The sequence below is a fragment of the Oncorhynchus kisutch genome, linkage group LG30 (assembly GCF_002021735.2).
Source record: "Oncorhynchus kisutch isolate 150728-3 linkage group LG30, Okis_V2, whole genome shotgun sequence".
NCBI classification, from domain to species: Eukaryota; Metazoa; Chordata; class Actinopteri; order Salmoniformes; family Salmonidae; genus Oncorhynchus; species Oncorhynchus kisutch.
In genome coordinates, this window is record NC_034203.2 from 22,777,575 (window position 1) to 23,002,140 (window position 224,566).

Below are 224,566 nucleotides of genomic sequence, written 5' to 3' on the forward strand. Positions count from 1 at the left end.
TGCCCCAATCACCAGAGTGGCCTACTATCTTTATCTATGAACAATGCATTTTCATAACCAACTTTTAACTAACTTTGCTCTTTTGTTTAACAGTGTTGATTATACAACAAATCATTCTAAGGATGAGGCTGAGTATTTTTACATTTTTATGAATGCCCTCTGAGAACAGAAGAGGAAGTGGCATCGGCCCTCTTGTGGCTTTAATCCCAGGTGATGGCACTGAAACAGCAGGAATAAGCCTAATATGATTTGGGCTCCCGAGTGGCGCAGCGGTCTATAAGGCACTGCATCTCAGTGCAAGAGGCGTCACTACAGTCCCTGGTTCGATTCCAGGCTGTATCACATCCGACCGTGATTGGGAGTCCCGTAGTGCGGTGCACAGCGTTGGCCGGGGTAGGCCGTCATTGTAAATAAGAATTTGTTCTTAACTGACTTGGCAAGTTAAATAAAAAATATGTTTTTTGGATTATTTAATAGTAGAGGCTGTAATTACCGATAATCATTGTATGTTTTATTTTCCATCAAACCACCCATAGACTACAGAGTCAAACGGTAATCTCAGTACTTACAGCGGGTTCTTGGCCCTGCAGAAGTTTGTCACATTGATGCTTTGTTCTGAAAGTCATGCCATCTGCCACCACTAACCCCAGAGGGCTTCTTATCCAGCGCTGCATGTATCTTCACATTAGAGGGCTTCTTATGCAGCACAGTTTCGAATAATAATGTGAAACGCCATGCATGCTCATCCGGTGACAGCTTCACTGAAGTAGGAGATTACTTTGAGCTGGCTGCCTATACATGCAGATGTGACCAATAATCATGTTTGCCAAGCAGGATGAAGATTGAATCTGTCCTTGGTGGATATGGAAAGGATATATATATAGATATATATAAAAAATAACAATGTCTACACTGTATTTCTGATCAATTTGATGTTATTTTAATGGCCCCAAAAAATTCTAAGTATATATACAGTGGGGCAAAAAAGTATTTAGTCAGCCACCAATTGTGCAAGTTCTCCCACTTAAAAAGATGAGAGGCCTGTAATTTTCATCATAGGTACACTTCAACTTTGACAGACAAAATGAGAAGAAAAAATCACATTGTAGGATTTTTTTATGAATTTATTTGCAAATTATGGTGGAAAATAAGTATTTGGTCACCTACAAACAATCAAGATTTCTGGCTCTCACAGACCTGTAACTTCTTCTTTAAGAGGCTCCTCTGTCCTCCACTCGTTACCTGTATTAATGGCACCTGTTTGAACTTGTTGACTGAATCTGCAAAAGGTAAGCAGCTTGGTTTGAAGAAATCAACTGTGGGAGCAATTATTAGGAAATGGAAGACATGATAGAAAACGTTTGACCTCTGTCATTGCCAACAAATGGTATATAACAAAGTATTGAGATAAACTTTTGTTATTGACCAAATACTTATTATACTGTACATACAGTGGGGAAAAAAGTATTTAGTCAGCCACCAATTGTGCAAGTTCTCCCACTTAAAAAGATGAGAGAGGCCTGTAATTTTCATCATAGGTACACTTCAACTATGACAGACAAAATGAGGAAAAAAATCCAGAAAATCACATTGTAGGATTTTTAATGAATTTATTTGCAAATTATGGTGGAAAATAAGTATTTGGTCAATAACAAAAGTTTATCTCAATACTTTGTTATATACCCTTTTTTGGCAATGACAGAGGTCAAACGTTTTCTGTAAGTCTTCACAAGGTTTTCACTAACTGTTGCTGCTATTTTGGCCCATTCCTCCATGCAGATCTCCTCTAGAACAGTGATGTTTTGGGGCTGTTGCTGGGCAACACGGACTTTCAACTCCCTCCAAAGATTTTCTATGGGGTTGAGATCTGGAGACTGGCTAGGCCACTCCAGGACCTTGAAATGCTTCTTACGAAGCCACTAAAATAACATCAAATTGATCAGAAATACAGTGTAGATAGACATTGTTAATGTTGTAAATGACTATTGACTAACTAGTCTAAAGAAGGCCCGTTTTGATTCTTTAAACAGAACAACAATTTTCAGCTGTGCTAACATAATTACAAAAGTGTTTTCTAATGAGCCTTTTAAAATGATAAACTTGGATTAGCTAACACAACGTGCCATTGGAACACAGGAGTGATGGTTGCTGATAATGGGCCTCTGTACACCTATGTAGATATTCCATAACAATTCTGCCGTTTCCAGCTACAATGGTATTTTTTTTTAACCTTTATTTAACTAGGCAAGTCAGTTAAGAACAAATTCTTATTTTCAATGACTGCCTAGGAACAGTTTGTTAACTGCCTGTTCAGGGGCAGAACGACAGATTTGTACCTTGTCAGCTCGGGGATTTGAACTTGCAACCTTCCGCAACAACATTAACAATGTCTACACTATGTTTCTGATCAATTTGAGGTTATTTTAATGGACAAACATTTTCAAAAACAAGGACATTTCTAAGTGACCCCAAACTTGTGAACGGTAGAGGATATACAGTGCCTTGCGAAAGTATTCGGCCCCCTTGAACTTTGCGACCTTTTGCCACATTTCAGGCTTCAAACATAAAGATATAAAACTGTATTTTTTTGTGAAGAATCAACAACAAGTGGGACACAATCATGAAGTGGAACGACATTTATTGGATATTTCAAACTTTTTTAACAAATCAAAAACTGAAAAATTGGGCGTGCAAAATTATTCAGCCCCTTTACTTTCAGTGCAGCAAACTCTCTCCAGAAGTTCAGTGAGGATCTCTGAATGATCCAATGTTTGGCCTAAATGACTAATGATGATAAATAATTGTTGTTGATTCTTCACAAAAAAATACAGTTTTATATCTTTATGTTTGAAGCCTGAAATGTGGCAAAAGGTCGCAAAGTTCAAGGGGGCCGAATACTTTCGCAAGGCACTGTATATCCTCTACCGTTCACAAGTTTGGGGTCACTTAGAAATGTCCTTGTTTTTGAAAATGTTTGTCCATTAAAATAACCTCAAATTGATCAGAAACATAGTGTCGACATTGTTAATGTTGTTGCGGAAGGTTGCAAGTTCAAATCCCCGAGCTGACAAGGTACAAAGTTTGGACACAACTACTAATTTGTTTTTGTTTTCTTTATTTTTATTTATTTATTTATTTTACCTTTATTTAACCAGGTAGGCAAGTTGAGAACAAGGTCTCATTTACAATTGCAATTTTACTATTTTGTACGTTGTAGAATAATATTGAAGACATCAAAAGTATGAAATAACACATGGAATCATGTAGTAACCAAAAAAGTGTTAAACAAATCAAAATACATTTTCTATTTGAGTTTCTTCAAAGTAGCCACCCTTTGCCTTGATGACAGCTTTGCACACTCTTGGCATTCTCTCAACCAAAATTTTCTCAACCAGCATTTCAATTAACAGGAGTGCCTTGTTAAAAGTTAAGTTGTGGAATTTATTTGCGTCTTAATGCGTTTGAGCCAATCAGTTGTGTTGTGACAAGGTAGGGGTGGTATACAGAAGATAGCCCAATTTGGTACAAAACCAAGTCCATATTATGGCAAGAACAGCTCAAATAAGCAAAAGAAATGACCGTCCATCATTACTTTAAGACATGAAGGTCAGTCAGTACGGAAAATGTCAAGAACTTTCAAAGTTTCTTCAAATGTAGTCACAAAAACCATCAAGCACTATGATGAAACTGGCACTCATTGGTCTGATGAATTAAAATGTGAGATTATTGGTTCCAACTGCCGTGCCTTGGTGAGACGCAGAGTAGGTGAACGGATGATCTCCGCATTTGTGGTTCCCACCGTGAAGCATGGAGGAGGAGGTGTTTTGGGGTGGAGGTTCTTTGCTGGTGACAGTATCTGTGATTTATTTAGAATTCAAGGCATATGCCATCCCATCTGGTTTGCGCTTAGTGGGACTATCATTTGTTTTTCAACAGGACAATGACCCAACACACCTCCAGGCTGTGTAAGGGCTATTTGACCAAGAAGAGTGATGGAGTGCTGCATCAAATGACCTGGCCTCGACAATCACCTGACCTCAACCCAATTGAGATGGTTTGGGAAGAGTTGGACCGCAGAGTGAAGGAAAATCAGCCAACAAATGCTCAGCATATGTGGAAACTCCTTCAAGACTGTTGGGAAATCATTCCAGGTGATTACCTCATGAAACTGGTTGAGAGAATGCTAAGAGTGTGTAAAGCTGTCATCAAGGCAAAGGTTGGCTACTTTGAAAAATGTAAGATATAAAATATATATTGATTTGGTTAACACTTTTTTGGTTACTACATGATCCCATGTGTTATTTAATAGTTTTGATGTTTTCACGATTATTCTACAATGTAGGAAATAGAACAAATAAAGAAAAAACATTGAATGAGTAGGTGTGTCCAAACTTTTGACTGGAACTGTACAGTCGTGGCCAAAAGTTTTGAGAACGACACAAGTTTGTATGATGGCAATTTGCATATACTCCAGAATGTTATGAAGAGTGATCAGATGAATTGCAATTCATTACAAAGTCCCTCTTTGACATGCAAATGAACTGAATCCTCAAAAACCAGCTGACAGCATGTCAGTGATTCTCTCGTTAACTTATTCGATATAGGGGGCGCTCTTTTAATTTTTGGGAAAAAAAACGTTCCCGTTTTAAACAAGATATTTTGTCACGAAAAGATGCTCGACTATGCATATAATTGACAGGTTTGGAAAGAAAACACTCTGACGTTTCCAAAACTGCAAAGATATTATCTGTGAGTGCCACAGAACTGATGCTACAGGCGAAACCAAGATTACATTTCAAACAGGAAATGTCCCAGATTTTGAAGGCGCTGTGTTCCAATGTCTCCTTATATGGCTGTGAATGCGCCAGGAATGAGCTTACACTTTCTGTCGTTTCCCCAAGGTGTCTGCAGCATTGTGACGTATTTGTAGGCATATCATCGGAAGATTGACCATAAGAGACTACATTTACCAGGTGCCCGCTTGGTGTCCTCCGTCAAAATTATTGTGTAATCTCCAGCTGCGTGTATTTTTCCATTTGCTTCCGAGGAGAAACCCAACTGCCACGAATGATTTATCATCGAATAGATATGTGAAATACACCTTGAGGATTGATTCTAAACAACGTTTGCCATGTTTCTGTCGATATTATGGAGTTAATTTGGAAAAAAGTTTGGCGTTGTAATGACTGAATTTTCAGTTTTTTTTCTTAGCCAAACGTGATGAACAAAACGGAGCGATTTCTCCTGTACAAATAATCTTTTTGTAAAAACTGAACATCCGAAGTTCTTCAAAGGTAAATGATTTTATTTAAATGCTTTTCTAGTTTTTGTGAAAATGTTGCCTGCTGAATGCTAGGCTTAATGCTATGCTAGCTATCAATACTCTTACACAAATGCTTGTGTAGGTATGGTTGAAAAGCATATTTTGAACATCTGAGATGACAGTGTTGTTAACAAAAGGCTAAGCTTGTGAGTGAATATATTTTTCATTTCATTTGCGATTTTCATGAATAGTTAACGTTGCGTTATGGTAATGAGCTTGAGGCTATGATTACGCTCCCGGATACGGGATTGCTCGACCCAAGAAGTTAACACAGGTGTGAGCGTTGACGAGGACAAGGCTGGAGATCACTCTGTCGTGCTGATTGAGTTCAAATAACAGATTGGAAGCTTCAAAAGGAGGGTGGTGCTTGATATCATTGTTCTTCCTCTGTCAACCATGGTTACCTGCAAGGAAACACGTGCTGTCATCATTGCTTTGCACAAAAAGGGCTTCACAGGCAAGGATATTGCTGCGGATAAGATTGCACCTGAATCAACAATTTATCTGATCATCAAGAACTTCAAGGAGAGCGGTTCAATTGTTGTCAAAGAAGGCTCAAGGCGCCCAAGAAATCCAGCAAGCACCAGGACCGTCTCCTAAAGTTGATTCAGCTGCGGGATCGGGGCACCACCAGTACAGAGCTTGCTCAGGAATGGCAGCAGGCAGATGTGAGTGCATCTGCACGTACAGTGAGGCGAAGACTTTTGGAGGATGGCCTGGTGTCAAGAAGGGCAGCAAAGAAGCCACTTCTCTCCAGGAAAAACATCTGGGACAGACTGATATTCTGCAAAAGCTACAGGGATTGGACTGCTGAGGACTGGGGTAAAGTCATTTTCTCTGATGAATCCCCTTTCCGATTGTTTGGGGCATCCGGAAAAAAGCTTGTCCGGAAAAGACAAGGTGAGCGCTACCATCAGTCCTGTGTCATGCCAACAGTAAAGCATCCTGAGACCATTCATGTGTGGGGTTGCTTCTCAGCCAAGGGAGTGGGCTCACTCACAATTTTGCCTAAGAACACAGCCATGAATAAAGAATGGCAATCAAATCAAATGTTATTTGTCACATACACATGGTTAGCAGATGTCAATGCGAGTGTAGCGAAATGCCTGTGCTTCTAGTTCCGACCATGCAGTAATATCTAACAAGTAATCTAACAATTTCACAACAACTACCTTATACACACAAATGTAAAGGAATGAATAAGAATATGTACATAAAAATATATAAATGAGCGATGACCGAACGGCATAGGCAAGATGCAGTAGATGGTATAGAGTACACTATATACATATGAGATGAGTAATATAGGGTATGACATAGTTTCCTAGGAATGTGAAGCGAGGAGGCCATCTCTGTCGGAAGTACCAACACATCCTCCGAGAGCAACTTCTCCCAACCATCCAGGAACAGTTTGGTGACAAACAATGCCTTTTACAGCATGATGGAGCACCTTGCCATAAGGCAAAAGTGGCTCAGGGAACAAAACATCTGTGTTTTGGGTCCATGGCCAGGAAACTCCCCAGACCTTAATCCCATTGAGAATTTGTGGTCAATCCTCAAGAGGCAGTGGACAAACATAAACCCACAAATTCTGACAAACTCCAAGCATTGATTATGCAAGAATCGGCTGCCATCAGTCAGGATGTGGCCCAGAAGTTAATTGACAACATGCCAGGGCGGATTGCAGAGGTCTTGAAAAAGAAGGGTCAACACTGCAAATATTGACTCTTTGCATCAACTTCATGTAATTGTCAATAAAAGTCTTTGAAACTTATGAAATGCTTGTAATTATACTTCAATATTCCATAGTAACATCTGACAAAAATATCTAAACTTTGTGGAAATTAATATTTGTGTCATTCTCAAAACGTTTGGCCACGACTGTTGAAGTCAGAAGTTTACATACACCATAGCCAAATACATTTAAACTCAGTTTCTCACTTCCTGACATTTAATCCAAGTAAAAATTCCCTGTCTTAAGTCAGTTAGTTAGGATCACCACTTTATTTTAAAAATGTGAAATGCTAGAATAATAGCAGAGAGAATGATATTTCAGCTTTTATTTATTTCATCACATTCCCAGTGGGTCAGAAGTTTACATACACTCAATTAGTATTTCGTAGCATTGCCGTTAAATTGTTTATCTTGGGTCAAACATTTCAGGTAGCCTTCCACAAGCTTCCCACAATAAGTTGGGTGAATTTTAGCCCATTCCTCCTGACAGAAATGGTGTAACTGAGTCAGGTTTGTAGGCCTCCTTGCTCGCACACGCTTTTTCAGATCTGCCCATACATTTTCTATAGGATTTATGTCAGGGCTTTGTGATGGCCAGTCCAATACCTTGACTTTGTTGTCCTTAAGCCATTTTGCCACAACTTTGGAATTATGCTTGGGGTCATTGTCCATTTAGAAGACCCATTTGCGACCAAGCTTTAACTTCCTGACTGATTTTTAAATTTTTTTATTTTACCTTTATTTAACTAGGCAAGTCAGTTAAGAACAAATTCTTATTTTCAATGACGGCCTAGGAACAGTGGGTTAACTGCCTGTTCAGGGGCAGAACGACAAATTTGTACCTTGTCAGCTCAGGGGTTTGAACTTGCAACCTTCCAGTTACTAGTCCACCGCTCTAACCACTAGGCTACCCTGCCGCACTGATGTCTTGAGATGTTACTTCAATATATCCACGTAATTTTCCTGCCTCATGATGTCATCTATTTTGTGAAGTGCACCAGTCCCTCCTGCAGCAAAGCACCCCCACAACATGATGCTGCCACCCCCGTGCTTCACGGTTTGGATGGTGTTCTTCAACTTGCAATCTTCCCCCTTTTTCCTCAAAACATGGTCATTATGGCTAAACAGTTCTATTTTTGTTTCATCAGACCAGAGGACATTTCTCTGGTCTGAGGACTTGTTTTACTATGGATATAGATACTTTTGTACCTGTTTCCTCCAGCATCTGCACAGGGTCCTTTCATGTTGTTCTGGGATTGATTTGCACTTTCGCAACAAAGTTCGTTCATCTCTAGGAGACAGAACACGTCTCCTTCCTGAGCGGTATGACGGCTGCGTGGTCCAATGGTGTTTATACTTCCGTACTATTGTTTGTACAGATGAACGTGGTACCTTCAGCTTTTTGGAAATTGCTCCCAAGGATGAACCAGACTTGTGGTCTAATATTTTTTTCTGGGGTTTTCGCTGATTTCTTTAGATTATCCCATGATGTCAAGCAAAGAGGCACTGAGTTTGAAGGTAGGTGTTGAAATACATCCACAGATACACCTCCAATTGACTCAAATGATGTCAATTAGCCTATCAGAACCTTCTAAAGCCATGACATCATTTTCTGGAATTTTCCAAGCTGTTTAAAGGCATAGTCAAATTAGTGTATGTAAACTTCTGACCCACTGGAATTGGGATAAGGTGAAATAATCTGTCTGTAAACAATTATTGGAAATATTACTTGTAATGATCTTCGTCTTCATCGGATGAGGAGTAGGAAGGATCGGACCAAAACGCAGCGTGGTAAGTGTCCATGATATTTTTTTTATAAGAGACAGAACAGAACAGAACAGGAAAATACAAAATAACAAAGTGAATGTAAGAAATGAAAATCGAAACAGTCGTGAAAGGTGAAAACACAAAACAGGAAACAACTACCCACAAACACCAGGTGGGAAAAGGCAACCTATGTATGGTTCTCAATCAGAGACAACGATAGACAGCTGCCTCTGATTGGGAACTATACCAGGCCAAACACATAGAAAAGAAAACATAGAAAAACAACATAGAAGCAAAAGAGGCAAAAGGCCTCCTGCGGGGACGGGGGCTGGGATTCAACTTCCATGTTAGAGTTGCCATGGGAAAATGGGCTTGTGATTAATTCAGTAAGATCTAATGAAGAATATGAATATAATAATGGCAAAGAAATGGTCATATACACTGTGTATACAAAACATTATGATCACCTGCTCTTTCCATGACAGACTGACCAGGTGAATCCAGGTGAAAGCTATGATCCCTTATTGATGTCACTTGTTAAATCCACTTCAATCAGTGTAGATGAAAGGGGGACAGGTTAAATATGGATTTTTTTTTTGCCCTGAGACAATTTAGACAGGGATTGTGTATGTGTGCTATTCAGAGGGTGAATGTGCATAATTTAAGTACCTTTGAACAGGGTATGGTAGTAGGTGCCAGGCACACCGGTTTGAGTGTGTCAAGAACTGCAGCACTACTGGGTTTTTAATGCTCAACAGTTTCTCGTGTGTTTGGGTGGTGGACCAAAAATGGTCCACCACCCAAAGGACATCCAACCAACTTTATACAACTGTTGGAAGGATTGGACTCAACGTGGGCCAGCATCCCTGTGGAAAGCTTTAGACACCTTGTAGTTTTGAGGCTGTTCTGAGGTCAAAATGGGTTCATCTCAATATTAGGAAGGTGTTCTTAATGTTTAGTACACTCAGTGTAAATTTGTAAGGCTGCGTTTACACATGCAGCCTAGTTCTGATCATTTGACCAATTTCTTTTTTTCAATAATCTGTCAAAAGATCAGAATTGGGATGCCTGTGTAAACGCAGTTTATGATACCTTTTTGAAGCCAGTTAAAGAATAACCAGCATTCTGTGTGCCAAGTGTTTCCCAAGAGAGTTAAGTCAGGGTTAACTAGATACAGCCAGGATCAAGGTCGGCTGGGTTTCTGGGAAAAGGATTCTTTCCATCTCAATAAAGGGCAAATCCACATGTTTCAACGAGGAATGATTATGGACTTTTACATGCCAGTTGTCAGCATAGTGCAGATAGTTTTTTTCCTTGGTCATTCTACTGCTCTCTGTGTGAACTCAGAGGCAGAGGACAGACATCAAAAGGCTACAGCCATGGTCACACGCTGAGGAGCTGTTGAATTGGTGCTTTTCACAATCGGAGTACTTTATCCTGAAGGCACAGGGGTGCACGCTCACCAGACGTGACTACTGCTGGGGTAAGAGGGATATCACCATGAATGAGAGAGAGAAAGAAAGTGATTTTATAATGTCAAGGTAAATGATACGCGTCATCCTAATACACAAAAGGGTTCCAAAAGGGTTCTTCAACTGTCGCCATAGAAGAACCCTTTTTGGTTCCAGGTCGAACCCTTTTGGGTTCTATTTAGAACCCTTTGTGGAAAGGGTTTTACATGGAACCCAAAAGGGTTCTACCTGGAACTAAAAATGGTTACCCTTTGGGGACAGCTGAAGAACCCTTTTAGGTTCTAGATAACACCTTTTTTTATAAGTGTGTATAGATACAGTTGAAGTCGGAAGTTTACATACACTTAGATTGGCGTCACTAAAACTTGTTTTTCAACCACTCCAAATTTCTTCACAAACTATAGTTTTGGCAAGTCGGTTAGGACATCTACTTTGTGCATGACACAAGTAATTTTTACAATTGTTAACAGATTATTTCACTTATAATTCACTGTGTCACAATTTAAGGAAATTCAATTCAATTCACATCAAGGAAACAGGTACAAAAGTATCTATATCCACAGTAAAACAAGTCCTATATCAACATAACCTGAAAGGCCGCACAGCAAGGAAGAAGCCACTTCTCCAAAACCGCCATAAAAAGCCAGACTACGGTTTGCAACTGCACATGAGGACAAAGATCATACTTTTTGGAGAAATGTCCTCTGGTCTGATGAAACAAAAATAGAACTGTTTGGCCATAATGACCATTGTTATGTTTGGAGGAAAAGGGGGGGGAAGCTTGCAAGTTGAAGAACACCATCCCAACCGTGAAGCACAGGGGTGGCAGCATCATGTTGTGGGATGATTTGCTGCAGGAACTGGAGCACTTCACAAAATAGATGGCATCACGAGGTAGGAAAATTAAGTGGATATATTGAAGCAACATCTCAAGACGACAGTCAGGTCGTTAAAGCTTGGTTGCAAATGGGTCTTCCAAATGGACAATGACCCCAAGCATACTTCCAAAGTTGTGGCAAAATGGCTTTAGGACAACACAGTCAAGGTATTGGAGTGGACATCCCAAAGCCCTGACATAAATCCTATAGAAGATTTGTGGGCAGAACTGCAAAAGTGTGTGCGCGCAAGGAGGCCTACAAACCTGATTCAGTTACACCAGCTCTGTCAGGAGGAATGGGCCAAAATCCACCCAAATTATTGTGGGAAGCTTGTGGAAGGCTACCCGAAATGTTTGACCCAAGTTAAACAATTTAACGGCAATGCTACCAAATACTAATTGAGTGTATGGAGACTTCTGCCCCACTGGGAATGTGATGAAAGAAATAAAAGATGAAATAAATCATACTATTATTCTGACATTTCACATTCTTAAAATAAAGTGGTGATCCTAACTGACCTAAAACAGGGAATATTTACTAGGATTAAATGTCAGGAATTGTGAATAACTGAGTTTAAATTTATTTGGCTAAGGTGTATGTAAACTTCCGACTTCAACTGTGGGGGGGGGGGGGGGGGTAATGAAAACTATGTTCTGTCTCATCTAACACACACAGGTTCTAGTCAGTCGTCTTTATTTAGAGGTTAAACTGTTCAGTACATAATCTCAATGCGCAGAATAGGTCCAATTGCCAGCATGAGGAGGAAATAGTTTTTATTATTACAGTATTTCAATTACACTACTGCAACAACGTTGATACCAGAGCCAACATTCAATCGCCACCTGTTGGCTCGATGCTTTGTGATTTCAGCACCACTGACAGCTACCGAGTAGATCTGTGTTTGCGGATTCAGGACCTTGGATAGCCACTGAATGAGTGCAACTGACATTCGCGTGAACAGGTTACTATAATATTGAACTAGTTTATATAATATCATACCAACAATCAGTCACATTCAGCAATACAAATCCCAACATTATAGCACAGAATAATTTCATCATAAATCACCAAAATAGCCTACTTTTTCTCAGTCAGTTATACATTTCTTCATAATTAAAGTCCAAAGGAGGGTGGCCAACGTCCTTGAATAAAATAAGGATCACTTGATTTGAGACTTAGAGTGGAAAAACCAAGAATCCAGAAAACGTGGAGTACCTCCATCCACCCATTAGATTTCCCCGCTCAAGCTTTAAGTAGAGTTTGTCCTCCCGTTCCATTTGCAGAAGAACTGAATTGCTCGCAGCCTCTCGAGTGACATCCTGGTCCCCGGCGAAAGCTGATATGATAGGGTATTCGTTGTGCATCAAGTTCACCTGCAGAATGCAAAGCCATGGATATCAAATCAAATTTTATTTGTCACATACACATGGTTAGCAGATGTTAATGCGAGGGTAGCGAAATGCTTGTGCTTCTAGTTCCGACAATGCAGTAATAACCAACAAGTAATCTAGCTAACAATTCCACAACTACTACCTTATAGACACAAGTGTAAGGGGATAAAGAATATGTACATAAAGATATGAGTGAGTGATGGTACAGAGCGGCATAGGCAAGATACAGTAGATGGTATTGAGTGCAGTATATACATATGAGATGAGTATGTAAACAAAGTGGCATAGTTAAAGTGGCTAGTGATACATGTATTACATAAAGATGCAGTAGATGATATAGAGTACAGTATATACATATACATATGAGATGAGTATGTAAACAAAGTGGCATAGTTAAAGTGGCTAGTGATACATGTATTACATAAAGATGCAGTAGATGATAGAGTACAGTATATACATATACATATGAGATGAATAATGTAGGGTATGTAAACATTATATTAGGTAGCATTGTTTAAAGTGGCTAGTGATATATTTTACATCATTTCCCATCAATTCCCATTATTAAAGTGGCTGGAGTTGAGTCAGTGTGTTGGCAGCAGCCACTCAATGTTAGTGGTGGCTGTTTAACAGTCTGATGGCTTTCTCTGCGCTCAGAGGAACCAACCACGAACCTTCTGATACACTGCTGAGCGCAGGCTTCGGTCAGCAGGATATGTGATACAAAAAAACAAGTCCACAATTGGTGTCTCAACTAAATCAAGACCTCTATGTGCGCTCACCTGTATAGTCTGCCGGTTGTAAACCTTCACCACATGGAAGCTGAAACTGTAAATGCCTCTTCTTGGTGCTTGAAATACACTTGCTTGCAGATCAAAATGGTTGCCAATGTTTACTAATAACTGAAAAAAATACAAATAGTACACACGTACATTATGAAGATTATGCTAATTTGTGAACACAAATAATAGACAGAATTAATCCCTGACCTGATCAAAGTAGATGGTCAGAGACGTATTGCTCATATCAGAAGGTTCGTGGTTGGTTCCTCTGAGCGCAGAGAAAGCCACTTTAGCATCGCCTGCCTGGACAGATATCCCGAACGAAGAGGTGAACGCTCTCTCTGCAGACGGGTTCGCATCACAAACCACCAGACACTTTCCCTCCAAAACAAGAGGCCCCGTGTCATTCTGTCCCAACGAAAAGGCAACGCCAAAACCTAGAATGACCAACGGCAGCATGGCACAAGATCGACTGTTACAGTTTATGGGGTGCGACTGCTCTGCTTCAGGCAATCAGTCCCCCTTCACCCCTCTCTCTCCTTACTCACACATACACAGTACGCATAGTGCAGTGTCAATGCTGTGATATGAGTTACACTTGCTCCATCAAGTGGCTGACAAATGCAACAAACATGTAGGCCTGCAAGTTTCTGTCTATATAAAAGGAGTTGACAATATATGGTAGTAACAGTCTGTTCTCAAACAACGTTACCCCTCAGTTTGGCCCCAGTCTGGCTCTGAATCCTTCATCCAGTCTGCAGACTTTCATTGTCTCTGTGTGTAGGTATAACACAATGTTCTGACATTCATAGAATGTCCAATGGAGACTGAGCTGTATTATATCACATTCACACTCAATATGACCTACTTTTTATTCTTAAAATGATTGCTTACCATATTGAAACAGATGGCATGTCTGGCAATAATTTTGTTTCTTCTCAAATCTCTGAAGTCTATTAAAACAAGACTTCAATCTCTGGTTTTGGATTAGCTCCATAATAATGTTGTGGGGAGAGTGGAGGGACTCCTGAAAGATACACTACACTTGCCCTGATATTCCAAGCTTGCTGCAATTGCATGTGGCTCCATACAGATAATATTGTGTAATTACAGATGTGATACTTAGTGTACATGCAGGGGTCTCGGATTGGCTAGACTGTGCATGCAGGGGTCTGCACCAGCGCTCATGGCTATCTTAGGTGTACCGGTATATCAGATTAGCTCAATCACCAAGTGATCAGCCTCTGAGTATCACAGAAACACTTTGAATGATTAACAAAAAAAATTCATAACAATTGGCTATGGATGAAATTTAACAAAATTAGTTGTTCAAAACATCTATAGTACCAGTCAAAAGTCTGGACACTGTCCCGCTGGCATAAAGGGTCGGGAGGCCGCGCAGGAATGCGTAATCGTTTTTTTTATTTACCCAAATTTACAAAGACCAAACAAACAAAACACAGGGTTGAGACCCAAACAAAAGAGCGATGAGTACCTCAAATAAATACAATGGGGCGAGACCCGTAACACACACACACACACACACACACACACACACACACACACACACACACACACACACACACACACACACACACACACACACACACACACACACACACGGGACAAAATCCGTAATCATCTGCACACAACAAGTGGCACGGAAGCCAAAACAACGAAGCACAGGTACTCACACGTCCAACGAACATTGTAACAAGAATCGACAGGACAAATGGTGAACAAAGGGCCCACTTATACAATTACTAATCAATGGGAATAGGGGCCAGGTGTGCGTAATGACAGTTTCTGGAAGGATCCTTGACAGACACAGCTACCCATTCAAGGGTTTTTCTTATTTTTACAATATTCTACATTGTAGAATAATATTGAATAAAACAAAACTATGAAATAACACAAATGGAATCATGTAGTAACCAAAAAAGTGTTAAACAAATCAAAATATATATTATATTTTAGTTTCTTCATAGTAGCCACCCTTTGCCTTGATGACAGCTTTGCATACTATTGGCAGTACAGAGAGATCCTTCATGAAAACCTGCTCAAAGCACTCAGGATCTCACACTGGAGCGAAGGTTCACCTTCCAACAGGACAATGACCCTAAGCACACATCCAAGACAACGCAGGAATGGTTTCAGGACAAGTTTCTGAATTTCCTTGAGTGGCCCAGCCAGAGCCCAGACTTGAATCCGATTGAACATCTCTGGAGAGACCTGAAAATAGCTGTGCAGCGACGCACCCCATCCAACCTGACAGAGCTTGAGAGGATATGCAGAGAAGAATGTGAGAAACTCCGAATTACAGCTGTGCCAAGCTTTTAGCGTCATACCCAAGAAGGCTCGAGGCTGTAATCGCAGTCAAAAGTGCTTCAACAAAGTACTGAGTAAAGGGTCTGAATACTTATGTAAATGTGATATTTCATTTTTTAATTTATTAGCCCAAATTTCTAAAAAACTGTTTTTGCTTTGATATTATGGGGTATTGTGTGTAGGTTGACGAGGGGGGAAAAACTATTTAATCCATTTTAGAATAAGGCTGTAACGTAACAAAATGTGGAAAAAGTAAAGGGGTCTGAATACAGAGTGTGTGTACAAAACATTAGGAACACCTTTCTAATATTGAGTTGCACGCCTTTTGTCTTCAGAACAGCATCAGTTCATTGGGATTCTACAAGGTGTTGAAAGCGTTCCCCAGGAATGCTGGCCCATGTTGACTTCAATGCTTCCCACGGTTGTGTCAAGTTGGCTGGATGTCCTTTGGGCGGTGGACCATTCTTCATACACATGGGAAACTGTTGTTGACAAACCCAGCAACGTTGCAGTTCTTAAATATTTTGTCTTGCCCATTCGCCCTCTGAATGGCACACACACAATCCATGTCTCAATTGTCTCAAGGCTTAAAAATGTTTTTTTAACCGGTCCCCTCTACACTGATTGAAGTGGATATAATAAGTGACATCAATAGGGGACCTGGATTCATCTGGACAGACTATGTCATGGAAAGAGCAGTTGTCCTTAATGTTTTGTTTACTCATTGTATTTTTGAGAGGAAAAGGTGGCTTGAATTCGTGTCTAGACCGTTTTTATGCAGAATGTCCACGGGAAATAAACACCACAAGCACTGATGATGATGTGCACTAGGACTACTAAGGCATGTGGCTGATTTAACGCGGTAAATTTTCACGCGTGAAGTCTAGGCTCATAGATACAGAACACATGGTATATCGCTATGGCTGGGCTACTCATTGGAGGATTGAAGGTTGCTGTCAATCGGTCGGATTGTCATCGCTGCACTTAGATGGAAATCAGTATTCAGGAGAACGTTTAGACCTGTCAAAGCAGCAGCAGCAGATGGATTGAGACAGTTGTTCCTCCGGTACCTTTGTATTTCTGTGTTTATGTGGACATAAAATCGGGATATCGTGGATATAATTTCTCCGATACATTGTTGAATTGTCCCATTACACAAAATAATGATTCGGTCATTTGGTTTTGGAAATACAGCGAGGATTAAGCTAGACATGGTGGATAAATTCAGTCTTTTGTATTGCATCTCATCAAATTCATAGATAGATGCTCAACTTTAATACTTAATGCTTGCCATTGGACTTTCCAGCAGTGACACATTATTTATAAAGGCTAAATGTGACTGAAATATGCTATGAATTTCTGGCTATTGTGGAACATCATTTTATTTGGCGGTTTAGGAACAGACACAATTTCTGTAGCCAATTGTTTTACTGTGATTTTATTTAATATACAACATGAATTTCCTTTGATTTTTACAGCAGTAGTTGCAAGTCTAATCACTCTTGGGTTGCCTGGTACACCTGAAAAGAAAGCAGGTAACACTGAAATAGCTTATACACATAACTATTTATTTTTGTCTGTTTTGTTGAAATCTACACCTGTGAAAATGATTGTTAATGAATGTGCTGCGAAGAAGACTATGACACACCAGATCAATAAAAATACATTTGACACATTTTTCATGTTAAACAAAGCTGAATGGTATAATGGAACAGAAATGTTCTGTCTGATTGAGACCTTAAAATGACTCTTGTGCTTCAGTGACGAACAATTGGTCAATTTGGCATCTGGATAAATGTGTATTTACATCATTGAGGGTAAGACATATTAATACCATCTCAACAATTAAGAGTTTTTTATTGGATGTTGTGTTACTTTTGCTTACATTTCCCCGCTATTTTCCCTCAGCTTCACCAAGATAATGCATCAACCTCTTCTTTGACGAGAAGTATTCAATAGAGCCTTCATGGGAATGAAAATTTGACCACATTGAAGTCCGCGATGGGCACTTTTCCTTCTCCACATTAATTGGTCGATACTGTAGCCAGGAAAGCCCTTTGTATATTAAATCAAGTGGGCGATACTTGCATATTAAGTTTGTAGTAGACAGGGAATTGGAGGCAATTTGATTTTCTGCACGATATAACTTCACTCAAGGTAAGGTATTGTTTGAAATACATTGATTTATTATATGTTTTTTGATGTTATTCTGAGGTTATTGAATATATTTATTTATTTTATTTATTTCACCTTTATTTAACCAGGTAGGCAAGTTGAGAACAAGTTCTCATTTACAACTGCGACCTGGCCAAGATAAAGCAAAGCAGTGCGATAAAAAACAACACAGAGTTACACATAAGATAAACAAAAGTACAGTCAATAACATAATAGAAAGATCTATATACAGTGTCTGCAAATAGAGTGGGGTAAGGCAATAAATAGGCCTTAGTAGCGAAGTAATTACAATTGAGCAAATTAACACGCAGATGATGATGTGCAAGTTGAAATACTGGTAAATACTGGTGTGCAAAAGAGTAAAAAAGTAAACAAAAACAATTTGGGGATGAGGTAGGTAGTTGGGTGGGCTATTTACAGATGGACTATGTACAGCTGCAGCAATTGGTAAGCTTCTCAGATAGCTGATGCTTAAATTTAGTGAGGGAGATATAAGTCTCCATCTTCAGTGATTTTTGCAATTCGTTCCAGTCACTGGCAGCAGAGAACTGGAAGGAAAGCCAGCCAAAGTGGGTGTTGGCTTTGGGGATGACCAGTGAGATATACCTGCTGGAGCGCTTGCTACGGGTGGGTGTAGTTATGGTGACCAGTGAGCTGAGATAAGGCGGAGCTTTACCTAGCAAAGACTTATACATGACCTGGAGCCATTGGGTCTGGTGACGAATATGTAGCGAGGGCCAGCCAACGAGAGCATACAGGTCGCAGTGGTGGTTGGAAAATGGGGCTTTGGTGACAAAACAGATGGCACTGTGATAGACTGCATCCAGTTTGATGAGTAGAGTGTTGGAGGCTATTTTGTAAATGACATCGTTGAAGTCGAGGATCGGTAGGATAGTCAGTTTTACAAGGGTATATTTGGCAGCGTGAGTGAAGGAGGCTTTGTTGCAAAATAGGAAGCCGATTCTAGATGTAATTTTGGATTGGAGATGCTTAATATGAGTCTGGAAGGAGAGTGTACAGTCTAGCCAGACACCTAGGTATTTGTAGTTGTCCACATATTCTAAGTCAGAACCGTCCAGAGTAGTGATGCTAGTCAAGTGGGTGGGTGCGGGCAGCGATCTGTTGAAGAGCATGTATTTAGTTTTACTAGCTTTTAAGAGCAGTTGGAGGCCACAGAAGGAGTGTTGTATGGCATTGAAGCTCGTTTGGAGGTGTGTTAACACAGTGTCCAAGAAGGGCCAGATGTATACAGAATGGTGTTGTCTGCATAGTGGTGGATCAAGGAATTACCCACAGCAAGAGCGATATATACAGAGAAAAGAGTCGGCCCAAGAATTGAACCCTGTGGTACATCCATAGAGACTGCCAGAGGTCCAGACAATAGGCCCTCATATTTGACACAATGAACTCTATCTGAGAAGTAGTTGGTGAACCAGACGAGGCAGTCATTTGAGAAACCAAGGCTGTTGAGTCTGCCGATAAGAATACGGTAATTGAGTCTAAAGCCTTGGCCAGGTCGATGAAGACAGCTGCACATTACTGTCTTTTATCGATGGCGGTTATGATATCGTTCAGTACCTTGAGCGTGGCTGAGGTGCACCTGTGACCAGCTCAGGAACCGGATTGCACAACGGATAAGGTACTGTGGGATTCGAAATGGTCAGTGATCTGTTTGTTAACTTGGATTTCGAAGACTTTAGAAAGGCAGGGCAGGATGGATATAGATCTGTAACAGTTTGGGTCTAGAGTGTCTCCCCCTCTGAAGAGGGGGATGACCGCAGCAGCTTTCCAATCTTTAGGAATCTCGTGCGATTCGAAAGAGAGGTTGAACAGACTAGTAATAGGGGTTGCAACAATGGCGGAGGATCATTTTAGAAAGAGAAGGTCCAGATTGTCTAGCCAGCTGATTTGTACGGGTCCAGGTTTTGCAGCTCTTTCAGAACATCTGCTATCTGGATTTGGGTGAAGGAGAAGCTGGGGAGGCTTGGGAAAGTAGCTGTGGAGGTGTGGAACTGTTGGCCAGGGTTGGGAGTAGCCAAGAGGAAAGCATGGCCAGCCTTAGAGAAATGCTTATTGAAATTCTCAATTATCGTGGATTTATCGATGGTGACAGTGTTTCCTAGCCTCAGTGCAGTGGACAGCTGGGAGGAGGTGCTCTTATTCTCCATTAACTTTGCAGTGTCCCAGAATGTTTTGGAGTTAGAGCTACAGGATGCCTAAGGATGAAAAAGCTAGCCTTTGCCTTCCTAACTGACTGTGTGTATTGGTTTCTGACTTCCCTAAAAAGTTGCATATCGTAGGGACTATTTGATGCTAGTGCAGTACACCACGGGATGTTTTTGTGCTGCTTGAGGGCAGTCAGGTCTGGAGTGAACCAAGGGCTATATCTGTTCTTAGTTCTACATGTTTTGAAAGGGGCATGCATATTTAAGATGATGAGGAAATTACTTTTAAAGAACAACCAGGAATCCTCAACTAACAGGATGAGGTCAATATCCTTCCAGGATACCTGGGCCAGGTCGATTAAAAAGGCCTGCTCGCAGTAGTGTTTTAGGGAGCGTATGACAGTGATGAGGGGTGGTCGTTTGACCGCGGACCCATAACGGATGCAGGCAATGAGGCAGTGATCGCTGAGATCCTGATTGAAAACAGCAGAGGTGTATTTGGAGAGCAAGATGGTCAGGATAATATCTATGAGGGTGCCCATGTTTACAGATTTAGGGTTGTACCTGGTGGGTTCCTTGATGATCTGTGTGAGATTGAGGGCATCTAGCTTAGATTGTAGGACGGTCGGGGTGTTAAGCATATCCCAGTTTAGGTCACCTAACAGAATGAACTCTGAAGCTAAATGGGGGGCAATGAATTCCCATATGGTGTCCAGAGCACAGCTGGGAGCTGAGGGGGGTCTATAATAGGCAGCAACAGAGAGACTTATTTCTGGAGAGATTTATTTTTAAAATTAGAAACTCAAACTGTTTGGGCATAGATCTGGAAAATATGACAAAAACTTTGCAGGCTATCTCTGCAGTAGATTGCAACTCCTCCCCTTTTGGCTGTTCTATCTTGACGGAAAATGTTGTAATTGGGTATGGAAATCTCCAAATTTTTGGTGGCCTTTCTAAGCTAGGATTCAGACACGGCAAGGACATCAGGGTTGGCGGAGTGTGCTAAAGCAGTGAGTAAAACAAACTTAGGGAGGAGGCTTCTGATGTTAACATGCATGAAACCAAGGCTTTTACATTTACAGAAGTCAACAAATGAGAGCATCTGGGGACACACAGGGCCTGGGTTAACCTCTACATCACCCAAGGAACAGAGGAGGAGTAGGATGAGGGTACGGCTAAAGGCTATCAAAACTGGTCGTCTAGTGCATTGGGGACAGAGAAAAAAAGGAGCAGATTTCTGAGCGTGGTAGAATAGATTCAGGGCATAATGTACAGACGGGTTTGGTAGGGTGTGGGTACAGTTGAGGCAAACCTAGGCATTGAGTGATGACAAGAGAGGTTGCATCTCTGGAGGCACTAGTTATGCTACAGTGGGGAGAACAAGTATTTGATATTGCAGGTTTTCCTACGATTTTGCAGGTTTTCCTACTTACAAAGCATGTAGAGGTCTGTAATTCTTATCATAGGTACACTTCCACTTTGAGAGACGGAATGTAAAACAAAAATCCAGAAAATCACATTGTATGATTTGTAAGTAATTAATTTGCATTTTATTGCATGACATAAGTATTTGATCACCTACCAACCAGTAAGAATTCCGGCTCTCACAGACCTGTTAGTTTTTCTTTAAGAAGCCCTCCTGTTCTCCACTCATTACCTGTATTAACTGCACCTGTTTGAACTCGTTACCTGTATAAAAGACACCTGTCCACACACTCAATCAAACAGACTGCAACCTCTCCACAATGGCCAAGACCAGAGAGCTGTGTAAGGACATCAGGGATAAAATTGTAGACCTGCACAAGGCTGGGATGGGCTACAGGACAATAGGCAAGCAGCTTGGTGAGAAGGCAACAACTGTTGGCGCAATTATTAGAAAATGGAAGAAGTTCAAGATGACGGTCAATCGCCCTCGGTCTGGGGCTCCATGCAAGATCTCACCTTGTGGGGCATCAATCATGAGGAAGGTGAGCCGTCGGCCCAGAACTACACGGCAGGACCTGGTCAATGACCTGAAGAGAGCTGGGACCACAGTCTCAAAGAAAACCATTAGTAACACACTACGCCGTCATGAATTAAAATCCTGCAGCGCACGCAAGGTCCCCCTGCTCAAGCCAGCGCATGTCCAGGCCCATCTGAAGTTTGCCAATGACCATCTGGATGATCCAGAGAAGGAATGGGAGAAGGTCATGTGGTCTGATGAGACAAAAATAGAGCTTTTTGGTCTAAACTCCACTCGCCGTGTTTGGAGTAAGAAGAAGGATGAGTACAACCCCAAGAACACCATCCCAACCGTGAAGCATGGAGGTGGAAACATCATTCTTTGGGGATGCTTTTCTGCAAAGGGGACAGGACGACTGCACCGTATTGAGGGGAGGATGGATGGGGCCATGTATCGCAAGATCTTGGCCAACAACCTCCTTCCCTCAGTAAGAGCATTGAAGATGGGTCTTCCAGCATGACAACGACCTGAAACACACAGCCAGGGCAACTAAGGAGTGGCTCCGTAAGAAGCATCTCAAGGTCCTGGAGTGGCCTAGCCAGCAGTTTTACAGTGGATTTCCTGCATTTCGCCATTGAGCAGAGAAAAAAAACATGCAGTTTTACAGTGAATTTCCTGAATTTCTACACATTTTTGCCATAGGGTAGAGAGAAATGTTAGCAGTTTTTAATGTGATATGTTAATGAGAGTGACTAGCAATATCCATGGGGGCCCCACAGTCTATAATTCAACCATGATTACTACAAGTTTAGATAGCTGGCTAGACTAATCTTAAAAATGTTAGCTGACATGGGTAAGTGACTGTCAATGACTGACATAACAAGAGAAAAATTGCTGATGTACAACCAAATTTCTAAATTGCACTTTCTGCTTTCTACTATTCCAACTCTCAACAGTAGATTGAGACCCAGACTGAGTTCCTGGGTCTCAACTTACTGGTCTGTGAGCCTAAAAAAGGGGATCATGCCACGGGCCGCCATTTGCCCATCCCTGCTCTAGCCAATAGAAAACTTTTACAGGCCTGTGCTACTAGATAGATGCTGATTACCCAGTGTTTACATAAGAAGTAATTAATATTTTAGCACCAAATGCTAATCTCTTCTAATTCCTCTCATCAGTGGAAGGATAATTAATTGACCTGTTGTCGTCTTATTACTACACTATTACATAAGCGTGAGTGATTGCAGTAAATATTTGTTTTAAACTGCAAGTTTGAAACACAAGATGGACATACAATAGCAGTCAAAAGTCTCGACACACCTACTCATTCCAGGGTTTTCTTTATTTTTACTATTTTCTACATTGTAGAATAATAGTGAAGACATCAAAATTATGAAATGGAATTATGTTGTAAGCAAAAAAGTGTTCAACAAAATCAGAATATATTTTATGTTTGAGATTCTTCAAAATTGCCACCCTTTGCCTTGTGGCAGCTTTGCACACTCTTGGCATTCTCTCAATCAGCTTCATGAGGTAGTCACCTGGAATGCATTTCAATTAACAGGTGTGCCTTGTTAAAAGTTCATTAGTGGAATTTCTTTCCTTCTTAATGCATTTGAGCCAATTAGTTGTGTTGTGACAAGGTAGGGGTGGTATACAGAAGATAGCCCTATTTGGTAAGAACAGCAAGAACAGCTCAAATAAGCAAAGATAAATGACAGTCCATCATTACTTTAAGACATGAATGTCAGTCAATGCGGAACATTTCTAGAACTTTTAAAGTTTCTTCAAGTGCAGTTGCAAAAACCATCAAGCTCTATGATGAAACTGGCTCTCATAAGGAAAGGAAGACCCCGAGTTACCTCTGCTGCAAAGTATAAGGTCATTCGAGTTACCAGCCTCAAAAATTGCAGCCCAAATAAATGCTTCACAGAGTTCAAGTAACAGACACATCTCAACATCAACTGTTCAGAGGACACTGCATGAATTAGGCCTTCATGGTTGAATTGCAGCAAAGAAACCCCTACTAAAGGACACCTCGATGAAGATACTTGCTTGGGCCAAGAAACATGAGCAATGGACATTAGACTGGTGAAAATCTGTCAATTAGTCTGATGAGTCCAAATTTGAGATTTTTGGCTCCAACCGCCGTGTCTTTGTGAGACGCAGAGTAGGTGAACGGATGATCTCCACATGTGTGGTTACCACTGTGAAGCATGGAGGACAAGGTGTGATGGTGTGGGGGTGCTTTGCTGGGGACATTGTCTGTGATTTATTTAGAACTCAAAGCACACTTACGCCATCCAGCGATATGCCATCCATCTGGTTTGCACTTAGTGGGACTATTATTGTTTTTTCAACAGGACAATGACCCAAAACACACCTCCAGGCTGTGTAAGGGCTATTTGACCAAGGAGAGTGATTGAGTACTGCATCAGATGGCCTGGCCTCCACAGTCACCTGACCTCAACCCAATTGAGATGGTTTGGGATGAGTTGGACCGCAGAGTGAAGGAAAATCAGCCAACAAGTGCTCAGCATATGTGGGAACTCCTTCAAGACTGTTGGAAAAGTATTCCAGGTGAAGCTGGTTGAGAGAATGCCAAGAGTGCGAAGCTGTCATCAAGGCAAAGGGTGGCTACTTTGAAGAATCTAAAATCTAAAATCTATGTTGATTTGTTTAACACTTTTTTGGTTACTACATGATTCCATATGTGTTATTTCATAGTGTTGATGTCTTCACTATTATTCTACAATGTAGATAATAGTAAACATAAAGAAAAACCCGGGAATGAGTAAATGTGTCCATACTTTTGACTGGTACTGTATGTCAGTACATTTTCCCTAAATGCTGACACATTTTCTCACAGACATGCATGTATGCACGCGTAAATACACCCACACACATACACACAATGTTAATAATCCATGATGCAGAGGTAATAAACAAGAGGATTAATAAGGATTCATGGGTTATTTTCAGTTTAAGAGTTCAGCTGTCTCTTTGCAATGATCTGCCTCTAAATATAACTGTTTTATTTGAGCAAACTGGATTCTCCCTCAAAATCCAAAACGATGAGGGTATCATGAAACATTGTTTAGAAGTCGCATTTTATTACTCGGTTCATATTGCCTGCACAGCCTAATCTGTATAAAACTGGTCTAAAAATGATTAATCCATCTACAAATCATAATTGTGAAGCTTTAGGAAACAATTTCTGTTCTCTCTGTCTCTGCATGCTTTATTTTTTTTAATGAAGAACAAGTTTATGATTGCATTATGGATTAAACTAAGCACAGGGCTCACATGGTCAAGATTAACCTTTCCGACACAGAACATGTCATTTGTAAAATGGCAGAATGATTATACAATAGGTTTACTGTTGTGTGCTCTCTTTTCAGACATTGAATTTAAAGACATGGGTGCCCTACCTCCTCTGCCTTGTAGGTACACAGTTGTTCTTATATCACCTATGTAAACATACATTATATAAGTCTCCCATTGTATCAGCACACTGTGCAATGGACTGGCCTGTACTAAATCAAATCAAATCAAATGTATTTATATAGCCCTTCGTACATCAGCTGATATCTCAAAGTGCTATACAGAAACCCAGCCTAAAACCCCAAACAGCAAGCAATGCAGGTGTAGAAGCACGGTGGCAAGGAAAAACTCCATAGAAAGGCCAAAACCTAGGAAGAAACCTAGAGAGGAACCAGGCTATGTGGGGTGGCCAGTCCTCTTCTGGCTGTGCCGGGTGGAGATTATAACAGAACATGGCCAAGATGTTCAAAAGTTCATAAATGACCAGCATGGTCAAATAATAATAATCACAGGCAGAACAGTTGAAACTGGAGCAGCAGCACGGCCAGGTGGACTGGGGACAGCAAGGAGTCATCATGTCAAGTAGTCCTGAGGCATGGTCCTAGGGCTCAGGTCCTCCGGGAGAGAGAAAGAGAGAATTAGAGAGAGCATACTTAAATTCACACAGGACACCAGATAGGACAGGAGAAGTACTCCAGATATAACAAGAGTTTCCAAACTGTACTACAGTTTCCGAATTTGATCTGCGTGGATCAGATGGGATCATTGATTGTACATCAATACTCAAAGAAGGCAAAGCCTTGCAGACAGAGGCTGTGGACTGTAGGTGGTTCATTGGAGCACCGCCAAAAGGAAAGGTCAGTGCAGTTCAATGTCCCTGACTTACATTATCCAATATAATTAGAAAATATAAGTTAAGTTCCCATTTGCTTGGTTGAAAACCAGTTATTTCATGCTTTTATTTGCAGATATATTTGTGATTTTTAGAATATGAGATGCGCAACTCCAATGAGTGCAAACATAACGTAAGCTGTGTATGATGGAAGTAGCTCAGTGGAGCACCGGAAGAACAAGTTCTGCAGCAAAGTGGTCAACGATGTAATGTTGGTGACCTTGGTGGGGGTCATACGAATGTAGGCAGCCAAGAAAGCTGCTTCCGGATTCTTTTCACAACCTTCCTAGAGTTAGTGGATTAATTTGACGGAATTTCAACCCAATCTACAGCTATGTTCAGTTGTTGACACAGTTTGAAAAGTTCCGATTAGTTTGTAAGGAGAGGCAGCAGCAGGGAATACGAAGTTCTCTTCTCTGGGTTATAGAGAAGAAACAACACTCGTGGACCGACCTTGATCTAAAGTCGCTTGCACTCGGCCTCCGTATGCTAACAGTGTGCAACCAGCTTAAGCCTTATTAGTTGCTTTCAATCTAATTGTATGATTTTCAAACCCTATTTAATGTTAGGGAGTAAAGTTACATTCCCCTTGTTTTCAGCTCCATGTGAAGGGGAGGCTTTCTTCTGCCATAGCAACATGTGTATCAACACCAGTTTAGTGTGCAATGGGATCAAGAACTGTGTCTACCCCTGGTATGAGAACAACTGCAAAGGTGAGACACCTGCTCCATTTGGATCTTGAGATGACAAATATGAATCATGCTTCAATGTTTTAGGTTTACCTGTAAGACAAAAGTACAAGTTAATGGTGCAATGTAAATGTAATCTTGATAAATCTAAATGTGACTTTCATCACACTATTCATCACAATTCAAGCCTAGAAAACTTGATGGTATGTCATGTTTACTGTCCCCAGAGAAGAGGAAAGCCAGCATCTTAGACAATCTTGGCCACACCAATGTCACAATCACTATAGTCACTTGTGGTCTGGTGGTTGTCCTTCTAATTGTGGCAAGTATCATTCAAGTCAAACAGCCACGCAAAAAATACATCATCAGAAGGGATGACTTTGAGGCCACATTGTTCTACGAGGACTTTAAACCTCCACATTACGAACTGTGTACCCTGCGGAGGGCAGCTTCTGCCGATCACATGAACTTTGAGAAGTTTAACAAACTCAGATGATCTTCGTCCAAATGCATCCGTGACCACAACTGCGGCGGTCCTCACTCCCAGGTGTCCAGTGTCAGGGGCAGCCAAAGTAACCTGAATGTGCAGGACGCAGCCATCATATCAGATGTGCCTCTCTCCCAGTCCCACCACAACCGACAGCCGCAGGAACATACTGATGATGAAGCACAGTTACTCAAAGGGCGGGCAGGATGGCTGTGACCAAGGTGACAACGTGGATGATTGTCCCACCACCAGCCACCATGTCCTGAACATGCTTGCCCCACAACCACAAAAATGATCTGTTTCTCTTTGCTTCTTCCATTTAAAAAAAAATACATATATAAACGCAACATGTAAAATGTTGGTCCCATGTGTCATGAGCTGAAATAAAAGATCCCAGAAATGTTCCATATGTACAAAAAGCATATTTTTTCTCAACTTTTGTGCACAAATTTGTTTCCATCCCTGTTAGTGAGCATTTCTTCTTTGTCAAGATAATCTATCCAACTGACAGGTGTGGCATATCAAGAAGCTGATTAAACAGCATGATCATTACAAAGGTGCACCTTGTGCTGGGGACAATAAAAAGCCACTCTAAATTGTGCAGTTTTGTCACACAACACAATGCCACAAATGTTTAGGGAGTGTGCAGTTGGCATGCTGACTTTAGGAATGTCCACCAGAGCTGTTGTCAGAGAAGTTAATGTTAATTTCTCTACCATACTACGTTGTTTTAGAAAATTTGTCACCATGTCTAAAATGTATTAAATTAATTGTTTTCCTCATCAATCTACACACCTGTAGATTTGAGAAATGTTTGAAAATGCATTGTAAGTGTGCTGCTGGCAACAATTTAATTTAGCTTTTTTTTGCAGACTTTTATTGACACCGGCCAATATCATGTTGAGCCTTTGTAAATGCATTAGTTTTTCTTCGCTCTGGCACACAGACGAGACGAGTGTGCTCTGAAATTGAAGTAGATAGTCAGAATTTACAATGCCCATTGAGAACGCACAATGACTATACCACTTAGCTAAGAATTACGTTAATAATCAAGTTGGGTAGTTGGTTAGATAGCATATAGTTAATATGCTGCTTGGCAAGTTCGATGTAGTAGCCAACTAACGTTAGGACAGTAGCTAGCTAACATACTGCTGTAATGATATGCTATGTGGTTCGTAAGGATAGTGTAGCTAACAAATTGTCAGCCAACATAACGTGTAAGGTAAGTAATTTGAAAAGTCATTACTTTATTACATTGCTCAACATTTTCTTCACATTTGTCATTAAAAAAAGTTAAAGCAATGAATTTAAATCCGCTCTCGTTGGACTTCGGCTGAATATTTTCCGCCATTTTCTTCAAATCTTCTTCAAGTGTTATAAGAATTTGTTCTCAACTGACTTGCCTAGCTAAATAAAGGTAAAACAAAATAATTATAATAATAATCTGAAAACGATGTAAAGCCACGCCCATTTTCTGAAGAATTGCATTTTGGACCCTAAATGCACGGAAATAGTGTCCACTGCTTGTATACTATAATTTAGTACGACTTGCAGGAACTTTTGGCATTCTAACTATATCCATTCTATGACCAATATGCATACTATATACTCAATTTACATCACAAATAGTGCGGTAAGTATGAAACAAGATTCTCTGGTCAATACCTGGCCAATACCATACCTACGGTAAAGTATTGTAGTGGCAGCATCATGCTGTGGGGATGTTTTTCAGCGGCAGGGACTGGGAGACTAGTCAGGATCGAGGGAAAGAGTGGTGCAAAGTACAGAGACCCTTGATGAAAACCTGCTTCAGAGCGCTCAGGACATCAGACTGGAGTGAAGGTTCACCTTCCAACAGGACAATGACCCTAAACACACAACCAAGACAATGCAGGGGTGGCTTCGGGACAAGTTTCTGAATGTCCCCAAGTGGCCCAGTCAGACCCTGGACTTGAACCCGATAGAACATCTCTGGAGAGACCTGAAAATAGCTGTGCAGTAACACTCCCCATCCAATCTGACAAAGCTTGAGTGGATCTGCAGAGAATAATGGGAGAAACTTCCTAAAAACAATTGTGCCAAGCTTGTAGACCCGAGGCTGTAATTCCTGCCAAATGTGCTTCAACAAAGTACTGAGTAAAGTGTCCGAATACTTATGTAAATGTGATATTTCTGTTTCTTAATTGGTATAAATTTGCTAAAATGTCTAAAAGTCTGTTTTTGCTTTGTCATTAGGGGGTATTGTGTGTAGATTGATGAGGGGGAAAACTATTTAATACATTTTAGAATAAGGCTGTAACATAACAATGTGGAAAAAGTGAAGGGGTCAGAATACTTTCCAAATGCACTGTATCTTACTAAATGGAATGAGACAGATTGACGTTTACTATGTTACGTCAACGCCTGAGTCCAGGTTGAGTGTGCAGCCTCTGCAAATTGAAGTTAAGACTGCACATTTAACTGCACAAACCGAAGGATCTAACTTCACAAGCATACATTCAGTCAATGGCTGGTCATAAAATTCTTCCATTCCCACTTCGATGTCCACGAGGGATCTAGATCTCGCCTGCAGCACTCTCAGGACATTTTCCACCTGTGCTGTGGTTGTGGGGACAGAAGGTAGACACCCTTCTCAAAGCAGGTGCAGCAAATGGTCCTGCAACAGCGTAGAGCGCTAGCTATGACCCCCAACAATCCCAGTTGCGATCATTTCTAAACTTTTTTGAAGCCTCTGTCTTGAGCATTAACGTTAAATTATATCACCTCAGTTTCCAGTAGATTGTGTTGTGTCATGACTCGCTACTTTGAATCAATGATGGTTGACGGCTGCGAGCTGCTGGAAACGAATCCTCACACAGTACCTACTCATTCAAGGACATGCCTTGATAGCTACATCAAGAACATGTAGAAATTATGAGACTATACTCTGAAAGTACACTTAAACACGGGGAATGTAGCTAAATTAGAAAATAGCGAACTGGCATGACGTTTGAAAGTCAAACAAGTCAAAAATACTGTATTACAAGTGAAACCTCGTTCTGCACCAAGGTGTGCTGCAGATCGTTTGTCCCGAATTGATACAAAATGCAGTTTCCTTAGTTCCTAATTCCACTCAATCGACTTGCTTTTTCCTTTTCACAAATGTTTGGTCAACATACAACCCTTTTACAAGTGCCATGTGTTACAAAACCAAGCTTTTAGTAATATAATGTTGATATAAGAGAATAGAGAATACATTTGTTAGTTTAATAACAAAACAGAAGTATTTGCAGATAAATGATAACTGAAATTTTCTGCAAAGGGACCAGGACGACTGATCCGTGTAAAGGAAAGAATGAATGGGGCCATGTATCGTGACATTTTGAGTGAAAACCTCCTTCCATCAGCAAGGGCATTGAAGATGAAACGTGGCTGGGTCTTTCAGCATGACAATGATCCCAAACACACCGCCCGGGCAACGAAGGAGTGACTTCGTAAGAAGCATTTCAAGGTCCTGGAGTGGCCTAGCCAGATCTCAACCCCATAGAAAATCTTTGGAGGGAGTTGAAAGTCCGTGTTGCCCAGCAACAGCCCCAAAACATCACTGCTCTAGAGGAGATCTGCATGGAGGAATGGACCAAAATACCAGCAACAGTGTGTGAAAACCTTGTGAAGACTTACAGAAAACGTTTGACCTCTGTCATTGCCAACAAAGGGTATATAACAAAGTATTGAGATAAACTTTTGTTATTGACCAAATACTTATTTTCCACCATAATTTGCAAATAAATTCATAAAAAATCCTACAGTGTGATTTTCTTGATTTTTTTTCCTCATTTTGTCTGTCATAGTTGAAGTGTACCTATGATGAAAATTACAGGCCTCTCTCATCTTTTTAAGTGGGAGAACTTGCACAATTGGTGGCTGACTAAATACTTTTTTGCCCCACTGTACAGTAGGTGATGTCATCAGCCCTCATTATACCATTGGAGAAAATATGCTCCTAGCGTGTGAGGAATGTGATTGCTGGCCTCATAAATGCTAGTCAGCTAGCGAATATGTTAACCTGTTTGCTATACCTTTAGCGTTGCTTGCGAGTTTGGTGGCTAGCTACAGAGGTTACCTGGCTAGTTAGCTACTGCATTCAGTTATTGTTGTGTTATCATATTTTGCCTATTCCACCGTTTGTAGAGTACTTACTGGCATTTGAATATAGTGCAGGAAAAGGGAACCCGGACACGGTAGACACATTTAAATGTAGGTGTAGAGGCGTGACGGGTTCAGAATTTCAAGATTAGAATTCTATTATCAGAATACTAAAGCTACATGAACTTTCAAATCTAGACATGGCCATAAATATGTTATCCATGAGTTCATCTGACTGGGGAAGTAGATAAATGGCTTCATTGCTAAAATCACGTAGTATCCCTTTAAGACACAACAGAGCCGGCATGATACATGGCTCGGAAAACGTACCTCAATCCAGGGATAAGAATTATGTTGTACTCCAAATTGTCATATTATTCCAACTGTTACACCAAGAAGATGAAACTAGCAGTCGTTCAATCTTCTTGGTGTAACAGTTGGGATTATGGGACAATTCGGAGGACAACGCATTTCTCATCCCTGGATCGAGATACATTTTCCGAGCCATATCTCTCGCCAGCTCCACGGTGTCTCAATCTACATAGGAAGTCTGTCCGACCCTAGCTGTAAGCAAGAGAGTCAGATCTGCTGTCTAGCTAACATGCAATTTTTTTGTAAATGATGTACCCAGTGGTGGAAAAAGTATCCAATTGTCATACTTGAGTAAAAGTAAAGATACCTTAATACAAAATAACTCAAGTAAAAGTGAAAGTCACCTAGTAAAATGCTACTTGAGTAAAAGTCTAAAAGTATTTGGTTTTAAATATACTTAAGAATTAAAGGTAAATGTAATTGCAAAACTATTCTTAAGTATCAAAAGTAAAAGTATCAATCATTTCAAATTCTTTATATTAAGCAAATCAGACAACACTATTTTCTTGTTTTTAAGAAAATGTAGCTAATACCCAATACAGGGAACAACTGTTTGGTCTTTCATTTATGGTTATGCCCTGGTTCCCATTTCAGGTCAGTTTTGCTCAGTAGGCCTACTAGAATGTTGTCATATTTGGAGTACCTCAGATGGAGAGATTTGAACTGTTAATTCTTTGCCAGTCTTGATAACAATAATGGTAGTTTGTTATTTTGTAAATGCCACCATGCATGGCACTGCATCAACAATATGACCCTCAATAGGATGTTTGATTGTATGACTTCACAGATGGATCAATTGGAGGTCAAATTGCAGGCAGAACTACAGAGCTAAAGTGGTGGCCTGCCATTTCTTCTTTCCCACCCGGGCACCTGATGGCACCGCTGGAGAAGGAATAGGCACTGTGTGGGTATATGATGCAGTCGTTCAAAACAGAAAGAGGAACACATCAGGGACATATTGTAATTCCACAAACACCACAGCAGACCCCCGGCACTGGTGGCACTATCTAAAAGTATTTGGTTTTAAATATACTTAAGTATTAATAGTAAATGTAATTGCAAAAATATACTTAAGTTTCAAAAGTAAAAGTATAAATCATTTCTTATTATTTATATTAATCAAACCAGAAAACACTCAGACATAATTGACAAAAAAACGTGTGTTTAGTGAGTCCGCTAGATCAGAGGCAGTAAGGATGACCAGGGATGTTCTCTTGATAAGTGTGTGAATTGGACCATTTTCCTCTCCCGCTAAGCATTCATTTACAATTTAGTTATTTAGCAGACGCTCTTATCCAGAGCAACTAGGGTTAAGTGCCTTACTCATGGACACATTAACAGATTTTTCTCCTATTTGGCTCAGGAACTCAAACCAGCGACCTTTCAGTTACTGGCCCACCGCACTTAACCGCTAAACTATCTGCAACCCCATTCGAAATGTAATGAGTACTTCTGGGTATCAGGGAAAATGCATCGAGTAAAAAGTACATTATTTTCTTCATGAATGTAGTAATGTAAAAGTAGTACATTAGTGGTAATGTAATGTACAGATACCCCCCAAAACGACTTAAGTAGTACTTTAAAGTATTTCTACTTAACTACTTTACACCACTGGATGTACCTGTATTTAAAATAATAAAAAATAATTGTGATAAAAATCTATGCAAATTCCCCTTCGTGAATTCGTCACTTCCAACACCATGTATTTAATTTGACTTAATATGAACTAAAACTGTCCTAAAACGTATTTGTTTTATGTTTATTTTTGGAATAAAAGTATACTCTTTTGGCGTATTTCAATACCGTAAGCATACTAATAGTTGCTGTGCACTTCTGTTTTTAGCGGAGCTAGTCTAGCCTTCTAGCAGTAGTAGTGCCATGATGAAGTGTGCCCAATAAATAGCTTAATTGTGTCCCAACGGGGAATCAAATAGACAGGTTACATTGTATTCCGGGGATCGTTGGTGTTCGAATCGAACATCATTCTGAGATGTTATGTTTATTTTATTTCGCTGGCAGCTGGGCATTCCACCAACTAGTCAGACGGTGTTTCGTGCTGTGCTGACTGTAAAGAGGACAGTGTGCGTCAGTATTCAAGATGGACACCGCCGAGGAAGGTAGCTAGCAAGCTCGTCAACCCATATAGTTACATTTACGTTACAGTATTGGTTAACTTCCTGTTGTGACACACATTTGATTGGCCCTCAAGGAATCTGTTTTGTGGAAATGTAACAATAACTGTTTCTATCTGTCGATTCTGCTACCTGCGTGTAGTAAGCTAACGTAATCGTCAGTTAGCTATGCTAGTAAGCTAACTAACTTAAGCTACATTCACTCACTCACCACTAGGTCCAAGATATAGCTAACTAACATTCGTGACTGCTAGTTAACATAACTGCACTGCTACGCGTTGTTGTTAAATGTCAATTCAATACAATAGTGGCGTAGTGCTCAATGATACAATCAACATCGGTAGCTAGCGAACTAACATAATAGCAAAATGATCAAATGTAAATGTTTGTTTGCAAACCCTCCCAGTATGTGCCACCCACCCATTACATTAGTACTGTCACTCACTTGATTGGTGTCAGTGACAAGTAAAGCATGTGCACGATTCATTGCTGAATGTAATGTTAATCAAAACACCCAGACTATTTACAAATGAAGGCCCTTACAATAAAGAGTATTGAGATCACTGAAATATCTGCAAGGTTGTTATCATGCAAGTTGCACATTACGGTTTCTCATAACAAAGCCAGTCTGATTTTCTGCATACAGAATCAGCATCAGGCCTTTTTCTTTGTTGGTAGAACCCTGTTCTCTGTGATTTTGTCTGATTCGTGTCCTTGTTTTCTGCAGGGGATATATGCCGGGTCTGCCGGTCTGAAGGAACCCCGGACAAGCCACTCTATCACCCGTGTGTTTGCACAGGAAGTATAAAATTCATCCACCAAGAATGGTATGTGGTGTTGGCGGTATACTCAAACACAGGGCCAGTGGCATTTCTTTAGAGACAGACTGTGTTCTAGCCAGAGCATGATGCATTCAAGATTGGGATCGAGCCAAGTATTACTAAGGAAAAGTAATACTTAGCCAGAGATGCACTCTGATACTAAACTCAGCAAAAAGAGAAATGTCCTCTCACTCTGTTATTTTCAGCAAACTTAAGTATGTGTAAATATTTGTATGAACATAACAAGATTCAACAACTGAGACATAAACTGATCAAGATCAACAGACATGTGACTAACAGAAATGGAATAATGTCTCCCTGAACAAAGGGGGGGGGGGGGAATCAAAAATCAAAAGTAACAGTATCTGGTGTGGCCACCAGCTGCATTATGTACTGCAGTGCATCTCCTCATGGACTGCACCAGATTTGCCTGTTCTAGCTGTGAGATGTTACCCCACTCTTCCACCAAGGCACCTACAAGTTTCCAGACATTTCTGGGGGGAAAGGCCCTAGCCCTCACCCTCTGATACAACAGGTCCCAGACGTGCTCAATGTGATTGAGATCCGGGCTCTTCGCTGGCCATGGCAGAACACTGACATTCCTGTCTTGCAGGAAATCACTCACAGAATGAGCAGTATGGCTGGTGACATTGTCATGCTGGAGGGTCATGTCAGGATGAGCCTGCAGGAAGGGTACCACATGAGGAAGGAGGATGTCTTCCCTGTAACGCACAGCATTGAGATGGCCTGTAATGACAACAAGCTCAGTCCGATGATGCTGTGACACACGGACCCTCCACCTCCAAATCGATCCCGCTCCAGAGTACAGGCCTCGGTGTAACGCTCATTCCTTTGACGATAAACGCGAATCCGACCATCACCCCATGTAAGACAAAACCGCGACTCGTCAGTGAAGATCACATTTTGCCAGTCCTGTCTGGTCCAGCAACGGTGGGTTTGTGCCCATAGGTGACTTTGTTGCTGGTGATGTCTTGTGACGACCTGCCTTACAACAGGCCTACAAGCCCTCAGTCCAACCTCTCTCATCCTATTGCGGATAATCTGAGCACTGATGGAGGGATTGTGCGTTCCTGGTGTGACTCGGGCAGTTGTTGTTGCCATCCTGTACCTGTCCCGCAGGTGTGATGTTCGGATGTACCGATCCTGTGCAGGTGTTGTTACACGTGGTCTGCCACTGCGAGGGCGATCAGCTGTCCGATTTGTCTCCCTGTAGCTCCGTCTTAGGCGTCTCACACTACGGACATTGCAATTTATTGCCCTGGCCACATCTGCAGTCCTCATGCCTCCTTGGAACACGCCTAAGGCATGTTCAAACAGATGAGTAGGGACCCTGGACATCTTTCTTTTGGTGTTTTTCAGAGTCAGTAGAAAGGCCTCTTTTAGTGTCCTAAGTTTTCATAACTGTAACCTTAATTGCCTACCGTCTGTAAGCTGTTCTTGTCTTAACGACCGTTCCACAGGTGCATGTTCATTAATTGTTTATGGTTCATTGAACAAGCATGGGAAACCGTGTTTAAACCTTTACAATGAATATCTGTGAAGTTATTTGGATTTTTACAAATTATCTTTGAAAAACGGTCCTGAAAAAGGGACGTTTATATCTCTCCCCGTGCTAGATGTACTGATCTTAGGCATGGTCAATTTATCTTTTGCATTGCTGCAAATGTGACACTGCACTTATAAAATCTGTCTATGTGTTTTCACAGCTTGGTACAATGGTTAAAACACAGCAGAAAAGAATACTGCGAGTTATGCAAACACAGATTTGCTTTTACACCAAGTAAGTCATTAAATTTCTTTCTCTGTCTGTCTATGTGCCTTCTGTTTTAACATACTATTCAATTCAGCATTTACTTCTCGTTAGGGTGATGCTGCGAGCTTGTCTGAAGACTCTCACTGAATTATTCCGCTGCTCTATCAATTGTTACATACTTCAGAATGTTTTTAGGGCCGATTCCAATTTTTGGGGGTCAAGAAGGCGGATGGCCGATATTCAAAATCATTAGATTAGAGAATGTTGATGACAAAATGTCCCGGACACAGTCATGTATGCATTCATGTATACATTTTTAAATTAAACAATACATTTTACTTTGTTTTTACCAAAAGTATCTACATAACAACATAATGGTAATACTTGTATTTGAATGGTAAATCTCTTGATAAACTGGATAAATTAAGATGTCATGGTCCCTCACAATACAGGTGAATGCATATGCATTAGGAGTGTGTGCATGTAATTGAGCTGGTTTTGACTGATCAGTGGAGTCTGTCATCTGTAGCACCATAATCTGTTTGCCTTCCATTTGGGACCTATATTAGCCTACTGACCAGCAACATTTCCTCCAGCATGTCAAGCCTGTATGGAAGGACATAATATAGGCACTGCTGTTAGTTTGATAATATAAAATAACATATTTTCAATGGAAATGGATCCAACGTAACATCATGATTTGTGATCACGGATGCTTATGAAACTAGCATTATTTTTTTTTCAGTGAAAGGGAAAACATGTATTTTTTTCAGCTGTCAGGACTCATGTCTAGACATCTCAGCTGCCACGGTGAAATTCAAAACAACTCAATTGGCTAGTTCAGCTATCTTAACAAGAAATGGGCGGGTTGTAACTTGATCCTACTGCTACGATTGGATAGAGCGAGGGTGTAGCTCCGCTCCCTTTCAAATCTCCTCTCTCCATCCCTCATATCACTTGGTTCTTTTTTCTGCTTCTATGAGAACTAACTCAATGGCTAGTTGCACATTTAAGGCTTGTTAGCAAATGTCATATCAAACAAGGAAAGCAAAGGTAGGAAAAAAATATGAAACGTCAAGGCACGTTCTTTTTGACTCAAATGGGCCTATAGTTTCAAAAGGTCCATAAACATGCAAAAAGATTCTTAAGTAGCTAACCCTATTGCCAATCTTTTATTTAGGTATTTTAAAACACTTCATTCTATCCCTTTTATGACAATCATCTAATCCGACTATCAACTGTCAATTTATGGATACGATTGCGGCTGGTCAGATCAGGACACCAGTAAATAGCTAATGTTAGCTAGCTATGTTGGCTATTACCGCCTATCTGATTTCTTAGCACCATGTTTATCTAGCTAACACCACAGATAAAAGGGTTAGTTATCGTAATCTTTGCTAACACGTCGCATAGCTATCTGCTTAGCTAGCTTGCTTATTGCATGCATGGCCAGGCACGTTGACACAATCCCTTATTATTAGTAAATTCTCTAAACTAATATTTGCAACAGGAGTTCGATTTTGGTCACTGTCAATTTATCCATTTCTCAATACTGCACCTTTCTGTTGGAGAATGAGCTAGCTTTCTGCTGATTATTTTTTTCAGATAGATTTTCCTCAGCATTGTGCCCTGCTCATGGCTCAGGTGGTGTGGTTGCTAGCATAGCAGCAGCTTATATCGGTCCGATATATCGGCTCGGATGATTATCGGTCGTTCTCTAGTCTGAATCTGCTATTGTTGAAGTTGTTTGTGGTGATGAGGGGCATTGTACAAAACAAAGTTGTCAGCAATTGGATCATCTAACCAATCAGAGTATCAAAGACAATAAAGAATTTTCAAAACTTTACCCATGTGTGTTCTGGCTTTGGGAGGGAGTCAAATCCAGAATCATTGTGGCGAAGAAACAAATGTTTGCAGGCGTGTCGTTGTGGCAGAAACAATGAGTCTGGGTAGCCAGGCAAGCTGTGAGCTGCCCTGGGTCGTTATCATACAGGAAAGGTCTAGGGGACAGACACACAGCCCTGTTTAAACGAATCCATTTCTCTGGAAGTGTGGCTCAAGCTAATGTGCATGCAGCAGCCTGCTCTTACTGTCTCTTGTGTTTTGAGATTATTAATATCTTGTTTTTTGAAATATTTTTTGCGTGGTTTTCTCAGATGATTAGATTGTTTATCCTTGTTCTTTAGACAGTCTGTCATGATACCAATAGAAAATGGTACGTTTTCTGACCAGGCAACAGCTGACAAATCTCAGGATAACCTCTAATCTGATCCAATGCAAGCTTTTGTTAGTTCAGAATGGACCCAATTAGGACTAGTAAAGGAGTGTTGGCATTTGAGGATGTGAAAATGAAGTAGCCTTTCTTTCCTCTGTTCTTTTCCAGTCTATTCTCCAGACATGCCTTCCCGGCTGCCTGTCCAGGACATATTTGCGGGGTTGCTGACGAGTGTAGGCACAGCTATTAGATACTGGTTTCACTACACACTAGTGGCTTTTGCTTGGCTGGGAGTGGTTCCTCTCACAGCATGTAAGTACAAACGTCCTAAAACAGACTGGTGGTACATGTTGTTCAGTAGGTTATCCATTGTTAGCCCTTTGTAACTGTTGCCCGGCTGTCTTATTCCTGCAGGTCGCATCTACAAGTGTCTGTTTACCGGCTCTGTGAGCTCACTCCTCACCCTGCCATTAGATATGCTTTCTACGTACGTTTTTTCCTTTTTCTTCTTCTCCCAAACCTGTACAAAACTTTACTCTGTAAAAACATGAACAAATGTTGTTTTGTCATTTAGCAGATAACATTCGGACTCATCGTGAGACAATTGTCATGTCCCTTCATTCACAGAGAGAACTTGCTGGCGGACTGCTTGCAGGGTTGTTTCGTGGTGACGTGTACACTCTGTGCCTTCATCAGTCTGGTGTGGCTGCGGGAGCAGATTGTTCACGGTGGCGCCCCCCAGTGGCTGGAGCAGAATCAGCAGCAGCAGCCTCAACATGCACCAGCTCCACAACCTAATGAGGTAGCCAAAAATCCCACTGTCAAGTCACTCTTTAAAGATATACTTCTCCTTAATGCAACCGCTATGTCAGATTTCAAAAAAGCTTTACTGAAAAAGCACACCATGCAATAATCTGAGTACAGCGCTCAGAGACCAAAACAAGCTATGTTGTGGAGTCAACAGACGTCAGAAATAGCATTATAAATATTCACTTACCTTTTATCTTCATCAGAATGCACTCCCAGGAATCCCAGTTCCACAATAAATGTTTTTGTTCGATAAAGTCAATTTATGTCCAAATACCTCCTTTTTGTTCGCGCGTTTAGTTCACAAATCCAAATTCACAAGGGGCAGGCACTTAAGTTCAGATGACAGTTCGTAGAAACATGTCAAACCATCTATAGAATCTATAAAGATAGATTCTATAGATGGTTTGACATGTTTCTACGAACTGTCATCTGAACTTAAGTGCCTGCCCCTTGTGAATTTGGATTTGTGAACTAAACGCGCGAAGGATGTTTTTTATCATAAATCTTCAATAATATTCCAACCGGACAATTCCTTTGTCTTTAGAAAGGAAAAGGAACGCAGCTAACTCTCACGGGTGCGCGTGAGACTGAGCTCATGGCATTGTGCCAGACCCCTTAGTCAAACAGCTCTTATTCTCTCCCCCTTCACAGTAAAAGCCTGAAACAAGGTTCTAAAGACTGTTGACATTCAGTGGAAGCCTTAGGAAGTGCAATCGGCCCAAATTTCCACTGTATATTGGATAGGCAAAGACAGGTTTTTGCCTGCCATATGAATTCTGTTATACTCAAAGACATCATTCAAACAGTTTTAGAAACTTCTTCTGAGTATTTCCTATCCAAATCTACTAATAATATGCATATCTTAGCTTCTGGGCCTGAGTAGCAGGTAGTTTACTCTGGGCACCTTATTCATCCAAGCTACTCAATACTGCCCCCCAGCCATAAGAAGTTAACATAATGATATAATAATCGTAGCATTCATTTAGTGCAACTTCATAAGTTGAGTGTTTTGAAGCACTCAATACAATCTTTCCTAACCACCTATTCTAATGTTTTGGAGCTACCTGCCCCCACCTTCATGTCCCATGTCCTTTCCCTATCAGCAGGCCCCTGCTCCTGGGCAGGGGGCAGCTGAAAACCAGCCTGCTGCAGCTGAGCTCCCGGCGGACAATGGTCCAGCGGCTGAGGTCCCCGACATCCAGATGGACCCGGCAGAGGATATGGAGCTGGAGGACGAGGCTGGGGCTGAGGATGTAGCGGATGCCAACAATGGAGCACAAGGTACAAACCTCAGAATGGAAAGGTTCTAGGCCTGGTCACAGTTACGTTGTGCTTTTGCCAACACCATTGCTCATTGTCAGTGACTAGGAATTGGTTTAATAGCACAAACAGACTGGCACTCGGGCTATAAAGGTCCAAGATGCTAAGCTAATACAGCCTTATTCAAAGGCTTATTAAGGATGTTGCATTGGCATTTAACAGTATTCAACATCATATTCTCTATATTTGATAATTTTTCATAGACTTTCATCTGTTGGCGATATCTGTTTGTTTGTTAAAGTATGTTTCACAGTTGGTGTCAGTGAGTGAGGTGATGCTTTTGTCTTTGTAGATGACATGAATTGGAATGCCCTGGAATGGGATCGGGCAGCAGAGGAGTTAACATGGGAGAGGGTGAGTCTGGCTTAGATTTCCCTCAGGCCTATTTGTGTTATACCCATTGGTCATTGTGTCTTTGAAAATTAGAGTGAATTATTATAATTTTTTAAATCCCAGATGCTCGGTCTTGATGGCTCCTTGGTTTTCCTGGTAAGTAGCTCATTTTTGGAGGGGGAAAAATAGCATTTGAAGTTTTCCCATGTTTGATGAAATAGCACACCCTTTTGATAAAGCCTTCAGTTTGTGTTCTTCCTTCTTTAGGAGCATGTCTTCTGGGTGGTCTCACTAAACACACTCTTCATTCTGGTGTTCGGTATGTATCATTAAACTAATATTAAGAGAATGTGCAATTGATGAATAAACAATATAAAGAGAAATATTCAAACACCTGACTTGTATTGTTAATTCTTTTCAGCTTTCTGCCCGTATCATATTGGTCATTTCACAGTTGTGGGACTTGGCTTTGAGAAAAATGTAAGTATCAGCTTAAATTAAATGTTTATGTTTTCTCTCACACGTGTAACCATATAGATTTTATTTAAAATCTATATGAATTGATTTTGTGAAGTTTGTTTTGGAATCTGAATGGAGCAGAACGAAGAAAATCCGATTATTTTGATTGTGTAATTTCCTGTTGCAGGTGCGGGCTTCACATTTCGAAGGCCTCATCACCACCATCGTGGGCTACATCCTCCTGGCCATGCTATTAATACTGTGCCATGTATCCTCTGGTGTCTTTCACACAAGTGTTCTAGCCTAGTTTCAGTCTGTAATAGACATGTACTACCTGTGTTGTACAGTATGTATTCGTGTGTCTTCCTTAACAAAAATACCAGGGATTGGCAGCGCTGGTGAGATTTCAAAGATCCAGACACCTTTTAGGAGTGTGCTACATTGTTGTCAAGGTATCTAAAACGATGCTAATGATTTCTCCCATGATTGGGAATGCAAAGCTGGACTTGTATATGGCTTTTTTGTTTCTTATGGACTCAGAAGTATATACATATAGAATATTGTGTTTGTCGTCCATATGTTCTGAACTGTTACATAGCGATCGGGATTACATTCAAATCTGCCTTCTATTGACATAAAATAAATACCAGTTATTATAACTATTGATATTATGATTAACCAGGTATCCCTGCTGGTAGTCGTGGAGATCGGTGTATTCCCTCTCATCTGTGGTTGGTGGCTCGACATCTGCTCACTGGTAAGCCAACCATGTTCTTCTGCTTCAATGATTCCTACTTTCGAAATAATAATTGATAAATCACTTAGAAACCAAGTTTTTTTTCTGTGTTGCAGGAGATGTTTGATGCCTCTCTGAAGGACAGAGAGCTGAGTTTTGACTCTGCTCCCGGCACCACCATGTTCCTCCACTGGCTTGTAGGGATGGTCTACGTCTTCTACTTTGCCTCGTTCATCCTCTTACTGCGAGAGGTGAGATGGTATTCTCTCATACCTTCATAGCTGTCATTTGCCATGATATTTCTGCTGTAGAATTATTCTATATATATATATATATATATATATCTCCCCATGGCTGATCTGTTTCAAATTTTCGATCTAGGTGCTGAGACCCGGTGTTTTATGGTTTCTCAGAAACTTGAACGATCCTGATTTTAATCCTGTTCAAGAAATGATTCACCTGCCAATATACAGACATCTCAGAAGATTCATTTTATCGGTGGTGAGTCGCAGGTCGCAACTCAATTTTTTCTTGTTTAATGTAAAATGCCATATCTGTGGGTGTCTGGACAGGACATGTACAGAACCAGTAACACTGGGTTTCTCCTGTCTTTCTCCACAGGTGGTGTTTGGCTCCATAGTTTTGCTAATGTTGTGGCTTCCCATAAGGACGATCAAACTCATCCTCCCAGCCTTCCTCCCATACAATGTTATGCTGTACAGGTACGTCTAGGGGCCTAGAATGACTTGACTTAAGATCCTGGCTCATAGTAATGTAATAAAGCTGTTACGGCCCAAGACTCCCATTTTGCATTTACTGGAGGACAAACCATTGGCCACATTAATGCATGCCTCTTTAGTAATAAAAAAAGCCTCTTCAGTAACTAACAAATACCCCTCTAATATACTGTTGTGAGTGATGGTAATGTCTCTGTTGATTGGGTGATGTGTTGACGGTCTCCATCTCCCAGTGATGCTCCAGTCAGTGAGCTGTCTCTGGAGCTGCTGCTGCTGCAGGTGGTTCTGCCTGCGCTACTGGAACAGGGTCACACACGCCAGTGGCTCAAAGGCCTGGTCAGAGCCTGGACCGTCACCGCCGGATACCTGCTGTGAGTGTCACACACAAACATCACACTGTAGACTGGGTGTGTGCGGTTTATCATTTACATTGGAAATCATTATTCTACTGTGATATTGTTAATGCAGGCTCTCATCGTTTTCCCATAAAACCAAGGTAAAGACCCTGAATTTAGGTATTATAGACTGACACACATCCTTGGTCTCATCTCAGAAAGCCCCATGTTAACAGTGCTGTCTGTGCCACAGAGACCTCCACTCGTACCTGTTGGGTGACCAGGAGGAGAATGACGATGATGCAGACCAGCAGGCCAATAACAACCAGCAGAGGAGGAATAACAACAACGCCATCCCAGAGGGACTGCACGCTGCCCACCAGGCTATCCTCCAGCAGGGAGGCCCTGTGGGTGTCCAGCCCTACCACCGGCCCATGAAGTTCACCTTTAGGGTGAGACATGACTATCACTCTCACCTTTTTATCATACAGCGCATTTGGAATGTATTCAGACTCCTCTTTGTTACATTACTGCCTTCTTCTAAAATTGATTTTCCCTCATCAATCTAAACACAATACCCCATAATGACAAAGCGAAAACAGGTTTTTAGAAATGTTTGCAGGTAGTTTACATCAGTATTCAGAACCTTTGCTATGAGACTTGAAATTGAGCATCCTGTTTCCATTGATCATCATTGATATGTTTCTACAACTTGCGAGTCCACCTGTGGTAAATTCAATTGATTGGACATGATTTGGAAAGGCACACACCTGTCTATAAAAGGTCCCGCAGTTGACAGTGCATGTCAGAATACAAACCAAGCCATGATGTCGAAGGGATTTTCCATAGAGCTCCAAAACAGGATTGTGTCGGCACAGTCGGCTCAGTAAAAGGCACATGACGGTCTACTTGGAGTTTGCCAAAAGGCACCTAAAGGACTCTGACTATGAGAAACAAGATTCTCTCTCTGGTCTGAGGTAACCATGATTGAACTCTGTCCTAAATGCCAAGCGTCACATCTGAAGGAAACCTGGCACTATCCCTACTGTGAAGCATGGTGGTGGCAGCATGCTGTGGGGATGTTTTTCAGCGGCAGGGACTTGGAGACTAGTCAGGATCGAGAGAAAGATGTACAAAGATATCCTTGATGAAAACCTGCTTCAGAGCACTCAGGACCTCAGACTGGGGGCAAAGGTTCACCTTCCAACAGGACAATGACCCTAAGCACACAGCCAAGACAACTCAGGAGTGGCTTCGGGACAAGTCTCTGAATGTCCTTGATGGGCCCAGCCAGAGCCCGGACTTGAACTCGATCGAACATCTCTGGAGACACTTGAACATAGCTGCGCAGCAACGCTCCCCACCCAAGCTTACAGAGCTTGAGAGGATCTGCAGAGAAGATTGGGAGAAACTCTCCAATATAGGTGTGTCAAGCTTGTAGCGTCATACCCAAGAAAACTCAAGGGTGTGATTGCTCGCAAAGGCTCTTCAACAAAGTACTGAGTGAAGGATCTGAGTACTTATATAAATGTTTTTGCTTTGTCATGATAGGGTAGTGTGTAGATTGACAGGGCGGGGGGGGGGGGGTCCATTTTAGAATAAGACTAACGTAACAATGTGGAAAAAGTCAAGTGGTCTGATGACGATCACTCTCTCCTGCAGCAGTAGACTCTTCACTTGTTTCCTCTAAGCCATCTTTGTCTTCTTTCTCAGAGCATGATAATGTAGTGTATTCTTGTTTTTCTAGATTGTGCTCCTGATCGTGTTCATGTGTGTGACACTGCTGGTGGCCAGTCTGGCGTGCCTTACGTTGCCAGGTGAGTTTTCTGTATAGTCCACACAACCCACTCAGTCACTCACTGAATTACACTATCCACTCCACTGTCTTCCTCTTTCACCTACTGTCACCCTCTCTCCCTGTCTCAACCCCTCTGCCCCCTGCTACAGTATTCACCGGCCGATACCTGATGTCCTTCTGGACAGGCACTGCTAAGATCCACGAGCTGTACACGGCAGCGTGCGGCCTATACGTGTGCTGGCTGTCCATCAGGGTCATCACCGTGCTGCTGTCCTGGATGCCCCAGGGCAGGAGGGCCATTCTACTCAAGGTCCAGGAGTGGACCCTCATGGTAATGCTCTGCAACACGGTAATGACAAGCAACACCCACCGCCCACATCTGTCATGAGTGAATTGGTCTTCATAACTATTTTTGTTTTTCCCCACATACTGAATTAGAAGGAGAATTATGTGATTTTTATACCACAAAATCTAGTGTGGGAAGATGGTTTAAAACAGATATATTGACATGTAAAGACCCATAGAGAGATTTAAGTAATGTATGTTCATATTGTTTATGCTGTTTCTATTACACCGTGCTTTATGTTAGTTTGCAAGGGCTCACCTCCTTTGAGTTCATGGCTCTGGGTGATGAATGTCCTCTACATAGGCTGAACCAGAATACAAATTCAAGATGGCTCAGTAAAATGACACCCACTAGGTGTGTAGGAGAGGCCTGTGTTTCTAGCCCTCTGTGTTGCCTTGTACTGCACTGTAGATCCTGAAGACAGTGGTCGTAGCTGTGTTGCTGGCTGGCGCCATCCCTCTCCTGCTGGGCTTGCTGTTTGAGATGGTCATAGTAGCCCCTCTCAGGGTGCCGCTGGACCAGACACCACTCTTCTACCCCTGGCAGGTACTGTAAGGACCACTCATCTAACACCAGTGTCCATATACCGTTATGGTATTGCAGTACATTAGATGAAAATGGGAATCTTAATGTTTTAAACTGCACCTAAAACATGTATGATGCTGTCGTTAGATTGCCTCAATTGGATAACAGGACAAGAGGCAACTACAGCCAACACTACTGTTTCGTGCTTTGTTTCAGGACTGGGCTCTCGGAGTGCTCCATGCCAAAATCATTGCCGCCATTACTCTGATGGGTCCCCAGTGGTGGCTGAAAACAGTGATCGAGCAGGTCAGTCCCACAAGATTGCATTTTACTATGATTATTATCACCTTAATTACTCTGAAGATGCCATTCATGATATAGCTCAGATTCTTGTTGAATACGTGTTGGCATAATTTTGACTTCCTTGTGTTTCCTCTTGTAGGTGTATGCTAACGGAATTCGCAACATTGATCTCCATTTCATCATCCGTAAGCTGGCTGCTCCAGTTATCTGTGTGCTACTGGTGTCTCTCTGTGTTCCCTATGTCATCTCTGCTGGCATCGTCCCCATCATAGCTCAGTATTCCCCAGGTACGGCAAATATCAGTTGATGAAAGTGGAATTTGTGATTTCAGGTGTGTGAGAGAGAGAGCGCTGTTATAAGTGAGCCAGTTAAAGGGATGATCCTCTGATTGCTCTCTCTGCAGGAGTTACCATGGAGATGCAGAATTTGGTGCAGAGGAGAATCTACCCGTTCCTGCTCATGGTCGTCATGCTGCTGGGAATCCTCTCCTTCCAAATCCGTCAATTTAAGCGCCTTTACGAACACATTAAGAATGACAAGTGAGCACCATGACATTAAGCTCAGCACAACCACACTTATGACTTATACTTATTGCCAATGCTGACCTGACTAAATGTCTTCCGGATGTCTGACTGTCATCACAAAGTCTCCATTATTACAAAGGACCACCATAGTTGCCAGTAAAATCATAAAATAACGTCTCCAAGCCTCTGAGGATGTACTTGTTGGCATTTTTACACTTTTGTAGCCAGTATCCTTTCATGGCATGGTATTTCTCTCTGAAACTGTCTTTTTCTTTCCCAGGTACCTGGTTGGACAGAGACTGGTGAACTATGAACGCAAGGCGGCAGGCAGAAGCAGTACAGCCACACACAGCAGCTCTTCCCAGGAGTAGGAGCTGTTAACACCTGATCTGAGAACAGTCTCTAGCTGTGTAGCCTCTCCTCCCTTTTGATGTTTCTTCACATTCATGACTCAAGCACTCACCTCTCACCATGCCTTATTTCACTCCTTGCTCTCAAGCACAGCTGGAGAAAGGAGTGTGTTTTACTAAATAGATTAAAAGGCTAAATTACCTTGAAAACCAACCAACATGGATTCAAAAAAGAATGTTTCATCTTTGTACATCTTGAAAAAAAAATACATGTATTTTGTTAATTAAATCTAGATGTCACGTTATTCTTTTCCTGTTGTTAGGTCTAGATGCGTTCCTGTTGTTAGGCCTGGATGGACTACTACATTATTTGGCCAGGAGGAGGCAGAGTCCTGAGAGGCCTCTGTACAGCTCTATGGGCTAATCCCATTGGAACACATGACGGAGGCTCCGCTTTAGAGAAGTGATGAGCGTGAGACAAGGCAGAAGAACTTTGGGATCAGTTTTTGTAGTTTTTATTTATTAGTTTGGATTTTCATTTAAGGGGTTTAGTATTACAGTGTGTGGGTGAGAGGTTATCTGCAAGAAAGACAAGTTCCTATTGGAATGGGTGATTTACTCTTTCTGCAGCAGGGTTCAAAGCCAGGTAATACAGATTCATGCATTTCGGTTCACTGTCTGACTGACTGGCCACAGAGGAGCTGTTGAGTGTTTCAGGCTTCCCTGAATAGCTTTATACTGGCTTGATGGTCTCCTGTCTCAGGCTGGAGTTATTAATGAAATCCCAGCTAGCCAGCTATTTGTATCATGTAGCTCCAATATTTGGTTTCATTTGAGGGAACCCTGAAAGGCAGTCTGCTTTTTAGTTAAAGTTACAAGATTGTAACTGTGCTCATGACATCTGTGTAATTTCTGCTCTACATTTCTTGCTACGCCTGTTGTACAGAGTAACATAGGTTGTTACATATGCATGAATATCAGTCTGTTGCACTTAAGCTTTAACATAGTGGCAGTCATTCATTAACCATTTTAGTGAAATCAAGTCAGTATTTCAATATAGTGGTAATGACACTACAATACAATGAAATATGATTTGCTTGACACTTCTTCTTTTTTTGTCTGTGTTACTGAGATTGGTACAATGTTTGTAAATAAAGCATTTCTATGGTTTGGATTGTTTACCATGGCAACAAAACCTATTTTCTTCTTTTCAATGTGTAAAATTGGCTGTGTCAGTTGCAGGTTTAAGACTGGATTTCTGACTGTTTTAGAGGGTATTAAATGCTGTGATTCTATGTGACCATATAGTATCTTAACAAAACTGGGTACTGTCGTTAGCCTGTTATCCGGACCAATTTTTTTTTTAAAGCAAATTCCCTATTTTTATATGTGCTTATTGTGTAGGTCTTCTGTGTGCTTCATGTTGTTTTTCTGAGTGGTTAAGTGTGTATTGGTCATCTTAATAAATGGCTGCTTTCTTTCCTCACAGAATGTCACCTTGACCTGTTTGTCATATTCACAAGTTTCAGTTAAATTGGACTCTGGAGAGATCAAGTCAGAGGTCCAAGCAAAAGCCAGCATGCACATGACAGTCCGGGAATTGAATAGAAAAACGCAATGGATGTGAATAGCATAAAATACATCCTATTGTGTTGTATCATGAAAGTAAGCCTTGCTCAATCACCTCTCCCTATAGCATGTGTAGTTGATGGGGAGACATTGGTTATATAACAAATCCCTCCAGTACATGTGAGAATACACATGTTTATTTGATTAAAAATAACATTGTATGTTACTTGTGATAGGGAATTTTGGCGATGTGGAAATTTGATCCTCCAATGAGGAGTTACTTTTCACCTCTCACCACTTCTCCCTTTTCCCTTAATGATGGCAGCAGTGGGTTCAGAACAGACCGTGATACTGTCATTTCATAGCCAATAACATAATCACACCTGATAGCAGCTGTATATCTACATTAATGCTGAATAATGCCAAGTTAATGGCCCTCAAAACAACAGTTTATCCTATAGAGATATCCTGGTTGGCTAGTTCGTAAACCCTTAACCCTGATTGTCAAACTGTCTTGTCTCATCCCTCGAAAGCATGCCGTGTCATTTTAACCAATTGATTACCATCCCATATCTTCCAAGAAATGTATGGCATGTTATTGTAGGCTGTGAAAACTAATGGTATGACATTTCCATCAACAGGTGTATAGAGCTCAAGTATGGAAATACAGTGAGCTCCAAAAGTATTGGGACAGTGACACATGTTTTGTTGTTTTGGTTCTGTACTCCTGTATATTTGAATTGACTATGAGGTTAAAGTGCAGACTGGCACTTTAATTTGAGGTTATTTTCATCCATATCGGGTGAACCACTTAGAAATTATAGCAATTTTATGGAATCAAAAGTCTTGGGACAAATTAACTTATATGTGTATTAAAATAGTCAAACATTAAGTATTTTATCCCATATTCATAGCATGCAATGACTACATCAAACTTGTGAATAATGATGAGTGAGAAAGTTACAGAGGCATAAATATTATACCCCCCCAAAAAGCTAACCTCCCCTGTTATTGTAATGGTGAGAGGTTAGCATGTCTTGGGGGTATGAAATTTGTGCGGCTGTAAATTTCTCACTCATCATTATTCACGATTCATTCAGGACTATCCATAATTATGGAAGCATCCATATTAATGTAGAAGAGTTTAGAAATATATTATATTCTTATTTACAATAAAATGCACCCCAAAATGACACAATACATTATTTACCATTAATTTCTATTGGGCACAAAATAATCTGAAGCACAACTAAACCAATCGGCAAAAGCATCCAACAAGTTTGTAGTCAAAAACTTGACATAATCATTGCGTGCTAGGAATATTGAACCAAATACTAAACTTTTGAATACTTTATTACACATATACAGTAACAGTCAAAAGTTTAGACACACCTACTAATTGAAGGGTTTTTCTTTATTTTTACCATTTCTACATCGTAGAATAGTCGTGAAGACATCAAAACTATGACATAACACATATGGAATCATGTAGTTAAACAAATCAAAATATATTTTATATTTGAGATTCTTCAAAGTAGCCACTCTTTGCCTTGATGACAGGTTTGCACACTTGGCATTCTCTCAACCAGCTTGAAGAGGAATGATTTTCCAACAGTATTGAAGGAGTTCCCATGTATGTTGAGCATTTGTTGGCTGCTTTTCCTTCACTGCGGTCCAACTCATCCCAAACCATCTCAATTGGGTTGAAGCGTGGTGATTGTGGAGGCCAGGTCATCTGATGCAGCACTCCATCACTCTCCTTCTTGGTCAAATAGCCCTTACACAGCCTGGAGGTGTGTTCGGTCATTGTCCTGTTTAAAAACAAATGATAGTACCACTAAGGGCAAACCAGATGGGATAGAGTATCGCAGCAGAATGATGCGGTAGCCATGCTGGTTAAGTGTGCCTTGAATTCTAAATAAATCACAGTATCACCAACAAAGCACCCCCACACCATCACACCTCCTCTCCCGTGCTTCACAGTGGGAACCACACATGTGGAGATCATCCGTTCACCTAGAGACGGCGGTTGGAACCAAAAATCTCAAATTTGGAATCTCCAATCAGACCAGAGGACAGATTTCCACCGGTCTATTGTCCATTGCTCGTGTTTCTTGGCCCAAGCAAGTCTCTTCTTCTTATTGGTGTCCTTTAGTAGTGGTTTCTTTGCAGCAATTTGACCATGAAGGCCTGATTCACGCAGACTCCTCTGAACAGTTGATGTTGAGATGTGTCTGTTACTTGAATTCTGTGAAGCATTTATTTGGGCTGCAATCTGAGGCTGGTAACTCTAATTAACTTATCCTCGGCAGCAGAGGTAACTCTGGGTCTTCCTTTCCTGTGGTGGTCCTCATGAGAGCCAGTTTCATCATAGCGCTTGATGGTTTTTGCGACTGCACAGTTCTTTAAATTTTCCGCATTGACTGACATTCATGTCTTAAAGTAATGATGGACTGTTGTTTCTTTGCTTATTTGAGCTGTTCTTGCCATAATATGGACTTGGTCTTTTACCAAATAGGGCAATCTTCTGTATACCACCCCTACCTTGTCACGACACAACTGATTGGCTCAAACGCATTAAGAAGGAAAGAAATCCCACTAGTTAACTAGTGAAATGCATTCCAGGTGACTACCTCATGAAGCTGGTTGAGAGAATGCCAAGAGTGTGCAAACCTGTCATCAAGGTAAAGGGTGGCTACTTTGAGGAATCTGAAATATACAATATATTTTCATTTGTTTAACACTTTTTTGCTTACTACACGATTACATATGTGTTATTTCATAGTTTTGATGTCTTCACTATTATTCTACAATGTAGAAAAGAGTACAAATAAAAATAATGAACCTTGAATGAGTAGGTGTGTCCAAACTTTTGACTGGTACTGTAAGTTAATTTGTCCCAATACTTTCGATCCCCTAAAATGAAGGGAATATGTACTAAAAGTGCTGTATTTTCTAAAAGTTTCCCCGAAATGAATGAAAATACCCTCAAATTAAAACTGAAAGTCTGCACTTTATTGTCATAGTCGTATAGTTTCAAATCCAAAATATAGTATAGAGCCAAAACCACAGAAAATGTGTCACTGTTCCAATACTTTTGGAGATTGTGTGTTGAGATTGGAAATACTGTTGGCTGCATATCTAATGTTGATTGACCTGGGTTGCTGAATTCTTATTCTAACACCCTTTTCACGCTATAGTGCCGACCCAAACTTTAGTTTCAGAATATTGTCCCTTCCAACACAGTTCTAAGCCAGCACGGCTCAGCCCTATCTGGCACAATAAGATACAGTTCCTTCAGAAAGCCCTCATACCCCTTGCTTACTTAGTGCATTCGGAAAGAATTCAGACCTGTTGACTTTTTCCACATTTTGTTACATTACAACCTTATTCTAAAATTGATTAATACATTTTTGCAAATGTATTAAAAATAAAAATGGAAATATCACATTGACATAAGCATTCAGACCCTTTACTCAGTATTTTGTTGAAGCACCTTTGGCTGTGATTACAGCCACGAATCGTCTTGGGTATGACGCTACAAGCTTGGCACACCTGTATTTGGGGAGTTTCTCCCATTCTTCTCTGCAGATCCTCTCAAGTTCTGGCACAGCTATTTTCAGGTCTCTCCAGAGATGTTCGATTGGGTTCAAGTTCAGGCTCTGGCTGGGCTACTCAAGGACATTCAGAGACTTGTCCCAAAGACACTTCTGTGTTGTCTTGGTTGTGTGCTTAGGTTCATTGTCCTGTTGGAAGGTGACCCTTCGCCCCAGTCTGAGGTCCTTGGTTTTCATCAAGGATCTGTCTGTATTTGCTCCGTTCATCTTTCCCTCGATCTTTCCTTCTCCCAGTCCCTACCGCTGAAAAACATCCCCACAGCATGATGCTGCCACCACCATGCTTCACTGTATGGATAGGTGCCAGTTTTCCTCCAGATGTGACGCTTAGCATTTAGGCCAAAGAGTTCAATCATGGTTTCATCAGACCAGAGAATCTTGTTTCTTATGGTCTGAGAGTCCTTTAGGTGCCTTTTGGCAAACTCCAAGCGGATGTCATATGCCTTTTACTGAGGAGTGGCTTCCATCTGGCCACTCTACCATAAAGGCCTGATTAATGCAGTGCTGCAGAGATAGTTGTCCTTCTGGAAGGTTCTCCCATCTCCACAGAGGAACTCTGGAGCTATGTCAGAGTGACCATTGGGTTCGTGGTCACCTCCCTGACCAAGGCCCTTCTCCCCTGATTTCTCAGTTTGGCATGGTGGCCAGCTCTAAGAAGAGTCTTGGTGGTTCCAAACTTTTTCCATTTAAGAATGATGGAGGCCACTGTGTTCTTGGGGACCTTCAATGCTGCAGAAATGTTTTGGTACCCTTCCCCAGATCCGTGCCTCGACACAATCATGTCTCGGATCTCTACAGACAATTCCTTGACCTCATGGTTTGATTTTTTGCTCTGACATGCACTGTCAACTGTGGGACCTTATATAGACAGGTGTGTGCCTTTCCAAATCATGTATGTATTGTGTGTAGATTGATGAGATTGACTTAAAAAAAATCAATTTTAGAATAAGTCTGTAACGTCACTAAATGTGGAAAAAGGGAAGGGTCTGAATACTTACTGAATGTATTGTATTCTACATTTTGTTGTGTTACAGCCTGTATTCTAAATGGATTAAATCTTCTTCTTTTTCTCTCATCTACACACAATACCCCGTCATGACAAAGTGAAAACATGTTTTTTGAAGTCTTAGCAAATGTATTGAAAATTAAATAGAGAAATATCTTATTTACATAAATATTCACACCCTGAGTCAATACATGTAAGAATCACATTTGGCAGCGATTACAGTTTTCAGTCTTTCTGCGTAAGTCTTTAAGAGCTCTCAAATTGGTTGTTGATCATTGCTAGACAGCCATTTTCAAGTCTTGCCATAGATTTTCAAGCCGATTTAAGTCAAAACTGTAACTAGGCTTCTCAGGAACAATTAGTGTCATCTTGGTAAGCAACTCCAGTGTATAGTTGGCCTTGTGTTTTAGGTTATTGTTCTGCTGAAAGGTGAATGTATCTCCCGGAGTCTGTTGGAAAGCAAACTGAACCAGATTTTCCTCTAGGATTTTGCCTGTGTTTAGTTCTATTCAGTTAATGTTTATCCTAAAAACTTGACTTCAGTTCCTACTACGACACCACCATAAGAACCGCTATGTGGATTACGGCTAAAGTGGATCTGATGAATAGAGGCCAAAATCTCTCTGGATAAGAGTGTCTGCTATGAATAAAATGATGATTATGATTAAATAAGTACTGAACCAAACTCACTGGAAAGTGAGCGCCGTTTGGTTTGAGACAGTAACGGTGAAAAGGGTACACAGCCTCAGCACAGGATGAACCTTTTTCAGATAATGCTTGTGAGATTTCTAACTGCGTGCCAGGCTGCCAATCCAGACAGTAATCTAGCAGGAATTCTGTTATAAAGTGATCCTGTTAAAGGTTAAAAAAAAAATGCCTGTGGCGTAGACCCTAAATACTGGTCCATACATGAAGAAGGGCTGTCCACTTTTAAACAGCAACTGACCTAGTTCAATTCTATAACCAGGACTGACCAGAGCCTACTGTACTATTTGGTTGTTGGCAGAACTGCTAATCTGCTCACCACCCAGATAACATAAAGACTAGGATGTTATCTTCAAGCCGATTTAAGTCAAAACTGTAACTAGGCCTCTCAGGAACATTCAACATCATCTTGGTAAGCAACTGCAGTGTGTAGTTGGCCTTGTGTTTTAGGTTATTGTCCTGTTGAAAGGTGAATTTGTTTCCAAGTGTTTGTTGGAAAGCAGACTGAACCAGGTTTTCCTGTAGGATTTTGCATGTGCTTAGCTTTATTCAGTTCCTTTATATCCTAAAAAAAACTCCCTAGTCCTTGCTGATAACAAGCATACCCATAACATGATGCTGCCACCACCATGCTTGAAAATATGAAGAATGGTACTCAGTGATGTGTTGTGTTGTATTTGCTCCAAACATACTGCTTTGTATTCAGGACTTAAAGTTAATTTCTTTGTCACATTTTTGGCAATTTTACTTTAGTGGCTAATTACAAACAGGGTGCATGTTTTGGTATATTTTTTATTCTGTACAGGCTTCCTTCTTTTCACTCTGTCATTTAGGTTAGTATTGCTGAGTAACTACAATGTTGTTGATCAATTCATTAGTTTTATCCTATCACAGCCCTTAAACTCTGTAACTGTTTTTAAGCTACCATTGGCCTCATTGTGAAATTCCTGAGTGGTTTCCTTTGTCTCCGGCAACTGAGTTAGGAATGACGCCTGTATCTTTGTAGTGACTGGGTGCTACACCAGCCAATGTGTAATTAATAACTTCACCATGCTAAAAGTGGATCTGATGAATAGAGCCCTAAATCACTCTGAATAAGATCATCTGCTATAAAAAAAAGTCTGAATAATAATTAAATAAACGCTGAACCAAACTCACTGGTAAAGTGAGCTAAAAGAGCGCAGTTTGGGTTGAGACAGTAATGGTGAAAAGGGTACACATCTTCAACACAAGATGAACCTTTTTCAGATAACACTTGTAAGATTTCTACCTGTGTGCCAGGCTGCCAATCCAGACAGTAATCTGGCTGGCACTCTGTTATAAAGTGATCCTGTTAAGGTAAATATAGTTTGTGGTGTAGACCTTAAATACTGGGCCATACATGAAGGGCTGTACTCTTTTAAACAGCAACTGACCTAGGTCAGTGTTTCAACCTGGACTGACCAGAGCCTACTGTACTATTTGGTTGTTGGCAGAACAGCTAATCTGCTCAACTCCAAGATAACATAAAGACTAGGACGTTATCTTCAAGCCGATTTAAGTCAAAACTGTAACTAGGCCGTCGTCTTGGTAAGTAACTCCAGTGGATAGCTGGCCTTGTGTTTTAGGTTATTGTCCTGCTGAAAGGTGAATTTATCTCCCAGTGTCTGTTGGAAAGCAGACTGAATCAGGTTTTCCTCTAGGATTTTGCTTGTGCTTAGCTTTATTCAGTTTTTTTTTTATCCTACAAAACTCCCTTGTCCTTCCTGATAACAAATTCCTCTCTGGCACCTGAGTTAGAAGGCGCCTGTATCTTTGTTGTGACTGGATATATTGATACACAGCAAACTGTAATTGATAACTTCACCAAGCCGATCTGATCTTGTTGTTATTGATTTACGCTTCATAAGTGTTTTTAATCTTATTTTAACAGCCACTTATTTGAATGTTAATACATTAACTTTACTACATTATTTTGCATAAAGCCCTACTATACTATTTACTACATAGCAGATCAGGGTTGCCTGGTTTTAATTGTGTACTGATTTGATATTGGGAATTAAATGTTACACTCATAAGTAGTTTAGCATTGACCTGACATACAACATATTGCTAAAGGCTTACCAGTTCAGGGGCCTACTTCTGAGGCCTACTTCAGTTGACAGCATCAACTAAGGAATCAACTACGGAAATTATGCATTGCTTAATTAAGATCAGGTCCAGGGTCTACCATACACAGTAAGCAATCAATCACTTCAAGATCTGTAGATTGCGGCTGAATTTGCATAGCCCCCGCCAGAACAATCTGTAAATCCAGCATTTGAACGTGCCATTATTTTTTTATCTAATTTTCTCATTATACTGAGATCTTGAGTTTGATTGTTAGAATTCTCACTGTGTAATAGAGTGGATAGGCATGTGTGAGGAGCAATGAACAGAAGAGACTTTCAAGAGGGCTGTTTTTGCCACCCACATGATCACATACAGTACAAATCACTAAGACTATGGCGCTCAGACAAGCGTGGGAACCGCAATGTCAAAAGGTACATCGTAAAACTGACACATCCAAGCTACACCCAAGCCTTTAGCTGCTTCTAAAATAATGTCAAACAACAACCAAAATAATGTGAATTAGTGGCAAGAAGTGCAGCTATACACAGTGAAGGGGGGGGGGGGGGGAAACGTATGTAAGAGGCCATGTTATTTTTGCTGAATCCAATTACCAGTCAGTTAAAACAGATCTAACAGCAGCCACATCCAACCGTAGATTAGGGTCATGGACAAATGTTGCACAACTCGTAAGGGTTGGAGGTAAGGAGGTAATGTCATGAAGTCACTTTTATGGGGGATACCCATGTTACTGTTGGAACCAGATTTAGGGTATGGGTATTGGATATGACGCAAAACCAGTATAGCATGAGACAGGAATGCAATGAAAATGTAGTTGATGTGGTTGCACAAAATCAAAGATATGTGGTTGTACAAATTCTAAATGATCTGTGAGTTGAGCTTTAGCTACGCAGACCAAGAAAAGTCAATACAAACTATGCATTGTTCAACTATGCATTTTGGGAGAGAGAGAAAGAGAGAGAGCAGAGAGAGAAAGAGAAAGAGCGGAGGATTGGGAGAGAGAGGGAGAGAGAGAGAGAGTGAGGACTGATTAAAGGGATTAAGTAGCGTCAGTTTAGACAATTCTTCTCTTCCACATTGGTATAAGGAAACAAAATGATTTACAGCAGGGGAATAGAAGATTAGGGTATCAGCACAGCAGGACGTAGACACTATCTAAAATAATTAAGTGCCTTTTGTTGAACAGCATTTTGTGGGACAACTTTGGCAACAAATGCATTGAAGAGATGAATTCTCAAGCTGTCACACCGTTGTTGGTTGTTGCCATTTGGAAAGTGAGAAATACAGAAGGCAAATGAAGAGCTAATGAGAACAAGAGGATCCTTTGAGGATGACAAGGTCTTTAATGTCCTTCTAATACTTCAGAGAACAAGCTTTATTGATGGATTAAAGGGGACATTCGGAGACATCCTCCTCAAGTGGCTTTTGAACCAGAACAAATGTTTGATCATGTTCCAGTTAGGGGTCATACTGACTTCTGCTTCCTCAACAAGACCTAGCTAAGTATTTACACTTTGAATGAGAGAGAATTGGTCAGATGAGATTGGGATTTTGGTGCCTTGTTCTTGTTGTGGTGGATTTTAACCCGCAAGTTAAATGGTGCTGATCATAGAGGACTCAGGTGGAGGTGGAGGGACGTTGTTAAAAGTTCAGCAGAATGGGATCTCTGGAGGTCAGGCGGGGGCTGTCAGGGGTCCCATAAATGAGGAGTTGGAGACGGTCGCAGACAACAAAAATGAGGATCCTAATGTGGGAGACAATGAGGACAACAACTATTACGATGACGACGACGATGATGTCTATCAGGAATTTGAAGAGTTTGACTTTGACACATTGCCAGATCGGCCAGAGGATAGCAGGAGTATCGCCTCTGATGACTCCTTCTATCCACCTGATGAGTCTCTCAAATACAGGACTCCCAGCCCAGTCACCCCTGAACCGCTGTCTTTCTTCATGGCCTGCTCCAATAACAATTCCATCATAGTGAAGATTATGATAAGGCAAGGGGTGACAGAGGAGGAAGTGAGAGAAACAGATAAGAACAACAGAGTATGTTTGCATTGTCATTAAAGAGATGAACTAGTCAATGTTCTCTGTGATTTAGAGTATGTCCATATTATCAAGTAAAGGCTAACTGTACAAACTTATAACATGGTCTCTGTTTCAATGTCCACACGAACATCCTACTTAGAATTAAGCAATGTATAATGCTTTCTACATGGTATGCTAGTATGGACATTGGAATATAGATCTTTGTAAACGCCGGTTTCCACAAGATGAGGAATAAGCTTTATGTTGATTTGATATGAAAGACAGCACACATTTTAGGCTTTTTGCTCCCGTTTCTGCATTTGTACTAGACACCCAAACTGTGTCATTTCTGTGGACAGTGACAATATCAGAGGAATACTCAGAGCGGTTGGTTAAGCCCTGGAACAGATGGGGGGGGGGGGGGGGGCGTTGAAGCAGCTCGTAATCATGGCTGAGCTTTTAAAAGGTTCACCCAAGATATCAGGGTGCAGCAGGACAATACTAAGAGCGGGTTGGTGCTTCAAATCCCTTATTCTCCACACCATGAATGACCATCATGGGTACCCAACAGGTAGACATTGGGCTTAGGCATAATGCAATTTTGGTTGTGTTTCTCACTGCTGTATCCTTATCAGTGGTAAAGCAACAATACTAGGGATATAACATAGCAGCCTACACATTCAGTGACTACCATTGATCATCATATTCAAAAGGTGTTGCATGTAGATTCCATAGAGAGAAGTTCCGAGAGAAACAAGGCTTTTACCCACTGACCTTTTAAATACCTTCAACACGTTGTGAAGAGACAGACTAATACAGTATAAATACGTGGAGAACTCTGCTGTCATGCTACACCTACAGTAACGGTACGTGTCTGGATGGATAAATGCAAATGTCCTCAGTTGTTTCACGTTACATCCTACACTGGCATGACATGAGCCCTAATGTGTGTTTGTATAGATGTTAACAAACACACACACAGCAGTGTTTTTAAATCAAACCCTCTGAATGCGGACTGTTTGAGCAGAGTAGAACCTTACTTTGGCAAATCTAAAACTGTACTTGTCTTTTTTCCAATTGACTCAGACAAATGATGTTCTCCCATGGGTTGTTTATACATGGGGTGTTGAATATGGAAACTTTCAGTTTGAATTCCTCTTTGGTCCCAAAGATTTGGTATAGGCCTACCTCAGACCTTTACCTTAGAGTTGAATATGGAAGCCATAAGCAGTGGGAATACTGGAAGCTCTGCTGATCCTTCAGGTTTTCATAATTAGTGGGCAAAATTATTTGTTTACGGTACACATTTTCTAAGGTATTTTCTTCAGATGGCTTAATCGTGATTTGTTTCACAGTAGCCTTGGTGACTGGGCATTTCCCCAAATCCATAAACCGGGTCATTGAGCCACTCTTGTATACCTATACGTCATTATGCTATCTTACCATAGGGCTGGTGGACTGTGATTAGTACTGTAGGCAGCAGCAGGCAGATGGTTCAGAAAGCTCCAGAAAGACAATTAGCTGAGACTTAACTTGGAATTCCCTTGGGGATCATTAGGCCTGTTGGTTGGGGATCATTAGGACTGTCGGTTGGGGATCATTAGGCCTGTCTATTGGGGATCGTTAGGCCTGTCTGTTGGGGATCATTGGGCCTGTCTGTTGGGGATCATTAGGCCTGTCGGTTGGGGATCATTAGGTCTGTCGGTTGGGGATCATTAGGCCTGTCGGTTGGGGATCATTAGGCCTGTCGGTTGGGGGGTCGTTAGGCCTGTCGGTTGGGGATCATTAGGCCTGTCAATTGGGGATAGTTAGGCCTGTCGGTTGGGGATCATTAGGCCTGTCGGTTGGGGGATTATTAGGCCTGTCGGTTGGGGATCATTCGGCCTGTCAATTGGGGATAGTTAGGCCTGTCGGTTGGGGATCATTAGTCCTGTCGGTTGGGGATCATTAGGCCTGTCGGTTGGGGATCATTAGGCCTGTCGGTTGGGGATCATTAGGCATGTCGGTTGAAGGATCATTAGGCCTGTCGGTTGGGGATCATTAGGCCTGTCAGTTGGGGGATCATTAGGCCTGTCGGTTGGGGATCATTAGCCCTGTCAGTTGGAGATCATTGGGCCTGTCCGTTGGGGATCATTAGGCCTGTCAGTTGGGGATCATTGGGCCTGTCAGTTGGGGATCATTAGGCCTGTCAATTGGCGTCTCTGGCTATAAGTCACCCTCCAAGCATATACGTTTATCAGTGTTGCTCTAAGTATTTGTTTATTTTGATATAGTTTCTATTCTACCGTGTCAACATAATTCTAACACCACACACCTAGAACTAGAATAGCTGTTAATGTGCCTCAAAGACCAGAGATATTGAGCACTGAGACCACGGCCTTAAGACCATAACGCTCCAGGGAGTGTAACAGTGGCAGAGTCTTGGGTTGTTGAGCTTGCCGTGTGTCCTTAGTTAGCTACATCGTCATTTGTAAGCACTAGCAGCAGTCATGCCTGAACTTTGAGATCTAATGTAGACAAGTGACGTACCGGTAGTTGTGTGACGTACTCTACCTTATGTGCAAGGTCAAATGTTAGAGTTGAACAGTACAACACTGTGCATCAACAGATTTACCTTAAGGTCAAATATTTTTTGTTGTCATCCAAAAAGAGAGATATGTCATTGACCTTTGCATGTGGCTTGTGTTTTTCAGAATGGGCTGATAGTAGCCTGTTACATGGGCTGGGTGGATGTGGTCATAGCGCTCTCTCAATGTCCCCACATCGATGTCAACTGGCAAGACAACGAGGGGAATACAGCCCTCATGACAGCTGCTCAAGCTGGTAAGAATCAACAGATGCTTTAAAGTTGAAGGTTTGTTGGTTCCTAGTACAGTATATTTTGGGAATGTGTCAACACAAATATGATTATTCTCAATGAAAACAGACAGATTAAGCAAACAGATGTATTGATCTGGAAACAATGAGTATAATTCCACGTAGTTCATTGTGAATAAGGTGAATAACACATTTGGTTTATTTTTCAATGCCAGGTCACATTATGATATCCAGCTACTTGATCAACTACTTCTCCAACCTGGACCTAGAGCGTAGGAACTGCCATGGATTCACAGCTATGATGAAGGCAGCCATGCAAGGGAGGGCAGATGTTGTTCGTTTGCTCATGTTGTCAGGTAGAGCTAAAATATGTAGTATTTCTATGTCATTTTTTACAATGTTTTCATTGTCTCTATTTTGTTGCTGGACTGCCTTTATCTGTGTATTTCCTATAAAAGGAGCGGATGTGGAGGCGAGGGACTATGGGCGCAAGATGACCTCCAGGGAGTGGGCTTTGTTCACATGCCGCTACGAGACGGCCTACCTGATGATGCGTCTGATGGCCCAGCCGTGCGCCGAGCAGTTCTGTGAATCCTACAAGCTGGAGTGGCCCATGCTGCAGGAGCTGGTGGCCCAACGCCAGGAACCCAAGAACTGCTGGCAGAAGGTGGCAGACAAAGCCTGCTGTAGGTTCTCCCTCCGCATGAAGACGGACCCTGTGGACGACGGTGTGATGGACCACATGGTGCGCATCACCACCGCCCTGTCCAGCCCATTGATCGCCACCGCCTGCCACACCGTGGCCCTGAGAAGCCCGCCCTGTATTGGGAAGCGTCGCTATGCTGTACCGGAGATCCTCAGGAAGCAGCGAGTGGACGAGCTGAAGCGCCTGGGGCCCGACCGGATCAACAACTACAAGAAGCTGTTCAATAACTCCCGGGTGCAGTTGGTTCCTAAGAAGACAGACCGGAGGGCCAGCCTGCAGACCCAAATGTTGCAGGAGGTTGCGGTGGCCGGTACATCTGCCCTGAGGCGTGCCAGCTTGCTGCCCCTGAACATGATGAGGAGGAGCAGCGTCAGGCCGGGCATTGTGATCCCCAAGGTGAGGCTGTGCAAGGCCCCCTCGGGGCCCGCCTCCGAGAAGGGAAGGAAGAGCAAGGACCCTGCGCTCCTCCAGCTCCCCAAGTGGAGATACAAACAGGCCAAGGAGGAGAGGAGGAGGCAAGAGGAGGAGGAGAAGCAGAGACGTTTTCCCACAGTGAGGAGGCGGTGAAAGAATTGAGCTATGAGGAGAGGGCAAAAAAATGTCAGGAGCCTTGGGAGGTGAGCCAAACTTTTATTACAATTAGTACTGAGCTGAAGAGTTGAAGTGATCACCTGCATTCGAGATTTTAAGGATTTTGCTACTAGATTATACTGTAGCCATGGAGCACCATGTCTTCCTGTCCTACATTTGGGTACTCTGTGTTGGGATGGGAACAATTGGCTTGAACTGTGCACTCACTGTGAGGAATTAATACTTGAACTTTGATCCAGATTTATTTTTGTATGCATTCTTCAGATTATGACTATGTTTGATATTTCCATTGTAAAAGGATAACTCACGCTAACACAATATTACCTCTGCACATTGTTTATTGTGTCAACGTTCAGTCAGACATCCCCCAAAAATACTGACACCTACTGCATATTTAGGTTTATCTGAATGTTAAGGATATTCTCAAAGCAGACAGTACACTAATCAGTTGGATGTTTCCTCCACTGTTAATAAAGGATACATGTACGTACACTCCCCTATGTGTACTCCAGCATTTTGGAACAGAATGTTAGCTTTTATTTGAGGGTATTTTCATACATATCTGTTTTACCATTTAGAAATGAATGCACTTGATGTATCTAGCCCTGGCTGTCATAAATATTTGTACAAAATAGTGATGCGATCATGATTAGATATAAGGAGGGGGTATGGCAATTTCTACAGTAACACTGAAGGAGCAAAACCACCTTTTGCAGGGTAATGTGATTTCACAATACAGATATATCAGGACAGGTGGAGAATTATCCATTAAAAGAACACAGTGAGGGCTGTTAAAGCTATCCCAACAAAACACTGGAAGAATGCAAATTGACCGTTGGACTGGACAATTAAAAAGGGGACTCAAGATTAATTCAATGCAATGAATAGGTGATGTAGGTCTCTAACAGTCGGCTACAACTATTTGACTTCCTATCAGTCAGAAGGCTATATTACGTAAAACAATGCTCCATGTCTATGTCACAAAGGCAATCCACCACAGGATTCGCTGCCCCTCCACATGAATATCAGTGAATATTGAAAATGGTCCAGGTGATTATATAACTGCTCTAAATTCTCTGCAGCATCACATATTTGCATAATCACAACATTACATAATGTTAGCATTTTCACATTGAAGAAGAGATCAAATAATAAATGTCCTTTACTGTTCCAAACGAATATCAAATTCATGGGCCATGCGGTCAGTATCTTGAGCACATTTCTGCTTAGTTGCATCGGTATCTGTATCTGCTGTGTGCATCGCAGTAGTACTGGGATCGTCACTAGTTACCACAGCCAAAAAGTCATAAACCCCGCCTATTTCTAAAATGTATCTTCTTAAAATGTGATTTTAAACCTAACCTTAATCACACTGCTAACTTTATGCCCAACCCTCACCTTAAATTAAGACTAAAAAGGTCATTTTAGTTTTCATTAACGCTTAGATAAAGCCAATGTTGCTTTGTGGCTGTGGTAAAGAGTGTAAAACAATACTAGCCCAAAGACATGTATAACTAAACCAAGATAGACCACAGCCCAACGTTTCAAACGAGAACAAATGAGTCATAGTGGGCTGAACAAGCAAGGCCAAGCACGAGCTAGCGAGATCCCATTGGATCCCCGTTTCCGTTAGGGAACAGCTAGTCTGTAAAGTGCGCGTGTGCAATAACTCAAATCGCCTTTGCGCTCCTAAACAACGATAAAAAAAAACGTTTTACTTTGGCAAGTGGTAAAGTCTACAAAACTTTGTCCACTCTGTTCGTAAGAGTTCTAGTTTTGGGAAAAGAAAACTGTGTTGATATCAAATGTTTAATTATGAGAAAATTAGCAGAATGTCGGCCAAAATCCATCTCGTTCAATCTTATCCCACTGTCGGCCACTGGGCTTCCTTTCACTACCATGTTTGGTAGTGAGTGGAAAAGCCAAGCGGATGCATCACATTCATACATCCTGGGAAATATCTGTTCTATCTGTAACTAGGCCTTGCAGAGTAAAATGGCAGACCCGACCTGCATGAGGAGAGTTGTCCCCAAGATACCCACTAGAGGGCACTGCAGACTGGTCCAAACAGTTGACATACAGTCAGGCTACACACCGCGTGCTCCTTCCCAGCAAACAGGCCTCATAATGATGGATTCTCCCAGGATTAGCGAAGCAATTAAAAATTAAAGGGATACAATGGAATATTCAATCGCTTACATTCTAAAGTATAGATCGCTTCTTTTCAGATACACTAATGCTGTATCTGGCACACTGGTGAAAAATGTTAGCATTTTCACAGAAACAGCATAGGCCTTCTTGTGCCTTCATTCATCCATTCATAATCTATGTTCTTAGCTTTTAGAATACAGTTTTGGGAGCTGTGATGATCCTAAGGCAGATGACAGAGAGAGGCCAGGCCACACATTTCTGATGGGCGCCACAGTGGCACGACAATGGATGGATGGTAACCTCGGATTTAGCATTACCCAACTAGGCCAGCAGCATGGCAATTAACACCTATCCCAGTGGTAATTTCACAAGGCTGCAGCTCACACAGAGCTGTCAGCATTACCTCCACTCAATGTCAAAGAGAAAACATTTAGAGAGAAACTGTAAGGACACCCCTCAATCAGCCTGCTGCCCTCAATCCCCTGGCTGAGCTGGTTGTGGAGGATTTCTATCAGATTCTGATTGGCTTGAAACTCTTCACTAAGCCTTGAGAATAGGAACATGTGGATTGGAATAAGAAAACAAATTCTTTATACAATTATTATTATTATTATTATTTTTAAATACTCTCAAAGTAACTGTAACATGCTGTCGGCACATCTAATAAATATTGGTGTAATTTGGAATTAGCGGAATAGAAGCTACAAAACAAAGCTAGGAGTTTTGTATGGTGGTTTTAACTTCTTAACAGTCACATTCCATTAGCAAAATGAGTTCACTGCACTGAAATCATTTGGGAAGTGTCTGGTTGGAATGTTAATTAAAATCTCACACTTTTTTGTTACACCGGTCTGTCTCCCTTGGTTACAGGGGAAGTTTAGGAAACACTATGTTCTGAATCTGGAACGTCACCTCATCAAACCACCATTCAGACACACAGGGCATTGTCTCATCCACAACTGTGTCTCATCCACAATGTGATTGCAGATCAAACTTTCTATTTGAGTTGAGTTCGGTTACTTCAAAGAATCAAAATATTTTCTCTATTACTTAACTATATGCACATATTGATGTAGAGGAGTAAACATCATTCTTCTGGCTGAACCAAAGGTTTTCGAACACAGTGAGCACAGACAAACCACACAAAGAGTTTTTGGTAACGAACAAACAACCCCCAAAACAGTGACTCTTAGATGGTCAGTTTATATTTTTGTAGCAGTTTCAATCTGTTGAGGCAATAAAAAGTTTCACTTCTATAAAACACACTGTCTAGCAACAAAAAGGTTACTGACATAGTTCAATACAGTTTGTCAGGTATGCCTACTTTTCACAAGGACTGTGTCTGTTTTCAGATGCTAACTAATGAGAAGGGGGATCGTTTTAGGATATGTTGAACAATTTGGGTGTTTGCATCATTTATTCATTGTTCAAGCATCTGAAGATAACCTAGAAACTTCTAAAATGATATGTAAGGGAGACCAGAGCTCGTTGTCAACTTTTAACATACATTTTTTCTCTCCTGCATTCAGTTTTAGTGTGTAGTCTACCACTATTTTAATTCACATCGACTTCAATAAGATTTGTTCATGCATTAGTGGGCAATGTAATATATTTTTCTCTATGTTGCCACATAACGTTATTGTAACATTTGATCAAAAGGAGGACTCACTATGAAACCGTGTGTCATGCTGGGGGAAAGGGTGCTACAGGGTTTGTTCTTTCACAGATAAACACACACACAGACTGGATCATCAGCTCCATTGTTGACAACTGTTCATCACATTGACACGTTTATGGAAATCCAACAAGGATAAAGGGGATCATTTCCTTAGTCGGTGATGAAAGACATTCACCTGTGACAATTTCAATATTCAAAGCTAGGGACATGAAGTGGCAAAATACATTCTATAAACACCAAAATACAAAGTTCTGTAGGTGTAACTTTTAGCACCTTGTCTTGTAGTTACGAGGTCTGTGACAACTTCCGTAAATTGTGGATATTCAGCCCCTGGTCTCCCCTATTTCTCATAGCAACAACATGACTACAAAGTCAACATTTTAGTGTGCAGACCAGAAAATGAAGGTGAACAAAACCCTACATGTATTATGAAGTCTTTTCCATAATTGTGCTGCTTTAAGTGACATCCACGTCCCCACATAAAAAGTATATATTTATATATAATATATATTCATACTCTATTAACAGTTTAGTCTACCATTAACTTAATTCCCACCCATTTCTGAAGAAGAAAAAAAACGGACTTTCTTAAACATTGATTATCTTTCAACACAGATTCAACTAATTTGTACATATTTGGAGGGAATTAAGCTCTCAAAGATATTATTTTCACCCCCTGGTAATGTTCCAGTCTTGTTACAGTGTATATATAGCTTTATTCCATTGAAACACATAAAAAAAAGCATTTACAAACTGGCATCATTAGAACCAACAACTTGCTGTTGAATGTAAACTTCAACAGAAGTTCAACGTTACCCCCTCAGCTTGTATATAACCATGTTTGGCACATTTAAAAAATCTGACAATGAGCACAATTCACTAGGAGGCTTGTGGAGGAAAAAAATTGTTTTCATGTAACAGCGTTTTAGGAAATAAAACGTATTTTGAGTATATCTACCGTCCATCCGTAAACTGTTTTAGGCAGTGGAAGAGCACCAAGGAAGTGGAATGATGCTGTTGAGCCGCTTAACTCATTTAGGTCCACCAATTCACATAATCAGATTAGCAATAACTTTGAAATCCGTCCTTCATTTCGCTGCGAAAACATGTTTCATTGCTTGTAGTGGTTTGTTTGTGTGCAGACATTGTACTCTCTATTATCCCCCAGAATGTAACAGACAGACTAACATTATGCTGAGACAATAAGGAAAGGGACACAGGCAATTGTGTAATATACACAATGCACATGTATCTCCGTAATGTACATCAAATATTTTACATCAGAATTAAGGATTAAAAAAGTAGAAATAAAAAAAGAATTATAACAAATCAAAAGATACAAAGTCTAGAAGCAATTATTTTGCCCAGAGATTATACTCCTTACACACAACACAGGTTGAAACCGTACATTAAAACCTAATAAGAGTTTGTGACTGACAACTATTCTCTAGCTTGTGTATGACTCTTCATTTTCTTGTGCTTCACATACTAATCTCTTTACTATACCACATATTTACAGTTGTCTTCCTTCTAGAATACTGCTGATCATCTCCAAGATATTCCTCTCCTTTACACTCCAACGCTCCAAGCTTCTGGTGGTGACCCCATCATTTAATACCTTCCTTTTGCCTTTTCTGAGTTGTTTCTTAACAATATCCTACTCTTTCTTTCTTCCTGTCTCTCTTTCCCTCCTTCCTTCTCTCTTTCGGACTCTAATTCTATTCCTTCTGCTCTGTGACTCTCTCTCTCTCTTTCTTCAAAGACACATGGGCATGGGACCTCTCTCTCTAGGACAAACTAAACTCGCTGAAGAAATGTCTTGTAGTATGCATGCACATGCATGGCCTGTCTGTCTTAGTCTCTCTCTCGGCTCCTCTCCCCCATCACAGCGCACTGCTGACATTCCTCTATAGTCCACTAGACCCAGGAGTCCGGGGAGGCTGGGTAGTGACTGGTCTCATAGTTGAGTTCACTGTAGGGGCGGGATGCTGAGTAGAAGTCCACATAGTTGCCCGTGGACTTGAGGCCCAGGTGCATGTTTAGGTCTGTGGCCTGAGGAGGGCGCTGGTGCACCTGGTCCTCGTAGAACGCCTCCTCAAACTGTACGCCAGGAGGGTTCTGAAACGGAGGGTAGGGCTCCTGGCCTGGGTTGGGCCCCTGAGCAGAGACCTATGGAACACACAGAGGTTAGATCACTACTCTGCTACTGGAGAGAGAGTACCTAACAGTGAGTGTTGCTCTTATAATGATATCAAGTCATTTCTTCATTCATTACCTGGTTGTGTTTGATGTCATCACTGGGAGAGACGTAGGCTCCTCGGAACAATGTTGAGGTTCCACTTGAGATTTCAACTATAGGTGGGAGAGAAACAGAGAGAAGTTATGTGGTCATTGTAATCAAGTTGATTATTATAAAATGACCAAAAGGCTTCACACAGGTTTTAGAGTACACCTTATCTGATGAAAACACACTGACTCCAGAAACGAAGAGGAAACTGACGGAGGCCTTGAAATTCCTTCCTACCTGCCATGGTGTCTTTCCTCGAAGTGTGCTCACCCTTGTTGCCATGGTAACTGGCATTGGTGCCCGTTGACTCGTAGTCTGTCTTCCTCTCCTTAAGGCTGATCATCTCTCGGGGAGAGGCAGGGGCACTTGCTGCAAACACACAGATGACACATCACGTACACCATTACCAGGAAAAGACGTTTGACATCCACTTGACTCCCTTCGTCATTATTAATCCTCCCACTCTCCTACATTGACACATTCTGTTGATACAAGGCAAGGAAGCTGAGAATAAAGCAGCTGATGACAACATCAGATAACGTTACTGTGCCATAAAACGGCATGAAGTAAACACGCATGTAATGAAAACAAATACATAACTAACTAGACGGGGATCTAACATCCAGAAATAGCTCTTCTATGAAATCTTTACTTAGAGAGTTTATTGCTTTCTAATAGGATCCATTAAGTTCAGCATTTCCACTTTAAATTTCATTAAACTCCAATTAGAGCACCATGTAACTTTAATGTTCCGAACGGAATCGACAAACACCCTCTCGTCCAAGAAGATCCTCCTATAATCACAATTAAACACAGCCAATGGCTGGCTACAGTACCGGGTTGTAGGTTTTAATAACAGTGGTACCAATACCTCTTACATTTACATTTTAGTCATTAAGCAGATGCTCTTATCCAGAGTGACTTAGAGTCAGTGCATTCTAACGACTATTCAGGTTTGTAGGCGTATTCTGCATTGGCCCTAACTGCCCCCGGAGCTAACTGTGCCTCCCAAGGTCTCTTCCATGAGGCTGCTGTGGTGACGAACAGAGACTCAGCTGTGGCATTCAAACCAGCCGTGAAGAAATCTGCTGGTGTATGTCATCCGAGTCATCCCTCCATCCTCCTCCTTTCCTTTCCTCTCCTCTTCTTTCATCTTAAAGGGTAAGTGAGTAACTGGCAGTTGCTTATTAGCGTCTGTGCACCTCCGTGTCTAAGCAGACACCACCTCATTCATCCTATCTTTTATCTGAAATATTACTAAGCTTCCCAATTATTTTTGTCTGAAATTCATGGACAATTTTGGGGGGGAAATGTCTGGCAATTAAAGCTCTAAAGCCTTGTGAGTTTGCAAAAAATTTCCAATATTGTAATACTATGGGGTAAAGATAGAATACACTAACCTGAGCGATTATTGGGAGATGTCCGTACAGGCGAGATGGATGGGGTGCGGGAGGAAGAGTATGGTCTTTGTCTATCTCTTTCTATTGTAGAGGATGAGCCAACAAAATGATACTGAAAATATCCATCCTGGGGAAAAAGGAGATTGATAAGGGAACTAACAATAATGGACTGATGTATACTGCTTACTATGCAGTAGGATCATACTCTATGACCATACTGTAAGATATAAGATCATCTGGGCAAATACAAATGGGGTTGGAACTATACACACATTTCAATTAGGCCAAATCGAACAGGAGAACAATACGATACTGACTGGTTACCCATTAAAGTAAAGCATGCAACACCAGTCTTGCAGTTAATTTTTTTTCTCCCCCTCTCAAAGCCCTTAAACCTTCAAATTCTTAATCTGTCTTTCATTAAAGCATGTTTATCTACTCTCCTCAGGTCAACATTGAGAGATTCTTTAGTTCATTAAACTGCAGCCCAGAGGGATTCCAGCTTTAGTCTCACTATCGATTCATACACTTAATGAGCTTGCTGAACTGTGTCACACATGACGCATGAACTGCTGTACAGTATACATTTTTGCCCTTTACCTCCTCTCCTTTACCTCCTCTCTGGAGGACACTCCAGAGACTAATGCGTTACACTTCCAGCAGCGCCTTCGGCAGAGTTCTTGTGGTGGCAGCAAGTTCTTTGTATTACACACCTTTTTGTAGAGGCTGCGAAGGTCTCTGTACTGCCACATACTGTTGAGGACTTGAGAGGCTGCCTTCACCACTTTGGGTGTGTGTCTGGGAAGAGAATAATGACACTTTATTTTCCTTGGATGAACAGAACAAAATGTTCTAATCAAAAGGTATTGAATACTCGCTGCTGGATGAAAGGTCACTAGCACAAAACATTAAAAAACACAAATTCAATAACAACAAAAATCTAAGCCAACATTAAATGGAAACAAGGTCATTTTGCACTTCAGCACCATAGTCATTCCTGCAACAACAAAAAAAACGAGAAAAATTGGAATGGATAAACGCAATTAGCAGAGACAAAATCCAATAAGTTTTGCATCAGAGGCCCCTCTCTCACACAGCACCCATCCTCTCCTCTATCTCAGCACAGCAACTCCACAAGCCACAAATGTCAGCGCTACAGGTGATTAAATTCACACCAGAGATATGGAATAATCATCAAGTTATTACATCATAGCACTGCAGAACCTGTATAGCAACACTTCTCTTCTCTCAAGACTCAGAGTTTTTTGTAATTTCTTCTCAATGGGGCAATGCATTCTTACAGTTGTCCAGAGTCCCTAATCCTTGGCAACGTTGAGTAAGTGTATCACAGGACTATGAGGAGAGATAGCCAATTACAATACCCAATTACCTTGCTAATTGCAAACTAAAAGGTCCTAAGGGAGAACTGTTTTCATAAAATCCCAAAACAGAAAACCCACAATTAGCTACATTTAAAAGGCATTTCTTTACACTGGTGAGTTTTAGGGAAAACATCAGAAAAACATCTACTAAAATACATTCAGAAGGAAACTAACAGAACAGTGCTTATGCCCGATCAGCAGTTACATTAATTTACATTAGGGTTGAAGGTTAGGGTGAACAGAGTCTGTCTTGACAGTGGGATAACATGTTATATAAAGTAGCTGGCCAGCACGCATGCAGCATTTGGTTCCAGGTTAGAAGATGAGAGTGAACAAAGTATGACTTCTGGACACCTACTTGTCTCCTTTGCTCCTGGCGATACCGATGAGTTTCTCGATGCCTCCAGCGTCACGCAGAGCCTTGGTGTTCTCCATGTTCTTAGTGATGACCTCGTGCAGGGCACAGCAGATAGCCGTGATGGTGTCGTCTGACATGGTCTTCCCAATAGCACCGGCAGCAGTCCCACCACTGCTGTTGTTGTTGTTGCCCCCGGGCAAACGGTGGACCAAGTCTCTCATTGCGTACTTGCCTGTTGTGGAGAGAAAGAGACCTCATGGTTAAGTTCTACTGTACATGAACATTTAAATACCATTTAGGAAACAGATTATGAAAACCATGGGTGCAGAAAAACAATATTCTTTGATTTGATTTGAAATAAATATGGCAAACATGCTCTCCAAAAAGCAATGTTCTGTTTGTGACCAAAATACTTTGCAAGTCACAACAGCAATATAGGGGAAAGGGTAACAAATGGTCAAGATATCAGAAACGGATAAAGACACGCAGTATTTACTAAACTTCACATGATATGACTGCTGTAATCAAACAGTAGTGGCTTACTGGCTGGTCTATGACCCCTTGTCTAACCTTGTCACCACTCTATGGACACTCGGGAGGAGGGCCTTCAAGATCAGAGATGTGCACAAGCCCCTTGTCCTATAGAGGCTACGTCCCCAATGAGCACTGAATGACTGAGCTAAAGTGGCCCTCTTGACTTGACAGGAGAACCATAAATACTGCACTTGACACTGAGGCATCTCACTTGAATCATTTTAAAAAGACATTGCTCTAAAAACATTGGATATACTATCGATAATAATGATGTTTCAGCATTTACAGTAGTACAGTACACCTATGGGGTTTTAGTCGCAGACAAGAGATCATAAAATACTAGAAAATACTAGATAGGAATAGAGGATAGAAGGATAGAATAAGAGAGAGAGAGAGAGTGGAAGGAAAGATGGGTATCAGCATATGCGAAAGGCAGGAGAGAGAGAGAAGAAATTCAGAGCATGGTGCTTTTAATAATTCACAATACGGCCTCAAACTCCCTGCCTGACATTCACAGCTATATGATGAGGCTTTAATACATTGTCTGGTCAATGGGTCTTTTTTAAGACCCCGCTCAGCACTCATACACGACTGTAGGCCTGAGGACACTACATTTGCAGCTGGGATGGAAATGTCAATCCCCTCACGTTTAAAAGAAAGGCCTGGGAATGGGAACGACAGGGACGGTCTAGTCCTGCCAGGGCACAGTCACTATGCTGCGATTCATAGTAAAAGCATTAGCAACTACAACAGATGTTTGTAATGTAGATAAACAAAGAAACAGACAATCCGTTGGAGCACATTCCATGATATTCAAATATAATATGCCCATTTTAGCAGCTATGACGTCAGAATTTAAAAAAATATGATAATTATTTTTAAGAAGCATCCCTCAATAAAATACTATTCTAAACTAAAGCTATTAAAACTACAGTAAAAATCCCACCAAGTATACCCCATCATTGCTTTACAAAGTTCTTAGATGTGTCATATATAGCCAGACATAACATTGGTTTAACATGACTTAAGCATGTAAACAGATACTTATGGGTTACTCTATTCTACCCACAGAGTAGGACGGCTGAAGGCCTGCGGCTCTACGACATGATGCACACGTCTACTTAACACAGAGCTCCAGCCTGAGACGGCAAGAGCAGTTGCTATGGAGATGGAAGTTCCAACAGAAAACCAAGTTTATCAGAGAGATCAATAGTCTTTTAGTGCTGTTATGAGGAGAATTTCAACCATGTGAACACAGTCCACAAAGAGAGCTCTGCACACCCATCTCAGCAGAGAAAGACGCTGGTATAGCTGGCTGCAGAGAAGTGCATGGATATTAGCATATGCACACACGCGCACTCACGAGCGCGCGCACACACACACACATACGCGTGCACCAAACACACAGCAAACACACACAGAGAAAAAAACATTTGAATGTTTTCGAATACTGAATAACTGACAGCCGAACTAACCGATGAGGTCTTTGTTTCTGACGTCTAAGGCCATGTTTCTTAAAGCTGTGGCCACGGCACACACCACCCTGTCGTTGTCAATCCTCAGCAGCTCCACCAGGATGGGCAGACCCTTCTCTTTCCTCACTGCCGCACGGATATACACAGACCACTGGAGAGGAGAGGAGACAGAGAGGTCTGATTCACACATGTTTATGTTCTATGCTATCAGTCAGAGTAGGATGACTATCTTATAGGATCTGGTATCTCTTTCTTAACTAACATTACAATAAGGGAACAGACCAATGACTTAGACCATATCTATCTGTAAGAGTTATGGTATCTTGGCAACGGCAGTTGGACAGCTCTGAGGAGGCCATAGCTTACTGTAGTGCTCCAGCTTTCTTGACTAATACAGTGAGTTAACAGTCACCAATTAGCTCTCTGGTTCAGGAAGTTCATTTACATGACAGTGTGAACAGTTAAAGGACTGCCGTTGAGCAGCTCTAAGGAGGGAGACCATAGCTTACTGTACTGTGCTGTACCTTCCAGCTGCCTGCAGCCAGGTTCTGCAGGGCTCCAGCCGCCCCCTCCAGGGTGTCTGGGTTGGAGCACTCAGACAGGAGAGTGAGGTAGGGTTTGACAATGGTGGGGTGCCACAGCATCTGAATGCCTTTGGGCGGGTCAGCAGAGTCCGGGAAGGGCCCCACACCATCCCACTGGGTGACACAGGATGGTGGAATGTTACTACTGGCCAATACTACAGGCATAATATGGGACATCAAACTGTTTGTTGCTTAGTTATCACAAAACAGTGAAAAGGTGGAAACATTGAATATGGTTGAGACTTGAGTGACAAGTGAATCACACATTGCTTTTTGAATTATGAACTTATAGGATAAATATAATTAAGAATGAAGTAGTTAAGTTAAAATCTCTGGGGCATATCTCACATACAAAATCATCACCACCAAGCCAACCACATGAGCATCTAATGTATGCCAGAGTAGATGAGTTAATAGCATAATCCAACTCAGATGATAATCAAGTCTTGGCTTTTGCCTGGTTATTGTCCCAGACATGGCAGAGAAAACCATGACAAATCTCTCCTCTTCACATTATATTTATGTTATTTAGCAGACACTCTTATCCAGAGTGACTTACAATTAGTGCATTCTTCTTAAGATAGCTAGGTGAGACAACATATTTTCCCTCAAAGTATTAATCAGCAAAGTCAGTGCTAGAAGGAAAGGTAAATGCCATTTTTTAAAATGAAGGGTGTGTCAGGGGTGCCGTGAGATAGAGATACTGAAGATATATACTCTTCAAAGGTTTCAGACGTTTTCGGAAGATGGGCAGGGACTTTTGACTTTAGGGAGAAGCTTGTTCCACCATTGGTGTGCCAGGACAAAGAAGAGCTTTGACTAGGCTGAGTGGGAGCTGACTTCCTGTACTGGTAGAAGGGCCAAGAGACCAGAGGTGGCGGAACAGAGTGCTCGGGTTGGGATGTAGGGTTTGAACATAGCCCGGAAGGTAAGAAGGGGCAGTTCCCCTTGCTGCTCCGTAGGCAAGCACCAGGGTCTTGAAGATGATTCAAGCTTCGACTGGAAGCCAGTGGACTGTGTGGAGGAGCGGGATGATCGTAGGAAGGTTGAACAACAGGCGGGCTGCGGCATTCTTTTCAAGCCCCTCTTTCAGAACTAAACCCAGTAAATGAGTAATTACCCATAAGATAGACCCCCCTCCCTAGCCAGCTTCCAGCACCACTGCTCTAACACGCTGGCTAATTGCTAACAGCTGCAGTTGAGATGTAGAGAGGAGAGGATAGAAAGGAGATGAGCCCACCTGATCATGGGCCTTCTTTTTCTTCTTCTTCTTCCCCCAGCAACCTGAGCTCTCGGAATCCTTGCCATTGGCATCGCCACAAAGCAATCCGTCAAGCTCATCTGTGCCTATCTGCTGTCCCTGAGATGTCTCTGCAGCTAGTCGATACGAGAGGTTCCTCAAAATGCACACACAGTTTTCAATGGTCTGCAAGGACAAAAGAGGGAGATGATGAGAGATGAAGGGAAGGCGTGGGTGAAAGGAGAGAGGGGGAGACGAACAGAGAGAGAGAGAGAGACAGAAAGAGAGAGAGGAAGATAAATAGAGAGCAGTATTTCATTTTGAGGAGTGCCATGAGATGCTTTGCTTGTCGGCCATGTAGCGAACAAAGTAAAGTTGTGACTTTATTTCCTCCAATGTGAGCGGACAGGATGTTTTAGGGATGCTATAAACTGGGGCAAATGCATGAGTTGCTTTCGAATAGACAGAGCATGCAATGCAATAGACCATGACTGCATTTGATACAACACACACAGACCTTGTTACTAAACATTGCCTACTGTATGTTACACTGTTGACAGTCTATTATTTCATGACATATTCCACAGCGAAATAGAGCAGATGCCAACCCTTCAATGGAACAATTAACAGAATTAAAGTATGGCTCTTTATCCAGTCTAGAAAGGTAATTCAATTGGAACATTAATTGACCAGTCTGTTAAATGCAATTGGTACAGTAAAGTCAGGTGCATCTCTTTCTGATGAATGACTAACTCCTTGTACTCGTTAGATTGCTGTGCTGGATCCAGGCCAGAGCAGTACTGTAGTGACAATCCCATTGTAGTAAGCAGTGAGGCATTCAACACCATAGTGGGGGACTCTGATCTTGTAAAGAATTTTCAGTGGGATTAGGGCTGCCAGATCGCCTTCAAACTAGTTGGCAGAAAGTAGTCCAGACATAACAAAGGCCCTCGGAAATCAAACAAAATAGGGCACTCATTTAGAGCGCGTATGTAGAGGTACAATCGGAGGAGCTTTACGGTACCATAACCTACTGCACATAGTTATGAGTGTGATAGAGAGGACAGATATGGAAGGCATTTCAACAGGGAAGAACAGTTTGTCATGGTTACTGCTGCGCATCGCTCAAGGTTATCATGTACTGTATGTGTAACCAGTGTGAAATGGCTAGCTAGTTAGCGTTGGTGCGCGCTAATAGTGTTTCAATCGGTGACATCACTCGCTCTGAGATCTTGAAGTAGTTGTTTCCCTTGCTCTGCAAGGGCCGCAGCTTTTGTGGAGCGATGGGTAACAATGCTTCGAGGGTGGCTGTGGTCTACTGTGTGCAGAGGGTCCCTGATTCGGGGCGAGGAGAGGGACCGAAGCTATACTGTTACATATGTACCTAGTACCTAGTCCATTTTCTAAACATAGGCTTTGTTTCAATTATACTAAATAATGCATTTCAAAGCAGGATAAAAACACTAGCTCCATAGACTTTGAGGCATTCATTCGCAGGAAATTGGACATCTGGTATGAGCTTTTGGGAAATGACCAGTGTAATCAGAGCTGTTGATGATCTGTGCTAGCGTCTAGCGTCTAGCCTGATTGCACTGTACGGTAGATCATCACCAATACCAGGAAGTCAGCGCCCCCTATCTCTCCATGCAGAGCACCAGCAAGGACAGGATAGGTGTTGAGCAGCTAAATCATGAATAAAGAAGGCCATTTACAGGGGATGATGAGGTGGAGAGAGCCAGGGAGGCAACCTTGACAACACACTGATCCAGATCCACAACATGGGACGTTCGTGTGTGTGTGTGCTGTAATGATGGGCAGCCCCTGTCTGTGATTCCCTCCGCGTCATGTTAAAGGGTCTGCTTTATGAAAGGAGATGGGAGGAACACAAAGTCAAACCTTGCTATCGATCTCGCTGCTGCCCAAGGCGGTCTGGATCACGTAGAGCAGAGCGTCGGTAAGGCCCTCGCACTCCCTCATCCTCCTGCGAGCCTCCTCCCCCGCAGAGCTCACATTCCTGCAACAACAGCCAGTCAGACATTTCTCTTCAGCATTGTATCACTGTCATATAATACAGTCATATTGTAGTTAACCATCATCATGATTTTTCAGTTGAATTTCAGGACTAAATATTGTACTTCTTCAGTGCTTGCCATCATAGTTGGTTGAATATAATAACTAAATAATGTTAAAGATGTATAGTTTGACACCATGACAAGCCTGGCCCATCATGTACCCACTCTGGGTGCATCCCAAATGGCACCCTATTCCCTATACACTGAGTGAACAAAACATTAGGAAAACTTGCTCTTTCAATGACATAGACTGACCAGATGAATCCAGGTAAAAGCTATGATCCCGGCAGGTAGCCTGGTAGGCAGGGGCATTGGGCCAGTAACCAAAAGGTTGCTGGATTGAATCCTCGAGCCGACAAGGTAAAAATCTATCATTCTGCCCTGAGCAAGGCATTTAACCCACTGTTCCCCGGGTGCCATGTATGTCGATTAAGGCAGCCCCTGCACCTCTCTGATTCAGAGGGGTTGGGTTAAATGCCAAAGACTTGTTTCAGTTGAATGCATTCAGTTGTACAACTGACTAGGTATCCCCTAATCAATGTCACCTGTTAAATCCACTTTAGTCAGTGTAGATGAAGGGGAGGAGATGGGTTAAAGAAGGATTTTTAAGCATTTTGTGTATGCGTGCCATTTCAGAGGGTGAATGGGCAAGAGAAAATATTTAAGTGCCTTTGAAAAGGGTATGGTAGTAGGTGCCAGACGCACCGGTTTGAGTGTGTTAAAACCTGCAACACTACTGGGTTTTTCACACTCAACAGTTTTCCGTGTGTATCAAGAATGGTCCACCACCCAAAGGACATCCATCCAACTTGACACAACTGTGGGAAGCATTGGAGTCAACATGGGCCAGCATCCCTGTGGAACGCTTTCGACACCTTGTAGAGTCCATGCCCCGACGAATTGAGTCTGTTCTGAGGGCAAAAGGGAAATATTAGCAAGATTTCCTAATGTTTTGGACACTCAGAGTTTATTTTTATTTAACTCTTATTTTACCAGGTAAGTTGACTGAGAACACATTCTCATTTACAGCAACAACCTGGGTAATAGTTACAGGGGATGAACAAGCCATTTGTAAACTGGGGATGATTAGGTGACCATGATGGTTTAAGTGCCATGAGATCTTTAGCGAACACAGAGAGTCAGGACAGCTGTTTAACGTCCCACCTGAAAGACGGCAACCCTACACAGGGCAATGTCCCCAATCACTGCCCTGGGGCATTTGGATATTTGTTTTTAGACCAGAGGAAAGGGTGCCTCCTACTGGCCCTCCAACACCACTTCCAGCAGCATGTGGTCTCCCATCCAGGAACTGACCAGGACCAACACCGCTTAGCTTCAGAAGCAAACCAGCAGTGGGATGCAGGGTGGTATGCAGCTGACTGTAGGGTATAGTGCACTACATCCTGTCTCCTCTTCGCTGCCCTTTAAATGTCAGGTCATTAAAAGTCTGTAATGGTGCAGCCAGCCTGGTCTTATAACAGGCCTTTGTATGGACAACATGGCCTATCTATGTCTCCTGTTAGAGGTTTGGCCCAATTGATAGGGAGATTATTCTGCCATACCAAGAAAAAGAGCAGTAACTGCACATTTGGTCAAAATTAGTTACTGACATTTTTGATACATTAAATACATGCTTATCATGTGGACAAATATCCTGCCTCTTGAGAAAATTGGGCTCATGTTTGCAGTAACTGAAAAGAGTTGCAGTGAAACCAGGGACAAAAGCAGTAACTGCCATCACTCACATCAGTTACTGCCTTTTACCTTGGTTTCACTGATCTTTGGGCTGCAGTGTCTACGGTTTACCTTGGCATTATTTATTGTCCTTTGCTGATACAAGTATCAAACTATATGACACTGACAGCCACATACAAATACATTTATGAACACAAGTTGTGTGTATAAAATTTAAAAAATCACAATGTATTCCAGTGGGTGTACCAAGCAAGAAGGCACTAACTGCTGTCTAGGGTCACAGGTCATGTCAGAAGTCAGGGTTAATATGAATAAAAAAACTGCCTCATGTTAAGACAACAGATAACCACATCTCTAGTGATCTGCCTACAACTCATTTGGCTGGACAATTTAAAAACTATAAAACCATTTTTCTCAGTTCCACACTATGAGCAGCTAGGGCTCTTTTGCTTGGTAGGTCAGTATGGATGGCCTGTTTGTGACTCCGTCGGCACCTCCAGAACTGTGTAATAGGCCTGATAAACAAAGCAGACCATGGATCAATCTACTGGATCAGTATCTGTTCTGGAGGTGCTCTTTCTAGGTCAGTGATGAGTGACTTGACTGTATAAGTGAGAGACGGGCTCTGGTTAGATAGAGACAGGGTCCATTATCAGGTAGTTCCTAAAACACAGCAGTCACTGCCTACTGACCACCCCGGGGTGATACAAACAAGGAAACATGGAGCATTTTCAATAGGCTTGTTGACTCTATTGTGCATTGACAATCTAACCGTAAGGGCTTGTTGACTTTATTGTGAGTCTGATCGATAGTGATAATTAGTATATTCTCTTGCTGTCAAGGTGGGCTATGGTCCTTTTGACACTCTTCCTCCCGTTAGACACCAGCTGATCCCTGGCAGAGAGGCACCCTGTGAAGAATGTCAGTCAGCTAGCGTGCTGCGTTCGCTGTTAGCCATGGTGATACTGTTCTGAAGACAGCCAGCGTGAGTGTCACAGGATGAGGGACAGGTGTGTGATGAGGCGGCAGGTGGCGAGGCATCTTAGTCCTGCACATTACATATTCAATCAAAGCTCCTGTTCTGTTGTTCCTTAACGACCGATGAAACAGATTAATTAGCCCGCTGAGCTCAGGGATTTAATGTACAGTCATTCATACCTGACAGGCAGGCATTAAGACTCAGCACATTTTACTTACAGTGGGCTTCCTCCCACTCCACGCTGCTGCAGTGCTGATTGGATGGGCTGCAGAGAACTACCTGTCTGATGGCCAATGGGAACGGGGGGCGTGCCCACAAAAGTCCACCTCCCTTTCATGAATCACTTCCTGCTTTGACAAGGTAATGTGTGGGCATATTAATGGTTTCAACTATTAGCAGATAATACCACTAAAGAGAAGCAGTGACATATTGCACAGAGAGGGTAATGCACTGTAGGTAGAATGAATAACCCCAAAATTAACAGACAAGCAATGTATTAGCTAAGATCTCATTATTCTCCTTCTTCGCAGATGCTTCTCTTGCTGGTACGCAGGAGACGAGGGCCCAGATATAAAAGAGTAGAAACACTTGACACATAGCCAATTTTCTTCCGGTGCCAGCGCTATAATCAGAAAGTCTTTGACAATATTCCAGAATTATAGAATGCTTTAATGGAATCCTGCAGGGAGCAGAGCAGACAGTTTTAAGCCTCACAGAGTGCTGACATGGCGTTTTCACACAACATCCCTCATAGTGAAGGTAATTATGGGGAAGAAGCATGTTACATGGGCTCCCATAATCAGTCTGACACTTGTGGCATTCACTGTCTGTGATAAAACTTCCTTCATCAATAACCCTCATTCGTCAAGTCAATACTCACAATATGTACAAAGCTTCATGAGTATACTCTGTTTGAAAGAGCAATGTGTTACATCACCAACACAAAGGAACTGGGTGCAGGCAAGCCAGGCAGGGACAAAGCAGGGAGACATTCACCTGAAAGAAGCCGACCGCTCTGAGTGAAAGCTACACCAAGAAGAGGAATAGTGCATGTAACCTCAGGTTGACATACACTGTCATGACTTGTGACTTTTAACCTCTAACCCTGCCACTGTGCTGTCACTTCTGCTTTGCTTGCTCTTTGGGGTCTTGGCTGGGTAAATGTAAAGAACCTTGTGACTACTGCTGATGTAAAAAGCTAGCAAACTTTATTAAATACATTTGATTGATTGACCCGAGGGTCCAGTAACAGTACTGACCTGAGGCAGCCGGTGGCGTTGCGGAGAACCTGGGAAGAGTGCAGGTGCAGTTTGCGGTCCTCCTGATGGGGCGAGGTGTCCCAGCCCGAGTGGGGGATGATGACAGCGTTGGTCAGCACGGCCAGGGCATCCTGGATAATGGGCATCTTCAGGGCATCACACGACGACAGGTTCCACAGCACACCTGAACAGAGAACATCAGATAGGACAGGACGTTGACGAACAGTGGTTTAACGTGGGATAATGGTCAGCTGTAGAGATCCCGGGAAGGGAATGGTGATATATTGTTGTTCAAAACATTAAAAAGAAAATGGAAAACTGTAAGGCTCCATAACTGTTTAATAACTTGTCACAAAACAGCATATTTCAACCCTATTTTTGAATTAGTGAGAGGTTGGCGTGATTGTGCAATAAACTGGGCACCTGGGGCTTCATATATTTATCTATTTTTCCCAGTAATTTAATGTGCAAACCAGCCAACCTAAAAAAATGAAGGAATTTTCTCTCGCCTACCAATTACATTCAAAGCCAGCGGCTTTGGCACAGCCTGTATGAGTAAACCACAAAGACACAGAGGGAGGAAGCGCTCTCTCTCTCTCTGCAGCTGGGCTCTCCTCTCTCTTTAACCACACTGACTACGACTTCAGTCTTCCTCCTCAAGCTGGGGTGCTTTACTAAACACTGAACAGGGGCAATACGTGTCCACAGATAGTATACCATCCCAATTTACATATGACTTAAAAAGACAACCGACTCGTGTGTCACTATAAATTGCTTTCAGTAGGATGTGGTCGGAACATGGTGACTCTGCCATGGATGGTGTTAAGAAATGAGCAGAAGCTGTCAGCCAAAGATTGAGATACACACACAGCACAAGAGCTGGCTGGCTATCCACAAGAGGAAAGAAGAAGACGAGGAAGGAGGAGAGGGTCCTTCACTCTACAACCCTTCATACGCCATAATCAAATGAATAAATATATATATATAAATAAATAAAGCAACACCTCACGGCACAAAGCCTCTCCCCCATGTGACCTACTTGTTGTGTGTACTGTATGTACTGACATGTATGTGTAACTGATAGATGCACACACACACACACATATACTACATGTTCATGTTTTTAAATGTATGTAAATTGTACACTCTTTTGTTCTGTAATGTATTTTTAGTTCTTGTGTCAGACCCCAGTAAGACTAGCTGTCGCCACCGGCGTCGGCTAGTGGGGATCCTAATAAATCACATCAACAATCAAACCAGAGGGCACACCCACACAGACACACACACACACACACTCAGAGCACTGATTGTAATGACCTTGACAGCTGGCCCAACACATTATAATTCTTGTTGACCTTCACCACATCATGTCCCTCCTAGGACACCGTAGCCGTAGCATTTATGATTGCAATTACCAGTGGTGAGGCCGTCAGTCACTCTTCACCCGTTTCTCTCACAACAACAATGTAATTACATAGCTCTACTTTAGTCTTATCAGCCACGTTGGGATGTTTTCCTTGTGGTCTGCTCTGCTCTAAATAACTAGCTGCGTGGCTCATAATTAGCGGAGACAGTAATCTTGCAGAGAGCATTACTTTACCGCGCTCGGGGCAGCGCACAACATTTCTGTGTTTTTTTTAAATGAAAGTGCTGCTGCCTATAGCGGTGGCGGCGTTGGGCTCGGCCGATAATAACCGCCTATAACATCATCTTGTTCCAGTGGGGAAGAAAAGATGGATGTTTTATTTCGCTGGATAGAGGAAAGAGGTTAATTGCCTCAGCCTTACATCATCAGGGAGGCGGGGGGTGCGAGAGCATCATTTCGTGGGGAGAAAGCAGGTCGTCTGCAGAACTAGACCTAAATTATCTCTACGGGGGGTAGTGGAAGTTGAGGGCACTGTGCAGGTTGTCAAGGTGACAGAAATGGCATTTTAGGAGCATGCCGTTTTTATGTGGTTCAAGTGAGGCAGCCGCTATGTCGTGAGCCGACAGTGATTCAGTGCAGATGACATTCCAATCAAATCAGGTCAAATCAGCCACTCTTTACAATGAGTCACTGTGGTACCGAAACAAATGTGAAGAAATAAACTACATTTCAGCTCTGATGGGATAAGACATATAGATAGATGTCTGTACATCTATGTTTGTAGATGGCTGTACATTTCTACCATTCTCCTCCAACTACTACTACTTTTAAATGAACCTACTCCGATAACTCCTATCCCTCCATCCCTCCACTAGATTAGAATAATTTTGACCTTGGCTGTGTAAGAGCAGCAACAGGGGTTTCTGTTCGACATCACATGGAGTCCAGGATACAATCTACATCTTTAATCTCAGAAGACAAGAAATTTGCCATTAAAAATAGTTGTATTTTTCTGAATAATCGTCTTTGGCTCCTCTACATGCAAGGGGGGCTTCTTAGAGCAGCGGTGGAAACAACAACCTTGTTTGGCTAACTGTGATGTCATAAACCACCGCTGCCACCGCATGCCTAAGAAGGGCACCCCTTGGCAGTTGGTGACAAGGGGAAGGCTCAGGGAAGGCTAGGAGACAGAGAGAGACTGGTAAATGGTCCTGTTAATCCATGCCCAGTCACAGGAAGGGGAGAGGAAGCTCAGGCGGCCACTGTGACTGATTTAAACAGCCAGAAGAGAAGATGTGAAGAGGCAGAATTCCTCTGGGCTGGGAAAGGTTTTCTGCAGACTGATTAATTTGTGACAGGAGGGACTGTGTTCCAAGCGTTGAATTGTTTTCTAATTTATATGGTAATCTCCGTTAAGACAGTATCAGCACAAATCATATATTTCCTAAGCATTTCCTGTTTTAAAAACCTCTCTACAAAATACATCATAAAAGGATGCAGCAGCATGCTCTCTCTAAACATGACTAGGGGATTTAACCTCTGACATCGTCATTTAATAGATATCTGTGGTGCCACACCCCAATGAAGTTTCACATCATATTGTATGTCATCATGCATTTTCTATCCAGTCATGTCATTTGTGGATATTAGTGTTTTCATATGTTCATATTCAGTGTTTAACTAGCTGACTTATATTGATGAGCCACTACTATGGATGTTGATGTGACACGTCCCTTTGGGATTCTTTGCCTCTACAGCCTACCGTAGTTCTCCAGCCCCCAGTAACAGTGACAGTTAAACATTAGAAACACGCCCATACGCATCCAGGTATAATCCTTTAGAACTTGTTTTAAATACTTTTTATAATGTCATATAGCAAGGCTATGTTATGTCTCTCTATGTTATATCTGGTCAACAAACTCTGTTTACCTGTGAGCAACTCCCTAATCTCCATGTCTGTGGTCTTCCTCAGCAGGCGGACCAGGGCTGGGATCCCCCCACAGTTCTTCAGGGCGATCTTGTTGTCATCGTTGGCCTTGCCGTACACCAGGTTCCTCAGCGCTCCACAGGCGCTGCGGTGCACGTCGGTCATCCTGTGGTCTAGCAGATCCACCAGCAGCTGGATCCCTCCTTGTCTCCGGATCTGGTGAGAGGAACAGGGAGAGGACAGATGTAAGTGGATCCACTGGATCAAAGTGAAAAGATAGAGCAAGAGCAGTACAAATATACATGCACTAGTGTAGCTACTGTTCTTTACTTTTCAATTGTCTACAGCAAAAGTCATAGTTAGTCATAGTTTTCAGCATTGACAACAATATCCCTAAAGGCATCCCTATATAAATACTATTCTTCAATAAACTAGAGCCATGTCAAACACGTGGCTGCACACAGACAGAAAGGCCCAGGACACACTGTCACAGTGTTCTGCCATATTAGTGACAGAGTGACAGGATGACCTGGCAGAGTGTGTGTGTGTGTGTGTGTGTGTGTGTGTGTGTGTGTGTGTGTGTGTGTGTGTGTGTGTGTGTGTGTGTGTGTGTGTGTGTGTGTGTGTGTGTGTGTGTGTGTGTGTGTGTGTGAGAATGAGAGTGAGAGAGAGAGAGAGAGAGAGAGAGAGAGAGAGAGAGAGAGAGAGAGAGAGAGAGACACACACGCACACAAGAGGACTGGTGCCAACAGCAGATGTGTGCTGCCAGGTCCAACAGAATGGATCAGCATTGCTGCTGTTTCTGTACCTCTCAACTTCCATTAAACACAGAGGAGAAACATGATTAAAAATCAGAGACCCTGTTCATCTGGGTGCTCTGCTTCAATTTACTGACAATTCATTTAGTGACAAGGTTTACCCCATCATGGCTTCTGTTATTACACTACACGTGCCATTTTATGGCTGACTCATAATCAGTCAAAGCACAAACAAAGAGGTGTTGGCAAAGGCGATAGACACTGGCTCACTAGATTGCAGGCTACATGCTATCATTATTCAGTACATGCTGTACGTACAGTTGAAGTCGGAAGATTACATACACTTAGGTTATACAGTTGAAGTTTACATACGCTTAGGTTGGAGTCATTAAAAGTAGTTTTTCTACCCCTCCACATATTTCTTGTTAACAAACTATAGTTTTGGCAAGTCAGTTAGGACATCTACTTCGTGCATGACACAAGTAATTTTTCCAACAATTGTTTACAGACAGATTATTTCACTTATAATTCATTGTATCACAATTCCAGTGGGTCAGAAGTTTACATACATTCAGTTGACTGTGCCTTTAAACAGCTTGGAAAATTACAGAAAATGATGTCATGGCTTTAGAAGCTTCTGATAGGCTAATTGACATCATTTGAGTCAATTGGAGGTGTACCTGCGGATGTATTTCAAGGCCTACCTTCAAACTCTGTGCCTCTTGGCTTGACATCATGGGAAAATCAAAAGAAATCAGCCAAGACCTCAGAAAAATAATTATAGACCTCCACAAGTCTGGTTCATTCTTGGGTGCAATTTCCAAACGCCTGAAGATACCACGTTCATCTGTACCAACAATAGTATGCAAGTATATACACCATGGGACCACACAGCCGTCATACCGCTCAGGAAGGAGACGCATTCTGTCTCCTAGAGATGAATGTACTTTGTTGAGAAGACTGCAAATCAATCCCAGAACAACAGCAAAGGACCCTGTGAAGATGCTGACATAACCTGAAAGGCCGCTCAGCAAGGAAGAAGCCACTGCTCCAAATAAAATCCCCACAAAAAAGACAGACTACGGTTTGCAACTGCATGGGAACAAAGATGGGGACAAAGATGGTACTTTTTTGAGAAATGTCCTCTGGTCGGATGAAACAAAAATAGAACTGTTTGGCCATCGTTATGTTTGGAGGAAAAATGGGGAGGCTTGCAAGCCGAAGAACACCATCCCAACCGTGAAGCACACCATCCCAACCGTGAAGCACGGGGGTGGCAGCATCATGTTGTGGGGGTGCTTTGCTGCAGGAGGGACTGGTGCACTTCACAAAATAGATGGCATCATGAGGTAGAAAAATTATGTGGATATATTGAAGCAACATCTGAAGACATCAGTCAGGAAGCATGGTCGCAAATGGGTCTTCCAAATGGACAATGACCCCAAGCATACTTCCAAAGCTCTGTCAGGAGGAATGGGCCAAAATTCACCCAACTTATTGTGGGAAGCTAGTGGGTTGCTACCCGAAACTTTTGACCCAAGTTAAACAATTTAAAGGCAATGCTACCAAATACTAATTGAGTGTATGTAAACTTCTGACCCACTAGGAATGTGAAGAAATAAAAAAAATATTAAATAAATCATTCTCTACTATTATTCTGACTTTCCACATTCTTAAAATAAAGTGGTGATCCTAAATGTCCTAAGACAGGGATTTTTTAAAATTAATTTAATTAAATGTCAGGAATTGTGAAAAGCTGAGTTTAAATGTATTTGGCTAAGGTGTATGTAAACTTCCCACTTCAACTGTATGTATATTCTCTACTGTTTATGAAAACACTTACTAGACTCATCTCCCTCGCTCTGCTGTTATCAAAATAAAGCACCCAGTTAGTCGTCATTCCCTTCACACAGCCTCCTGGTCCAAAAATAACCAAGATACCGTTGTAAAGAATACGAGGGGAGACAGAGAGCTGATTTCAAGCGCAGGGCGCAGCAGGTGTTTATTGTAAAGGACCACAGGAGGAGGCAGGTAGCTGGGTCCAGGGGCAGGCAGAAGGTCATACACAGGGGGTCCAAAAAGGCAACAGTACAGGCAGGGAAAAGGCTAGTAACATCGTCCGGGAGATCAGGCAATAGGTAGATAACAGGAAATCCGATAGGCTAAAGTACAGGCAGGCAATAGGCAAAAGGCGCCGTTAGTGGGGCAGGCAAAAACTATCATACACAGGAGGAGTAAATCACGCGAAAAACATCGTTCCGAAAGAAGTGTGTCACAAAACAAACAATACCTCACAGTGACAGGGTGCAATGAACTGAACTACATAGTGTGTGATAATGGCATACCTATGTGTGATCAGGTGATCAGAATTAAGGTGATTGGGATCTGGAGAGTGAGCTGCGTTCAGGGGATCTACGTGTTTGAGAGTGTGAGTTGGAAGCAGATGTTACAACCGCTAGGCGAGAAGGCACCATCATGACACACACAGCTAACGTGGATTGCCTTGCAGTACTCTGTAATATACATAGTGTGTGGGTGTGCCTGTGTGTGTGCATGCCTATGGGGTGTGTATGTGTGCAATCACGGATATGTGTGTGTGGGTCTGCCCATGTTGCCTGTGTGATGTATCTCATAGTCTGAGAGAGGCAATGGGATGAGCGTCAGCAGTGTTCCAGGGGAAGCCATCAGCTGACCTAATGACTTTCTTCCAATCCTTCCCAGAGGGCATCTGACTTGCAACTTATCCCTCCATCTTCCCATCCCTCCATCTCCCCATCCCTCCGACTCCCCATCCCTCCGACTCCCCATCCCGCCGACTCCCCATCCCGCCGTCTCCCCATCCCTCTGACTCCCCATCCCTCCGACTCCCCATCCCGCCATCTCCCCATCCCTCCGACTCCCCATCCCGCCATCTCCCATTCCTGGCATCCCTCTATCTCCCCATCCTTCCATCTCAACCTCTCCCTATCTCCCCATCCCTCCATCTCCCCATCCCTCCGACTCCCCATCCCGCCATCTCCCCATCCCTCCATCTCCCCATCCCTCAGACTCCCCATCCCTCCGACTCCCCATCCCTCCGACTCCCCATCCCTCCGACTCCCCATCCCGCCATCTCCCCATCCCGCCATCTCCCCATCCCTCCGACTCCCCATCCTGCCGACTCCCCATCCCGCCATCTCCCATTCCTGGCATCCCTCCGACTCCCCATCCCTCCGACTCCCCATCCCGCCATCTCCCCATCCCGCCATCTCCCCATCCCTCTGACTCCCCATCCCGCCGACTCCCCATCCCGCCATCTCCCATTCCTGGCATCCCTCCGACTCCCCATCCCGCCATTTCCCCATCCCTCTGACTCCCCATCCCGCCATCTCACATTCCTGGCATCCCTCTATCTCCCCATCCTTCCATCTCAACCTCTCCCTATCTCACCATCCCTCCACCTCACCCAGCCAATGTCCCCACATATCACGCACACAACAAGCTATCCAACATCCCTGCATACAGGTGAGGCAAATCAAGTGAGGCAAGAGTAGGCAATACTATCTATCCACTAATGTGAGGAGAATTCACAATTCTAGCACCTGGAATTTATCTTGAGCTAGAATGGTGAACTATGAATTATTCTCACAAAAGGTATAAACTTTAGATAATGTACTGAACAGAGCAGAGGCGTATTTCTCTATGTTTCATAGGTTTCAACTGAAGCAAGCCCCAGCTGCCCAGGGCCCTCCCACTGATATGTTAGCCACTGATTTTACAACTTCATGGGGCCTATACATTTCATAATGTATAAGCAGTGGATGCAGGTGTCCCAGCTAGCACACAGCAGTAGAAACTGTATGGATCCGGACCCAACCGGTGCATGTTACCTCAGACTTGATCTTGTTGTCTCCGAAGCACAGGTGTTGGAGGTAGGCTGCAGCGTTGGACTGGACCGAGGGGAACTGGTGCTGCAGCATCTGGATCACCTCAGGCAGCTCTGGGTCTCTCCAGCCAAACTCCCTGCAGAGGACCATGGGAAACACATGGATGAATACAGAACAGAACTGGATGCGTAAAAGGCTTCTGCGTCCCAAATGGCACCTTATTCCATGCCCTCATAGGGCTCTGGTCAAAAGTAGTGCGCTATATAGGAAATAGGGTGCCAATTTGAGACAGACACAAGCCTATAAATACAGTGCTAAACAAAATGATCAATCATTGTGTATTATACTGCAATCTTCAACCTAACTTTTCAGATGACTGCTGTATGCATGTCTTTGTGTTGTTTCATTTTCATGGTAGATTGACATAGCAGTTGTGGTGGTAATTCCTCTAAGTGGTGTTGTGGTATAATGCAATTTCTCTGTTCTCTCTTTCTTTTAAATGCCATGAGTTTGGCTTATTGTGTGTACCTATATTGATGTTTAATACTACAGTATGTTCAAATCAAATCAAATTGTAATAGTCACATGTGCCAAATACAACAGGTGTAGACCTTGCAGTGAAATGCTTACTTACAAGCTCCTAACCAACAATGCAGTTTAAAAAAATACAGATAAGAATAAGAAATAAAAGTAACAAGTAATTAAAGAGCAGCAGTGAAATACAATAGCGAGACTATATACAGGGGGGTACCGGAATAGAGTCAATGTGTGGGGAAACCAGTTATTTGAGGTAGTATGTACATGTACTGTAGGTAGAGTTATTAAAGTGACCATGCATAGATGACAACAGAGAGTAGCAGTGGTGTAAAGAGGGGGTGAGAGTGGGGCACTGCAAATAGTCTGGGTAACAATTTGACTAGATGTTCAGGAGAGTCTTATGGTTTGGGGGCTGTTTAGAAGCCTCTTGGACCTAGACTTGGCGCTCCGGTACCGCTTGCCATGCAGTAGCAGAGAGAACAGTCTATGACTGGGGTGGCTGGAGTCTTTGACAATTTTTAGGCCTTCTGACACCGCCTGGTATAGAGGTCCTGGATGGCAGGAAGCCTGGCCCCAGTGATGTACTGGGGCCTCAATCTTGGACTCAATCATGGACACTCTTCCTGACAGTTATGGCTGCTTTGCGTGATGTATTGTTGTCTCTACCTTCTTGCCCTTTGTGCTGTTGTCTGTGCCCAATAATGTTTATACCATGTTTTGTGCTGCTACCATGTTGAGTTGCTACCATGCTGTGTTATCATGTGTTCCTCTTGCCATGATGTGTGTTTTGTCCTATATTTATGTTATTTTTTTAAATATATATTTTTTTAAATCCCAGCCCCCGGCCCCGCAGGAGGTCTTTTGCCTTTTGGTAGGCCGTCATTGTAAATAAGAATTTGTTCTTAACTGACTTGCCTAGTTAAATAAAGGTTAAATAAAAATAAAAATAAATAATAAACTGGGCCGTTTGCACTACCCTCTGTAGTGCCTTGGAATCAAGGGGCCGGGCAGTTGACATACCAGGCAGTGATGCAACCATGCTCTCGATGGTGCGGCTGTAGAACCTTTTGAGGATCTGAGGACCCATGCCAAATCTTTTCAGTCTCCTGAGGGGGAATAGGTTTTGTCGTGCCCTCTGCACGGCTGTCTTGGTGTACTTGGACCATGTTAGTTTGTTGGTGATGTGGACACCAAGGAACTTGAAGCTCTCAACCTGCTCTACTGCAGTCCCGTCGAAGAGAATGGGGGCGTGCTCGGTCCTCCTTTTCCTATAGTCCACAATCATCTCCTTTGTATTGATCATGTTGAGGGAGAGGTTTTTGTCCTGGCACCACACGGCCAGGTCTCTGACCTCCTCCCTATAGGCTGTCTCATGTACTGTTGTGTCATCTGCAAATTTAATGATGGTTTTGGAGTCGTGCCTGGCCGTGCAGTCATGAATGAACAGGGAGTACAGGAGGGGACTGAGCACGCACCAATGAGAGGCCCCTGTGTTGAGGATCAGCATGGCGAATGTGTTGTTACCTACCCTTACCACCTGGGGGCGGCCCGTCAGGAAGGCCAGGATCCAGTTGCAGAGGTGGGTGTTTAGTCCCAGGGTCCTTAGCTTAGTGATGAGCTTTGAGGGCACTATGGTGTTGAACGCTGAGCTGTAGTCAATGAATAGCATTCTCACATAGGTGTTCCTTTTGTCCAGGTGGGAAAGGGCAGTGTGGAGTGCAATAGAGATAGCATCATCTGTGGATCTGCTGGAGTGGTATGTAAATTGGAGTGGGTCTAGGGTTTGTGGGATGATGGTGTTGATGAGCCATGACCAGCCTTTCAAAGCATTTCATGGCTACAGACGTGACTGCTACGGGTCAGTAGTCATTTAGGCAGCTTACCTTAGTGTTCCTGGGCACAGGGACTATGGTGGTCTGCTTAAAACTTGTTGGTTTTACAGACTCAGACAGGGAGAGGTTGAAAATGTCAGTGAAGACACTTGCCAGTTGGTCAGCGCATGCTCGCAGTACACGTCCTGGTAATCCGTCTGGCCCTGCGGCCTTGTGAATGTTGACCTTTTTAAATGTATTTTTATTTCACCTTTATTTAACCAGGTAGGCCAGTTGAGAACACCTTTATTTAACCAGGTAGGCCAGTTGAGAACACCTTTATTTAACCAGGTAGGCCAGTTGAGAACACCTTTATTTAACCAGGTAGGCCAGTTGAGAACAAGTTCTCATTTACAACTGACACTTAGGCTACATTGCATTGAGATACACTTACAGAGCAGAAAAACAAAGTGACACGTGACATTTGCATTGTCCACAACCAGCCGTGGCCAGGAGCCCCATAGGCCGCGCACAATTGGCCCAGCATCGTCCGGGTTAGCTGAGGGTTTGGCAGGGGGCTTTACATGGCTCATCGCGCTCTAGCGACTCCTTTTGGCGGGCCGTGTGCATGCAGGCTGACCCCAGGTGCCAGTTGAACAGTGTTTCCTGTGACATATGGGTGCAGCCGGCTCGCAGGGGTTAAGAGTACGGTTAGGCAGGTCATTTCTCGGAGGACGCATGACTCCACCTTCGCCTTTCCCATTGGGGAGTTTCAGCGATGAGACAAGATTGAAATTGGGGAGAATTATATATATTTTTTAAAGGTAACAAACATGTGTGACAGATTTGCCAAACAAACGTAAGTTCTCTCCATCTGTTCCAATAGCACATGGCCTAGCGTTAAAAAAACAATTTTAATAATAAGATATATTAAAATCCAAAACAAGGTTGTTTTCTACACCCACAAGTTATGAATGAAATAATTTGCCAAAGAATGTTACAGGCTAGTACTGAGTCCCTACTCTTGGAGAATGAGTGTGTTCATACAGCATTATCCTCTGGTGATGCAAGCTGTGGTTCTCCAGTGTGGTCGCCTGAGGCTAGCTAGGTGGCTGTCAGAGAACCCTGTCATCCCCACCACTATCTTCACCACCCCCACCACTATCACCCCCGCACCACCCATTTCTTATCCGCAACAAAGCGAGAGAGCAAGAGACACACACTGGTGTAAAGGCCGTGCTCTCCCTGTACAGTGTAAACACCTACCAGCAACTGTTCAACCTCCATCCATCACAGCTGTCCGCAATCAAGCCTTTCAGTTTGTCAGCTCTCAAAGACCGAGAATCAATTATATTAACGGCTGAGATCACGTGTGAGAGAGAGAGAGATGTGAGAGAAAAGGAGAGATGTGTTATGAGAGCGAGAGAGAGAGCCAGCGAGAGAGGGAGAGGAAAACTAGGAACAGAGAGCTAATTCTGATCCACAGGGCCCCAGTCAGTGATGTATACACTACGAAGGCTAAAAGTGCCTCAGGACCATTTAATCTCCCCACAACCCATCTCCCAACAATACCAACCATCACTAACATGAGCCAGGGAGAAATGGAGGAGGCCATGGCCATTTACAGAGAAAGAGAAACGTTAACTTTCAAAAAGGTCAACAGAACGATGGGGCTCTAGCTGGGATTCTCTCTGACCTCAATCACATAAAACAAAACCAAGCGAAATAAAACAACAGGGAGCCCAGCTATGGACGTCTCTCCTGAGCCCCTTCAGAACTGTTACATAGAAAGTGGAGTTTCACACAGTAGGTGGGGAGTGTACCAACCAAACACAGTGGGACATCATTCCATTTCCAGACTACACGGGCAGCTGCCAAGTCTTTCTGCACCCTTCTACCAAGCAGCAGAACCCCACACTAGTGGGCACTGGGCATGCTCAGTTCAGGCAGTAGCTAGGCTGCACTGAGCACGTATTGTTGAGTTATTGGAGCTGACTGGTGTGCAGTCGTCAGAAATGATTTCCTTGTAAATATAAGGCATCAAAGGGAACGAACACAGAGGAGCATGGAGGGATTGAAATCCTTTTGTTTCAGCAAATGGACCAATGGGAGAAAATATTTTTCAAAATGTTGTTTTTTCCCCTCTCATCGCTGATGATTATGAAGCTTGTTCACATGCTCTATGGTCTGCCCCTGTGAGGCATGGTTGCATTAGCAAAAACATTAATCCACAGTCATATTCATCTACTATAATGATGATCACAGCTGTGCATCTAAGTATTTGTAGATCAAATACAACTTCATAAAAAATTATCTAAAGATGATGTAACCTTGCATAAGTTACCTTTGGGTAATTGGGAAATCAAAAGGCTCAATCAAAATGCTCAATCAAAATGCTCAATCAAGAATGCTCAAACAGTTTGTGCAAACTACTGTCTGCTTAATCATATCCAATTCGGAAGTAGGTCGCTTGCTGAAACATCGCCTTCGGTCAAATGAAGTCGGAATGCATTACAGTACATAGGGTTTTAAGATATTTTCTCGCACAAACATTTCAGAGACACTGTTGTACGTACTGTATGTTTGTGTTAGCTTATCAGTTAATGTATACTGAACAAAAATATAAACACAACATGTTGGTCTCATGAGCTGATATAAAAGATCCCAAAAATGTTCCATGCACACAAAAAGCTTATTTCTTTCAAATGTTGTGCACAAATTGGTTTACATCCCTGTTGATGTCCTTTGCCAAGATAATGCATCCACCTGACAGGTGTGGCATATCAAGAATCTGATTAAACAGCAGGACAATTACACAGGTGCACCTTGTGCGGGGGACAATAAAAGGCCACTCTAAAAATGTGCAGTCTTGTCACACAACACAATGACACAGATGTCTCAAGTTTTTAGGGAGCATGCAATTGGCATGCTGACTGCAGGAATGTCCACCAGAGCTGTTGCCAGAGAGTTTAATGTTTATTTCTCTACAATAAGCCGCATCCAACGTAGTTTTTGAGAATTTGGCAGTACAGTTGAAGTCGGAAATGTACATTCTCCTTGGCCAAATACATTTAAGCTCAGTTTTCACAATTCCTAACATTTAATCCAAGTAAAAATGCCCAGTGGAGGGCATAGGCCCACCCACTGGGGAGCCAGGCCCACCCTTGGCTGTGCCCCTGCCCACTCATTTGAAATCCATAGATTAGGCTCTAATGAATTTATTTCAATTGACTGATTTCCTTATATGAACTGTAACTCAGTAAAATCGTTAAAATTGTTTCATGTTGCGTTTATATGTTTGTTTCTGTATATTTGGTGTGCATTCGAAATTGCATTTCCTATATAGTGCACTTCTTTTCACCAGAGCCCTGGTCCCTGGTCAAGGGATGCACTATAAAGGGAACAGGAAACCATTTCAGACATATGTACATATGTATAAAGTATGTCTGTGTTAGTTTAGCTGTTTAGTCCACATGTATTGGGGTAAATTGGGAAGCTATATGAAAGGGTCCCACAGTGAGAGCTCTCAGGTCCCACAGCCAGCCAGCCAAGCAGGCAGCACAGCCAGACAGACACCGAGGCTGGGCAGATCGAGAGGCACTATGTGTCTGTAATGAAGTGACCACAAAAGGACCACTACAAGAGTGTCCAGGTCGAACCATTAAAATGGAGGTTATGGCTCTTATTTACAGCACCAGAGAGAGAGTAGGTCCCTGAATAGGACTCTAGCGGCTGTGTTCATTGTTGTAGTGTCTGAGATGTGGCCGATTAGGCCGGATTAACTTCAGCAGGGGAGTTCACAGGCCGACATCCCCAAGCACTGACACACACACACGGACACTCATGCGCATTCACACAAACACACACACACACACACACACACACACACACAAATATAAACTCAGCAGGACCCTGTCTTTCAAAGATAAATCTTCAAAATCTAAGTAACTTCACATATCTTCATTGTAAAGGGTTTCAAACACTGTTTTCTATGCTTGTTCAATGAACCATAAACAATTAATGAACATTCACCTGTGGAACGGTCGTTAAGACACGAACAGCTTACAGAAGGTAGGCAATTAAGGTCACAGTTATGAAAACGTAGGACACTAAAGAGGCCTTTCTACTGACTCAGAAAGAATCCAAAAGAAAGCTGCCCAGGGTCCCTGCTCATCTGTGTGAACATACCTTAGGCATGCTGCCAGGAGGCATGAGGACTGCAGATGTGGCCAGGGCAATAAATTGCAATGTCCGTACTGTGAGACGCCTAAGACAGCGCTACAGGGAGACAGGACGGACAGCTGATCATCCTCGCAGCGGCAGACCACGTGTAACAACACCGGCACAAGATCAGTACATTCAAACATCACACCTGCGGGACAAGTACAAGATGGCAACAACAACTGCCCGAGTTACACCAGGAACGCACAATCCCTCCATCAGTGCTCATACTGTCCGCAATAGGCTGAGAGAGGCTGGACTGAGGGCTTGTAGGCCTGTTGTAAGGCAGTTCCTCACCAGACATCACCGGCAACAACATTGCCTATGGGCACAAACCCACCATCGCTGGACCAGACAGGACTGGCAAAAAGTGCTTTTCACTGATGAGTCGCGGTTTTGTCTCACCAAGTGTGATGGTTGGATTTGCGTTTATCGTTGAAGGAATGAGTGTTACACCGAGGCCTGTACTCTGGAGTGGGATCGATTTGGAGGTGGAGGGTCCGTCATGGTCTGGGAAGGTGTGTCACAGCATCATCGGACTGAGCTTGTTGGCATTGCAGGAAATCTCAACGCTGTGCGTTACAGGGAAGACATTCTCCTCCCTCATGTGGTACCCTTCCTGCAGGCTCATCCTGACATGACCCTCCAGCGTGACAATGCCACCAGCCATACTGCTCGTTCTGTGCGTGATTTCCTGCAAGACAGGAATGTCAGTGTTCTGCCATGGCCAGCGAAGAGCACAGATCTCAATCCCATTGAGCACGTCTGGGACCTGTTGGATCGGAGGGTGAGGGCTAGGGCAAGCCCCCCATATATGTCCAGCATCTTCACACGGTCCTTTGCTGTTGTTCTGGAATTGATTTACCATTTTCGCACCAAAGTACGTTATCTCTAGGAGATGAACCCACTGGAATTATGATACAGTGAATTATAAGTGAAATAATCTGTCTGTAAACAATTGTTGGAAAAATTACTTGTGTCATGCACAAAGTAGATGTCCTAACCGACTTGCCAAAACATTAGTTTGTTAATAAGACATTTGTGGTGTGGTTGAAAAACTTGTTTTAATGACAGGAACTTTACTGTACAGTATGTAAACTTCCGACTTTAACTGTATATGCAGGCATGCACGTACCTTTGCGCACACACACACACACACACACACACACACACACACACACACACACACACACACACACACACACACACACACACACACACACACACACACACACACACACACACACACACACACACACAGTGACATTTGACGATTGTCTCTCTCTACTTAGACCACAGCCAGACATGCATTACTTTACCATAAGAATTGCGCATGCCAATGCAGAGCAGCATATTAAAACACACTAATGCTGCTTAGCTTGTACCGTAAACTAGTGCTGGCCTGAATAGATGCACCGTATATTCTTTGTACTCATTTATTGCCCTCAGCAGAAGTCGTGTTTTTCAGCTACAATGACTGTTCTTCCTCAAACACATCTTTCTTTCAAGAGGGCATGGACGGAAGTACGATTTGCCGTCATCACTTCCTCCAGAGCCATATCGCCTCAGAGGATGGGTAGGCTCATACATTCCTCAGGGCTCCAGTGCTGTGTTGGCCATTTCACTTCGTCATTAGAGAATTACCCAAAGACAATTGTTCATCCAAACGTCCGTGTGACCGCCCATGATAATGCCACTGTTCTCACATCTCATCTTGTCCTCCCTCTTCAATCCCACACCACAACCCTGACCGCTATAAAAGGGAGAAGCATCGTTCAGCTCAGCTCAGTCAAATGACTTGAAAACATCATATGCCAAGTATGGGCAGTGGCTAGCAAATAATCATTTACTCTAATTCCATATATTTATCTATTTGTCTAATCAAATCAAATCAAATTTTATTTGTCACATACACATGGTTAGCAGATGTTAGTGCTAGTGTAGCGAAATGCTTGTAAGTTGTCAAGAGACTGGACATTGGCGAGGAGAATGCTAGGGAGTGGTGCACGATGTGCCCGTCTCCGGAGTCTGACCAGAAGACCGCTTCGTTTTCCCCTTTTTCGAAGTCGTTTTTTGGGGTCGCCGGCTGGGATCCATTCCGTTGTCCTGGGTGAAAGGCAGAACACAGGGTCCGCTTCGCGAAAGTCATATTCTTGGTCGTACTGATGGTGAGTTGACGCTGCTCTTATGTTCAGTAGTTCTTCTCGACTGTATGTAATGAAACCTAAGATGACCTGAGGTACCAATGTAAGAAATAACACGTCAAAAAACTAAAAACTGCGAGGCGGCCATCTCTGTCGGCGCCGGACATGGTGTCAAGGTTGGTACTGTAGATTCTTAACATTCTCTAAAGCTATTCTGTATGTATTCCCATCTCGGCGCTCTCAGAGCTTTAAAGCAGTAAAGAGCAGTTTGCATAACACTTCACATAATGAGTTAAGTATCTGGGTTCCAAATGGACTGGTTCACAGTGATGATTTCTCTCAGGATGCAACGACGGCCTGATCAAAGAATCTGCTGATTCACAAGCAAACTGCCCAAGACAATGAGCTCTTTCTTTATCTTTCTTTCTCTCTCTGTCCCTCCCTCTCCCACGGCACTTGGATAACAAACTGAAATGTCTATAGCATGCATGCTAGAGCAGTGAAGTTTGCCTTTAGCCCTCAACTCCCTAAGCTGGCCTTTCAACAGCCTTTCCTGAGGGCTAAAATGTCCGCTTTTAACTTTGAATGCCGCTCATTTTGGAAGATAGGAGGGTGGTCTTCTAGTCATTTTCGCAAGGTCTCCATGTTATCTCGAAAAATCATACTGCACAAGGATCAAGGTTGGCAGGGGAGCTGAGCTGAGGTTAAATCCCCTCAGTAGAAAGTAATGTAGCATTTGGCGACTCACTGGATTGAAACTAACTCTCGGGGTTGCAGACGGATCGTCATTCAGGGCTTTGTTCAAGAGCAGCCAGGTGAACATATCTGTCGGCCCCATAGCTGGGAACATTTACACCAGAATACAGAGTGCCATGCTCGAGGCAATCAAACAATTCCCCCCTATAATAGAGTTATAAATGATGTATTCTAAATGCATGGCTCTGCATTCTAATTAAAGACCATTGGGGGTATACATTTTAACTGAGTATGTTGTTGACTAGTGCCTTGGGCCAAAAATTATATTTACAACGACTCAAGGCTTGTACAATAGAGTGAACACAACACACAGGTCAAAACTGTAAGCAAACGCTGCTGCCTCACATCACAAAGGAATGATACAGAGGGGAAAGAAGCATTGTTGATGACTCAGGCAACCAATCAAATAGACAGACAGACAGGGCCCTTTCAGATAGGAAGACACACACAGTCATTCAATGTGCATGACTTCATTCTTCAGCAGAAATTAACATCCGATTCCGAAGTAAAAACAATATAGTGCTATTTGTCAATGAGACACAATGATATAAAATCATCCAACAAACATTATCGAAAACATTTTGGTTCAACTTCACAATAAAGGGAGCTATACAATCTGACAGACCTTTCCAATTTGAAAAAGATGGCCTTTCCATTTCAATACTAATTAGTGCCATTATAGAAATCTGTTAGTATCTGTAATTAACCATGTGTTAACTTGGCCACAATATCAGATGAAAACTGGTTGTGCAGAATGACAAAACTAGTCTGAAGAGCAGTTAGCGGCATCAACGTTGTACAAGGGAACACAGTTGAAGTGCAATAGTCCATGTAATTGCCCTCACTCAATGTTCTAGTTTAGTTTAGCCAGTCAAGTGTGGACGGTGTTTAAACAAACACTTTAATGAGCAACTTGTTTCTCTGCTTCCTTAAATTCTTTAATTCAGCCTCCATCCACAGTCCTCCTGTCAAAATACTATCCAATATTAGACACTCTCAATAAGCTCCAAAGACTAAGCTTTTAAAAGCACTGCAAATGCAGAGTGCAAAGGGTTAAATCCTGAACTTGGATGACAGATGTCAAATGTATACAGGGGCGTAACTTTGGTTTCAGAAGTGGGGGGGACATAATATTATTATTATACCGTTACATGCCAAAAGTTTGGACACACCTACTCATTCAAGGGTTTTTCTTGATTTTTACTATTTTCTACATTGTAGAATAATAGTGAAGACATCAAAACTATGAAATAACACATATGGAATCATGCAGTAACCAAAAAAAGTGTTAAACAAATCAAGATATATTTTCTTCAAAAATAAAAAAAATTCAAAGTAGCGATTAAAATTGTCATTTTAATCCATAGAGACGTGAAGGAGAAGCTCGTCGGATGTTGATCTCTTCTCGGCTTTGCCTTGATGACAGCTTTGCATACTATTGGCATTCTCTTAATCAGCTTCATGAGGTAGTCACCTGGAATGCATTTCATTTAAAAGGTGTGCCTTGTTAAAAGTTAATTTGTGGAATTTCTATCCTTCTTAAAGTGTTTGAGCCAATCCATTGTGTTGTGACAAGGTAGGGGTGGTATACAGAAGATAGCCCTATTTGGTAAAATACCATATTATGACAAGAACAGCTCAAGTAAGCAAAGGGAAACGACAGTCCATCATTAATTTAAGACATGAAGGTCAGTCAATACGGAACATTCAAGAACTTTGAAAGTTTCTACAAGTGCAGTCACAAAAACCATCAGCGCTATGATGAAACTGGCTCTCATGAGGACCGTCACAGGAAAGGAAGACCCAGAGTTACCTCTGCTGCAGAGGATAAGGTCATTAGTTATCAGCCTTGGAAATTGCAGCCCAAATAAATGCTTCACAGAGTTCAAGTAACAGACACATCTCAACATCAACTGTTCAAAGGAGACTGCGTGAATCAGGTCTTCATGGTCGAATTTCTGCAAAGAAACCACTACTAAAGGACACCAATAAGAAGAAGAGACTTGCTTGGGCCAAGAAACATTAGCAATGGACAATAGACCGGGGGATATCTGTCCTTTGGTTTAATGGGTGCAAATTTGACATTTTTGGTTCCAACCGCTGTCTCTTTATGAGATGCAGAGTAGGTGAGCGGATGATCTCCACATGTGTGGTTCCCACCGTGAAGCATGGAGGAGGAGGTGTAATGGTGTTTTGCTGGTGACACTGTCTTTGATTTATTTAGAATTCAAGGCACACTTAACCAGTATGGCTACCACAGCATTCGCAGGGATACGCCATCCCATCTGGTTTGCGCTTAGTGGGCCTATCATTTGTTTTTCAACAGGACAATGACCCAACACACCTCCAGGCTGTGTACGGATTATTTGACGAAGAAGGAGAGTGATGGAGTGCTGCATCAAATGACTTGGCCTCCACAATCACCCAACCTCAACCCAATTGAGATGGTTAGGAATGAGTTGGACCACAGAGTGAAGGAAAAGCAGCCAACAAGTGCTCAGCATATGTGGGAACTCCTTCAAGACTGTTGGAAAAGCATTACGGGTGAAGCAGGTTGAGAGAATGCCAAGGGTGGCTACTTTGAAGAATCTCAAATATAAAATATATCTTAATTTGTTTAATAATTTTTTTGTCACTACCTGATTCCATATGTGCTATTTCATAGTTGTGAGGTCTTCATTATTATTATACAATGTAGAAAATAGTAAAGTAAAGAAAAACCCTTGAGTGAGTAGGTGTCTCCAAACTTTTGACTAGTAGTGTATAGGGTTTATCCAGTCGATAAACCCTCCAAACAGCCTCCCCGACCAGGCGAAGGCCTCCGAGTGGTCGGGGAGGCTGTTTGAAGGGTTTATCGACTGGATAAACCCTATACACTACTAGTCAAAAGTTTGGAGACACCTACTCACTCAAGGGTTTTTCTTTCTCTCCAGATCGCCAAATCAGCCAATTTTGTTATGTTACTGATTTGGCGAACTCCAGATCGCCAAATCAGCCAATAGATGGACAAAGTATAGATTTCGCTTAGATGTGCTCCAAATTATTCAACTCTGTCACTCCTTCAAGTACCATGTCGCAACGCGCCCTGTGTCTGTGGGATCATGAAGAACAAGGAACACACCAGGCAGGTCCGAGATACTGTTGTGAAGAAGTTTAAAGCCGGATTTGGATACAAAAAGATTTCCCAAGCTTTAAACATCCCAAGGAGCACTGTGCAAGCGATAATATTGAAATGGAAGGAGTATCAGACCACTGCAAATCTACCAAGACCTGGCCGTCCCTCTAAACTTTCAGCTCATACAAGGAGAAGACTGATCAGAGATGCAGCCAAGAGGCCCATGATCACTCTGGATGAACAGCAGAGATCTACAGCTGAGGTGGGAGACTCTGTCCATAGGACAACAATCAGTCGTATATTGCACAAATCTGGCCTTTATGGAAGAGTGGCAAGAAGAAAGCCATTTCTTAAAGATATCCATAAAAAGTGTTGTTTAAAGTTTGCCACAAGCCACCTGGGAGACACACCAAACATGTGGAAGAAGGTGCTCTGGTCAGATGAAGCCAAAATTGAACTTTTTGGCAACAATGCAAAACGTTATGTTTGGCGTAAAAGCAACACAGCTCATCACCCTGAATACACCATCCCCACTGTCAAACATGGTGGTGGCAGCATCATGGTTTGGGCCTGCTTTTCTTCAGCAGGGACAGGGAAGATGGTTCAAATTGATGGGAAGATGGATGGAGCCAAATACAGGACCATTCTGGAAGAAAACCTGATGGAGTCTGCAAAAGACCTGAGACTGGGACGGAGATGTGTCTTCCAACAAGACAATGATCCAAAACATAAAGCTAAATCTACAATGGAATGGTTCAAAAATAAACATATCCAGGTGTTAGAATGGCCAAGTCAAAGTCCAGACCTGAATCCAATCGAGAATCTGTGGAAAGAACTGAAACCTGCTGTTCACAAATGCTCTCCATCCAACCTCACTGAGCTCGAGCTGTTTTGCAAGGAGGAATGGGAAAAAATTTCAGTCTCTCGATGTGCAAAACTGATAGAGACATACCCCAAGCGATTTACAGCTGTAATCGCAGCAAAAGGTGGCGCTACAAAGTATTAACTTAAGGGGGCTGAATAATTTTGCACACCCAATTTTTCAGTTTTTGATTTGTTAAAAAAGTTTGAAATATCCAATAAATGTCGTTCCACTTCATGATTGTGTCCCACTTGTTGTTGATTCTTCACAAACAAATACAGTTTTATATCTTTATGTTTGAAGCCTGAAATGTGGCAAAAGTTCGCAAAGTTCAAGGGGGCCGAATAGTTTCGCAAGGCACTGTACCTCTCTGGGAAAGCAACATTACTTTGCTCTCACTCTGGGCAGAGATGCCATTTCTTGCTCAGTGGCAGATACAAACTGCAAGTTGAACTAGTAAGACACCTGCATTGATAGTGCAGTTTGTTTAGGCAATTTTACAGCTAGCTAGCTACTTCACATGCTGATATTGACTTTGGTATTATTGTATGTGGCTATGTTTTCTAGCTAGCTACCTAGCTAGCTAGCCAGCCAGCCCAGAGAGAGAGAAAGCATTGCAGGTTTTTTAAGTAGTCTTGAGCTGCAACAGATTTCCCAAAACTATTTTCACATGTTTCTACCAACCTTGTTATAACAATAAAATTAAACATGTTCACAGAAATGATTGTTTTCACATATTAGTGTTATTTAACACTGTTAATCATAGGACTTTGTGGTTTGGATTGGATTATCCCTTTAACATACTTCGAATGCCAGGCATCACTGTAGTCTTGGGGAAAAGACTACAACCTTGAGGCTTTAAAATCTCACCACTATAATACTGTATAAATGTAACATGTGGTAATCGGCATGATTACCATTTGGTGAATGGGAATCCTATATTGTCTATGTAATGGCCTGTGTGGGCCATGGATGTCAGTGAGTTATACTATAATGACAGACAGGAAATACATAGAGCATTTGGGTGCTCCCGAGTGGCACAGCGGTCTAAGGCACTGTGTCTCAGTGCTAGAGGTATCACTACAGACCCTGGTTCGATTCCAGGTTGTATTACAACCAGCCGGTGTATGCCGTCATTGTAAATAAGAATTTGTTCTTAACTGACTTGCTAAAGGGGTGACCCTTGTGTGACACCACATTGAGAATAGTGCTTTCTGTGTCTGTGAAAAGCCAAAGTGTGAAAATGCATGACTGCCCTTATGAGCCTGGTCTCTGGTCGGGTCAGGCTGTGGTAAAGGTCAAGAAATGTCAGTCCTGGGCTTCCATTCCATACACTATTCATCTGAGATACTTTAGGGATGGATGAAAAAGTTCAGTGGCTTGGTTGTTGGTATTTCGATATATATCATACAATTAAAACTTGCGGCGTATTGGTTGAGGTATGCTGTGGTATGGTAAAATGCGTTACCGTGCTTGCCGTTAATGCTCATTCGAACCACCAGCGGGCATCGTTGAGCACATGTATTAAATCAGGGTTTTGAAGCCAAGCAAAGAGCACCATGCCATGCAATTGTGAATACGCTCCATGATTAAAATTAATGATATATTTCATTGAAATATTCGGATGGTTAAGGACATTTAGTAGTTTCAATTAAATCTGGTCGTTTCAATTCAAAATGTGACTCGTTCCATTCTCCATTCTCTTGCTGATATTATATCCTGGCCTTTATTTTCAATTATTGTAATTGTAGCCCATTCTCCGGTTCACAGTGCTGCATGGGTTTTGACTGACAGCCATTATAAACTTCAGCACTGTGTGCGACAAGAAGATGCCCTCCTGCTAATTGGGCTACTTTTGCACATTTGTTTTTGTCTGAGTGAGGGAAATGCTGATGCTTATTTCTATTGTCTCTATCTATTCGGTACCATTCCATAATCAGTCATTCAGACGGTTAAAAACTGCTCTCGCTCCTATCCTCACTCAGATGACTGACCGCAGCATCTATCGGTAGCCTAAACTGTGGAACAAATTGGCAGATGTTCACCTAGCAGAGCTATTAGATGATCCTTTTGTAAATTATTGGAGGTGTGAATGTTTCAGTCCGAGAGTCTCTCTCCTCTCGCACTGGCGGGTGGTCCGGAGTTGAGAGAGAGCTTGGGTAATGGTGCAATAACACTTGACATGTGGACTGACGATTTTCGAATAACAGGATACTTGTGCCTTACAGTATATTACATAAACAAAGAGTGGGTGCTCGCGGAGAGGATGCTATTCAAAACGGAGTGACACAGTTCCCAGCGCAAAACTGCAGGTAAGAGAAGGCCAGCTATTATGGAAGAATACTTGGGGATCTTGCTGATTTTCTCTATCGCTTCAAAGAGGCCACACTCGCCTTGGAGGCAAGCAAGCTGCCTACTCTTCACCTGGTAAGTGTGTGGTTCTAAAGGATAGAGACATAATTACAGCTGGATAGGCCTGGAGTATATCTACCTTTTTTTGAATCAACTGAAAACAATCTGTAATTCTGCTAAGCCTACAGACAAAGATGAACTTGTGAAGGCCATCAAAATGTTTTGGCTCGAGAAACTGACGATTCAACAATGCAACAAATTCATCAATAGATGTTTCTTTCTATTGGATATATATATAAATCATTACCTATTATAAGGTTGATTTGCTATTTGCTATGCAAAGTCGAATCACAGACACGCAGTCTCCCTCCTCTCACGATAGCTCATCTTGTGTGAATTATTATGTGGATTCTAATAAATTGACATATTTGTAAGGGGTTGGTGCATTTTTCATTGGGGCAAATCAGGTCTGAGATATTGAGTTAGAAATGTAAAACTTTATGTCAGGTGAGCTGTTGTGTCCTCACCTTTGGTCTGATAATTTCCCAATAATCTCCTAAGTGTTCTCTTTCAATTGCTACTTCAATATAAACCATTTATACGAAAGTATGTGGATACCTTTCAAATGAGTGGATTCGGTTATTTCAGCCACATTTGTAACAGGTGTATCAAATAGAGCACATAGCTATGCAATCTCCATAGACAAACATTGGCAGTGGAAAGGCCTTACTGAAAAGCTCAGGGACATGGCACTATGATAGGATGCCACCTTTCCAACAAGTCAGTTCGTCAAATCTCTGCCCTTCTCCAACTGCCTCAGTCAACTGTAAGTGCTGTTATTGTGAATTGGATACGTCTAGGAGCAACAACGTCTCAGCCGCGAAGTGGTAGGCCACACAAGCTCACAGAACGGGACCGCCGAGTGCTGAAGTACATAGCGTGTAAAAAATCATCTGTCCTCGGTTGCAACCCTCACCACTGAGTTCCAAACTGCCTCTGGAAGCAATGTCAGCACAATAACTGTTATTTGGGAGCTTCATGAAATGGGTTTCCATGGCCGAGCAGCCGCAAGATCACAAGCCTAAGATCCCCATCCTCAATGCCAAGTGTCGGCTGGAGTGGTGAAAAGCTCACCGCCATTGAACTATGGAGCAGTGGAAACACTTTCTATGGAGTGATGAATCACGCTTTACAATCTGGCAGTCCGATGGACGAATCTAGGTTTGGCGGATGCCAGGAGTATGCTACCTGCCCCAATGCATAGTGCCAACTGTAAAGTTTGGTGGAGGAGAATTAATGGTCTGATTTTTTTCATGGTTAGGGCTAATGGTCTGTTTTTTTTTCATGGGTCGGGCTAGGCCCCTTAATTCCAGTGAAGGGAAATTTTAAAGCTACTGCATACAATGACATTCTAGACGATTCTGTGTTTCCAACTTTGTGGCAACAGTTTGGGGAAGGCCCTTTCCTGTTTCAGCATGACAATGCCACTGTGCACAAAGTGAGGTCCATACAGAAATGGTTTGTCAAGATCGGTGTGGAAGAACTTGACTGGCCTGCACAGAGCCCTGACCTCAACGCCATCGAACACCTTTGGGATGAATTGGAACGCCGACTGCAAGGCAGGCCTAACATAAGTAACTGACCTCACTTATGCTATTTTACCTGAAGTTCCCGCAGAAGTTCCCGCAGCAATGTTCCAACATCTAGTGGAAAGCCTTCTCAGAAGAGTGGAGGCTGTTATAGCAGCAAAGGTTGGACCAACTCCATATTAATGCCCATGATTTTGTAATGAGATATTTGGTCTTGTCGTGGTCATGTAGTGTATATCAATCATTCATTCAAGAATTTTAGTTATAAAACAAAATAACAAATGGAGCCTTGAATAATTAAACTATAAATAAACCTCAACATGTTGGTTAAAGCAATTGCATTCACAAATGCATGCGACTGTTTTTAATCTTGGCTGTGGTAAAGACTTTAAAAGCTTTTTTAGTTAGAATTTATGCAATTTTGGGGGGAAATTATTGTTGTGTTTGTTGTGTTGTTTACACTGTTCCAAATGACCAGAAAAAAAGATTGCTCACCTGTTTGACAAACATACTGTAATAAGCACGCAGTGCTCGCTCCTCCTACCCTCCTTTCTTGATCTCAAGTCCCTAAAAATAGAAATCAGCTCGGAAAGAGCCTATTGTCCTGCTGATAGCCCATCAAGGGTGGATGGCTTCTTTTGTGATTACAATTTATTGAAAGAATAGGTAAGGCTGCCTAACCATTTACACCTGGCCCACAGCTTAGTAGCGCACTTATAGTGTACTTTCCCTCCATTCTCAGCCTGACTCTCTACCAATGCCACCAGATGCTTCTATTGCTGTTATCTATCCGGTGACATTCCACTGGTAAATATAATACATGCAACTAATCAATTAAATGACTTCCTGCGTCGACAGAGATGGCTGCCTCGATTCGCGTTCCTATGAAACTATACAGTTTTTAGTTTTTTTCCCGTGTTATTTATTACATTGGTACCCCAGGTAATCTTAGGTTTTATTACATACAGTCTGGAGGAACTACTGAATATAAGAGTAACGTCAACTCACCATCATAACGACCAGGAATACGACTTTCCAGAAGCGGATCCTGTGTTTTGTCCACCACCCAGGACAATGGATCGGATCCCAGCCGGCGATCCAATACAATGACGCCGAAAAAGGGGCAGATGAAGCGGTCTTCTGGTGAGGCTCCGGAGACGGGCACATCGCGCACCGCTCCCGAGCATACTACTCGCCAATGTCCAGTCTCTTGATAACAAGGTTGATGAAATCCCAGCAAGGGTAGCATTCCAGAGAGACATCAGAGACTGTAACGTTCTTCGCTTCACGGAAACATGGCTCACTCAAGCCTCGCTATCGGAGTCGGTACAGCGAGCTGGTTTCTTCATGCATCGCGCCGACAGAAACAAACATCTTTCTGGTAAGAAGAGGGGCTATGGGGGTATGCCTTATGATTAACGAGATGTGGTGTGATCATAACAACATACAGAAACTCTAGTCCTTCTGTTCACGACGCATATAAGGCCATCCCCCGCTCTCCTTTCGGAAAAGCTTACCACGAATCCATTTTGTTGCTTCCAGCCTATAGTCCAAAACTAAAACAGGAAGCTCCCGCTCTCAGGTCATTTCAACTCTGGTCCGACCAATCTGATCCCACGCTTCAAGATTGCATCGATCATGTGGATTTGGATATGTTCCGCATTGCGTCAAACAACAACATTGACGAATACACTGATTCGGTGAGCGAGTTCAACAGCAAGTGCATTGGCGATGTCGTACCCAACGCAACTATTAAAACATTCCCAAACTAGAAACTGTGGATTGATGGCAGCATTCGCGTGAAACTGAAAGCACGAACCCCTGCTTTTAACCAGGGCAAGGTGACCGGAAACATGACCGAATACAAACAGTGTAGCTATTCCCTCCGCAAGGCAATCAAACAAGCTAAGCGTCAGTATAGAGACAAAGTAGTCTCTCAACTCAACGGCTCAGACACAAGAGGTATGTGGCAGGGTCTACAGTCAATCGAGGATTACAAAAAGAAAACCAGCCCCGTCGCGGACCAGGATGTCTTGCTCCCAGAAAGACTAAACAACTTCTTTACTCGCTTTGAGGACAATACAGTGCCACTGACACGGCCCACTACGGAAATCTGCGGACTCTCCTTCACTGCAGCCGACGTGAGTAAAACATTTAAAAGTGTTAATCCTCGCAAGGCTGCAGGCCCAGGCGGCATCCCCAGCCGCGTCCTCAGAGCATGCACAGACCAGCTGGCTGTTGTGTTTACGGACATATTCAATCAATACTTATACCAGTCTGCTGTTCCCACATGCTTCAAGAGGGCCACCATTGTTCCTGTTCCCAAGAAAGCGAAGGTAACTGAGCTAAACGACTTCCGCCCCATAGCACTCACTTCCGTCATCATGAAGTCACTAATACCTTTGACCTTACAAAGCTAGTTAAAGGGCCAACCAGGGTGACTTGTTACTCTAAAACACAGATTGATTTGGTGTTCAGTAATAAACCAGAGAGAGTGACTAAATCATTCAATATGGTTACTGGGCTGTCTGATCATAATCTGACACTTATAGCCAGAAAGCTGTCTAAGAGCAGGTTTAACCTCTCTACTGTTAGAAAGCCGGATCAACTCAGAATACCTAAGAGTGAATTAAATAATTTTGAAAAAGCAATTAAGGGAATAAACTGGAATGATCTCTTGTCCTATACAGACGTGGAAGCTGATAGTCAGGTTTTTCTATCCACAATCCAGACTACAATAAATGGTTTCCTAAAGAAAATCAAATCCAAACCTGGCCAAAAGAGCACTCTTCCTTGGCTAAATGGAGAAATCTGGAAATTGATGAAAGAACGAGATTATGCTCTAAAAATAGCCCTAAAATCTAAATTAGAGCATGACAGACGTAGGTTTACCATGTTGAGAAATAAGGTGATGAAAGAAATCAGACAGGCCAAGGCAAACTTTTTTATTAACACAATTGGTGAAGCAAAGGGAAATTCTAAATTGATATGGGAGAATCTAAAAAAGTTAACAGGGAAAGACCATAGTAACACTGCAAAAAGACTAGAAATCATGGTGAATAACAATCTAACACAGGATGCAGTCGAAATAGCAATAGCCTTCAATTCCTACTTTATTGACTCTGTCAGGGTACTGACACAGAACCCCTCCACTTGTTTCTTGGGCTCAGTGCTAGTGAATGACACTCAACCTGTCTTCATCATAAGGGAGGTTTCTGAGTCAAAGGTGAACAAGGTGATTAGCTCACTAAAGAACTCTAAAGCCAAAGATGTGTTTGGGATGGACTCTACCTTTCTTAAAAACTACAAAGAGTCACTCATTGGCCCCATTACTAAGGTCACCAACACATCTATTGGTCTCGGTGTGTTTCCAAGGGTATGGAAGTCGGCCATAATAACGGCCATCTTTAAATCAGGAGACCCTGCTAACGTGAGTAACTACAGGCCCATTAGTATATTACCTGTGGTGTCAAAGGTTGTTGAAAAGTGTGTAGCAGAACAACTGATTGCCCACCTCAACAACAGCCCCTTCACATTACACTCCATGCAGTTTGGCTTCAGAGCGAAACACTCCACAGAAACGGCCAACTGCTTTCTTCTGGAAAATGTGAAGTCCAAGATGGACAAAGGGGGTGCTGTTGGGGCTGTGTTTCTGGACCTAAGGAAGGCTTTTGATACTGTTAACCATGAGATTCTCATCACAAAATTGTCCAAGTTCAACTTTTCCCCTGATGCCTTGAGATGGATGAAATCATACCTTGAAGGCAGAACTCAGTGTGTCAGAGTGAGCAATGAGCTGTCGCCCACTCGTAGCTATGATGTGGGCGTGCCCCAAGGGTCAATACTGGGGCCCCTCCTGTTCAGCCTGTACATTAATGATCTGCCTTCTGTCTGTACTGGGTCTGAAGTTCAAATGTATGCAGATGATACAGTGATATATGTGCATGCAAAGAGCAAACAACAAGCTGCACAAGAACTCACTACTGTAATGGTCCAGGTTACAAAGTGGCTCAGTGACTCGTGTTTGCATCTCAATGTGAAAAAAACTGTTTGCATGTTCTTCACAAAGAGGGCAACAGATGCTACTGAGCCAGATGTCTATGTGTCAGGGGAGAAGCTCCAGGTGGTATCCGATTTTAAGTACCTTGGCATCATACTTGATTCCAACCTCTCTTTTAAAAAGCATGTGAAAAAGGTCATTCAAATAACCAAATTCAACCTAGCTAATTTCCGATTTATACGAAATTGTTTGACTACAGAGGTAGCAAAACTGTACTTCAAATCTATGATACTCCCCCACTTAACATACTGCTTGACTAGTTGGGCCCAAGCTTGCTGTACAACATTAAAACCTATTCAGTCTGTCTACAAACAGGCTCTCAAAGTGCTTGATAGGAAGCCCAATAGCCATCATCATTGTCACATCCTTAGAAAGCATGAGCTCTTGAGTTGGGAAAATCTTGTGCAATACACCGATGCATGTCTTGTATTCAAGATCCTCAATGGCCTGGCTCCCCCTCCACTCAATATTTTTGTTAAACAGAAAACCCAGACATATGGCAGCAGATCCACAAGGTCTGCCATGAGAGGTGACTGTATATTTCCCCTAAGGAAAAGCACCTTTAGTAAATCTGCATTCTCTGTGAGAGCTTCCCATGTCTGGAATACACTGCCATCAGACACACATAACTGCACCACATATCACACTTTCACAAAATGCTTGAAGACATGGCTAAAGGTCAATCAGATTTGTGAACATGGTCCCTAGCTGTGTGTTGCCACTCCATGTTGTCTGTTGTCTGTAGCTTGTGAGGTGTGGAAACACTTTGTTGCTTTTATGAATTTTGTCTTGCTGCTTTTTGTTTTATGCTGCTCTGTCTGTATGCTACGTCTTGCTTGTCCTATGTTGCTCTGTCTGTATGCTATGTCTTGCTTGTTCTATGTTGCTATTGTCTATATTGTAATTGTTTTTAATAACCTGCCCAGGGACTGCGGTTGAAAATGAGCCGGTTGGCTAAAACCGGCACTTTTACTGAAATGTTGATTAATGTGCACTGTCCCTGTAAAAATAAAAATAAACTCAAACTCAACTCAAAGTGCTTTGAGAGACTAGTCAAGGACCATATCACCTCCACCCTACCTGACACCCTAGACCCACTCCAATTTGCTTACCACCCCAATAGGTCCACAGACGACGCAATAGCAACCACACTGCACATGGCCCTAACCCATCTGGACAAGAGGAATACCTATGTGAGACTGCTGTTCATCGACTACAGCTCAGCATTTAACACCATAGTACCCTCCAAACTCGTCATCAAGCTCGAGACCCTGGGTCTTGACCCCGCCCTGTGCAACTGGGTACTGGGCTTCCTGACGGGCCACCCCCAGGTGGTGAGGGTAAGTAACAACATCTCCACCCCACTGATCCTCAACACTGGGGCCCCACAAGGGTGCGTTCTGAGCCCTCTCCTGTACTCCCTGTTCACCCACGACTGCGTGGCCATGCACGCCTCCAACTCAATCATCAAGTTTGCACTACAGTGGTAGGCTTGATTACCAACAACGACGAGACGGCCTACAGGGAGGAGGTGAGGGCCTTCGGAGTGTGGTGTCAGGAAAATAACCTCACACTCAATGTCAACAAAACAAAGGAGATGATCGTGGACTTCAGGAAACAGCAGAGGGAGCACCCCCGTATCCACATCGACGGGACAGTAGTGGAGAGGGTAGAACGTTTTAAGTTCCTCGGCCCCACACATCACGGACAAACTGAATTGGTCCACCCACACAGACAGCGTGGTGAAGAAGGCGCAGCAGGGCCTCAGGAATACGGCTTGTCACCAAAAGCACTCACAAACTTTTACATATGCACAATCGAGAGCATCTTGTCGGGCTGTATCACCGCTTGGTATGGCAGCTGCTCCGCCCACAACCTTAAGGCTCTCCAGAGGGTAGTGAGGTCTGCACAACGCATCACCGGGGGAAAACTACCGGCCCTCCAGGACACCTACACCACCCGATGTCACAGGAAGGCCATAAAGATCATCAAGGACAACAACCACCCGAGCCACTGCCTGTTCACCCCGCTATCATCCAGAAGGCGAGGTCAGTACAGGTGCATCAAAGCAGGGACCGAGAGACTGAAAAACAGCTTCTATCTCAAGGCCATCAGACTGTTAAACAGCCACCACTAACATTGAGTGGCTGCTGCCATACATGTAAAAAATGTATCACTAGCCACTTTAAACAATGCCACTTAATATAATGTTTACAAACCCTACATTACTCATCTCATATGTATATACTGTACTCGATACCATTCACTGCATCTTGCCTATGCCGTTCTGTACCATCACTCATTCATATATCTTTATGTACATATTCTTCATCCCTTCACACTTGTGTGTGTATAAGGTAGCTGTTGTGAAATCGTTAGGTTAGATTACTCGTTGGTTTTTACTGCATTGTCAGAACTAGAAGCACAAGCAGGTCGCTACACTCGCATTAACATCTGCTAGCCATGTGTATGTGACAAATAACATTTGATTTGAAATAGGTCAGGTCTTGAAAATGTGTAAAATGTGCGTAAAAGAGGCCCATATAGACGACTTGGGTTTTCCTCGCCGTACTCTCTTTCATTCAGTTTCTTCTTCACATCAGCAAAGAACGACTCTGCATTGTCTGCTTCATATGAGGCTTTAGTTTAGGAAGGTCATAGAAAACATCATACTAAGACAACGTATTTCAAAACAACAGAATAGCATGTTTTACGTTTTATTTATCTGGGCTTAGTAGCCGAGGCTATGTGGCTGCACCATCAGCTTGTTAATTTAGCAGACATCACTCGCGTATATTCAGTCAACACATATATTTAAAGATTATAATGGAATAGAACAGAACATTTTTGTTTCTCTTAGGATAAAAACCTTACCGTGTAACAACAGTTATAGTAAGTAATGAACTACAGTCCAGTTACAGCTTCTTCTGACAGAATAGAAACAAAAAAAAGAGATGTCTTATTCCGAATGTGCACACGGGATAGAGGAAGAGCAATTCTTACACTATTGTTTTAAATTCAATCAGCTTCTTCTTCCTCATTCAGTTCATTCAAATTAAACCGTGACATCAGGTACACAATTATCAGTTTCTATCACCTGTTCATCAATTCACGTCATTCATTCAGTGATGTGAGAGACACATTAACGCCTCGGTACTAAACGCTTTAGACTGAACCCAAAGGCATAACCAGGGTTCTAAACTCTCCCTTGCTGTGACGCAATGTACTGCACTATATCACAATCTACCTCAATGCGCTGTGCCAAAAACCCAAAACATTTAATTGAGGAACCACTGTATATGTACTAAAATGTAACAGCTTATAAATCGTCAACATTATTCATGCGTAAATTGTCAACTACATCATAGATATCAGTATGAGTATTACTTAAGAAAAATAGCATAAAGGTAGTATGATCAGATACTGCAAAAGTGACATTTAAGTAAATGGATTCTGCCCCTTAATTACTGCACATGTCACAGTAAATCTTGGGATGATGAAGCACATTTAGAAAATGATGAGAGAAAAATGATGATGAATGATGTAAAATGAAGGAGAAAATGTATGATTTTTGGATAATGGATTCCTACTGTTGCTATCCTCACACAATCCGCAAGTACCCGTAACCTACCCAAAAAGTTTCCAACTGCTGTCACTTTTAGAAAGCCATAAAAGCTTAACTAAAGAGTAACTTCACAACATCACATCTTACCTTTAATTACTAGACAACCTGAAGAGTAAACTTGAGAAACTTGGAGGCAAATAGATACATAAGCTAATCTGTGAGAAGACACTGTATATAAAATTGTGGACAGCACCAATGGCACTACCTTTACTTTACTTTTCCTGAGGAAGTCACATGAAGCTTTCAGTGAAGTAGCTACTGTAAGTAAATGGGAATCAGAGGACAATGCAATGGAAAAAAGAACTGAACTATTGTCATTCATGCTCTTTCATTGGTAAGGAAATGTTCCTGGTATTTGTATAGTAGACATGAAGGACAGATTCAGTGAATGAGAGATAGAAATATGTAATAAATGCTGGATTACTTTGTCATTCTTTGCTCGGCTTGATTTTGATTCCAGACAAGGAATTCAGGGTCGTACCTATCAGGAGACAGGCAGAAAGGAAAAAAATGTAGGTGGGTGTCTCGCACAAAGGAGCAAGAATAAAATAATACTCATTTGAATGTCTTTCTTTCTCAACAATTTTCCTATTACACACTTACACTGGATTCAGAACATGCACTAGATGATTTGATTGTGGTGGATGGGGATCTTTTAAAGAGGGGGTCTTACAAAACCAAGAAATATGGAGATCAATTTCCTATCAGCTAGGTCAATTATGGATTGTTCAGTCATCAGAACCATTATCATGGTTTGTGGAGAGACACATTCCAGTGATCATGTCATTGTTTTTCTTAAATATGAATAGATGTATTTAGGACTATGCTTTCCTATAATTTAGGACTCTGCTAAATAGTGACATAAATTATATCACGCAAACAACCTTTGGACATTAGGAAAGTTTTAATTTACAGCTACATAGCCAAATATAACAACCTTAATTGTGGTTGAGTATTTCTTTTATAGAGTATTGTTTTGGTCGTTGACTTTGAACATGATTCATTAAAACATTTAATTAATCTCTTTCTAGAATTCAACTGATTTGCTACACACAATACAGGCCTAGTGTTTCCACAATTAATTGAAATGAAGATCGATTGAAGACCTGCTTTGGTGAAACCCGCCCTTTAACAATAATGAATATGAAGTAACCAAAAAAATAGGGAGTCATTTCTAATTTGGGGATTACTGTAATTGACTGTGCATGTTGTGAAGTTGGTTGCAGCCAGCAAATCAATGCATCACAAGTCAATCCACTGAAAGCGTGTACAAACGCCAAAAGTAATGCCAGAGCTACAGCAGATACAGTGCAATGTGGAAAAGGAAAGAAAGATAGAGAAACAAATAAATAGTTCAGGGGATGGTGAATGAAGAAAACAGAATGGGATAAATCAAAAGTAATGAACTTCTAGAGTATTACAGTTGAAGTCAGAGGTTTACATACACCGCAGCCAAATACATTTAAACTCAGTTTTTCACAATTCCTGACATTTAATCTTATTAAAAAATCCCTGTCTTAGGTCAGTAAGGATCACCACTTTATTTTATGAATGTGAAATGTCAGAATAATAGTAGAGAATGACTTATTTCAGATTTAATTTCTTTCATCACATTCCCAGTGGGTCAGAAGTTTACACTCAATTAGTATTTGGTAGCATTGCCTTTAAATTGTTTAACTTGGGTCAAACGTTTTGGGTAGCTTTCCACAAGCTTCCCACAATAAGTTGGGTGAATTTTGACCCATTCCTCCTGACAGAGCTGGTGTAACTGAGTCAGGTTTGTAGGCCTCCTTGCTTGCACATGCTTTTTCAGTTCTGCCAACACATTTTCTATAGGATTGAGGTCAGGGCTTTGTGATGGCCACTCCAATACCTTGACGTTGTTGTCCTTAAGCCATTTTGCCACAACTTTGGAAGTATGGTTGGGGTCATTGTCCATTTGGAAGACCCATTTGTGACCAAGCTTTAACTTCCTGACTGATGTCCTGAGATGTTGCTTCAATATATCCACGTAATTCTCCATCCTCATGATGCCATCTATTTGTGAAGTGCACCAGTCCCTCCTGCAGCAAAGCACCCCCACAACATGATGCTGCCACCCCCCGTGCTTCACGGTTGGGATGGTGTTCTTCGGCTTGTAAGCCTCTTCCTTTTCCCTCCAAACATAACGATGGTCATTATGGCAAACAGTTCTATTTTTGATTCATCAGACCAGAGGACATTTCTCAAAAAACTATGATATTTGTCCCCATGTGCAGTTGCAAACCGTAGTCTGGCTTTTTTATGGCGCTTTTGGAGCAGTGGCTTCTTCCTTGCTGAGCGGCCTTTCAGGTTATGTTGATACATGACTCGTTTTACTGTGGATATTGTCACGACTTCCACCGAAGGTAGTTCCTCTCCCTGTTCGGTCGGCGACGCCGACTACTAGTCATCACCGATCCCCTTTTCCTTTTTTGTTTGTTTTGTCTTTGGTTCTTTTCACACCTGGTTTCATTTGCCTTCATTTCTGTGTGTATATATTTACACTGTTGCCTGCCTATGTTTGTGCGGAATTATTATTTTAGTGTGATGTAGCTCGATGAGGTTATGCCCTATTTCTTGTTTTCATGGATTTAATAAGAGTGTGTTATTGTCGGAGCTTTGTTTGTTCCTCTGTGCGTTTGTACGGGTTCTCTGTTGTCGAGGGCATTTAACTTTTTTGATTGTGCCATACCTGTGTTGGTGGACTTGCCAATTAAAAAGTATGCTTCTCAGACATCTCTGCTCTCCTGCGCCTGACTCTTTCACCTACCTCCTAATGCAACATTATCACAGAATCCCGCACCACTTCGATGGAGTCAGCAGGAGCGGACGCGCTCCCAATATCTATGGAGGAGCGCGTTCAACACCACACGGCACTGTTACCCCGGCTGGGGACCGCGATGGATCAGGTGATGGCGACAATGGATCAGGTGATGGCGACGATGGAAAGATGGGAGAGAGGTGGCCTTCCCACACCTCCATCAGCCACACTCCAACCAGTACCACAACCCTCTCCTTCATTGCCTGGGTCCAGTGGTATTCGATTCGCACTCCTGAGGGAGTACGATGGAACGGCGGCCGGGTGCCAGGGATTCTTACTCAAAATGGAGTTATACCTGGCAACCGTTCACCCGACTCCTTCGGGAGGTGAAATCGTGAACGCCCTCGGCTCCTGCCTCTCAGGCAAAGCCCTAGAGTGGGCCAATGCGGTATGGAATGATCATGACTCGGCGAGGCACCACTACCCAGAGTTCACCCGCCGCTTTCGGGCCGTGTTCGACCACCCACCTGAGGGCCGAGCGGCGGTTGAACAGCTGTTCCATCTAAGGCAGGAGAAGAGGGGTGCTCAGGACTTCGCCCTAGAGTTCCGGATCTTGGCCGCTGGCGCGGGATGGAACGACAGGACCCTGATCGATCACTATAGGTGCATTTTGCGTGAGAACGTCCATAGGGAGCTAGCCTGTAGAGACACCTCCCTCTCCTTAGACCAGCTGATAGACATGTCCATTCGGTTGGACAACTTGCTGGCGACCCGCGGGCGTCCGGATCGGGTCCTGTCAGTTTCATCCCCCAGCCCCTCCACTCCAACGCTCATGGAGCTAGGAGGTGCTGCAGTGAGGGCGACCAGAGGAGGGGGCCTTTCCCGTACCAGCTGTGGTCGTAGAGGGCACACTGCTGACCGGTGCTGGAGGGGTCCTACAGGGAGTGTGTTATTGTCCGAGCTTTGTTTGTTCCTCTGTGCGTTTGTACGGGTTCTCTGTTGTCGAGGGCGTTTTACTTTTTTGATTGTGCCATACCTGTGTTGGTGGCCAATTAAAAAGTAAGCTTCTCAGACATCTCTGCTCTCCTGCGCCTGACTCTTTCACCTACCTCCTAACGCAACATTATCACAGATATAGATACTTTTGTACCTGTTTCCTCCAGCATCTTCACAAGGTTCTTTGCTGTTGTTCTGGGATTGATTTGCATTTTTCGCACCAAAGTACGTTGATCTCAAGGAGACATAACGTGTCTCCTTCCTGAGCGGTATGACGGCTGTGTGGTCCCATGGTGTTTATACTTGCGTACTATTGCTTGTTTAGATGAACGTGGTAACTTCAGGCATTTGGAAATTGCTCCCAAGGATGAACCAGACTTATGGAGGTCAAATACATTTTTTCTGAGGTCTTGTCTGATTTCTTTTGATTTTCCCATGATGTCAAGCCAAGAGGCACTGAGTTTGAAGGTAGGCCTTGAAAAACATCAACAGGTACACCTCCAATTGACTCAAATGATGTCATGGCTTTAGAAGCTTGTGATAGGCTAATTGACATAATTTGAGTCAAAAGGAGGTGTACCTGTGGATGTATTTCAAGGCCTACCTTCAAACTTTTTCTGGAATTTTCTGGAATTTTTCCAAGCTGTTTAAAGGCACAGTCAATTCAGTGTATGTAAACTTCTGACCCACTGGAATTGTGATGCAGTGAATAATAAGTAAAATAATCTGTTTGTAAACAATTGTTGGAAAAATTACTTGTGTCATGCACAAAGTACAGTAGATGTCCCAACTGACTTGCCAAAACTATAGTTTGTTAACAAGAAATGTGTGGAGTGGTAGAAAAACAACTTTTAATGACTCCAACCTAAGTGTATGTAATCTTCCGACTTCAACTGTAGATATTCCTGTTTTCTCTGATCTTTCATTACTATGTATTCCTAGTGATTAAACATGTTTTTGTTTACAAGCATTGACAGTATTGATTTTTAAATATTTGCTCTAAAGGAATAAACTCCTTGATCAGACCCACACAAAAGCAACTCTGATAGTACAGCAATACAGCCATAAAGCTTATGACTCAAGGCCACTCCAAACACTGAGTGTGTCAAACACTTTATGACACACACACACACACACACACACACACACACACACACACACACACACACACACACACACACACACACACACACACACACACACACACACACACACACACACACACACACACACACACACACACACACAAACAAACAAACAAACAGCCCAGACAGGCACACACACACACAAGTAAAAGTTTAAACAACACAAGGTGAAGGAAGGTGAGGTTTAACAAGCTTCATGTGCCCTCCAGAAAACAGTGGCTGTGTCATTCAAGGCGTAGTGGTACCAAACAGAGGAGCGACTGGTAGGCAGTGATGTGGAGGTGTGCTTTATATTCAGTGGTCTGACTGAAGGAGAGGTGAGGTGTTATAAATAACAGCGCTATAGTGACACTCACCTGGGATCCTTCTGGATGCTGTCGACAGAAGGTGAGCGGGCCAGTGCGGCCTCCGGGGGCAGCACGGGGCCAGACTTGCTGTAGGGCAACTCTGTGGTTGGGCAGAACTGGAGGGTGCGGTACGGGTTGGCGTAGTCCGAGCCAGTGGCAAAGCTGCTTCTCTGGTAGGGCAAAGTGCCTGAGGCGTTCTGGCTGCCTGTACGCTGCAAGGGGATGGAGTCAACACCAGGGGAAGATGGGGCTACGGCAGGAGGGAAGTAGGGACAGAGCAGAAAGTTCAGGACCTCTTCACAAAACTGGTTTACTGGGTCTAGGCAGAGGAATGAGCGAGCACACAGTGAGAAGAGAAACAGAACAACCAAACACCAGAGAAATAAGAGGAGGGGAAGAAGAGAGTGAAAGCAAAATCAAAAGAAAGACAGAAAGGATCATTCATTTAATTAATGTTTCAATACTTCCCTTGGCAGCCTCTGCCAAGAACTATAAGGAAACAATACACAGAAAAACATACATCAGAGCCTTGGCAGCCTCTGCCAAGAACTATAAGGAAACAATACACAGAAAAACATACATCAGAGCCTTGGCAGCCTCTGCCAAGAACTATAAGGAAACAATACACAGAAAAACATACATCAGAGCCTTGGCAGCCTCTGCCAAGAACTATAAGCAAACAATACACAGAAAAACATACATCAGAGCCTTGGCAGCCTCTGCCAAGAACTATAAGGAAACAATACACAGAAAAACATACATCAGAGCCTTGGCAGCCTCTGCCAAGAACTATAAGGAAACAATACACAGAAAAACATAACGTGTCACAAAGGATTCTGGTACATTTCAATACAGTTCATAACTTTCAGTACATTTTTCATGTATGAATTATGACGAATGCACTAAATGTCACTTTGTCAAATTACAGTTAGATAAACACAATTGACACATGGCCAGAAGAAGAAGAAGTAGGCATTCTGTAGATGAATGATTATTTACTCCAATAGAACACAACAGATTGTGTTGGTTAAAATGAATTTCAGAAGAATTCATGGAAGGCAGCGGTGAATGGCTAACGATTTCATGTCAAACAAAGTCCAATGGAGGCTCCTGAAAAGTAATTTTTCTGTCTGAAAAGACTGCTTTTCAGGAAAAATGAATGACAGGTATTAGGTTAGAATCACTGTGAGGCCAACATAATATCGTGAAAAGTCAATGTTATTCTGAATATATACATAAACAATTTGTTGATTTGAGCAAAGCCATGGAATGAGACACGATTCTTTCACTCATTGCCATTTATCTTTCAGGTATGTATCACTGTAGGGCTGCAGACTACTGTGCTGCATTCCCTGGTCAGGGCAGAGCTGCTGCTGCTACTGCTAATCGTGATCATGTGGAAGGCCTCTATACATCTCTAGGGAGCACTGCCTGCCTGTCAGTTTAACACAGAGTGAGAGGTAAATAGAGTTACCGTGTAGCAGCTTTTACACTGCACCCCCTTTACTGGCGGCCATGACCTAGGCTCCACGCATGAAACTCCCACCTGGGCAGTTCTCAGTTGTACTATGGTCGGATAAACATTTTACACAGAGTGTACAAAACATTAAGGAAGCTAATATTGAGTTTCACCCCCTTTTGCCCTCAGAAGAGCCTCAATTCTTTATAGACTTTATTGTCCCCTTGGGGAAATGTTTTTGCAGTGTCATGTACACATTTAAAGTGGCGTTTCAATAACAAAACAAATTGAAAATACAACTTTCATAACAGTTACATGCCAAACTTCATTTGCCACATGCGCCGAATACAAGTGTAGACATTACAGTGAAATGCTTACTTACAAGCCCTTAACCAACAGTGCAGTTTAAGAAGAAGAAAATATTTACCAAGTAGGCTAAAATAAAAAGTAATAATAAAAAGTAACACAATAAAAATAACAATAACAAGGCTATATACAGGGGGCACCGGTACCGAGTCAGTGTGCAGGTATACAGGCTAGTTGAGGTAATCTGTACATGTAGGTGGGAACGAAGTGACTATGCATAGGTAACAAACAAACCGCGAGTAGCAGCAATGTACAAGAGGGGGGAGGGTATTCATGTAAATTGTCCAGTGGCGATTTTTATGAATTGTTCAGCAGTCTAATGGCTTGGCGGTAGAAGATGTTGAGGTGCCTTTTGGCCCCAGACTTGGTGCTCTGGTACCGCTTGCCGTGCGGTAGCAGAGAAAACAGTCTATAACTTGGGTGACTGGAGTCTTTAACAATTTTATGGGTTTTCCTCTTACATCGCCTGGATGGCAGGAAGCTTGGCCCCAGTGATGTACTGGGCCGTTCGCACTACCCTTTGTAGTGCCTTATGGTCAGATGCTGAGCAGTTGCCATACCAGGCGGTGATGCAACCGGTCAGGATGCTCTCGATGGTGCAGCTGTAGAACCTTTTTAGGATCTGAGGATCCATGCCAAATCTTTACAGTCTCCTGAGGGGGAATAGGTTTTGTCGTGCCCTCTTCAAGATTGTCTTGTTATGTTTGAACCATGATAGGTATTACGGACTCAGTCAGGGAGAGGTTGAAAATGTCAGTGAAGACACTTGACAGTTGGTCTGCGCATGCTTTGATCCTGGTAATACGTCTGGCCCAGCGGCTTTGTGAATGTTGACTTGTTTAAAGGTTTTGTTCCCTTCGGCTACCGAGAGCGTTACCACACAGTCATCCAGAACAGCTGGTGCTCTCATGCATGCTTCAGTGTTGCTTGCCTCGAAGCGAGCATAAAATGAATTTAGCTCGTCTGGTAGGCTCGCGTCACTGGGCAGCTCGCGTCTGGGTTTCCCTTTGTAGTCCGTAATAGTTTTCAAGCCCTGCCACATCCAACGAGCATCAGAGCCGGTGTAGTAGGATTCAATCTTAAATCTGTATTGATGCTTTTGTTTGATGGTTCGTCTGCGGGCAAAGTGGGATTTCTTATAAGTGTCCGGATTAGTCTCCCGCTCCTTGAAAGCGGCAGCTCTAGCCTTTAGCTACATGCGGATGTTGCTTGTAATCCATGGCTTCTGGTTGGGATATGTATGTACAGTCACTGTGGGGACGACATCATCGATGCACTTATTGATGAAGCTGATGACTGTGGTCAGATTTGCCAAATGGAGGGCCTGGGAGTGCTTTGTATGCATCTTTGTGCGTGGAGTAAAGGTGGTCAAGGAGAATTTTTTCCCTGGTTGCACATATGACATGCTGGTAAAAATTTGGTAAAACTGATTTAAGTTTGCCTACATTAAAGTCCCCGGGCCACAAGGAGCGCCGCTTCTGGGTGACCATTTTCTTCTTTGCTTATGGCCTAATAGAGTTGGTTGAGAGCGGTCTTAGTGCCAGCTTCACTTTGTGGTGGTAAATAGACGGCTACGAGTAATACAGATGAGTACTCTCTTGGTAGATAGTGTGGTCGACAACTTATCATAAGGTACTCTACCTCAGGCGAGCAATAACTCGAGAATTCTTTAATATTTGACATCACGCACCAGCTGTTATTGACAAAAAGACACACACCCCCACCCCTCGTCTTACCAGAGGTAGCGTCTCTGTTCTGCCAGTGCATTGAAAATCCCGCCAGCTCAAAATGGTCAATTTCTTAGTTCAACCACGTCTCATTGAAACATTGTTACAGTTTTTAATGTCCCGTTGGTAGGATAATCTTAATAATAGAGCTGAAGTCGGAAGTTCACATACATACTGTATTATTGAGTGGCAGACGTCCAGGGATTTATTTAGGATGGCTCAGTGAGAGAATCAGATCCAAGATGGTAGTGTCTCGACCAACTGATTTAGATACAGTTGAAGTCTTAGCCAAATACATTTAAACTCAGTTTTTCACAATTCCTGACATTTAATCCTAATAAAAATTCCCTGTTTTAGGTCAGTTAGGATCATCACTATTTGAAGAATGTGAAATGTCAGAATAATAGTAGAGAGAATTATTTATTTCAGATTGTATTTCTTTCATCACATTCCCAGTGGGTCAGAAGATTACAAACACTCAATTGGTATTTGGTAGCATTGCCTTTAAATTGTTTAACTTGGGTCAAATGTTTCAGGTAGCCTCCCACAAGCTTCCCACAATAAGTTGGCTGAATTTTGGCCCATTCCTCCTGACAGAGCTGGTGTAACTGAGTCAGGTTTGTAGGCCTCCTTGCTCACATACGCTTTTTCAGTTCTGCCCACAAATATTCTATAGGATTGAGGTCAGGGCTTCGTGATGGCCACTCCAACACCTTGACTTTGTTGTCCTTAAGCCATTTTGACACAACTTTGGAAATATGCTTTGGGTCATTGTCCATTTGGAAGACTCATTTGCGACCAAGTTTTAAACTTTCTGACTGATGTCTTGAGATGTTGCTTCAATATATCCACATCATTTCCATCCTCATGACGCCATCTATTTTGTGAAGTACACCAGTCCCTCCTGCAGCAAAGCACCCCCACAACATGATGCTGCCACCCCCATGCTTCACAGTTGGGATGGTGTTCTTCGGCTTGCAAGCCTCCCCCTTTTTCCTCTAAAACATAACAATGGTCATTATGGCAAACAGTTCTATTTTTTTTCATCAGACCAGAGGACATTTCTCCAAAAAGTACGATATTTGTCCCCATGTGCATTTGCAAACCGTAGTCTGGTTTTTCTATGGCGCATTTGGAGCAGTGGCTTCTTCCTTGCTGAGCGGCCTTTCAGGTTATGTCGATATAGGACTCAATTTACTGTGGATATAGATATTTTTATACCTGTTTCCTCCAGCATCTTCACAAGGTCCTTTGCTGTTGTTCTGGGATTGATTTGCACTCTTCACACCAAAGTACGTTCATCTCTAGGAGACAGAACGCGTCTCCTTCCTGAGCGGTATTACGGCTGCGTGGTCCCATGGTGTTTATACTTGGGTACTATTGTTTGTACAGATGAACGTGGTACCTCCAGGCATTTGGAAATTGCTTCTAAGGATGAACCAGACTTGTGACGATCTACAATTTCTTTTCTGAGGTATTGGCTGATTTCTTTTGATTTCCCCATGATGTCAAGCAAAGAGGCACTGCGTTCGAAGATTGGCTTGAAATACATTCACAGGTACACCTCCAATTGACTCAAATGATGTCAATTAGCTTATCAGAAGCTTCGAAAGCCATGACATCATAATCTGGAATTTTCCAAGATGTTTAAAGGCAGAGTCAACTTAGTGTATGTAAACTTCTGACCCACTGGAATTGTGATACAGTGAATTATAGGTCAAATAATCTGTCTGTAAACAATTGTTGGAAAAATTACTTGTGTCATGCACAGTCCTAACAGACTTGCCAAAACTATAGTTTGTTAACAAGAAATGTGTGGAGTGGTTGAAAATGAGTTTTAATGACTCCAACCTAAGTGTTTTAAAATGTAAATAAATAAGTGTAAATAAATGTCACGTTAGCAAGGAGAATGGAAGGCATTGGGAGCTTACTCGCTCGCCTCAGGCTTCTCAGAAGGATCCCCGATCTGCGTCCCCTTTTCTGCCGTCTTTTCTTCACGCGAAAGGCGTGGATCTGGGCCTGTTCCAGTGAAAGCAGGATTTCCTTCTCGTCGGACTCGTTAAAAGTAAACATTTTCCAGAAGTTATTTTCGGTCATAAGAGACGGTAGCAGCAACAGATATTTGTATTCCTCTACAATCTCTATGTTCTGACCTCTGATAGATGTTGCAGAGGTAGGTGTTGTATGCTTCCTGAAGTCTATGCACATCTCTTCGGTCTTATTGGTATTGAGGTCCAAGTGTGATTCGTCACACCACTCACACTACACACTACAAAGTCATTTAGGACCGGGCCATGGTGTTCCTCGTCATCATGCAACAGGATGATCAAGGCAGTGTCATCAGCGAACTTAACTTTCCCATCATCTGTCAGGATGGGAACTAGTACAACTATTAGTGTACAAGATGTACAGGCTCACCTGTTTGTTGGGACATGGACTACAAGGTGACGAAAGCGTTCCACAGGGATGCGGGCACATGTTGAATTCAATGCTTCCCACAGTCGTGTCAAGTTGGCTGGATGTCCTTTGGGTGGTGGACTATTCTTGATACACACAGAAAACTGTTAAGCGTGAAAAACAAACAGTTTTGCAGTTCTTGACACACTCAAACAGGTGCACCTGGCCCATTATACCATAAACCATACCCCGTTCAAAGGCACTTACATCTTTTGTCTTGCCCATTCCTCTTCAAAATCACACACATGCACAACCATGTCTCAATTGTCTCAAAGCTTAAGAGCTCAGTGACTTTCAACGTGGCACCATCATAGGATGTCACCTTTCCAACAAGTCAATGCGTCATATTTCTGCCCTGCTAGAGCTGCACCGGTCAACTGTAAGTGCTGTTATTGTGGAGTGGAAACATCTCGGAACAACAACGGCTCAGCGACGAAGTGGTATGCAACACAAAATTGTCTGTCCTCCAAACTGCCTCTGGAAGAAAAGTCAGCACAAGAACTGTTCGTCGGGAGCTTCATGATATGGGTTTCCATGGCCGAGCAGCACTACAGCATACAATGACATTCTAGACGATTCACTTTGGGGAAGGCCCTTTCCTGTTTCAGCATGACAATGCCCCCATGCACAAAGCAAGGTCCATACAGAAATGGTTTGTCGAGATTGGTGTGGAAGATCCCATTGGGATGAATTGGAACGCTGACTGTGACCCAGGCCTAATCGTCCAACATCAGTGCCCAACCTCACTAATGCTGCTTGTAATCCATGGTTGTTGGTGTTACGAGCCGATACCAGAAGGAACAGGTCTGGAAGGAACAGGCCCAATACAAACAGGTCCGGCACCTGTGAATAGCTAGATTAATATAATAGTTTGATTTAAACGTTTACATGCTATGCCAGAACAACGATTTCCCTAATAATCTTGTTTACATGGACATAAACCAAAATCAGACTACCCGATGGGATTTTGATAAAAGCACAAAATCGGCAAGAATTACCTTCTACCGCGTTATTTTTGGGAAGACTCTGACATATTTATATGTGAAAACAATTTCTAAGGTGCATACTTTCAGTTTTTCCGAACTCACTTCACTAGCGCATAAGCACAGAGGCTTGTGCTGCCGATGCTGGCACATGCGCAGATCAAATACACTAAATTGGTTATATCGTAAAAATCAGCAAAACAAAAATTTGCTTTTTGTTCTTCATCTTAGTTTATGGATAGGCATTAGGGTTAGTAGTGTGGCCAAGGTTAGGGTTAGGTTTAAAATCAGATAGTATGACTTTGTGGCTGTGCCAGCTAGTGACCACTCTGCACAGCTGCCTCCAAGATTAATGACAATAAATACCAACCTGCAGTGTGACACAATAATCGTAAAAGACAGAATCCTACATACAGTGTGAGAAGGGCTAAAAGGAGGTGAAAGATTAGGTTGAGAATCAACAGAGGAGGGATACAGTACTGGCTATGAGGATATGATCCAAAAGCCTTCATGGACAATCTGTACCATCTCAACCCATGCTCAATAAAACACCAGTAAGAATCATGGTATCCCCTCCGGTCTTTCATATAGTAGCCTGCATTCTTTACAAACAGGAAGCAATATCATAACTCAAATTCCCTAGCCTTTAGGAAACTAAAGCTTTTCAGATCGTATAGGATTTGATCATATGCAGTGAAGTGAGGCGGAAATTCTGTGGAGGGGATACACATGCTCATTAAAGGAAGCATTAGGCTAAATACTGTGGAGTGAATTTGACCATGGTGGGTGCCTCATACTCAGTTTTCAATGCTTGAGCATAAATCCTGTGAGATTAATTGAGATTAATTTCTGTCTAATATCTAATGATCTGTGACTACAAAACAAATTGCCATCAAGATACTAATCGGATTTGCATACCTGAACTGAAAAAATGTAGATAAGCTAAACAATCTGATGGAGCGATAAAAATTCTGTTTAAAAAAAAAATCATTAGTGTTATTTGCAAGAAAACCACAGTTTAAAGGCCCATCTCCTGAGTTCTACCTGAATGATAAGCTAAATGTGGGGCATTGACTGTTGAAATTCCTGCTTCCTTACCTTTTTGGCTTGTTGTGTTTGCTTGATTCCCATCTAATTCTGACATTATACAATTTTTTGTTGCATTGAGTAATTTCTCCTATCAAGGATTAATCCAGTGCTGACTCAGAACCTCAAAGAGCCAATAAAAGATTAGCAGCTTTCTAAAAACACGTTTTCCTCTTGAACCTCTCATTGAATGATAACCCCCTATAACCTACTGTGAAACAATAACACTTGGTTGGCTAAGAAGTGAGAAAGCCACAAAGTTATAGTATAATATAAGGGGATGCCCAGTGCTGCGGGGCAAGGGCTCCGGACCAGCTGACTCACCCTGGTTCTGATTGAGATTCCTGAGAGAGGGCTTCTGGTAGACCCTGTCCTCGTAGATGGGGTCAATGTGGTGCTCAGGAGATTGGAGAGGTCGCAGCTCTGAGCCCAGGTGACTGTGTTGGCTGCTGTAAGAGCCTCTGGACCCTGAACACCACAACACAAACACAGGAAACATTGTTAATTGATTCCAAACATGGTTCATAACGACATCTAGTATTATCAAGCCTATTAACTACAGCATTTAAAACAATTTGAGAGAATATTTATTTATCAATATATAGACTGCTGAACTCATAGAAAACACAATTTTAGACATAATATATATAAAGATATTATCTCTCTGTCTGAGCATGTGAACCCACCTGCCAAGCTGCCAGGCCTCCCGAGGGTGGCGTTGGCATAGAGCTCGTGGGAGATCTTGTACTGGTCAGAGGAGTGCTGCATGCGCTTGCTGGGAGACAGGGTGGCGTAGTTACTCACAGTGGAGCTGAACTGATGGAGAGGGGACGAACCCGAGGCATTGCCTGAAGAGGCCATGTGCAGTGGAGACGTGGAGGACAGCCCGGCAGACCCCACCACCATGTTTATGGGGGAGCTGGTGCTATAGGACTTTGCCAGCCGGCTGGGGGACTGCTTGGGCGAGGAGACCCGCTGCAGGGTGGCGTAGCTGGGCATGTCGGAGGCTGAGCCAAGGCGCTGGAGCTTGGTGGGCGAGCCCACGGCCTGTATGGAGTGGGGGGAGCTCACGCGTTGGGCGGGCAGGGTGGAGCAAGAGTAGTACATGGAAGGAGTGGGTGGGGCGTCAGGCATGTGGAAGGCGCTGCCATGGCTCTGGGCAAATAACTCTCTATCTCTGCACTGGGACTGGGAGGAGTCTACACTGGCAGCCAGCTGGGCTGCACGGCTAGATGTCACCTGGAGAAACACAGGAAGAACCTTATTATTGTTTCAACTGACATTTACTCTGTTCCCAACCCCAAAAGGACATGTATCATTGTTACAGCTGTAAATATAGTGAGCTCTAAAGGTATTGGGGCAGTGACACATTTGTTGCTGTTAAGGCTCTACACTCCAGTACTTTGGATTTGAAATGATACAATGACTATGAGGTTAAAGTGCAGACTGTCAAATTTAGTTTTAGGGTATTTTCATCCATATCATTTAGAAATTACATCACTTTTGTACATAGTTCCCACATTTTAGGGGACCAAAAGTACTGCGTAACTTGACACTTTTAATGTCAATAAGAATATAATATGTTTCTAACACATCTACATTAATGTGGATGCTTCCATGATTATGGATAGCCCTGAATGAATTGTGAATAATGATGAGTGAGAAAGTTACAGACACACAAATACCATACCCCCAAGACATGCTAACCTCTCACCATTATAATAACATGGGAGGTTAGCATTTTTTGTAAGCTTCTCACTTACTGTACCATTATTCATGATTCATTGAGGATTATCCGTAATCATGGTAGCATCCTCAAAGTGTTTGGAAACATATGATATTCTTATTTACAATAAAAATGACAATACATTATTTACCATTCATTTCTACTGGGCACAAAATAATCAGAAAAACAACCAGAACAAACAGCAAATGCATCCAACAAGTTTGTAGTCACAAGCTTGATGGGGGCCTATGTACAAAAGGTGCTGTAATTCCTAAACGGTTCACCTGATACGGATGAAAATACCCTCAAATTAAAGCTGACAGTCTGAACTTTAACTCCATAGTAATTTTATAATTTAAAATCGAAAGTGCTGGAGTATAGAGTCAAAACTGCAAAAAATTTGTCACTGTCCCAATACTTTTGGAGCTAACTGTGTGTATATATTACCGTATTATTTTAATTTTATTTTTTATTATTGTTTAATTTACATCTCTTTTTGACCTGCACTGTTGGAGCTCGGAGCTTAAGAATTTCACTGTACCCTGCAAATACATCTGCGTGCATGTGAGTAATAAACTAAACTAATCTAATCTTCCACCTAGATCACATGCCATCTTGAAATCCAGACTATACAGCGAAAAGGCTAAATTATCTTTGACCGTGGCAATCTAAGAGCCTGTTCCAAATGGCACTCTATTCCTTATATAGTCCATTACTTTTGACCAGGGCTCTAAAACTAGTGCACTACTGTATATAGGGAATATGGTGCCATTTGGGACACACAATAAACCTCACCCACCTGGTTGTAACTGTGGATTGCCCCTCCCACCTGACCCCCGCGGGGTGGGGCCTCTAGTGTCTGGTTGCTGTGGTAACCGGCTGGGTAAGGGAGTGTTCCATCCTGATTGTTGAGCTTAAGTGCACTCTGGGATAGCAGGCCTTGTCCTGTTTTGGAAGGAGAGTGGAGCTGAAATATTGAGACAATCTCTTACCCTCTGTGTCTGTATCCCCCATACTCTCTTTCCCCTCTGCCTCTCTGCATCCATCACGCTCTCCCTCTCTCTGCCTCTCTTTCAGCATCTCTCTCCCAGTCTGTCTCTCCCAGTCTCTCTGTACGTAACTACCTTTCTATCTACCAACCTCTTTCTCTGCCTCTCTATCTGCCTCTCTCTCTCCCTCCCTCTCTCTCTCCCTCTTTCAGACCCAGAGAGGCAGAGAGGGAAAGCATGTATAATGGATCAGGAGGAATTGGGAGTCACTGAGCACAAGTGGTGCAGAATGAGGCCGACAATAAAGGTAATCAGACTACAGAGTTGTTTGGGCCTCACTACTCTCGTACGGGTAATTTCAATAGCATGCAGAAAAACGAATGCTGACCTCCATTTTTGTGCTTTGCCAGAACTCCTGTAAATAACAGCACAGTTAGCATTCAATTCAAATAGTAACACTAACATCAGCATTTTATTTCCATAGGCCTACATTTTCATTACATTATCCAAGCAATATTATGCAGTATATTGTATTATATACTGTATATTAGCCACAGTGTTGTAAATCAAAAATAGAATTACTGCACACAAAAATAAATACAATTTACTCCACACTACAGTATAATAGCACACAATCTTCAGCAACATAGCTGTGAGTACTGTGCGTGTCATTAAATAAAATGCTGTGAACCTGTTTCTGTGTGACCTGTTTCAGTGCTCTACACCGCTCTCAGGTCAGTGAGGCTTCCTGCATTGACTGCCTTCACACCTTCCTCTGTGTTTACTCTCACATCCCTCACATCCATGTTGTTCTGGCAACACCCAACTCATTTTCACATTAGCGTGGAGTAACTGGCCCGATGACTGCCTTTGTCACACACATGCGCACGCAAACACACACACACACAAGCATCTCATCTCCCCCCCCCCCCCCCCCCCCCCCCACCATCATTTTCAATCAGGAAAAGTGAGCTAGCTCATTATGAAAATTATGACTGTAACTAGCACTGAAAATGCTGTCGTAAGTGACTCTATATTATTTATCTTGTGACATTTATCTATGAGCGGCTATATGAAAATGACCACAGAAATGTTTCTGCAACAACTTCATACTGTTACATATGTGCATTGGAGCATTTAAGTAGTTGAGTATTTCATAAATACATAATCATGTCAATGGTATCGAGTTTTTGGTTGAGGATTTCTGGAATTGAAGTGAATACTACAGGGTCCTTCTTAGAAGAGTCCGTGTGCGTGAGCGTGCGTGTGGTAAAGTAAAGTAGTCCAGCAGTCCAGAGGAATATCCCTGGTAAGGTGGTCGCTCAGGGTGCTTTAAATATGCAGGGAGTGGCTCCTTTAATTCATCTAGTCTATAACACATTTCCATTTTTCATCAAGACGCTATTTTTAGCGTAACTGATAGAGAGGGAATGTAGAGTGCAGTGCACGTGCAAACACAGTCTATGACACACACGCATGTACGCACGCACACGTACGTACGTACACACATGGAAATACAGACACACACACACACAGACAGCATATACTATCTGCATATGTTCTTTCTTTCTAGCCCCAAAAACCTCTCTGCTCTTTTCAGCACATTGAATATGAATGTGATTGCTTTATAGTGGCTGATTTGAAACCATATTCCTCGTACACATGTGTACTCTGCTGTGCTCAAAGGAAGCTGCTGACGCCTCGGCGAGACATCATTTCCATATCAAACCCTTGACATACGCTGAATCTCTCCTGACAGCTAATACTCTCTTAGTAGGTCATAGTAAAAAGATGAAGATCATTGCTTGGATCAAATGAAGTGAGGGCATTTGGGATCAGAAGAAAAGGGAAAACAACTGTTTTGAATGCAGAACGCAAACGTGATAAGAGACTTGAACACCTGCGATATCTAGTTCCTGATTGAAACGTTCAAAGTCATTGACATCACTCAGTGCTAAAAGAGAAAGATCCTATCACCGAGCATTTCTGTATCTGGTTGATTTTGTATAGATCATTCTTGACATTCTTCTTGACATTTAGACTATTGATAAGCATAAAAAGTGTTGCAGTGAACTTATGCTATTTGTGTTGGCTTGAACAATATCTTCCTGCCTGTTTCATTTCGGACGACATGATATTTGTCTATTTCTAGTGAATTCATGAATTCTAAAATACACTATATATACACAAAAGTATGTGGACACCCCTTCAAATTAGTGGATTCGGCTATTTCAGCCACACCCGTTGCTGACATGTATATAAAATCGAGCGCACAGCCATGCAAGATCCATAGACAAATATTGGCAGTAGAATGGCTTTACTGAAGAGCTCAGTGACTTTCAACATGGCACCGTCATAGGATGCCACCTTTCCAACAAGTCAGTTTGTCAAATTTCTGCCCTGCTAGAGCTGTCCCGGTCAACTGTAAGTGCTGTTATTGTGAAGTGGAAACGTCTAGGAGCAACAATGGCTCAGCCGCAAAGTGGTAGGCCACACAAGCTCACAGAACGGGACCGCCGGTTGCAACACTCACTACCGAGTTCCAAACTGTCCATGGAACCAACGTCAGCACAAGAACTGTTCGTGGATCATCATGAAATGGGTCTCCATGGCCGAGCAGCCGCACACAGCCTAAGATCACCATGTGCAATGCCAAGCGTCAGCTGGAGTGGTGTAAAGCTCGCCGCCATTGGACTTTGTAGCAGTGGAAATATGTTCTCTGGAGTGATGAATCACACTTCACCATCTGGCAGTCCGACCGACGAATCTGGGTTTGTCGGATGACAGGAGAACGTTACCTGCCCCAATGCATAGTGCCAACTGTAAAGTTTGGTGGATGAGGAATATTAGTCTGGGGCTGTTTTTCATGGTTCCGGCTAGGCCCCTTAGTTCCAGTGTAGGGAAATCTTAACGATACAGGATACAATTACATTATAGACCATTCTGTGCTTCTAACTTTTGGGGACAGTCCTAATGGCTCAACATCAGTGCCCGACGTCACTAATATTCAGCAATATTCCAACATCTAGTGGAAAGCCTTCCCAGAAGAATGGAGGCTGTTATTACAGCAAAGGGGGGACCAACTACATATTAATGCCCATGATTTTGGAAGGGGATGTTCGACAAGCAGGTGTACACATACTTGGTATGGTAAGGATACAATGTCTTTCAGCTTGGAAATCAACATTTTTATTCACGTTTCAACTTTTGAAAAAGGTGACATTCAATGTATATCTAAAATGGTTTGAGATCTGTCGACGTGCCCTTGAGCAGGGTGTTGACCCTGGTTGCTTCTGTGGGTCGCTCTGGATGGGAGTCTGTTAGATCACTGAACGTAATGTAAATCGGCTTCACTGCAAGTAGATGGTATGCTTTAATATATAAAAAAATGTATCTGTACTGTATAACGTAAGGAGCGTCCTTACTGTCACCTGTGGAGAATTCCTGGGAGTCAAGGATCCCAGATTCCTGGAGTGACCTAATGCAGGAATCCACCAGCTCCAAGCCAGTCGTCAGTTCCTCCTCAATGTCCTTCTGTCCATCTGTGGAGACACAGCAATGAATGGAGAAGCAGGATTATTGTCCCGTTACCTCACAAATAGTCAAATGTTTACAAGCAGCTGAGGTTTACTACAGGCACACTGACGGCAAAGTGGTAGTGACCATGTTAGATAAGCCAAAAGCTATGTAGCTTCACTGTTTACGGAAACGTGTCTCTGCCATGCTGTACCGTCTCCTTGTCTATCTGTCTGTTCGTGCCTACAGAAACGGACATACTTGTCCTCTGTCTTCAGTTTGGCAAACAGTGCCAAGGGATAAAGCCTTACACAAGAGGGTTAAGATCAGCATTAATCTCTCTTCTATAGTGGCAGGCATGGAGGCTGAAGCTACTAGCAGTAGACACTTAGTCCTCTACCGTATAAGGATGATTACTAGCGTTTTAACTCAAGGATAATTATGTTTGTGCAACCTTCCTAAACTCATCCCAAACATTTCTAAACTCACCCATCGGACCCGTGTGGCTCAGTTGGTAGAGCATGGCACTTGCAATGCCAGGGTTGTTGGTTCGATTCCCATGGGGGATCAAAGCGAAGATGTATGCGTCACTACCGTAAGTCACTCTGGATAAGAGCATTTGCTAAATAACTTAAAGGTAATACACATCAGTGGAACTTTCATAGAGTAGATGACTAAGGGGAAACAGAATCCTGAACATGACTTGCAGTCATAAATCTTTTAGCACTGCTTCAATCAAATCCTAAACTACCTGTGTTTGATACTTTAGAAGACAAGGTTGCAGTCTGTGGTTCATACTTTGCTCGAAGCTCATCAATCTAATCTCAACTAGATGTCTATATTTCACACTGGACAGACAGCTCTGTTGCTGTTCTGTCTGACAAATTATGACAGCTGTCCAGACGTAGGAGCAAGGCATGGTCCACTCCACTCCACCCCCAAGATGCACCTATCATTACAATATGTACACAATTCCACGGATGTTTCCGCATGCTCTGTCACATAATATAGAACAAGATGCATTGGTGCAGGATTTAGTACAACGTACCTTGGTTATTCCAGCGAAACTTCTCATCTGCTGAACTGAAAGAGAGAAAGAAACAGATCATGGTCAGAATAGAAAAGCAGCAAACCTTCATTTTCCCCTGCCGTAGCATCCTAATGCCTCCGTCCTGAGCACTACCTGATGACTGGAACATTTTCATCCATTTATTTACCATTACCGACCGACCGACCGACCGACCGACCGACCGACCGACCGACCGACCGACCGACCGACCGACCGACCGACCGACCGACCGACCGACCGACCGACCGACCGACCGATATTTGTTAATATAACTGCACTGTCCAATTTACAGTAGCTATTACTGCAAAAAAGCCAAACTATTGTTTGAGGAGAGCTCCTAACCGCTATAGGTTTGATAAATTCACCTCTGAAGGTGAAATGTGTACTTCCATTCTGAAATCTTGCCCTGATTTCTCATCCAAAAAGTACCAGAGATAACATGAAGTGTCGTTTTGTTAAATAAAATCCTTTTTCATATCCTAAAAAGGTCCATATAGCATGCACAATCGATTTTGTATTTCCACTCGTTCAATTTGCAAAGAAAGGAATCTGTGAAAATCTAACCCTAAACGTTGTTTCAACCGGTCAAATCATGTTAATATGTATTCCTCAGAGATCCTAGAACGTAACCAGACTTCACTATATCATTAGGGGTGTAGTATATCCTATAGGACACCATATTTGGTCAAAGATCAACTCTAACTTTGTCAAATAAGCACCAATTGGGGTCAAACAAAGCTAGTTAGATAGCCAATGAGCCGGGCTTTACGGGAGTATCTGGAATCCACGTATACTGTATGTCGTAAAATGTAGCTACTAACCTAGTACGACAGCATGCCTTATCCTTTTGGAATAGAGTTATGAAGTTATGAGCTACAGGCAGTTAGATTTGGTATGTCATTTTAGGCGACACTTGACAAAACAAAGGGGTCTATCCCTAAGAAGATTTATTAACACATCACAATGAAATGCAACTCACTGCTGTTCATGGAGACCTGATTCTGCCAGGTTACAGCCAGGGGTGCTTAATTCTATACAGGCGATATTTCTAATTCTACATGAGTGGATGACTATTCCAGGTGGTAAAATGGCTCCCCACTGAGAAATCAACTGCTGCCCTCTCATCAGAGCAGAGTTTGGCGCAGAGTGCTGCTTCTGCCAGCCAGCCTTTATCCTTTTCATGGGGCGATATGTTGACGTAGTCGCTAAGCCAGGGCCGTCACATGGACTCAGATAACCACACTGGGATCGATGGGAGATTATCTCTGATCTGGAGCACACAAACAACAATCATAATAACTATGGAGTCACTGGAAATGGGAGCTTGAGTGGAGTATCGGGATCTGCTGTCCCCCATCACATGATTAATGTGAGAGTGTCCCAGTGAAGGTCCGGCTCAACGCTAGCTGCCTCAGAGCTCAGCCGCCACTGTGATCACAAGGCTAAATGGTCATTCACTGGCCCTTTGACCAAGTAGCAGCTGCTAAATCATCCTATTGATTTCTCCTTCACAGTTCCTATTGTGAGGCTGTCTCCGTTTACAGTGGGGTGACGAATTGCCAGAGAAAACAAAACTAATAGGGGCTCAACATCGGCCCGCAAGTGCTCATTCACCACCCGTTCTTTATTGAACAATAAACACATACAGCACCCCCCCAGCACAGGGCAGGGGAGGAAGAGAGGAAAGGGAAGAGGGTCAGTGTGTTGGGCTTGAGTGGCCTCTCACAGAGACACTCTGATGGTCTGAAAGGATTGATGATAATAACCAGTACCTCCTATCTCACTCCTGTGTTTGCCTCAATAGTTTCCCCCTACTTTTTAAACTATAGCATGCCTGTAGGCCTACATCTCAGTCTACAAGTCTTAAGCTCTAAAACTACTAGGATATACAGTGACATGACTCGAGAGAAATAGAAGCAATTAAAAACTAAAAACTAAGTTTCAAAGATGCACTAAGGAGAAATTTCCATGTTGCTAAAATTCTAATAGTTCGCCTAATTTCATTTTATGTGACAAAACAAGCAAGTACAGTGTAGAAAATCATTGTACCATCTAAACCGCTGTGAAATATATTTTCCATAACCAGCAATATTGTATTTTCAGCTGGTGTACAAAACCAAAAGTAAAAGATGCAAAAACAAAACTTAAGAATTAGAAGCATATATAAGAGTATAGCTTCCATCTCCTCACCCCTACCTGGGCTCAAACCAGGGACCCTCTGCACACACTGACAACAGCCACCCTTGAAGCATCATTACCCATCACTCCACAAGAGCCGCAGCCCTTGCAGAGCAAGGGGAACAACTACTTCAAGGTCTCAGAGCGAGTGACGTCACCGATTGAAACGCTATTAGCGCGCACCACCGCTAACTAGCTAGCCATTTCACATCGGTTTTACACATAGAAATAGTGCACATAGAACAGATCTACTGCCTCTTAGACTTGCTTTCAGTGAGAATGATCTATATTACGCCCAAAAAGTTTCATATTGCAGCTTTAAGTGAGAGGTAGCCATTGGACTGAAGCCGAAGAATGAAGGAAATTCACATGAGCACCACAATGCATACGTCACCCATGCTCTACCAAGGTTTTCCATTACACAGCTTCGACCTACAATAGTAGCTATGTTGGTCTATTGTACTTCCAACAATATGTAGGCAGGTTGCTTATGATTCAAACATTCTTAAACAGCCTAATTCATACTCTTCAGAGGTATAATGAAAAGCCAACTGACATTTACTCCTGATGTGCTCACCTGTTTCATCCTCTACAACCACTGTGGTTATTATTTGACCCTGCTGGTCATTTATGAACGTGTGAACATCTTGAAGAACGATCTGGTCTTAATGACCATGTACTCTTATAATTTCCACTCGGCACAGCCAAAAGAGGACTGGCCACTCCTCAGAGCCTGGTTCCTCACTAGGTTTCTTCCCAGATTCCAGCCTTTCAAGGGAGTTTTTCATAGCCACCACGCTTCTACATCTGCATTGCTTGCTCTCTGGAGTTTTAGGCTCGGTTTCTGTATAAGCACTTTGTGACAACTTCTGATGTAAAAAGGTCTTTACAAATTAATGTGATTGATTGCTTGATAATGGACTTTACAGGGTACTGCTATTAAAATAAAATAATAAAGTCAACATCAACAGTGAAGAGGCGTCTCCAGGATGCTGGCCTTCAAGACAGAGCTGCAAAGAAAAAGCCATATGTCAGACTGGCCAATAAAAATATAAGATTAAGATGGGCAAAAGAACAGACACTGGCCTTCCCGACTCCAGGAAGGCATGCATCCCGGAGTCGCCTTCATCACTGCTGACGTTGAGACTGGTGTTTGCGGGTATTATTTAATGAAGCTGCCAGTTGAGGACTGTGAGGCGTCTGTTTCTCAAACTAGATACTCTAATGTACTTGTCCACTTGCTCAGTTGTGCACCGGGCCTCCCACTCCTCTTTATATTCTGGTTAGAGCCAGTTTGCGTTGTTCTGTGAAGGGAGTAGTACACAGCGTTGTGCGAGAGCTTCAGTTTCTTGGTAATTTCTCGCATGGAATAGCCTTCGTTTCTCAAAACAAGAATAGACTGACGAGTTTCAGAAGAAAGTTCTTTGTATCTGGCCATTTTGAGCCTGTAATCAAACCCACAAATGCTGATGCTCCAGATACTCAACTAGTCTAAAGAAGGCCAGTTTTACTGCTTCTTTAATCAGCTGTGCAACATAATTGCAAAAAAGGGGATTCTAATGATCAATTAGCTTTTTAAAATGATAAACCTGGATTAGATAACACAACGTGCCACTGGAACACAGGAGTGATGATTGTTGATAATGGGCCTCTGTACTAGAGGTCGACCGATTAATCAGAATGGCCGATTAATTAGGGCCGATTTCAAGTTTTCATAACAATCGGAAATTGGAGTTTTTGGCCGCCGATTTTTACAATTTTTATATACCTTTATTTAACTAGGCAAGTCAGTTAAGAACACATTCTTATTTTCAATGACGGCCTAGGAACGGTTGGTTAACTGCCTAGTTACCCCAGCTCGGGGGATCCAATCTTATCCAAAGTTAACTAGTCCAACGCTATAACCACCTGCCTCTCGTTGCACTCCACAAGGAGCCTGTTATGCGAATGCAGTAGAAGCCAAGGTAAGTTCCTAACTAGCATTAAACTTATCTTATAAAAAACAATCAATCCATAATAATCACTAGTTATAACTACACATGGTTGATGATATTACTAGTTTATCTAGCGTGTCCTGCGTTGCATATAATCGATGCAACGCTGGGGGATGATTTAACAAAAGCTCATTTGCGAAAATAGCACAATCGTTGGACGACTGTACCTAACCATAAACAGCAATGCCTTTCTTAAAATCAATACACAGAAGTAGATATTTTTAAACCTGCATATTTAGCTAAAAGAAATCCAGGTTTGCAGGCAATATTAACCAGGTGAAATTGTGTCACTTCTCTTGCGTTCATTGCATGCAGAGTCAGGGTATATGCAACAGTTTGGGCAGCCTGGCTCATTGCGAACTAATTTGCCAGAATTTTACATAATTATGACATAACATTGAATGTTGTGCAATGTAACAAGAATATTTAGACTTAGGGATGCCACCCGTTAGATAAAATACCAAACGGTTCCATATTTCACTGAAATATAAGGTAAAAAAACGAGCAGACCCCCAAACAGTCTGCTCGTTCTCTACCACCAATTTTTACATCTTTTATTTACATTTGAATCATCTAGCAGACACTCTTATCCAGAGCAACTTACAGTAGTGAGAGCATACAGCAAAGCAAAGTCTTCATGGCAAACCACAGTAAGACTTCGTAATGCAAGATGGCAGCCAATCAGTCTGTCTGTTTGTATGTCTGATCTTTCAGATTAGAGTTTTAATGACCCTGATCCTGTCTACAGAAGCAAACACTTTTGATGTGAAGGTGGATGCTGTATATAACAACTATTCTTGAGATGTATAGTTATGCTTTTATTGTTGATCTCTGGTAATGTGAGATGAAACTCTGGGCTGGTAGATCCCATGCAATCTCTACCGACTCCCTATGATTTAAAAAACAGAGGAGGTTTTGGCCTTTTGCATGTAAATGTCTGAAGTCTATTTCCCCCCCAAAAATTCCCCCCTCATCAATCTACACACAATACCCCATAATGACAAAGCTGAAAATGTTTTTGGGAAATACTGAAATATCACATTTACATAAGTATTCAAACCCTTTACTCAGTATTTTGTTGAAGTGCCTTTGGCAGCGATTACAGCCTGAGGTCTTCTTGGGTATAACACTACAAACTTGGCACACCTGTATTTAGGGAGTTTCTTCCATTCTTCTCTGCATATCCTCTCAAGGTCTGTCAGCTTGGATGGTGAGTTCACAGCTATTTTCAGGTCTCTCTCTTGCTATATTGTATTTACTTTGCCACCATGGCCTTTTTTGCCTTTACCTCCCTTCTCACCTCATTTGCTCACATTGTATATAGACTTGTTTATACTGTATTATTGACTGTATGTTAGTTTTACTCCATGTGTAACTCTGTGTCGTTGTATCTGTCGAACTGCTTTGCTTTATCTTGGCCAGGTCGCAATTGTAAATGAGAACTTGTTCTCAACTTGCCTACCTGGTTAAATAAAGGTAAAATAAAAATAAAATAAAAAAAAGAGATATTAGATCGGGCTCTGCCAGGGCCACTCAAGGACATTCAAAGACTTGACCCGAAGCCACTCCTGCGCTGTCTTGGCTGTGTGCTTAGGGTTGTTCTCCTGTTGGAAGGTGAACCATCACCCCAGTCTGAGATCCTTAGCACTCTGGAGCAGGTTTTCATCAAGGATCTGTCTGTACTTTTCTTCGTTCATCTTTACCTCGATCTCCCAGGCCCTGCCGCTAAAAAACATCCCTGCAGCATGATGGTCCCACCACCATGCTTCACCGTAAGGATGGTGCCAGGCTTCCTCCAGATGTGGCGCTTGGAATTGAGGCCAAAGAGTTCAATCTTGGTTTAATCAGACCAGAGCATCTGGTTTCTTATGGTCTGAGAGTCCTTTAGGTGCCTTTTGGCAAACTCCAAGCAAGCTGTCATGTGCCTTTTACTGAGGAGTGGCATCCATCTGGTCACTACCATAAAGGCCTGACTGGTGGAGTGCTGCAGAGATGGTTGTCCTTCTGGAAGGTTCTCTCATCTCCACAGAAGAACTCTGGAGCTCTGTCAGAGTGACCATCGGGTTCTTGGTCACCTCCCTGACCAAGGCCCTTCTCCCCGGATTGCTCTGTTTGGCTGTGCGGCCAGCTCTAGGAAGAGTCTTGGTGGTTCCAAACTTCTTCCATTTAATAATGATGGAGGCCACTGTGTTCTTGGGGACCTTCAATACTGCAGAAATGTTGGTACCCTTCCCCAGATCTGTGCCTCGACACAATCCTGTCTCGGATCTCTACCGACAATTCCTTCAAACTCATCGTTTGGTTTTCACACTGACATGCACTGTCAACTGTGGGACCTTATATAGACAGGTGTGTGCCTTTCCAAATCATGCTCAATCAATTGAATTTACCACGGTTGGACTCCAATCAAGTTGTAGAAACATCTCAAGGATGATCAATGGAAACAGGATGCACTGGAGGTCAATTTCGAATCTCATATCAAAGGGTCTAAATACTTATGTAAAAATGAGCAAAAATGTCTAAAACCTGTTTTTGTTTTGTCATTATGGGGTATTGTGTGTAGATTGATGAGGAAAAACATTTATTCAATTTTAAAATAAGTTGTAATGTAACAAAATGTGACTACTTTCTAAATGCACTGTATAAGAACTCCCACATCACTGTAGTCAGCTGCAACAGCTTCCCTCAGCTTCGGGAGACACACTTAACTCTGTTTCTGATTTCCTACACAAGCTAAATAACTATGTATTGGACTCTTTTAAAGAACTGTATTACTCTCTGAATCTCGGGCAAATTAATTAATGTGCCTACAAGACCGATTCCCAGAGCACCTAACAAATCAACGCTATTGGACATTCTTCTAACAAATGCCCCTGACAAAAACACATCGACTGGGATATTCTGTAATGATGTCAGTGTTCACTGTGCAATTGCTTGTGTTATAAATACAAAAATTGGGACTCCCAAGTTGCGCAGCGGTGTAAGGCACTATATCACAGTTCTAGAGGCGTCACTATAGATCCGGGTTCGATCCCGGGCTGTGTCGCAGCCGGCTGCATGAGGCGGCGCACAATTGGCCTAGCATCATCTGGGTTAAAGGAGGGTGTGGTTGGCCGGGATGTCCTTGTCCCATCGTGCTCTAGCGGCTCCTGTGGCGGGCCAGGTGCATGCACTCTGACACGGTTGTCAGTTGGGCGGTGTTTCCCCCCGACACGTTGATGTGGCTGGCTTCCAGGTTAAGCGAGAAGTGTGTCAAGAAGCAGTGTGGCTTGGCAGGGTTGTGTTTCGGAGGACGTATGGCTCTCGACCTTCGACTCTCCCGAGTCTGTACGGGAGTTGCAGCAATAGGATAAGACTGTAACTACCAATTAAATATCACAAAGCAAAACCCCATTATATTTTATTAATACATTTTTGACAGTTTGATGAGCAAGCGTTCTTACATGATTTGTACTCGAATATTGACAGAGTAAGTCTGATTCCCGATGTTGACACTGCCTGGGTCTATTTTGACATGAAATTTGTGTCCATTTGTGATAAGCATGCCCCTATGAAGAAATGTAAAATCAGTGGAAGGGACAATCCCTGGTTTTCAGATAACTTGGCAGAATGAATTAGAAAGAGGGCCTTGGGGCCTCCAGAGTGGAGCAGGTGCCTGTGCTAGCTGTGCCACCTATAGCTTCTGGGTTCTAGTCCAGGCTCTGTCGCAGCCGGCCGTGTCCGGGACACTCATGGGGTGGTACAGAATTGGCCTAGCGTTGTCCGGATTAGGGGAGGGTTTGGCCGGCAGGGATGTTATTGTCCCATCACATACTGTCGACTCTTGTGGCTGGCCGGGCAAAGTGCACGCTGACATGGTCGCCAGGTGTATGGTGTTTCCTCCGACACATTGATGCGGCTGGCTTATGTTTTAAGTGGGCATTGTGTCAGGAAACAGTGTGGCGAGGTTGGGATGTATTTCGGAGGGTGCACGGCTCTCGACCTTCACCTCTCCCGAGTCCGTACGGGAGTTGCAGCGATGAGACAAGACTGTAACTACCAATTGGATACCACGAAATTGTGGAGAAAACAGGGTGAAAAAAAATAAGAAAAAGAAAGAAAGAGGGCCTCGATCAGAGCGCTAAGAAACAAATGTACAGGATTGATCAGGAAGTCCAAATCAGATTTCTATGTTCTGGAAGCTAATCAAATATAATCTAATCAAATCAGTGTCAGGTTCTCATGTATCCTCTGTCCTTCCTGACCATTTAATGATGGATTCTAATGAAGTGAAGGATAAAGTTGATGTAAGTTATGTTACAGTAAACCATGATATAGGCCCTCATGTGAAACATTTTAACTTTGAGCCTGTTTCTTATGCTGAGGTCTGTAAAGCACTAAAGGCAATAGACACTAAAAAGTCTGCAGGTCCAAACAACCTGGATCCCTACCTCTTAAAGATAGCAGCTGGTATTATTACTGAACTTGAGTCTCTTGATCAATTCCATACCCAGCATTTGGAAATCAGCTTATGTCCTCCCACTGCTAAAGGGTGGAGATCCCTCAGATTCTAATAACTATTGTCCTATCTACAAGCTCCCTATCCTGGCCAAAGTCTATTAATGTTTGGCCCTGTCCGGGGGTGTCCTCGGATGGGGCCACAGTGTCTCCTGACCCCTCCTGTCTCAGCCTCCAGTATTTATGCTGCAGTAGTTTATGTGTCGGGGGGCTGGGGTCAGTTTGTTATATCTGGAGTACTTCTCCTGTCCTATTCGGTGTCCTGTGTGAATCTAAGTGTGCGTTCTCTAATTCTCTCCTTCTCTCTTTCTTTCTCTCTCTCGGAGGACCTGAGCCCTAGGACCATGCCCCAGGACTACCTGACATGATGACTCCTTGCTGTCCCCAGTCCACCTGGCCATGCTGCTGTTCCAGTTTCAACTGACCTGAGCCCTAGGACCATGCCCCAGGACTACCTGACATGATGACTCCTTGCTGTCCCCAGTCTACCTGGCCATGCTGCTGCTCCAGTTTCAACTTCCACCTGACTGTGCTGCTGCTCTAGTTTCAACTGTTCTGCCTTATTATTATTCGACCATGCTGGTCATTTATGAACATTGAACATCTTGGCCATGTTCTGTTATAATCTCCACCCGGCACAGCCAGAAGAGGACTGGCCACCCCACATAGCCTGGTTCCTCTCTAGGTTTCTTCCTAGGTATTGGCCTTTCTAGGGAGTTTTTCCTAGCCACCGTGCTTCTACACCTGCATTGCTTGCTGTTTGGGGTTTTAGGCTGGGTTTCTGTACAGCACTTTGAGATATCAGCTGATGTACGAAGGGCTATATAAATAAATTTGATTTGATTTGATTTGATTTATTAATCCCTAGGGAACTTGCAGTTAAAGAACGTCTTAATTGAAAAGAATACAACTAAGTGGGTTTCAGTCTGGCTTTAGATCGGGGCATAGCACCACAACTGCAGCTATGGCCGTGGCAAAATAAATCATAAATGCACTTGATTAAAAAACAACCATGAATTGTTGCTTGCTAGACTCAGTAACATTGGTCTCAGTGAAGGGTCAGTAAATTGGTTTAGGAACTATCTTTCTGACAGAACACAATGTGTATATGCTGACAATCACAAGTCTAGCTTTCTTGAGATTAATAGAGGTGTGCCCCAGGGTTCAAATAATATTTTTCTTCTAAAATGTATATTAATTATTTGGGAAATGGGATGCAACCAGCAAAGTTACATCTATATACAGATGATACAGTTATATTCATGTGCTCCGTCTGTGATTCAGGCTGTTGAAAAGCTCCAGACTGCTTTTCAGTCACTGCACACATCCCTTTAAGGTCTGAAACTGGTCCTGAATGTACAAAAAACGAAATGTATGACCTTTACCAGAGCTCGCACTTAGACAGAGAAGGTTAGCATTGTCACATCTGGTGGCTTATCCATTGAAAATGTGTCATCCTACAAATACCTTTTATATGGTTGGATGACAAGTTGTCCTTTAAAGTTCATATGGATAATCTTGTGAGGAAGCTTAAATTGAAATTAGGCTTTTATTTTCTTAATAAGGCCTGTTTCCCGCTTATGGCTAGAAAGAAGCTTGTTCAGGCCACTTTTCTCTCTGTAATTGATTATGGTGACTTGTTGTGTATGCATGCAGACTCCTCTGTCTTACAGAGACTGGACTCTGTTTATCATGCATCCTTGTGCTTTATTTCAAATGCCAAGTCAGTCACCCACCATTGCACCTATAGTACCAAATGGTGGGTTGGACCTCATTTTATATGCACAGAAAGCTACATTTGTATGTGTTCATCTACAAAGCCCTTTTGGGTAAACTTTCTCTTTACCTCTGTAGTCTTATCTCCTTCACCACCAGCAGTGGACATTTACAGTATTAGGCCAGACTGCCTTCTCATCTTGTGCACCAGTGGCATGGAATAGTCTACAATCCAGGCTTCATCTAGATATGTTAGCGCCACTGAATGAATAAAACATTTTGATGGGAGACTGTTACAGAGGATTGTAAATGCTTTTTCTTAGGCTGGATCATGTTGTTGTATGTTTTAATTCTGTAATGTATTGATTGTTGCTGCTTTCTTGGCCAGGTCTCCTGAAAAAGAGACTATGGAGCTGCAGTCAAAACACTTAAAATACACCCTATCCCCACTTCTGATGACGTATCATGACGCCTGACGAGAATACACTTGCAGGGCGAGGGAGGAAGGAATGATTTTTAAATGGCCCGCCCTTGCCTGGAAAATCGCCATCCTTCATCCCGCTATGATTGTGTTTTCAGCCACCGGTAGCTTGTGGGTGCTTTATATGTGCTACAGTCAATTATGATTGCATGTCTACTTACATTAAATATATCATTAGTAATATAGCAAATTAATTAGCTTAATAACATTAGCACGCCAAGCTGGAACTTCTGAAGAAGGAAAATGTTTTATTTCTACAATTTCCAAAAGCTAACCAAACAAAAACATAATTACTTTTACGAGACATGTTTGTACCGTCATGTGCATTAGTAGCACAATTTCTAATTTATTTACATTCGTTTTTACTTACACTTGTATGTTGACTCCATATTGATGTTGAGGTTTTAATTTTTGGCTGACTTTTCTTAGGGGATGTACAATCGTCCCAAATTGAATTATGGGGAATTTCAGGCTCCGAAGTGAACATAATTATACACTCGCAAACTCGACCAAAAACGAGGGCTGAGTGGCTTACGTTGCAAACGTCCCTTGCTTGGCTAATCCTTTGGACCGCCCTCCAAGATGGTGATGGGGATTCCCCCAAGGGCATAAGGCAAGGGTAAGTGGAAGAGGGTGTGTCTTTTGAGTTTGAACCGCAGCCTGGGTCTCAATGGGCTTTTCCTGGTTAATTAAAAAATATATATATTTTCAGACTTTTTTGTACTGGTGCCCCGTGGGATGCGAACCCACAACACTATTGGTAAGCGCCATGCTCAACCAAGGACTCCCTCACAGGACTCCCTCCCCCCTCACTGAATATACAGTACAGTGCAGTAAGACTGAATTACATTTCAAAGAGATGCATGTGCACAGTACAAACTAGAGGTCGACCGATTATGATTTTTCAACGCCGATACTGATTATTGGAGGACCAAAATAATCAGATAACGATTAATCGGACGATTTTTTAAATGTATTTGTAATAATGACAATTATAACAATACTGAATGAACACTTATTTTAACTTAATATAATACATCAATAAAATCAATTTAGCCTCAAATAAATAATGAAACATGTTCAATTTGGTTTAAATAATGCAAAAACAAAAGTGTTGGAGAAGAAAGTAAAAGTGCAATATGTGCCATGTAAAAAAGCTAACGTTTGAGTTCCTTGCTCAGAACATGAGAACATATGAAAGCTGGTGGTTCCTTTTAACATGAGTCTTCAATATTCCCATGTAAGAAGTTTTAGGTTGTAGTTATAGGAATTATAGGACTATTTCTCTCTATACCATTTGTATTTCATATACCTTTGACTATTGGATGTTCTTATAGGCACTATAGTATTGCCAGTGTAACAGTATATAGCATCCGTCCCTCTCCTTGCCCCTACCTGGGCTCGAACCAGGAACACATCCACAACAGCCACCCTCGAAGCATTGTCACCCATCGCTCCACAAAAGCCACGGCCCTTGCAGAGCAAGGGGAACAACTACTCCAAGTCTCAGAGCGAGTGACGTCACCGATTGAAACGGTATTAGCGTGCACCCCGCTAACTAGCTAGCCATTTCACATCGGTTACACCAGCCTAATCTTGGGAGTTGATAGGCTTGAAGTCATAAACAGCTCAATGTTTGAAGCATTGAGAAGAGCTGCTGGTAAAACGCACGAAGGTGCTGTTTGAATGAATGCATACGAACCTGCTGCTGCCTACCATCGCTCAATCAGACTGCTCAATCAAATATCAAATCATAGACTTAATTATAACATAATAACACACAGAAATACGAGCCTTTAGTCATTAATATGGTCGAATCCGGAAACTATCATTTCAAAAACAAATATGCTAAATATGCAGGTTTAAAAATGTATATTGATTTTTAAGAAAGGCATTGATGTTTATTGTTAGGTACACGTTGGAGCAACGACAGTCTTTTTTCGCGAATGCGCACCGCATCGATTATATGTAACGCAGGACGCTAGATAAACTAGTAATATCATCAACCATGTGTAGTTAACTACTGATTATGTTAAGATTGATTGTTTTATTATAAGATAAGTTTAATGCTAGCTAGCAACTTACCTTGGCTTCTTACTGCATTCACGTAACAGGCAGGCTCCTCGTGGAGTGCAATGTAAGGCAGGTGGTTAGAGCGTTGGACTAGTTAACCGTAAGGTTGCAAGATTGAATCTCCGAGCTGACAAGGTACAAATCTGTCGTTCTGAACAAGGGGGCAGTGTTCTTAACTGACTTGCCTAGTTAAATAAAGGTGTAAAAAAATAAATCATCATTTTTTTACAAATCGGCAAAATCCGTGTCCAAAAATACCGATTTGCGATTGTTATGAAAACTTGAAATCGGCCCTAATTAATCGGCCATTCGACCTCTAGTACAAACCCTGCTCCCACAACATGTATGTGGGGGAATGCATCGCATTTGATTTGATTTATTAGGCTCACCATTAGCCAACGTCAATGGCGACTGCTGGTCTTACTGGGATCCGACACATAACAAAAAATACATTACAGACTAAATCATTTTCAATTTACATACAGTACCAGTCAAAAGTTTGGGCACCTACTCATTCAAGGGTATTTCTTTAATTTGATTATTTTCTACATTGTACGATAATACTGAGGACATCAAGACTTTGAAATAACACATATGGAATCATGTAGTAACCCCCAAAAAGTATTTTAGATTCTTCAAATAGCCACCCTTTGCCTTGATGACAGCTTTGCACACTCTTGGCATTCTCTCAACCAGCATCACCTGGAATGCTTTTACAACGGTCTTGAAGGAGTTCCCACATATGCTGAACACTTGTTGGCTGCTTTTCCTTCACTCTGCGGTCCAACTCATCTCAAACCATCTCAAATTGGTTGCGGTCAGGTGATTGTTGAGGCCAGATCATCTGATGCAGCACTCCATCACTCTTCTTCTTGGTCAAATAGCCCTTTCACAGTCTGGAGGTGTGTTCGGTCATCCTGTTTAAAAACAAATGATAGTGGGACTAAGTTCAAAGCAGATGAGATGGTTTATCGCTGCAGATTGCTGTGGTAACCATGCTGCTTAAGTGTGCCTTGATTTCTAAATAAATCACAAACAGTGTCACCAGCAAAGCACCCCCACACCACCACCTCCATGCTTCACAGTGGGAACCACACATTACGGAGAATATCTGTTCATCTACTCTGCGTCTCACAAAGACATGTCGGTAGGAACCAAAAATCTCAGATTTGGACTCATCAGACCAAAGGACAGATTTCCACCATTCTAATGTCCATTGCTCATGTTTCTTGGCCAAAGGAAGTCTCTTCTTCTTATTGGTGTCCTTTAGTAGTGGTTTGTTTGCAGCAATTCGACCATGAAGGCCTGATTCATCAAAAGTTGATGTTGAGATGGGTCTGTTACTTGAACCCTGTGAAGCATTTATTTGGGCTGCAAGGTAACTCTGGGTCTTCCTTTCCAGTGGCGGTCTACATGAGAGCCAGTTACATCATAGTGGTTCATGGTTTTGTGACTGTACTTGAAGAAACATTCAAAGTTCTTGAAAGTTTCCGGATTGACTTACCTTCACGTCTTAAATTAATGATGGACTGTCATTTCTTTTTGCTTTTTTTGAGCTGTACTTTCCATAATATGAACTTGATCTTTTACCAAATAGGGCTATAGGGCTATCTACCACCCCTACCTTGTCACAACACAACTGATTGGCTCAAATGCATTAATAAGAAGGAAAGAAATTCCACAAATGAACTTTTAAGAAGGCACACCTGTTAATTGAAATGCATTCCAGGTGACTACCTCATGCAGCTGGTTTAGAGAATGCCAGAGTGTGCAAAGCTGTCATCAAGGCAAAGGGTGGCTATTTGAAGAATCTAAAATCTAAAATATATTTAGATTTTAAAAAATTTGGTTACTACATGATTCCATATGTGTTATTTCATAGTTTTGATGTCTTCACTATTATTATATAATGTAGAAAATAGTCAAAAGAAAAAAGAAAACCTTGAATGAGTAGGTCTGTCCCAACTTTTGACTGGTACTCAACATGCACATCGTTCATGGAACGAGGGATCATCGGAATCTTTCCAATTTCTTTCTGTGCAAATACAATACAGATGAGAGCATCAATATTGCAGTGTGCCTTTTCGCGTCTGGCATTTGGACACAGAGCCGAGGAGAGTAGGGCCACACACTGATGGGGGTCACAGTGGCAGGCCCACACAGAGGACAGAGAGAGAGGGACGCACCAACTTGGAGTAGTGGAGCTAGACACTGACTGGAGATGTCAAATCTAGTACAAACTAGTCCCACACTATATATCCTATAAATATGGAGTAGCTAGTTACTCACTGACTGGAGTGACCAAATGTAGTTCAAAGTAGTCCCCCAATCTTTCCTATAAAAATCTTTCCTATAAAATATAGCACTTCTCATATAGCCTACCTTTTTATAGGATAGAGAGGGGGACTACTTTCACCAACACCTTGTGGTGGAAGTGGGCATAGAGTTCAAAATGATGTGATTAGATAGAAATAGCAGAGTAGCTAAATACATAATATTGTGTTGAACTAAATTGTTAGGATATCTATTTTTGCAGGTGTGGTTGCCCCTCTCATTTGATCAGAGAGCATGTTGCCACCAGTGAGAGGATTGTTAAGATGCTTGAGAGAGGGGTATGGTTTTACCGAATCACTTAGTTCCCCCCACTCAAAGTAACATCCACTCAATGGGCACTGCACTACACTGGTGTGGTCAGTGTCATGATGTGAGAGGGATTCCATGTCATAAATGAGTACATCCCAAAGGCACTCATCCGCTAAAATAACTGAGACACCCCCAGCATCCATTACAGGAGTGGGCGAGCGAGAGATCATGCTCATCATACCTCCCATTGTGCCCTCCTATCAGGACTGGGCACAATGCCGTCTGTATTGCTAGTGTGCATTAGTGCATTGAGATAATAGGTGGAAAAACACGAGTGAGAAGCTTGGTCTGTGAGAAGAGGTAAATAGCCCTGATGGAAATGTATTCTCCCTAATTTAAATCCCAGGAGAAACAGATCAACTGTAGAGTGGGGAAATCTGCTGAGTCAAGGGAGGGAAGCTTCATTACAGTGAAGGTTTGCCAGGTAGCTCCTGTAAGGGAGGGGGGAAAGTAGCCAGGCACATCCCTGGATCGCCATAATGACTCTTAATTATTTGTTAACTGCACAGATAAAACACCCTGGCTGTGTCCCAAATAGCACCCTATTCCCTATGTAGTGCACTACCTTTCACAGGGTAGTTCAGTATAGATATGAGATCTCTGATTAGGTGCTCAATCCTTTATTTCAACAGCCAAAACTAACAAAACTTCATGTCACACAGGCTTTGGATATTAGTAATAATAGGTTCTACGAAGGTCATAGGCCAGGCTTTGGATAATGTTCATGTTGATTGTAGTATCCTAGATGCTACAGTAGCCTCGTTCATGTCTCAGAAACACACATGGTCTGACTTAGGCATTATGATTCATCGGAATAGGATACAGCATAATGGTGTGGGAAACCTAAGCCTACCTCTTTTGGAAGTTTGACCATTTTCTTTCTTCTACACTTTCACTGAAATTGGATTTCAGCTATTTGTCTCCCCTCATTAGCTTCAGTAAATCACATTTTCCTTTGTTAGGGAGCTGTCTGTGTTCCTGCTGTTTGATTCACTGTCAGGTTGAAAGGGTTTCTATTATCCTAATGTTAGTACGGAAGACACCTAACTGTCAGTGCGCCCAGGTCCCCCTGGCCAATTAGTTTTGAAACATGACGACTTGGCCTGCATGTCTATGTCACATACTCCAGGCACCGCCATTTATAACTCTCATTGAAGAGGAGGTTGATGATTAGAGGCCCTGTATGACGAACGATAGGAGGTCTGACCAAATTGTATCCTGTGAACCTTTAAATTGGGGAAAATTAATTCATATCCTGCCAATTTGGACCTTCTTTGTTGATAATGGTCCAAGAAGAACTGAGCCTGAATCAGAAGAGAAAACCCATGTTGGTTTTCACCATGAGATTCAAATCCTACTGAGCCATGACCCCTCCACTTGGCTGAGTCTGGTGTGACAGACAGACCCCTGGTTCCCGGGCAGAGAGGGAAAGTCTCTCTAGCTGGCCCTGGCAGACACATGGAAGGAGGCTAAGCTGTCAGATGGTTTTGGGCCATAACTCTTTGCTCCATTAAGAGATCTAGGACATATTCGTTATCAGTAGTGATGAGCAACGGCCAACCTGTATTATTGAGTGGCAGACATCCAGGGATATATTTAGGATGGCTCAGTGAGAGAATCAGATCCAAGATGGTAGTGTCTCGACCAACTGATTTAGATAGAGTTGAAGTCTTAGCCAAATACATTTAAACTCAGTTTTTCACAATTCCTGACATTTAATCCTATAAAAAAATCCCTGTCTTAGGTCAGTTAGTATAACCACTATATTTTAAGAATGTGAAATGTCAGAATAATAGTAGAGGGAATGATTTATTTCAGCTTTTATTTCTTTCATCACATTCCCAGTGGGTCAGAAGTTTACATACACTCAATTGGTATTTGGTAGCATTGCCTTTAAATTGTTTAAATTGGGTCAAACTTTTCGGGAGGCCTTCCACAAGCTTCCCAGAATAAGTTGGGTGAATTTTGGCCCATTCCTCCTGACAGAACTGGTGTAACTTAGTCAGGTTTGTAGGTCACCTTGCTCGCACACGCTTTTCAGTCCTGCCCACAAATTTTCTATAGGATTGAGGTCAGGGCTTTGTGATGGCCACGCCAATACCATGACTTTGTTGGTCCTTAAGCCATTTTGCCACAACTTTGGAAGTATGCTTGGGGTCATTGTCCATAGGGGGCGCTCTTTTAATTTTTGGATAAAAAAAACGTTCCCGTTTTAAACAAGATATTTTGTCATGAAAAGATGCTCGCCTATGCATATAATTGACAGCTTTGGAAAGAAAACACTCTGACGTTTCCAAAACTGCAAATATATTATCTGTGAGTGCCACAGAACTGATGCTACAGGCGAAACCAAGATGAAATTTCAAACAGGAAATGCCCCAGATTTTGAAGGCGCTGTGTTCCAATGTCTCCTTATATGGCTGTGAATGCGCAAGGAATGAGCCTACACTTTCTGTCGTTTCTCCAAGGTGTCTGCAGCATTGTGACGTATTTGTAGGCATATCATTGGAAGATTGACCATAAGAGACTACATTTACCAGGTGCTCGCTTGGTGTCCTCCGTTGCAATTATTGCGTAATCTCCAGCTGCGTGTATTTTTCCATTTGCTTCAGAGGAGAAACCCAACTGCCACGAATGACTTATCATCGAATAGATATGTGAAAAACACCTTGAGGATTGATTCTAAACAACGTTTGCCATGTTTCTGTCCATATTATGGAGTTAATTTGGAAAAAAGTTTGGCGTTGTAATGACTGAATTTTCGTTTTTTTGGGGGGGCCAAACGTGATGAACAAAATGGAGCGATTTCTCCTACACAAATAATCTTTTTGGAAAAACTGAACATTTGCTATCTAACTGAGAGTCTCCTCATTGAAAACATCCGAAGTTCTTCAAAGGTAAATGATTTTATTTGAATGCTTTTCTTGTTTTTGTGAAAATGTTGCCTGCTGAATGCTAGGCTTAATGCTATGCTAGCTATCAATACTCTTACACAAATGCTTGTGTAGCTATGGTTGAAAAGCATATTTTGAAAATCTGAGATGACAGTGTTGTTAACAAAAGGCTAAGCTTGTGAGCCAATATATTTATTTCATTTCATTTGTGATTTTCATGAATAGTTAACGTTGCGTTATAGTAATGAGCTTGAGGCTATGATTACGCTCCCGGATACGGGATTGCTCGACGCAAGAAGGTAACTTCCTGACTGATGTCTTGAGATGTTGCTTCAATATATCCACATAATTTTCCTCCTTCATGATGCCATCTATTTTGTGAAGTGCATCAGTCCCTCCTGCATCAAAGCACCCCCACAACATGATGCTGCCAACCCCGTGCTTCACGGTTGGGATGGTGTTCTTCAGATTTCAAGCCTCCCCCTTTTTCCTCCAAACACAACGATGGTCATTATGGCCAAACAGTTCTATTTTTGTTTCATCAGACCAGAGGACATTTCTCCAAAAAGTACAATCTTTGTTCCCATGTGCAGTTGCAAACCGTAGTCTGGCTTTTCTATGACGCTTTTGGAGCAGTGGCTTCTTCCTTGCTGAGCGGCCTTTCAGGTTATATCAAAATAGGATTCGTTTTACTTTGGATTTAGATATTTTTGTACCTGTTTCCTCCAGCATCTTCACAAGGTCCTTTGCTGTTGTTCTGGGATTGATTTGCACTTTTCGCACCAAAGTATGTTCATGTCTAGGAGACAGAACGCGTCTCCTTCCTGAGTGGTATGACGGCTGTGTGGTCCCATGGTGTTTATACTTGCGTACTATTGTTTGTACAGATGAACATGGTACCTTCAGGTGTTTGGAAATTGCTCCCAAGGATGAACCAGACTTGTGGAGGTCTACAAATGTATTTCTGAGGTCTTGGCTGATTTCTTTTGATTTTCCCATGATGTCAAGCAAAGAGGCACTGCGTTTGAAGGTAGGCCTTGAAATACATCCACAGGTACACCTCCAATTGATTCAAATATGTCAATTAGTCTATCAGAAGCTTCTAAAGGCACAACATAATTTTCTGGCATTTTCCAAGCTGTTTAAAGGCACAGTCAACTTAGTGTATGTAAACTTCTGACCCACTGGAATTGTGAAACAGTGAATTATAAGTGAAATAATCTGTCTGTAAATAATTGTTGGGAAAATTACTTGTGTCGTGCACAAAGTAGATGTCCTAACTGACTTGCCAAAACTATAGTTATTAGACAAGAAATGTGTGGAGGGTTGAAAAACAAGTTTTAATGACTACAACCTAAGTGTATGTAAACTTCCGACTTCAACTGCATGTCTGCTATGTTTGAAATTTCAAGTTGAAACTTACACCAAAATGCTTTTCTTGCAAGCTCTAAAGCTGTGAGATTCCACAACAGCACCATGTCTGCTGGCATGTTATAGCATCTGTGGCATAGAGCCATGGTGATGCTGCATTACATGTTGGAGGGAAGAGCAGAGCAGCAACCGACTGGGTTTTTCTGGATTCATAGACCCACAATAAACCATTTGCCTCTTCTCTTTTTTTATTTTCTAATCCCAACCAAACCCAACTTCATCTGTTTCTGTATTGTGTTTTTTCAGTTCCAGCTAGCCTGACGGTTCTAGTCTCAGGGTTACAGTAAGACTATTGTCGTCCTGAATGCTGGATTTAGAGTATTTCTGTCAACAAGGCCGGTCTACAGACTTAAGCTGGAGTCATTCAGAGAAAGCCTTGACTGTCAGACTGGGGGTAGCTTGGAAGCTTTCATCACTGCTTTGGCATGATGGATTGGCAGGCGAATCAATACGCTCCGTCTTTCCCTACTGTACAGGGAAGGCAGTTAGTATGAGTCATTCAGACGCCCAGACAGCCTTAATAAGCCTAATACCCTTTACAATCAGACAGGGTCTGTCTGGGGCACTCCAGGGTAGACAGCAGACGGGGGATGGAAGGGTGGTGGGGGGGGGGGTTTAAAAGGCTTATTACTCCAGGAATTCATTCCATTGCCTTCAACTGCAAGAAGTCTTTAACCTTGCCACTTGTTTAGATCAATAAAGAAGACCTTATGGATCGTACCAAATGCTGTCATTTAGAATACAGGTGATGGCTTTGTTAGGAGAATAAACAGAGTCAATGGATAGAGAGAGAAAAAGAGAGAGACTGGGGGAGCAGGGGCTGAGTAGCATCCATTATCGAGACCAGTCCCTTATAGTGTCATGCAGAAATATGAACTGAAATTGATCACAGTCTGATCCTTGATTCCATACAGTCCTTTGATGTCATGTCAAATCAACTTTTATTTAAATGTTTGGATGAAAATATAATGCAGTCCAGTCCATTCACCTGAACTGTAATCACGATTCAAAGCCATTGCCGTTGGGTGCCCTTTAATAAAATCCAGCAATGTTTCATCAGAGCATAAAGTTGCCAGTACATTGTGAGCATGGCATTTAGAACACTTACACTAGAATTTCATATGATGTCATTTAACAGGAAGGGGGGACTCCAAATGTCCTTATATATATTTTTATTTAAATGTAAGACAACAGCCCAATATTTCATACAGGATTTTCAATACACCATAAGTGCACGAGCAATCTGCAGTCTGATGCAGAACAACATAGATCTATTGTGGCAATTGCAATACCATTGTCCTGCTGTTATGTTGATTCTGAAACTGTTGTAAAACATGCATTTCATGATCCCAATCCCAGTTTTACACATTTCCATATCAAACCGTGTCAGTTGTCAAAATTCCAACATGATGACATTGAAAGCAACGAAGAGCCCAATACTACACACGCACCATAATGTCTCTCACTCTCAGGATATATCCTAAATGAAAGCCTATTTCCTATATAGTTTACTACTTTTAACCAGGGCCCATAGGGCTCTGGTAAAAAGTAGTGCACTATAAAGGGAATATGGTGCCAGTTGGGACGTAAGCCCAGTGTATTTCATACTGTAGAATGTGCTAAAGCCACAGGCTAGGAGAGACTAAGCTGGCAGGCAAACGCTCTGACAGCTTTTGCTTAATACGTCCTCGCTGTGCCCGACAGACAGCATTTAGGAGGCAGACAAACCCACGCCCTGGGAAGTGTCTTGCTCCGGCCTGAACGGAGCAAAGAACCACCACCTTACCACAAGCAGCATCTGTTTGGGGGAGACACCTGGGCTCTGCCTACAGGAGCCCCTGTTGGACTATTAGATAAGCAGGTTGCAGTCCTATGAGCAAGGGCTCTCAGTTTAGCACAATGCTGTCCACCTGAATTCCTGAAGATACAGGACAAACATAGCCACTGCAATGAACTAGACCAGACTTGGCCCCAGGGAACGGTCTATCCATAATTTGTGCTGAGGCAAATATGGGGAAAAAAGAGGTGTGTGTGATGGAATGTCAGAGCTGCAATTGTCTATTTTATTCATTGAAGTGAATGTGATGCGAAATATTTAGGACACAAGATTAAATATAGCAGTGCGTAGAGTGCAATATGCATAAAGAAGATGACGACCCCAGGCAATTGTTTTTCACTGTGCTTTCAGGTTCTGTGACACATTTCCTCTGGGATTTTGATCATTTCAATCACCGTAAAACACAGATGCATACTGAAAGTCTGATTCATAAATGTTGAATAAGCAACCAGTCATAAAAGATTTAATCAAATCACATACTTGATTGGCAGCTCACAGACACCACCTCAGGTCACGTAAAACATAGACACACAGATATTGACAAGTAGAATCCATTATTGGATTCTTTATTTGCTAACCCATAGGCCTGGCTGGTGTGGTCTTCCATGAATAAATGATCAGAGGGATAAGTGGGATCTGATCTCCTGTCTGTCAGAGGAGAGAACAGCTCCCCCATTACTGACCCCACCCTGACCTTCACCGTGACCTTCAGTTACCTCAGGGACACAACGCTCAGTTTCAGTGGAGGAGGAGCAGGGAATGTCATTCAAGCTTCATACAACACTGATTCAGCAAGAAAATCAATTTGCATCCTCTTCTTTTGCATCAAACCTTTCTGACAGGTAAATAGGTCTGCCCTCCAAACTATCCATTTGAAAAACTTGAACAACCCATCTTAATGATATACACGGTCTGAGAGGAGATGAGCTGTCATGATGTAAGGGGGAATGTTTTTAAAGGTCAATCAAATCAACTTTAATATTTCAGTCAACTGTAATCAATTTCTGAATGGGAAATGAGGGGAGAAAGAATCTGTTTTTGGAAGTCTTGAATAAGAGTTAACTGTGAGTACGAGCTTGCCTAATGGATTGACTGCAGGTGGAAACCTGTGATAAAAATGATAAAAGTGTCTGGATGAAGTGCCATGGGAAATAGGCCCACTGCATCACACTCAAACAAAGACAAACACACTGGCTCTTCAGTTCAGTCAAGCTCACCAACATTTTCTAAGAACAACTCAAGCTAAATGGACACTAACCACAAATGTAGACGCTTTGGGGTGCCTTATTGTCCTGTCTTGACAGAATAAACTAACAAAACTAACAATGTGAGGCCTGTGAATCTCACTGACAAGTCTTCAGACCCAGCAACAGCAAGCAGGCTGGTGTAATAATACTGTGGATGAGAGACTTTTGAGTTTCTTTGGATCTGCAGGTGTCTGACCCTCTTGGTCTGACTTAACTGATGAAGTAACATATGGTTCTCTGATTAGACAGACTTTCATAAATCCCACGCAACATTTTCCACTGCTGATTCTATTAAAATGATTCTATGGAGAGACAGTTTCTTGACTGTGTCCAACTTGCTAATAATCACTCAAATGAAAGCTTAGGGATTTTGAGGGGGAAAACAAACTCAATTTAATAAAAAATAACTAAAACCTAATCAAAACGGTGTAGAAATGATAATGGACCTACATTTATACAGTTTCTTGATTGTGTCCAGCTCACTTATAATCACAAAAAAGAAAGCTAGACAGTCAGGGAGCATCAAAAAAGTGTTTTTTTAAACGATGGATAGAAATTTTGACTGCGAGGAAATATAACCAATTTTCAGTGAGGCCCTCCAGACCTCGTTGAAGGCGAGGGGCAAAATGAGTTTAACACCCTTGGTTTAGTGCTTAAGATTGGTTAACTGGAAATCAGAATCAGCGATTTTAGAAAAAGGGCCCATATCAGGTGATATCTTTACATGACACGTTTTTGATATTCTAGTGAATACAGACCATTTCCAATGCATATTTTGAGGTTTGTGGAATGCACCATATACAGCCAAATTCAGAATCCAGATGTGTCTTTTAGACATATATGATATTGGGATTACTCCGAATATCACACATGGACATTTCCTATGGCCGGATATGGACTCATTCAATATCCTGAGATATGTGACATCATATTTTCTCTCATCGTGTTGACAAATACTAACTGTATACATTGCAAATGTGTTTTTTCAACGCATTCAAGATATTAAGCTATATTGATTCCAGATAGGCTTCTCTTGGCTCAGGTCCATATCGGGATCTTAATATGCTTTTTGATATACTGAAAAAAAGGACCATTTCTGATGCATTTCTGAGTTTTCAGCACACGCTCAATAATTTGACAAAAGATGAAATCCATATTTTTCTTTCATGCACAAATCATTTTTGGATTCCCAAAGTATATCATACATGGTATAGCTGGATATCGACTCATTAGATATCCTGAGATAGGCCTATGTGAACATCTTATTTTCTCTATATGATGACAAATACTGACAGAAGGCCTACATAGTATATATTCTCAGCATATACAATGCATTTGATCTTGACTGAGGCCCATATCAGGATCTTGATATGCTTTTTGATATGCTAAATAAGGACAATTTCGGATGCTTATTTTAGTTTTGAGGACATACTCAATCATTTGACATATATTAAATCCATATAATTCTTTCAGACACCAGCTAAACATAAAAAAATGTTTAGGCTTATTGTATTACTGGTTAATATAAGATAGCTAGCTAACTAACTTAGCTAGCAACTTAGCTAGCTAGCTAGTTTTCTCATCATGAATGAAGCAGATAGAGTTTCTACCTTGTTGTATGCTTATGCGGAATTACAATATTTTCTTGCAATATTGACACAATTTTGATTAATGATTTATGCATTGACAGTATGGAGTGGATCACAGACCAACACTACCACCATGTCGGGTCTGGACTGCGAAGGACCGCCACCGCTGACAACCCAATCTGCACCCATCACATCCATCATCCATAACACACAGAGCAGGCAGGGGTATTGAGGGTGTGCAACTTTTATTTTCTGTTAAACAAAATAAATTTTTAGCAAAGATTGATCTACGTTTGCATCTTTACAGGAAACGTGTAGTAATTGGAGCTCTGGATTTGCTATGCTGTATTTTTTAAACAGAAATAGCAGAGATGTACTTTGGATTAAATATGAAGATGTTTGCCTTTTCGTACCTTGTAGCTTACTACTGAAAATGGTACAAATGCTCAGATATGCCATCTTCATGTGAAGAAGCACAATGATTTTCGGCGCCTGAACAGGTCAAATAATTTGGGCGCTGGACATTAATCATGAGTCGGATTTAGCCCATTTTTGATCAGATATATGGGGATGAATATTAAATATCATATAAGGATATCTACTGAAATGGTATATAAAATAAAACAATATGGATCCATAAATGCTCAGGTAATGACTATAGATATGATACATTTCTGAAGGTATGTGGACTCGTTCATGCCTAACTATAAATGCATGTTGACACATACCCTTTCTGGAGTTAAAATATTCAACAAGTATGTAAGCGGGTGTATGCGCATCAGGTGCGTGTCTTGAGGAAATCTCAACCCAGATATCTCCCTGGACTCATATGGTAGCAGGGAGATTTCTGAGGTCTGGATTGGACATGGAAAGTGTTCCATTACATAGAGTATCCTAGCTCCATATATGAAATTAAGGACATGGGTATCTGGAGGATGTGTACGCCTTATATCTAATAAAATGTCAGATATCCGGAAATATAAATATTGACGCTTTTCGCCCAGTGGTGTCTTTATTGTTCTGAGATTGGAAAGATGTGATATTGGTGTGGAAGGGGTAAAACCACTTGAATATGTTTTCTTTTCTCCAAAGTGAACAGCATTTTTCTCACTGGAGTCTGGCAACACTTGCACATCATCATCTACCTCCACATCATCACCTGCACATCTATCACTCCAGTGTTAATGCTAACTTTAATGCTAAATTGTAATTATTTCACCTCTATGGCCTATTTATTGCCTTTACCTCCCTACTCTTCTACATTTGCACACACTGTACATACATTTTTCTATTGTGTTATTGACTGTATGTTTGTTTATGTGTAACTGTGTTGTTGTTTTTGTCACACTGCTTTGCTTTATCTTGGCCAGGTCGCAGTTGTAAATGAGAACTTGTTCTCAACTGGCCTACCTGGTTAAATAAAGGTGAAATAAAATAAAAAACACAAAACCTGGCTGTTAATTTCATATCTCTACCCAGGTTTTCAACAACATCAATGCTGACCACCATATTGTTCGAAGTACTGTCTGTCTCTGAGGGAAAATCTACAAAATAGTTTTCAGCTAACTAAGCACAGCTAATGCAACAGACAGGTAGGGGGTCTAGGAGCGACAGGTAGCCTAGCGGTTTGAGCACTGGGCCAGTAACCAAAAGGTTGCTAGTTTGAATTGCAGAGCAGACAAGGTGAAAAATATGTCCATCTCCCCTTGAGCAAGACACTTAACCCTAATTGCTCCAGGGTCGCCGTCAATAATGGCTGAGCCCTAGCCGTCTCAGGGGAAGTTGGGATATCCAAATAATAAATGTGAAACATGACAAATATAAGCACCCCCTATTTGAGGTAGAGCCAATCCACTGAACACACTTGATGAAAACAGGTAGGGGAGAGGATAGGGAGGGCAGGCTTGCATCACAGAGGAAAGAAAGAAAGAAAGAAAGAAAGAAAGAAAGAAAGAAAGAAAGAAAGAAAGAAAGAAAGAAAGAAAGAAAGAAAGAAGAAAAGAAAAGAAAGAGTGAGAGCGAGCATGTGGTGCCACTCTACTGAACACACCTGATGCTACTCATGCTGCCTGTCTCAGATCCGAGCTTGCATCGCTCCAGTTGGGTGGCGACAATCTGCCGCTCGGCTTCCAGTTCTCGAGTCAGTCGCTCAAATTGCAGCTCCTGTAAAGAAATGAAAAAGTTATTGTCAGTAAGCCTATCTATATTGTGCCACAAAGGATCTAGCTTACTGAATTGATGAATCTTTCTCAAATTGTTCTTATGAGGATTGTGACAATTCAAATGCTTCAAAACATCCAGTTATTGTAGCCTAACCACGCTCACCCTCAACACTGGTGTCCCTCAGGGGTGTGTGCTTATCCCCCTCCTGTACTCCCCATTTACCCACAACTGTCTGGCCACGCACAACTTCAACTCCATCATCAAGTTTGCTGACAACACAACGGTGGTAAGGAGGAGGTCAAAGAACTGGCAGTGTGGTGCCAGGACAACAACCTCTCCCACAACATCAGCAAGACCAAGGAGCTGATTGTAGCCTACGGGAAACAGTGGGGAGGAGGAAATATACAGCTGTACCCTTGAGGACATCCTGACTGGTTGTTGCCCTACAGAGGGTGGTGCCAATGGGGGTAAGCTCCAAGCCATCCAGGACGTACAGATGTAGGATCTTAATTTGAGCTAGTTCGCAGCAGCAGGAAAATTATTCTGGAGCAACAGGAAATGTGAATTATTATATGGATTATAATTCATGGACATTTTGTAGGGGTTAATACATTTTTTGTTAGGGCAAATCAAGTCTGGCATTTCAAAGTGGAAATTATAAACTTTAGAAGCCTTTTTAAAACTCAAATACACTACAAGTTTGCAGGAAAATTCTCAGCAACAAAAAAGTGATAAAATTAAGATCCTACATCTGTATATGTCATGTGGTGTCTGAGAAAGGCCTGAAAAATTGCCAAAGACTGAAGCCACCTGAGACATAGACTGTTCTCCATGCTCCTGTCCAGCAGGCGGTACCGGTGCATCAAGGCTCAGACCAACAGACTCCTCAACAGCTTCTATCCCCTGGCAATAAAACTGTTAAATGGCTAATCCCTAGTGCTCTCCCTCTCCCACTGACTATCCACACTGACTCTATGTCCATCCACAGGTCTCTACCCACTCAAACACAACCTACGCTGTTGCTAATTTGATTATTGATTAGATGTATTACTCCATTAAACTGCTGTCCATTGATTATTGATTGCCATTACCATTAGTATTTATCTATTTATCCTCTACTGGTCACTATTACTCCTGTTTACATGTACATTACCATTAATACATTACTCTAAATATTTATATATTCCTACTACCAGTCACTTTTCAGCCCTGTTAACATATATATCCTACTACCAATCACATTATATGTATAAACCCACCTCAACCACATCAGTACCTCTGCACATTGAATAAGGTACTGGCACTAACCTTTATATACATGAATTCTCATGTTTCTAACTCACATCTTAGTTCTTTTGTTGGTTTTAATTGTACTTTTTATTCGATTTTCTATTATTATGTATATTATTATTATCACCGCATTGTAGCCTAGTGGTTAGAGCATTTGACTAATAAGGGAAAGTTTGCAAGATCGAATCCCCGAGTTGACAAGGTAAAAATCTGTCATTCTGCCCCTGAACAAGGCAGTTAACCCACTGTTCCTAGGCCGTCATTGTAAATAAGAATTTGTTCTTAACTGACTTGCCTGGTTAAATAAAGGTCAAATAAAATAAAAATACAATTGTTGGAAAGAGCTCTCAAGATAAGAATTTCACTGTATTGTTTTACACCTATTGTATTCTGTGCACGTGGCGAATAAACTTTGAAACTTGGGTAGCAATTTATAACAACTTCACGTAATAAAGCATTTATAATGGCTTAGTAAATACTTTATTCATCATTTATTAATCATTAATCCAACATCTGTAAATGTTAGTAACCTAGTTATTCATACATTTATAAACAACTTTTAAAGTATTTCATAATGATTCATAAGATCATCCATAAAACCATTTATTAATCATTAGTTAAGTCTTTTTGCTTGGCCTCATCTAAAGTGTGGGCTATATATAATGTATAAATGTTTTGAGTGACAGGTGTAATTTCTCACAAAAAGATGGACATGCCATTGGTAGACATTGCAGCAGTACCTGATGCCTCAAAATGACCGAGAACATATCAATGGTTAAACAATAAGCACACAATAGAGGGGAAAATACATTGACAAAAACAGTCACACTGTTGTAATAGTGTGATGTGTAACTTCAGACACTCTATGCTGAGTAAAACATTTTAGTCAGAAAATGAAAATGCTTGGCAGTGACTTATCTACAAAAGCCAAAGTGTGGATTGCAGTCACTCCTTAGATCAGTCTAATCTTGGTTCACCCAGAATTAAAATCTTGCGTAATTTGGTCATCTGCGTGATTAAGTTCTGGGCCAACATGTTAGAAAATGGGAGTTCCGGTTTGCAAAGTCTCCACCCTCGCAAAAGAAAACAGCCAAAGACCACTGCTTATGAGGTAAGGAAACACATATCTGAATACATCCCATTATTTTTAAAGAGTTACTACCCCAGTTAAGGTGCCGCCAAACAAACCATGTGTGAAAATAGTCTGCACTTAAAAGACTGAAGCACAGGAAACATTTATAGGTTATACATAAAGGTTATACACAATTGCAAGGTTGAAAATTCGTAATAAAATTTAAATGTGATATACAATGAGTGCACAAAACATTAGGAACACCTGCTATTTCCATGACATAGACTGACCAGATGAATCAAAATCAATCACATGCACCGAATACAACAGGTGTAAACCTTACAGCGAATGCTTACTTACAAGCCCTTAACCAATGCAACTAGTCTGGGATTAGTTAGCCATTTGATTAGTTGTTCAGAAGTCTTATGGCATGAGAGGTGAAGCTGTTTAGAAGCCTCTAGGACCAGACTTGGTGCTCCGGTACCACTTTAAGTACCGCTTGCTCTGCGGTAGCAGAGAGAACAGTCTATGACTAGGGTGGCTGGAGTCCTTGACCATTTTTAGGGCCTTTCTCTGACACCGCTTGGTATAGAGGTCCTGGACGGCAAGAAACTTGGCCCCGGTGATGTACTGGGCCGTACGCACTACCCTCTGTAGTGCCTTGCGGTCGGAGGCCGAGCAGTTGCCAGGCAGTGATGCAACCCGTCAGGATGCTCTCGATGGTGCAGCTATAAAACTTTTTGATGATCTGAGGACCCCTGCCAAATCTTTTCAGTCTCCTGAGGGGGAATAGGTTTTGTCGTGCCCTCTTCACGACTGTCTTGGTGTGCTTGGACCATGTTAGTTTGTTGGTGATGTGGACACCAAGGAACTTGAAGCTCTCAACCTGCTCCACTACAGCCCCGTTGATGGGAATTGGGGCGTGCTCAGTCCTCCTTTTCCTGTAGTCCACAATCATCTCCTTTGTCTTGATCATGTTGAGGGAGAGTTTGTTGTCCTTGCACCACTTGGTCAGGTCTCTGATCTCCTCCCTGTAGGCTGTCTCATCTTTGTCGGTGATCAGGCCTACCACTGTTGTGTTATCATCAAACTTAATGATGGTGATGGAGTCATGCCTGTCTGTGCAGTCATAAGTGAACAGGGAGCACAGGATGGGACTGAGCACGCACCCCTGAGGGGCCCCCGTGTTGAGGATCAGCGTGGTGGATGTGTAGTTACCTACCCTTAACACCTGGTGGAGGACCGTCAGGAAGTCCAGGATCCAGTTGCAGAGGGAGGTGTTTAGTCCCAGGGTCTTTAGCTTAGTGATGACCTTAGCTTAGCATCTTCTTCATCTGACCACTTTTTCATAAACAGAGTCACTGGTGCTTCCTGCTTTTATGTTTGCTTGTAAGTAGGAATCAGGAGGATAGAGTAATGGTGAGATTTGCCAAATGGAGGTCAAGGGAGAGCTTTGGACGTGTCTCTGTGTGTGGAGTAAAGGTGGTCTAGAATTGTTAACCCTCTGGTTGCACATTTAACATGCTGATAGAAATTAGGTAAACCTGATTTAAGTTTCCCTGCATTAAAGTCCCCGGCCACTAGAGCGCCGCCTCTGGATGAGCGTTTTCCTGGTTACTTATGGCGGACTACAGCTCATTGAGTGCAGGTTTTAGTGCCAGCCTCGGTCTGTTGTGGTATGTTGACAGCTACGAAAAATACAGATAAACTCTCTAGATAGATAGTGTGGTTTACAGCTTATCATGAGATACTCATCCTCAGGCGAGCAAAACCCTGAGACTTGCTTAGATATCGTGCACCAGCTTTTGTTTATAAATATGAATAGGCCCCCTCCCCGTGTTAGGCCCCCGCCCCGTGTCTTACCAGAGGCTGCTGTTCTGTCCTGCCGATAGAGTGTATAACCCGCCAGCTGTATGTTCTTAATGTTGTCGTTCAGCCACAACTCAGTGAAACATAAGATATTACAGTTTTTAATGTCCCGTTGGTAGAATATACTTGCTTTCAGTTCGTCCCATTTATTTTCCAGCAATTGAAAGTTAGCTAGCAGAATGGAAGGCAAGGGCAGATTAGCCACTTGTCGCCTGATCCTCACAAGGCATCCTGATCTCTTTTCGCAAAACCTATGTTTCCTTTTCCGGCGAATCACTGGGATTTGGGCCTGGTCGGGTGTCCATAGTATATCACCAAAACATGTTACGAACAACGGGAAAAAACTAACAAAATAGCATGGTTGGTTAAAAGCCGATAAGACGGCAGCCCTACCCTTTGGCGCCATCTTGATAATCCAGGTGAAGGCTATGATCCCTTATTGATGTCACCTGTTAAATCCACTTCAATCAGTGTAGATGAAGAGGAGGAGACAGGTAAAATAATTTTAAGCCTCAAGACATGGATTGTGTATGTGTGCCATTCAGAGGGTGAATGGGCAAGACAAAATATTTAAGTACCTTTGAACAGGATATGGTAGTAGGTGCGAGGCACACTGGTTTGAGTGTGTCAAGAACTGCAATGCTGCTGGGTTTTTCATGCTCAACAGTTTCCTATGTGTATCAACAATGGTCCACCACCCAAAGGACATCCGGCCAACTTGACACAACTGTAGGAAGCATTGGAGTCAACATGGGACAGCATCCCTGTGGAACGCTTTCAACACCTTGTGGAGTCCATGCCTCAACGGTGTTCCTAATATTTTGTACATTCAATGGATTTCCTTTAACATCATGCGTTGTGTGCTTATTATTTAACCATTGATATGTTCTAGGCTATTTTGAGACCTTAAGGAGCATTAAGTACTGCTGGAATGTCTGCCAATGGCATGTCCATCTTTTTGTGAGAAATTACACTGGTCACAAAACATTTATAAAGTATAAATTGCCCACACTTTAGACAAGGCCACAGAAAAATTATTAAGCAATTATTAGTAAATGGTTTATAAGGACCTATATTAAACATCTTATGAATGGATTAATGATTCATTCAATATTTACTAATACATTATAAATGCTTTGTTATGTGGGGTTATTATGAAGTGCTACCAAAAATGTCAACTAAATCATATACAGTCACAGTTGGAAATGAATACTAGTAGCTTGTGTTGATGCAATTTTTAGATTTACACCAAAGTTCAATTTACAGTATGCCTAGTAATGCACATTTTAAGTAATGATTAATTAAGTAAAGCACGTTTTAAGTAAAGAGCTAATGATTAAGAAACTACACTTGCCAAACCATACCCCAAATCAGTAACTGTTAGAATAGATACATCGCGTTGTATGAAATTAAGTGACAAACATGCCTGGGCTAAGAGAACAAAATCCCCAAGCACCTCTTAAGAATAATTACTGAGAATATCCCATCTGAGCAATGAGCCTCAGGCAACTCCAGTCAATACAAACTGTCCACTTTTTCTGTGACAAGGCTGAAATTAGTCCAGTGCCCACAAGGTCAAACACTCTCCCTGGAGCAGTTAAACTAAAGACTGCTACAAAATGTATCACCTTTATTTTGGGCAAGAGTCCAGAGGATCAAGGTCCACAGAAATATCCAATTAAACTCGATGAAGAAAGATCCATATACAACTGTTATTAAACAGACTTTGAGCTACTTGTATACTATCACAGTACATGAGTCAGTAGACTTGCATTCAAATGTACTTCCCTTGGTATAATAGTTGCATTTACATAACTTTGTACATGCAAGCAACTGTTGACATTGTCTGTCTTAGTTATCTAGATCTTCCAATATACATATTTTGCATAACTTATAAATAACTCAACTTCATGTTTTTCAGCACAAATAAACTTTGTTCTGAGAAGATGCAGTATTTTGGGATAGAAGAACAAAGAACAAAGGACCAACAAAGTTGAAGTGCTTGTTTTAGTGTATGCGAGAGCAAACTAGCTACCTGACGGAATTCAATCAGAGCTGCAAACAAAACCACTGACCCACAATATTCCCTCCAAATGTAGCATAACAAGAAAACACCTGTTACCACTGACAGAGTATCAGAATGAAAGTTAACAAAAACATACCTTCACATGGACCATATTTCAGAGAAAGTGACAAACGCACAGAAATCCACTTTTTGCCCCATCCACAACATGTCTAGAAGTTCATCTGTCCTTATTGAGAAACCGTCATTAGAAACCTGCAAGCCCAGTAGTGACTGCCTCAAAGCAGTAAAGAATAGGAGTTCAGCTAGGCACAAAGGTCTCCATGGCAACAGATAATTTAGAACCCCTTTGGCATTACTTATGCAACATTGCATCACAAAAGGACCCTCCCACCAGTCTGCCTGCCAAATCCTGCCGCTTTCCAATCACTCTTTTGACTGCTCCTCTCCTTAACACCATCTGCACCCCCCACTGAAAAAGCAGAGAGGGGGTAGCTGGGTGGAGGTTGTGGGGGGGAGCAATGGAGTGGGGGGAAGGAAAAGCTACAAAGACTGGAAGGATTGTGAGTGGAAGTATTGCGGGGTTGAGCCAACAGAAATGTCTCCTCTCCCTCTCTTCTGGCCATAGTTTTGCATTGTGCTCTCCAGGGATACACAGTGACTGCTGTGCCTCGCTGAGATCTTAGGTAATACACGATACAGTCAGTCTTTAAATATAGCTCTGTAAAAAAGACAGGAGAGAAGAAGAGAGGGCCACAGAGGCTTGGGAAGTCACTATTTACTTCCTGTCATACCATAAACTCTGTATATTTATATCCTGTATGATGCATTGTAGTGAAGGAAGTATTTCAGGGGACCCAAGAAAGACAGTCATAAGATAATGAGGTAGTCAGTCTATACATGCGTAAATGACTCGGTCAGTAACTAAGCTACGTTACCAGTAAAAATACTGGTACCCCTAAAATAATGCATCTCAACTTGCAACTGTCACTAACAACTGTAACAATAGGCCTGAGAAAATATACACTTGGGTATGATTGAATGAAAAGTAATTTTGATCAAATGAAAACTGATAGAGCTGAGGGCAGCTGAGAGTGAATAGCAGCTGAGAGGGCCTCTAGAGTGAATAAACAAAGCTATCTCCTCCCAAACCATCTCTTTATTCAAATCGTCATTGGGCCAGTATACCAATTCAAAAACATGTTCAGAATTTGAATACCCAAAGTTTAACAAGACACCAGACATATGTCTGCTGGAACTGAAAGACATAGCTAAATTGGTTAGCAGGATAGTTCCGTACACAAACTGTGGAACAGTGTAGAATACCCTGAATTCAAATGGGGGGGTGTATGCCCAATAGCTTGCAAACAGTACATCCCTGAAAACACCATTAAACCTATTAGTTGGTAGAATAAATGACTAGGGGAAAGAAGATGGAACTCTGCAGCTTCAGGAAACTATAGTAGCTGTGGTCCTCGAGTGGACATGCCTAATTGTGCCCTGTGGTACCGAGACTGACATTTAACTTCTTCAGAGGAGACAATTTGATTACAAAATGTCATCCTGGGTATGCCTCACACATTCTTTTGGGGGTTTCATCTGATTCCTAAAAACCAAGAGGTGAACTTAATCAGTAAAAAAACAAAGACAAGGAACACCCTGTAACAGAATAAGACTGTGCAGGGAACGTTGGCTGGAGAAGATAAAAAAAGTGATGGAACTTTCAGTACAGGCCTACACAAAGTACACCACATTCATATGAAGCTAAGGGTGTCCTACCAAATAACATTGAACTAACTCAAAACATTAAACATTGAGATACAGGGTAGCCTATTAAGCCTAGGATAATAGTATTGGCTGAACTTGAGTAGAGAACCTATGGGCTTTAAAATCCTTGGCTTAAATATTCCCGTTGAGACAACATTTCAAAGCTTTTCCTGGGTTGACTGAGAACTCACCACTACTGACTGTCTTTCTACTCCTCAGCTGAGTAACACAGTGCTGGATTTCAGATTGATCTGTCTAATGCCTCGTTCAGATTTGTGAGAGCAACTGTATGCCTCTAAGCCACTCAAACTGCACTTCTACCTCTCTGCCATGGTTGTCTGATTCTCTCATTCAAGCCAGATGCAAAGCCAATTTTCCAAGTTTTTCCCCCTTGAGTCAACTGACAAAAATCCATGTCCTATATGCCAACACTTAGCAGTCTGAAACAAATGAATTGTAAAGAAATGAGAACTCCAAATCCCTGCCTTATTCCCCAAAAACCTCTCTTACTGAATAAATATTGGATCTATTTTGAAATCCCTTCTTATAACAATACAGTACTATGGAATTATAGGCCCTGTTCACACAGTATCAGACATGATTGTGTCAGATGTATTGTTAATTGGTTGAGTTAATGTAGGCAAACAATTCGGCTTTGTAATATTACAAAATGAGACACAAGGACCAACACTAACAAATAGCCTAATTGATGAATGTATTGTATAATTCAACAATGAACACAATTAACTATAACTGAGGGATCGAGAATTTATCACCCTGATTTAATGTAGCTAGGCCAGCCATGACACCAATCATCAACTTCAGTTTATTTCATGATGAACAATAAATTATAAGATGTGTTATTCCTAATATTGGCCCTGTCCTGCATGATCCTCAAATACATCTTCAGTATCTGGGCTCGACATTCACTCACAGTTAAGTCATGAGTGACAGTCTCCATATTGAACCTTTTGTTCGACAAGACTGGTAAAGAGCAGCACTGTAATATTCTGAATTTGATTGATACGCTAAATGCTATTATGCACATAATTATGATATAGACAAAGTTGGGGGAGGGGATTGATGAAGAAACTACTCAATGTAATTTACTGATGATATAATAACAATATAGAGTAACAACATTAGGTTTTCAAATGAAGTGACCCTTTTTTCCACAGCCACTATTCAGTCTCTATAACTTTATTTGAAAACGTCCTATTCATTATAATAGTCTCCTGTCCTCTATCAGCAAAGCAGCCCATATTCTAGAATGGTACAAATTAGAGGGACTATTTCACAAGACTTAATAATTCTCATTAATTATTTCAGGCTGCTGAAATGACATCACTTCAGCAAAACCCATTTGTTTAAACATCCATTAAGTCTAAAGAGGTGACCATGATAAAAATAAAAAAAAGATTAGCATTCTCTCCCCAAACGAAATAACACGTCTGAATATTCTAGCTAAATGCATTCCTCACGTTGCTGTAGAAATGATTGCTAGATGTTTGATATGCCAGCGCTCTGAATAAGATGACACTGATTTGCATTCCTAATTTGCCCTCACGTGTAAGCTACTAATGGCTCCGGCTGGTTTCATTTGCTCACCCTGTTGCCTGCTGCTGATTTGATTCCTGATTTTAGAGCTTCCAATGTGAGAGGACAAAATGAGGCATCACACGTTGTCATTTACAGCACTACTTCAAACTATGGTCACTGGCAGATCTAAATGAGGCTCAATAATAACCAAGCATGGTGGAACATAGTTCATCTTAATATCCTTGGGGACTGAAAACAAAGTCACACCATACAGTACTAGAACCACCCCAAGGTTACAGTCATTTAAAGACCGGGAAGTTAAATTTGAAGTTTCACCTCAACCCAATGCCGATAAACCTTTTCCACCAACACACTCCTCAAGCCCGTTTATTGTTGATGTCCAAAGCCAACCGACCCTATGACTGAAAAATGTAGTGGTTATTTGTCCTGGTAAATCCATTGGAGGGCTAAGCTGATGCTGTTTGCCATTTACTGATGTGGAAGTCAGCAACCATTGACCATTAACACTGCATTTAAAATGTGTATCACTGTTACACATTTGACGGTACAGTATATTGTAAGATAAACAAACATATCTAACACCAAACATGAAACGTGAAAACTGACAATACTAACAATGGAAGAAGACATGAAAATACATACACTACCGGTCCAAAGTTTGGACACATCTACTCATTCAAGGGTTTTTCTTTATTTGTCCTATTTTCTACATTGTAGAATAACAGTGAAGACATCAAAACTATGAAATAACACATGGAATCATGTCGTAATCAAAAAAGTGTTCAACAAATCTAAATATATTTGAGATTTGAGATTCTTCAAAAAGCCACCCTTTGCCTTCATGACAGCTTTGCACACTCTTGGCATTCTCTCAATTAGCAGGTGTGTCTGCTAATTTCCTTCTTAATGTGTTTGAGCCAGTTATTTGTGTTGTGACAAGGTAGGGTGGGTATAAATACCAAGTCCATAAATACCAAGTCCATATTATGTCAAGAACAGCTGAAATAAGCAAATAAAAACAACAGTCCATCATTACTTTAAGACATGAAGGTCAGTCAATTCGGAACATTTCAATAACTTTTAACGTTTCTTCAAGTGCCGTCGCAAAAACCATCAAGCTCTATGATGAAACTGGCTCTCATGAGGACCGCCACAGGAAAGGAAGACCCAGAGTTACCTCTGCTGCACAGGATAAGTTCATTAGAGTTACCAGCCTCAGAAATTTCAGCCCAAATAAATGCTTTACAGAGTTCAAGTAACAGACACATCTCCACATCAACTGTTCAGAGGAGACCGTGTGAATCAGGCCTTCATGGTGAAATTGCTGCAGAGAGGCCACTACTATAGGACACCAATAATAAGAAGAGACTTGCTTGGGCCAAGAAATACGAGCAATGGACATTAGACTGGTGGAAATTTGTCCTTTGGTCTGATGAGTCCAAATTGGAGATTTTTGGTTCCAACCTCCGTGTCTTTGTGAGATGCGGTGTGGGTGAATAGATGAGATGATCTCTGCATGTGTATTTCCCCCCGTAAAGCATGGAGGAGGAGGTGTGATGGAGTGAGGGTGCTTTGCTAGTGACACTGTCTGAGATTTATTTACAATTCAAGGCACACTTAACCAGCATGGCTAGCACATCATTTTGCAGCGATACGCCATCCCATCTGGTTTGGGCTTAGTGGAACTATCATTTGTTTTCAACAGGACAATGACCCAATACACCTCCAGGCTGTGTAAGGCCTAGTTTAGCAAGGAGAGTGATGGAGTGTTGCATCACATGACCTGGTCTCCACAATACCCTGACCTCAACCCAATTGGGATGAGTCGGACCGCAGAGTGAAGGAAAAGCAGCCAACAAGTGTTCAGCATAGTTGGGAACTCTTCAATACTGTTGGAAAAGCATTCCAGGTGAAGCTGGTTGAGAGAATGCCAAGAGTGTGCAAAGCTGTCATCAAGGCAAAGGGTGACTATTTGAAGAATCTGAAATATAAAATATTTTTTGATTTGTTAAACACTTTTTTGCTTACTACATGAATCCATATGTGTCTTGATGTCTTCACTATTATTCTACAATAAAGAAAAACCCTTGAATGAGTAGGTATTCTAAAACTTTTGACCGGTAGTGTATATTCCTAAAATTCGTAGAGCTTTTCTTGCCCCAGTGGATTTTGTGTGGTTGCTCACGCTTGAACTCCCTCCTCTCGCTGCTCCACAATGCACAGGAAGTAGACAAATCCCCTGAAAAGCATCAACAACAAAAACGTCTGCCTTTTATTTGTATTCAAACAACTATCCCAATGCTGTCAACAGAATAAAAAAACAAAGAGCCAGCCGTGACTGAGGTGCACCGGCTTGAATAAATGCAAGCTTGTGGAGGTCTGTATATATATATATATATATATATATATATATATATATATATATATATATATATATATATACACATATACATATACACACACACACACACACACAGGCTTTTATTTTTACCCTCCTGTTAGGGCCATTAGTATGTCCCAGAGCAGCCCCATGGGTCTGCGTTGCAGTGGCCCACTTTACCATTCCACAGCTTGTCCTTTTCTACCTTTTTCTTAAAAGCAGGAGGAGTGTCAGTGTAACCACTGTCATGATGCAGGGGATTGTCATGGTTCATTTCCCATCTACACACATGGTCTTGGTTCTACTCTAAAATGGCTGCATGTGATAAACATAAATAGGCTATATCTTATTGCTGGTAAGGAATATCAGTAGGATACTTCCATAATGTAACTACAAGCCAAATATATTATATTGAGCACAAACTCTTATACAACTGAACATAGTTTTACACCGCAAGCATGTATACAATGACAATGTGCAGAATTTATTTTCCAGGCCAACTTTCTCCATGTTCCGTACTACTGAATGACTAACTTTATTAGTTACTATATTATTACAGAGATATTCTTGTGAGAGATAAAATCTAATCAAATAAAAAAAATTGTAGCTGTTAATGCGAGGTTAGTGAAATGCTTGTGTTCCTAGCTCCAACAGTGCAGTAGTATCTAACAATTCACAACAATACACACAAATCTAAAAGTGAAATAATGGAATAAAGACGAGCAATATAGGAGTGGCATTGACTAAAATACAGTAGAATAGAATACAGTATGTACATATGAGATGAGTAAAGCAGTATGTAAACATTACTTAAAGTGACTAGTGTTCCATTATTAAAGTGTCCAGTGATTCCCTGTTTATGTATATAGGTCAGCAGCCTCTAAGGTGCAGGGTTGAGTAGCCGGGTGGTAGCTGGCTAGTGATGGCTATTTAACATTCTGATGGCCTTGAGATAGAAGCTGTTTTTCAGTCTCTCGATCCCAGCTTTGATGCACGTGTACTGACCTCACCTTCTGGATGATAGCAGCGTGAACAGGCCACGGCTCAAGGGCCCTGCGGTTGCGGGCGATGATACAGTCCGACAGGGTGCTCTCAATTGTGCATCTGTAAAAGTTTCTGAGGGTCTTAGAGGCCAAGCCAAATTTCTTCAGCCTTCTGAGGTTGAAGACTTCACCACACTGTCTGTGTGGGTGGACAATTCAGATCATCAGTGATGTGTACACAGAGGAACTTTAAGCTTTCCACCTTCTCTACTGTGGTCCCGTCGATGTGGATAGGGGCATGCTCCCTCTGCTGTTTCCTTAAGTCCACGATCAGGTCCTTCATTTTGTTGATGTTGAGGGAGAGGTTATTTTCCTGGCACCAGTCCGCCAGGGCCCTCACCTTCTCCTTGTAGGCTGTCTCGTCATTGTTGGTAATCAGGCCTACTACTGTTGGAGGTGTGCTTGGCCACACAATCATGGGTGAACAGGGAGTACAGGAGGGGGCTGAGCACCTTTGCACCTTTGTGGGGCCCCTGTGTTGAGGATTAGCGAAGTAGAGGTGTTGTTTCCTACCTTCACCACCTGGGGGCGGCCCATGAGGAAGTCCAGGACCTAGTTGCACATGGAGGGGTTCAGATCCAGGGCCCTGAGCTTAATGATGTGCTTGGAGGGTACTATGGTGTTAAAGGCTGAGCTATAGTCAATGATCAGCATTCTGACATTGGTATTCTTCTTGTCCAGATGGGATAAGGCACTGCTCAGTGCAATGGCCGATTGCATCGTCTGTGGATCTATTGTTGTCTAGGGTGTCAGGTAAGGAGATGATATGATCCTTAACTAGCCTCTCAAAGTTCTTCATGATGACAGAAGTGAGTGCTACAGGGCGATAGTCATTTAGTTCAGTTACTTTTGCTCTCTTGGGCACAGGAACAATGGTGGACATCTGAAGCAAGTGGGGACAGCAGACTGGGATAGGGAGAGATTGAATATGTCTGTAAACACTCCAGCCAGCTGGTCTGCACATGCTCTGAGGATGCGGCTAGGGATGCAGCCTTGCGAGGGTTAACATGCTTAAATGTCTTACATTGGCCACGAAGATAGCTACATTTCAAAGGAATAGCATAAGATTAAAACGGGCCTACACCATGTCTATTCTCCCTATAGTCTCACCCGCTAATCAGAGTCAATGTTTACTGTCCTCTGCACCACACACTCACAGAATACAAATGGCACCAATTACTTATGTCTCTATACCTCACTGCACCCTGCAGAACACTGACACGTTTACTTCGTCCTCAGAGAGCAACACAGAAGGGCTAAAAAAGGATTTCAGGCACTGAAGAGGATCTGATGATGAAAAAAGTAATCTGACTTGCAGTAGCAATTCCACCACTTTTCAACCTAAATGTCATTATCTCCAGCACAATACCAGTGTCTACATATGTGAAAGCCTGCACCATTCTAAATTTAGTCAAAAAAATATGTATAGTTAAAAAGTTATTCCGGATGACATCATAAAAAGTTAAAACATTTTTACAACAGTGATTTTCATCACTATGAGATTTAGGGTGGCGAGAGGAGCAAGCAAATACCCTTGTTGCAGAATCTTTAAAATCACTGTTTTTCATACTTTAATCCTACTCTGTGATGTTACAGAGAAACATTTTTAGGACTTTTCTTCATATCTTTTTAAAGACAGGTCATGGAAGTGCTCATTTTTCACATTATATAAAAACTGGTATGATGCTGGAGATAACGAAAATGAGGTTGAAAAGTGGAGGAATTGCCTGTTAAAGGCTGCATCAACCAAACCAAAAATATACTTCATATTAAGTTGCCATCAATTAAACTTGAATTTATATTATTCATTAGTCCATTTTTTATACAGTCACACAAAATTGTGCATTCAAATGTCATTAAAGTTTTCACAATATATTGCTTTCAATCTCCTGATGCCTAAAATCATGCAAAATGTTCCTCTCATTATGACGTGTTTTGCATGGAGGGCCTTGCTCTTACTCTGAAAGTCACCCCTGTATGTTACAGAGTAAAACTGGAAGGCCTTACCTGTTCCTTGACAGAGGCCAGTATAGCTGACGTTGTCTCCGTCTCGGAGACGTCTCCATTAGAGGCATTTAGAACTGGGCTCAGCATGGTGGAGTTCTCAGAGTCAGAGGCTGGTTCTGGAACTGGCATAACTCCTGAAAGGCAAAGGATAATGTTAGGTCAGCATTAACATGGGACATCCTCCACTATAGCATAAAATGCAGAAATTGTTCAGTTATGATATTAATCACTTAACTTTCATGAAACAGTTTGAAGTCTGTTTGACTTTTCTCATGTTGGTTCTTCACAAATCACAACATGATGTGATAGATTGCCATTGGGGGAGAGATCCTCAGCAAAATATATGACTGTATATTGTAGTTTCTCTCATACCGCTCACAATTCCTAACCCTTACTTTCTGTAAGTGGATACTTTGCCTCGGTAGAAAATCTGGATACAAAGAGATTAATCTGGTTCAATCAGATTGTGAACATAGCTAAGACTTGTAAACTATATCAGTCATATCATAATCTGCTCAGTAATCATCTGGGCAAGAGCATGTACTAATGATTCCTCTGTGTGCGTGTGTGCGTGTGTGTGTGTGTGTGTGTGTGTGTATGTGTATGTGTGTGTGTGTGTGTGTGTGTGGCGTGGCGTGGGGTGTGTGTGTGTAACAATGACTCTACCGTCACCTCGAGCAGAAAGGACCTAAATCTCCAGATAATCCTAATGTAGTGAGAGATCAAATAATGGCCATGACAGCAACACAGATGGCAGCTTCTAAAAGCTGATGAAAGCTTGTCAAAATTGATCCTTCCCATCCAAGTCTCTGTGCGTGTATGGCCGTCACTAGATCCCCCAGTCAGTCGGGTTGAAGGTAAGGGGAAGTCGAGCGTAGCCTGGAAGCAGACTGGATCTAGACTATTCTGGGATGCTGCCAGGCAACAAGCCATGGACACTGCTAACATGGCAGACCAACATCCTTCCCTTGTCATCCATTTTAGTCTCTCTCTCTCTCTCTCTCTCTCTCTCTCTCCCTCTCTCTCCCACTCACTCACTCTTGAGATCGACCTAGTTCAGTGCTTCCTCTTATCTTCTCCAGTTTATGAGTTCTAACACTGGCCACTTATCTGAGGAATGTCTTCTCTTGCCACTGTTTCCTCCCTCCAGGGTCACCACATCTAATGTCATCCTCATCTTTCATTAGCATGGCGCTCTGCCTCAGTTACATACTAGCATTTAGTGCAAGGCATTTTTTGAATTACAATAGGATTATCCAAATTGAGTTATTTTTGTAAATAGTGAAAACAAAATTAAACATTTTCCATATCCCAACCAGATGCTCTATTTTGCCATCTGTGCAGACAGAATGGATTGTAAGGAAGTATTAAAATTGATTATATATTATTATTACTATTAAGTCAATATGTCAACTAACCACTGTTAGTATCAAAAAGCCCTTAAATTAAGATGCTGCAGTCCATTCTAGGTTGAACTTCCAGTCTGTGACCAGTTCCTAAGAATTGACCTGTACAACACAGCTTCACCAGTAGCAGCCCAGCAACATCTGTGTCTGTACATATAGACAGGAAGTGACGGTACAGATGAATTAGGGCCATATTTTGATGTTGAAGTAATCTTAAAATATGAATCTGCCTCTGGTTGATACAATCTGTGATGAAACATCAAGAATAAACCTAATTGCTTTATACTCTTATCAGTCGAAGAGAAACAATGCTTTGAAAAAGGCATCAGCATATCTGTATATAATAGTATAGTCATCACAATACTGTTGTCCAACTCATTCCATTTATTTTACTTTTGTCAGACTTCTTTCTGCACAAAGTAAAGCAGTATTGATCGTAAGTTCCAAAGTTGTCAGTCAAAGGAACATTTTACAATGTACTGTATCTCTGTTCATTCAAAGCAAACAAAGATTAATTCCAATTCCCACTGCTTCAGACTGTAAAATCCAAACATAAACTCTGTATATTATCACAAAGGATTTATGCTTATGGAGTGTATTTGTGTATTTGAAAAAGTGTCCCCTGCTGTCTCATTAAAACTTACTGCACAATTTATTTTGCATTGGTAGTCATCCATGGATCTGTCTAGACACAGGCTCCTGTCAAGATGTCAAAGGAGGCCCATTTAAGTAAAAAAAAAAAAAGGACAGTAATGGACAGCTAACATGCAGACCACACCGCTCGAGTCACGTGTGCGAGCGTTGCGAAATAAATGTACACATACAGTACATGTCATTCAATCATTGCTCCCATACTTCTCACGCACATCAACGAGCGTCTGCATAGCCAGGCGCTAAAATAGAACTTGGTTCTATTTGTGACGCTTGACGCGTTGCAAGTCCCGCCTCTGCCATATCTTCATTGGTTTTCAGGAGCATATACCCACGTGGGTGATTGAAAAATAAACTGAGGTTCACACTCCAGTCCAGTTGGTGGTGGTAATGCACCTTAAAGTTGGTTGTCAACTGCCATATAAAGTCCAAAGAGGTAGAAGAAGCCAGAAGGAGGAGAGATTACAAGAAACAAACTCAGTTTACCCTTTTATCTGTGGATTAATTCTCAGAGTAGAGGACCTTGTGCATTTCAGGTAAAATAACAACCCAATTTCTATCCCTAGCAACAGCAAACTAGCTAGCTAAATTGCCATAAATGTTTAATGCTTTTCGACCTGTCCCCAAAGTAATATAGTTGGTTCAGAGTTTGTTGCGATATTTCAAATCAAATTGGTCACATAGACGTGTAGCGAAATGTTTGTGTTTCTAGCTCCGACAGTGTAGTAATATCTAACAATTTCACAACATATACCCAAAACACACAAATCTAAGTAAAGGAATGGAATTAAGAATATATAAATATATGGACAAGCAATGTCAGAGTGGCATAGACTAAGATACAGTAGAATAGACTAGAATACAGTTTATACACTTCCGGTCAAAAGTTTTAGAACTCCTACTCATTCAAGAGTTTTTCTTTATTTCTACTATTTTCTACATTGCAAAATAATAGTGAAGACATCAACACTATGAAATAACACATATGGAATCATGTAATGACCAAAAAAGTGTCAAACAACAAATCAAAATATATTTAATATTTGAGATTCTTCACAGATTCTTCTGCCGACACAGACGTTATCCCTAGCCACGTCAATGGAGCATGCGCAGACCAGCTGGCTGGTGTGTTTACTGACATATTCGATCTCTCCCTATCCCAGTCTGCTGTCCCCACATGCTTCAAGACGGCCACCATTGTTCCTGTACCCAAGAAAGCAAAGGTAACTGAACAATATGACTATCGCCCCATAGCACTCACCTCTGTCATCATCAAGCTCATCATTAAGGCCCTGGGTCTGAACCCCGCCCTGTGCAACTGGGTCCTGGACTTTCTGACGGGTCGCCCTCAGGTGGTGAAGGTAGGAAACAACACCTCCACTTCACTGATCCTCAACACTGGGGCCCCACAAGGGTGCGTGAACAGCCCACTCCTGTACTCCCTGTTCACACATGACTGCGTGGCCAAGCACGCCTCCAACTCAATCATCAAGTTTGCAGACAACACAACAGTAGTAAGCTTGATTGCCAACAATGACGAGACAACCTACAGGGAGGAGCTGAGGGCTCTGGGAGTGTGGTGCCAGGAAAATAACCTCTCACTCAATGTCAACAAAACAAAGGAGATGATCGTGAACTTCAGGAAAGAGCAGAGGGAGCACCGCCCTATCCACATCGACGGGACAGTAGTGGAGAAGTTGGAAAGTTTTAAGTTCCTCAGCGTACACCACGGACAAACTGAAATGGTCCAACCACACAGACAGCATGGTGAAGAAGGTGCAATAGCGCCTCTTCAACCTTAGGAGGCTGAAGAAATGTGGCTTGTCACCGAAAACACTCATAAACTTTTACATATGCACAATCAAGAGCATCCTGTCGGGCTGTATCACCGCCTGGTAAGGCAGCTGCTCCGCCCACAACTGTAAGGCTCTCCAGAGGGTAGTGAGGTGGCCAACTACCTGCCCTCCAGGACACCTACACCACACGATGTCACAGGAAGGCCAAAAAGATCATCAAGGACATCAACCACCCGAGCCACTGCCTGTTCACTCCGTTATCATCCAGAAGGAGAGGTCAGTACAGGTGAATCAAAGCTGGAACCGAGAGACTAAAAAACTGCTTCGATCTCAAGGCCATCAGACTGTTAAACAGCCACCACTAACATTGAGTGGCTGCTGCCAACATACTGACTCAAATCTCTACCCACTTTAATAATAAAAAATTGGATGTAATAACTGTATCACTAGTCACTTAAACAATGTCACTTTATATAATGTTTACATCCCCTACATTACTCATCACATATGTATATTGTACTCTATACCATTTACTGCATCTTGCCTGTGCCACACGGCTATTGCTCATCCATATATTTATATGTACATATTCTTAGTCATTCCTTTACACTTGTGTGTATAAGGTAGTTGTTGTGAAATTGTTAGATTACTTGTTAGATATTACTGCACGGTCGGAACTAGAAGCACAAACATTTCACTACACTCACATTAACATCTACTAACTATGTGTATGTGACCAATAAAATATGATTTGAAGGCGAGGTCAGCACAGGTGCATCAAAGCTGCGAATGAGAGACTGAAACACTGCCATCACTAGCACGTTAGAGGCTGCTGCCTATATACATAGACTTGAAATCATTGGCCACTTGAATAAATGGAACAATAGTCATTTGAATCATGTTTACATATTTTGCATTTCTCATCATATATATACACTGTATTCTATTTTACTCTACTGTATCTTTGTCTATGCCGCGCTGACATTACTCGTCCATATATTTAAATATTGTTAATTCCATCCTTTACTTAGATTTGTGTGTATTGTTGTGAAATTGTTAGATATTACTTGTTCGATATTATTGCGCTGTTGGAGCTAGAAACACAAGCATTTCCCTACACCCGCAATAGCTTCTGCTAAACAATAGCTTCTGCTGACCAATAAAACTTGATTTGATCTTCCACGGTCTGCATGTTGATAGGTTAGGTTTGATGGACTACACACCATAGACCTCAACAGCCCAAATGTAAATGGACCAGAGAAGACATCAGCACAAGCTGAAGCAATTAAAAATCTCCCGGAATAATGTTCTCACCAATGAAAAAGTGTAATTATGTGGGACTTGCTGTGATAAAGCAAGCCCCGGTGATTATTAACATGTTCTCTTACAAACTCTGTGCTGGTTAGGTTGGAGTGCATTTTTTCCCCTAAATAGAATGCCAGTGTCTGCTTCAATTAATTGACTGGCTAATTTCATTAAACAAACAGATTTTTAAATGGAACAACACATACATAATAGAAAAGCTACCTGGCATTGCCAAACAATTCAATCAATCTCTTCATACATGAATTAAAACACCTGTTTCTTCAATTTACTACCTTAATCATTATTTAATCTTGATTTCGGCAGGGAGACAAACCATCAAACAGGCAAAGCATCAATACAGGACTAAGATCGAATTGTACCACATCGGCTCCGACGCTCGTCGGATGTGGCAGGGCTTGCAAACTATTACAGACTACAAAGGGAAGCACAGCCGAGAGCTGCCCAGTAACACGAGCCTACCAGAAGAGCTAAATAACTTAATGCTCGCTTCGAGGCAAGTAACACTGAAACATGCATGAGACATCAGCTGTTCCGGACGACTGTTGATCACGCTCGCCGCAGCCGATGTAAGTAAGACCTTCAAACAGGTCAACATTCACAAGGCCGCTGGGCCAGATGGATTGCCAGGACGTGTACTCCGTGCATGCGCTGACCAACTGGCAAGGGTCTTCACTGACATTTTCAAACTCTCCCTGTCTGAGTCTGTAATACGAACATGTTTCAAGCAGAACACCATAGTCCCTGTGCCCAAGAACACTAAGGTAACCTGCCTAAATGACTACAGACCCGTAGCAATTAAATGCTTTGAAAGGCTAGTCATGGCTCACATCAGCACAATTAACCCAGAAACCCACTCCAATTTGCATACCGCACCATCAGATCCTCAGATGATGCAATCTCTATTGCACCTCACACTGCTCTTTTCCACCTGGACAAAAGGAACACCTATGTGAGAATGCTATTCATTGACTACAGCTCAGCGTTCAACACCATAGTGCCCTCAAAAGTCATCACTAAGCTAATGACCCTGGGACTGAACACCTCCCTCTGCAACTGGATCCTGGACTTCCTGACGGGCCGGGAAGGGTAGGTAACAACACATCTGCCATGCTGATCCTCAACACGGGGGCCCCTCAGGGGTGCGTGCTCAGTCCCTTCCTGTACTCCCTGTTCACTCATAACTGCACTGCCAGGCACGACTCCAACACCATCATTCATTTAGCTGATGACACAACAGTGGTAGGCCTGATCACCGACACAGATGAGACAGCCTATATGGAGGAGGTCAGAATGTGACCGTGTGGTGCAAGGACAACAACCTCTCCCTCAACGTGATCAAGACAAAGGAGATGATTGTGGACTGCAGGAAAAGAAGGACCGAGCACATGCCCATTCTCATCGACAAACTTCAAGCATTGATAATGCAAGAATGGGCTGCCATCATGGCCCAGAAGTTAATTGACAGCATGCCAGGGCAGATTGCAGAGGTCTTGAAAAAGAACAACATTGCAAATTTTGACTCTTTGCATCAACTTCATGTAATTGTCAATAAAAGCCTTTGTCACGTATGAAATGCTTGTAATTATACTTCAGTATTCCATAGTAACATCTGACAAAAATGGCAGCAGACTTTGTGACAATTAATATTTGTGTCATTCTCCATCTTTTGGCCACGACTGTACATGTACATAATTACTTCAATTACCCCCCCGCACATTGACTCTGTACCGGTACCCTGTGTATATAGCCCCGCTGTTGTTATTTACTGCTGCTCTTTAATTATTTGTTATTCTTATTTCATAGGGATTCATTCATTTAGGGATTTTTTTAAAACTGCATTTTTGGTTAAGGACTTGTAAGTAAGCATTTGACTGTTTCAAGAGAGCGCTGCATGACAAGACCAGCAGCAATTACAAAATAAAAGTTAAGAGGCATAGATATGACAAACTAATAGCAATTCGTTGTTATGGACTGTACTGTAGCATTAATATTTTTTTATGGCTTACGTATGTCCTCAAAAATAACTTCACTCCATCTCAATCACTTAGGCATCCAAGGTGCTGTGAAAGAACCTGGGCCCCATTATGACAGAGTGTGCTAAAGTGCCTCATGGGTGGTTCATACCTAATGTCATGCATAAGCTGAGTTCCTGTAAATACTGTGTGCTCCAGTGATGATGATGCTGGAGGGTTAGCTAGTGCTCCAAGGCTTTAACTGCTTGACCAACTGTACTACTACTACTGCTGCTGCAGCTGCTGCTACTACTACTACTTCTGCTACTCTGCAACAGAGAGAGCAGGTCAAGCACGACCACTGACTGTTCATGCATTAATGAACCAAACCAACCCTTGGCTATGTTGAAATTGAAGCCGTTGAGGGCTTAATCACCCAATGTGAGGTTGGGGATGTGAAGCCAGTAGTAGCTACAATAGTAGCTACAATAGTTCGTTTTCTTCTAGCCCAAGGCTCAGCTTCCCTGCTGAATGTTGACTTTATATGAGACTGTGGTGGCAGCAGAGTCCCTGCATATAATCACGATAACAGAAGAATACCCAATCAACATTCATTAGATTGGTTGGATGTTGGATCTCTTACTAAAAAGGATATGCATTGTAACCCATATCAACCTTCTTGCATAAACTTCTTTATTATAGGACATGACAACACCATGCCTATCTATCTGCATGTTGAGATATGGTGATCAGTGACATGGCTGTGGCTACATAAGTGGTTGGAGAGAACGTTGCCAGAGATGACCCCTGCTGGTCAGCTGATGACAGGACAGCAGGAAATAGAAGACCAGACCTCGGGGCTGAGTCAGAGTGGGTAGGAGTGAGGTAAGCACAAAGCTGCTAACCTCCCTGTTGCAGTATCCACAGCACTGCCACATCCCCACACACACTCCAGCCATGCACGGCATTGTACAGTAAATAAACTGACCTTGAAGCAGGGACACATTCAAAATCCATCCTGTTATTGATGGATATGCAGCTCTGCTCACCAAAGTCACTCTGCTCTGTGTTACTGACATGATTCCTTTGAATGTTATTTTTCACATATGTAGCGTAAAACAGACACTTATCGCAAAGCAATACCACAACAATCTAATGTTGATGTGCTGTTGTGAGCTGGATGTCATAAACTGAAGGGATTTGTCATGGGCCCTCAGATCCTCAAGAACTTGTACAGATGCACCATTGCATCTGGTTGCATCACCGCCTGGTATGGCGACTGCACTGCCGGTGACCGCAATGCTCTACAGACGGTGGTGTGGATGGCCATCACATCACTGTGGGCGATCTCCAAGCCATTTAGGACATTCATACTAGGCAGTATCTGAGGAAAGCCTGAAATATTGCCAAAAACAAAGTCACCCTAGCCATAGACTATTCTCTCTGCTACCCTCCAGCAGGCGGTACCAGAACATCGGGTCTCGGACCAACAGGCTCAGAGAGCTTCTTTCCCCAAGCAATAAGACTGCCAAACAGCAAAATTACAGCCGCCCACCCTCTCCCACAGACTATCTGCACGGACTCTATGCTCACTCACAGGTCTCTACCCACACACACCTATACTAACACTCTTGCACACCACACATACACTCACACACACACACACACACACACACACACACACACACACACACACACACACACACACACACACACACACACACACACACACACTCACTCACTCACTTACGTACTGAAGCCACACACACACACACACACACACACACACACACACACACACACACACACACACACACACACACACACACACACACACTCACTCACTCACTCACTTACGTACTGAAGCCACACACACACACACACACACACACATACACTCACACACACACACACACACACACACACACACACACACACACACACAAACACTCATCATGATGCACACACGCTGCTGCTATATTGATTATTATTACCATGACTATTTATCCTTCTACCAGTCACTTTTTAACCCGTTTGCATGTACATACCTACCATAATAACTTCAGTACCCCCTGCACATTGCAATAATGGTTCTGACACTGACCTGTATATAGCTTGCATTCTCATGTTTTTTTCATATTTCTTGTGTGTTTTCTGACCTATAGTATTACTTTAGATGATTTCCTTTATTTTCTCTCACCTTGATACTGAATAGTGAATACCGCCTTGTTGGGAAAGAGCTTGCAAGTAAGCATTTCACTGTACTGTTTCACAAACAAAAAGGCGTAATGGACCATACTTAAAAAGATGTTGCATAAAGCTTACTTCATTATTAGATTGTTTTCTTCACTGCATCAGGGACAGCGTACACAGATGTTTCGGCTTTACATCCTTCATTGTGTAGCTACAATTTTATTTTAATTCATAAAAGCATTTGTAGGGATCAACCGATGAGCAGCAGGTGCTTCTAATCAGGGTTGACACTCATCTGCCAATCAGGGATGTGGCTTTTCTGGTCTACCTGTGTACAAGATAGTCAGAAAGAAATACAGAATTGTAGGCTATGGGAGAGGGCACGTAGGGCAATTCATGAATCAATTGGCTTTGGTGTCTGCTCATTTGGATACATTATATCAGTTCATGAGATAGATTACCACAAAGGACATCAGGCTCAGCCGTTCATAAATATATGGGGCTGACTCAAACGATATGCAAAATCTGATATGGACAGTGTTCTTGTATAACAGTCTAAATTTGGCCTACAGGAAGGAGGTGATTCTTCGTTTAATCTTCATTTAAACCTCATGGAGATACAGAATTGAATTTATATATACACATGGCTGTACTATACTGTTTTACACCTGCTGTATCCTATGTATGTGACAAATAGACTTTAAAACTTGAATTAAATGGACATTGATCTCTGTATTTATCGAGATTGGAGAACATCTAGATCCAAATACACCATTGCAAAAATTCCTTAAATAAAAATGAGCTGTCATTACAAGCGAGTCTTCGTTAGAATAATAGGTCCAGCCTTGTTTTAGGACACTGCTGTTGCTCTAAATAAGATCAAAAAATATAATCAACATCATGAATTTCTACAGATCTACTGAGTGAGCAGGAGTGTTGCTGAGTGACTTCACCACACAAATGTTTTGAAAGGTTGTGATCACACTGTAAAGACTAAACAGGTACACTGCCTGAGTGACACCCACACCCTACCATTGATGTTACATGGCTTGGCTATTACAACATCCAAGTGGGACTTCACACTCGAGACCCCTGCAGTTAGGCCGCTAACCTATGGCTAGATTGGTAGACATTAAGATTTCAGTCATTTCCATGTAAAAGGAGCCATGAGCACCAACATGTGAAGTTCATAGGAACATGTGAAATTGGGTGTCAAATGAAAGCGATGAGTATAATTTTTAGAAATGAAGGAATATATACATTTTTCAACAATTTCCATCCTAAAAATGTGGAATACCCAAGCTGACACGGTGAAAAATCTGCTGATGTGCCCTTGAGCAAGGCACTTCACCCTAATTTGCTCCAGGGGCACCGTACTACTACTATACGTGGACAACTACAAATACTTAGGTGTCTGGTTAGACTGTAAACTCTCCTTCCAGACCCATATCAAACATCTCCAATCCAAAGTTAAATCTAGAATTGGCTTCCTATTTCGCAACAAAGCATCCTTCACTCATGCTGCCAAACATACCCTTGTAAAACTGACCATCCTACCAATCCTCGACTTTGGCGATGTCATTTACAAAATAGCCTCCAATACCCTACTCAACAAATTGGATGCAGTCTATCACAGTGCAATCCGTTTTATCACCAAAGCCCCATATACTACCCACCATTGCGACCTGTACGCTCTCGTTGGCTGGCCCTCGCTTCATACTCGTCGCCAAACCCACTGGCTCCATGTCATCTACAAGACCCTGCTAGGTAAAGTCCCCCCTTATCTCAGCTCGCTGGTCACCATAGCATCTCCCACCTGTAGCACACGCTCCAGCAGGTATATCTCTCTAGTCACCCCCAAGACCAATTCTTTCTTTGGCCGCCTCTCCTTCCAGTTCTCTGCTGCCAATGACTGGAACGAACTACAAAAATCTCTGAAACTGGAAACACTTATCTCCCTCACTAGCTTTAAGCACCAACTGTCAGAGCAGCTCACAGATTACTGCACCTGTACATAGCCCACCTATAATTTAGCCCAAACAACTACCTCTTTCCCAACTGTATTTAATTTTTATTTATTTATTTATTTTGCTCCTTTGCACCCCATTATTTTTTTATTTCTACTTTGCACATTCTTCCATTGCAAAACTACCATTCCAGTATTTTACTTGCTATATTGTATTTACTTTGCCATCATGGCCTTTTTTTGCCTTTACCTCCCTTCTCACCTCATTTGCTCACATTGTATATAGACTTGTTTATACTGCATTATTGACTGTATGTTTGTTTTTACTCCATGTGTAACTCTGTGTCGTTTTATCTGTCGAACTGCTTTGCTTTATCTTGGCCAGGTCGCAATTGTAAATGAGAACTTGTTCTCAACTTGCCTACCTGGTTAAATAAAGGTAAAATAAATAAAAAATAAAATATGGCCGACACTGTAAAACAACACATTTCACTGCAGCTATTTGAGTGTAACAATTAAATCTTTTATACTGAACTATACTGTACTAAACTACACAGTTATGTGCTCTACTCTTCTGTACTCTTCTGTACTCTACTTTACTTCTACAGTGCTGTACTTAGATGTCAAAACTTGTGAAACATAGGCGCCTATGATTGGTTCAGATTTGGTCCGGCCAGACCAACCAAATTTGGTCTTGTTTGGGGGCAGAGCTCACTAAAATAATTTCCAGTGTGTAGAATAATACCCAAATATTCAAAGGAGGATATTGCATATTTATATACACCTTTGTGTACGTATTTAGGATACATCACTATGAATTGAATGATATTCATTTCCATAATTATGCATTTCTGTGTAGTACAGATCCGAAATTCTGTTACCGGGCGTAAATCCACTTCACTTACTGTAGTTTAATAACCAAAATAGATTTTTTCTAAGTTAATGTGTCATGTCATAGCTGACACCCCATTCGATCCCCATCATTGAATCTTAATTCAGAGCAGATATTCAACAGACTTTTGAAAAGTAAGACACAAAAAACTGAAGGAGATTTTACCAACATTCTCTTAATAAATTTGCAGTTCTTCCAGTAAATGTATTTTTGTAAAATGTTCAGTGTAAATTGTTAAAAGTAGTCCTTGTGCATAGAGTTATCTGGTTTGTTAAACGTTGAAATCAATGGTTTTTGTTAAGCATACATTTTAAGTGAAAAGTCTCAGTGCAATTTCGTTACCGTGGAATTACTACAGATGTAGAATGAAATTGCAAAAAACTAGAATTTATAACCAATCAGTGGCTACATCCATAATAAATCCGATTTACTTTGAAGGTCCCAAGCAGACATGATGTCATTAGAAAATTCTCTGTGGTAGCATCAAAGCATAAAACTACACTATGGTACTGTTCTCGCTTATACATAGGATATCATACAAGCATGATAAGAATATGTATGTTCCATATACTGGATTTTCATCATAAACAACTAAAGAAGTGTTGATGACATGAAATATAGATGGAGCTCAGTATAAAGAAAGAGAAATCACATCAGACAAATCACACATGAAAAAGTAATGCTTCCTTCAAAACAACTACAGAGGGAAATGTAGCATACAGCTACTATGTATGCAATAACAATAGATAGTAGAGGTCGACTGATTATGATTTTTCAACGCCGATACCGATTATTGGAGGACCAAAAAAAGCTACTGCCGATTAATCGGACAATTTTTATATATATTTGTAATAATGGCAATTACAACAATACTGAATGAGCAATGAACACTTTAATTTTAACTTAATATAATACACTTAATGAACACTTAATATAATACATCACTAAAATCAATTAGGTGGCAGGGTAGACTAGTGGTTAGAGTGTTGGACTAATTACCAAAAGGTTGCAAGTTCAAATCCCCGAGCTGACAAAGGCAGTCATTGAAAATAAGAATTTGTTCATAACTGACTTGCCTAGTTAAATAAAGGTTAAAAAAATTGTTTTAAATAATGCAAAAACACAGTGTTGGAGAAGAAAGTAAAAGTGCAATATGTGCCATGTAAAAAAGCTAATGTTTAAGTTCCTTGCTCAGAACATTTGAAAGTTGGTGGTTCCTTTTAACATGAGTCTTCAAATATTCCCATTTAAGAAGTTTTAGGTTGTAGTTATTATAGGACTATTTCTCTCTATACCATTTGTATTTCATATACCTTTGACTATTGGATGTTCTTATAGGCACTATAGTATTGCCAACCTAATCTCGGGAGTTGATAGGCTTGAAGTCATAAACAGCTTCAGCATTGCTAAAAGCTGCTGGCAAATGCAGGAAAGTGCTGTTTGAATGAATGCTTACGAGCCTGCTGCTGCCTACCACCACTCAGTCAGACTTCTCTATCAAATATCAAATCATAGACTTAATTATAATATAATAAACACACGGAAATACGAGCCTTAAGTCATTAATATGGTCAAATCCTTTCGAAAAAAAAACGTTTATTCTTTCAGTGAAATATGGAACCGTTCCGTATTTTATCGAACGGGTGGCATCCCTAAGTCTAAATATTGCTGTTACATTGCACAACCTTCAATGTTATGCCATAATTATGTAAAATTCTGGCAAATGAATTATGGTTTTTGTTAGGAAGAAATGGTCTTCACACAGTTAGCAACAAGCCAGGCGGCCCAAACTGGGCCTAAGCCTACTTCAACTTCGCCAAACACGTTTGTCCTGCGTTATATACAACGCAGGACAAGCTAGTAAACTAGTAATTGTATCAACCATGTGTAGTTAACTAGTGATTATGTTAAGATTGATTGTTTTCTATAAGATCAGTTTAATGCTAGCTAGCAACTAACCTTGGCTCCTTGCAGCCACAAGGTCATTTTGATGCTGCACTCCCGTAACAGGTTGTCAGCCTGCCACGCCGTCTCCACGTGGATTGCAATGTAATTGGCGTCCAAAAATGCTGATTATCGATTGTTATGAAAACTTGAAATCATCCCTAATTTATCGTCCATGCCGATTATCTGTCAACCTCTGATAGCTAGTCCTCATAGTCCTAATGGTGGTAATGGAAGATGCAGTTAGTTGGGTATTCGCCTGATGTTTTTTAAACTTCATAAATGAAAAACGTATGATAAAAACATACCGTGTTTTTGGTGTGGTCCATATACAAAAAGAAATGAGCGCATGATCACTGCTGTCATATTTCATGTGTCAGTGGATTTTATAATCAGAAGTGAAAATGGTATCTGAACACAGCATGTTTCTACGTCCACTCTACTCCACAAATTATAAGAGCTATAGTCTGGGTTTCTAATGAGGTCATGTTCATCCTGCTTAAAAGCAAAAACTCGAACAGGAAGTACCAGTGACGCGTTCAATACGGAAGTGGTATGATAAAGCGGATGCCACCCTACAGGACTGTTTCGCTAGCAGACTGGAATATGTTCTGGGATTCAACCAATAACAATGAGGAGTTTACTGCATCAGTCACCGGCTTCATTAATAAGTGCATCGACGATGTCGTCCCTACAGTGACCTTACATACAGTACCAGTCAAGTTAGGACAACGTTTTTTCTTTATTTGTACTATTTTCTACATTGTAGAATAATAGTGAAGACATCAAAACTATGAAATAATACATATGGAATCATGTAGTAACTACAAAAAAAAATGTAAAACAAAGTAGCCACCCTTTGCCTCGATGACAGCTTTGTACACTATTGGCATTCTCTCTATTTGCTTCATGAGGAATGATTTTCCGACAGTCTTGAAGGAGTTCCCACATATGCTGAGCACTTGTTGGCTGCTTTTCCATCACTCTGTGGGCCAACTCATCCCAAATCATCTCAATTGGGTTGAGGTCGGGTGATTATGGAGGCCAGGTCATATGATGCAGCACCATCCCTCTTTTTCTTGGTCAAATACCACTTACACAGCCTGGAGGTGTGTTTTGGGTTATTGTCCTGTTGAAAAACAAATGATAGTCCCACTAAGCGCCAACCAGATGGGATGGCATATCGCTGGAGAATGCTATGGTAGCCATGCTGGTTAAGTGTGCCTTGAATTCTAATTAAATCAGAGACAGTGTCTCACAAAGACACGGTATTTGGAACCAAAAATCTCAAATTCGGACTCATCAGACCAAAGAACAGATTTCCACCGGTCTAATGTCCATTGCTTGTGTTTCTTGGCCCAAGCAAGTCTCTTATTCTTATTGATGTCCTTTAGTAGTGGTTTCTTTGCAGCAATTCAACCATAAAGGCCTGATTCACCCAGTCTCCTCTGAACAGTTGATGTTGAGATGTGTTGAGATGTGTCTGTTACTTGAACTCTGTAAAGCATTTCTGTGGGCTGCAATTTCTGAGGTGCAGTTAACTTCAATGAACTTATCCTGTGCAGCAGCGGTAACTCTGGGTCTTCCTTTCCTGTGGCGGTCCTCATGAAAGCCAGTTTAATCATAGTGCTTGATGGTTTTTGCGACTGCACTTGACTGACCTTCGGATTGACTGACCTTCATGTCTTAAAGTAATGATGGACTGTCATTTGTCTTTGCTTATGGCTCTTGCCATACAGAGGGTAATGCGTACGGCCCAGTACATCACTGGGGCCGAGCTCCCTGCCATCCCGGACCTCTATACCAGGTGTGTCAGAGGAAGTCATAGACTGTTCTCTCTGCTACCGCACGGCAAGCGGTACCGATGCACCAAGTCTGGAACCAAAAGGACCCTGATCAGCTTCTAGCCCCAAGCCATAAGTCTGCTAAATAGTTAACCAAATAGCTACCCGGACTATCTGCATTGCTCTACTTTGCACTAACTCTATGGACTCATCACATACGCTGCTCCTGTTGCCTATTAACTTTACCCCTACATTTGTACATGTCTACCTCAATTACCTCTGCACATCGGTACTGTGCCCTGTGTGTACTGTATAGCCAAGTTATCATTACTCATTGTGTATTTATTCCTTGTGGTTATCTTTCTATTATTTTTCTATTTTTCTCTCTGCATTTCTGGGAAGGGCCTGTAAGTAAGCATTTCACTGTTAGTCGACACCTGTTGCTTATGAAGTATGTGACAAATACATTTTTATTTGATCCTCGTGTAGAAATATGTTGTGAAAATAAAGAGGGAAGATTAGTCAGTGTCAGAGCAGCCTTTGGAGAGGGAGGCTAATGAAAAGAGAGGTTAAGTCCACACAATGGCTGAACTCATCTTTGATATCCATTGACCTGACTGCACTTCCTACTGCAGGGGTTCCCAAACTTTTTTTCGTCCATGATCCCATTTTGATATCTGAAAATGTTTGCGACCCCAACCACGTGAAAAAAAAAATGCAATTAACAGCCAAAGTTTACTTGGTTTACTTTTTCATTTGGGGCTATGGCAGTCAATTGCAAAATATTCTAACAGTATTTCTGATTGTCTTCTCAACTGTGGGGCTATGGCAGTCAATTGCAAATGAATCACTGATGAGATGGGTGTGCTTGATATATGTCGCGTCCAAGCTTCTCAAAGTCAGGGTGCGTGATCAACAGTGCCTCACCTCACCTGTCACATCCAACCATAGATCGATATTTGGTTTTAATTCAGACGAGAGCACTGCTGAATCCAGCTTCACACAGATATGAGCTGGCAAAGGGTACCATGAGTTGTAATGCTCTGAGGGAGACGGCAGCGTATTCCCTTTGAGTCAGGAACCAAAACTCCTCCGTAATAAACTGTGAATGCTTTGTCTGCAGCATTCGGTCACATGACAGCTCGAAAGGCCACACTTGACTGCTGCACTTGAACCATTCCGATTCAAGCGCAACAGTGAAGTGCGGCCTTTTCCCACGATCTAAGGGCACTCTGATTTAATTTTATCTATTAGAATTCAATCATTTTCATTTCAATTTTATTTAGTTTTTGGAAATTCTTACGCGATCCCATTTTCATATCAGGGGACCCCGCATGGGGTCACGGCCCCTAGTTTGGGAACCACTGTCCTACTGGGTGGGTGAGAGAGAGAGTGACCCAGCCCTTTCACTCCATGACACACTCTTGTTCCTCCAACAACCCAAACTGAGATATATATTTTTTTTAAATGAGAGGAAACAAGACCAGGACAGAGTGAATAAACTGTCCGAAAAGGAATAGAGTGTTCTATACAGTGCAGTATAATAACTGTCTTTTTCACTCCATAATAGACGGTGCATTAGGCTAAATCTACTGCACCTGACACAAACAACCAAAAGTCATCATGGCAACAATTTGGCAACCATTAAGGGGCATTGATTGATTGGGAAAGCAACACAGCGTGGCTTTGAGGCATGACCTACAATATGCCCACTGGGCTTACAGACACTGGTGTAGCGCAGTTTCTCTTGACCCCCACAAAGTCCGAATTTGCCTCCCCCTCTCTGTAAAAAAAACATATATTGTTTCTATTTAGAATGCTGGCTGGCAGCAATAATGCATTTACTTGTTCAATAATTAAAGTGGGAAACATTTGCCACTGGGTCTCTGGCAGTCATCATCTTGGTTTTCTGGGAGAGAAGGAGGGCTGGCACTCTCACTAGAGGAACTGTCGCTAGAAGAGAAAGAGCAAGGCCACTGTCATTACCGGGCCCAGGCAGTGAGGTCTCTGTCGGGACTGCTAGTACTAGCTGCTGCATAAATAAGCCTACTAGCTTCCACCTGCCATAGTGTTGCGTCATTCGAAGACGAGGTGGTAGCGGATGTGGTTATCTTCTGTAATTTTGCACAAGCATGATCAGACAAAGCTTTTATGCAGCGTTTGTGTGCACCACTTGGTCTTTCCATTTGTTTATCCATCTTGAACAACGCACCCGGTCTCCATCCGAGTACGACCTGATGAACCTAACTTTTTTTAAACTTGATATTTAATTAGATGAGGAGGCCAAGGGGGGCTGGCACCGGCGCCGCTGAGAAATTGGCTAATTAGATACATGACAACTATATTCTCTGTCTGTCTCACCTACTACAATGTAGAATGGACAACATAAACACTTCACTTGCTACATGTGATAATTAAAAAGGAGGGTTACTGTCAAAATGATTTATAAAAAATATAATAATAATAATTAGACATAGGTGTGCGATGACGAGCTTGTGGGCCCCTCCTCTCCAGGGCTGGGTTCCACTACTCCGGTACTTACAGAAAAAGCTGTGTCACAATCTCTTATTAACAATCTGTGACATACATCCAAGCCTGCCACTTAAACTGAGAACACTGCAGACCAAAATACTGACTTATTAGTTTGATAGACAATGTGTCACTGTCTCTCATAACGTGACAAACTGTTGTGCATGACACATGCTGATTGAGAAAACTCATCTAGTCAGTGCAAGATTTCCTTTGGAGTTTAAATGATCCTTCACAGATAGACCCAGCCAGCCCTACCACTAATCAGCAGTAACACAGATGATACCATGAACAACTACTGGTTACTAACTCTCTTTTTTTAAACCAATCCTAATGTGGTAGATTCCGTGCACATGCAGCACTTTAATAATTAATGATAATAACGGCACTCTGCTAGTCTGAAACGTCAGATTTTTTTTTACTACTCCAGCCAATCATGGGATTGATGACCTAGGCCTATGTCCATTATCTTCCATCAACACGGGGAGGGCTCTGAGGCTGGGGTTGGGGACTGGGAGTTGGGCTGGGGCTGAGAGACCATGATATCAATCTGCCGCTTGGATGATTGGAATATAGCCACCTGCACTCAGACGACAACTAATTTAACACAATTCCCTTGATGAAAAAAAGCTTATCATACAAGCTCATCAGGTCAAACAAAGGATGATTCAAATTGATAACAAATCGGGTGACACCGCTTTAAAACCCTATCTCCCAGTCAACTATAAGTTGAATGTCTTCCTTGTATCGAGGATAGCAGAAAGATTCTGTTTGACCACCAATAAATCGGAACAAGCCCAGGAGAGAACAGAAAACTTACCATACTACCACCACAACCTAGTCTCAGGAATCCCGGACTTAGGGAACATCAGTACATTGTGGGAGGCAACCCGTCTGTCTAGAGACTAACCACAACCCCTACTCTTGTGGCTTATGTCTCTAACCACTGTAAAAAATATTAAAAAACACACAAAAAAACAGAATTGAATAAAACAAATAGGCTGGGAATAGTTGTGGCATTTCAGATATCTGTGAGCCTACATTTCAGATATCTGTGAGCCTACATTTCAGATATCTGTGAGCCTACATTTCAGATATCTGTGAGCCTACATTTCAGATATCTGTGAGCCAACATTTCAGATATCTGTGAGCCAACATTTCAGATATCTGTGAGCCTACATTTCAGATATCTGTGAGCCTACAATTTCAGATATCTGTGAGCCAACATTTCAGATATCTGTGAGCCTACATTTCAGATATCTGTGAGCCAACATTTCAGATATCTGTGAGCCTACATTTCAGATATCTGTGAGCCTACATTTCAGATATCTGTGAGCCAACATTTCAGATATCTGTGAGCCTACATTTCAGATATCTGTGAGCCTACATTTCAGATATCTGTGAGCCTACATTTCAGAAGTGCAGAGGAGGCTATGTCTAGTAGGCTATGTATTAGCCTACACTATAGTGTATCTACAGTACACCATATATAATGATACCAGAGTTATACTCATTGAGTTGCCTACAGCCAATGAATGGTCTAGCCTCTCCGCACTGACTTGCCTATCTACAGCCTCTGCGATCATTCATCTAGCCAGCCCCTCAAAATCATAAGCCAAATGAAGGCGAGGCAATTGGATGGCAGCTCTTCGGACTTTAGCCCCCATTTTTCTCAATCCCTGAACCAGTAAGATCATGTATCAAATCATCCTGTCCATAATTGAGCCATCTCTAGTAGGCCTATATAAAGAACCCATTGGTAAGTCATGGAATAGGCCAAGGTTTCTGGGATAGATATACACTGTATCATTGACATTGATGACCCAGTGAGAGCCAATAGTCCCTTTTGTTGGCCCTAGGGAAACAAGCATCATAATTGTCTGATCAGAGGATGTGTCCTATTGAAGATAAATTGTTTCTATCAGGGACTTGTGATTTGAATAGGATTTGTCCATAAAATATATCGCATTTTGACTGAGTTTTTTCTCCATTTTTTCTCCAAGTCTGCAGAATCTCGAATTATATAAATGTCTAGCCTTACCTATAGGCCTGGACTACCATTTATCAATACATTCATGCATTCAATGATGTGTAATGGTTTCAACATGGCTTATACCTTCAACTTAAAATCACCAGTGTTATTATTCTTGATAGAGCAAAACAAGTGTTTGACAGCTTTTTATTAAGTAGCTACAAACCATGGGCTCAATTTTGGCCCCAAATAAATGGAAACAATTATATATATGTAGCCTACTTTTTACAGAAAGCAACCCAAACGACGAACATGCATAGGAAAAACATGACAGTTCTTGCAACATGCATGCCAGGCATTGCAGTCCATACACGATCAAACGCCGAGCATCACAAGCATCACATGCAAATAAAAAATGAGGGCATTTTTATATGGAGTTGATCTAACTGAGGTAATGCATCCTATTCAGATAAATAAAAATGAAGATAGGCTACCTTTGGTGATGAAAGACCTGTTAGTCATACAAGACATAACCATGCATAGTCATGGAAACCTAGAATAAGATGCTTATTCATAGGGGGTCATCATCAGCTGTGAAAACGAGACATTAATCTCACCATTGCACCTTTTTTTTTTTTTTACAGCATTGCATTACAAACAAAAGAATGACGGTCATCTGCGATCTGCTGTCGACCAGTATATTCTTATAAATATATCGTTGAAATGTAGGTCAACCATAAAGTAATAGTTTCTTCTTGTTTTGCATCCACGCCATTTTCAGTCAATAATCAATGCAACACCCTACATATAACCCACAATAAAACAAAAAATATTACACTTTCGTGTGCTGGAAAAAACATCTGTCAGAATAACAAAAGGCAAAAAAAATGAATACAAAGGCAAGCCAGAACTAGCGATTTTTCCTCCCTTCCGAGACGAGTGTCAAATGCATGCTGTTTTGTAATTGTGCGGTGTGCATGGAGTGTATGACAGCTGGAAAAGCAACTGGAATGACATTGCGCTTACTGTAAAATATGCCGGAGAACCGCGTTCTTCTCGACTCCCCTCGATTGGTACCCAAAATTCAAATAATGTAAAACATTCCTAACGAAGGGTCCGAAAACATTACGCTCCACGATGGTGTTTGCCGAAAAGACAGCATCCACTGAATGGTCAAGAGAGACCTCTAAGTGCGGGCAGGGTAGGGAGACCAATTCGCTGCGGTGTGCAGCAAAGAAGGCAGCGGCGCTTGCTCTCTTACCATCCTCCCCCGTCTGTAACATCCCCCTTGCTGTCAAACAACATTGTGCAGCTCAGGTACGAGTATAGGCAGCGACACCTGCTGGTGATGCACGGATGAGCATCTCTTTCTCTCCCACATTTCACGGCATCTGTAGACTAGTCTAGGCTACACAGCCATACAGTTAATAGGTATAATCTGATCTAACATGGTCTACTCTTCTCTTCTTACTAGTTCTTACTTTGAGCTGAATTTACTAAACTCAAGATGTCCGTAAGCTATATCATAGTTATATAGGCTACTTACTGCTTCAATGGAAATTAAAATTAGGTGTCCATCCATTTAGTCCATAGGACCTATTATTCTTTAAGTATCCACTGTGCATATGATGTGATCGACAAAGATTACACTTTTTAAAAAAAAGAGTCTAACAAGGGTCTATTTCCCTCTCCACTCTCCTAGGCATCCCTCTATTGTCTCGCTCAACCTAGTTTAGATGACATCATCTGTCCCCCAGGCATAGAGCACCAATATGACTACTGTACAGATGTGGGCCAGTCACCACCATTTCCTCTTTGTCAAATGGGCACACCACTGAGTCAGACAGCTACATAAGTAGGCCTAATGTTAAAAATATTTGTATTTGGGTTGGGGTGAGTGGATAGAGGTTTTGAAAGTTGATCAAAATTCCTACCACCCACTCATAATTTAACCCCCTGTTGAAAGAAATAAATTACGTGTAGGTTTGCTATTCCTTCTGCACACACTTCCAAGGTGAATGGCCCTGAGGGAGCCTGTTTATAACACAATTCACATAAAGTAGCCAGGAGCACATATTTTGCACCTGTTTTTCTAACAAAAATAAATACTAAAAGGTCATATAAAAAGGAAATTAAAGTTCAAACAATGGTATACACAGGATGCAGGGAAAGCTTTGTGAAACACAATATCATGTTTTAGTGTTTTGTGTGCACCCCTAAACAGGTGCACATAAATACTAAAGTACATTTTACAGTAAACGATGTTCATCAGTATTGTTGAAGGTACCTATTTTAAGATATAGCGTTGCATAATAATTCAACATGGTGGTAGAAGGCACAGGTTCCCTGGCTGCTGCTCATTGTTTTTATCAGTCGTCATTGTCCCCAGGGACAATAAGAGCACAGCACACCTGATCTCGCTCTCTGGTATCACACACAATGCACCGCTCTTATAGCCCAAGAAATACCTGAATAACTTTGCACCGTGTTTTGTTAAATCCACACTCTGCAGCTGAGTTGAAAGGAGATTTGCCAGCAAAGGTAGGCTCTACCTTTGATTTGTATCTCACTTGAGGTTGCAGTATGTTTATTTTATTTAACCAGGCAAGTCAGTTAAGAACTAATTCTTATTTTCAATGACAGCCTAGAAACAGTGGGTTAACTGCCTGTTCAGGGGTAGAACGACAGATTTGTACCTTGTCAGCTCGGGATTTGAACTTGCAACCTTCCGTTTACTAGTCCAACGCTCTAACCACTAGGCTACCCTGCCGGCCCATGTGATGTGATTGAGTGTCTCCTTCACTAGACATTGGACTCGTAAATGTGTATGCAAGTATTTATTCAACAGCAAGATGTTTTAAAAAAAAAATAATAATTCACCAGTCAAATCCCTCCATTTTCATCATCAGCACTTGGGATGCATGGGGAATGTTCAGCCAGTGTCAGAGGAGTAGTTGCATAGTCTCTGGTAAACCTTGAATGAGAAACACAGTGAGTGGACTCATTTGAACAATACAGAGTATGTTCCACAATTCATATCCCATAACACAAGTCAAACAATTCAATTGCTCACAAAATAGCATTGTGCCATAATTGCTTTCCTCGGTGAACCTTAGCAACAGAACAGCCCAGTAGACCATGCATGGGGTGGTGAAGTCATGTGAGCATTGCTCCCCCGTGCCCTGGCCTGGGGAGCGTTTACAATGGCACGCTATTCCCTACGTAGTGCACTACTTTTGACCACGGCCCATATAGGTTCTAGTCAAAAGTAGGGCACGCAATAGGGAATAGGGTGCCATTTGGGACGCCGACTGGTAGATGAAACCAGGCTATAATCCCCAGCTGAGCCAGTCTCCCCGGGCTCGGAGGCCTCCCCACAGAGACAACGGCAAAGTCTGAGCCCAATTGCTTCCATTTTGGATCCATGTCCTTTTTCTGGTCGATATAGAAAACTAATTCGCTCGTGACCTTGAAGAGGAGATTATAGGATGAAAGGCCAGGGATTTAGCCCCCAATGCACATCCCCCCCAACCCAAGCACAATCTAACTAAATGTATGAATAAGAGAGAGAGTGTGGGGCACCACTGCTCTATTGAAATGTAGCTCTCCCTTTTACTTAGGCAGCTTGAGTCACATATGGAGAAATTAGTTGCAAAATTATATTTTCAATCATTATTCTGACAAATGTACAGCTTTTTGACAATGGACACTATTGGTATTTTACAGTGGAGCTCTGCTGTTGTATACAGTGCTACATTCTAGTTGACCAACTCTAGGTTTCCCCAGTGCCCAGCTTGGCAGTAATGTGATGAAATGCTATAATAATTTTAAAACACCTTGGTCATTTAATATGCTGTACTGAAAAGTTATGACAATATGTTACCATCTAGTGGACTTATTGATTACTGCAGGGATGACTGATCAACCTTCTTTCACTCCACTCAAATTACACTGCTCAAAAAAATAAAGGGAACACTAAAATAACACATCCTATTATACTTTTTCCTTTACGTAGTTGAATGTAAAGACAAAATCACACACAAATTATCAATGGAAATCAAATTTATCAACCCATGGAGGTCTGGATTTGGAGTCACACTCAAAATTAAAGTGGAAAACCACACTACAGGCTGATCCAACTTTGATGTAATGTCCTTAAAACAAGTCAAAATGAGGCTCAGTAGTGTGTGTGGCCTCCACGTGCCTGTATGACCTCCCTACAACACCTGGGCACGCTCCTGATGAGGTGGTGGATGGTCTCCTGAGGGATCTCCTCTCAGACCTGGACAGTCTGTTGGTGGATGGAGCGAGACATGATGTCCCAGATGTGCTCAATTGGATTCAGGTCTGGGGAACGGGCGGGCCAGTCCATAGCATCAATGCCTTCCTCTTGCAGGAACTGCTGACACACTCCAGCCACATGAGGTCTAGCATTGTCTTGCATTAGGAGGAACCCAGGGCCAACTGCACCAGCATATGGTCTCACAAGGGGTCTGAGGATCTCATCTCGGTACCTAATGGCAGTCAGGCTACCTCTGGCGAGCACATGGAGGGCTGTGCGGCCCCCCAAAGAAATGCCACCCCACACCATGACTGACCCACCGCCAAACCGGTCATGCTGGAGGATGTTGCAGGCAGCAGAATGTTCTCCACGGCGTCTCCAGACTCTGTCACGTCTGTCACATGTGCTCAGTGTGAACCTGCTTTCATCTGTGAAGAGCACAGGGCGCCAGTGGCGAATTTGCCAATCTTGGTGTTCTCTGGCAAATGTCAAACGTCCTGCACGGTGTTGGGCTCCACCCCCACCTGTGGACATCGGGCCCTCATACCACCCTCATGGAGTCTGTTTCTGACCGTTAGAGCAGACACATGCACATTTGTGGCCTGCTGGAGGTCATTTTGCAGGGCTCTGGCAGTGCTCCTTCTGCTCCTCCTTGCACAAAGGCGGAGGTAGCGGTCCTGCTGCTGGGTTGTTGCCCTCCTACAGCCTCCTCCACGTCTCCTGATGTACTGGCCCGTCTCCTGGTAGTGCCTCCATGCTCTGAACACTACGCTGACAGACACAGCAAACCTTCTTGCCACAGCTCACATTGATGTGCCATCCTGGATGAGCTGCACTACTTGAGCCACTTGTGTGGGTTGTAGACTCTGTCTCATGCTACCACTAGAGTGAAAGCACCGCCAGCATTCAAAAGTGACCAAAACATCAGCCAGGAAGCATAGGAACTGAGAAGTGGTCTGTGGTCACCACCTGCAGAACCACTCCTTTATTGGGGGTGTCTTGCTAATTACCTATCATTTCCACCTGTTGTCTATTCCATTTGCACAACAGCATGTGAAATGTATTGTCAATCAGTGTTGCTTCCTAAGTGGACAGTTTGATTTCACAGAAGTGTGATTGACTTGGAATTACATTGTGTTGTTTAAGTTTTCCCTTTATTTTTTTGAGCAGTGCATATTTTTAAACCACATATATTTTGGATTTAACGCCAAAATAAACTATTTCTCATTAACCATGATCAATGTATTAGAGAGCCACTTGGGAGTGGGGACCACATCAAGTGCAATCACAGAGATGCTATAAACTTGTAAAGCTAAAATCAATCTGGATAAGTGCTGCACAAAATATATACAAGTCTGTTGAGGAGGGAGTGATTTGAAGACGTTTGTTTCTGACTTGGCTGATACCTCATGCGCTCTCATCCTTTTGTGCGCCCTAGCTAATGATAGCACTGATGTGCGTTAGGTTGCCGTTTAAAACAGCTGCTCCCCGGCCGCCGATGACTTGTACGTCGACCCGTCTCTTTGATTCAGAGAGGTTGCGTAAATGCGCAAGACACATTTCGGTTGAATGCATTCAGTTGTGCAACTGGCTAGGTATCCCATTTCCCTCTATAAATGCTGCGTTCATGTGCTAGTCGGAACTAGAATAGTCGGGCATTTTGACATGTTAACTGGTTATAGATACTCGTGCCGCTTTCAACAAATCAGCAGGTGGGACATTTCTGAGTTTCGACTAGCATGTGAATGCAGCAAGAGTACCACAGTATGAATCATAAAAACTAGCGGTCAAACAACGAAGTGGTTCCAATTGTTTACAATAAATTTCAAATAGGGGCTGTTTTTCGTGTAGGCTCACTCTGGCATGACGTTTTGACAACCATGTAAATCTCTCTCAGACAATGTGATTTATATTAATATATTTGCCTGTATTTACCCCCAACAAATGAAGTACTAATTAGCAGCCAATGTGGCTATCATAAAGAACCACATATGCCATGATGATCTGGAAAAGACTGCCGAATCGAGGCAAAGGTACGAATCTCTGGATGAACTATCGAATGTTAGCTAAATGTTCTAATGAATAAATTGGCCACATTTCTTTAAATGTACCTGTTAGCAAAGGTGGCAGATAGAGATTAAATGCAGGAGCTTGTAGGGATTTGTAGTCTTGCATGATGTCTACTTTGAGCATTTTTCGAATCTAAGAGTGAATACAGCCAAATATATTGATAAAAGTCACCTTGTCCGAGAGAGATTTACACGGTTATCAAAACATCACGACAGGGAAAGTCTACATAAAACACAGACCTTGTTTGAAGTGGTTCTAAAATCCCCCCAAAAAAATGAATGGTGGAAAGAGTATTGGAACCATTCTGTTTGACCGCTAGGTTTTATGGGTATTATGACACCTCCATTGTGGGGCTCTTATGTGACTTGTTAAGCAAATCTTTGTCTGAGCTGAAGCAAACGGCAAGGAAGTTAGGGGGTTGTACTGTAACCATGCATTCTATGTAAAGGCAATAGACCTAAGCAGATGTGAGTATCTAAATTCAGAAATGTTCACACGGTTTAGTGCAAATATTCCTGACCATAAAACCTACTCTACCTCGGTATCCACATTGAGTACGGTTTATTCATTTCATACTAGGCCTACGACTCGAATCCTCTTATATCACTCCCTCAAATGTAGCTCGGATTTTATAGTCAGAGGATGACAGATTAAGCTACTCAAGGTAGATGCCGGTATCGATTAACAACGGCTGGCTGGCTGCAACCAGAGTATAGCCCTATTCGCACAGGACTAGTAATACTAGAGAATGTTAGTCATGTACACTACCGTTCAAATGTTTGGGGTCACGTCCTTGTTTTTGGGGTCATGTCCAAGAAATGTCCTTGTTTTTTAAAGAAAAGCACATTTTTTGTTCATTAAAATAACATCAAATTGATCAGAAATAAAGTGTAGACATTGTTAATGTTGTAAATGACTATTGTAGCTGGAAACGTCCGATTTTTTATGAAATATATACATAGTCATACAGAGGCCCATTATCAGCAACTATCACTCCTGTGTTCCAATGGCACGCTGTGTTAGCTAATCCAAGTTAATCATTTTAAAAGGCAAACTGATCATTAGAAAACCCTTTTGCAATTATGTTAGCACAGCTGAAAACTGTTGTCCTGATTAAAAAAGCAATAAAACTGGCCTTCTTTAGACTAGTTGTGTATCTGGCCCATCAGCATTTGTGGGTTCGATTACCGGCTCAAAATGGCCAGAAACAAATTACTTTCTTCTGAAACTCGTCAGTCTATTCTTGTTCTGAGAAATGAAGGCTATTCCATGTGAGAAATTGCCAAGAAACTGAAGATCTGGTACACCGCTGTGTACTACACAGAACAGCGCAAACTGGCTCTAACCAGAATAGAAAGAGGAGTGGGAGACCCCGGTGCACAATTGAGCAAGAGGACAAGTACATTAGAGTGTCTAGTTTGAGAAACAGACGCCTCACAAGTTCTCAACTAGCAGCTTCATTAAATAGTACCCGCAAAACACCAGTCTCAACGTCAACAGTGAAGAGGCGGATGCTTGCCTTCTAGTCAGAGTTGCAAAGAAAAAGCCATATCTCAGACTGGCCAATAAAAATTAAAGATTAAGAAGGGCAAAAGAACACAGACACTGAACAGAGGAACTCTGCCTAGAAGTCCAGCATCCCAGAGTCATCTCTTCACTGCTGACGTTGAAAGTTGTTGACATTTATGCAGGTTGCCTTTTATTATTTTGTTCAGTATAAAAATGACTGACATGGCAGATTTGGACTGGACTTAAATGAAGAATGTTGTGATTTGTCCTCGTGCACATATCTCCCCCAGTAAAACTAATCCTGTGCAAATAGGACTTATGTCATTGACGGCACCGCATATATACTGCGCACTGTATTTTTCAAGGACGTGATTCGCATCAGAAATCCTGATCATGTTTGAAGCGGTCTTTTGAGTACCAATGATGGATGAAAGATGTGCATCATCTGCTATAGACAAGCCTATAAATGTGTGCAGCGAGCGCACATTTTCCTTATCTGTTTGAATGAAATGTATTATAGTGATATTTTCTATTCATTGATTTAATTGTACAATATCACCTACAGATCATTAAAAAAAGGATTGGCACCTTTTATTTCCCCAGCAAAGGTTTTCAGTCCAGTCAATATAACTCATTCACACTTTATGACCTCCATCCCACTGATGTAGCTATAACTGATGAAGGCCTAGCAGCATACAAAATATTATAATTTAGTTTATTGCTGATTGTAATGACATTCAAGTCAATGTGGTACATATTTTCACTACTATTTCTTCAGTGTTGTGAATGACACTTGTGTTTCCTTGTTTTAAGAGTGGCTATGTGAACATGTCAGTGATGACAGAAGTTAAAGCTACTTATGCAGACTTCATAGCCTAGTTGAACTGCATGATATCCTCCAAAGCTCCACTGACACAGATTCCGGGGATCTCCCGCTTAGCCTATCTCAACTAAACATCAACCAACCTAGTTATTCATTCAAATGTTCCTATTTCATTTGCTACATTATAGTGCTTATTCCCAATAGTGCACTACTTTTGACCCAGATTCATATAGCCCCTGGTTAAACAGTGCATTATATCGGTAATAGGGTGCCATTTGAGACGTAGCCATGATGTTTCAAAACAAAGAGCTATCACCATTGTTTTTTTTACTATATCTCTCACTGTGTTGCAGCTGAATGAGGACATGTGGCTGAATGAGGACATGGATATTCAGCGAGCGGGATATACGCTGCACCGGCAAAATAGAACAGCACACTCCATTAAGACGAGGGTGGGGCGGTCTTTGCATTTTTGTAAACAACAGCTGATGCACGAAATCTAAGGAAGTCTCTAGATTTTGCTCGCCAGAAGTAGAGTATCTTGTTATAAATTGCAGACCACACTATATGCCTAGAGAGTTTCAGCTATGCTTTTCGTGGCTGTTTATTTAACACCACAGACGGATGCTGGCACTAAGACCGCACTCAGTCAGCTGTATAAGGAAATAATCAAACAGGAAACCACTCACCCAGAGGCGGCGCACCTAGTGGCCGGAGACTTTAATGCAGGGAAACTTAAATCAGTTCTACCTCATTTCCATCAACATGTTAAATGTGCAACCAGACGGAAAACAATACTAGATCACCTGTACTCCACACACAGAGATGCATACAAAGCTCTCCCTCGCCCTCCATTTGGTAAATCCGACCACAACTCTATTCTCCTGATTCCTGCTTACAAGCAAAAAATTAAAGCAGAAAGCACCAGTGACTCGGTCTATAAAAAAGTGGTCAGATGAAGCAGATGCTAAACTACAGGGCTGCTTTGCTATCACAGACTGGAACATGTTCCGGGATTCTTTCTATGGCATTGAGGAGTACACCACATCAGTTACTGGCTTTATCAATAAGTGCATTGAGGACGTCGTCCCCACAGTAACTGTACGTACATACCCCAACCAGAAGCCATGGATTACAGGCAACATTCGCACTGAGCTAAAGGGTAGCGCCGCCACTTTCAAGGTGCGGGACTCTAACCCGGAAGCTTATAAGATATCCTACTATGCCCTGCGACAAACCATCAAACAGGCAAAGCGTAAATACAGGGCTAAGATTGAATCGTACTACACCGGCTCCGACACTTGTCTTATGTGGCAGGGCTTGCAAACTATTACAGACTTCAAAGGTAAGCACAGCCACGAGCTGCCCAGTGACACGAGCCTACCAGACGAGCTAAATCACTTCTATGCTCTCTTTGAGGCAAGCAACACTGAGGCATGCATGACAGCATCAGCTGTTCTGGATGACTGTGTGATCACGCTCTCCGTAGCCGATGTGAGTAAGACCTTAAAACAGGTCAACATTCACAAGGCTGAGGGGCCAGATGGATTACCAGGACGTGTGCTCCAGGCATGTGCTGACCAATTGGCAGGTGTCTTCACTGACATTTTCAACATGTCCCTGATTTAGTCTATAATACCAACATGTTTCAAGCAGATCACCATAGTCCCTGTGCCCAAGAACACGAAGGCAACCTGCCTAAATGACTACAGGGCCGTAGCACTCACGTCCATAGCCATGAAGTGCTTTGAAAGGCTGGTAAGGGCTCACATCAACACCATTATCCCAGAAACCCTAGACCCACTCCAATTTGCACACCACCCAAACAGATCTACAGGTGATGCAATCTCTATTGCACTCCACACTGCCCTTTCCCACCTGGGCAAAAGGAATACTTACGTGAGAATGCTATTCATTGACTACAGTTCAGAGTTCAACACCATAATACTCTCAAAGCTCATCACTAAGCTAAGGATCCTGGGACTGAACACCTCCCTCTGCAACTGGATCCTGGACTTCCTGACGGGCCGCCCCCAGGTGGTGAGGATAGGTAGCAACACATATGCCATGCTGATCCTCAACACTGGAGCCCCCCAGGGGTGCGTGCTCAGTCCTCCCCTGTACTCCCTGTTCACCCACGACTGCATGGCTAGGCACGACTCCAACACCATCATTAAGTTTGCAGATGACACAACAGTGGTAGGCCTGATCAACGACAAGACAGCGTATAGGGAGGTCGTCAGAGACATGGTCGGGTGGTGCCAGAATAACAACCTATCCCTCACCGTAACCAAGACTAAGGAGATGACCGTGGACTACAGGAAATGGAGGATTGAGCACGCCCCCATTCTCATCGACAGGGCTGTAGTGGAGCAGGTTGAAGTTCCTTCAAGTTCCTTGGTGTTCACATCACCAACAAACTAGAATGGTCCAAACACACCAAGACAGTTGTGAAGAGGGCACGACAAAGCCTATTCCCCCTCAGAAACTAAAAAGATTTGGCATAGCTCCTCATATCCTCAAAAGGTTCTACAGCTGCAACATCGAGAGCATGCTGACTGGTTGCATCACTGCCTGGTACGGCAATTGCTCGGCCTCTGACCGCAAGGCACTACAGAGGGTAGTGCATACGGCCCAGTACATCACTGGGGCTAAGCTGCCTGCCATCCAAGAACCTCTACACCAGGCGGTGTCAGAAGAAGGCCCTAAAAATTGTCAAAGACGCCAGCCACCCCAGTCATAGACTGTTCTCTCTACTTCCGCATGGCAAGCGGTACCGGTGTGCCAAGTATAGAACAAAAAGGCTCCTCAACAGTTTTTACCCCCAAGCCATAAGACCCCTGAACAGGTAGTCAAATGGCTACCCAGGCTATTTGCATTGTGTGCCCCCCCAACCCCTCTTTCATGCTGCTTCTACTCTCTGTTTATCATATACAGTATGCATAGTCACTTGAACTATACATTCATGTACATACTACCTCAATTGGCCTGACCAACTAGTGTCTCCGCACATTGGCTAACCGGGCTACCTGCATTGTGTCCCGCCACCCGCCAACCCCTCTTTTACGCTATTGCTACTGTCACTTCATCATATATGCATAGTCACTTTAACCATATCTACATAGACATACCACCTCAATCAGCCCGACTAACCGGTGCCTGTATGCAGCCTCTCTACTGTATATAGCCTTGCTACTGTATATAGCCTCGCTACTGTTATAGCCTCTCTACTGTTATAGCCTTGCTACTGTATATAGCCTCGCTACTGTTATTTTTCACTGTCATATTACTGTTGTTTTTATTTCTTTACTTACCTTTTGTTCACATAATACCTTTTTTGCACTGTTGGTTAGAGCCTGTAAGTAAGCATTTCACTGTAAGGTCTACACCTGTTGTATTCGGCACATGTGACAAATAAACTTTGATTTGATATAATGGTGCTGGTTGACAGTGGGATCCAGGTAGTAGATTGTACAGTTGGCCTATAGTAAATGAGGTTGCTGTAGCGACAAAGGAGTTCAGTAATTGTGATCTCCTACTTCCTTCAGAAACAATATCCAGACAGGGACCCATTTTTATTGTTTGGACCCTAAAATAAGTGTATATGTTATACAATATATATCACTGATCACAGGTTTTTGTTGAACATCGCTGCCTTGGATGTAAAACGTCTGATACCTATCGGCATTATTTACACTAGGTCTGTCAACATCCTAATTTGTGCAGTGTTTCTTTCCACACTTCTGCAATGTACTTTCACTATTTTATACATTTTGTGTGCTTTGTTTGGAGTTGTATTTTTCAACCGAGACTGTATCACTATTGATGTCGACCACAGATGCAGCAACCAATACTTTATGGCAAGTTAGTGTAACAGTTTGCAGTGCTGTTGTTGAAGCTAAGCACCACTGAAGTGGGTACTTCATTATGAACTGTGCATGCCTACTCCTGCTATGTAATGCTTTAAAATGTAGCTGATGAGCGTTTTCAATGATTGAGCAGTATCGCATTAATGGAAACCAAGACTGTTCTCAGGGCAGGTCTGCCGGTTTTGACTAGCATAAGTAACTTTTCGCAGCAGGTTAGGAGAACATGCATAATTAGGATAATTAACATGGCGGGTTTAGGAGAATTAGGTTAAGGTTAGGAAAGGGTTAGCTAAAATGCAAAAATAGTCTCAAACATATGTATCTACATCCAGGCCTGCCCTGAGAACAGACTTGGTTTCCACTAATGTGATTCTGCACTAATTGCAGTCATTCGATGTAGATTCATTCTTATTATAAACTGGGTGGTTCAAGCCATGAATGCTGATTGGTTGACAGCCATGGTATATCAGACATTTTTTTACTGCTCTAATTACATTGGTAACCAGTTTATAATGGCAATAAGGCACCTCAGGGATTTGTGGTATATGGCCTATATACCATGGCTACGGTCTGTATCCAAGCATTCCATGTTACGTTGTGCACAAGAACAGCCCTTAGCCGTGGTATATTGGCCATATACCAAACCCCTATGGCCTTATTGCTTATTTATATTATTCCTTTCTAAATAATATGGACATGTCTTCCCAAAAGGGAGGGAACTGTGAACACAAGAAACATTGAACAAACAAAGAGGAACATTTTAATCAAAGATATGATTCACTTGAAAATGTAGTTGTAAAAAATATAAAGATTGCATGATTTATCAACATGTATATGTTTGTTGCAAAATTAGTATAAAATAGATGTAAATGTAACAGTATGACACACTAGGTGACTGGTTATTTAGGAATCAGTTTATCTAACATGTACAAACCCATCAATGTGGAGTGGGAGTGTGTAACTACTTTGTTTAATGTTCCAGAACTTTACAACAGTTAACAATAAACACAGTTCCACTGTTTGTTTTCTTGTCTTTTCTGATTTGATCAGTTTGTAGAGCATGGCGTCCACAATGCCAAGATAGTGGGTTCAATTACAGGGACAACCAATATGTAAAATGTATGCACACATGTCTGTAAGTCGCTTTGGATAAAAACATCTGCTAAATGGCATTATCATATCCTACTTAGGAAAGTGCTATAACGAGTAATTTACCTTTGAGAAGAACGAGTAATTTACCTTTGAGAAGAGTTATAACTCTTTCACTTTGAAGGATATCAAAGTATATGCACTGAGTGTACAGAACATTAGGAACACCTTCCTAATATTGAGTTGCACCCCCTTTTGCCCTCAGAACAGCCTCAACTCGTTGGGCATTGACCACAAGGTGTGGAAAGCGTTCCACAGGGGTGCTGGCTCATGTTGACTCCAATACTTCCAAAAGTTGTGTTAAGTTGACTGGATGTCCTTTGGATGGTGGGCCATTCTTGATACACACAGGAAACTGTTGAGCGCGAAAAACCCAGCAGCGTTGCAGTTCTTGACACACTCGAACCGGTGCGCCTGGCACCTACCACCATACCCCATTCAAAAGCACTTAAATATTTTGTCTTGCCCATTCACCCTCTGAATGGCACACATTCACAATCCATGTCTCAAGGCTTGAACATATTTCTTTAACCTGTCTCCTTCCCTTCATCTACACTGATTGAAGTGGATTTAACAGGTGACATCAATAAGGGATCATAGCTTTCACCTGGATTCACCTGGTCAGTCTATGTCATGGAAAGAGCAGGTGTTCCTAATGTTTTGTGCACTGTAGTTTTGTACATTTGGTTAACATGGTGCAAATAAGGTGCAAATAGAATAATATTTGACTCAATAATCAGTATTGATAATCATGGTACACAGCATATTGTATCACAGGGTCTGAACGACCCTCTCCCTATAAAAGTCAGCATGTCAAAGCAGCTGAATGCTGTGACGGCGAGAGCAATCTCATTCTTTACCTGGAGATTGGCATTAAAATGACTCACATAGTAAATCCTGAATGCATTGTATGGAACAAAGCATACTATAATGGCCAGCATAAAGAAAATACTTTTGATCTGAGCCCAAAACTCCTGTTGCGAGAAGATCATCGCCCTGTGAGTTCTGTACACACACCACAGAATACACATCTGACAACAGCCCAGGGCTAATGTAAGTATGATGATGAGAGCACTGAGGATGTAGTTCAGCACAGCTACAGCATGTTCCTCATCAAAAACCCCTCCAAAGTTAAAGCACTGATTGTCACTGGTGGTTGTGTTACTGTCTGTAGATGATCCATATTTCACAGCAGTTAAAGGGACCACCACAATTAGAATGAGGCCCCAGACAGCAGCACTGGCCCCCACGGCATGTAGCCTCCTGTAGAACACCTGCTTAGAACTCCTGAAGAAGTCGTGATAGCGGATCACCAGAATTATCACGTAGAAGATAAAGGCTAGGTACATGTGGGCGAGGATCATGGCACTGACCACCTTGCAGAAGTTAGGGCCGAGATGCCACTCGCCGGCCGCGTAGAAGTAGAGGCGGAAAGGCACGGTTAGGAGAAAGAGGATGTGGACCATGATCAGGTTCAAGACGGCTGTGGTGGTCACCGAGCAGGCGTTGAACTTGATGTTGTTGATCATGAGGGACATGCTGATGATCCCTCCAATAAGCACTATAGTGTATATTGACAGCAATGCATATCTGTATGATTTAGGTATGACATTGTCATCTATGTTGTCGCAAGATGTATTGCTCTCATTCCCCATTCTCTCGTCTTGGGTCTCTGAAATGCTAAATAAGGAGTAAGTTTGAAGTAAGACATTTAACACTATTATTTAGATACAAAGAGTATGCTTATAAATTCACTGTTTGGTTAGTTAGGTGGTCGTCTTACCTTAGTTGAATGCACCAACTGTGAGTGGCTCTGGATGAGAGCGTCTGCTAAATGACCAAAATGTGAATGTAGATGTAAATGTAGAAGATAAGAGGCTGTGAAAGTAAAAGTGTCAATAGTACAGTATGTAAATACTGTTGTAGGCAACTGTATAGAAAATGGACATTGATCTGTCATACCCATAGAATCTGTACATAGCTAAACAGCACTGACAAATAACAGTCATGATCTAAGTCGTCTGAAAAGCTCAATAAAGAGATCTGGCAAAGGGAATACGTGAGAATATAGTAAAACAGACAAGATCTGAATAAATAGAAACACAAATTTAGCTGACCCTTTTCTGAAGCAACGCGAGAGAAACACATGGTCATACCTTTGACATAACATAAGGTTGTCCATTTCAGAGTACTCACCGGCTGCATACACACCTAAGAACTGGCCTCTCCAGTAGTCATTGGTATGCAGATACGACCTGTCAGGAGGTACAGTTGGATAATTATTGACTCCAATGACAAGAGTTTTCCTGCGTGTGGCTTGTAGCTGATAGATTTGACCAGATTTCTAGTAAAGTACAGTACCAGTCAAAAGTTTGGACACACCTACTCATTCAAGGGATTTTCTTTATTTTTACTAATTTCTACATTGTAGAATAATAGTGAGGACATCACAACTATGAAATAACACATATGGAATCATGTAGTAACCAAAATAACTGTTAAACAAATCTAAATATATTTTAGATTTTAGATTCTTCAAAGTAGCCACCCTTTGCCTTGATAACAGCTTTGCACACTCTTGGCATTCTCTCAACCAGCTTCATGAGGTAGTCACCTGGGGTGCATTTCAATTAACAGGTGCCTTGTTAAAAGTTCATTTGTAGAATTTCTTTCCATCTTAATGCGTTTGAGCCAATCAGTTGTGTTGTGACAAGGTAGGGAGATGGTATAAAGAAGATTGCCCTATTTGGTAAAAGACCAAGTCCATATTATGGCAAGAACAGCTCAAATAAGCAAAGAGAAATGACAGTAAATCATTACTTTAGGACATGGTCAGTCAATACGAAACATTTCAAGAACTTTGAAAGTTTCTTCAAGTGCAGTCGCAAAAACCATCAAGTGCTATGATGAAACTGTCTCTCATGAGGACCGCCACAGGAAAGGAAGGCCCAGAGTTACCACTGCTGCAGAGGATAAGTTAGTTGGAGTTACAAGCCTCCGATTGCAGCCCAAATAAATGCTTCACTGAGTGGTCAAATTTTTGCAAATAAACCACTACTAAAGGACACCAATAATAAGAAGAGACTTGCTTGGGCCAAGAAACCAGAGCAATGGACATTAGACCGCTGGAATTCTGTCCTTTGGTCTGATGAGTCAAAATTTTAGATTTTTGGTTCCAACCGCCATGTCTTTGTGAGACGCAGAGTAGGCGAATGGATGATCTCTGCATGTGTGGTTCCCACTGTGAAGCATGGAGGATGAGGTGTGATGGTGTGGGGGTGCTTTGCTCTCAGTGATTTATTTAGAATTCAAGGCACACTTAACCAGCATCTCTACCACAGCATTTTGCAGCGATACGCCATCCCATCTGGTTTGCGCTTAGCGGGACTATCATTTGTTTTTCAACACTACAATGACCCAAAACACACCTCCAGGCTGTGTAAGGGCTATTTGAACAAGAAGAAGAGTGATGGAGTGCTGCATCAGATGACCTGGCCTCCACAATCACCGACCTCAACCCAATTGAGATGGTTTGGGATGAGTTGGACCGCAGAGTGAAGGAAAGGCAGTCAACAAGTGCTCAGCATATGTGGGAACTCCTTCAAGACTGTTGGAAAATAATTCCTCATGACGTTGGTTGAGAGAATGCCAAGAGTGTGCAAAGCTGTCATCAAGGCAAAGGGTGGCTACTTTGAAGAATCTAAAATCTAAAATCTATTTTGATTTATTGAACACTTTTTTGGTTACTACATGATTCCATATGTGTTATTTCATAGTTTTGATGTCTTCACTATTATTCTACAATGTAGAAAATAGTACAAATAAATAAAAAACAGTTGAATGAGTAGATGTGTCCAAACTTTTGACTGGGACTGTAGATCAATTTATCTACGGCGGAAGTATAACCAAATACATCCTATTACTGACAGGCGAGACATGAAAGCAAATATTGGCTGAATATCAAAGATAAGGTTACAGTAATTCCCGTTGGGTTTATATATTGTCAATGCTAATTTACCATTTACTGAGAGCAGGAGGAGGAGTCTCTGGATGCAGTAAATCTGTCTGCCAGGAAGGTACCCAACATGCTATGTAGATCATGACACTGAGACACTCGTCTTTATCTTAGGAGACATATTTCAAAATCCTTTATTAGTGCAGAATAGAGAACTGAAATAAGGAACTAAAACACCTTTCTAATCTACAGCATCACTAAATGGAAAGTCAACAAATACCCTTACATTTTCCTCCCAATGATAAAGCATGAACTGAAGAAGCCCAGAACATTTCCTGATTCCTTTGTATTGCCTTTGTAAACCGGCTTAATTTAGCTATTGGTGGTACTGCATAAAAGTTATTTCAAACATTGCATCAATTGTACTGTATGCACAGCACATTCGCACAACGTCTTTAATTTTGAATTGTGTAGATATATATAGTACCATTTCATTTTTAAAGGGAATACAAAGAAATCAAGAAGTGTAAGGGGCTTCTCCAGTCCATACTTTATCAGTGGGAGGAGCATTAAAGGGTATTTGTTGACTTTCCATTTAGTGATGGTGTAGATTATAAAGGTGTTTCAGTTCATTGTTTTCAGTTCTCTTTTCTGCACCAATAAATGATTTTGAAAAATGTTACCTGGAACTGGCTCCTGCACCTTGGGTCAAAGTGAGAGCCAGGTGAAACCAAGCTCCAGCACTTTACGGATCCAAAGAGAAGTAGGTTAAAACACAGGTTAAAAGTACGATAAACTAAGGTTAGGTCTAGGGTTAACCCTAGCTTCATGTCCACATCCTGGTTTAAGCCTCACCCACAACCCTAACCCTAGCTTCATGTCCACATCCCGGTTCAACCCTAATGTCCACATCCCAGTTCAAACCTAGCCTCACCCACAACCCTAACCCTAGCTTCATGTCCACATCCCGGGTTCAACACTTTCCCTTGCCTCAACCACAACCCTAGCTTCATGTCCATATTCCAGTTAAACTCCAACCACAACCTTTATCCTAATCTTGGCATAACCCTAACTAGGTTTGAATAGCAACCGGGGTACGGAGATTTTCCACCCAAACCCACTCCCCTTATTCAGGATAAATATCTGCAAGAAACCGGTAAATTCAAATAAATGATTTCTATGAACAGCATGACATGAAATGGAACTGTTAAATGATATGTGATGTCTAAATCTGTCTTCTCTATGGACCCCGGCCTACTCTCTGCTATCTGTAGGATCAATCATCAAAGCTCAGGGTGGGGACAGACAGCGTATCTCAGTATAGAGCGCAGCGCATAATGCATATATCATCTCATCAGGGTAACTTTTTTTCTTATGAAAGGTAGGACTACATTTGCTGCAGTAATATAAAGACTGAATGTGGTCTAATTTACATATCTCAATCTGGCGATTTGTTTTATTTAATTGCAGCTGCAGAGTTTTAAAACAGCATATCACGCAAATATTGTTACCTTAAATGACTGCACATGCGGGCACTCTCACAATCGTTCTATCTCTCCATCAATTCTATTCAAATTGCATCCAAAATGGACATTGATCTATCATACCCATAGAATCTGTACATAGCTAAACAGCACTGACAAATAACAGTCATGATCTAAGTCATCTGAAAAGCGCAATAAAGAGATCTGGCAAAGGGAATACGTGAGAATATAGTAAAACAGACAAGATCTGAATAAATAGAAACATAAATTCAGCTGACCCTCTTCTGAAGCAACACGAGAGAAACACGTGGTCATACCTTTGACATAACATAAGGTTGCCCTTTTCAGAGTACTTACTGGTTGCACACACACATAAGAACTGGCCTCTCCAGTAGTCATTGGTATGCATATACGACCTGTCAGGAGGTACAGTTGGATAATTATTGACTACAATGACAAGAGTTTTCCTGTGTGTGGCTTGCAGCCGATACTATGTGTGGAGATCTCATTTCACTGTTTATCAAATTTCTAGTAAAGTACAGTACCAGTCATAAGTTTGGACACATCTACTCATTCAAGTCATTTATTTTATTTTACTATTTTCTACATTGTAGAATAATAGTGAAGACATCAACACTATGAAATAACACATCTAATTTACATATCTCAATCTGCTGATTTAATTTAATTTAATTGCATCTGCAAAGTTTTAAAACAGCCTATCACGCAAATATCATTGCTTTTAAATCAGTACGTATGCGGGGACTTTCACTATACAGTCATGGCCAAAAGTTTTGAGAATGACACAAATATTAATTTTCACAAAGTTTGCTGCTGCAGTGTCTTTAGATATTTGTCAGATGTTACTATGGAATACTGAAGTATAATTACAAGCATTTCATAAGTGTCAAAGGCGTTTATTGACAATTACATGGAGTTGTTGCAAAGAGTCAATGTTTGCAGTGTTGACCCTTCTTTTTCAAGACCTCTGCAATCCGCCCTGGCATGCTGTCAATTAACTTCTGGGCCACATCCTGACTGATGGCAGCCCATTCAGGCATAATCAATGCTTGGAGTTTGTCAGAATTTGTGGGTCTTTGTTTGTCCACCCGCCTCTTGAGATTTGATCAAAGGTTCTCAATGGGATTAAGGTCTGGGGAGTTTCCTGGCCATGGACCCAAAATATTGATGTTTTGTTCCCCGAGCCACTTAGTTATTACTTTTGCCTTATGACAAGGTGCTCCATCATTCTGGGAAAGGCCTTGTTCGTCACCAAACTGTTCCTGGATGATTGGGAGAAGTTGCTCTCGGAGGATGCGTTGGTACCATTCTTTATTCATGGCTGTGTTCTTAGGCACAATTGTGAGAGATCCCACTCTCTTGGCTGAGAAGCAACCCCACACATGAATGGTCTCAGGATGCTTTACTGTTGGCATGACACGGGACTGATGGTAGCGCTCACCTTGTCTTCTCCGGACAAGCTTTTTTTCCGGATGCCCCAAACAATCGGAAAGGGGATTCATCAGATTTGGAAGACCCATTTGCAACTACGCTTTAACTTCCTGAGTGATGTCTTGAGATGTTGCTTCAATATATCCACATAATTTTCCTGCCTCATGATGCCATCTATTTTGTGAAATGCACCAGTCCCTCCTGCAGCAAAGCACCTACACAACATGTTGCTGCCACCCCTGTGCTTCATGGTTGGGCATTCTTATCCCTTGCTTTCTAGCTAGCCAGTCACGACCTCTATATAATCAACTCTGGGCTCTAGCACCTTCCACAGAGTTACATTATTTTCCAGAGAATGCATAGAGCCTCGAGTTGATTATCCCTTTTATACCATTGCTATAATTTAACACATTTACCACTATGTGTTCATTTGCAGTTAGAAATGTTTTCCACATCCACTGAAGTAGCTAGCAAGTTTACTATATATACACCGTAGCTACAGTATTTGCCTTGGTATCCAAACAAACAGACCTGCTAGTTTAGCTAACCATAAGTCCTGTCTTGCTATTATGAAAATCGAATTCAACAATGCCAATAATGTTTTTTATTCAACTTTTGCTTTCAAAAGCAGCTCAAACAGAACAAGTGTTACGGTTTTCTACTATCTCCTCCTCTGAGGAAGAGGTGTAGCAAGGATCGGACCAAAATGCAGCGTGGTATTCTTGATACATATTTAATGAAGACAAAAAAAAAAAAGATACAATACAAAAACGTACCGCAAAAACCTAAACAGTCTCTCTTGTGCTGACACACAGAGACATGAACAATCACCCACAAAACACTCAAAGAATATGGCTGCCTAAATATGGTTCCCAATCAGAGACAACGAGAATCACCTGCCTCTGATTGAGAACCGCCTCAGGCAACCATAGACTTTGCTAGAACACCCCACTAAGCCACAATCCCAAAACCTACGAAAAAAAACCATACACAAACACACCACAAAATAAACCCATGTCACACCCTGGCCATGTCACACCCTGGCCTGACCAAATAAAGAAAGAAAACACAAAATACTAAGACCAGGGCGTGACAACAAGTAAGAATGAACTATAGCCATTGAATTCTACCGTGCTGATATACCGTGCGTTTTAGGTCAATAATGTACGCTCTAGAATGCCCTTCAAGCCAATCAGAAATTAGTATTCAATAATGCCATGGTATAAAACTAGATAAAGGGACAGTTGGAAAAGATAGATCCTGAGGGGTGCTGATTGTATGGAGATTGTGACAGCTGGTTAAATGGCGTCCCTTGAGAAGGCAAGAACAAGATGTATGTCAGGAGAAGTGCAGTATTATCATAAGGAGACTGAGGAATTGAGGGAAAAAGAGAGGTCTACGACAGAAAAAGGGTGAGCTTGAGTCTGTTTAAAAAAGGGAGATGGTTTGAAGACAGAGGGATGAGTCTGTGACAGTAGGAGTGAAGTTTTTGGAAAAAGTGGACCCTTGCCTTTTGGCTGATCCATTTTTGGTTTCAGGGTGCTGTGAAATTGGTGAGGGTAACCAGAAGTGGTCTTGTGATAATTTTTTTTGTTTCTGCTGGTCAGAGGGAGCAGGCACTCCGCGTTAAGCGAATGGGGTCAAGAGATGTGAATTGTTTTGCTCTCAAGAAAAGGGCGCCATTGAATGCAGTGATTACTGGGGTAGAGGTAAATGTGAAAGCTGACCAACTGAAGTGAAAGATTCCCGGTGTTTGTGATGCTCGTTGTTTGATGCTACTCAGACAGGGTGGCGTGAGTGGTGAAACAGAATAGTCGTTGTCTGTTCTTTTGAGTTTTGATGTTGAGTCTTTGCCCGACAAAGTGATGTTAGTTTATCCTGTGCAAGCTTTTGTGCCGAATACATTACGTTGTTACAGGTGTCAAGTTTATCACGTGTCAGCCAATCAGTATTCAGGGCCCGAACAACCCAGTTTATAATGTGGTGTAAAGCATATTTATTACTTGTTTTGTTTCTTAGGTTTTCGTTTAACTATAACTAAAACACTATAGCAATTATTTTAACCACTAGATGGTGTTGTTGGTCAGGTTTTTAACTAAACTAGGAAAGTCCAGATTATTTATTTAATATTTTGTCTACAATAGGCTAGATCTAATACAATGTTTTATTAGACGCTGTAATAGTCTTGTTCGTCATCAAAAGACATGGAGAGACAAACCTCCAAAAGAATAACATTGGAAAGTAATAGCAGTATCTTCTGATCAAGTTAATTAGTTTATTAATCATATTTTGTACTTATTCAACTATCCAATAATAAGAAGCATGTTTATTTAAATAGTTAATGCCCTAAACATCAGCTCATATTACATAACTCTCATAAATCATGACAAATATTCCTACATACAAATATATGTTTATTGTCCCTCTGCATTCCTGAGTGTAATAAAAAAAAAAAGATTGTTTTGCCTCTACTTCTTTTGAGGTTTGTCTCAGGATTAGAACAACCCTAATCTCGGTTAACCTAGAAGTAAAATCCTGCGTAATTTGGTCAGCTGTACATGCAGAATCTGCCCACGGGATATTAGTACAACTCTCTTCATTCAAATAGCCATTCCTTCTAGCTGGTATTCACTTCAACCTTTCCAGTTTTAAGTGTTGCGTTTATAGTTCAAAACAATATTAATCAACTTCTCATTCATAGTACGTTATCAATGGTACAGTATGTTACGTTGTGAAATTCTCTTTTCAGTATCGTCATCTCAGTGTTCTCAAAATAGTATTTTTTTGCTTTTCATTTTTTTCAAAAAGAAATGATTGCTTCAACATGCAGTCTAAAATCAGATCTCAGTAGTGTTCAAGAATGGCTGATATGTATTGAAATGGTTATATGCACAGGCTCCTGCTGATCCTGATTGGATCATGTGGCAGAACTTTAGCAGATTATCTAGGATTAGTTGTTACAACCCCAATCCAACCCACTACAATAATCCAGTCCTCAACTCTAACATAGCATACACTACACCCTTACTCGATCAGCAATTCAACTAGTGTAATTCTTTAGCGAAAGGACATGCTGTGAGACAACACGGTAGGGAGTCTGTGTGGCGGCCAACAGCTCTAGAATGTCAAACATTTATACAATAAGGTAGGCTGTGCATGCTCTTCTACTCTACTCATTCTGTTGTTGGTTTATGTGAATGTTGCTTTACTTGGCTCAAGTTGCTGCATTGATTGTACATCATCTGCCAGCTCAGTATGTAGGACAGTGATCCAACATAATTAAGGGGGGATTACACCTCCAAAGTATTATTTGAAATGTATCAACACCATTTTAAAAGCTTTACTTATTCCAGGTCTGATTTAGCAACATATGTCATTTTTACTGTATCTGCTCACAATCACACGTGTTCCTATGTTTCTCTAGAGCTATTCTCTGTGGTCAGTGGTCCTCTAGTGAAAGACTAGATGGCAAAACGGTTATCATTACTGGAGCCAATGCTGGCATTGGCAAAGAGACAGCAATGGACCTGGCAAAGAGAGGTAAGTACACTTGTGTAACAGTATAACTTTAGACCGTCCCCTCGCCCATACCCGGGCGCGAACCAGGGACCCTCTGCACACATCAACAACAGTCACCCACAAAGCATCGTTACCCATCGCTCCACAAAAGCCACGGCCCTTGCAGAGCAAGGGGAACCACTACTTCAAGGTCTCAGAGCAAGTGATGTCACCGATTGAAACGCTATTTAGCGCGCACCACCGCTAACTAAGCTAGCCGTTTCACATCCGTTACACTTGCACCAGCATGTTAGTATACAGTACATGTACCACCATGTTGTGGTGAAAGGATGGGTAGCATGATGCATGTTTGTTGACATAAACTGTACATACTTGACATATACTCTGACATTTTTCTATAATCATCAGGGGGCAGGATAATCTTGGCCTGCAGAGACTTGGGCAGAGCTGAGGCGGCACAGAGAGAGATCATTGAGAAATCTGGAAACACCAACATTGTGACCAGAAAGATGGATTTGTCCGACACAAAGTCCATTAGAGAATTTGCAGAGTTAATCAACAGGGGTTAGTAGAGACTTGTCACTCGTCCAATCTCTTTATAATCTCAATGTGATGACTTTGTCTAATGTAGAAATACAATATGGAATATAATACAAAACACAATCAGTCTTAACTTCAGTGATTACTTTTTTTATTTGGAAATACTCTTTCAGAGGAGAAACAAGTGAACATTCTTATCAACAATGCTGGGATCATGATGTGTCCATACTCTAAGACCGCAGATGGCTTTGAGATGCAGTTTGGAGTGAACCATTTGGGTGAGACAGAGCAACCTAACACAAATGAAGAGATACAAATAGGCTGTAGGGGTGAAATTGTATATCTATAGTTCTTACCCTATGAAAATATTAGTCAGTAATACATTGTGTAAGAAATCTACTGTAGAGTAGCATGTTAGAATATCATGTCTTTCAGGTCACTTCCTGCTCACCTTCCTGCTGATTGATCTGATAAAGAGATCCAGACCAGCCAGAATCATCAACCTGTCCTCCATGGCTCACAAATGGGGTTGGATCCAGCTAGAGGACATCAACAGTGAGAGGAGCTACCACTCCAGAAGAGCATATGGACAGAGCAAATTAGCCAACATCCTGAGTATACGGTCCCTGGCCAAGAGACTAAAAGGTTTGTGTTACATTTTTTTTTCTCCCATATTGGTGTTGACATTATCAGTGGACCTGGGCAAGCAAAACAAACTGCATTGAAAACACTGCGGTTTATGATAGAAGCTTTGCAAGATTGGCTGGCTTTTCATCATAGAAGTTTTGCATCATTGGCTAGCTTAAAGATAATACTTTTCTTAGAACTTCTTATCTTGTAAACTTTCTAGCACTGCTGTTCTTTTTCAAACATCCAAGAATTACTGTTTTATGAGATTGTCGATCCAGTCCCCTAAATCTTGTTATTTTGTGCTTATTCGGTAAGATAAAAGGTAATATGTGATAACTGCACTATTTAGAGTTTTTTTTTTTCCTTTGTTAGACACTGGAGTGACAGTTTATGCAGTCCATCCAGGTATAGTGAGGACTGAGCTGAAGAGACACATGAATTTAGCCCTGCTGATGTCCTGGAAGATTGTCAGACCTTTCACCAAAACTATTGTACAAGGTGCCCAGACCTCCATCTACTGTGCTGTGGAGCCAGAGCTGGAGACAGAGAGCGGTGGATATTACAGGTGAAATCACACAATGAAGTGAATTGGTTTTTAGACCACAGTGACATTTTAGATAAATCCTAGGTTTACATAAGATATTTAGTATATGATACACATTATTTGTTACTGAATTGTATTTGCATTGTTCACAGTGACTGTAAACCCTCCAGCTGTACCAGGGCTGCCAGGGATGATGAGATGGCTCAGAAACTATGGGAACTCAGCTGCCAAATGCTTGGGATAACATGGGACTGAACATCATCCTTGAATATCATTATAGATAGGCTAGATTATGTCAATTGTTTGAAAAGTGCATGCCTTGAATGCTTACACAATAGGTTATACTATGGAATCTATAGTTATACTATTGTTATGCATACTATGAATATGAATGCTGTATACGCAGAGCTTGACTTGGGATGAAATTGGTCCATTAGACTATGTACACCGAAATAGTCTGTTATAGAGACCTGATTATTCAGTGTTAAGGGTTCATACTCAGTTTGACAGATGGAATTTCGTAACTTTTCCATAACTTTTAACCAAATTTACATGACCATTAATTGGTGGCATCTCTATGTAGCCTACATGGAAAAAGTCAGCATAAATGTGGTATTGACACTAGAAGGCTGCTGGTCTCCGATCACATGTAGCCCTACTATCTCCTGTCGTTGTGCCCTTGATCAAGGCACTTAACCCCCCACAAAGTAAAATAACTGCACTGTTAATTAACCTCTACACAGGATCGGTGTCCCCCTGCAGGACGGTTGAGCTAACATGCGCTAATATGATTAGCATGACGTTGTAAGTAACAAGACAATTTCCCAGGACATAGACATATCTGATATGAGCAGAAAGCTTAAATTTGTGTTAATATAACTGCACTGTCCAATTTACAGTAGCTATTACAGTGAAAGAATACCATGGTATTGTTTGAGGGGAGTGCACACTTATGTCCATGAAAATGTATCAATAAACTAATTAGGTACATTTGGGCAAACTTGATACAACATTTTGAACCGCAATGCAATGGTTCATTGGATTAGTCTAAAACATTGCACATACAATGCTGCCATTTAGTGGCCAACATCTAAATTGTGCCTCAACTGGAATAATACATTGTGGCCTTTCTCTTGCATTTCAAAGATGATGGAACAAAAAAACAAATGTTATTTTTTTTGTGTTATATTCTCTATTAATGACACTAGCTATAACATTTCCATAAACTTCAAAGTGTTTCCTTTCAAATGGTATCAAGAATATGCATATCCTTGCTTCAGGTCCTGAGCTACAGGCAGTTAGATTTGGGTATGTCATTTTAGGCGAATA

At 42.0% G+C, this 224,566-nt stretch overlaps 7 protein-coding genes across 20 annotated transcripts; 4 read left to right on the plus strand and 3 right to left on the minus strand.

Moving 5' to 3' along the window:
* The first annotated feature begins 9,999 nt into the window (after positions 1-9,999).
* On the plus strand, positions 10,000-30,696 carry LOC109875348 (neuropilin and tolloid-like protein 1). 5 transcript variants are annotated; one of them, XR_004206349.1, is made up of 7 exons: positions 10,000-10,307; positions 17,154-17,210; positions 17,437-17,492; positions 17,584-17,832; positions 25,359-25,400; positions 26,773-26,886; positions 30,651-30,696. XR_004206349.1 is itself a non-coding variant. In XM_031810070.1 (3 exons), exons 2-3 carry the CDS (start codon positions 26,811-26,813, stop codon positions 27,356-27,358), a joined length of 345 nt encoding a protein of 114 aa, XP_031665930.1. In that variant the 5' UTR covers positions 10,000-10,365; positions 26,773-26,810; the 3' UTR covers positions 27,359-27,746. The 5 variants fall into 5 exon arrangements, 4 of the variants coding, with proteins under 4 accessions (XP_031665930.1, XP_031665928.1, XP_031665929.1 ...); XM_031810070.1 differs by lacking the exons at positions 17,154-17,210; positions 17,437-17,492; positions 17,584-17,832; positions 25,359-25,400; positions 30,651-30,696 and adding an exon at positions 27,090-27,746 and having other exon boundaries at positions 10,000-10,365; XM_031810068.1 differs by lacking the exons at positions 17,154-17,210; positions 17,437-17,492; positions 17,584-17,832; positions 25,359-25,400; positions 30,651-30,696 and adding an exon at positions 27,090-27,746.
* Positions 11,851-13,898, minus strand: LOC109875347 (cerebellin-2). Its single transcript, XM_020467676.2, has 3 exons — positions 13,555-13,898; positions 13,348-13,467; positions 11,851-12,547 (listed from the first exon to the last, which is right to left on the minus strand). The coding sequence occupies exons 1-3, from the start codon at positions 13,804-13,806 to the stop codon at positions 12,350-12,352; spliced, it is 570 nt and encodes a 189-aa protein (XP_020323265.2). The 5' UTR covers positions 13,807-13,898; the 3' UTR covers positions 11,851-12,349.
* A 2,967-nt stretch (positions 30,697-33,663) lies between the features above and the next one.
* LOC109875346 (E3 ubiquitin-protein ligase MARCH6) lies at positions 33,664-48,852 on the plus strand. 4 transcript variants are annotated; one of them, XM_031810066.1, is made up of 26 exons: positions 33,664-33,963; positions 34,706-34,805; positions 36,527-36,600; positions 38,957-39,100; positions 39,203-39,275; positions 39,416-39,590; positions 40,705-40,879; positions 41,211-41,272; positions 41,375-41,407; positions 41,519-41,570; positions 41,673-41,731; positions 41,898-41,978; positions 42,094-42,162; positions 42,393-42,467; positions 42,563-42,697; positions 42,828-42,947; positions 43,068-43,168; positions 43,417-43,554; positions 43,772-43,970; positions 45,266-45,335; positions 45,466-45,647; positions 46,074-46,208; positions 46,404-46,493; positions 46,630-46,777; positions 46,894-47,029; positions 47,295-48,852. In XM_031810066.1, exons 1-26 carry the CDS (start codon positions 33,945-33,947, stop codon positions 47,383-47,385), a joined length of 2,736 nt encoding a protein of 911 aa, XP_031665926.1. In that variant the 5' UTR covers positions 33,664-33,944; the 3' UTR covers positions 47,386-48,852. The 4 variants fall into 4 exon arrangements, with proteins under 4 accessions (XP_031665926.1, XP_020323264.1, XP_020323263.1 ...); XM_020467675.2 differs by having other exon boundaries at positions 33,665-33,963; positions 40,702-40,879; XM_020467674.2 differs by having other exon boundaries at positions 33,665-33,963; positions 40,702-40,879; positions 45,466-45,665; positions 47,295-48,850.
* An 8,539-nt stretch (positions 48,853-57,391) lies between these two features.
* LOC109874704 (ankyrin repeat domain-containing protein 33B-like) lies at positions 57,392-63,287 on the plus strand. Its single transcript, XM_020466729.2, has 4 exons — positions 57,392-58,419; positions 61,095-61,224; positions 61,434-61,574; positions 61,677-63,287. Exons 1-4 carry the CDS (start codon positions 57,967-57,969, stop codon positions 62,489-62,491), a joined length of 1,539 nt encoding a protein of 512 aa, XP_020322318.1. The 5' UTR covers positions 57,392-57,966; the 3' UTR covers positions 62,492-63,287.
* Positions 63,288-65,853: 2,566 nt separating this feature from the next.
* On the minus strand, positions 65,854-198,675 carry LOC109875256 (catenin delta-2). 6 transcript variants are annotated; one of them, XM_020467528.2, is made up of 23 exons: positions 198,438-198,675; positions 177,001-177,134; positions 161,877-161,989; positions 135,226-135,260; positions 134,093-134,203; positions 130,472-130,617; positions 128,633-129,185; positions 128,271-128,414; positions 119,878-120,118; positions 115,023-115,079; positions 89,530-89,662; positions 84,905-85,118; positions 81,610-81,793; positions 77,501-77,618; positions 75,605-75,790; positions 74,290-74,478; positions 73,781-73,931; positions 71,772-72,003; positions 70,745-70,829; positions 70,032-70,158; positions 68,869-69,000; positions 68,620-68,696; positions 65,854-68,513 (listed from the first exon to the last, which is right to left on the minus strand). In XM_020467528.2, the coding sequence occupies exons 2-23, from the start codon at positions 177,127-177,129 to the stop codon at positions 68,262-68,264; spliced, it is 3,609 nt and encodes a 1,202-aa protein (XP_020323117.1). In that variant the 5' UTR covers positions 177,130-177,134; positions 198,438-198,675; the 3' UTR covers positions 65,854-68,261. The 6 variants fall into 6 exon arrangements, with proteins under 6 accessions (XP_020323117.1, XP_020323118.1, XP_020323116.1 ...); XM_020467529.2 differs by having other exon boundaries at positions 74,305-74,478; positions 134,087-134,203; XM_020467527.2 differs by having other exon boundaries at positions 134,087-134,203.
* A 12,035-nt stretch (positions 198,676-210,710) lies between these two features.
* LOC109874705 (probable G-protein coupled receptor 141) lies at positions 210,711-213,445 on the minus strand. Its single transcript, XM_031810535.1, has 2 exons — positions 212,897-213,445; positions 210,711-212,793 (listed from the first exon to the last, which is right to left on the minus strand). Exon 2 carries the CDS (start codon positions 212,766-212,768, stop codon positions 211,863-211,865), a length of 906 nt encoding a protein of 301 aa, XP_031666395.1. The 5' UTR covers positions 212,769-212,793; positions 212,897-213,445; the 3' UTR covers positions 210,711-211,862.
* Positions 213,446-219,255: 5,810 nt separating this feature from the next.
* LOC109875267 (retinol dehydrogenase 12) lies at positions 219,256-224,270 on the plus strand. Of its 2 annotated transcripts, none has more exons than XM_020467553.2 (7): positions 219,256-219,416; positions 221,429-221,544; positions 221,932-222,087; positions 222,237-222,341; positions 222,499-222,708; positions 223,066-223,258; positions 223,390-224,270. In XM_020467553.2, exons 1-7 carry the CDS (start codon positions 219,307-219,309, stop codon positions 223,490-223,492), a joined length of 993 nt encoding a protein of 330 aa, XP_020323142.1. In that variant the 5' UTR covers positions 219,256-219,306; the 3' UTR covers positions 223,493-224,270. The 2 variants fall into 2 exon arrangements, with proteins under 2 accessions (XP_020323142.1, XP_031665557.1); XM_031809697.1 differs by having other exon boundaries at positions 219,265-219,416; positions 223,090-223,258.
* The last annotated feature ends 296 nt before the right edge of the window (positions 224,271-224,566 follow it).

Bases quoted from the DNA above. Each gene is read 5' to 3' on its own strand.
- LOC109875347 (XM_020467676.2), bottom strand. From the start codon at position 13,806: ATGCTGCCGTTGGTCATTCTAGGTTTTGGCGTTGCCTTTTCGTTGGGA. The intron at 13,468-13,554 runs GTCAGGGATTAA...TATTTTTTTCAG, and splicing joins TGACCATCTACTTTGATCAG to TTATTAGTAAACATTGGCAA. The intron at 12,548-13,347 runs GTGAGCGCACAT...TGCATTCTGCAG, and splicing joins ACAACCGGCAGACTATACAG to GTGAACTTGATGCACAACGA.
- LOC109875348 (XM_031810067.1), top strand. From the start codon at position 25,211: ATGAAGAACAAGTTTATGATTGCATTATGGATTAAACTAAGCACAGGG. The intron at 25,401-26,772 runs GTAGGTACACAG...CCTTGTTTTCAG, and splicing joins TGCCCTACCTCCTCTGCCTT to CTCCATGTGAAGGGGAGGCT. The intron at 26,887-27,089 runs GTGAGACACCTG...TACTGTCCCCAG, and splicing joins GTATGAGAACAACTGCAAAG to AGAAGAGGAAAGCCAGCATC.
- LOC109875346 (XM_020467674.2), top strand. The intron at 34,806-36,526 runs GTATGTGGTGTT...GTGTTTTCACAG, and splicing joins AAATTCATCCACCAAGAATG to CTTGGTACAATGGTTAAAAC. The intron at 43,555-43,771 runs GTGAGTGTCACA...TCTGTGCCACAG, and splicing joins GTCACCGCCGGATACCTGCT to AGACCTCCACTCGTACCTGT.
- LOC109874704 (XM_020466729.2), top strand. From the start codon at position 57,967: ATGGTGCTGATCATAGAGGACTCAGGTGGAGGTGGAGGGACGTTGTTA. The intron at 58,420-61,094 runs GTATGTTTGCAT...TGTGTTTTTCAG, and splicing joins AAACAGATAAGAACAACAGA to AATGGGCTGATAGTAGCCTG. The intron at 61,225-61,433 runs GTAAGAATCAAC...TTTCAATGCCAG, and splicing joins CATGACAGCTGCTCAAGCTG to GTCACATTATGATATCCAGC.
- LOC109875256 (XM_020467527.2), bottom strand. From the start codon at position 177,129: ATGCCAGTTCCAGAACCAGCCTCTGACTCTGAGAACTCCACCATGCTG. The intron at 74,479-75,604 runs GTGGGCTCATCT...TGTGTCACCCAG, and splicing joins AAAAGAAGGCCCATGATCAG to TGGGATGGTGTGGGGCCCTT. The intron at 68,514-68,619 runs GTAATGAATGAA...TGTGTTCCATAG, and splicing joins ATGACATCAAACACAACCAG to GTCTCTGCTCAGGGGCCCAA.
- LOC109874705 (XM_031810535.1), bottom strand. From the start codon at position 212,768: ATGGGGAATGAGAGCAATACATCTTGCGACAACATAGATGACAATGTC.
- LOC109875267 (XM_020467553.2), top strand. From the start codon at position 219,307: ATGGCGTCCCTTGAGAAGGCAAGAACAAGATGTATGTCAGGAGAAGTG. The intron at 222,342-222,498 runs GTGAGACAGAGC...CATGTCTTTCAG, and splicing joins GTTTGGAGTGAACCATTTGG to GTCACTTCCTGCTCACCTTC. The intron at 222,709-223,065 runs GTTTGTGTTACA...TTCCTTTGTTAG, and splicing joins CCTGGCCAAGAGACTAAAAG to ACACTGGAGTGACAGTTTAT.